Here is a 286,334-nt window from a genome sequence, read left to right as displayed (position 1 = left end):
GGGAAGCCCTGAGATTTGCACAGCGGTACTGGTGAGAGCAAGGCACTGACACTGTCAGGGTTTTGGGCTTTGATTCCCACTGGGGCCACCCATGCTAAATATGCATGTGTTCATGATACAGTATGGCACTTTGGATGAAAGTGTCCGTCGGTGGTCTGTGTTAGTAATCACAAAGTGGGGAGGAAAGGCTTTCCACCGCTTCCAACTAGCAACAGTAGTGTTTCTAATAGAAGCCTGTGTGTAATGCTGTTTGAGCTGTTAAGACGTCAGGGCATGTGCCATGTGTTCACAACGTCACAAGTTTGAATCCCACTCATGGACCTCTGTTGCATGTCATCCTCCTCTTTCTCCCATCCAGGGTGAGAAATGGACTTTTAGCCGTTCCTGCCACGGTGGCAGGTGAATCCAAATATTTCACCAGTCAGTCATGTCAGTCACCAGACATTTTTACTTGCTGAATTGGATCTTTGAAGACAATAGATCTTCTGTAGACTTAAACAAAACTTGCCATCGACCATCAGCCAAAATCTGCCATCTTTTGGTTGGTGCCTGGTGTTAATTTCCAACAACAAACAACGCCATTGTTCTCACCTGGCCAGATGAACCAAATACAACAATGCAACAAAGTTTTCAACTGTGGTTTAGACCAAAGAAAACCAACTGCATGTGTGATCGCATCCTATAATTAGCAAATTTATAAAAATCAAATGAGCTGAATCTGAATTGACTTTTATTTATGCTGAAAAGACTACAATGTTTTTTAAAGAAAAAACAGCACATACAAAGGAAGTTCAGTACAGTTACGCTCTGTTTCCTGGTTTGTAATTAGCCAATAGAATCAGCTGAATCTGGACTGACCTCCATTCATGCTGCAGTGAGTTTTAGGAGAGATTATGATTGAATGACTGAATGAAAGAGGGTCTTTAACTGACTAACTTTACCAGCCTGGACCATATTGAGGACACCAGGCAGGCCGGGGAGGGCCGGGCATCTGGAGCTGCTAAGGAGATTTACTCGTTTCTTTTTATTTATCCAGCTCCACAGCTGCTGAGGGCTTTTCCCTTTCATTTGCACTCTATCACTCGCTCTCCGCTGGCACGCTCCCTTTTTCTTCTGCTTCGTTCATTTGCTCGCTCACTCCTCTTTACCAACTCTCTCTCAGATGCCAGTGTTTGCTCTCTCTCTCTCTCTCTCTCTCTTTGCTCTCTCTCTCTCTCTCTGTCTCTCTCTCAAATTGTGCCAAACCTGCTATTTCAGATGCCATTCCAGGGAAGCCTGGCTGATTGCTTGCATTTTGTTGCAGCAACATAACTCAAACCGCTCCAAACCACCAGTGGCAGCTCAAAACAGCATGTTTAGGCAAGTCACAATTTTCCTTAAATATTACAGAAAATAGATAGCTATGGATTTATTGAAATTTGATACGGTAAAGTGTGCAGGCAGGGTCCAAAATTCCCACCCACCAAACGGCAAAAGCCGGTGGATAAATCAATGAGGCTCCCCCGCCACACTAGCCAGCATAACATAACATTCGGTTTTATATAGTCTTTGATCTTTGCTTATTCATAAACTTTGTCCCTGCTGAACACCGTACACTCTCTGACCAGCAGCAGATCAAATAACAGCCTTGTAAAAAACAGGCTCTCGATTGGCTGCCTGATTCTATACACAAAATAACAATGAAAACCGGTAGGGTGACATATTTCTATGAAAAATTTTGATTAATTATTTTGTCTGGTAAAAATTATTCTTGACTGGTACATTTTTTAGCCTATGAGCCCTTGGCAGGTGAGACAAAAAGTTATATATGCAGTCTAATTTAATTTAACTTGTTCCCTTATATTTGAGCAGAACACCATTGTGAATCACTACTGTGCCGTCTTAGTGTCTGTCTGGCCATCCCATCCTCCTGGCTCGTTCCTGACCCTGACCAGCCCAGTCTGTCCTGAGTGACCGGCTGGCTGGCTGGCTGGCTGGCTGACTGGCTGGCTGGCTGGCTGGCTGGCTGACTGGCTGGCTGGCTGGCTGACTGGCTGGCTGGATGGATGGCTGGCTGGCCGGCCTGCTGGCTGGCTGGCCTGCTGGCTGGCTGGCTGGCTGGATGGATGGCTGGCTGGCTGGCTGGCTGGCTGGCTGGCTGGCTGACTGGCTGGCTGGCTGGCTGACTGGCTGGCTGGATGGATGGCTGGCTGGCCGGCCTGCTGGCTGGCTGGTCAGCTGGCTGGCTGGCTGGCTGGCTGGCTGGCTGGCTGGTCAGCTGGCTGGCCGGCTGGCTGGCTGGCTGGCTGGGAGACGATAAAGTGGCTTTGACGGACGTGATGTGCTACATTGTTGACTTGTTTGACAGTGGAGGAAAAACTGCACATGACCTAAATATTTGACACAATTTACTAAGTGGATGAAGTGGCCAAGAGGAATTCACTTTAGTGGGGGAAAAGTATGATCACAGGCAAATTTCATTACATTTTTTTTTCTTTTACACAAAATCTCAAAGCAGACTGGTTTGACTAGAGGATACCAGTTGAGCGCTACTGTCTTCTGCTGCGGTACATTCAAAGGTCAAATTTGGAAATTTCCTGGTAGGTCGTAATTCCAACATCCAACATCCAACATCCAGCATCCAACATCCAACATCCAGCATCCAACATCCAACATCCAACATCCAACATCCAGCATCCAACATCCAACATCCAACATCCAACATCCTACATCCAACATCCAACATCCAACATCCTACATCCAACATCCAACATCCAACATCCTACATCCAACATCCAACATCCTACATCCAACATCCAACATCCAACATCCTACATCCAACATCCAACATCCAACATCCAACATCCTACATCCAACATCCAACATCCTACATCCAACATCCAACATCCAACATCCTACATCCAACATCCAACATCCAACATCCTACATCCAGCATCCAACATCCAACATCCAACATCCTACATCCTACATCCAACATCCAACATCCAACATCCAACATCCTACATCCAACATCCAACATCCAACATCCTACATCCAACATCCAACATCCAACATCCTACATCCAACATCCTACATCCAACATCCAACATCCAACATCCTACATCCAACATCCAACATCCAACATCCAACATCCTACATCCAACATCCAACATCCTACATCCAACATCCAACATCCAACATCCTACATCCAACATCCAACATCCAACATCCTACATCCAGCATCCAACATCCAACATCCTACATCCTACATCCATGCCTTCCAGTGGTACAGCCATAGAATTTGAATCGATAGAACGGCCATTCCCATTCATATCTACTCTCTTGAATGGTCATTTGTCTGGTTCACTTTACAATGGCTGCCATAGAATGTTTTATAATGTTGTCACGGAAACCAGTGGTGATTTGGTGCGTGAGACTCAGAACGCTGATGCGCTACCATGGCAACAGCATCATTTGGATGAACATTCCAGTGTTAGTTGTGGTGAACATTCTAACTCCCTGAATCTCATGTTCTGTCCACACATGAAACAATAATGTTCATTTGCATGATTTATCAAAACTCTATGGAAGCCATGTTAGGTGACCAAAGAAAATGACTGTGATACACTAGGAAGTGTCCTTTCTATCTATTCATGTTATGTTACTGGTATTTGTCAACATTAGCTAGCTAGTTAGCATCGAACGCTAGCAACTGTAAATCCAGCTTTACATTTCAGATTTATATGTTTAACCATTTACCATACAGGTGTTTTGATGGATTTGAGGTCACGCATTACTGAAAATCAAAGTTAAAAGTGTATTTAGAGGATTATAAACATGTTAAAAGTAATTCTGTGTAGCGTTTTACAGCGTATGGCGCCATGTTGACGTGGCGTCAGATAGCTGCATCTCAGAAACCTCGAGGTTGAGAAATCTTGCCCAAGTTTCCTACTTGGAATTCCGACTTGAAATGTCCGTTCCATCGCAGTTTTCCCAGTAGGAAGTAGGGACTTCCGACTTTCCGACATGTGAAGCGCAGCATTAGTATCTGTCCCGCCACCCTGTCCTGTCTGGTCTCCGCCGTCTCGCCGCCCCGTCCTCCTAAACCCATCCATGCGTCCCTGACCCGTCCCCGTTTGTCCTTATTCCCTTCTGTTGGATGGCGAACGGACAGCACGCAGATGTCGTGGCCCATCAGTGTGATCAGCACCAGGAAAGGGAAGGATTTATTTGGTGTTAAGTCCACGATGGCATTTCTCATCTAAAAAAAAGCTGTCAGCTCCTGCCATGCTGATGTGTCAGTGGCGCACAATGCTTCTCTACCAACAGCTGGGAGAAAGAGGTTTTCTACTTTTCGTTGCACTATCCTCTGCCTGGCTTTCATTGAGCCATGCTGATGATTATTATGCATTCAATCTTTTTGAATTAGTTTATGTGTATATATATATATGAAGTTGGGTGTTTTTGATATAATGGATATTTTATTACGCTGACCTCCAAAGATGAGATAAATCTTATGGCTTTTGTCTGTACTTCTGAGTTTTACTACTAATGTATATTATACATGTTAGTAGGGCTGAGATTAAGACAGGATTGAATGGTGAATGTAGTGATTGTGTACACAGTGGCACGCTGAAGATCACCACGAGCACAACTTCATCTTCAATCATAAGCAGATTTGATGCGCTGGGGTCTGCGAAGCCGAATAACTCAATATATGAGTGCCGTTTTTTTTTTTTTAAATCCAGTGCCACGTGTCGCATCATCAGAATGATCTTATGAGAAAATCTGTCTGAACTTTCTGTGGTTTAGCTTTGTGCTCGGCTATGCGGGAGGACATCCCATAACAGACCTGATTGCTTTCTGATTCGCCGTCCTGAGAGCAGCTCTTTCTCTGTCTGTGTGCAGGAGAACTAGTGAGAGCGCTTCTCTTATTATTTTACAGTGAAATAATTTACAGTCTGGTGTCTTCATGTGCAGTGGAGGGGATTATATTATATTATTGGAGGTGATTAAGTGGAGAGTGACTGACCTACTGCTCAGAAGGATCTTGACAAAGGAGAACGTGTTGAGTACAAGTTTAAAAATGCTGAAGTGAATTTTAGTGGTTGTAAACTTTTGATCAGAAATACTTTTATTGACAAACCTCTTGGCAGGCTCACTTCTTTGCCGACTGACAGTTGATGGCTGAGAGACAGCCTGACCGGCTTGATAAATAACTGTCTGACTCTTTAGTTTGCTGCGTAGGAGTAGGTAAAGCGGCTTTGACACGAGGCAAAACACTACATTGTCCATTTATTTCACACTGAGGGAAAAACTATACATGACCCAGATATTTGACACAATTTAAAAAGCGGGCTAAGTGTTTGAAGATCACATGATAGTGGGCTTCATAAGAACATATACTGCTGGAACAAGCTGGAATCACATTATGGAAACCACGAAACTACCAGTTAGCTACAGGGGAATCTCTCCTGGCCAAATGACAAAAGCTTACAATCAATCGATTATCAATTAATTGCAGAGTTTGCCGTTTAGATGTTGTTTACAGATGCCTTGGTACATTTTACTGGTTATAATCTTTTGATCGAAAACTATTGTATTCATAGCTGCCTTAAAAAAAAAACACATTTTGCAAAATGTGCATGGATGAGGATTTTATCACTGTCGTCCATGTATTTTTGAGGATGCAGAACTGGGTTTTAGCAGGTTTCAAGGGCCCAGACTGTGATGAAATTCATTCAACGCAAAAATAACTTTCAATTCAACTAGGCAAAATTTGTTGTTCTTACCCAATCCTGGTAATAATGATACGCTCATCTATCTCAGAAGATATTCCCTTGATAGTTTGAGCATCTGTGCTGTTTAGAGAGGATGTATGAAGTGTTAGCTTGTTTGAGAGACGTATCTGTCTGATGTTTTACCCTGCGGTTTGTTAAACTACTGAATGGACTGAATTGAATACAAAGCAGGCTCTATAGACAGTCATGTAGGTCATCATATGGCTAAATGCTTTCCTTGGCTGACTGGAGTCTTGGTGAAGAAGCATCAGCCTGGTCAGCCGTTCACTAATGTTGTGACTGTGATTTCTAAAAGTGTATTTTTTTCTGCTTTTGATATTTAAAAAAAAAAAAAAAGCATCTGTATCACTATTCATGACGTTTCTAACGTGTTCGGGCTGCTCCCCTTTTCTCCTCAGCTCTGTCTTACAGTTGTATATCTCTCACATACTGTATGGGTTTATTCATTGGTATATTTCAATGCGCTTTTGCAGCAGGCCTCTCTGCTCTGTGTTGTACAATAAAGCAGTTTATCTTATATGTTTGTGTTTTGTTTTGTTTTACTCTTTTACAACATCTGATCTACAGTAAGATCTACAATATGAGATTTTGATGCCTCTTTTGGTCACCTCAGCACTCCATTCACATTTCTGAGCTCTGAAAACAGTTACTCAAAACGACTTCTTAGGTCAAAATTGAGGAAGTCGGAGAAATCAGGATCCATCAGTCTATCATCAGCTGTATCTGGTCATTTCTCAAGTTTATATCCATCACCTCAACACGGTCTTCTGGGATATGTAGCTGTGGCAGTGTTTAAAGGAGTCCTATTATAGAAGTTCAAGTTTTCCTTTATATATATATAGATATATATATATATAAATGATCAAAGATGTTTAATGAAGACAATATTACAATTAAATAAATTTGAAATAGAAAAGCTGGGAAACCGTAGAATACATAAAAAACAGATGTATTGTGCATTATACGGTTTCCCACCTTTTCTATTTCATGTTTCTCTGACCCTTTGGGAACCGTTTTTTTTCCACTGCCTTTTTGTGACAAATAAATGAAATTTATTGTATTTTCCAAAATCCTTCGTTTTTTTCCAGGCATTTTCACACTAACTCCAGGAAACGCATCACAACTGGAAAAAACATACTGAAATTCTTCCAATCAGGCCAGTTTGCAGCAAACAAAAATGGTTCTTGGGAGCGATGCCATAGAAGAACCATTTCTGGTTCTATTAAGAACCTTTCAAGACCTTTCTTAATTCTTAGGTATTGGATGGCGAGTGATGGCATAAATGTGGAAAATAACCAAACCCCTCCATAGTTTATATTGTGCAATTGCAAATGAGGCTCTGCAAGGACAGATCAACAAAAACACAATGCAGGTGTCTAAGCAAAGGAGAGCAGAATGGTTCTTTAAAGAACCTTGGTCTGAAAGTTCTTTGTGGAACCAGAAATGTTCTTCTATGGCATCACGCCCAAGAACCATTTTCGGTTCCAGTTCGCACCTTTATTTTTACACTTTTCTGTGTGTGTGTTGCCGAAGCAATACAGTGCTTCACTGCAGTAACATTAGGGCTGAACGATTTTGAAAAAATATCTAATTGCGATTATTTTGACTGATATTGCAATTGCGATATGATTTGCGATATTAGAGGGAATGATCATTTTTACATCATTATTCTCATTTTCATTGAAAAACTTATTAAAATGATTATGGTGTGATTTTTGCGGGGATCTGTACCAAATAAAGATGTTTTCTTAAGTCTGTAGAATATGATGTGTAGGCAGGACATCTCTGCAGCACCACAATATTTAATTTAAAATGGTATTTTGACACACATTTCGCCTTTAACAAATATTGCACCTCCTGCGATTTGAAAATTGCAGTAGGACATATTGCGATTTCGATAAAATTTCGATTAATTGTTCAGCCCTAAGTAACATTGCAGACATTAACAAATAGTTTTCAGTTCTCTCTCTCTCTCTCTCTCTCTCTCTCTCTCTCTCTCTCTCTCACTCTCTCTCAGACATACTCTGTGACACTCTCTCTCACAAACACTCACACAGACACATGCACAATCTCTCACACACACATACACACATACTCTGTGACACACTCTCTCTCTCTCTCTCTCTCTCTCTCTCTCTCTCTCTCTCTCTCCCTCTCTCTCTCTCTCTTTCTCTCTCTCTCTCTCTCTCTCACACACACACACACACACACGCACTCCCAGCCAGCTGTTGAGGCTCCCAGCGGGCGGCAGCAGCAGCAGCACATCGTGTCATGGTGACACTTTATAGGGCAGCAGCAGCTGTAAATCCTCCCAGCAGGACCAGTGACGTCTCTCCTCCCTCCGCTGGACACACGGACTGTCTGCTGTCCTCATTTCTTTCTCTCTCTTTTTTTTCCCCCCTTCTTCTCACATTTATTTCAGGGTGATTATTTCAGCCCCTGCCGTCAGTCTGAACCCGCGCTGCCAGCCTCCTCATCCCCCTCCGTCCACATCCGTCTCTCCTCTTTCACTCCTCCTCCTCGTTCACCGTTCCTCTGTGCGCTCTCAGCCCCGCTGGCCCGTCGCTCCGGCCGGGCTTCGGTCTTCCCATCATGCGGTCTTTGCTGGAGAGCAGCTGGATGAAGTTTGGCCCGGCAGGCAGGGACTCTCTGGACTGGGCGTCTGGACCCTCGGCTCTCCCCTCCACCGACAGACAGGCACCGGTGAGTTCATCTAACGGGTGCGGACAGGCAGCCTATATGGCAAGTTGTAGGTTTTCAGTAAAAAGTTGATCCGCACAACATAGCTACTGCTCCAGGACATTTATTCACTAACAGTACACCGTGTATACTCGGCGAATCAACTTTTTACTTTTACTCTGTTCCGCACCAGCAGGTGAACGCGCACATAGCCCTATGTTATTAAGCTGCAGGTTTTATCATGATAATGGAGAGGAAAAACTACTAGAAATTTCCAGAAATGTATTTGGAAGCCATATAGCCTAATATCAGCCATACAAAAACAAAAACAAAAAAAACCGACACATCCTCCTGAAAGCACCCTTGTTTTTTAAAGGAATATGATAATAATAATAATAATAATAATAATAATAATAATAATAATAATAATGAACTTTATGTAGTATAGGTTACTTTTCAGAAGAAAACAGAGTCATTTACATACAGAATCATTTAAAGGGCAAAGAATAGCAAACATTTTTTCTTGATTTGGACTACATGCACATACACATGACTAAACAGCTCAGCAATACGACGGCCTTGGGCCATAGGCTATAACACCGATGATATAGCAAGGTATGGCAAGTGCCAAAGTAAGTTCAAATTTCATGTTGCAGGTTTTATTTATTATAATGGCCAGCAAATTTGCACCAACAATTGCCAGAAATATTTGGAAGCCATATCTTTAGAAAAATATAAATCACATCCTGAATGCTCCCTTGTTTTTCTTTGTTTTTTTTGCTTTATCATTTCTCTCCATTATAAAACAAAATTTGGACTTAAGCAGCCTACGGCATGCACATCCACAGCTAGTAGAGCACTGGCCACAACATGAAGGCATAGGCTCTAAACATGAATGCATGACAAAAATATAGATGTGCAGGTGAGATTAAAAAAAATCAACTATGGAAACAACTATAGTAGCCTAATCCTATTCCCTATAAGAATATTATAGTCATACCAATCCACGTTTTTTGCAATTAAAATTTTTCATAGTTTTACTTCTTTTCATGATTTTGAGTGTGAATATCATTTCGGAAGCACCTGCCTTATTATGTTGCTCATTAATCTGACTCAAGATTCACAACACGTTTCGGTAGTTTAATCTGAGTTGTGTGAGCTGCTTGCCCTTTTTTGGTTAGGGACATAAAGGGTTAGGGATATTCAACTCTATTCCTTTGTTTTTGGCTTTGTTTTTAGCCCCGCGACAGCAGGGGCTCTATGGATGGACAGTCGGTCGGTGCCCTGTTCACCACTTTATTGGTCTCGTGCCCGCAGACTCTCAAGTGGGACACCGGAGTTCGACTCCAGGCAGAGACGCTTCCAAAAGATTAATCGTTGCGGGGCTGTTAGACTCTTAGCTTGTTTATTTGTAGTTTCCCATGTGCATCTTTACGAGGGCAGAAACTTTGTTGATCCACTTTTCACTTAGATTCAATCATTTTTCAACTTTTATATCAAAATATTGCTGATTCCAAACTTTAGCCTATTTGATTGATTGAATTTATTTAGCCTACTAATCAATAAGAAAGTAGGCTACAGGAGGATGCTTCATTTAAAAAGGACATCTTGAGAATAGGCTACCTAGAGGATTACAGTCAGGTTGGCGTTACCATAAATATAGCTTATATCATCATCATCATCATCATCATCATCATCATCATTGACATCTTCATTTTCATTTAAGTTGGCAAATTTGACAAGAATTAAAGTTGCCTACCTCTACACAATACAGTAACCGTACATCATGTTCAAGAGACAATCACAGCAAAAATAGCACTAAGAACTACAATTAATTTTAAATTAAATTAATTTGCTGCACTAATTTGTTTTAAATTAGTCAGAAGATTATTCCAAAGGTTGGCAGCTGAGTACAGGAAAGCTCCCCCTGGTGGCAAGATCAGGAGTATTTCTTACACAGGGGAAATAGGTAGAAAGATATTTGGGCACAGAGCCATGGACTCTGTTATAAACAACACATAGTTTTAACTGGCCAGCTCTATCCTGCAGCCTGAGCTTTGGATAAAAGCGTCTGCCAAATAGGAAACTGTAAATTGTAAACACAATTCTGTAATATATTTAGTGGAGGTATGTACTTTTATTTTTGTTTCAACATGTGAAAAGTTGTCCTCACCTCAGCATTAGTAACTCACTTACCTAATCCAGCCAAACATCTTTAATGGGAAGTGCCCTTGACTTGACAAACTAAATGACAAACCCACTGTCCAAATCTGATCTTACAGGCTTCTATCATAATAATAGAGAGCAACGACAAAAAATTGTATTTTGAAGCACAAAACAGAATTGATTAATGCAAGTGAAGAGAGCAAATATAACAATGTTCCATTTTTTATGACAGCTAATGGGTGTAAACCAACCCCAGTCTTCCCTACCAGGCTACTTGTAGTGATTCATGAATGTTGATTTATTCTGCAGTTTGTGCTTATAGTAGGTTGAAATTCGAAATTTCAAGAAACATTGAATCATTACACATAATTCTCCAATCTGATTTTTTTAATCTCCAGGGCCACCAGAGGAGCGGTTCGGGGGAGGCCATCTTCAGCGCAGGATCCATCACCTACATCGCCATCGCAACCGTCTCCTTCCTCCTCCTCTTCCTCAGCGTCCTCGGTTTCCTGGTCTGGCGCCGCAGGCGGGGCTTCAGCTTCGACGGCAAGCTGGGGTTGGCCAACGTGATCGCCCTGGAGGACCTGCAGGACCCGGAGAGGAACTGCGAGCTGCTGTCCTCCCTCCGGCGCAGCAGGGGGCAGCACCAGCTCCCCGGCTCCGGCTCGGAGCAGGACGTGACGGACGGCGTGTTCCTCATGGTCTACCTGCCCTCGCCGTACGAACAGACGCTCACCAGGATCGCCAGAGCCGCCAGCACCACCAGCTCCAAAGACATGGAGCTGCTGCCGCCAAGCCCCGGACCAGAGATGGGGAGTGATGATGGAGATGGAGATGGGATAAGGCCGGACGACGAGGCCATAGTAGAGGAAGAAATCAAGGACTGAATCGAGCTTGGGTAAAAAAAAATGAGAGGAGAGGAGAGGAGAGGAGAGGAGAGGAGAGGGAAAAGGCAGATGAAAGAGGATGAGAAGACATAATAAAGGGTGAAAATAGTCAAGAACCACACAATCCATGACTTAACCCTCTCCTACTGTACCAAGACCTCTTTGTAGATCTGCCTAGATCTTTGGATGTAGGATCGAGAACATTGGGTTTCTGAAGAACGGTAGGACTGAGGAGAGTGTCGGTCGGTCGGCTTGTGGAGCAGAATAGCGCTGAATGTGTGTCTCCCATCGGCTATCCTTGGAGATTCCCGGGCTTACTGGTCGATGTTTTGGTTTAAAGACATGAAAGTAGCCGAACACCCGTAACTCGAAATAAATCCTTACTGGGTACGTTCAGTGTCTCACTCAAGAACACTTCAACAAAGATGGGCATATTGTCTGCTGCGGGGATCAAACCTGCGATGCTCCAGTTACAGGACAGCCTCTTTAACCTCCGGGACCCCCCTATAGGCCACCCTGCTGCCCCTTTGCCATCCCGCAGCATGTATGAAACTGCAAGTGGGAAGCGCAGAATCGACTGGGTGTCTGAACACTGTCAGAGTAAACAAACAGAAGGGAAAGAGAAAATTTGCATATCACCATTTGTTAGTCCTATACTTTTAGAAACCCTATGGAAGCCCATTGCCGTCTTTTTTTCCCCCCAATTAGGGCTGAACAATTAATCAAAATTTTATCGAAATCGCAATATGGCCTACTGCAATTTTCAAATCGCAGGAGGCGCAATATTATTAAAGGCGAAATGTGTGTCAAAATACCATTTTAAATGAAATATTGTGGTGCTGCAGAGATGTCCTGGCCTACACATCATATTCTACAGACTTAAGAAAACATCTTTGTTTGGTACAGATCCCTGCAAAAATCACACCATAATCATTTTAATACGTTTTTCAAATGAGAATAATGATGTAAAAATGATCATTCCCTCTAATATCGCAAATCATATCGCAATTGCAATATCAGTCAAAATAATCGCAATTAGATATTTTTTCAAAATCATTCAGCCCTACCCCCAATACTAACTTAATATCTCAGAATTCTAACTCTTTTTTTCTTCCAATTCTGAGTTTTTTCTCCTAATTCTGACTTTATGTCTCAGAATTCTGAGTCTTTTTAAAAAAATCTGAATTCCGAGATATAAAGGGAGAATTCTGAGATACAAAGTCAGAATTATGAGAAAAATTCTGAGATCTGAAAATTCATTTTTTTTTAGTTCATTGAGTGGCAGGAATGGGCTTCCACAAAAAACCCCAACAGCAAACTGTAGACGACATCATATCATCATCAGATACAGCGTACTTCATTCCTCATGAGGACGATAGAGAAGTTACCTGGAGAAGTCAGTGTTGCTTGTTACTGTTTACACCTAGGACTGTGAAAATGTGTATATTTGGGTTGAGCAATTTCTATTCTATTTCTGTTCTGTATTTTATCTTTAACACATTCTGAAAATGAATTATTTTCCTGACTATGACCCTAAAGTCAAAATTCGTAGCGGTTACACGACCCTTTGTAGAAATGGGAAGATATTTATTTTGTAATAATAATATTTGTATGCATTTGCTGTGTGATATTTGCAGTATATACGTTTTTTGTCTCATTGTTTGACCTCTGAATACAATGAGTGACAATAAAGTGGAGAAGTCTAAAATCTGCAGTTCTCTGTCTTTGTGTTAGTTGTCCTACAGTATTGTGCAGTATCTCATCTCTCTTCACTCAGCAGTGGTGTGCCACCACCGCAAAAACACATTTGGACCCACATTTGCTTCCTTGACTTTTCTCTTCTGTTAACATTTAAGGTGAAAATCCACCTAAAAAACAGAATTTGCATTTCATTCATGTAATGGTAAACAGTTTGAGCTGTAATTGTTGTTTCCCCTTCGGCCAATCAGTGTATTTTTGAATGAATGCAGCGGTGAGATGCGTCATTTCCCAAAGTTTTGTCAAAATCAGATCAGTGGAGTTGGGATGTTGTGCGTGACACATGGCTGCACAAACACATGATGTAGTGCCCCTCCCTTGGGCTGATCAGTGTAATGCTGAACAGGGGCGTCCTGGTGGCTCAATGGTCTATGGTCTTGTAGCGCCCCCCTTAGACCAATCAGTGTAATTTAAAAAATGCCAGAATGGAGCAATGACACACATCATTCCTTCAAGTTTTGTGAAAATCCAATCAAAGGCATGTGAGCGGTTGCTGAATGCTTGCGGGCTACTCATTGAAATGATGTAGGACTTATGGATGTTGACCCTGTGATTATTAAACTGCTGCTGGTTCTCAGTGATTGACCTTTGCCAGAGGAGGAGAGTAACTAAGTACATTTACTCAAGTTCTGTACTCGAGTAAAGTTTTGAGGTACTGAGTCTTTAGTTTTCTAAAGTTTTGAGGAAGTTTTGAGGAAGTTTACTGGAGTCTTTCCATTTTGTGAGACTTTATATTTTTCCTCCACTATATTTATCTGATGGCTGGAGGTACTAGTTAGTTTGCAGAATAAGGTTTTACATGCAAAATATACAATAAGCTCATAACATATGTTGCATTGTTAGAGTTTAAACTCGCCAACAGTGTATGGAGCAGTTAGACCGACAACATTAAAATACTTCTTACAGGTTAATGCCTCAATAATTTAACACTCTGAAAAGGACCAGTCTCCAGAATGAGTACTTTTGAGTACTTCTGATACTTAAGCACATTTTACTGCTAATACTTCCATGGTTTTACTTAAGTAAACTTTAAAGTACTTTTTCCTCCACTGACCATTGCTCTGCCTTCTTCTCTGTGCCTGTGCATCCAGACAGTGAGTTCATTTTTGCATGAGGGTGAACAGTATGCATGGACTAGCTCAGTGGTTCTCAACCTGGGGGTGGGGACCCCCCAGGGTGTAACAAGATCACTTTGGGGAGTGGCAAGATCATTTTTAGGATAGGAAAAAACATATTTGTTTTATATACATTTATTATTATGTCTATTTCTGAGGATTTTTCTTTTTTTCCCCTTGTGAAATACTGAATAGCCTTCAGCCTCTAGGCCTCCTCTGATAATTAAATGAAGCAACCTGAAAAGGGAAAATCATTCTTTCAACTGTTCACTACTCTGCATATGCATGGCTTCATCTTAAGGGGTCACAAGCCAAAAAGGCAGAGATCACCTCAGGGTTTCATATCTAGCCCTTCAAACCCCCGGTCCACTTGAGAGAGGTGGTCTGAGAGAGCACTACCAAGTGAGCCCAGCGGATCGTTTAAAGTGAGAAATCCAATCACACTATCAGACTGAAACACATATTAACTCTGTCGATTTAACTAACAATTAAATAATTCAGAATTAAATTAACTTATAATTACATAATAGATTACAAAGAACTAATTCTTCCCTGTGCTGAAATTATTTTCTGTAATTTCCTGGCTTATTCTGTAATGACTATTGGACTAATAAATATGTATTCATATATTTAATATCAAACAACCTGTTTATATATTAATATTTAATATTGTTTATTAGATGAGAATTCGCCCTTAGAAAAAACTGCAGCTGGTCGAAAAGGAGGTATTGTACTTTATTTATTTTCCATGTTGTCTCTCAGGGGAAACGCAGCCTGACGGACGACAGGCTCTGCTGTTTCTTCTCTGCCTTGGCCTACCAGTGTCTGGAGGGTGCAGTGGGTGCTTGGGTTAGCAGACAGTGGGTGCCAGAGTATTCTGCTGTAACTTCTCCTCTTCATGATTTGACGTTTCACCCAGTGACTCTATCACATGAACACCACAGTGTGAGGAAGTTTTACTATCTGGACCAGACCTTGGGCTGCCTGATTATGATAAACCATTCCATCTGTCTGTTCATGACAAAGATGGCTTTGCTTTATCTGTGGTAACACAACTGCATGGCGACCCCCCCCCCCCCCCCCCCCCATCTATATCAATACAGATGAAATCAGTCAGGGATTGCCATTGCCATTTTTATCAAAAAAAAATGTAATCTCTTTTATCTATCTTTTTTCTTACTTTAATTTGGTAACTTTCAACAATAAATATTTACATTAACAAACACCAGGTAACAATAAATGATAATAAACTAACGTTGTCTAATAATAATAAACTATAAACAATTAAAAGGTGGAGTAAAGGGGTGGGCATGTAGAGAGGCACTGAGGCCAGTGTCCTTTACCTCCCTTCAGGACGGGGGAAAGTGTAGGAGAGAGGCACTGAGCTCAAATGCTGCTGGTGCTTGCACTACTGAAAAGGTCAGCCTCAGCTTCACGGGCCTGTCCTGTCCTGGCCTGCCCCACCTCTGGAAGGATTCCTTTCCATTTTGTTACGTTTTGCTCCAAAATACTGCTGTCTGATCAGCTCATCTGACGCTCCGTTCGCAAGGGGTGGGGGCCTCTCTCTCTCTCTCTCCAACTCTCTCTCTCTCTCAAATTTTTCAAATTTTCAAATTTCAAATTTGCTTTGCTTTATTGGCATGAATGTCAATACAACAATATTGCCAAAGCATCAAGAATCAATGAAACAAAACAATATTAACACAACATTAAGATTGATACATATTAATTATATATATATATAGTATATCCTATGCATGTATTTGTGTGTGAGTGCTGATGAGGGGTTTATGTTTAGGGAAGGATGAAGGGGGACAGCAGCCATATTGAAATGAATCCCCAGTTAACAGTAATGTTATGGATCATATAGGAACAGAGTCATTCATTCAGTGACCATCTCCCCAATTACATTTCAACAGATCACATCATACTGTGTGTGTGTGTGTGTGTGTGTGTGTGTCTCTCTCTCTCTCTCTCTCTCTCTCTCTCTCCGGCCCATAAAGCGAGCGGCCCACTGGGAATTGTGGTCCTCCCGATGGCCAGTCCGCCACTGCATGCAGGTCAGGAGAATTGAAGACTCTAAACTGCCCATAGGTGTGAATGTGTTTGTGTGTAATATGGTATATGATGTAGTACAGCATGTAGTAAACAATGCGTAAATATACTGTATGTGGTATGTATATGACATGTTATATGATGTGATATGCTTGTGATAAAGGGCTATATAAATGAACTAGACTAGACACTCTCCTGCCAACCTCATGAACATGATTGTTTAGCAGTAACTGAACCCTCCTCTACTCCTCTACTCTTCACATCCACATTCAATCAAGGTTCCTGTCCACGTGACTGCTCAGATAAACATGAACGACTGGGCGGAGTGTGCAGTTCAAGGCTACTTCTGTGGGCTAGAGCAAAGGTGGAAGATACTCCATTACAAAACCTAGTAAATCATATTAATCTCCAGGATATTAGGTAAGCGATCAAATGTATTACGAGCATTAGCAGCTGTCAGAAATTAAAGCCTCTTTTATTTTTCTTTTAAATGCATTCAAGGAGGGAGATGAATCTGCTGCATTTATTCCAACTGTGATCCCTTGAAAATTTACCTCTTGAGGTATGACCAGTGTTGGGGAAAGTTACTTTTGAAACTAACTAGTTACTTTACTTTGTTACTTGCCCTAAATAGTAACTAGTTACGTTACTAAGTTAGTCTTTATTAAAAGTAACTCGTTAGAGTCCTTTCACATTACCCACTTAAAATCATGCCTTTAAAATACGTCTTCCGCTTTCAGTCACCTGGTTCCACAGTAAACAATCAGATCACAGAGGAAACCAACTGATCCGGTCTGGTCTCAAAATAAACGGCAGACTGCACTCAAGCTTTCAATTCAAATCTTAGGTATGATAATGAAAACTAAGCTTACAGTGAACAATAATGTTCTTACACTTTTCTTTGATCAGTTCAAAGTAATGCGAATATTTCCAAGTTCTGCAGTTTATAAGGTAAGATAAGATAAGATAAGATAGATAAGATAGCACTTTATTAAAGGTAATGTAGGCTACATACTATAAAACTATAGTGACAGTGCAAATAATGCAAATTAATGCAAATAATAATACTACTACTATAGTAGTATTATTTATATATACTATATTCACATAGTGATTAGTTATTGTGTTCACTAAATAGTTAACCATTTCAAAGAAAAATAAAAGGAGCGAAATTAAGTTGAGAAAGTAACTAATAACTGATTACATACATTGCAAAACTAACGCGTCAAGTTACTCGTTACCACAAAAAAGTAATCTGATTACTTTTTTTTATGACACAGTGGGAGGTGAAGGTTTTTTGACTGTAGGAGTGAATGCCTATACTTGATTTGTTGAGGTGGATTCTGATGGGTTTTGAAGCTGCAATGAAAACAAATAAAAAATAGCGGAGGTGCCCAACATTGTAATAATGAGTTGCATCTTGTGAAAAAAATTATAAAATTGTAATTTTCTTGTATTTTTATATAAAAAATCCTATTACTTTTACTTCCTGGAAAACAGTGTAAGCTATCTTTAATGGAGACTTCTTGCTGTACCAGTCGGCATAAATACAAACTCAAAATAAAACCATTACAGATTTTTGACCAATCCCACCCCTCTGCCCTTCATATCAAATAAAACTGCCTTTTTCTCCTTAACTGAAATCCCATTGGTTTACACTTTTGAATGATCCTCCCCCATGTTATGGCCCGACCCAACATCCTGTTTCAATACATCACATTAGGGAAGCGAGATGCTCTCTAAATGCCGTTTGACTTCAAGAATCCGGAATTAGGATTTTAGGAAGAGCACTTGAAGGCAGAATTTTAGCTGAGGAAGTTTCTTATAAAGGAAATAAGAAGGCTAAGTGTCTATACGGGTGCATTTAGTTTTAACTTACATATGTCCAACACCACACAGTGACATTATATTAATAGTGGGATTTATTTAGCTCCACGTCGGGTCATTTTCTCCTCAGATCATTAGTCTGCAGCAGCACATCAAGTCTCCGTCAGTTAAACATTTGAATAGCTCATAGGTTATTAAAATGAACTTATCCGATTTTTATCATCAGTGCCATTAGCCTAACTGCACCAACCGCTCTGTCATGGAAATCAAGGAGACCTTGATGTAGATGTAGTTACATTTTTACAGTGGCCGGCAGTCAAACTTTATTTCTTAATTCTAGGAGCCATCCCCTCGCCCACTCCGCCTCCCACACCCTCTTGCCGCTTCACAAATAATACAGATAGTGATGCTTACCTGCAATCGTGGAAATTAATCTATTCATACACATATTAGTATAACATATCATAATTGTACACAAAACTAGGCATGTACACTCTCAGAGTGCATTTCTCGAAACAATTCGTACAAACAGCACCACACAATGGATTACCTGCAAAAGCCCGTAACTTGCTCAAAATCCTTAGTCTATCTCTTACAGTAAATATTCATGTCAGTGAACATGTCAGTGAACATGTCAGTGAACATGTCAGTGAACATGTCAGTGCCATCAGAATGACAAGTCCTTGTGTCATTGTTCACAAACAAGACAGTCAAAATGCTTAGCCATGTTGTCAATATAACAGTGACTCTGTAAGTATTTTCTGATGTAAACTATGGTTAAGGTTTTGATGACAATGATTGAAAATGCACAAGGCTGCACTTTTTCTGTATGGCATATTTCAATTTCAACAGTACAAAGTTACACATTACTGCATGTGGGAGATTGATTGCAAGAGATTGGACAGGATTCACATTTACGCTTTTACTGTTTGTACTGTAATTTGTTGACAGACCATGTCATGGCGATACAGAAAAGAAAAAGACAAGACTGTTTTACAGCACTGCATAGCACAAAGGAAAAAAATACAAAATTAGAAATGTAAACATAGGAAACTCCCCTTAGGCAGAACTGTACATGCAGCGCTGTGTGGGGAGTTACAGTGCGGTCTTTCTACACCTCCTGACGTTCCTGTCTGTCTGCTATTTTAGAGAACTGGTTGATCATTGGTTGATCTAACGCTTCACACATTCCCCTTCATTAGTGAAAGTCAAGATTCACCTGAGAGCAATTCATCAATTCAGGACACATTTACAAAAAAGTCTAATAGAAATGTATAGAAAATATGCTTGACAGATTATGACAACTGGTTCAACCATTTTGCATGTAATGACTTATGCAGTGAACTAATGCCTAGATGTTTTGGGGGGTAAGACTATTCAACAGAGAACCAGTATAATACATTTTGATCAACATGACATAAGAAATTGATAATGTAGGAAACAGGAGACAATTGTACATAATCATTTGCATGAATGTGCCAAAGCCTTTGCAATTTGTTCAAAAGAATGAGAAATTGCTTTTATGATGTGCACAAGTGACTAGATGATGTGGAGGTTGAACAAGTAGTTTTGAGAATTTCAATTCTGATCTGAGAAATGTACCAAAGCAACTGAGAAAAACTGTAATAGATAGAGTATGTGGGGGTACTCATCTTGTGATAAGGATTTTTTTTGGCTGCAATTAAGCCAGCAAAAAAAAAAAAAAAAAAGGCAAAGATATTGATAGACATTGTTCTGTTTGCCTCCACCTGTCCAGTCTTGTCTTCCCGTTGTCCTTGCTTTAGTGCGGTTGAAGTGAATAATATATTGGGTGTATTGCTTACTCTTTAGATTATTGAGTTATTATTCCATTCCTTATTAGTTTGTGAGAATATTATGTGTTTGTATAGTTCCATTCATGGCAAATTCCAGTGTTTAACTGATAACATTGCTTGTGTGTTTAGTTTAACTCTGTTTAATGTAAGATTGTAACTGATAATTTGAGTTTAAATAACTTACTTGTGTTAAGTTATGTTGAATGTCCCTAGACTCCAGCCCTCTCATACCTATAAGTCAAGTCAAGTTCAGTTTATTGTCATTCCTCTCCTTGCAGGTTATGCAAAAAGCAGAAACGAAATATAGTGCCCCCAGGGCCATAGTGCAATACATAAAAACAGTAAATTAAAACAAAGCATTAAAAACAAGCATAGAACAATAGGAGCAGCAAACTTAGGAACTACACTTAAGATTAAAGTGTAGAAACATCAAAGTGTCCGAGTGTTAGAGTGCTGAGGTGCTTATGTAAGCCTATGCTACGCACACGTCAGTCAGCACATGCCTATAACCCGAGCATTCGGCCTCCAGCCACACACCCACACACACACACACACACACACAAATCCCTCTTTGCCACTCCCCCTCCCCTGACTTCTACTATCTACAAGTCAGTCATTCAGGTTCAGCAGGTCCTCCAGACTCCAGTAAGCCCGGTTCTTCCCTACAGCCAGTCTGCTCTCCGGTTAGCATGGCCCTCAACGTCCCAGGCCTGGTGGTCACTATCCTCTTTTACCTGCTGGTGCTTGGAATCGGCATTTGGGCTTCCATCAAATCCAAAAAGGATGAAAACAGGACGCAGGCGGACCACGCAGATATGATCCTTCTGGGCAACCGTAGGATCAGCTTGGCAGTGGGAATCTTTACTACAACTGGTGAGCGGCAAGGCTGCGCGGCTGCAATTGGTTATTATTATGCTGCATTCAAGTCCCATGGGAAAAGTTCATGAGAAAGGCTTGATGGTTCAAAACAACTTGGAGGAAGTGTTCATGCGCTCCATTTTTCCAGAAGGCGTTTGGTGTTGCAGTACTGTAGGCCTACACACTGAGTGCAAACTCCTTGGATGGGAGTTTACACTTATTTTTCCTGATATTCATAAGCTTGATTTTGTATAACTGATGAGAATTTCAATTGCAAATGCAAAATGTGAAAATTTGTCTGTGTGTGTGTGTGTGTGTGTGTGTGTGTGTGTGTGTGTATGCACCATGCAGCCACCTGGGTTGGAGGGAGCTTCATCATCGGCACGGCAGAGGCAGTGTACGATCCGACTTTCGGACTAATATGGGCTGTAATGCCGTTAGCAGCAACCGTGGCCTTCATCGTGGGTAAGATTCTCTTTTTAACCCAGTGGTTCTCAGAGTAGGAGACCCCGTGAAACCCCCCAGGGACCGCTGGGTCCCCGGCAACAAGAGGAATAGTTTAATGTCACTATATTTTAATTAACTACAAAATTATCCCACTTAATGAATATTCTTATGATTGGTTTCATTCTCACCAGTTAACTTCACATGCACGGTGTAGACAGTTATACAATACACTATACATTACTAAATATGCAACATTAGTCTTTCCATATGAGGGTCCTTGGGACAAAATCCTACCAAATGGGGGTCTGTAGCCTAATGTGTGTCTATTTGGGAGTCGTGACATGAAAACATTTGAGAAACCCTGTTTTGGTTTTAACTCATACATTTCTGGAGCACGAACACAGCAGGGCCAGGATTCAAAAGGCTGTCAGTGGTGTAGAATAAAGACATATAAAGACTTGTATAGACCTATACTACTAGTATTATTATTGTTGTTGTTGTTATTGTTATTACAGTTTTTCTCAGTTGCTTTGGTACATTTCTCAGATCAGAATTGAAATTCTCAAAACTACTTGTTCAACCTCCACATCATCTAGTCACTTCTGCACATCATAAAAGCAATTTCTCATTCTTTTGAGCAAATTGCAAAGGCTTTGTCACATTCATGCAAATGATTATGTACAATTGTCTGCTGTTTCCTACATTATCAATTGCTCATGTCATGTTGATCAAAATGTATTATACTGGTTCTCTGTTGAATAGTCTTACCCCCCAAAACATCTAGGCATTAGTTCATTGCATAAGTCATTACATGCAAAATGGTTGAACCAGTTGTCATAATCTGTCAAGCATATTTTCTATACATTTCTATTAGACTTTTTTTGTAAATGTGTCCTGAATTGATGAATTGCTCTCAGGTGAATCTTGACTTTCACTAATGAAGGGGAATGTGTGAAGCGTTAGATCAACCAATGATCAACCAGTTCTCTAAAATAGCAGACAGGCAGGAACGTCAGGAGGTGTAGAAAGACTGTACTGTAACTCCCCATACATCACTGCATGTACAGTTCTGCCTAAGGGCTGTTTCCTATGTTTACATTTCTAATTTTGTATTTTTTTCCTTTGTGCTATGCAGTGCTGTCAAACAGTCTTGTCTTTTTCTTTTCTGTATCGCAATGACATGATCTGTCAACAAATTACAGTACAAACAGTAAAAGCGTAAATGTGAATCCTGTCCAATCTCTTGCAATCAATCTCCCACATGCAGTAATGTGTAAGTTTGTACTGTTGAAATTGAAATATGCCATACAGAAAAAGTGCAGCCTTGTGCATTTTCAATTATTGTCATCAAAACCTTAACCATAGTTTACATCAGAAAATACTTACAGAGTCACTGTTATATTGACAACATGGCTAAGCATTTTGACTATCTTGTTTGTAAACAATGACACAAGGACTTGTTATTCTGATGGCACTGACATGTTCATTGACATGAATATTTACTTTTGAGAGATAAACTAAGGATTTTGAGCAAGTTACGGGCTTTTGCAGGTAATCCATTGTGTGGTGCTGTTTGTATGAATTGTTTCGAGAAATGCACTTACTGTTTTGCAAATGTTAAGGATGATTCGAGAAATGTACCAAAGTGACTGAGAAAAACTGTAAATTACCTAATTCCACTAACGTTACTTAAAAACCACAAGGTAACGTTAAAGTCACCTACGCTTAAAGTTTGTAGGGCAGCGAAGACGAGTTACTGTCTGCAAATCCCCGTTACTGACTGTGGAATGTTACAGTAAGTTTGACTTTTGTTTTCACACCGGGAGACTCTGTGGAGTTCAGTGCTGCTGGTCTGCTGTCTGTACAACTCCACATGACAGACAGGATGTGATGCGACATCAGGAGCATTAGAGATCCATTTAGATCCATTTCTATAGAGTGACCAACTTTTGATTTTGTGCCTCTGTACGGGAAACACTGCATCTCACAGTCAAAAACGTCCTGTAGAGGCAATCTGACGAAGCGCATCATCTCACTAAGTGTTGACTGACTGCCTGACTGACTGACTGACTGACCTGACTGCCTGCCTGACTGACTGCCTGACTGACTGCCTGACTGTCTGACTGACCTGACTGACTGACTGACTGACTGACTGACTGCCTGCCTGCCTGACTGACTGACTGCCTGACTGACCTGACTGACTGACCTGACTGACTGCCTGCCTGACTGACTGACTGACTGACTGCCTGACTGACTGACTGACTGACTGCCTGACTGCCTGACTGACTGACTGACCTGACTGCCTGACTGACTGCCTGACTGACTGCCTGACTGACCTGACTGACTGACTGACTGACTGACTGACTGCCTGCCTGCCTGACTGACTGACTGCCTGACTGACCTGACTGACTGACCTGACTGACTGCCTGCCTGACTGACTGCCTGCCTGCCTGACTGACTGACTGACTGACTGCCTGCCTGACTGACTGCCTGACTGACTGCCTGACTGCCTGACTGACCTGACTGACTGACTGACTGACTGACTGACTGACTGCCTGACTGCCTGACTGACTGCCTGACTGCCTGACTGCCTGACTGCCTGACTGACTGACTGATTGACTGCCTGACTGCTTGACTGACTAACTGCCTGACTGACCTGACTGCCTGACTGCCTGACTGACTGCCTGACTGACTGCCTGACTGCCTGACTGACTGCCTGACTGACTGCCTGACTGACTGCCTGACTGCCTGACTGACTGACTGCCTGACTGCCTGACTGACTGCCTGACTGACTGCCTGACTGCCTGACTGACTGACTGACTGACTGCCTGACTGACTGCCTGACTGACTGCCTGACTGCCTGACTGACTGACTGACTGCCTGACTGACTGACTGACTGACTGCCTGACCTGAATTTGCCTCGTGGTGCCCTTGGCTGCGCCGTGGGAAAAAGTACTAGCAGTAAAAAAACAGTGGTAAACTTTTTGTAAGTTCAAATAATAATAATCTTCATTTATAGAACACTTTTCACACAATTACAAACAAAACAAAACAAAAAACAATCAGGAGCAAAAGCAATGAAAGCAAAGTAATTGATATAAAATCTGGACAAGAGATGTAAAAGTAAAACATAAAAGGGAGGTGAAAAACAATGGGCTCATAATGTTTGAGCAGATTACAGAGATTGGATGTCAAAATGAGCCAATGAGCTGTCTTTGAGAGATTTGCGTTGGTGAAAGATTCATATCCTGAGTTAAGCTTGGCTTCAGTCTAGACTAATACCTTTTGATCAAAATATTTCTCCTTGTGCTTTTCATCGAGCCCGTGGCTATCGCTCTTCAGTCGCTTGCTGGGTACCAAGGAGTACGTAGAGGTCACATAAGGTTTATCATTATGCAGCTGACCTGCTTTTAGGTGTCAAAAACCCAAAGACTACATCTCTAAGAATCTGGGGTAAAATAAGAAAAAGTTTGGGTGGCCGGATAGCTTTGTCATTGTTTCTGTGTGCGATAAGGTCCTTTAGTGGAAGTCCTGAAAACCGAGGTCTCGTATACTCTTAAAATGAAACAAACAATAAATGAAACAAGGAAAAAACGCTGGCTTTACATTGGAAAAGTACTTCATTCATGGTGGATCAATTTAAAGGAGTTGGGTGGGCTGAAACGCACTATTTCTGATTTGGTTTCATTAAAGCTGAACTAGGCAATGTAAAAATACACCCATCTTATCAGCCTAAATCACAAAGGGCTGCAATAGAGAAGAGCGTCCCATCCTCCATAAATGTGACCCCATAGATTTCCCCTATTCATCCAATTGAAATTCTGGTGTCTGGTATGTACACTTCTCCGCCCACAGGAAGTGATGAATCAAAACTTGAGAATGTCTCCTAGACAGCGGCAAGAGAGTTCTCTGTTGAGAGAATTAGATCTTTTGCCTCTCTCATTCATTTGGTATCCTTTGGTATAAAGCATCACAGCTGGCTGAGTTGGTAAACATGAAAGCGCTGTGTGCAGTTTATCAACATCTCATTATATTATTTCTGGGTATTGAAGTTTTACATTTTCAGTTACCTCTTGCTGCCATTTGAAGCTACCAATATGCAAAGTTGTCCAGTTTAGCTTTAAATTGTAGAAAGATCTGTAATATCCAGCACTTTACTGTATATCTGCGAGGCAAATTATGAGAGTCCTATACCATTGGTGTCCTTAGGTTTTATGAGCATGTGTCCATGTGTGTGTATCCTTTGTTTGTATCACGCATGTGTGTTTCATAGGTGTTATCACGAGTGTGACTCTGGATTTGTCCTACACTGTATATTTTAACTGTCTCTCAGATAATGGGTCAAAAATAAGATCATCTTTAGATTTTTATAGCGGGATGTTGCACTAGTCCATCCGCAATCAATGGACATGAAGCTTGGTGGCTGGAATGAATGGATACATGAAGAGATGGATTGATGAATGGAAAAAAGAAGTCAAGAATTAAATACTGTAAGGACAGAACAGAAAGGCAGTTCTCTTATATTCCCTTTTAAGGTGGCTTCTTCTTTGCTGAGCCGATGAGAGACAGAAAGTACGTGACCATGATGGACCCTTTCCAGATCAAGTATGGAAACGTACTGAGTGGAGTTCTGTCTGTGGCACCACTTATGTCAGAAATTATTTGGGTGACATCAACACTGATAAGCTTAGGTAAGAATATGCATCTGGATTTGTATGTGCGTATGGGTGTGTTTGTGTATGTGAGTATGCATGTGTGCATACCGTTGCATGTGTTTTTGTGTGTGAACAATCAATACGTGACTGTGTACGTATAAAGATGGGCATGTGCATTGTGTGTGAGCATGCTTGTGTGCCTGGGTGTGTGTCCATGTGTGTATGTCCTATGTGTGTGTCATATGCGTGTGTGTTTCATAGGTGTTACCATGAGTGTGATTCTGGATTTGTCCTACACTGTGAGCATCTGGATCTCTGCTGCAGTGGCCATTACCTACACACTGCTGGGAGGTCTCTACTCTGTGGCCTACACAGACATCATACAGCTCATTCTCATCTTTATCAGCTTGGTGAGTTGTTCCATTTAATGTGCTTATAAACCAAGCTTGTGTTAGGGAATTTGTTTTTGGCTGCAAACAACCCACAGACGAAAGAAATATCTGAATTATGAAAAACAAAAAAAAGTTAGGCAAATATCTGACTTTTTTTTTGGTAAATTGCATCATCGTTTTATATTAGGATGCCTAAAAGTAAAAAAAAAAATTATAAAAAATAAAACTTGAATAACTGGTCTATATTTGCATGTATATAAGTGTACATTAATTTAGGTTATTTACACAACATTATGTACATAATCATAAAAGAAATAATGGTTAAAATATGATGATAAAAACACAAAGGTGTAAATTTCTAATTTGCTCAGGTGAAAAAATATTAAAAATCTAAAGAAAATCTATTATCTATCTATACTCCAACTCTCTCCACAGTGGCTGTGCGTCCCGTTCCTCTTCATGAGTCCCGCCTCCTTGGACATCACCAAGACGTCCTTCAACAACACCTTCCAGGCTCCCTGGGTCGGTACGCTGAAAGCAGACAGAGCCTGGAGGTGGATTGATAATTTTTTACTGCTGGTAAGGTAATGAAAAGCATGATATCCCTCAAGGCTTCTAACCTGTTATATGGGACCCGTTAGCACATGAGATGTGCAGCAATGGACAAAGGCGACTCCTACACTTACAAAATGATTCATAGCACAAAATTAAAACACATGAGAACAGGTAACGCAAGTCCTTGATTGAAAAAAATGCTGAGATATTTCTAGACTGAGTCCCCTGTACTACTATGTACACTGCAATGTTGAGGGGCATAATGATTCACTGTACTCTGTATTACTCAACTATTACTCTATTACCCTTCGCTACACTAGACTGTTATGTGACATAATAATGTATCAACATTAGTGTTGCTTAGGCAGATCATCTCTGATAACATTTCTAGGCTCCAGATTGATGACAGAGTTGCAATATGGGTTTTTTGTACAAGATAACCAAGATAACTTGCATAGTATGTTAAGGTCCCAACAAAACGTAGGCAGCACTGAGAAAACAACCACATTGGAGGAAAGTGTGTCCTGATCTGTACTTCTAATCTGACCATGTCTGCTGCGATTCAAATAATCAGACTACTCTTTTTTGATTTTGGGGTATTTTGAAAAATCTCATCCCAGGGGCAAGAATACCCCCATCTACTGAGTGCAGTGTTCAACGTGGATTTTTTTTTTAAACTTTCATTAAAAACAAACAACAAAAAAACAAAGGAAATGGTTCTGCTGAGCATTCATGTTCTCTGTCAGCATCACCTTGCTTCACATCCTTATAGTCAATCTTCCACTGTTAGCCACAGAGCAGTTCCACCTGAGCAACTGAGGGTCAAGTGGAATGGGACAGCGATACTCACTCACTTTCCCGGCTCAGATTTTCCAAGCCAGCCATAGGATTCAAAGTGGTGACTTTCCGGTCACAAGTTGACCGATTGTATGTACGGTACTTCTCTATATCATTGCCTCCAGAAATCTATTTTTTCCTTGTTTCATTCATTGTTTCATTTTAAGAGTATAGGAGACCTCGGCTTTCAGGACTTCCACCAAAGGACCTTATCGGCTTCTTCCTCAGCCACGGCCAAGATGCGATGCTACGCTGCAGCTTTCCTCATCCCCACATTTGGAATCCCTCCTGTGCTGATTGGAGCAGTGGCTGCATCAACAGGTGTGGTGCTATGGTCCATGATTGTATCTGGTATCAGACCCGTCATAACACTGAGACTGCTCTTGTTGGGTCCTAAATTACCTTCTTTTAGCAGCTGATTGTAACTCCACATTCTTTCTCATACTTACTGATCTCAGTGTCACTTTTGATACAGTTAACCAAAACCTACTCCTTTCCTACTAGAAAAAAAAGTAATGCAACGTCTCATGGAGGAAATATGGCATTCCGCAGGGACTGGTGCTATGTCCTCTTCTCCCTATACATGCTACCACATGATGATGATATTATCTGTAGACATGGCATCGGCTTTCATTGCTATGCAGATGACACAACTCTACATATTAGCAAAACCTGTTGAGGCTCCTCAGATTTCTGTCCTTGAGGCCTGTATCAGTGACACCAAAGGTTGGATAGCAAACAGTTTTCTCTTACTTAATGCAGACAAAACTGAATATTAGTACTTGGTCCAAATAAGCATGAATCTTTGTTACACCCAGACTAGATTATTCCACTGGCGGTGGACAAGATTAGTCCTGAAATGCTAAAGGCTCTGGATATTGCTGGGTTGTTGTGGTTGACACGTCACTTCAATATCCTGTGAATTTCTGGAACAGTGCCTTTTATTGGCAGACGGGTGGTGTGTTCCATCTATCAAGAAATCACATTGCTCAGCCTCCCCTTGAAACCCTATGCCAAGGTGCTGGAAAGGAGACTCTGGACGACTGCCGAACCTCCAAGATCCAGGAGGAACAATGCAAATTCCGACCTGGTCTCAGAACCGTAGATCAGATTTTTACCCTCTCGCAGATAATCAAGGGATCATGGAAATTTGCTAATCCTATCTACATGTGTTTTGTGTATTTCATGGGTCTCAAGCTCGCGGCCCGTGGGCCAATTGCGGCCCGCGAGATGATATTTTGTGTCCCCCACCTTAATATGAAAGTTTAATGTTAGTGCGGCCCGCAAGTTTTATATGGATGGCACTTTACAGTATTGTGTGCGGAGCTGAACGAACCTACCAATCACGGTGGGGTATATGGCTCTCGGGGGTGGGACATCGACCGGGCTTGATGCAAGCAGAGAAACATTTCTCAATGAGTGAAAGTTACAGCAGCGTTGCCATGGAGAGTTTTCTTCCGTGCCTGGCTGGCTGCCTCGTTTCTATTGGGCACACGCGGACATTCGTCCCAGCGAGCTGCGTTCACAACACTTCCAAAAAAAAGTTTTTTAAGTTGCTGCCCAGCGGGACATTATACGTATATATGTCTCTCTCTGACAAAATAAATCAAAGTGATGCGTACACGGCGGGATAAAAGAAAAGTAAGGAACTCAATGTAGCCTAATGTAGTCTGCAGTCACATAGCGACACCTGCCCGTCGGCGATAACAGTCCCCGGTAACCCGGACCAATTATAGGGTCGCACTGTTATTTGTGGGTCATTATTTTTTATTTGCATCGTGCTATTTGCATTGCCTCACACGATGAACACTACATATATTTCTATATGATGTCATTTGTTTTTTTTGTTTCTATGACTACGTTTACAACAACAACAACAGCACGGTGTCATTTCCGCTTCTTTTTCCTGTAACAACAGCACGGCGGGAATTTGATCACAGATTTGCAGACTTCAAGACGCACAGAGCCACATTTCAAATTTTTGTGGACCCCTTCTCCTTTGATGTGCAAGATGCCCCTCCTGTGCTTCAAATGGAGCTCATTGACCTGCAGTGCAACTCTGACCTCAAAGCCAAGTTCAGGGAGGTGAGTGGAAAAGCAGACAAGCTTGGGCAATTTTTGAGAGAATTGACCCCCAGCTTCCCTGAGCTTTCCCGAATGTTCAAGCGGACCATGTGCCTTTTTGGGAGCACATACTTGTGCGAAAAGCTCTTCTCCACCTTGAACTTCAATAAGTCCAAGTACAGGTCCAGACTTACTGGTAATCATCTTCAAGCCATACTGAGGGTCTCAACTGCTTCCTCCCTCAAGCCAAATGTGGCTCAGCTATGCGAGAGGAAGCGCTGCCAGGTCTCTAGCAGCAAGGAGTAGGCAAGAGAAGCCATGTTCAGAAGAACAGTTCATGTTCTTCAATGTTCCATTCATGTTCAGGACAATTCATATTCAGAAGAACCCATTGAGGTTAAAGAACTGTTAATAAAGACGTTTAAATCTTATTTTGTGTTAAAAAATAAAAATAAAGACATTTGAGAAGATTGGAATTTTTTTTAACAAAGCTTTTCTTGTGGAATACCTGATGCGGCCCAGCCTCACCCAGACTCTGCCTCCAGCGGCCCCCAGGTAAATTGAGTTTGAGACCCCTGGTGTATTTGGAGGAGAATGTGGTGCTTGGGCTGTTGCTGTGAGCCATTTGGTGCCTATATACTCGGAGTGAGAGCTGTGTTCGAATCGTTGGCATTACGTCAGGCTCATTCAAGGTGGGCATTGGACTCTGACAAGGATGCACGTTGTCCCCTCACCTGTTTGTGATATTCATTGACAGGATATCAAGGCGCTGCTTAGTTCTGGTTCGGCAACATTAGGGTGGCATCTCTGCTTTTTGCACTTGTACTGTGACAAAAGATTAAGCCCACTGACTGTCAGACACATAGCTAATCAATTTGGCTGATATTTCCTGTGCCTTGTCCATACCTCAGACTGGAACCTGACCTCGTATGGCTCTCCGTCTCCACTTGAACGAGGTCAGACGGGTCTGATCTTACCCATCACCCTGCACCACCTAACCCCGCCCTACATCTCCGTCATCGGCATCGGAGCTGTTGCCGCCGCTGTGATGTCATCAACTGACTCTGCCTTGCTGTCTGCCGCCTCCATCTTCTCCTCCAACATCTATAAGAAGATCCTCAGGACCCAGGTGAGGAGGAGAGGGAGCGGGGGAAGAGACTGAGATGAGAGGAGGAGGTGGAGAAAAAGGAAAGAGATCAGAAGGGTGGGGGAACCTTTTATGCAATATAGGTGGGCAACGCTGATAGTAGCTATCAACCAGGTGAGATACGGGGTCAAAAAACTATTTAAAAATTTCCTAGCAACAAGATTTTCCTATATAATCACATCAATACTTTTGATGCAATTCCTTCGACTGTTGCTCATTTGAGATGCCCAAAAAGTGCAGAAAGCGGGCCAATTTTGTATGCCACTTTTCTTAACAAACTGCTGTAAAGTAAAAGGAACAAAACATATCAATCATAATAATAACTTTATTTGCATAGCTCATTTAAATGGAGTTTGCAAAGTCATTCGCAATTAAGACAAACAAAAAACACAAGCAAGGAAGGGAACAGTGGCAAACACAAAAACATAGCCATTGGGGTTGGGGTGGGATACGGACCTTGGTTAGGGTAAGGGGTGTGGGAGGAGGGGTAAGGTTATACCAACTAACCAATGCAGTGGAACAATAGTGGAAACAGAAACATAATTACACAAAGGCACATATGTAGAAATAGGTCATTAGAAGTGATATTAAAGACAACACCTTTCCACTGAAGGCCAAAAGCCCAAGAACTTTGGCCCAGGAACTCTAGCCTGGAACGTAAGCACCGGGCTAAACTTGTTAAAGTGTTTCCCATAGAGATAAAACAGTAGAGGGGACATTACGTCATTAAGCGTGGGATAATCGTCCGCCATCTTACCTGGGTCCAGTTTACCTGTAACTACAACAGCAGCCTATGGGCAGCAACCACTATACTGTCCTTATTTATACCTAACTGCTGCACTAAAAGGACTAAAGACACCAGAGAGGCTGGCATCACCTTCCACACGTCAGTATAGAGTAGAAGATAGATTCTGTTTTATATACTAAATTTAACTGGCACAACTTAAAACACAACATTTCTGGCTAGCAGTAGCCAACAGGAGTTCTATCTGAAATCGCTTGTAACATAACAGTAATGTTAGTTAACTGTTAGATGCAATCCTTACATTTCAACCTGTATGTTAGTTGACTCGGTCATTGCTATTGCCACACCGTTGTTTCTGAGAAGAGTCACCACACATCATTGAGCATTATGTACAACCAGTGTTTATATTCAGCCACAAATACGTTCTATAGTGTTTTCTATAGTATTTGTATAGTAGGCCTACTCAGTAGCGGCACCGCTGCTGAAAATGCGCAGGTCTTTTTTTTTAATACCTTAATGATCGAAGTGACAAATAGTGGCGTGTGACCCCTAACCTTGTGTATTATATTATAATATAATTATAAAAATGTCATGTTTCTAAACAGACAATAGATTGGTTTGCCTCTTATCTCCAAAACAGAGAGCAATGTGTAAAAATTGAACAAGATAGGTCAGCCCTCAGTAACATCAGATTTGGTGTAGCCTACCTCAAGGTTCAATGTTGGGTTCTTTATAAATGATCCACCCTCAAGCTGTCCAGAGGCTGGTTGTCAGCTGCCGGGCTCAGATTACAGGAGTTTTTCGCCGATTTATCCCCGATTCGCCCCTCACGACAATCGGAGGAGAAATCTGGATCTGATCTTGGTCAGAACCGAAGTTCGGCACCGAATATCTGGTACTGTAAACTGTTTACAGATCAAATCTTAATCCTCCCGAACTGTTCTAAAACTATGGAACAGGATTAGGGCCACAAGTGAAAAATGTATTTGAGTTCTGAGTTTAAATACAGAATTCTGAGTTTAAAGTCAGAATTCTGAGAATAAAGTCAGAATTCTGAGATTAAAGTCAGAATTCTGAGAATAAATTCAGAATTCTGAGATTAAAGTCAGAATTCTGACTTCTGACTTTAAAGTCAGAATTCTGACTTTAATCTCAGAATTCTGACTTTATTCTCAGAAAGAGAAGAGAGGGGAAAAGAAGAGTTGAAAGTACAACATAATACAACACAACATAAAACAATAAGAGAAGAAGAGTGAGTTTAGAAGGATGTGAAAAACACATTTCTCAATTAATTGCAGCTTCTTCCTCATTATATTTCCTTTCATTCTAGGCATCAGAGAGTGAGATCCGGTGGGTGATCCGTATTGCTGTGGTGTTAGTGGGCTTGGCCGGCACATCACTCACCTTCCTGCATACCGGTGTCATGGCATTCTGGATTCTTGGGGGAGAAATCGCTTACGTTATGATGTTCCCCCAACTGGTCTGCGTCCTCTTCGTCAACATCTCCAATGGTTATGGGGCTGCTATGGGCTTCCTGGTGGGGCTGTTGTTAAGACTGTTGTGTGGAGAGCCGTTGCTAGGGCTACCACCCGTCCTCCACTTCCCAGGATGCACTCTTGAGGATGGTGTTTATGTTCAGTATTCTCCAGTCAGGACCATCTGCATGCTGTCTACCTTTGCCACCATATTGCTGTTCTCCTACGTGGCATCTCTGCTCTTTAACAGAGGTTTGGTTCCTGAGAAGTGGGATGTGTTTAAAGTGAAAGCCCAGCAGTCACCACAAACACTAACACCAACGGGTGGCGCCAACAGAGACAATGAAAATGGGAATTTAGAAGCCCCAAGTGAGAGTTGTGGAGTCTCAGAGCCAATGTTAAATTCAAGGCTTTAGAAAATAAACACATAAGCTGAGAAGGCAAATCGCAGAAGCTTAAAAAATCACTACAGTTTATAGTATGTTCTCTTGTGTTGTGTTTGTCGACTGTGCCTTACTTATTGCTGCATTTGTTACTGGTTACTGTTACTGTTAGTGTCTGCCTCTTTAATTTGCCTGGAGTACTGCTAAATGATATTTGATATTTCCCCTCAAACAGGAAATACAAAAGAGAACCGGAAACATAAAAGCTAAAAAAGTCCTCTGTACTAATCTATGCATCGGCTTGCACAATTTCTTATCTGCACATATAAGAGTTGGTACATATTTCTGGATGCAGATGTACCTGTGCTGCCACCATCTATGAGTATGATCTGATAAACATCGAACATGCGCCCTTGCACTCTCACTTTTGCTGGACACACCTCAACAAGGAGTGCTGCCAAAGGGAACAGCTTGTCATACACATGCAAATGTTTACATTCTGTACATAGTTGTAAATGGGATGCATTTCAGAGATTAATAGTTTCTTATAATACACGTCTGCACATCAGTGGTGGTGAAGTAGTGCACTCTGCCAACTCCAGCCCTGGAGTTGCATGCAGGATACATGGTTCCTGCAAGATGCACACTTCAGGTGATGAATATGTAAATCAAGGTGTCCACCTTCACATGTAACACTGTATTGGTTTCATGATGTAAAACAAGAAATCTGCATACTAATAAACACCAATATATGAATTGTTGAAATTAATTACACTGTGCAACTTTGATTTGATGACTCAGCAAATCCAGATGTGTCTTGCCATTTATATCTTAAGAGTTTTTAAGGGATCCTCAAAGGAGACAGCACTAGCAAGGCGGGTGAGGGAGGGTTCCAAAGAGTATTAAGAAACTCATCTTTTGATATAAAAGTTATGTTTTAATTTAAAAGAAATAATCAATTAGAGCAAATATGCAGAATAGTCTACATCTTTTTTAGATTCACAGTATATTTCCATCCAGTTCAATCTTTGTGTACTATCATAAACAAAACTAAATTAAAGGTGCATGGCATTTAAAGGCAATGCCTCAGCAAAATGACATGAAAAGGAGGAAAGTCCATGGTCCAGTTTCCCACCATACTGATGTGAAGGACAAAGGTCATGGTTTTGAATGTGTAAGTGAAAGCATAAGTGAAAGCACACCCAAAATCCTCAATGTGTACATCCAATGATCCAGGTCTGAATTTAACAGCTCAAATCCATGTAAGACTTGCATAACTTTATGCAGTCGGAATCAGGAATCTTTTTCTGCACTTATGCATGGCCTGTATGTATATGAACATATATGTACTGTATATGATTGGACATCACAGAGCGCTAACGATGCACATTTTGCACTTCCTGTATTTATGTTGTAAATTTACAGATTTTTCCATATTCTCATATTTTCTCAGTTGTCTTATATTCCATAAATATCTATCTTCATTTATGTGCTTCTGCATATATTGTCTTTTCATGTATGTATTTTTCACATTTTCCAATAATTTTCTTTATCACAGGAATGAAAAATTCAGCTATCCAAATACTCAAACAAACAAACAAACAAACACCGGAATCAACAAGTGGTTCCGGTCAGATGACGTAATAGGCTAGTGAACTTTTTCACGTCAACTTCCTTTCAATCTCAGCCTAGCCTACCGTTTTTGTACAACTAAAATATGGTAAGAAATGCATTCCCGCTTCTCATCAGGGTAGGCTACTTCCAGATCAAAATGGTAGCAGCTTTTTTTTTTTTTTTAGCGCAGTGGCCTGCCAACAAGTGACTAAAAAGGTTCGACTCAAAAGGTTCGACTCAAAAGGTTCGACTCAAAAGGAGCTCCACCTTCCCATATGTCCTGGCAGTGTCCTTTGAGATGACTGGCTGAGTCGGGGTGTCGTCCTCCCGGCAGCATGTGTCCACACATATTGTAGCTGAAGCAGCGGTGGCAGCTGCAACCACAGAGGCGATCTCCTCTCTCTCTCTCTCTCTCTCTCTCTCTCTCATCAGGTGCCGGTGGTGGTGGTGCACTCTCTCCCACATCTGACAGCTCCACTGGCAAGGACACTGTAGGCCTAGGCTTGGTTGTAAAACCAAGTTTGCTTTGCACTAACTTTTTTTTAGCCGGCGGCTCATTCATTTTGTTAGCTAACGTACAGTACAGTACAGTAACGTACAGTATGCTAGCAAAGACAGCACTCGGGATGTGCAGTTAGGCAAACAAAGTAACAAACACACACACGTGACACACACGATTCATAATCAAATTTTATTGGATGTCAGATCACTTTGATTTCATTTGAATTACACCATGGTTGATTATGATTGGATTTAAAGGTCCAACATATTAGAGTAGGCTTACCGCAATACCTGGCTTAACAGTTAGACGTTACCACTTTATTACCATAAAAGTGGGGGGACAAAAAGTCTCGTTGTCCCCCCTATTCCGGCGCCACTGGTTCCGGTTCCTTTTCATTCAGCCAATCCTAGACGGAGGTGCATTTTACATTTTGCCTACAAGATATCACAGAAGTAATTTTTTATCGCCTATCAAAAATAAGTTTTAAATCAAAAAGATGGGATAATGCTGTGACAACTGCTTTCTACTAAACTCATCGACAAGCTCAGCTACTCTACAGTACACTTGATATAGCCTTGTCTGCATTTGGTTGTTTTCATTTCTATAGCATGAGCAACAACCCCAGTTTTTTGCCCTATTATATCTCTTAACTTTGGGCTGATGAGGAAGACAAAGAAGATAAGAATTAAAAACCCTCATAAGTCTTACTCTAAGGCCTTGATTGTTTGATATTATGTAATTAATTGACAGCTGTTCTCAACAGATACTTGCTCGTAATGCTGCCAACAGAAGTAATCTAAGTGTGTCAAAACAGGAATGCCAAGCCTGTTGTTAACCGAGCAATAAATCTTTTTGGTTGACCTATTTCACAGTTCCATAAAGGTATATGAATGGGACAAGGCAGCAGTAGCCTAAAGGTTGGAGAAGGTAATCAGTGGACCGGCTGGGGAAGCCTGGGTGGAGGGGGGAGTGAATGAGTAACACTCTTCACTCCCTCAACAACTACTGTCAGTGTACAACTGGCAAGATTCCTGCAAAAGTACTGCAGGATGGTGACAAGATGGAAAACCTCCTGCATTGCCCCAGTGTATGAAGGGCTGCTTCAGTGCACTAAAAGAAGCTATAGCAAAAGTTCAATTAGGAAGATCTACATTTCACACTCTCTCTCTCTCTCTCTACTTTTAGAGATAAGAGATTACCCACGCAGTCTGTTTTTTCCCCATGCTACCTCATTTCCTGCTTCTTCTATTTATGTTTAACCAATCAGATCTCTCCATGTGTTCTGGGAACCTGTCATCATGCTGCTGCCAGAGTTTAAAATTCTTGCTTGCTTGTCTGCCTTCGGCTGTCATATCAGTGCTGCTGTTTATGTGGCCTGCCTCCACCCCACCACCACCTGTGTTGAGGCCATACGGCTCCTCAACAGGGAGATTCCAACTCCAGCATTAAAGACACAATGAAATGGCATTCTGAGAGCATCTCGCTTCCTTAATTTGATGCATTTCCTGTTGAAACAGGATATTTTCCCGTTCTCTCTCTTTTCCTCTGATTTGAGGTTAGATTCTGCGTCTTGCCACCTCCAGAGGTTTTTTGATGACTCCTCGTGTGGGATGCCTCAGTGAGGCCAAGGAGGAGGAGTGTAGGAATCTGGTGGAAAAGTTCATCAGGTGCAGCATCATCTGCAGCTCAGCTTCAGTAAGACGAAGGAGCCGGTAGTGGATTTCTGATGGAGCAGCAACTCACCAACACCTGTCACCATCCAGGGCAAGGAGGTGGAGATGGTGCAGTTCTACGAGCACCTGGGGTGCATTTTAACAACAACCTGGACTGGTCTGACAACATGGAGGCACCGTACAAGAGAGGGCACAGTAGACTGTTCTTCAATCAGTTGTGGCCAGCGCACTGTTCCAGGCCTGCACACCTCCACTCAGAGAGGCTTACTCACCGGAGCTGGTGACGGGACAGACACAGCTGGGGCAACTGATGAGCAGAAGGCCCTTTGGATTTTTAGAATCTACCTCATTTTATCATAGGTAGGAACTATATGCATTTAGCATGAATGGAGTACTGTAAAACGGGGTGAAATTACTTAATGAATTGCAAAGTTTTTCGTCTCTTGCTGTGGCATTAATATGCAGCACTGCTGGATCTTCCTTTGTGACAATTACATTACACAGAGCAAATAAGACATTATTGGAAAGGCTTATTGATAAGTGTTAGAGTCCTGTTTGATTACCTCTCAGTATAATAGAGAGAGCGGTTTGGCAATATCCACATGCAGAGTGGATATTGCTACCAGGAACTCTGGCATGTGGCTTTGTGTACCACTCTCTTTCTGTAGCAGGTAGGACAGTTACCTACCTCATGCCTGATACTGAGTCATGTGATCCGTCCCTGCTTTGTCCTCCCAGCTTGGAATAGCTGTACCTGCACTGCATCCATGTGTCATGATGATGTTGTGATGTGGTTGAAGTCAAGACCTGTATATTTCCTTTGAATGACACAACCCAACCTAAAAGAGAAACCCTCTGCACTAAAATATTTACAGTTATGCTGAAGCTTGAGCTTGGTCAGATGTCATCTTTCATTCTAGCTACCTGTCTACTGAGTGTGCTACTCTCACAATATGGCAATGCACATGAAAAATGAACCCAGCGAGCATTGGTAAAGAAACACCTTAAAATATATCATTAGATGTCATGGGTTAATATTCATCTTTAATAGCCCTACTGTGGTCAATAGTATTTATGATTATTGACTTACTCTGGGTGACCTGGCCCTGTGACGAAAAAGTTTGGGGACCCCTGCATTACTCTAGTACTAGTAATAGTATCACTAGTGTTATTATTGAAATGAAACTTGGGCTTGATAAACTTGTTTTTGTTCGCTGAAAAGGTTTTGTATTGTAAAGAAAATATTTTTATTCCTATTACAGACTAAGTTGAATTTTATCAGCGTTGATATAAATTGATGATCACCATGGCAAATTTATTGTATGTTATAATAATATAAATATAAATATAATTATATATTTATTTATTTATTATTTATATATATATATATATATATATATATATATATACATATAATTGCGGCTAATTCTTCTTGAGGCAGTGATACACAGAGCAGCTTTTTGTGACGACTGCAGCAGTGTTGCATCAGCAGGAAATTTACCAGGAAATGTTTGAAATAGATTTTTGACTTCTTGTCTCACTTTGTTGCTTGAACCATTATCCAGATATGTTAGTTTAGTTTAGTTTAGTTTCTGTGGTCAGAGCCACAGTGTCAACAAAATAGATCAATAAAGATATTCCTGTGACCTCAGAGTAATCCTGTATGATACAGAAGTGCTAGGTAAAGAACTGAGAGCCAGGGAGAAAAGGTACAGTTTAAGTGCAAGTACCAGAGGAGGACCCTTCTCTTATTGCAGGAACGTCACGAGTCCTACCAAGAAGCTGTTATCTGTTCATTAGAAGCAGATGTAGATAAATAGGAAGCTGCTGTGGGGGATTATTCACACTATAACTGCTGAAGGTTGGCTTTCTGGATGCAGACGAAACAGCGGACTTTGGCAGATTCAATACATTCAGGTTGTGATCCACCAGCTTTGACACATTAAATTTTGTTTTATTATTTAGCATACATGAAATGCTTTGCAGTCATTTCTTAGAACACATTTTTTATAGACAGGATTATGAGAAGTTTATCCTTTTTACCTATTTAGTCCTGTTGTATATGCCTGTTTTATTGCTTTTAACTCTGCTTTTAATTAAGGTCTAACTTTATAGTAACAGCAGTAGTAGTAGTAGTGGCGGTGGCACTGTTTCCAGTGCTATTACCACCCTTATACCCTTTACATATTTGATATCCAATATCTCTCAGATATAAACAACCCTTTTTCTCTTGCTATAATTTCATAGAACTTACACAACCCTGTGTCTCTGGTAGCAGTAGCAGTAGTGGAGGTAGTAAGAGAAGTGTTGAGTAGAGGATAAGAAACCCTCCACCTTTCCCTGACCTGCTGTCCCCAACAACAGGTCTCACTCTGAAGAATGGAAGATTTGTACAACATCACAACCTTAAAGAACGACACTAGAGTTTTTGTCGGGCTGGAGCGTTTCTTCCCAGCTGCCTTACATGTGACGGCATGGGTCGTCATCTCCATCGGCCTTCCTTTGACCTTGCTGGCCATCTGTGCCCTGTACTCCCTGGTGCGAGAATTATGATTGATATCTATTAATTTGTCTGTGTACACGTCTATCTGTTTGTCTGACTATAACTTTATAGGCAGTGAAAGGTGATTAGGTATTTTTCAAGCACTACATTCATTACACTGGGTTTTGTGTTCGCCCCTGTCTGTATGTCTGTTTGTCTGTGTGTCACTAACGCACGTGTCACTATTTCTGTTTTAGATTATTATAATTCTATGTAGTACATGACCAGAGTAGTGATTGTAATATCAGTGTTTATACATCGTTTTTTTTGTGCGGGCTACTGATCCGTTGCTTTGGTGTGACGACTTGGAGCCGACTAATCGGACAAAATAACTATCCAGTAGAGATACCTTTCCGACTACAACTGTCATCCGATCATTTTGGAATGACATTTGTGGACGGGTCAAGGCGGTGTGAGCTCACTGTACCCCACTGAGGAAACATTTGGCAGGTGATGGATCCGTTTTACTAGCAGGCTATAGGCTACGAGCGACCGCACTGACAAAATTACAAATAGCCATGATCACTTGTTGGAAATGGACAGTTTTAATATTTTGTGATCAAACTAGCTGTAACCCCAGTGTTGTTAGAGTGGTTTTGATTTGGAGTTAATTTGTGTTAATGACATTTATTTTGACTTTCTCGGGTCATCCATTTATTTTTACCACTGTTCCTGTAGGTGCGAGACGGCCATGTTGCTCCGATCTACGTCATCAACCTCCTCGTCTCCGACCTCATCCAGATGTGCTGCTTAGCTATCGCGGTGACACTCCACAGCGGATACATCATTGGTGTTTCCATGGATATTTATGAAATTGGGTTGATGGCCAGTGTTGGCTTCATGGTGTGTGTAGCCCTGGAAAGGTAGCTAACCATCTGTGTTTCCTATCTATCTATATATCTATCTATCTATCTATCTATCTATCTATCTATTTATTTATCTATCTATCTATCTATTTCTCTGTGTTGTATTACAGGTATTTGGTCATAGCCTGCCCACTGTGGTACCGCTTCCGACGAAACATCAAGATCTCTCTGGTGGTCTCCGTTATGGTCTGGGCCTTCCCCTTTATCCTGTTCTTTCTCACCTACCTTTTATTTGATTTCATGGACCCATCCATCCTCCTCTCCATCTCCCTCCTCCTCCCCTTCCCCCTGCTCATCTTCTTCCTGGCTGGGACTCTCAAAGCTCTGTCTGCTTCCATCTCTGTCCCCCCTGAGGAGAAATGGCGAATCGTGGGAGTCTTGGTTCTGGTGCTGCTTAACTACACACTGCTGTTCCTGCCCACGATCATTTGGTTCCTGGCAGCAGCAACACATTCAATAATTTTTGATCGTAACCTGTGTCTCGCCCTCATCCAGTTCAGTCCTCTTGTGGACTTGGTTCTGTATGTTTTCATGAGGAAAGGAGCCGTAGACAAGCTGCTGGCCTGCCTGTGTCGGTGCAGGATGACCAGAGAGCAAGAGCAGGGACAGATCAACACCGTGAATGACGATACCACAGTGAGGGTCAGCTCCGTGTAGGAAGAGGAGGAGAGGGAGAGAGAGAAGGGGGAGGGAGGGGAAAGAGATGGAGGGAAAAGAGGAGGTGAAGAGAAGAGATGGGAGGAGCCTCCCACCACCTAGAGTAGAGTCACTGATAACTGTTGGGAATGTGACACCTGAGAGTAGAGTTAAAGGGAGCAATTTTTGTCCAGGGGGGTTTAAATTTAAAATTTAGGGGAATGATGAATCTCAGCACTTCATCTTCATAATTACACTGATTAGCCCAAGAGTGGGTGCTACAATTACACATCAAAACTGAACATTTTAATAACCAGTCCCACATCACAAGTTCGAATGATATGAAATTTGGTCTTTTAATCACCTGGGAACTGCTCTCCATGCTTTTATTTTGTCACATCTGGATTATTGTAACTCCCTGTGCACCTGTCTCACTCAGCAGAGTAGATCCAGATTACAGTGAGTCCATAATGCTGCAGTCAGACTCTGAACAGGAACTAAGAAGAGACAGCTTATTACCTCTATTTTAGCTTCACTTCATTGGCTCCTAATGCTATTTGGGATTCATTTTAAAATCTTATTAAACATCTTTAAAGCACATTTTGGACAAGTGTATAGCTATATCTCTGAGCTTTTAACCCCTTATGGGCAGCCTGAGATCCTCAGGCTCTTTCAGTTGTTCCACAGTCTAGGTTGAAGACTAAGGGAGACGGAGCTTCCTCCATCAGGCTCTGAGGCTCTAAGACCTGCTGATAAGATAAAGCTAGGCCCATTCTTCTGCATTTACTGTTTATGTTATTAATTACTGCTCATATTTTTTACTTCATCTTGTAAACCACGTTTACTTGTTTGTAATTTTGTATCTTTAAATAAAGCTTGTCATTATTATTATTATTAGTCTTAATGCAGTCTTTTTCTTACGACAAAATCAAACATGTTTAATATTATCTTAAACCTGCAATAAGAAATTTCAGACCCTATAAGCTATCCTGAAGCTAACGCGTGATACGTGGAGATTTTTTTGAGACATAATGATATAAACAAATAGCCACACATGCGGGCAGCCCTGTTGTTGTTTTCACCTGTCAAACTCGGACCGAATCGAAGCTCCTCCCGACCCATTCAGTAGCTTTTCATTATTTTAAAACTAGCTTGTCTCCTCCCTCGCTGTTTGAAAGCGGCGCTCTCCCGATCCCATCCCTGAAAAACAATTGTCGTAATGGCGGAATCGATGAAGCGAGCGAGTAAACTTGTTCAGCTAGTAAACTTGCTACCTGCCTCTTCACTTGTCATTGTGGGACCTTCAGCAGGAGGAATATCTGGCAAAGCAAGTCTGGTAACTACTGACAATTCTCCATAGGTACGTTTATCTTAGCTATTGGCCTTTATGCACAGTCCTTCACTAGGTTTGTCTTTTGGGGCTTCCGTAGTCCAGCAGCTTTGCTGTGGGCTCATTTACAAATGTGTTGCGGTTTCTGTCACCCTCTAGTAGTCGGAAAATTGCTTAGTTTATCTTTAAGTCTTTAGTCTTTGCTCAAAAGGTGTGTGATGGTCAACGACGCGATTTATAATGCTACACTGTCAACAGCCAATAGGAGCGCTGTCTTTGGCTGACATCCACACCTGTGGTGACAGGTGACAAGGCTCTACAGACAGACAGAGGAGGAAACACGGCGATGCTGGCGGGGAAGCGTAAATCCCGGTTCCGTTGGACCGTCAAACTGGAGGAGAAACTGGTGGAGCTGTGGAGTAAACCAGAGTTTATCTCTCTCTTTATCTCTCTCTCTTGAGTGTTGTGCATGTGTGGTTTGTTGTAGGCTGTGTGTGTGTGTGTGTGTGTGTGTGTGTAGATGGTGAAGGAGGGGGATGCTGTAGCTTCATTCACACTCAAACATCATAGTCCATTATCAGTGTTTTGAGCCTGTATAATCCTTCACATGCACTGAAAACCTGTGTGATGCAAGCAAGGAATTAGTTCCAAATCTCTGAAAAATCCTGCTGGAGTCTTTTAACGTGATGCTGCATGATTCTCAGTCTTAACAGAATCTTAAAATGTGAGCAGCTCTAGGACTAACAACTCATGACTTGAGACAAATTGTTGTAAAATGTGAGACAGTGTCAGAGTAAATGTCTTCTAATGTATGGTAGGCATTAGTTTCTATGGTCAGAGCCACAGTGCCAAAAAACAGATCAATAAAGATATTCCTGTGACCTCAGAGTAATCCTGTATGATACAGAAGTGCTAGGTAAAGAACTGAGAGCCAGGGAGAAAAGGTACAAACTTTGTTAAACATAAGAGGAGAATTTTTAGTACAAGTACCAGAGGAAGATGGACATGATCGAATCAATCATCAGCATTTCTCTTATTACAGGAAATGTCACATCTGACAAGTCCTAGCAAAGAAGCTGTTATCTGTTCATTAGAAGCAGATGTAGATAACTAGGAAGCTGCTGTGGGGGATTTTTCACACTGTAGCTGAAGGTTGGCTGTTTGGATGCAGATGAAGAAACAGCGGACCTTGGCAGATGCAACATATTCAGGTTGTGGTCCAGCAGCTTTCAAATCGTAAAGTTTGTGTTTTATTATTTAGCATACATTAAATTTCATGTGGTCACTTCTTACAACACAGTTTTTATAGATAGACTTACGTGTAGTTTGTTCTTTTGACCTATTTATAGTCCAGCTGTATATGCTGTTTCATTCGTTTTTCAATTCTGCTTTTAATGAATGTTTAACTTCATTATTACTGTTATTATAATTTGCAGTAGTAACAGTAGTAATAGTGACTAGCATGATGCCTATTCAGCCTGAGGGGCCACATGCTCCTTTAGAGATTTGATATCTGACATTTTTCTTGCTTTTCATTTTCTGGTATTTATGATGTATTCATGGTGATTCTAATGATGCCATAGCATTGCACCTTGGTAAACAACTCCCCCCCCCTTCCTCATGTCTTAAGTTCGTTCCACAAGAACGCTGTACTGGGGAGCACTATGTCTCTGGTAGCAGTAGCAGTAGTGGAGGTAGTAAGAGAAGTGTTGAGTAGAGGCTAAGAAACCCTCCACCTTTCCCTGACCTGCTGTCCCCAACAACAGGTCTCACTCTGAAGAATGGAAGCTTGGTACAACAACGCCATCTTAGAGTATGACACCAATGACTTTGTTGAGTTGAAGGCTCTCGACGATGTTGTCTGGCTGGAGCCTGTCTCTTCAAACGCCATTCATGTGACCGCATGGATCATTGTCTCCATCGGCCTTCCTTTGACCTTGCTGGCCATCTGTGCTCTGTATTCCCTGGTGTGTGAATTATGATTGATTTACTTGTCTGTCTTTGTTAATTATCTATAGGCAATGCACTACCTTCATTCATTGTGTACCCCCTTAACCCTTTTCTGATTCACTGGGGACCGGAGCCTTTCCTAGAACATTCATACCTACAGGCAGTTCAGTGTCTAATACACCTGACTTGCATGACTTTGAAATGTAGGAAGAAACTACTGCTTATTGTTTCATTGCTTATTGTTTCATCCAAGCCTTTATTCATGTATTTCTTCATTAAAGGAATAGTTCACCCCAAAATGAAAATTCAGTCATTATCTACTCACCCTCATGCCAGTTGAAACTCTGGTGAAGTTTGTTCACCAGAGTCCATGAAACAATCCCAGAGCTTCCCAGCACAACTTCACAGCAGTGTTCTCCAAACAAACTGAAGTCTTTGGGGAACGATCTTTAGAGTTCCGAAAAGAGAAAAAATATCCATAATAATTTTATGGATATTTTTACTGATTTTTGGTTCTTTTTCTGCTCGTTTCCTGCTGGAATGCTCCGGGATTTTTTTATGGACAAACAAACTTCACCAGAGTTTCACCTGGCATGAAGGTGAGTAGATAATGACTGAATTTTCATTTTTGGGTGAACTATTCCATTAAGTTTTTCCTTCATTCAACCATCCACATGGTGTTCATTCATTTATTCATGCATTATTTAATTCCTCCTATCTTTTACTCGCTCACTGATTCATTATTTTAATTTATTCATTCAAATACATTTATCTTTACTCTTTCAAACCATTCCTGTTCCTGTAGGTGCAAGATGGCCATGTTGCTCCAATCTACGTCATCAACCTCCTCGTCTCCGACCTCATCCAGCTCTGCTGCCTGGTCGTCCGGGAGGCAGCACCCTGGGGATACACCCACTCTGTTTTCTCTTATCATATCCACTACATTGGGATAACAGCTAGTGTCAGCTTCATGGTGTGTGTATCCTTGGAAAGGTAGCTAACCATCAATGTGTGTGTTTGTGTGTTTATGATACATTAATCTATCTTTCTATCTTACTATCTACATCTATCTATCTATCTATCTATCTATCTATCTATCTATCTATTAATTAGGTCTAAACAATATTGGGAAAAAAATTACATTGCATTATTTTTGTTTTTGCAATAGATAGCAATTTGCAATATTAAATGAATTTCACTATATGCAGCTTTTCACTGCCATAGCTGCATTTGAAAAGCATGAATCACTCTAGTAATGATTATGGTTGGTGTGTTTGTGGATATTTGGTTATTTGATATTACCATCAGGCAGTGTAGCCTAATTGAGTTCACGCAAAAATTAAAATGAGGTCAGAGTTAGTTAGTCAGGGTATGTCCACACAACACACACAAAGTTTGCTAACACAGCTCTGTGTTAAACAAATTTCACCCTGGTTCCAAAAAGGCCAAAAAAAATGACCATAAAACTACTCCAAACATCATCTGAGTGTTATGATTATTACAGTATCAATTACATTACTGATTCTCCTCTTCATTCTGCTACTGCAGCACTAAGTATCTCTGTACCACTTGGTCACCAAAGTGTCACCAAAAAAGCTGCTTTGTTTGAGGGTCTGCTTTATTATTTCTGAGCAAAAAGTACTTATATACACAATGAGTTGTATTTATGACGGTCAAATAACGAGCTTACGAGGAGCGCGTGAAGGCAGCAATACATAAAGTTTCCTTTCTGTTGACCTGATTTTTGAATATAATGCATTTGTTGGATCACTGCATTTGCATGTCTAAAAGAAACTCTGGATGTGACTGATGGGCCAGTTGCCTTACACTGCGTCCTTGATGATAATGATGTTGAAACAATATGTATATCATTCAGCCCTACTATCTATCTATCTATCTATCTATCTATCTATCTATCTATTACAGGTATTTGGTCATCGCCTGCCCACTGTGGTACCGCTTCAGACGCACCATCAAGTTCTCTCTGGTGGTCTCCTTCATGGTCTGGGCCTTCTCCATTGTTCACCTCATTGTCACCTACTTTGTGATGTTGAGATTAAGTACATTGGGCGAATCCCTCTTCCTTTCCATCTCCCTTCTCCTCCCCTTCCCCCTGCTCATCTTCTTCCTGGCTGGGACTCTCAAAGCTCTGTCTGCTTCCATCTCTGTCCCCACTGAGGAGAAACGCCGAATCGTGGGAGTCTTGGTTCTGGTGCTGCTTAACTACACGCTGCTGTTCCTGCCCCTGATCATTTGGTTTGTGGCAGAAGGGACAAGTTGGACTGGCCTCACTTTTAATTATGACCAGTGTTTCACCTTCGTCCAGTTCAGTCCTCTTGTGGACTTGATTCTGTATGTTTTCATGAGGAAAGGAGCCGTAGACAAGCTGCTGGCCTGCCTGTGTCGGTGCAGGATGACCAGAGAGCAAGAGCAGGGACAGATCAACACCGTGAATGACGATACCACAGTGAGGGTCAGCTCTGTGTAGGAAGAGGAGGAGAGGGAGAGAGAGAAGGGGGAGGGAGGGAGAAGAGATGGAGGAAAAAGAGGAGGTGAAGAGAAGAGATGGGAGGAGCCTCCCACCACCTAGAGTAGAGTCACTGATAACTGTGAGAGTAGAGATCATTTTTTTCTCCAGGGACAATTGGATTTTGACAAAATCTCATCCCTGTGTTCCAGCATCTTCATAATTACACTGATTAGCCCAAGAGTGGGTGCTACAATTACACGTCAAAATTGAACATTTTAACATCACAAGTCCGAATGATATGAAATTTGGTCTTTTAATCACCTGGGAACTGCTCTCCATGCTTTTATTTTGTCACATCTGGATTATTGTAACTCCCTGTGCACCTGTCTCACTCAGCAGAGTAGATCCAGATTACAGTGAGTCCATAATGCTGCAGTCAGACTCTGAACAGGAACTAAGAAGAGACAGCTTATTACCTCTATTTTAGCTTCACTTCATTGGCTCCTAATGCAATTTGGGATTCATTTTAAAATCTTATTGAACACCTTTAAAGCACATTTTGGACAAGTGTATAGCTATATCTCTGAGCTTTTAACCCCTTATGGGCAGCCTGAGATCCTCAGGCTCTTTCAGTTGTTCCACAGTCTAGGTTGAAGACTAAGGGAGACGGAGCTTCCTCCATCAGGCTCTGAGGCTCTAAGACCTGCTGATAAGATAAAGCTAGGCCCATTCTTCTGCATTTACTGTTTATGTTATTAATTACTGCTCATATTTTTTACTTCATCTTGTAAACCACGTTTACTTGTTTGTAATTTTGTATCTTTAAATAAAGCTTGTCATTATTATTATTATTAGTTTTAATGCAGTCTTTTTTTTACGACAAAATCAAACATGTTTAATATTATCTTAAACCTGCAATAAGAAATTTCAGACCCTATAAGCAATCCTGAAGCTAACGTATGATACGTGGAGATTTTTTTGAGACATAATGATATAAACAAATAGCCACACATGCGGGCAGCCCTGTTGTTGTTTTCACCTGTCAAACTCGGACCGAATCGAAGCTCCTCCCGACCCATTCAGTAGCTTTTCATTATTTTTAAAACTAGCTTGTCTCCTCCCTCGCTGTTTGAAAGCGGCGCTCTCCCGATCCCATCCCTGAAAAACAATTGTCGTAATGGCGGAATCGATGAAGCGAGCGAGTAAACTTGTTCAGCTAGTAAACTTGCTACCTGCCTCTTCACTTGTCATTGTGGGACATGTAACCTTCAGCAGGAGGAATATCTGGCAAAGCAAGTCTGGTAACTACTGACAATTCTCCATAGGTACGTTTATCTTAGCTATTGGCCTTTATGCACAGTCCTTCACTAGGTTTGTCTTTTGGGGCTTCCGTAGTCCAGCAGCTTTGCTGTGGGTTCATTTACAAATGTGTTGCGGTTTCTGCCACCCTCTAGTAGTCGGAAAATCGCTTAGTTTATCTTTAAGTCTTTAAGTATTTGCTCAAAAGGTGTGTGATGGTCAACGACGCGATTTATAATGCTACACTGTCAACAGCCAATAGGAGCGCTGTCTTTGGCTGACATCCACACCTGTGGTGACAGGTGACAAGGCTCTACAGACAGACAGAGGAGGAAACACGGCGATGCTGGCGGGGAAGCGTAAATCCCGGTTCTGTTGGACCGTCAAACTGGAGGAGAAACTGGTGGAGCTGTGGAGTAAACGAGAGTTTATCTCTCTCTTTATCTCTCTCTCTTGAGTGTTGTGCATGTGTGGTTTGTTGTAGGCTGTGTGTGTGTGTGTGTGTAGATGGTGAAGGAGGGGGATGCCGTAGCTTCATTCACACTCAAACATCATAGTCCATTATCAGTGTTTTGAGCCTGTATAATCCTTCACATGCACTGAAAACCTGTGTGATGCAAGCAAGGAATTAGTTCCAAATCTCTGAAAAATCCTGCTGGAGTCTTTTAACGTGATGCTGCATGATTCTCAGTCTTAACAGAATCTTAAAATGTGAGCAGCTCTAGGACTAACAACTCATGACTTGAGACAAATTGTTGTAAAATGTTAGACAGTGTCAGAGTAAATGTCTTCTAATGTATGGTAGGCATTAGTTTCTATGGTCAGAGCCACAGTGCCAAAAAACAGATCAATAAAGATATTCCTGTGACCTCAGAGTAATCCTGTATGATACAGAAGTGCTAGGTAAAGAACTGAGAGCCAGGGAGAAAAGGTACAAACTTTGTTAAACATGAGAGGAGAATTTTTAGTACAAGTACCAGAGGAAGATGGACATGATCGAATCAATCATCAGCGTTTCTCTTATTACAGGAAATGTCACATCTGACAAGTCCTAGCAAAGAAGCTGTTATCTGTTCATTAGAAGCAGATGTAGATAACTAGGAAGCTGCTGTGGGGGATTTTTCACACTATAACTGAAGGTTGGCTGTTTGGATGCAGATGAAGAAACAGCGGACCTTGGCAGATGCAACACATTCAGGTTGTGGTCCAGCAGCTTTCAAATCGTAAAGTTTGTGTTTTATTATTTAGCATACATTAAATTTCATGTGGTCACTTCTTACAACACAGTTTTTATAGATAGACTTACGTGTAGTTTGTTCTTTTGACCTATTTATAGTCCAGCTGTATATGCTGTTTCATTCGTTTTTCAATTCTGCTTTTAATGAATGTTTAACTTCATTATTACTGTTATTATAATTTGCAGTAGTAACAGTAGTAATAGTGACTAGCATGATGCCTATTCAGCCTGAGGGGCCACATGCTCCTTTAGAGATTTGATATCTGACATTTTTCTTGCTTTTCATTTTCTGGTATTTATGATGTATTCATGGTGATTCTAATGATGCCATAGCATTGCACCTTGGTAAACAACTCCCCCCCCCTTCCTCATGTCTTAAGTTCGTTCCACAAGAACGCTGTACTGGGGAGCACTATGTCTCTGGTAGCAGTAGCAGTAGTGGAGGTAGTAAGAGAAGTGTTGAGTAGAGGCTAAGAAACCCTCCACCTTTCCCTGACCTGCTGTCCCCAACAACAGGTCTCACTCTGAAGAATGGAAGCTTGGTACAACAACGCCATCTTAGAGTATGACACCAATGACTTTGTTGAGTTGAAGGCTCTCGACGATGTTGTCTGGCTGGAGCCTGTCTCTTCAAACGCCATTCATGTGACCGCATGGATCATTGTCTCCATCGGCCTTCCTTTGACCTTGCTGGCCATCTGTGCTCTGTATTCCCTGGTGTGTGAATTATGATTGATTTACTTGTCTGTCTTTGTTAATTATCTATAGGCAATGCACTACCTTCATTCATTTTGTACCCCCTTAACCCTTTTCTGATTCACTGGGGACCGGAGCCTTTCCTAGAACATTCATACCTACAGGCAGTTCAGTGTCTAATACACCTGACTTGCATGACTTTGAAATGTAGGAAGAAACTACTGCTTATTGTTTCATTGCTTATTGTTTCATCCAAGCCTTTATTCATGTATTTCTTCATTAAAGGAATAGTTCACCCCAAAATGAAAATTCAGTCATTATCTACTCACCCTCATGCCATTTGAAACTCTGGTGAAGTTTGTTCACCAGAGTCCATGAAACAATCCCAGAGCTTCCCAGCACAACTTCACAGCAGCGTTCTCCAAACAAACTGAAGTCTTTGGGGAACGATCTTTAGAGTTCCAAAAAGAGATATATTTTTGGTTCTTTTTCTGCTCGTTTCCTGCTGGAATGCTCCGGGATTTTTTTATGGACAAACAAACTTCACCAGAGTTTCACCTGGCATGAAGGTGAGTAGATAATGACTGAATTTTAATTTTTGGGTGAACTATTCCATTAAGTTTTTCCTTCATTCAACCATCCACATGGTGTTCATTCATTTATTCATGCATTATTTAATTCCTCCTATCTTTTACTCACTCACTGATTCATTATTTTAATTTATTCATTCAAATACATTTATCTTTACTCTTTCAAACCATTCCTGTTCCTGTAGGTGCAAGATGGCCATGTTGCTCCGATCTACGTCATCAACCTCCTCGTCTCCGACCTCATCCAGCTCTGCTGCCTGGTCGTCCGGGAGGCAGCACCCTGGGGATACACCCACTCTGTTTTCTCTTATCATATCCACTACATTGGGATAACAGCTAGTGTCAGCTTCATGGTGTGTGTATCCTTGGAAAGGTAGCTAACCATCAATGTGTGTGTTTGTGTGTTTATGATACATTAATCTATCTTTCTATCTTACTATCTACATCTATCTATCTATCTATCTATCTATCTATCTATCTATCTATCTATCTATCTATCTATCTATTAATTAGGTCTAAACAATATTGGGGAAAAAATTACATTGCATTATTTTTGTTTTTGCAATAGATAGCAATTTGCAATATTAAATGAATTTCACTATATGCAGCTTTTCACTGCCATAGCTGCATTTGAAAAGCATGAATCACTCTAGTAATGATTATGGTTGGTGTGTTTGTGGATATTTGGTTATTTGATATTACCATCAGGCAGTGTAGCCTAATTGAGTTCACACAAAAATTAAAATGAGGTCAGAGTTAGTTAGTCAGGGTATGTCCACACAACACACACAAAGTTTGCTAACACAGCTCTGTGTTAAACAAATTTCACCCTGGTTCCAAAAAGGCCAAAAAAAATGACCATAAAACTACTCCAAACATCATCTGAGTGTTATGATTATTACAGTATCAATTACATTACTGATGTGAATATTCTCCTCTTCATTCTGCTACTGCAGCACAAAGTATCTCTGCACCACTTGGTTTTACAAATAGTCACCAAAAAAGCTGCTTTGTTTGAGGGTCTGCTTTATTATTTCTGAGCAAAAAGTACTTATATACACAATGAGTTGTATTTATGACGGTCAAATAACGAGCTTACGAGGAGCGCGTGAAGGCAGCAATACATAAAGTTTCCTTTCTGTTGACCTGATTTTTGAATATAATGCATTTGTTGGATCACTGCATTTGCATGTCTAAAAGAAACTCTGGATGTGACTGATGGGCCAGTTGCCTTACACTGCGTCCTTGATGATAATGATGTTGAAACAATATGTATATCATTCAGCCCTACTATCTATCTATCTATCTATCTATCTATCTATCTATCTATCTATCTATTTATCTATCTATCTATCTATTACAGGTATTTGGTCATCGCCTGCCCACTGTGGTACCGCTTCAGACGCACCATCAAGTTCTCTCTGGTGGTCTCCTTCATGGTCTGGGCCTTCTCCATTGTTCACCTCATTGTCACCTACTTTGTGATGTTGAGATTAAGTACATTGGGCGAATCCCTCTTCCTTTCCATCTCCCTTCTCCTCCCCTTCCCCCTGCTCATCTTCTTCCTGGCTGGGACTCTCAAAGCTCTGTCTGCTTCCATCTCTGTCCCCCCTGAGGAGAAGCGGCGAATCGTGGGAGTCTTGGTTCTGGTGCTGCTTAACTACACACTGCTGTTCCTGCCCCTGATCATTTGGTTTGTGGCAGAAGGGACAAATTGGACTGGCCTCACTTTTAATTATGACCAGTGTTTCACCTTCGTCCAGTTCAGTCCTCTTGTGGACTTGGTTCTGTATGTTTTCATGAGGAAAGGAGCCGTAGACAAGCTGCTGGCCTGCCTGTGTCGGTGCAGGATGACCAGAGAGCAAGAGCAGGGACAGAGCAACACCGTGAATGACGATACCACAGTGAGGGTCAGCTCCGTGTAGGAAGAGGAGGAGAGGGAGAGAGAGAAGGGGGAGGGAGGGGGAAGAGATGGAGGGAAAAGAGGAGGTGAAGAGAAGAGATGGGAGGAGCCTCCCACCACCTAGAGTAGAGTCACTGATAACTGTTGGGAATGTGACACCTGAGAGTAGAGTTAAAGGGAGCAATTTTTGTCCAGGGGGGTTTAAATTTAAATCTCATCCCTGTGTTCCAGCATCTTCATAATTACACTGATTAGCCCAAGAGTGGGTGCTACAATTACACGTCAAAATTGAATATTTTAACATCACAAGATCACATGATATGAAATTTGGTCTTTTAATCACCTGGGAACTGCTCTCCATGCTTTTATTTTGTCACATCTGGATTATTGTAACTCCCTGTGCACCTGTCTCACTCAACAGAGTAGATCCAGATTACAGTGAGTCCATAATGCTGCAGTCAGACTCTGAACAGGAACTAAGAAGAGACAGCTTATTACCTCTATTTTAGCTTCACTTCATTGGCTCCTAATGCAATTTGGGATTCATTTTAAAATCTTATTAAACATCTTTAAAGCACATTATGGACAAGTGTATAGCTATATCTCTGAGCTTTTAACCCCTTATGGGCAGCCTGAGATCCTCAGGCTCTTTCAGTTGTTCCACAGTCTAGGTTGAAGACTAAGGGAGACGGAGCTTCCTCCATCAGGCTCTGAGGCTCTAAGACCTGCTGATAAGATAAAGCTAGGCCCATTCTTCTGCATTTACTGTTTATGTTTTTAATTATTGCTCACATTTTTTACTCAATGTTGTAAACCACGTTTACTTGTTTGTAATTCTGTATCTATAAATAAAGAGCATCATTATTATTATTGTTATTATTGTTATTATTATTATTATTATTATTATTATTATTATTATTATTATTATTATTATTGTTTTGAAAATGATGCTTGGTCCAGATAAATTTCTCCTTGTTCATTGGAATGGTTTTAGCATTGTAAACACAGCCTGTCTTAAACTGTAAGCCCCAGTAAGATGAATTCTATCAGTATTATCCTGTAGCCTCTTGACACAGGACACATGGTGTCTGAGTTCACAGCCAGAGTTCAGCCACAGTAGTTTCAATAGCAGGTAATACTGATAACAGCACAGCCTTGCATAACCCCTGTTACTAACATATGATTCAATACCAGCTACATTTTTATATTTGATGTCTCAGCATGGGAAGTTTATAGTGAGCAATGTGATTTAATTGCAGTCAACTCTTCTTGAGGCAGTGATACACAGAGCAGCTTTTTGTGACGACTCTAGAAAGCAGCAGTGTTGCATCAGCAGGAAATTTACCAGGAAATGTTTGAAATACATTTTTAACTTCTTGTCTCATTTTGTTGCTTGGATCATTATCCATCTATGTTCGTTTCATTTATTTTAGTTTTTAGTTTAGTTTAGGTTGCTATGGTCAGAGCCGCACTGTCAATAAAACAGATCAATAAAGATATTCCTGTGACCTCAGAGTAATCCTGTATGATACAGAAGTGCTAGGTAAAGAAGTAAGATCCAGGGAAAAAAGGTACAAACTTTGTGTTTCTTTTCTAAACATGACAGGAGGATTTTTTGTACAAGTACCAGAGGAAGATGGACATGATGAAATCAATCATCATCGTTTCTCTTATTACAGGAAATGTCACATCTGACAAGTTCTAGCAAAGAAGCTGTTATCTGTTCATTAGAAGCAGAAATAGATAAATAGGAAGCTGCTGTGGGGGATTTTTCACACTATAACTGAAGGTTGGCTGTTTGGATGCAGACGAAGAAACAGCGGACCTTGGCAGATGCAACACATTCAGGTTGTGGTCCAGCAGCTTTCAAAACTATAAAATTATCTTTTATTATTTAGCATACATTGAATTTCATGTGGTCAATTTCTTAGAACACATTACATGTGTTCTAGGCTTACATGTAGTTTGTTCTTTTTACCTATTTTAGTCCTGCTGTATATACCTGTTTTATTCCTTTATCAATTCTGCTTCTAATTAATGTCTAACTTTATTCATATTATTATTTGTAATAACTGTAGTATTAACAGGAGTGACTAACATCAGAGATTTGATATCCAACATCTCTTAGATATAAAACTAACTGCTTTTATTACTTTTCATTTTCTGGTATTTTTTGATGTATTGATGATGATTCTAATTTGCCATAGCATTGCACCTCGGTAAACTTCTGTTTCCCCTTCCTCATGTCTTAAGCAGTAGTGGAGGTAGTAAGAGAAGTGTTGAGTAGAGGCTAAGAAACCCTCCACCTTTCCCTGACCTGCTGTCCCCAACAACAGGTCTCACTCTGAAGAATGGAAGCTTTGTACAACAACACAACCTCAGAGTACGACTATATACACACTGATGACTATGATGACTATGTATATGAAGACTTCTCAACCGCTGTACGTGTGACGACATGGATCGTCATCTGCTCGCCACATGCTCCCTTTATGATTTGATATCCAACATCTCTCAGATATAAAACTAACCTTTTTTCTTGCTTTTCATTTTCTGGTATTTATTATTTATTCATGATGCTTCTAATTTGCCATAGCATTGCACCTCAGTAAACAACTTTAGTTTCCTCTTCCTCATGTCTTAAGTTCCTTCCACAAGAACGCTGTATTAGAAAGTGCAGCTGCCGCCTAGATGCCAAGTCCCTTTCTTCTGTGGTTTTATTAACTATGTTATCTATTGTTTAGCAGTGAGGACAAGTTTATGTGAACTTGTGTCTCCTCAACAATTTGGGGAGCACTATGTCTCTGGTAGCAGTAGCAGTAGTGGAGGTAGTAAGAGAAGTGTTGAGTAGAGGCTAAGAAACCCTCCACCTTTCCCTGACCTGCTGTCCCCAACAACAGGTCTCACTCTGAAGAATGGAAGCTTTGTACAACAACACAACCTTAGAGAACGACTATATACACTCTGATGACTATGTATATGATGACTTCTCAACCGCCTTACGTGTGACGGCATGGATCGTCATCTCCATCGGCCTTCCTTTGACCTTGCTGGCCATCTATGCTCTGGTTTCCCTGGTACAATAATTATGATTGAAATCTATTAATTTGTCTGTGTACCTGTCTATCAGTCTATCTTTGTCTATCAGACTTTATGTTATTTGTCTATAGGCAATGAAAGGTGATTCAGTACTTTTAAGGCACCACATTCATTTATTTTGTGCCTGCTTATTCCTTTTCTGATTCACTAGAGACTGGAGCCTTTCCTAGTAGATTCATAGCTACAGGCAATTTAGTGTCTAATCCACCTGACTTGCATGACTTTGAAATGTAGGAGGAAACCTCCGCTGTGACAGGGAGAACATGCAAACTCCTCACAGCAGGGCAGGGAATCAAACCTGCGTCCTTCCTCCTGTGAGGAAACAGTGCTAACCACTGATCCACCGTGTCGGCCCTGTTAAGCACTACAGTGTAGCATTTTATTAAATCATCTTTATTCTGTCAACTTCTGCTTATTGTTTCATCCAAGCCTTGATTCACGTATTTCATTTATTTCTGTCTTTGTTCAACCATTATTTCATCTACACATCTATGCATTCATTCATTTATTTGTGCATTCTGTCATTCCGCCAATCTTTTACTCACTCATTGATTAATTCATTATTTTAATTCATTCATTCAAATACATTTAATTGTACTTTCTCAGATCATTTATTTCTACCACTGTTCCTGTAGGTGCGAGACGGCCAGGTTGCTCCGATCTACGTCATCAACCTCCTCGTCTCCGACCTCATCCAGCTCTGCTGCATGGCCGTCCGGGAGGCAGCACCCTGGGGAGTCACCCACTCTGTTTTCTCTAATGTTATCTACGCAATTGGGGTGGCGTCTAGTCTTGGCTTCATGGTGTGTGTAGCCCTGGAAAGGTAGCTAACAATTTTTGTGTGTTTGTGTGTTTTCTAAGCATCTATCTATCTATCTATCTATCTATCTATCTATCTATCTATTTCTATGCTGCGTTCAAATTCTGTCGGAAATATTGTAATTACGGCTAGAGCGTATTTGAACAGCCCAATAAAGTGGTAAACACAAATGGGAAAGTTGAATTTTACATGATACCCAAGATGCCAAGATGTGACATTCTCACTCTTTGTTGAACATTTAGGTGTCACACATATACAACAACTTTTTCACAACGTTACATTACAATATGAATTACATAACTGAATATTCTCCTCTTCATTCTGCTGTTGCAGCACTAAGTATCTCTGTACCACTTGGTTTTATAAATAGTCACCAAAAAAGCTGCTTTGTTTGAGGGTCTGTTTTATTATTTCTGAGCAAAAAGTACTTATATACACAATGAGTTGTATTTATGACGGTCAAATAACGAGCTTACAAGGAGCGCGTGAAGGCAGCAATACATAAAGTTTCCTTTCTGTTGACCTGATTTTTGAATATAATGCATTTGTTGGATCACTGCATTTGCATGTCTAAAAGAAACTCTGGATGTGACTGATGGGCCAGTTGCCTTACACTGCGTCCTTGATGATAATGATGTTGAAACAATATGTATATCATTCAGCCCTACTATCTATCTATCTATCTATCTATCTATCTATCTATCTATCTATCTATCTATCTATCTATCTATCCATCTATCTATCATTACAGGTATTTGGTCATCGCCTGCCCACTGTGGTACCGCTTCAGACGCACCATCAAGTTCTCTCTGGTGGTCTCCTTCATGGTCTGGGCCTTCTCCATCGTTCTCATCATTGTCAACTATTTTGGGAGTCGCTTGTCGCTCATCTTCAGCTCCATCTTCCTCCTCCTCCCCTTCCCCCTGCTCATCTTCTTCCTGGCTGGGACTCTCAAAGCTCTGTCTGCTTCCATCTCTGTCCCCCCTGAGGAGAAACGGCGAATCGTGGGAGTCTTGGTTCTGGTGCTGCTTAACTACACACTGCTGTTCCTGCCCACAATCATTTTGTTCCTGGCGGTAGCAACAGATTGGAATGGTCTGATTTTTCATCCTAGCCTGTGTCTCATCTTCGTCCAGTTCAGTCCTCTTGTGGACTTGGTTCTGTATGTTTTCATGAGGAAAGGAGCCGTAGACAAGCTGCTGGCCTGCCTGTGTCGGTGCAGGATGACCAGAGAGCAAGAGCAGGGACAGATCAACACCGTGAATGATGATACCACAGTGAGGGTCAGCTCCGTGTAGGAAGAGGAGGACAGGGAGAGAGAGAAGGGGGAGGGAGGGGGAAGAGATGGAGGGAAAAGAAGAGGTGAAGAGAAGAGATGGGAGGAGCCTCCCACCACCTAGAGTAGAGTCACTGATAACTGTGAGAGTAGAGTACATTTTTTTCTCCAGGGACAATTGGATTTTGACAAAATCTCATCCCTGTGTTCCAGCATCTTCATAATTACACTGATTAGCCCAAGAGTGGGTGCTACAATTACACATCAAAACTGAATATTTTAACATCACAAGCCGAATGATATTAAATTTGGTCTTTTAATCACCTGGGAACTGCTCTCCATGCTTTTATTTTGTCACATGTGGATTATTGTAACTCCCTGTGCACCTGTCTCACTCAGCAGAGTAGATCCAGATTACAGTGAGTCCATAATGCTGCAGTCAGACTCTGAACAGGAACTAAGAAGAGACAGCTTATTACCTCTATTTTAGCTTCACTTCATTGGCTCCTAATGCAATTTGGGATTCATTTTAAAATCTTATTGAACACCTTTAAAGCACATTTTGGACAAGTGTATAGCTATATCTCTGAGCTTTTAACCCCTTATGGGCAGCCTGAGATCCTCAGGCTCTTTCAGTTGTTCCACAGTCTAGGTTGAAGACTAAGGGAGACGGAGCTTCCTCCATCAGGCTCTGAGGCTCTAAGACCTGCTGATAAGATAAAGCTAGGCCCATTCTTCTGCATTTACTGTTTATGTTATTAATTACTGCTCATATTTTTTACTTCATCTTGTAAACCACGTTTACTTGTTTGTAATTTTGTATCTTTAAATAAAGCTCGTCATTATTATTATTATTAATCTTAATGCAGTCTTTTTCTTACAACAAAATCAAACATGTTTAATATTATCTTAAACCTGCAATAAGAAATTTCAGACCCTATAAGCTATCCTGAAGCTAACGTATGATACGTGGAGATTTTTTTTGAGACATAATGATATAAACAAATAGGCACACATGCGGGCAGCCCTGTTGTTGTTTTCACCTGTCAAACTCGCACCGAATCGAAGCTCCTCCCGACCCATTCAGTAGCTTTTCATTATTTTTAAAACTAGCTTGTCTCCTCCCTCGCTGTTTGAACAGCCAATAGGAGCGCTGTCTTTGGCTGACATCCACACCTGTGGTGACAGGTGACAAGGCTCTACAGACAGACAGAGGAGGAAACACGGCGATGCTGGCGGGGAAGCGTAAATCCCGGTTCCGTTGGACCGTCAAACTGGAGGAGAAACTGGTGGAGCTGTGGAGTAAACCAGAGTTTATCTCTCTCTTTATCTCTCTCTCTTGAGTGCTGTGCATGTGTGGTTTGTTGTAGGCTGTGTGTGTGTGTGTGTGTGTGTGTAGATGGTGAAGGAGGGGGATGCTGTAGCTTCATTCACACTCAAACATCATAGTCCATTATCAGTGTTTTGAGCCTGTATAATCCTTCACATGCACTGAAAACCTGTGTGATGCAAGCAAGGAATTAGTTCCAAATCTCTGAAAAATCCTGCTGGAGTCTTTTAACGTGATGCTGCATGATTCTCAGTCTTAACAGAATCTTAAAATGTGAGCAGCTCTAGGACTAACAACTCATGACTTGAGACAAATTGTTGTAAAATGTGAGACAGTGTCAGAGTAAATGTCTTCTAATGTATGGTAGGCATTAGTTTCTATGGTCAGAGCCACAGCGCCAAAAAACAGATCAATAAAGATATTCCTGTGACCTCAGAGTAATCCTGTATGATACAGAAGTGCTAGGTAAAGAACTGAGAGCCAGGGAGAAAAGGTACAAACTTTGTTAAACATGACAGGAGGATTTTTAGTACAAGTACCAGAGGAAGATGGACATGATCGAATCAATCATCATCGTTTCTCTTATTGCAGGAAATGTCACATCTGACAAGTCCTAGCAAAGAAGCTGTTATCTGTTCATTAGAAGAAGATGTAGATAACTAGGAAGCTGCTGTGGGGGATTTTTCACACTATAACTGAAGGTTGGCTGTTTGGATGCAGGTGAAGAAACAGCGGACCTTGGCAGATGCAACACATTGGGTTGTGGTCCAGCAGCTTTCAAACTATAAAATTATCTTTTATTATTCAGCATACATTGAATTTCATGTGGTCAATTTCTTAGAACACATTTTTTATAGATAAGCTTACATGTAGTTTGTTCTTTTTACCTATTTTAGTCCTTTATGCCTGTTTTATACCTTTTTCAAGTCTGCTTTTAATTAAGGTGTAACTTCATAATTATTATGATCATTATTAGTATTACTTTTTTTTTTTTACAATAGTAGTAGTAACAGTAGTATTAACAGTAGTGACTAGCATCATGCCTATTCAGCCTGAGGGGCCACATCCTCCTTTAGAGATTTGATATCCGACATCTCTCAGATATAACACTAACCTTTTTCTTGCTTTTCAATTTCTAGCAAACGATCGCTATTTGCCGCTCGTGTTGCCACTTCAAATAATATTTGGAGTTAAATGTAGGGTTGGGTTGACTCACCGCCATGTGTTACTTGTTTGGGTTTGTGTGTGCTGTTTTATCGGATGATTTTAACTTGAAGGGAAGCCAGAGTATGGGTTCATTTTGGCGATCGCTGACGCCAACATCCGATCAGCTGTACTAGTGTTTAGACCGTCGCCATGGTAACAGGGCGCAGGGCGGACATCCGTTGTAAATACGTAGTGAATCAGTTTTTATGAATGAAAGTGTAGAGTTACATTGTTATTTATTTGTAGAAACATTATTACATTAGAGAATGATCGTTTTTGGATATTTTATACAGAGATTGAATAGGTTAGTGTAATTCAGGGATGTTTTATGAATCTAATGTAATTATAAAATTCTATTGTTGATATTTTGATTATTTCTGTATTAGTAATCACAATGACTTGTACAGTATTTGTTTGTCAGTTGGCAGTTATCAGCAGAGAGAGAACTATATTACCAGCTACCAGCCGACTCACTTCACCATTTAATTGTTATTTTCAGAATAAACACCATTCACAAAATATGCCACTCTGAGTCCAGTTCTGAGGTTCATGAGTGCAACAGTGGCACCAACAATGTCAAATGGCCCCATTTTTCATCCTAGCCTGTGTCTCATCTTCATCCAGCTCAGTCCTCTTGTGGACTTGGTTCTGTATGTTTTCATGAGGAAAGGAGCCGTAGACAAGCTGCTGGCCTGCCTGTGTCGGTGCAGGATGACCAGAGAGCAAGAGCAGGGACAGATCAACACCGTGAATGACGATACCACAGTGAGGGTCAGCTCCGTGTAGGAAGAGGAGGAGAGGGAGAGAGAGAAGGGGGAGGGAGGGGGAAGAGATGGAGGGAAAAGAGGAGGTGAAGAGAAGAGATGGGAGGAGCCGCCCACCACCTAGAGTAGAGTCACTGATAACTGTTAGTGTGAGACCTGAGAGCAGAGGAAAGGGAGCAATTTTTGTCCAGGGGGGTTTAAATTTAAATCTCATCCCTGTGTTCCAGCATCTTCATAATTACACTGATTAGCCCAAGAGTGGGTGCTACAATTACACGTCAAAATTGAACATTTTAACATCACAAGTCCGAATGATATGAAATTTGGTCTTTTAATCACCTGGGAACTGCTCTCCATGCTTTTATTTTGTCACATCTGGATTATTGTAACTCCCTGTGCACCTGTCTCACTCAGCAGAGTAGATCCAGATTACAGTGAGTCCATAATGCTGCAGTCAGACTCTGAACAGGAACTAAGAAGAGACAGCTTATTACCTCTATTTTAGCTTCACTTCATTGGCTCCTAATGCAATTTGGGATTCATTTTAAAATCTTATTGAACACGTTTAAAGCACATTATGGACAAGTGTATAGCTATATCTCTGAGCTTTTAACCCCTTATGGGCAGCCTGAGATCCTCAGGCTCTTTCAGTTGTTCCACAGTCTAGGTTGAAGACTAAGGGAGACGGAGCTTCCTCCATCAGGCTCTGAGGCTCTAAGACCTGCTGATAAGATAAAGCTAGGCCCATTCTTCTGCATTTACTGTTTATGTTTTTAATTATTGCTCACATTTAAATTTTATATAGTAAACCAAGTTGTAATTCTGTATCTGTAAATAGATATTATTATTATTATTATCCTCTATTTTTTTTAAAAATAAAGCTTGATGCAGATAAATTTCTCCTTGTTCATTGGAATGGTTTTAGCATTGTAAACACAGCCTGTCTTAAACTGTAAGCCACAGTAAGCTGAATTCTATCAGTATTATCCTGTAGCCTCTTGACACAGGACACATGGTGTCTGAGTTCATAGCCAGAGTTCAGCCACAGTAGTTTCAATAGCAGGTAATACTGATAACAGCACAGCCTTGCATAACCCCTGTTACTAACATATGATTTAATACCAGCTAATTTTTATATTTGATGTCTCAGCATGGGAAGTAGTGAGCAATGTGATTTAATTGCAGTCAACTCTTCTTGAGGCAGTGATACACAGAGCAGCTTTTTGTGACGACTCTAGAAAGCAGCAGTGTTGCATCAGCAGGAAATTTACCAGGAAATGTTTGAAATACATTTTTAACTTCTTGTCTCATTTTGTTGCTTGGATCATTATCCATCTATGTTCGTTCAGTTTAGTTTCATTTATTTTAGTTTTTAGTTTAGTTTAGGTTGCTATGGTCAGAGCCGCACTGTCAATAAAACAGATCAATAAAGATATTCCTGTGACCTCAGAGTAATCCTGTATGATACAGAAGTGCTAGGTAAAGAACTGAGAGCCAGGGAGAAAAGGTACAAACTTTGTGTTTCTTTTCTAAACATGACAGGAGGATTTTTAGTACAAGTACCAGAGGAAGATGGACATGATGAAATCAAGTGTCAGTGTGTCCTTTATTGCAGGAAATGCATGTTAAATCTATTTCTGTAAGTATTACCAAAGAAGCTGTTATCTGCTCATCAGAAGAAGATGTAGATAACTAGGAAGCTGCTGTGGGGGATTATTCACACTATAACTGAAGGTTGGCTGTTTGGATGCAGATGAAGAAACAGCGGACCTTGGCAGATGCAACACATTCAGGTTGTGGTCCAGCAGCTTTCAAAACGTACATTTATCTTTTATTATTTAGCGTACAAGAAATTTCATGTGGTCACTTCTTAGAACATATTTTTTATAGATAGGCTTATGTGTAGTTTGTTCTTATTTACCTATTTTAGTCCTGCTGTATATGCCTGTTTCATTCATATATCAATTCTGCTTTTAATGAATGCCTAAATTCATTATCACTGTTATTGTTATTTGTAGTAGTAACAGTAGTATTAACAGTAGTGAATAGCATGATGTCTATTCAGCCTGAGGGGCCACATGCTCCCTTTATGATTTGATATCCGACATCTCTCAGATATAAAACTAACCTTTTTTCTTGCTATTCCTTTTCTGGTATTTATTATTTATTCATGATTATTCTAATTTGCCATAGCATTGCACCTCAGTAAACAACTTTAGTTTCCTCTTCCTCATGTCTTAAGTTCCTTCCACAAGAACGCTGTATTAGAAAGTGCAGCTGTCGCCTAGATGCCAAGTCCCTTTCTTCTGTGGTTTTATTATTTATTGTTTAGCAGTGTGGACAAGTTTATGTGAACTTATGTCTCCTCAACAATTTGGGGAGCACTATGTCTCTGGTAGCAGTAGCAGTAGTGGAGGTAGTAAGAGAAGTGTTGAGTAGAGGCTAAGAAACCCTCCACCTTTCCCTGACCTGCTGTCCCCAACAACAGGTCTCACTCTGAAGAATGGAAGCTTTGTACAACAACACAACCTTAGAGTACGACTATATACACTATGATGACTATGATGACTATGATGACTATGTATATGATGACTTCTCAACCGCCTTACGTGTGACGGCATGGATCGTCATCTCCATCGGCCTTCCTTTGACCTTGCTGGCCATCTATGCTCTGGTTTCCCTGGTACAATAATTATGATTGAAATCTATTAATTTGTCTGTGTACCTGTCTATCAGTCTATCTTTGTCTATCAGTCTTTCTATTATTTATCTATAGGCAATGAAAGGTGATTCAGTACTTTTAAGGCACCACATTCATTTATTTTGTGCCTGCTTATTCCTTTTCTGATTCACTACAGACTGGAGCCTTTCCTAGTAGATTCATAGCTGCAGGCAATTTAGTGTCTAATCCACCTGACTTGCATGACTTTGAAATGTAGGAGGAAACCTCCGCTGTGACAGGGAGAACATGCAAACTCCTCACAGCAGGGCAGGGAATCAAACCTGCGTCCTTCCTCCTGTGAGGAAACAGTGCTAACCACTGATCCACCGTGTCGGCCCTGTTAAGCACTACAGTGTAGCATTTTATTAAATCATCTTTATTCTGTCAACTTCTGCTTATTGTTTCATCCAAGCCTTGATTCACGTATTTCATTTATTTGTGTCTTTGTTCAACCATTATTTCATCTACACATCTATGCATTCATTCATTTATTTGTGCATTCTGTCATTCCTCCAATCTTTTATTTACTCATTGATTCATTCTTTTTAATTGATTAATTCAAATACATTTATTTCTACTTTCTCAGGTCATTCAATTATTTCTACCACTGTTCCTGTAGGTGCGAGACGGCCAGGTTGCACCGATCTACGTCATCAACCTCCTCGTCTCCGACCTCATCCAGTTCTGCTGCATGGCCGTCCGGGAGGCAGCACCCTGGGGAGTCACCCACTCTGTTTTCTCTAATATTATCTACGATATTGGGGTGATGGCCAGTGTTGGCTTCATGGTGTGTGTAGCCCTGGAAAGGTAGCTAACCATCTGTGTGTGTTTGTGTGTTTCCTAAGCATCTATCTATCTATCTATCTATCTATCTATCTATCTATTTCTATGCTGCGTTCAAATCCTGTCAGAAATATTGTAATTAGGGCTAGAGCGCATTTGAAGAGCCCAATAAAGTGGTAAACACAAATGGGAAAGTTGAATTTTACATGATACCCAAGATGCCAAGATGTGACATTCTCACTCTTTGTTGAACATTTAGGTGTCACACATATACAACAACTTTTTCACAACGTTACATTACAATATGAATTACATAACTGAATATTCTCCTCTAGCTCTGCACCACTTGGTTTTACAAATAGTCACCAAAAAAGCTACTTTTGTTTCAGGGTGTGTTTTGTTATTTCAGACTAAAAACTACTTGAATTCACGACGAGTTGTATTTACTGTCAAGCTTGAAAGTACGAGTAATAATAGTAAGTAATAATAAGTAAGTAATAATAATAATACTACATTTAACTTGTAATGCACTTTTCATGACAAGTAAATCTCAAAGTGCTACAGAGTAAAAAAAACAGATGCATAAAAACAGATAAAATGAACCAACAGCAAAGATCATTAAAAGCAACACAAAGGGAAAAAAAGGCCTGATTAAAAAGGAAAGGTTTATAGACAATGCATAAAAACAAAGAGATAAAAAGACAACAACACAAAGTTAAGGAAAGGCTCTGTTAAAAAGGAAGGTTTTTAGGCCCCTTTTAAAAGCATTTGTTGGATCACTGCATTTGGTTTGTATTGTGTATTGCTATTTAAATGTTTTCTAACCTATTTAAAACATGCGTCCACTAAATGTTCTGCTTGTCCAGAATCCTGAAATCTTACCAGCCATGTTGGCCGGCAAAAAAAATGTCTAAAAGAAAACCTGGACGTGACTGATGGGCCAGTTGCCTTACACTGCATACTTCACAATAACAATGCTGAAACAATATATCATTCAGACATACTTTCTATCTATCTATCTATCTATCTATCTATCTATCTATCTATCTATCTATCTGTCTATCTATCTATCTATCTATCTATCTATCTATCTGTCTGTCTGTCTGTCTGTCTGTCTGTCTGTCTGTCTATCTATCTATCTATCTATCTATCTATCTATCTGTCTGTCTGTCTGTCTGTCTATCTGTCTGTCTGTCTGTCTGTCTGTCTGTCTGTCTGTCTGTCTATCTATCTATCTATCTATCTATCTATCTATCTATCTGTCTGTCTGTCTGTCTGTCTGTCTATCTATCTATCTATCTATCTATCTATCTATCTATCTATCTGTCTATCTATCTATCTATCTATCTATCTATCTATCTATCTATCTATCTATCTATCATTACAGGTATTTGGTCATCGCCTGCCCACTGTGGTACCGCTTCAGACGCACCATCAAGTTCTCTCTGGTGGTCTCCTTCATGGTCTGGGCCTTCTACATCGTCCTCATCATTGTCAACTATTTTGTGATGGACTTCTTGGGCATAACGATCCTCCTCTCCATCTTCCTCCTCCTCCCCTTCCCCCTGCTCATCTTCTTCCTGGCCGGGACTCTCAAAGCTCTGTCTGCTTCCATCTCTGTCCCCCCTGAGGAGAAATGGCGAATCGTGGGAGTCTTGGTTCTGGTGCTGCTTAACTACACACTGCTGTTCCTGCCCATGATCATTTTCTTCCTGGCGGTAGCAACAAGTTCAAATGGCCTCATTTTTCATCCTACATCCAACCTACGTCGCATCTTCATTCGGCTCAGTCCTCTTGTGGACTTGGTTCTGTATGTTTTCATGAGGAAAGGAGCCGTAGACAAGCTGCTGGCCTGCCTGTGTCGGTGCAGGATGACCAGAGAGCAAGAGCAGGGACAGATCAACACCGTGAATGATGATACCACAGTGAGGGTCAGCTCCGTGTAGGAAGAGGAGGAGAGGGAGAGAGAGAAGGGGGAGGGAGGGGAAAGAGATGGAGGGAAAAGAGGAGGTGAAGAGAAGAGATGGGAGGAGCCTCCCACCACCAATCATCAGCGTTTCTCTTATTACAGGAAATGTCACATCTGACAAGTCCTAGCAAAGAAGCTGTTATCTGTTCATTAGAAGAAGATGTAGATAAATAGGAAGCTGCTGTGGGGGATTTTTCACACTATAACTGAAGGTTGGATGGTCTATCTAAACATGGTGAAAGTATCAAAACTAAATCCACACAATCCATATTAGAAAAGCGAGCCTCTAAACGAGCCGTTTGGACTTCCGTAACTTTGTGGCGTCACAAAGGTTCGCTCATTATCATTTCTGTAAGAAATAATAGACTAACAAAGTGTTTTTTTCAAAGCGGTTGAACGGTTGTCATTGTTTATTTACCGGAGAGTTTTCCCTAGTGTTGGGAAGTTTAACTACATTTCTCAGTAGTGTGGCAGTAGCGTCGCTGTTTTGTGAATCGAAGCGTTTTCAGTAGTGAAGCTGTTTTATTGATCAAGTAGTGCGGTAGCGTCCACAAAAGCTACATTTTCCCAAGCTTTTCTAAAGCTCAAGCACAGCGGAGCTTTCTGCTGCGGTCTGGAATAAATTGCTAAGGACAGGTACGTGATGCCAGCACCATGCACGGAGGGAGGGATTGTGTCTGTGTAGCCGACAGAAGCACTTCATATGACGGTGACATCACATATCTATCCTTGGGCTGATGCCTACGACGTTTCCATGGAGAGAAAGAGATCTCTCTCACACTCACACACACATACAGTTATTGTCCATACTCACATACACACTGTAAATGTTATTTGGAGGACATGTTTTTTTGCCATTGTTGTTACTGTTTGGAGCAGGTCTTTATTCTTTTGCTACTGTGGTTTGAGTTGAGTTAAAAGAGTTTGTTAAAGTAAGTCTCCACAGCTTTATCCTGCAAATGTGCCACAAGTCTCCACTAAATTGAGCATACACATGCAGACACAGGTGCGCGCGCGCACGCACACACACACACACACACACATGCAAACAAACATCGATGAACATACACACACACTCAACACTGCTTTATGTTATTATGTGGAGCACATGTTTGTTTGTTTGTTTGTTTTGTTGCCAAATTGGTATTGTTATAAGAGCAGTTGCTCACAAAGGCACAGCTTGTTTTATAATAAACAACTGAACTGAACATTTTTTGGCATTTGTTTGACTGACAATTTTTCTTCATCACTGAGATAACATTGATTTGGCACGAAGTTGGTTCAATGTAAAAAAAAAAAAAAAAAATTGCTTTGATGTAGCAAACGTTCTTAGCGTTGTACGAGTGGTCAGAAGCACTGTACACAACGTACTTTACGAACATTTTAGGCTTACGGTGCTTTTGGGAAACGCAGCCCAGAGCGTTCACAGCGTTCTGCAGCGCCAGTTTCGGCGTCTAGTCTGTTTCGCGGCGCATATTTCACAGGAAAACACCACAGAAATACACTATAGATGGTCATATCTGCATTAAATCACCACAGAAGCACAGGTATATTATGATCAACTTGCCAGTGTCTTCACTGTTGTTGTTGATTAATCCATGAGCAGTGATGCAACTTTTAACCCTTGTGTGGTGTTCGGGTCAAAATGACCCATTTAAAATTTTTACGAAAATAAAAATGATACAATGAATAATTTTTTTTAACCTGAAACTCCATGGCCTTGGCTTATTTTCTGTGAAGAACAAGTGAAAGAACACATTTTCATTGAGTACACATGGTATACCCCCCTACACATTTACATCCCTGATCCGATGTTCGGGTCAATTTGACCCGAGAGAAATGAAAGGGAAGAACCTGTAGGTGAAAACAGACAGAACATGGCAAATATGAAACAGAAAGCTGACTTCACTACTTCTTCTTCACCTTCATCTAAAATTTGCTCTCACACACATGTACATGCATGCACACATGTATTCTTTTTGTCTTTTGACACACAACCCTCTCCAACATGTTATAGACAATACTGCCAAAAGAAAATGCCCCAAGCCTAGGCACACCTCCACCCACCCACACACACACACACATTTATGGCACCCATGTCTTCGTTATAGTGGATTTGTTACATAAATCACAGCTTTATCACAAAAAAAGAATGGCACTCTCATTGCTAAATGTGATCTAGCAGAGGTTAATGACAAACATTAACCCCATATGTTATCTATATTGTTTGGAATTGAGTTAAAGACAATATATGTTAAAGGGGGCGTATCCTAAGATGTCGCAATTCTTAGTATTTATGGTGATTTTGGTACTTGGAGGAGTGAAATAATCACAGTAAAAAAAAGGAATCATATTACTATGCCATTTCCCCATAGTCAACAAGTATAAAACACGCCCCCTTGTACGAGCCAGTCAGATTTTGCTCCAGTTTCTATGTAGACGCTGGACTGTCTGAAATCAGCACTACCAATTAGCGCTAAGAGGAGGGCGGGCCTTCCAGAATGGCCAGCCAATCAGAGCAGTAGCTCATTAACATAAGAAGCTGCTTATGTAAAACGACCTATTTTTTTATAGGTGGGAAACAAGCACTTGGAAGTGAATAGCTAAAGCTATAACTAAAGGGCTTTTACTGAAAAAAACTTAACAGATGTATTTTATAGACACCAGGTAATTATATAAAATTGCTGAAAAAGCAAATGATACCCCTCTTTTAAGCATTTTCCCCCCAAAAAAATTCTGTATTGCTTTAAAAGCCCAATGATGTCCTGTGTCAATTTGACCCAGCGAACCTTACCAAAAGGTCCAAGGTCCACCAAAAGGTGAACATAACACAATTAAATGCAACACATTCTAGGATGATGATCTATCTGGTTTTGAATTATCACTTGCTTTTTGAAAATTGGGTCTGTTATTGAATTGCCACAAAAATAAACAAGGATACATGCTTAGGTTGTTTATTTATAGGCTACTTCATTTATTTAGGCTTATGTTATTTAAACAGAGAGAGAGAGAGAGACATCTAGGTCCCATAGGCTTTCCTAATGATTGCCTGATCACAAGTCACGACCCTGGCTGAGAAAAATCCTAAACAAATAAACGTGACTGCTTTGATACATGAGTCTGTGAAGAAAGGGAGAAAGTGAAGAAGACGGAAGATATAAAGTTAATCCCTGATGTGGAAAAGTACAGTGAGCTGTCATCATTGTTTCTACAAGCACAACAGTGAAAAAGAAGAGGCTTTGGTGGCTATTGGAGCACAATGCAAGTAGCCTACAGCTGTTTCCACGGGTGTTTCTCCTCCTGTATTGCAGGAGAGCTGCATATATACGTTTCTGATGTTAACAGCCCGGCTGCGACTCGAGCACGAAATCGCAGTACTCGCCCGCTACGCGTCCGGTGTGAATCTAGCGTGAGAGTAGAGTTAAAGATTTTGTCTGGAAGGGTTGGAGATATCATGGATCGGCCTCTGTCTGTTTTTTCCATTTATTTGTCCATCCATCCATCACATGATATCTCACAGTGTCCACAGACTGGATTACTGATTATCCCGAGTGGGCGCAACAATTACACGTCAAAATGTAACATTTTAATAACCAATGCCGCATCCCAAGTTTTATTATTATTGTTGATATTATTATTATTAACCCTAACCCTAACCCTATTATTATTGTTGTTTTGAAAATAAAGCTTGGTCATGATAAATTTCTTCTTCTTCACAGGAATGGTTTTAGCATTGAAAACAAAAGCCTGTGTTAAATTTTATGCCGCACAGTAAGCTGAATTTTATAAGTATTATTATTATTATTATAGTGTTATTATTACCTGTAGCCTCTTGACACAGGACACATGGTGTATGAGTTCATAGCCACAGTAGCTTCAATAGCAGGTAATGCTAATAACACCTCAGCCTTTTTTATACTTCATGTCTCAGTTTTTATATTTGATGTCTCAGCATGGTAAGTTTATAGTGAGCAATGTGATTTAACTGCAGCCAACTCTTCTTGAGGCAGTGATACACAGAGCAGCTTTTTGTGACGACTCTAGAAAGCAGCAGTGTTGCATCAGCAGGAAATTTACCAGGAAATGTTTGAAATAGATTTTTGACTTCTTATCTCACTTTGTTGCTTGGATCGTTATCCATCTACGTTCAATTAGTTTAGTTTAGTTTAGTCAGAGTCACAGTGCCACCAAAACAGATCAATAATCAGAATCAGAATCCTTTTATTATTAAGTATATTTGCGCATACAAGGGATTTAGCTTAGTGGCTGCTTGTGTACTTATTAAAGACATAATAAAAACAGTAAAACACAGTATAAAGCAATAAAAACAATATATAGTAATAAAGATATTCCTGTGATGTCAGAGTAATCCTGTATGATACAGAAGTGCTAGGTAAAGAAGTAAGATCCAGGGAGAAAAGGTACAAACTTCTTGTTTCTTTTCTAAACATGACAGGAGGATTTTTAGTACAAGTACCAGAGGAAGATGGACATGATGAAATCAGTCATAGGCGTTTCTCTTATTACAGGAAATGCATGTCAACTCTGACAAGTTCTAGCAAAGAAGCTGTTATCTGCTCATTAGAAGAAGATGTAGATAACTAGGAAGCTGCTGTGGGGGATTATTCACACTATAACTGAAGGTTGGCTGTTTGGATGCAGATGAAGAAACAGCGGACCTTGGCAGATGCAACACATTCAGGTTGTGGTCCAGCAGCTTTCAAAACGTACATTTATATTTTATTATTTAGCATACAAGAAATTTCATGCTGTCACTTCTTAGAACATATTTTTTATAGATAGGCTTATGTGTAGTTTGTTCTTCTTTACCTATTTTAGTCCTGCTGTATATGCCTGTTTCATTCGTTTATCAATTCTGCTTTTAATGAATGCCTAAATTCATTATTACTGTTATTGTTATTTGTAGTAGTAACAGTAGTATTAACAGTAGTGAATAGCATGATGTCTATTCAGCCTGAGGGGCCACATGCTCCCTTTATGATTTGATATCTGACATCTCTCAGATATAAAACTAACCTTTTTTCTTGCTTTTCATTTTCTGGTATTTATTATTTATTCATGTTGATTCTAATTTGCCATAGCATTGCACCTCAGTAAACAACTTTAGTTTCCTCTTCCTCATGTCTTAAGTTCCTTCCACAAGAACGCTGTATTAGAAAGTGCAGCTGCCGCCTAGATGCCAAGTCCCTTTCTTCTGTGGTTTTATTAACTATGTTATCTATTGTTTAGCAGTGAGGACAAGTTTATGTGAACTTGTGTCTCCTCAACAATTTGGGGAGCACTATGTCTCTGGTAGCAGTAGCAGTAGTGGAGGTAGTAAGAGAAGTGTTGAGTAGAGGCTAAGAAACCCTCCACCTTTCCCTGACCTGCTGTCCCCAACAACAGGTCTCACTCTGAAGAATGGAAGCTTGGTACGACAACACAACCTCAGAGTACGACTATATACACTATGATGACTATGATGACTATGTATATGAAGACTTCTCAACCGACTTACGTGTGACGGCATGGATCATCATCTCCATCGGCCTTCCTTTGACCTTGCTGGCCATCTGTGCTCTGGTTTCCCTGGTACAATAATTATGATTGAGATCTATTAATTTGTCTGTGTACCTGTCTATCAGTCTGTCTTTGTCTATCAGTCTTTCTGTTATTTGTCTATAGGCAATGAAAGGTGATTCAGTACTTTTAAGGCACCACATTCATTTATTTTGTGCCTGCTTATTCCTTTTCTGATTCACTAGAGACTGGAGCCTTTCCTAGTAGATTCATAGCTACAGGCAATTTAGTGTCTAATCCTCCTGACTTGCATGACTTTGAAATGTAGGAGGAAACCTCCGCTGTGACAGGGAGAACATGCAAACTCCTCACAGCAGGGCAGGGAATCAAACCTGCGTCCTTCCTCCTGTGAGGAAACAGTGCTAACCACTGATCCACCGTGTCGGCCCTGTTAAGCACTACAGTGTAGCATTTTATTAAATCATCTTTATTCTGTCAACTTCTGCTTATTGTTTCATCCAAGCCTTGATTCACGTATTTCATTTATTTCTGTCTTTGTTCAACCATTATTTCATCTACACATCTATGCATTCATTCATTTATTTGTGCATTTTGTCACTCATCCAATCTTTTATTTATTCATTAATTCATTCTTTTTAATTGATTCATTCAAATAAATATATTTCTACTTTCTCAGGTCATTCAGTTATTTCTACCACTGTTCCTGTAGGTGCGAGACGGCCAGGTTGCACCGATCTACGTCATCAACCTCCTCGTCTCCGACCTCATCCAGTTCTGCTGCCTGGTCGTCCGGGAGGCAGCACCCAGGGGAGACACCCACTCTGTTTTCTCTTATATTATCTACCAAATTGGGTGGATGGCCAGTGTTGGCTTCATGGTGTGTGTAGCCCTGGAAAGGTAGCTAACCATCTGTGTGTGTTTGTGTGTTTCCTAAGCATCTATCTATCTATCTATCTATCTATCTATCTATCTATCTATTTCTATGCTGCGTTCAAATCCTGTCAGAAATATTGTAATTAGGGCTAGAGCGTATTTGAAGAGCCCAATAAAGTGGTAAACACAAATGGGAAAGTAGAATTTTACATGATACCCAAGATGCCAAGATGTGACATTCTCACTCTTTGTTGAACATTTAGGTGTCACACATATACAACAACTTTTTCACAACGTTACATTACAATATGAATTACATAACTGAATATTCTCCTCTACTTCTGCACCACTTGGTTTTACAAATAGTCACCAAAAAAGCTACTTTTGTTTCAGGGTGTGTTTTGTTATTTCAGACTAAAAACTACTTGAATTCACGACGAGTTGTATTTACTGTCAAGCTTGAAAGTACGAGCTTAAAAGGAGCACATGAAGGCAGCAATACATAAAGTTTCCTTTCTGTTGACTCGACTGTTAATATAATGCATTTAATAATAATAATAATAATAATAATAATAATACATTTAACTTGTAATGCACTTTTCATGACAAGTAAATCTCAAAGTGCTACAGAGTAAAAAAAACAGATGCATAAAAACAGATAAAATGAACCAACAGCAAAGATCATTAAAAGCAACACAAAGGGAAAAAAGGCCTGATTAAAAAGGAAAGGTTTATAGACAATGCATAAAAACAAAGAGATAAAAAGACAACAACACAAAGTTAAGGAAAGGCTCTGTTAAAAAGGAAGGTTTTTAGGCCCCTTTTAAAAGCATTTGTTGGATCACTGCATTTGGTTTGTATTGTGTATTGCTATTTAAATGTTTTCTAACCTATTTAAAACATGCGTCCACTAAATGTTCTGCTTGTCCAGAATCCTGAAATCTTACCAGCCATGTTGGCCGGCAAAAAAAATGTCTAAAAGAAAACCTGGACGTGACTGATGGGCCAGTTGCCTTACACTGCGTACTTCACAATAACAATGCTGAAACAATATATCATTCAGACATACTTTCTATCTATCTATCTATCTATCTATCTATCTATCTATCTATCTATCTATCTATCTATCTATCATTACAGGTATTTGGTCATCGCCTGCCCACTGTGGTACCGCTTCAGACGCAACATCAAGTTCTCTCTGGTGGTCTCCTTCATGGTCTGGGCCTTCTCCATCGTCTTCATCATTGTCAACTATTTTGTGATGGACTTCTTGGGCATAATGATCCTCCTCTCCATCTTCCTCCTCCTCCTCCCCTTCCCCCTGCTCATCTTCTTCCTGGCCGGGACTCTCAAAGCTCTGTCTGCTTCCATCTCTGTCCCCCCTGAGGAGAAACGACGAATCGTGGGAGTCTTGGTTCTGGTGCTGCTTAACTACACGCTGCTGTTCCTGCCCACGATCATTTTGTTCCTGGCGGTAGCAACAAGTTCAAGTGGCCTCATTTTTCATCCTAACCTATGTCTCATCTTCATCCAGCTCAATCCTCTTGTGGACTTGGTTCTGTATGTTTTCATGAGGAAAGGAGCCGTAGACAAGCTGCTGGCCTGCCTGTGTCGGTGCAGGATGACCAGAGAGCAAGAGCAGGGACAGATCAACACCGTGAATGACGATACCACAGTGAGGGTCAGCTCCGTGTAGGAAGAGGAGGAGAGGGAGAGAGAGAAGGGGGAGGGAGGGGAAAGAGATGGAGGGAAAAGAGGAGGTGAAGAGAAGAGATGGGAGGAGCCTCCCACCACCTAGAGTAGAGTCACTGATAACTGTTGGGAATGTGACACCTGAGAGTAGAGTTAAAGGGAGCAATTTTTGTCCAGGGGGGTTTAAATTTAAAATTTAGGGGAATAATGAATCTCAGCCCTTCATCTTCATAATTACACTGATTAGCCCAAGAGTGGGTGCTACAATTACACATCAAAACTGAACATTTTAATAACCAGTCCCACATCACAAGTTCGAATGATATGAAATTTGGTCTTTTAATCACCTGGGAACTGCTGTCCATGCTTTTATTTTGTCACATCTGGATTATTGTAACTCCCTGTGCACCTGTCTCACTCAGCAGAGTAGATCCAGATTACAGTGAGTCCATAATGCTGCAGTCAGACTCTGAACAGGAACTAAGAAGAGACAGCTTATTACCTCTATTTTAGCTTCACTTCATTGGCTCCCGGTGAAAATTAGGATTGATTTTAACATCTTACTGAGCACATTTAAGACACGTTTTGGACAATTGTATAGCTACAGTATATCTCTGAGCTTTTAACCCCTTATGGGCAGCCTGAGATCCTCAGGCTCTTTCAGTTGTTCCACAGTCTAGGTTGAAGACTAAGGGAGACGGAGCTTCCTCCATCAGGCTCTGAGGCTCTAAGACCTGCTGATAAGATAAAGCTAGGCCCATTCTTCTGTATTTACTGTTTATGTTTTTAATTATTGCTCACATTTTTAATTTTATATTGTAAACCAAGTTGTAATTCTGCATCCGTAAATTAATATTATTATTATTATTATCCTCTATTTTTTTTTTTTTAAATAAAGCTTGATGCAGATAAATTTCTCCTTGTTCATTGGAATGGTTTTAACATTGTAAACACAGCCTGTCTTAAACTGTAAGCCACAGTAAGCTGAATTCTATCAGTATTATCCTGTAGCCTCTTGACACAGGACACATGGTGTCTGAGTTCACAGCCAGAGTTCAGCCACAGTAGTTTCAATAGCAGGTAATACTGATAACAGCACAGCCTTACATAACCCCTGTTACTAACATATGATTCAATACCAGCTAATTTTTATATTTAATGTCTCAGCATGGGAAGTTCATAGTGAGAAGTGTAATTTAATTGCAGTCAACTCTTCTTGAGGCAGTGATACACAGAGCAGCTTTTTGTGACGACTCTAGAAAGCAGCAGTGTTGCATCAGCAGGAAATTTACCAGGAAATGTTTGAAATAGATTTTTGACTTCTTATCTCACTTTGTTGCTTGGATCGTTATCCATCTACGTTCAATTAGTTTAGTTTAGTTTCATTTATTTTAGTTTTTAGTTTAGTTTAGGTTGCTATGGTCAGAGCCGCACTGTCAATAAAACAGATCAATAAAGATATTCCTGTGACCTCAGAGTAATCCTGTATGATACAGAAGTGCTAGGTAAAGAACTGAGAGCCAGGGAGAAAAGGTACCAGAGGTAGATGGACATGATGAAATCAAGTGTCAGCGTCTCCTTCATTGCAGGAAATGCATGTTAAATCTATTTCTGTAAGTATTACCAAAGAAGCTGTTATCTGCTCATTAGAAGAAGATGTAGATAACTAGGAAGCTGCTGTGGGGGATTATTCACACTATAACTGAAGGTTGGCTGTTTGGATGCAGATGAAGAAACAGCGGACCTTGGCAGATGCAACACATTCAGGTTGTGGTCCAGCAGCTTTCAAAACGTACATTTATATTTTATTATTTAGCATACATTAAATTTCATGCTGTCACTTCTTAGAACATATTTTTTATAGATAGGCTTATGTGTAGTTTGTTCCTTTTACGTATTTTAGTCCTGCTGTATATGCCTGTTTCATTCGTTTATCAATTCTGCTTTTAATGAATGCCTAAATTCATTATTACTGTTATTGTTATTTGTAGTAGTAACAGTAGTATTAACAGTAGTGAATAGCATGATGTCTATTCAGCCTGAGGGGCCACATGCTCCCTTTATGATTTGATATCTGACATCTCTCAGATATAAAACTAACCTTTTTTCTTGCTTTTCATTTTCTGGTATTTATTATTTATTCATGTTGATTCTAATTTGCCATAGCATTGCACCTCAGTAAACAACTTCTGTTTCCTCTTCCTCATGTCATAAGTTCCTTCCACAAGAACGCTGTATTAGAAAGTGCAGCTGCCGCCTAGATGCCAAGTCCCTTTCTTCTGTGGTTTTATTAACTATGTTATCTATTGTTTAGCAGTGAGGACAAGTTTATGTGAACTTGTGTCTCCTCAACAATTTGGGGAGCACTATGTCTCTGGTAGCAGTAGCAGTAGTGGAGGTAGTAAGAGAAGTGTTGAGTAGAGGCTAAGAAACCCTCCACCTTTCCCTGACCTGCTGTCCCCAACAACAGGTCTCACTCTGAAGAATGGAAGCTTTGTACAACAACACAACCTCAGAGAACGACTATATACACTATGATGACTATGATGACTATGTATATGAAGACTTCTCAACCGCCGCATATGTGACGGCATGGATCGTCATCTCCATCGGCCTTCCTTTGACCTTGCTGGCCATCTGTGCTCTGGTTTTTCTGGTACAATAATTATAATTGAGATCTATTAATTTGTCTGTGTACCTGTTTATCTGTCTATCTCCGTCTATCAGACTTTATGTTATTTATCTATAGGCAATGAAAGGTGATTCAGTTTTTTTCAGGCATCACATTCATTCATTTTCTACCCGCTTAATCCTTTTCTGTTTCACTAGGGACTGGAGCCCTTCCTAGTACATTCATACCTACAGGCAATTTAGTGTCTAATCCACCTGACTTGCATGACTTTGAAATGTATTTTTACCACTGTTCCTGTAGGTGCGAGACGGCCATGTTGCTCCGATCTACGTCATCAACCTCCTCGTCTCCGATCTTATCCAGCTCTGCTGCCTGGCCGTCCGGGAGGCAGCACCCTGGATATACTACGGCATCACCATTTATATCTACTTCATTGGATTGATGGCCAGTGTTGGCTTCATGGTGTGTGTAGCCCTGGAAAGGTAGCTAACCATCTGTGTGTGTTTATGTGTTTCCGATGCATCTATCTATCTATCTATCTATCTATCTATCTATCTATCTATCTATCTATCTACCTACCTATTTTTAATTACAGGTATTTGGTCATCGCCTGCCCACTGTGGTACCGCTTCAGACGAAACATAAAGGTCTCTCTGGTGGTCTCCTTCATGGTCTGGGCCTTCTCCATCGTCCTGCTCTTTCTCCTGTTGATGTTTTACACCATTTTCACACTCATCCTCCTCTCCATCTCCCTCCTCCTCCCCTTCCCCCTGCTCATCTTCTTCCTGGCTGGGACCCTCAAAGCTCTGTCTGCTTCCATCTCTGTCCCCCCTGAGGAAAAACGACAAATCGTGGGAGTCTTGGTTCTGGTGCTGCTTAACTACACGCTGCTGTTCCTGCCCATGATCATTTGGTCCCTGGCGGCACCAACAATGTCAAATGGCCCCATTTTTGATCCTAGCCTGCGTCTCATCTTCATCCAGTTCAGTCCTCTTGTGGACTTGGTTCTGTATGTTTTCATGAGGAAAGGAGCCGTAGACAAGCTGCTGGCCTGCCTGTGTCGGTGCAGGATGACCAGAGAGCAAGAGCAGGGACAGATCAACACCGTGAATGACGATACCACAGTGAGGGTCAGCTCCGTGTAGGAAGAGGAGGAGAGGGAGAGAGAGAAGGGGGAGGGAGGGGGAAGAGATGGAGGGAAAAGAGGAGGTGAAGAGAAGAGATGGGAGGAGCCTCCCACCACCTAGAGTAGAGTCACTGATAACTGTGAGAGTAGAGATCATTTTTTTCTCCAGGGACAATTGGATTTTGACAAAATCTCATCCCTGTGTTCCAGCATCTTCATAATTACACTGATTAGCCCAAGAGTGGGTGCTACAATTACACGTCAAAATTGAACATTTTAACATCACAAGTCCGAATGATATGAAATTTGGTCTTTTAATCACCTGGGAACTGCTCTCCATGCTTTTATTTTGTCACATCTGGATTATTGTAACTCCCTGTGCACCTGTCTCACTCAGCAGAGTAGATCCAGATTACAGTGAGTCCATAATGCTGCAGTCAGACTCTGAACAGGAACTAAGAAGAGACAGCTTATACTTCTATTTTATCTTCACTTCATTGGCTCCTAATGCAATTTGGGATTCATTTTAAAATCTTATTAAACACCTTTAAAGCACATTTTGGACAAGTGTATAGCTATATCTCTGAGCTTTTAACCCCTTATGGGCAGCCTGAGATCCTCAGGCTCTTTCAGTTGTTCCACAGTCTAGATTGAAGACTAAGGGAGACGGAGCTTCCTCCATCAGGCTCTGAGGCTCTAAGACCTGCTGATAAGATAAAGCTAGGCCCATTCTTCTGCATTTACTGTTTATGTTTTTAATTATTGCTCATATTTTTTACTTAATGTTGTAAACCACGTTTACTTGTTTGTAATTCTGTATCTATAAATAAAGAGCATCATTATTATTATTGTTACTATTGTTATTATTATTATTTTTTATTTTTTTTTATTTTATTTATTTATTTATTTTTTAAATAAAGCTTGATGCAGATAAATTTCTCCTTGTTCACAGGAATGGTTTTAGCATTGTAAACACAGCCTGTCTTAAACTGTAAGCCACAGTAAGCTGAATTCTATCAGTATTATCCTGTAGCCTCTTGACACAGGACACATGGTGTCTGAGTTCACAGCCAGAGTTCAGCCACAGTAGTTTCAATAGCAGGTAATACTGATAACAGCACAGCTTTGCATAACCCCTGTTACTAACATATGATTTAATACCAGCTAATTTTTATATTTGATGTCTCAGCATGGGAAGTAGTGAGCAATGTGATTTAATTGCAGTCAACTCTTCTTGAGGCAGTGATACACAGAGCAGCTTTTTGTGACGACTCTAGAAAGCAGCAGTGTTGCATCAGCAGGAAATTTACCAGGAAATGTTTGAAATACATTTTTAACTTCTTGTCTCATTTTGTTGCTTGGATCATTATCCATCTATGTTCGTTCAGTTTAGTTTCATTTATTTTAGTTTTTAGTTTAGTTTAGGTTGCTATGGTCAGAGCCACACTGTCAATAAAACAGATCAATAAAGATATTCCTGTGACCTCAGAGTAATCCTGTATGATACAGAAGTGCTAGGTAAAGAACTGAGAGCCAGGGAGAAAAGGTACAAACTTTGTGTTTCTTTTCTAAACATGACAGGAGGATTTTTTGTACAAGTACCAGAGGAAGATGGACATGATGAAATCAGTCATAGGCGTTTCTCTTATTACAGGAAATGTCACATCTGACAAGTTCTAGCAAAGAAGCTGTTATCTGTTCATTAGAAGCAGAAATAGATAAATAGGAAGCTGCTGTGGGGGATTTTTCACACTATAACTGAAGGTTGGCTGTTTGGATGCAGACGAAGAAACAGCGGACCTTGGCAGATGCAACACATTCAGGTTGTGGTCCAACAGCTTTCAAAACTATAAAATTATCTTTTATTATTTAGCATACATTGAATTTCATGTGGTCAATTTCTTAGAACACATTACATGTGTTCTAGGCTTACATGTAGTTTGTTCTTTTTACATATTTTAGTCCTGCTGTATATACCTGTTTTATTCCTTTCTCAATTCTGCTTCTAATTAATGTCTAACTTTATTCATATTATTATTTGTAATAACTGTAGTATTAACAGGAGTGACTAACATCAGAGATTTGATATCCAACATCTCTTAGATATAAAACTAACTGCTTTTATTACTTTTCATTTTCTGGTATTTTTTGATGTATTGATGATGATTCTAATTTGCCATAGCATTGCACCTCGGTAAACTTCTGTTTCCCCTTCCTCATGTCTTAAGCAGTAGTGGAGGTAGTAAGAGAAGTGTTGAGTAGAGGCTAAGAAACCCTCCACCTTTCCCTGACCTGCTGTCCCCAACAACAGGTCTCACTCTGAAGAATGGAAGCTTTGTACAACAACACAACCTTAGAGAACGACTATATACACTCTGATGACTATGTATATGATGACTTCTCAAACGCCTTACATGTGACGACATGGATCATCATCTCCATCGGCCTTCCTTTGACCTTGCTGGCCATCTGTGCTCTGGTTTTTCTGGTACAATAATTATGATTGAGATCTATTAATTTGTCTGTGTACCTGTTTATCTGTCTATCTCTGTCTATCAGTCTTTCTGTTATTTGTCTATAGGCAATGAAAGTTGATTCAGTACTTTTAAGGCACCACATTCATTTATTTTGTGCCTGCTTATTCCTTTTCTGATTCACTAGAGACTGGAGCCTTTCCTAGTAGATTCATAGCTACAGGCAATTTAGTGTCTAATCCACCTGACTTGCATGACTTTGAAATGTAGGAGGAAACCTCCGCTGTGACAGGGAGAACATGCAAACTCCTCACAGCAGGGCAGGGAATCAAACCTGCGTCCTTCCTCCTGTGAGGAAACAGTGCTAACCACTGATCCACCGTGTCGGCCCTGTTAAGCACTACAGTGTAGCATTTTATTAAATCATCTTTATTCTGTCAACTTCTGCTTATTGTTTCATCCAAGCCTTGATTCACGTATTTCATTTATTTCTGTCTTTGTTCAACCATTATTTCATCTACACATCTATGCATTCATTCATTTATTTGTGCATTTTGTCACTCGTCCAATCTTTTATTTATTCATTAATTCATTCTTTTTAATTGATTCATTCAAATAAATATATTTCTACTTTCTCAGGTCATTCAGTTATTTCTACCACTGTTCCTGTAGGTGCGAGACGGCCAGGTTGCACCGATCTACGTCATCAACCTCCTCGTCTCCGACCTCATCCAGTTCTGCTGCCTGGTCGTCCGGGAGGCAGCACCCAGGGGAGACACCCACTCTGTTTTCTCTTATATTATCTACCAAATTGGGTGGATGGCCAGTGTTGGCTTCATGGTGTGTGTAGCCCTGGAAAGGTAGCTAACCATCTGTGTGTGTTTGTGTGTTTCCTAAGCATCTATCTATCTATCTATCTATCTATCTATCTATTTCTATGCTGCGTTCAAATCCTGTCAGAAATATTGTAATTACGGCTAGAGCGTATTTGAAGAGCCCAATAAAGTGGTAAACACAAATGGGAAAGTAGAATTTTACATGATACCCAAGATGCCAAGATGTGACATTCTCACTCTTTGTTGAACATTTAGGTGTCACACATATACAACAACTTTTTCACAACGTTACATTACAATATGAATTACATAACTGAATATTCTCCTCTACTTCTGCACCACTTGGTTTTACAAATAGTCACCAAAAAAGCTACTTTTGTTTCAGGGTGTTTTGTTATTTCAGACTAAAAACTACTTGAATTCACGACGAGTTGTATTTACTGTCAAGCTTGAAAGTACGAGCTTAAAAGGAGCACATGAAGGCAGCAATACATAAAGTTTCCTTTCTGTTGACTCGACTGTTAATATAATGCATTTAATAATAATAATAATAATAATAATAATACATTTAACTTGTAATGCACTTTTCATGACAAGTAAATCTCAAAGTGCTACAGAGTAAAAAAAACAGATGCATAAAAACAGATAAAATGAACCAACAGCAAAGATCATTAAAAGCAACACAAAGGGAAAAAAAGGCCTGATTAAAAAGGAAAGGTTTATAGACAATGCATAAAAACAAAGAGATAAAAAGACAACAACACAAAGTTAAGGAAAGGCTCTGTTAAAAAGGAAGGTTTTTAGGCCCCTTTTAAAAGCATTTGTTGGATCACTGCATTTGGTTTGTATTGTGTATTGCTATTTAAATGTTTTCTAACCTATTTAAAACATGCGTCCACTAAATGTTCTGCTTGTCCAGAATCCTGAAATCTTACCAGCCATGTTGGCCGGCAAAAAAAATGTCTAAAAGAAAACCTGGACGTGACTGATGGGCCAGTTGCCTTACACTGCGTACTTCACAATAACAATGCTGAAACAATATATCATTCAGACATACTTTCTATCTATCTATCTATCTATCTATCTATCTATCTATCTATCTATCTATCTATCATTACAGGTATTTGGTCATCGCCTGCCCACTGTGGTACCGCTTCAGACGCACCATCAAGTTCTCTCTGGTGGTCTCCTTCATGGTCTGGGCCTTCTCCATCGTCTTCATCATTGTCAACTATTTTGTGATGGACTTCTTGGGCATAACGATCCTCCTCTCCATCTTCCTCCTCCTCCTCCCCTTCCCCCTGCTCATCTTCTTCCTGGCTGGGACCCTCAAAGCTCTGTCTGCTTCCATCTCTGTCCCCCCTGAGGAGAAACGACGAATCGTGGGAGTCTTGGTTCTGGTGCTGCTTAACTACACACTGCTGTTCCTGCCCATGATCATTTTGTTCCTGGCGGTAGCAACAAGTTCAAGTGGCCTCATTTTTCATCCTAACCTATGTCTCATCTTCATCCAGTTCAGTCCTCTTGTGGACTTGGTTCTGTATGTTTTCATGAGGAAAGGAGCCGTAGACAAGCTGCTGGCCTGCCTGTGTCGGTGCAGGATGACCAGAGAGCAAGAGCAGGGACAGATCAACACCGTGAATGACGATACCACAGTGAGGGTCAGCTCCGTGTAGGAAGAGGAGGAGAGGGAGAGAGAGAAGGGGGAGGGAGGGGAAAGAGATGGAGGGAAAAGAGGAGGTGAAGAGAAGAGATGGGAGGAGCCTCCCACCACCTAGAGTAGAGTCACTGATAACTGTTGGGAATGTGACACCTGAGAGTAGAGTTAAAGGGAGCAATTTTTGTCCAGGGGGGTTTAAATTTAAAATTTAGGGGAATGATGAATCTCAGCACTTCATCTTCATAATTACACTGATTAGCCCAAGAGTGGGTGCTACAATTACACATCAAAACTGAACATTTTAATAACCAGTCCCACATCACAAGTTCGAATGATATGAAATTTGGTCTTTTAATCACCTGGGAACTGCTCTCCATGCTTTTATTTTGTCACATCTGGATTATTGTAACTCCCTGTGCACCTGTCTCACTCAGCAGAGTAGATCCAGATTACAGTGAGTCCATAATGCTGCAGTCAGACTCTGAACAGGAACTAAGAAGAGACAGCTTATTACCTCCCTTTTAGCTTCACTTTATTGGCTCCCAGTGCAATTTAGGATTCATTTTAAAATCTTATTGAACACCTTTAAAGCACATTTTGGACAAGTGTATAGCTATATCTCTGAGCCTTTAACCCCTTATTGGCAGCCTGAGATCCTCAGGCTCTTTCAGTTGTTCCACAGTCTAGGTTGAAGACTAAGGGAGACGGAGCTTCCTCCATCAGGCTCTGAGGCTCTAAGACCTGCTGATAAGATAAAGCTAGGCCCATTCTTCTGCATTTACTGTTTATGTTTTTAATTATTGCTCATATTTTTTACTTCATCTTGTAAACCACGTTTACTTGTTTGTAATTTTGTATCTTGAAATAAAGCTTGTCATTATTATTATTATTAGTCTTAATGCAGTCTTTTTCTTACGACAAAATCAAACATGTTTAATATTATCTTAAACCTGCAATAATACATTTCAGACCCTATAAGCTATCCTGAAGCTAACGTATGATACATTGAGATTTTTTTGAGACATAATGATATAAACAAATAGCCACACATGCGGGCAGCCCTGTTGTTGTTTTCACCTGTCAAACTCGGACCGAATCGAAGCTCCTCCCGACCCATTCAGTAGCTTTTCATTATTTTTAAAACTAGCTTGTCTCCTCCCTCGCTGTTTGAAAGCGGCGCTCTCCCGATCCCATCCCTGAAAAACAATTGTCGTAATGGCGGAATCGATGAAGCGAGCGAGTAAACTTGTTCAGCTAGTAAACTTGCTACCTGCCTCTTCACTTGTCATTGTGGGACATGTAACCTTCAGCAGGAGGAATATCTGGCAAAGCAAGTCTGGTAACTAGTGACAATTCTCCATAGGTACGTTTATCTTAGCTATTGGCCTTTATGCACAGTCCTTCACTAGGTTTGTCTTTTGGGGCTGTGGCTGGCGTGGGCCAAGTAGAGTGGCAGCTGAGGCGGGGTGAGCAGCGGCGTCCCCTGGCTTGGACTGTAGGAGTCCCCAGGCTTGGATCAGGCTGTAGGCGCTGTGGCTGGCGTGGACCAGGCAGAGTGGCAGTGGAGGCAGTCAACAGTCTAGCGGCTGGCAGACAGCACACTAGAAACTATGATCTGACAAGGACTGCAGGCACAGCAGGGAACAAGTAGTCAGCTTGATTGACGGACACACCTCCCCACGTACGGAATGCAGGTCCAACCTAAATGCCCACCACACACCGAGAGAGAGAGAGAAGGAGGAGAGGTGCCAGGCGGCTGCCATGACAGTACCCCCCCCTCAACGGGCACCTCCAGGTGCTCCACCAGGCTGATCCGGGTGCTGCCGATGGAAGTCCCGGACGAGGGTCGGGTCAAGGATGTGGTGTTTGGGAACCCAGCATCGTTCCTCCGGACCGTACCCCTCCCAGTCCACCAGGTACTGCAATCCACGGCCCCGGCAGCGGACACCTAGGAGCCGGCGGACGGTGTAAGCCGGATGGTCATCCACTAGCCGAGGAGGAGGAGGGGGTGGGACAGGGGGGGATAGGAAACTGGTAGCGACAGGCTTAATCCGAGAAACATGAAAAGCAGGATGAACCCGGAGGGTCCGGGGCAGCTTCAAGCGGACCACAGCGGGATTAAGGACCTTCTCAATTTCGAAGGGACCAATGTACCTGGGCGAGAGTTTACGAGATTCAGTCCTTAAGGGCAAATCAGAGGTAGACAGCCATACCTTTTGACTAAGCTGGTATTCCGGGGCTGGGGTCTGACGGCGGTTGGCTTGCCTTTGGTAACGCTGGGAGGCTAGCAGCAAAACCGAGCGAGCAGTCCTCCAGGTACGACGGCAGCGACGGATGTGGGCCTGCACTGACGGGACTGCGATGTCCTCTTCCTGTGCTGGGAATAACGGAGGTTGGTAACCCAGAGAGCACTGGAAGGGAGACATACCTGTGGCGGAGCTAATCAAGGAGTTATGAGCATATTCCGCCCACGGAAGCTGCGACGCCCAGGTAGAGTGGTTGGAAGAGGCAAGGCAACGAAGGGTGGTCTTCAACTCCTGATTCAGCCGCTCTACTTGGCCATTGGTCTGAGGGTGAAAACCAGAGGACAAACTAGCAGTAGCGCCCAGCACAGTACAAAATGCCTTCCATACCTGGGAGATGAATTGAGGTCCACGGTCAGAGACGATGTCAACAGGAATGCCATGGAGGCGGAGCACATGTTGGACCAACAGATCTGCGGTTTCTCTGGCAGTGGGAAGCTTGGAGAGTGCAACGAAATGAGCAGCCTTCGAGAAACGGTCAATGACGGTAAGTATGACTGAGTTACCCTCTGAAGGTGGCAATCCGGTGACGAAATCAACTGCGATGTGAGACCAGGGGCGTCGAGACACAGGCAGGGGACCAAGGAGACCAGAGCTGGGCTGAGTGGAGGTCTTATTCTGGGCACAAACAGAACAGGCAGCAACGAAGCCACGAGTGTCCTTTCCCAAGGTAGGCCACCAGAAGTGACGGCGGAGGACCTCCAGAGTGCGACTCACGCCGGGATGACAGCTGAGACGGGAGGTATGAGACCACTGGAGCACTCGGGACCGCACGGAGTCAGGGACAAACAAACGCCCGGGAGGACCGGTTCCGGGATCAGGCTGGGTGCGCTGGGCCTCCCGGATGGCAGACTCAATCTCCCAGGTGACAGAGGCAACGACACAGAAGGTGGGCAGGATGGTCTCCACAGGGCCCTTACTCTCATCAGCAGCATGCTGGCGAGACAAGGCGTCGGGCTTGACGTTCTTGGACCCGGGACGGTAAGTCAAGGTGAAATGAAAATGTCCAAAGAACAGCGCCCACCTGGCCTGGCGAGAGTTCAGACGCTTGGCAGTCTGGATGTAGGACAGGTTCTTGTGATCAGTCCAAACCACAAACGGGTGCTCAGCGCCCTCCAGCCAGTGTCGCCATTCCTCCAACGCCAGCTTAACCGCCAGCAGCTCACGGTTCCCCACGTCATAGTTTCTCTCCGCCGGAGAAAGCCGGTGGGAGAGAAAGGCACAAGGGTGAAGCCTCTGGTCTGTGGCAGAACGCTGAGACAGGACAACCCCAACCCCAATGTCGGAAGCGTCTACCTCCACAACGAACTGCCGGGAAGGGTCTGGCTGGATCAGGATGGGGGCTGAAGTAAAGCGGGTCTTTAGGTCCTGGAAGGCTGCACCCGCCTCAGGGGTCCAACGAAACTGAACAGAGGTGGAGGTGAGGGCCGTCAGAGGGGCAGCAATGCGACTGTAATTCTTGATGAAGTGCCTGTAGAAATTAGCAAAACCTAAAAACGCTGTAGCTGTTTGCGGCTGGTTGGTTGTGGCCACTCGGATACCGCTCTCACCTTGGCCGGATCCATCAGCACCTGCCCCTCAGAGATGATGAAGCCCAGGAAGGAGGTGGTAGGAACATGGAACTCGCACTTCTCTGCCTTGACGAACAGCTTATTCTCCAGGAGCCTCTGCAGGACTTGACGGACATGCTGCACATGATCAGGAAGAGACCTGGAGAAGATGAGGATATCGTCAAGGTATACAAAGACAAAACGGTTGAGCATGTCCCTCAAGATGTCGTTGACCATGGCTTGGAACACTGCGGGGGCGTTAGTGAGCCCAAAAGGCATGACCCGGTACTCAAAGTGGCCAAGGGGGGTGTTGAACGCAGTCTTCCATTCATCCCCTTCCCGGATGCGCACGAGGTGGTAAGCGTTGCGTAAATCCAGCTTGGTGAAGATGGTGGCTCCATGGAGAGGTTCGAAAGCTGAATTGATTAGTGGAAGGGGATAGCGGTTCTTTATGGTTATGTCATTCAGTCCACGGAAATCAATACAAGGCCTCAAGGAACAGTCCTTCTTATCCACAAAGAAGAAGCCTGCTCCTAGAGGTGACGACGAGGGACGAATTATACCCGCAGTCAGCGACTCCTGGATGTAGACCTCCATAGCCTCACGTTCAGGACGGGAGAGGTTGTAGAGGCGGCTTCCAGGCAGTGGAGCTCCAGGCCGCAGCTCGATGGCGCAGTCGTAAGGCCGGTGAGGAGGGAGTGAGAGGGCACGCTGCTTGCTGAAAACCTCCCCGAGGTTGTGATAATCTGGAGGTACAGCAGATAGGTCAGGCACAGCACCTGGGGAGGACTGACAGGGAGAGGCAGGGACCAAGGCAGATCTTAGACAGTGAGAATGACAAAAAGAACTCCAACTGCAGATAGTACCTGAAGTCCAATCAATGTGGGGGTTGTGAATCACAAGCCAGGGATGATCAAGAACCAGGGGGACATTAGGAGAGCTGATGACAAAGAAACTGATCACCTCCTGATGATTACCAGACAGGTGGAGGGTCACAGGCACAGTCTTCTTGGAGACACGAGCTAACAATTCTCCGTTAAGGGCGTTGGCTTCGAGTGGAACTTTTAACTCAGACCAGAGAATGTTAAGCTGCTCAACTACCGAGAAATCAATAAAACGTTCGTCAGCTCCAGAGTCAACAAGAGCAGGAAAAGAGTTAGATTTACCTTCCCACACCAAGGAGGCTTGAAGCAGGGTTCTTTGACGGGAGGAATGACACGTAGTTTGGCCCATCAATCTCCTCCCAGTTACTGAGGGGCCTGATCTTTTAGCGGCCTCAGGGAGCAGGAGTCAATGAAGTGGCCAGGTTTACCACAATAGAAGCAGAAGTTATTGCGCAATCGGCGTTGTCCCTCCTCCGGAGAGAGGCGGGCTCTCCCGAGTTGCATCGGCTCCGGCTGGGCAGTCGGCTCTCTCCTCGGCAGCTCTCGGGCGTTTCCGAGGGTTGACGGGCCTCGGGTGAAAACGGAGGCACGAGGCGGCGAACGATGAGAAGGAAACGGAATACGGCCGCTCCTCTCCCTCCGGTGTTCTCGGAGACGGTTGTCGATGTGGACGGCAAGAGAAATCAGCGCGTCAAGACTGTCAGGCTCCTCCCGTGAAACCAACTCATCCTTTATGGATTCTCCTAGGCCGTACTGGAATACTTCCTGGAGTGACGCCTCGTTCCAGCCGCTCTCCGCCGCGAGAGTTCTGAACTCAATGGCAAACTCCGCAACACATCGGGAACCTTGCCGGAGAGACAGCAGCCGTCTCGAAGCCTCCCTACCCTTAACCGGATGGTCAAAAACCTTCCTCATCTCCCGAGAGAAGGCTTCGTAAGAGAAGCATATGGGTGACTGTTCCTCCCACACCGGACGCGCCCACTCCAATGCCTTTCCCTTCAGACATCCCAAGAGGAAAGCGATACGGCCACGGTCAGAGGGATAGGACAGAGGTTGTTGTTCGAACACCAAGGAACATTGCAGGAGGAAGGAACCACAGGAGCCCAGGTCTCCGTCATATCGCTCCGGCTGGGGAACATGGGGCTCACGATGAGGAAACGTCAGAGCAGGAGGTAAGTCAGCACTGGAAATCGGCGCAGCTAAATCATTGGGGGACTGGTCCTGAACGACAGAAGTGTGTAGCTCGCTTCGCAGGCTGGCGACATTAGCAGATAAATCACGTAAACCTTCAACGACATCTCGTAGCGCTTGATCATGTTGCCCGAATAACGCTCCCTGGTTTGAGATGGCTTGGCGGATCGAATCGGCGTCTGCTGGGTTCATTCTGGTCAGATCGTACTGACAAGACTCAGGGGAACCCAAAGACAGACACGCAAACAGGGGTTTAGTTTTCAAGCTGTGTATTTAAACAGAACAGTTTGGGCAAGAGTCGGGTTGGGTCGGGCACAGGAGCTGTGGCTGGCGTGGGCCAAGTAGAGTGGCAGCTGAGGCGGGGCGAGCAGCGGCGACCCCTGGCTTGGACTGTAGGAGCGGTGGCTCGGCGTGGACCAGGCGGAGTGGCAGCTGAGGCGAGGTGAGCAGCGGCGTCCCCTGGCTTGGACTGTAGGAGCGGTGGCTCGGCGTGGACCAGGCGGAGTGGCAGCTGAGGCGAGGTGAGCAGCAGCGTCCCCCGGCTTGGACTGTAGGAGCGGTGGCTCGGCGTGGACTAGGCGGAGTGGCAGCTGAGGCGAGGTGAGCAGCGGCGTCCCCCGGCTTGGACTGTAGGAGCGGTGGCTCGGCGTGGACCAGGCGGAGTGGCAGCTGAGGCGAGGTGAGCAGCGGCGTCCCCCGGCTTGGACTGTAGGAGCGGTGGCTCGGCGTGGACCAGGCGGAGTGGCAGCTGAGGCGGAGTGCGCAGCGGTGTCCCCAGGCTTGGGTTAAGCTGTAGGCGCTGTGGCTGGCGTGGACCAGGCAGAGTGGCAGTGGAGGCAGTCTGAGACAAGGAGACGAGGAGTCAGACTCGGACAGTAGGCACACAACACAATCTAAACTATGGCTAGAACTTCTAGAGTTTAGCTTGGCTTAAAGCGTAATAGTTCACAAAAACGGGTCACTAACCAACTGTCTAGCGGCTGGCAGACAGCACACTAGAAACTACGATCTGACGAGGACTGCAGGCACAGCAGGGAATAAATAGTCAGCTTGATTGACAGACACACCTCCCCACGTGCGGAATGCAGGTCAAACCTAAATGCCCATCACAAACCGAGAGAGAGAGAGAGAGAGAGAGAGAGAGAGAGAGAGAGAGAGAGAGAGAGAGAGAGAGAGAGAAAGTAAGATGCCAGGCGGCTGCCATGACAGCTACATTTTCCAAGTAGCTTGCCCAACAAGTAGCTTGGTTTTCCCTACCTGTAGCTGCCGGGCCGCGGTGTCTCACGTTTCACTCTTGAAACGGTTAGCCAATCAGAACAGAGGGTCGTTAATATTAATGAGCCTTAAAGACACGGCGACAGAAACAGCCTGTTCTTGGTAAGGCTCAGAGAGATGCTGGAAAATGAACGTGTAAAAATGGATTGAGACAAACTTTGAATGGACCTCAAGACACAAAATAAAACACTGGAAAGTGGAGAATATGAGACTTTTAATTGCATGTTTGGTCGTGTTCCATTTCTTTATGCTTCACCCCGCGTTGCGCAGCTGATAACCAATCACAGCACAGAGGGGGAAGGTCTTGGGGAGGATTTGAATGACGGAGAGAGTGCACATTGGGCTCTGGAAATTACTTTGTATGTGAAAATGTACAGTTAGTTGCGCTGTCCAGTTTTGAAATGCTTAGTTATGTATGTTGATTGTAGGCTTACTGTAACACATTCATTTCCACTCAAATAGGCCTTTTGTCAAAACCTTGAAAATACACAAAATAACATTCTGTGCTGCTTAGGTGGTTACTATGACAGGTTACAATTAAAAAATAAAGGCAATCACGCAGAAACAGGCGGCGGCAATATGACAACATTGTATTCACCTAGCAGGTAAAACACAATTGAGTAAGCCTGGGACTCAGGTGTGATTGTTATTATTAAGCATGTTGCCAAGTTATTCAAAGTTTCTTTTAAACAGTCCCCACCACACACACATACACACACACACTTTCTTTTTCTTCCTCAACAGTCTTTCGTCCTTCTACAGTCCCCGGGTTTAGTTATCTGCCTCAACAGCCACAAGTCACCTATTTTGTATTTTATTTCACTTTTTCCCCACTTACTCCAATTGCTGAAGTTCATCAAATGAAATTAAAGTCCTGATTATGCCCTGAAAATAAGTAGCCTGCATTTCATGTCGTTTTTAAAAATGTTTGGAGTTGGTGTTTTTCACGCTACTAAATATTTTATTGTGGTTATAAACATTGTGTGCATATTCTACTGTAGACTACAATCATCATTGGCAGTCAAAATAAAGCTGCTTCATTATCTTTCCTTCCCTACGACGTTCTTAGCGTTGTACGAGTGGTCAGAAGCACTGTACACAACGTACTTTACGAACATCTTAGGCTTACGATGCTTTTGGGAAACGCAGCCCAGAGCGTTCACATCGGCTCGCGATCTGCAGCGCCAGTTTCGGCGTCTAGTCTGTTTCGCGGTGCATATTTCACAGGAAAACACCACAGAAATACACTATAGATGGTCATATCTGCATTAAATCACCACAGAAGCACAGGTATATTATGATCAACTTGCCAGTGTCTTCACTGTTGTTGTTGATTAATCCATGAGCAGTGATGAAACTTTTAATCCTTGTGTGGTGTTCGGGTCAAAATGACCCATTTAAAATTTTTACGAAAATAAAAATGAAAATGATACAATGAATTTTTTTTTTTTACCTGAAACTCCATGGCCATGGCTTATTTTCTGTGAAGAACATGTGAAAGAACACATTTTCATTGAGTACACATGGTATACCCCCCTACACATTTACATCCCTGATCCGATGTTCGGGTCAATTTGACCCGAGAGAAATGAAAGGGAAGAACCTGTAGGTGAAAACAGACAGAACATGGCAAATATGAAACAGAAAGCTGACTTCACTACTTCTTCTTCACCTTCATCTAAAATTTGCTCTCACACACATGTACATGCATGCACACATGTATTCTTTTTGTCTTTTGACACACAACCCTCTCCAACATGTTATAGACAATACTGCCAAAAGAAAATCACCTCCACCCACCCACACACACACACACATACACACACACACACACACACGCACATTTATGGCACCCATGTCTTCGTTATAGTGGATTTTTTACATAAATCACAGCTTTATCACAAAAAAAGAATGGCACTCTCGATCTAGCAGAGGTTAATGACAAACATTAACCCCATATGTTATCTATATTGTTTGGAATTGAGTTAAAGACAATATATGTTAAAGGGGGCGTATCCTAAGATGTGGCAATTCTTAGTATTTATGGTGATTTTGGTACTTGGAGGAGTGAAATAATCACAGTAAAAAAATGGAATCATATTACTATGCCATTTCCCCACAGTCAACAAGTATAAAACACGCCCCCTTGTACGAGCCAGTCAGATTTTGCTCCAGTTTCTATGTAGACGCTGGACTGTCTGAAATCAGCACTACCAATTAGCGCTAAGAGGAGGGCGGGCCTTCCAGAATGGCCAGCCAATCAGAGCAGTAGCTCATTAACATAAGAAGCTGCTTATGTAAAACGACCTATTTTTTTGTAGGTGGGAAACAAGCACTTGGAAGTGAATAGCTAAAGCTATAACTAAAGGACTTTTACTGAAAAAAACTTAACAGATGTATTTTATAGACACCAGGTAATTATATAAAATTATATAAAAAATATTTTAAAAAAGCCCAATAATGTCCTGTGAACAGATCAATAATCAGAATCAGAATCCTTTTATTATTAAGTATATTTGCACATACAAGGAATTTAGCTTAGTGGCTGCTTGTGTACTTATTAAAGACAGTAAAACACAGTATAAATCAATAAAAACAATATATAGTAATAAAGATATTCCTGTGATCTCAGAGTAATCCTGTATGATACAGAAGTGCTAGGTAAAGAAGTAAGATCCAGGGAGAAAAGGTACAAACTTTGTGTTTCTTTTCTAAACATGACAGGAGGATTTTTAGTTCAAGTACCAGAGGAAGATGGACATGATAAAATCAGTCATAGGCGTTTCTCTTATTACAGGAAATGTCACATCTGACAAGTCCTAGCAAAGAAGCTGTTATCTGTTCATTAGAAGAAGATGTAGATAACTAGGAAGCTGCTGTGGGGGATTATTCACACTATAACTGAAGGTTGGCTGTTTGGATGCAGATGAAGAAACAGCGGACCTTGGCAGATGCAACACATTCAGGTTGTGGTCCAGCAGCTTTCAAAACGTACATTTATCTTTTATTATTTAGCATACAAGAAATTTCATGCAGTCACTTCTTAGAACATATTTTTTATAGATAGGTTTATGTGTAGTTTGTTCTTCTTTACCTACTTTAGTCCTGCTGTATATGCCTGTTTCATTCGTTTATCAATTCTGCTTTTAATGAATGCCTAAATTCATTATCACTGTTATTGTTATTTGTAGTAGTAACAGTAGTATTAACAGTAGTGAATAGCATGATGTCTATTCAGCCTGAGGGGCCACATGCTCCCTTTATGATTTGATATCCGAGATCTCTCAGATATAAAACTAACCTTTTTTCTTGCTTTTCATTTTCTGGTATTTATTATTTATTCATGATTATTCTAATTTGCCATAGCATTGCACCTCAGTAAACAACTTTAGTTTCCTCTTCCTCATGTCTTAAGTTCCTTCCACAAGAACGCTGTATTAGAAAGTGCAGCTGCCGCCTAGATGCCAAGTCCCTTTCTTCTGTGGTTTTATTAACTATGTTATCTATTGTTTAGCAGTGAGGACAAGTTTATGTGAACTTATGTCTCCTCAACAATTTGGGGAGCACTATGTCTCTGGTAGCAGTAGCAGTAGTGGAGGTAGTAAGAGAAGTGTTGAGTAGAGGCTAAGAAACCCTCCACCTTTCCCTGACCTGCTGTCCCCAACAACAGGTCTCACTCTGAAGAATGGAAGCTTTGTACAACAACACAACCTTAGAGAACGACTATATACACTCTGATGACTATGTATATGAAGACTTCTCAACCGCCGCATATGTGACGGCATGGATCGTCATCTCCATCGGCCTTCCTTTGACCTTGCTGGCCATCTATGCTCTGGTTTCCCTGGTACAATAATTATAATTGAGATCTATTAATTTGTCAGTGTACCTGTCTATCAGTCTATCTTTGTCTATCAGTCTTTCTGTTATTTGTCTATAGGCAATGAAAGGTGATTCAGTACTTTTAAGGCACCACATTCATTTATTTTGTGCCTGCTTATTCCTTTTCTGATTCACTAGAGACTGGAGCCTTTCCTAGTAGATTCATAGCTGCAGGCAATTTAGTGTCTAATCCACCTGACTTGCATGACTTTGAAATGTAGGAGGAAACCTCCGCTGTGACAGGGAGAACATGCAAACTCCTCACAGCAGGGCAGGGAATCAAACCTGCGTCCTTCCTCCTGTGAGGAAACAGTGCTAACCACTGATCCACCGTGTCGGCCCTGTTAAGCACTACAGTGTAGCATTTTATTAAATCATCTTTATTCTGTCAACTTCTGCTTATTGTTTCATCCAAGCCTTGATTCACGTATTTCATTTATTTGTGTCTTTGTTCAACCATTATTTCATCTACACATCTATGCATTCATTCATTTATTTGTGCATTCTGTCATTCCGCCAATCTTTTACTCACTCATTGATTAATTAATTATTTTAATTCATTCATTCAAATACATTTAATTGTACTTTCTCAGATAATTTATTTCTACCACTGTTCCTGTAGGTGCGAGACGGCCAGGTTGCTCCGATCTACGTCATCAACCTCCTCGTCTCCGACCTCATCCAGCTCTGCTGCATGGCCGTCCGGGAGGCAGCACCCTGGGGAGAAACCCACTTTGTTTTCTCTAATGTTATCTACGCAATTGGGGTGGCGTCTAGTCTTGGCTTCATGGTGTGTGTAGCCCTGGAAAGGTAGCTAAAAATTTTTGTGTGTTTGTGTGTTTTCTAAGCATCTATCTATCTATCTATCTATCTATCTATTTCTATGCTGCGTTCAAATTCTGTCGGAAATATTGTAATTACGGCTAGAGCGTATTTGAACAGCCCAATAAAGTGGTAAACACAAATGGGAAAGTTGAATTTTACATGATACCCAAGATGCCAAGATGTGACATTCTCACTCTTTGTTGAACATTTAGGTGTCACACATATACAACAACTTTTTCACAACGTTACATTACAATATGAATTACATAACTGAATATTCTCCTCTTCATTCTGCTGTTGCAGCACTAAGTATCTCTGTACCACTTGGTTTTATAAATAGTCACCAAAAAAGCTGCTTTGTTTGAGGGTCTGTTTTATTATTTCTGAGCAAAAAGTACTTATATACACAATGAGTTGTATTTATGACGGTCAAATAACGAGCTTACAAGGAGCGCGTGAAGGCAGCAATACATAAAGTTTCCTTTCTGTTGACCTGATTTTTGAATATAATGCATTTGTTGGATCACTGCATTTGCATGTCTAAAAGAAACTCTGGATGTGACTGATGGGCCAGTTGCCTTACACTGCGTCCTTGATGATAATGATGTTGAAACAATATGTATATCATTCAGCCCTACTATCTATCTATCTATCTATCTATCTATCTATCTATCTATCTATCTATCTATCTATCTATCTATCCATCTATCTATCATTACAGGTATTTGGTCATCGCCTGCCCACTGTGGTACCGCTTCAGACGCACCATCAAGTTCTCTCTGGTGGTCTCCTTCATGGTCTGGGCCTTCTCCATCGTTCTCATCATTGTCAACTATTTTGGGAGTCACTTGTCGCTCATCTTCAGCTCCATCTTCCTCCTCCTCCCCTTCCCCCTGCTCATCTTCTTCCTGGCTGGGACTCTCAAAGCTCTGTCTGCTTCCATCTCTGTCCCCCCTGAGGAGAAACGGCGAATCGTGGGAGTCTTGGTTCTGGTGCTGCTTAACTACACACTGCTGTTCCTGCCCACAATCATTTTGTTCCTGGCGGTAGCAACAGATTGGAATGGTCTGATTTTTCATCCTAGCCTGTGTCTCACCTTCGTCCAGTTCAGTCCTCTTGTGGACTTGGTTCTGTATGTTTTCATGAGGAAAGGAGCCGTAGACAAGCTGCTGGCCTGCCTGTGTCGGTGCAGGATGACCAGAGAGCAAGAGCAGGGACAGATCAACACCGTGAATGATGATACCACAGTGAGGGTCAGCTCCGTGTAGGAAGAGGAGGACAGGGAGAGAGAGAAGGGGGAGGGAGGGGGAAGAGATGGAGGGAAAAGAAGAGGTGAAGAGAAGAGATGGGAGGAGCCTCCCACCACCTAGAGTAGAGTCACTGATAACTGTGAGAGTAGAGTACATTTTTTTCTCCAGGGACAATTGGATTTTGACAAAATCTCATCCCTGTGTTCCAGCATCTTCATAATTACACTGATTAGCCCAAGAGTGGGTGCTACAATTACACATCAAAATTGAACATTTTAACATCACAAGTCCGAATGATATTAAATTTGGTCTTTTAATCACCTGGGAACTGCTCTCCATGCTTTTATTTTGTCACATGTGGATTATTGTAACTCCCTGTGCACCTGTCTCACTCAGCAGAGTAGATCCAGATTACAGTGAGTCCATAATGCTGCAGTCAGACTCTGAACAGGAACTAAGAAGAGACAGCTTATTACCTCTATTTTAGCTTCATTTCATTGGCTCCTAATGCAATTTGGGATTCATTTTAAAATCTTATTGAACACCTTTAAAGCACATTTTGGACAAGTGTATAGCTATATCTCTGAGCTTTTAACCCCTTATGGGCAGCCTGAGATCCTCAGGCTCTTTCAGTTGTTCCACAGTCTAGGTTGAAGACTAAGGGAGACGGAGCTTCCTCCATCAGGCTCTGAGGCTCTAAGACCTGCTGATAAGATAAAGCTAGGCCCATTCTTCTGCATTTACTGTTTATGTTATTAATTACTGCTCATATTTTTTACTTCATCTTGTAAACCACGTTTACTTGTTTGTAATTTTGTATCTTTAAATAAAGCTCGTCATTATTATTATTATTAGTCTTAATGCAGTCTTTTTCTTACAACAAAATCAAACATGTTTAATATTATCTTAAACCTGCAATAAGAAATTTCAGACCCTATAAGCTATCCTGAAGCTAACGTATGATACGTGGAGATTTTTTTTGAGACATAATGATATAAACAAATAGCCACACATGCGGGCAGCCCTGTTGTTGTTTTCACCTGTCAAACTCGGACCGAATCGAAGCTCCTCCCGACCCATTCAGTAGCTTTTCATTATTTTTAAAACTAGCTTGTCTCCTCCCTCGCTGTTTGAACAGCCAATAGGAGCGCTGTCTTTGGCTGACATCCACACCTGTGGTGACAGGTGACAAGGCTCTACAGACAGACAGAGGAGGAAACACGGCGATGCTGGCGGGGAAGCGTAAATCCCGGTTCCGTTGGACCGTCAAACTGGAGGAGAAACTGGTGGAGCTGTGGAGTAAACGAGAGTTTATCTCTCTCTTTATCTCTCTCTCTTGAGTGTTGTGCATGTGTGGTTTGTTGTAGGCTGTGTGTGTGTGTGTGTGTGTGTGTAGATGGTGAAGGAGGGGGATGCTGTAGCTTCATTCACACTCAAACATCATAGTCCATTATCAGTGTTTTGAGCCTGTATAATCCTTCACATGCACTGAAAACCTGTGTGATGCAAGCAAGGAATTAGTTCCAAATCTCTGAAAAATCCTGCTGGAGTCTTTTAACGTGATGCTGCATGATTCTCAGTCTTAACAGAATCTTAAAATGTGAGCAGCTCTAGGACTAACAACTCATGACTTGAGACAAATTGTTGTAAAATGTGAGACAGTGTCAGAGTAAATGTCTTCTAATGTATGGTAGGCATTAGTTTCTATGGTCAGAGCCACAGCGCCAAAAAACAGATCAATAAAGATATTCCTGTGACCTCAGAGTAATCCTGTATGATACAGAAGTGCTAGGTAAAGAACTGAGAGCCAGGGAGAAAAGGTACAAACTTTGTTAAACATGACAGGAGGATTTTTAGTACAAGTACCAGAGGAAGATGGACATGATCGAATCAATCATCATCGTTTCTCTTATTGCAGGAAATGTCACATCTGACAAGTCCTAGCAAAGAAGCTGTTATCTGTTCATTAGAAGAAGATGTAGATAACTAGGAAGCTGCTGTGGGGGATTTTTCACACTATAACTGAAGGTTGGCTGTTTGGATGCAGGTGAAGAAACAGCGGACCTTGGCAGATGCAACACATTGGGTTGTGGTCCAGCAGCTTTCAAACTATAAAATTATCTTTTATTATTTAGCATACATTGAATTTCATGTGGTCAATTTCTTAGAACACATTTTTTATAGATAAGCTTACATGTAGTTTGTTCTTTTTACCTATTTTAGTCCTTTATGCCTGTTTTATACCTTTTTCAAGTCTGCTTTTAATTAAGGTGTAACTTCATAATTATTATGATTATTATTAGTATTACTTTTTTTTTTACAATAGTAGTAGTAACAGTAGTATTAACAGTAGTGACTAGCATCATGCCTATTCAGCCTGAGGGGCCACATCCTCCTTTAGAGATTTGATATCCGACATCTCTCAGATATAACACTAACCTTTTTCTTGCTTTTCAATTTCTAGCAAACGATCGCTATTTGCCGCTCGTGTTGCCACTTCAAATAATATTTGGAGTTAAATGTAGGGTTGGGTTGACTCACCGCCATGTGTTACTTGTTTGGGTTTGTGTGTGCTGTTTTATCGGATGATTTTAACTTGAAGGGAAGCCAGAGTATGGGTTCATTTTGGCGATCGCTGACGCCAACATCCGATCAGCTGTACTAGTGTTTAGACCGTCGCCATGGTAACAGGGCGCAGGGCGGACATCCGTTGTAAATACGTAGTGAATCAGTTTTTATGAATGAAAGTGTAGAGTTACATTGTTATTTATTTGTAGAAACATTATTACATTAGAGAATGATCGTTTTTGGATATTTTATACAGAGATTGAATAGGTTAGTGTAATTCAGGGATGTTTTATGAATCTAATGTAATTATAAAATTCTATTGTTGATATTTTGATTATTTCTGTATTAGTAATCACAATGACTTGTACAGTATTTGTTTGTCAGTTGGCAGTTATCAGCAGAGAGAGAACTATATTACCAGCTACCAGCCGACTCACTTCACCATTTAATTGTTATTTTCAGAATAAACACCATTCACAAAATATGCCACTCTGAGTCCAGTTCTGAGGTTCATGAGTGCAACAGTGGCACCAACAATGTCAAATGGCCCCATTTTTCATCCTAGCCTGCGTCTCATCTTCATCCAGCTCAGTCCTCTTGTGGACTTGGTTCTGTATGTTTTCATGAGGAAAGGAGCCGTAGACAAGCTGCTGGCCTGCCTGTGTCGGTGCAGGATGACCAGAGAGCAAGAGCAGGGACAGATCAACACCGTGAATGACGATACCACAGTGAGGGTCAGCTCCGTGTAGGAAGAGGAGGAGAGGGAGAGAGAGAAGGGGGAGGGAGGGGGAAGAGATGGAGGGAAAAGAGGAGGTGAAGAGAAGAGATGGGAGGAGCCGCCCACCACCTAGAGTAGAGTCACTGATAACTGTGAGAGTAGAGATCATTTTTTTCTCCAGGGACAATTGGATTTTGACAAAATCTCATCCCTGTGTTCCAGCATCTTCATAATTACACTGATTAGCCCAAGAGTGGGTGCTACAATTACACGTCAAAATTGAACATTTTAACATCACAAGTCCGAATGATATGAAATTTGGTCTTTTAATCACTTGGGAACTGCTCTCCATGCTTTTATTTTGTCACATCTGGATTATTGTAACTCCCTGTGCACCTGTCTCACTCAGCAGAGTAGATCCAGATTACAGTGAGTCCATAATGCTGCAGTCAGACTCTGAACAGGAACTAAGAAGAGACAGCTTATTACCTCTATTTTAGCTTCACTTCATTGGCTCCTAATGCAATTTGGGATTCATTTTAAAATCTTATTGAACACCTTTAAAGCACATTTTGGACAAGTGTATAGCTGTATCTCTGAGCTTTTAACCCCTTATGGGCAGCCTGAGATCCTCAGGCTCTTTCAGTTGTTCCACAGTCTAGATTGAAGACTAAGGGAGACGGAGCTTCCTCCATCAGGCTCTGAGGCTCTAAGACCTGCTGATAAGATAAAGCTAGGCCCATTCTTCTGCATTTACTGTTTATGTTATTAATTACTGCTCATATTTTTTACTTCATCTTGTAAACCACGTTTACTTGTTTGTAATTTTGTATCTTTAAATAAAGCCTTTCATTATTATTATTATTAGTCTTAATGCAGTCTTTTTCTTACGACAAAATCAAACATGTTTAATATTATCTTAAACCTGCAATAAGAAATTTCAGACCCTATAAGCAATCCTGAAGCTAACGTATGATACGTGGAGATTTTTTTGAGACATAATGATATAAACAAATAGCCACACATGCGGGCAGCCCTGTTGTTGTTTTCACCTGTCAAACTCGGACCGAATCGAAGCTCCTCCCGACCCATTCAGTAGCTTTTCATTATTTTTAAAACTAGCTTGTCTCCTCCCTCGCTGTTTGAAAGCGGCGCTCTCCCGATCCCATCCCTGAAAAACAATTGTCGTAATGGCGGAATCGATGAAGCGAGCGAGTAAACTTGTTCAGCTAGTAAACTTGCTACCTGCCTCTTCACTTGTCATTGTGGGACATGTAACCTTCAGCAGGAGGAATATCTGGCAAAGCAAGTCTGGTAACTACTGACAATTCTCCATAGGTACGTTTATCTTAGCTATTGGCCTTTATGCACAGTCCTTCACTAGGTTTGTCTTTTGGGGCTTCCGTAGTCCAGCAGCTTTGCTGTGGGTTCATTTACAAATGTGTTGCGGTTTCTGTCACCCTCTAGTAGTCGGAAAATTGCTTAGTTTATCTTTAAGTCTTTAGTCTTTGCTCTAAACGTGTGTGATGGTCAACGACGCGATTTATAATGCTACACTGTCAACAGCCAATAGGAGCGCTGTCTTTGGCTGACATCCACACCTGTGGTGACAGGTGACAAGGCTCTACAGACAGACAGAGGAGGAAACACGGCGATGCTGGCGGGGAAGCGTAAATCCCGGTTCTGTTGGACCGTCAAACTGGAGGAGAAACTGGTGGAGCTGTGGAGTAAACCAGAGTTTATCTCTCTCTTTATTTCTCTCTCTTGAGTGTTGTGCATGTGTGGTTTGTTGTAGGCTGTGTGTGTGTGTGTGTGTGTGTGTGTAGATGGTGAAGGAGGGGGATGCCGTAGCTTCATTCACACTCAAACATCATAGTCCATTATCAGTGTTTTGAGCCTGTATAATCCTTCACATGCACTGAAAACCTGTGTGATGCAAGCAAGGAATTAGTTCCAAATCTCTGAAAAATCCTGCTGGAGTCTTTTAACGTGATGCTGCATGATTCTCAGTCTTAACAGAATCTTAAAATGTGAGCAGCTCTAGGACTAACAACTCATGACTTGAGACAAATTGTTGTAAAATGTGAGACAGTGTCAGAGTAAATGTCTTCTAATGTATGGTAGGCATTAGTTTCTATGGTCAGAGCCACAGTGCCAAAAAACAGATCAATAAAGATATTCCTGTGACCTCAGAGTAATCCTGTATGATACAGAAGTGCTAGGTAAAGAACTGAGAGTCAGGGAGAAAAGGTACAAACTTTGTTAAACATGACAGGAGGATTTTTAGTACAAGTACCAGAGGAAGACGGACATGATGAAATCAGTCATAGGCGTTTCTCTTATTACAGGAAATGTCACATCTGACAAGTTCTAGCAAAGAAGCTGTTATCTGTTCATTAGAAGCAGAAATAGGTAAATAGGAAGCTGCTGTGGGGGATTTTTCACACTATAACTGAAGGTTGGCTGTTTGGATGCAGACGAAGAAACAGCGGACCTTGGCAGATGCAACACATTCAGGTTGTGGTCCCGCAGCTTTCAAACTATAAAATTATCTTTTATTATTTAGCATATATTGAATTTCATGTGGTCAATTTCTTATAACACATTACATGTGTTGTAGGCTTACATGTAGTTTGTTCTTTTTACATATTTTAGTCCTGCTGTATATACCTGTTTTATTCCTTTCTCAATTCTGCTTCTAATTAATGTCTAACTTTATTCATATTATTATTTGTAGTAACTGTAGTATTAACAGCAGTGACTAACATCAGAGATTTGATATCCAACATCTCTTAGATATAAAACTAACTGCTTTTATTACTTTTCATTTTCTGGTATTTTTTGATGTATTGATGATGATTCTAATTTGCCATAGCATTGCACCTCGGTAAACTTCTGTTTCCCCTTCCTCATGTCTTAAGCAGTAGTGGAGGTAGTAAGAGAAGTGTTGAGTAGAGGCTAAGAAACCCTCCACCTTTCCCTGACCTGCTGTCCCCAACAACAGGTCTCACTCTGAAGAATGGAAGCTTTGTACAACAACACAACCTTAGAGAACGACTATATACACTCTGATGACTATGTATATGAAGACTTCTCAACCGCTGTACGTGTGACGACATGGATCATCATCTCCATCGGCCTTCCTTTGACCTTGCTGGCCATCTATGCTCTGGTTTCCCTGGTACAATAATTATGATTGAGATCTATTAATTTGTCTGTGTACCTGTCTATCAGTCTATCTTTGTCTATCAGTCTTTATGTTATTTGTCTATAGGCAATGAAATGTGATTCAGTACTTTTAAGGCACCACATTCATTTATTTTGTGCCTGCTTATTCCTTTTCTGATTCACTAGAGACTGGAGCCTTTCCTCGTAGATTCATACCTGCAGGCAATTTAGTGTCTAATCCACCTGACTTGCATGACTTTGAAATGTAGGAGGAAACCTCCGCTGTGACAGGGAGAACATGCAAACTCCTCACAGCAGGGCAGGGAATCAAACCTGCGTCCTTCCTCCTGTGAGGAAACAGTGCTAACCACTGATCCACCGTGTCGGCCCTGTTAAGCACTACAGTGTAGCATTTTATTAAATCATCTTTATTCTGTCAACTTCTGCTTATTGTTTCATCCAAGCCTTGATTCACGTATTTCATTTATTTTTGTCTTTGTTCAACCATTATTTCATCTACACATTTATGCATTCATTCATTTATTTGTGCATTCTTTCATTCCTCATATCTTTTTTATTCACTCAATGATTCATTGATTCTTTTGATTAATTCATTCAAATGCATTTATTTTTACTTTCACCGGTCACTTATTTATTTTTACCACTGTTCCTGTAGGTGCGAGACGGCCAGGTTGCTCCGATCTATGTCATCAACCTCCTCGTCTCCGACCTCATCCAGTTCTGCTGCATGGCCGTCCTGGAGGCAAGATCCAGGAGACGCTTCAGCATCATCATTTATATCTACTTCATTGGGTTGATGGCCAGTGTTGGCTTCATGGTGTGTGTAGCCCTGGAAAGGTAGCTTACCATCTGGGTGTGTTTATGTGTTTCCGATGCATCTATCTATCTATCTATCTATCTATCTATCTATCTATCTATCTATCTATCTATCTATTTATCTATCTATCTATTTATCGATCTTATATTACAGGTATTTGGTCATCGCCTGCCCACTGTGGTACCGCTTCAGACGAAACATCAAGGTCTCTCTGGTGGTCTCCATCATGGTCTGGGCCTTCTCCATCGTCCTGCTTTTTCTCATGGACATGTTTCACCCCATTTTCGCAGTCATCCTCCTCTCCAGCGCCCTCCTCCTCCCCTTCCCCCTGCTCATCTTCTTCCTGGCTGGGACTCTCAAAGCTCTGTCTGCTTCCATCTCTGTCCCCCCTGAGGAGAAACGACGAATCGTGGGAGTCTTGGTTCTGGTGCTGCTTAACTACACACTGCTGTTCCTGCCCATGATCATTTGGTCCGTGGTGTCAGCAACAAGTTGGAATGGTCTGATTTTTGATCCTAGCCTGCGTCTCATCTTCATCCAGTTCAGTCCTCTTGTCGACTTGGTTCTGTATGTTTTCATGAAGAAAGGAGCCATAGACAAGCTGCTGGCCTGCCTGTGTCGGTGCAGGATGACCAGAGAGCAAGAGCAGGGACAGATCAACACCGTGAATGATGATACCACAGTGAGGGTCAGCTCCGTGTAGGAAGAGGAGGAGAGGGAGAGAGAGAAGGGGGAGGGAGGGGGAAGAGATGGAGGGAAAAGAGGAGGTGAAGAGAAGAGATGGGAGGAGCCTCCCACCACCTAGAGTAGAGTCACTGATAACTGTGAGAGTAGAGATCATTTTTTTCTCCAGGGACAATTGGATTTTGACAAAATCTCATCCCTGTGTTCCAGCATCTTCATAATTACACTGATTAGCCCAAGAGTGGGTGCTACAATTACACGTCAAAATTGAATATTTTAACATCACAAGTCCGAATGATATGAAATTTGGTCTTTTAATCACCTGGGAACTGCTGTCCATGCTTTTATTTTGTCACATCTGGATTATTGTAACTCCCTGTGCACCTGTCTCACTCAGCAGAGTAGATCCAGATTACAGTGAGTCCATAATGCTGCAGTCAGACTCTGAACAGGAACTAAGAAGAGACAGCTTATTACCTCTATTTTAGCTTCACTTCATTGGCTCCTAATGCAATTTGGGATTCATTTTAAAATCTTATTGAACACCTTTAAAGCACATTTTGGACAAGTGTATAGCTATATCTCTGAGCTTTTAACCCCTTATGGGCAGCCTGAGATCCTCAGGCTCTTTCAGTTGTTCCACAGTCTAGGTTGAAGACTAAGGGAGACGGAGCTTCCTCCATCAGGCTCTGAGGCTCTAACACCTGCTGATAAGATAAAGCTAGGCCCATTCTTCTGCATTTACTGTTTATGTTATTAATTACTGTTCATATTTTTTACTTCATCTTGTAAACTACGTTTACTTGTTTGTAATTTTGTATCTTTAAATAAAGCTTGTGATTATTATTATTATTATTAGTCTTAATGCAGTCTTTTTCGTACGACAAAATTAAACATGTTTAATATTATCTTAAACCTGCAATAAGAAATTTCAGACCCTATAAGCAATCCTGAAGCTAACGTATGATACGTGGAGATTTTTTTGAGACATAATGATATAAACAAATAGGCACACATGCAGGCAGCCCTGTTGTTGTTTTCACCTGTCAAACTCGGACCGAATCGAAGCTCCTCCCGACCCATTCAGTAGCTTTTCATTATTTTTAAAACTAGCTTGTCTCCTCCCTCGCTGTTTGAAAGCGGCGCTCTCCCGATCCCATCCCTGAAAAACAATTCTCGTAATGGAGGCAAGGACGCCGCTAAACGGCTCTTTTCCGTCCGTCAAAACTCTCAGTCTGTAGCTGAATATGCAGTGGAATTTAGAATTCTAGCGGTAGAGAGTGGGTGGAATGTGGAGTCATTGCAGGGGGTTTTTCTCAACGGTCTCAGCGAAAGCCTTAAGGATGAGCTAGCGGCTAGGAATGAGACTACCAGTTTAGACTCTCTCATTTCCCTCTCAGTCAGGCTTGACAACCGCCTTAGAGAGCGTCGTAGGGAGAAAGCTAGCCGCTCTTCCGCTTCATCTCCTTGTTGCACACCTAGATTCCCCTCCCATAGCAGGTCTAACCAGTCAGCCTCCCTCGGTGCGACCGCCAGCCAGTCGCCTGCTGTCTCCGTGGACGAGCCCATGCAGTTGGGCCGGACGTGTCTTTCCCCAGCGGAACATCAACGTCGGATGAGGACCGGCGCCTGCATTTACTGCGGTCAGGACAGTCACTTCCTGGCAGCATGTCCGCTCTGGCCAAAAGAGGAGGCTCGTCAGTGACAGTGGGGGTACTGATGAGCCATACCACCATCTCTTCAACTCCCCGCATTCGTATGCAGTTCCATGCTTCCCTGCTCTGGAGAGAAGATTCCATCCCTGTGCTTGCTCTGGTTGATTCCGGCGCCGATGCTAATTTCATTGACGCCACACTAGTTTCTCAAGCTGGTATATCCACTGAGGCTCTTCCTACTACGCTGGACGCTAATGCTCTGGATGGCAGACTCCTGGCTCGGGTCACCCACCGCTCTGTAACCCTCAACCTCCTCATCTCAGGAAACCGCCGGGAGGCCACTCAGCTCCACCTGATCTCCTCTCCTCTCGCTCCTGTGGTTCTGGGTCGGCCCTGGTTAGAGTTGCATAACCCGCATATAGACTGGTCTACGGGGTCTGTGGTGAGTTGGAGCGTCTTCTGTCATTCTCATTGCCTCCAATCTGCTCTGGCTCCCGGTGAGTCCGCTGTCTCTCCCTCACCTGAGCCTCCTGATCTCTCCTCTGTGCCCGCTGAGTACCATGATTTGGGGGAGGTATTCAGTAAACAGCGGGCCCTCTCCTTACCTCCTCACCGGCCATATGACTGCGCCATCGATCTGCTACCTGGTGCTCCTCTGCCCTCCAGTCGACTCTACAACCTGTCTCGTCCAGTGCGAGAGGCGATGGAGAAGTACATTCACGATTCCCTGGCTGCCGGACTTGTTCGCCTTTCCTCCTCTCCCGTAGGAGCGGGGTTTTTCTTCGTGGCGAAGAAGGATCACACCCTACGTCCCTGTATCGATTTCCGTGGCCTCAACGATATAACGGTAAAGAACAAGTATCCGCTTCCTCTCATTGACTCTGCTTTTGTGCCCCTGCAACAGGCCACGGTCTTCTCCAAGCTGGATCTCCGGAACGCATACCATCTCATTCGGATTCGAGACGGAGATGAATGGAAGACGGCGTTTAACACCCCCCTGGGACACTTCGAGTACCTGGTGATGCCCTTCGGTTTGACCAACGCTCCCGCCGTCTTCCAGGCCCTCGTCAACGACGTCCTCCGAGACATGCTGAACCGCTTCATCTTCGTATACCTGGATGACATCCTGATCTTCTCTCGTGACTTGGAGGAACACACGCAGCATGTGCGGTTAGTGCTCCGTCGCCTACTTGAGAACAAGCTGTTTGTGAAAGCCGAGAAATGTGAGTTTCATAAGTCTTCTGTTTGTTTCCTGGGCTACATCATTGAGCAGGGACAGGTGAAGACGGATCTGGCCAAGATCCAGGCAGTGTCGGAGTGGGTGAGGCCTACCACTCGGAAGCAACTCCAGCGATTCCTGGGATTCGCTAACTTCTACAGGCGGTTCATCAAAGACTACAGCAGAGTGGCAGCTCCCCTAACCCGGCTCACCTCCACAGTCTCCCTCTTCTCTTGGACTCCCGAGGCTGATACCGCGTTCAACCACCTTACCTCCGCTCCAGTCCTGATTCACCCAGACCCCTCTAGGCAGTTTGTGGTGGAAGTGGATGCTTCAGACTCGGGAGTGGGGGCTGTGCTCTCTCAGCGTGCTGCAGATGACATGAAACTACATCCCTATGCATTCTTCTCCCGACGTCTCTCCCCTGCGGAGAGTAACTATGACGTGGGGAATCGAGAGCTCCTGGCGGTGGTTCTGGCTTTGGAGGAGTGGAGACACTGGCCGGAGGGGTCCGAACATCCCTTCATTGTCTGGACTGACCATAAAAACCTGTCCTATCTTCGTTCCGCCAAACGACTTAACTCTCGCCAAGCTCGGTGGGCATTGTTCCTTGGCCGCTTCAGTTTCACCCTCATCTATCGCCCTGGTTCCCGGAATGTCAAGCCTGATGCCCTCTCCCGCCAGTCTGCCCTTGAGAGATCTTCCTCTGAGCCTGAGACCATCCTTCCCTCCACCTGGATTACACCACTTCCAGGATTTGGAGGCAGCTCTTCGGTGTGTCACAGTGCGCAACCCGTCCAGCTGGAGCTCGCTCCTACCCTGGGTCGAATACGCCCACAACTCTCTCACCAGCTCCGCCACAGGTATGACCCCTTTCCAAGTCTCTCTGGGCTTCCAACCTCCCCTTTTTCCTGCTCAGGAAGAGGAAGTGGCGGTGCCGACGGTGCAGGCCCACCTCCAGCGGTGTCGTCGTATCTGGAAGGCGACTCGTGCCGCCCTTCTCCGCTCGGCGGACCGCAACCAGCGTCTTGCCGATCGCCACCGGACCCCCGCGCCAGCATACCAACCGGGACAGAAGGTATGGCTTTTCTCCCGGGACTTACCTCTGTTGACGGAATCTCGCAAGTTGGCACCCCGTTATGTGGGTCCGTTTGAGATTGAGAGGATCGTCAATCCATCTGCTGTGCACCTTAAGTTGCCTGCCTCTATGAGGGTCCATCCCACATTTCATGTCTCTCTTCTAAAGCCTGTCTCCTCCAGTCCCTTGTCGCCTCCCACCGCCCCTCCTCCGCCTCCTCGGATGATCGACGACCACCCGGTTTACACTGTCCGACGACTCCTGGATGTCCGCCGCCGTGGCCGGGGGTTCCAGTTTCTGGTGGACTGGGAGGGATACGGTCCTGAGGAGCGTTGTTGGGTTCCCAAGCGTGACATTCTGGACCCCTCTCTCATCCATGATTTCTACCGTGAGCATCCTGATAAGCCTGGTGGGTCGCCAGGAGGCGCCCGTTGAGGGGGGGGTCCTGTCCTCTTGCCGTGACTCTAGCTTTCCTTGTGTTTCTCTGTGTTCCCTGCCTCCCTTGTGTCTCCGCCTCCCTGGTCAGTCTCTCTGTGTTAGTCTGTGTCTGTTAGAGTGTGTGGCGTGGGCGTGGCTCTCTCTTCCCCCCAGCTCCTGGGCTCCGGATTTACCTGCACACCTGAACCTCATTACTCATCACCACCAGTATATCTAGCCTGGCTTGCCATCCATTCATCACCAGATTGTTCCACCTGTGGTAGACACACTCTCGGTCGCTCTGCATTCTCATATCAGAGTTTATTCTTGTGTTCCTTGTCCTGGACGTTTGATCGTATTTCTCCTGTGTCCAGGATTTCCCTGTGTGTCTCTTCGCCTGCCCACGCCATTCCTGCCAGTCTGTCAGCTTCCCTGCCTGTCCGCCTGCCTGCCACTCATCTGCTTGTCCACCAGCCAGCCTGTCCGCTCTCCTGCTAACCCGCCTGCTCATCTGCTTGTCAGCCAGCCCAGTCCTGATCGTCTCCACTACTCCACCCTGCTGCCTTCGTCTCACTTAACCCTATTCCAACCTCCAATAAACCTTTTCCCTTTTTCATCTACCAATTGTCCGTGTCTGCATGTGGGTCCACGAAAACAACCCCTAACAGTGACAGGTGACAAGGCTCTACAGACAGACAGAGGAGGAAACACGGCGATGCTGGCGGGGAAGCGTAAATCCCGGTTCCGTTGGACCGTCAAACTGGTGGAGCTGTGGAGTAAACGAGAGTTTATCTCTCTCTTTATCTCTCTCTCAAGTGTTGTGTTGTGGTTTGTTGTAGGCTGTGTGTGTGTGTAGATGGTGAAGGAGGGGGATGCCGTAGCTTCATTCACACTCAAACATCATAGTCCATTATCAGTGTTTTGAGCCTGTATAATCCTTCACATGCACTGAAAACCTGTGTGATGCAAGCAAGGAATTAGTTCCAAATCTCTGAAAAATCCTGCTGGAGTCTTTTAACGTGATGCTGCATGATTCTCAGTCTTAACAGAATCTTAAAATGTGAGCAGCTCTAGGACTAACAACTCATGACTTGAGACAAATTGTTGTAAAATGTGAGACAGTGTCAGAGTAAATGTCTTCTAATGTATGGTAGGCATTCGTTTCTATGGTCAGAGCCACAGTGCCAAAAAACAGATCAATAAAGATATTCCTGTGACCTCAGAGTAATCCTGTATGATACAGAAGTGCTAGGTAAAGAACTGAGAGTCAGGGAGAAAAGGTACAAACTTTGTTAAACATGACAGGAGGATTTTTAGTACAAGTACCAGAGGAAGATGGACATGATCGAATCAATCATCAGCGTTTCTCTTATTACAGGAAATGTCACATCTGACAAGTCCTAGCAAAGAAGCTGTTATCTGTTCATTAGAAGAAGATGTAGATAACTAGGAAGCTGCTGTGGGGGATTTTTCACACTATAACTGAAGGTTGGCTGTTTGGATGCAGATGAAGAAACAGCGGACCTTGGCAGATGCAACACATTCAGGTTGTGGTCCAGCAGCTTTCAAAACGTAAATTTATGTTTTATTATTTAGCATACAAGAAATTTCATGTGGTCACTTCTTAGAACAGATTTTTTATAGATAGGCTTATGTGTAGTTTGTTCTTCTTTACCTATTTTAGTCCTGCTGTATATGCCTGTTTCATTCATTTATCAATTCTGCTTTTAATGAATGCCTAAATTCATTATTACTGTTATTGTTATTTGTAGTAGTAACAGTAGTATTAACAGTAGGGAATAGCATGATGTCTATTCAACCTGAGGGTCCACATGCTCCCTTTATGATTTGATATCCGAGATCTCTCAGATATAAAACTAACCTTTTTTCTTGCTTTTCCTTTTCTGATATTTATTATTTATTCATGATGATTCTAATTTGCCATAGCATTGCACCTCAGTAAACAACTTTAGTTTCCTCTTCCTCATGTCTTAAGTTCCTTCCACAAGAACGCTGTATTAGAAAGTGCAGCTGTCGCCTAGATGCCAAGTCCCTTTCTTCTGTGGTTTTATTATTTATTGTTTAGCAGTGTGGACAAGTTTATGTGAACTTATGTCTCCTCAACAATTTGGGGAGCACTATGTCTCTGGTAGCAGTAGCAGTAGTGGAGGTAGTAAGAGAAGTGTTGAGTAGAGGCTAAGAAACCCTCCACCTTTCCCTGACCTGCTGTCCCCAACAACAGGTCTCACTCTGAAGAATGGAAGCTTTGTACGACAACACAACCTTAGAGAACGACTATATACACTCTGATGACTATGATGACTATGATGACTATGTATATGATGACTCCTCAACCGCTGTACGTGTGACGGCATGCATCGTCATCTCCATCGGCCTTCCTTTGACCTTGCTGGCCATCTATGCTCTGGTTTCCCTGGTACAATAATTGTGATTGAGATCTATTAATTTGTCTGTGTACCTGTCTATCAGTCTATCTTTGTCTATCAGTCTTTCTGTTATTTGTCTATAGGCAATGAAAGGTGATTCAGTACTTTTAAGGCACCACATTCATTTATTTTGTGCCTGCTTATTCCTTTTCTGATTCACTAGAGTCTGGAGCCTTTCCTAGTAGATTCATAGCTGCAGGCAATTTAGTGTCTAATCCACCTGACTTGCATGACTTTGAAATGTAGGAGGAAACCTCCGCTGTGACAGGGAGAACATGCAAACTCCTCACAGCAGGGCAGGGAATCAAACCTGCGTCCTTCCTCCTGTGAGGAAACAGTGCTAACCACTGATCCACCGTGTCGGCCCTGTTAAGCACTACAGTGTAGCATTTTATTAAATCATCTTTATTCTGTCAACTTCTGCTTATTGTTTCATCCAAGCCTTGATTCACGTATTTCATTTATTTGTGTCTTTGTTCAACCATTATTTCATCTACACATCTATGCATTCATTCATTTATTTGTGCATTTTCTCATTCCTCCAATCTTTTATTTACTCATTAATTCATTCTTTTTAATTGATTCATTCAAATACATTTATTTCTACTTTCTCAGGTCATTCAGTTATTTCTACCACTGTTCCTGTAGGTGCGAGACGGCCAGGTTGCACCGATCTACGTTATCAACCTCCTCGTCTCCGACCTCATCCAGTTCTGCTGCATGGCCGTCCGGGAGGCAGCACCCTGGGGACTCACCCACTCTGTTTTCCTTTATACTCTCTACGAAATTGGGGTGATGGCCAGTGTTGGCTTCATGGTGTGTGTAGCCCTGGAAAGGTAGCTAACCATCTGTGTGTGTTTGTGTGTTTCCTAAGCATCTATCTATCTATCTATCTATCTATCTATCTACTTCTATTCTGCGTTCAAATCCTGTCGGAAATATTGTAATTACGGCTAGAGCGTATTTGAACAGCCCAATAAAGTGGTAAACACAAATGGGAAAGTTGAATTTTACATGATACCCAAGATGCCAAGATGTGACATTCTCACTCTTTGTTGAACATTTAGGTGTCACACATATACAACAACTTTTTCACAACGTTACATTACAATATGAATTACATAACTGAATATTCTCCTCTAGCTCTGCACCACTTGGTTTTACAAATAGTCACCAAAAAAGCTACTTTTGTTTCAGGGTGTGTTTTGTTATTTCAGACTAAAAACTACTTGAATTCACGACAAGTTGTATTTACTGTCAAGTTTGAAAGTACCAGTAATAATAGTAAGTAACAATAACTAAGTAATAATAATAATACATTTAATTTGTAATGCACTTTTCATGACAAGTAAATCTCAAAGTGCTACAGAGTAAAAAAAAACAGATGCAAAAACAGATAAAATGAACCAACAGCAAAGATCATTAAAAGCAACACAAAGGGAAAAAAAGGCCTGATTAAAAAGGAAAGGTTTATAGACAATGCATAAAAACAAAGAGATAAAAAGACAACAACACAAAGTTAAGGAAAGGCTCTGTTAAAAAGGAAGGTTTTTAGGCCCCTTTTAAAAGCATTTGTTGGATCACTGCATTTGGTTTGTATTGTGTATTGCTATTTAAATGTTTTCTAACCTATTTAAAACATGCGTCCACTAAATGTTCTGCTTGTCCAGAATCCTGAAATCTTACCAGCCATGTTGGCCGGCAAAAAAAATGTCTAAAAGAAAACCTGGACGTGACTGATGGGCCAGTTGCCTTACACTGCATACTTCACAATAACAATGCTGAAACAATATATCATTCAGACATACTTTCTATCTATCTATCTATCTATCTATCTATCTATCTATCTGTCTATCTATCTATCTATCTATCTATCTATCTATCTATCTATCTATTACAGGTATTTGGTCATCGCCTGCCCACTGTGGTACCGCTTCAGACGCACCATCAAGTTCTCTCTGGTGGTCTCCTTCATGGTCTGGGCCTTCTCCATCGTCCTCATCATTGTCATCTATTTTGTGATGGGCTTCTTGTGCGCAATAATCATCCTCTCCATCTCCCTCCTCCTCCCCTTCCCCCTGCTCATCTTCTTCCTGGCTGGGACTCTCAAAGCTCTGTCTGCTTCCATCTCTGTCCCCCCTGAGGAGAAACGGCGAATCGTGGGAGTCTTGGTTCTGGTGCTGCTTAACTACACACTGCTGTTCCTGCCCATGATCATTTTCTTCCTGGCGGTAGCAACAAGTTCAAATGGCCTCATTTTTCATCCTACATCCAACCTACGTCGCATCTTCATTCGGCTCAGTCCTCTTGTGGACTTGGTTCTGTATGTTTTCATGAAGAAAGGAGCCGTAGACAAGCTGCTGGCCTGCCTGTGTCGGTGCAGGATGACCAGAGAGCAAGAGCAGGGACAGATCAACACCGTGAATGACGATACCACAGTGAGGGTCAGCTCTGTGTAGGAAGAGGAGGAGAGGGAGAGAGAGAAGGGGGAGGGAGGGGAAAGAGATGGAGGGAAAAGAGGAGGTGAAGAGAAGAGATGGGAGGAGCCTCCCACCACCAATCATCAGCGTTTCTCTTATTACAGGAAATGTCACATCTGACAAGTCCTAGCAAAGAAGCTGTTATCTGTTCATTAGAAGAAGATGTAGATAAATAGGAAGCTGCTGTGGGGGATTTTTCACACTATAACTGAAGGTTGGATGGTCTATCTAAACATGGTGAAAGTATCAAAACTAAATCCACACAATCCATATTAGAAAAGCGAGCCTCTAAACGAGCCGTTTGGACTTCCATAACTTTGTGGCGTCACAAAGGTTCGCTCATTATCATTTCTGTAAGAAATAATAGACTAACAAAGTGTTTTTTTCAAAGCGGTTGAACGGTTGTCATTGTTTATTTACCGGAGAGTTTTCCCTAGTGTTGGGAAGTTTAACTACATTTCTCAGTAGTGTGGCAGTAGCGTCGCTGTTTTGTGAATCGAAGCGTTTTCAGTAGTGAAGCTGTTTTATTGATCAAGTAGTGCGGTAGCGTCCACAAAAGCTACATTTTCCCAAGCTTTTCTAAAGCTCAAGCACAGCGGAGCTTTCTGCTGCGGTCTGGAATAAATTGCTAAGGACAGGTACGTGATGCCAGCACCATGCACGGAGGGAGGGATTGTGTCTGTGTAGCCGACAGAAGCACTTCATATGACGGTGACATCACATATCTATCCTTGGGCTGATGCCTACGACGTTTCCATGGAGAGAAAGAGATCTCTCTCACACTCACACACACATACAGTTATTGTCCATACTCACATACACACTGTAAATGTTATTTGGAGGACATGTTTTTTTGCCATTGTTGTTACTGTTTGGAGCAGGTCTTTATTCTTTTGCTACTGTGGTTTGAGTTGAGTTAAAAGAGTTTGTTAAAGTAAGTCTCCACAGCTTTATCCTGCAAATGTGCCACAAGTCTCCACTAAATTGAGCATACACATGCAGACACAGGTGCGCGCGCGCGCACGCACACACACACACACACACACATGCAAACAAACATCGATGAACATACACACACACTCAACACTGCTTTATGTTATTATGTGGAGCACATGTTTGTTTGTTTGTTTGTTTTGTTGCCAAATTGGTATTGTTATAAGAGCAGTTGCTCACAAAGGCACAGCTTGTTTTATAATAAACAACTGAACTGAACATTTTTTGGCATTTGTTTGACTGACAATTTTTCTTCATCACTGAGATAACATTGATTTGGCACGAAGTTGGTTCAATGTAAAAAAAAAAAAAAAAAATTGCTTTGATGTAGCAAACGTTCTTAGCGTTGTACGAGTGGTCAGAAGCACTGTACACAACGTACTTTACGAACATTTTAGGCTTACGGTGCTTTTGGGAAACGCAGCCCAGAGCGTTCACAGCGTTCTGCAGCGCCAGTTTCGGCGTCTAGTCTGTTTCGCGGCGCATATTTCACAGGAAAACACCACAGAAATACACTATAGATGGTCATATCTGCATTAAATCACCACAGAAGCACAGGTATATTATGATCAACTTGCCAGTGTCTTCACTGTTGTTGTTGATTAATCCATGAGCAGTGATGCAACTTTTAACCCTTGTGTGGTGTTCGGGTCAAAATGACCCATTTAAAATTTTTACGAAAATAAAAATGATACAATGAATAATTTTTTTTAACCTGAAACTCCATGGCCTTGGCTTATTTTCTGTGAAGAACATGTGAAAGAACACATTTTCATTGAGTACACATGGTATACCCCCCTACACATTTACATCCCTGATCCGATGTTCGGGTCAATTTGACCCGAGAGAAATGAAAGGGAAGAACCTGTAGGTGAAAACAGACAGAACATGGCAAATATGAAACAGAAAGCTGACTTCACTACTTCTTCTTCACCTTCATCTAAAATTTGCTCTCACACACATGTACATGCATGCACACATGTATTCTTTTTGTCTTTTGACACACAACCCTCTCCAACATGTTATAGACAATACTGCCAAAAGAAAATCACCTCCACCCACCCACACACACACACACATACACACACACACACACACACGCACATTTATGGCACCCATGTCTTCGTTATAGTGGATTTTTTACATAAATCACAGCTTTATCACAAAAAAAGAATGGCACTCTCGATCTAGCAGAGGTTAATGACAAACATTAACCCCATATGTTATCTATATTGTTTGGAATTGAGTTAAAGACAATATATGTTAAAGGGGGCGTATCCTAAGATGTGGCAATTCTTAGTATTTATGGTGATTTTGGTACTTGGAGGAGTGAAATAATCACAGTAAAAAAATGGAATCATATTACTATGCCATTTCCCCACAGTCAACAAGTATAAAACACGCCCCCTTGTACGAGCCAGTCAGATTTTGCTCCAGTTTCTATGTAGACGCTGGACTGTCTGAAATCAGCACTACCAATTAGCGCTAAGAGGAGGGCGGGCCTTCCAGAATGGCCAGCCAATCAGAGCAGTAGCTCATTAACATAAGAAGCTGCTTATGTAAAACGACCTATTTTTTTGTAGGTGGGAAACAAGCACTTGGAAGTGAATAGCTAAAGCTATAACTAAAGGACTTTTACTGAAAAAAACTTAACAGATGTATTTTATAGACACCAGGTAATTATATAAAATTATATAAAAAATATTTTAAAAAAGCCCAATAATGTCCTGTGAACAGATCAATAATCAGAATCAGAATCCTTTTATTATTAAGTATATTTGCACATACAAGGAATTTAGCTTAGTGGCTGCTTGTGTACTTATTAAAGACAGTAAAACACAGTATAAATCAATAAAAACAATATATAGTAATAAAGATATTCCTGTGATCTCAGAGTAATCCTGTATGATACAGAAGTGCTAGGTAAAGAAGTAAGATCCAGGGAGAAAAGGTACAAACTTTGTGTTTCTTTTCTAAACATGACAGGAGGATTTTTAGTTCAAGTACCAGAGGAAGATGGACATGATAAAATCAGTCATAGGCGTTTCTCTTATTACAGGAAATGTCACATCTGACAAGTCCTAGCAAAGAAGCTGTTATCTGTTCATTAGAAGCAGAAATAGATAAATAGGAAGCTGCTGTGGGGGATTATTCACACTATAACTGAAGGTTGGCTGTTTGGATGCAGATGAAGAAACAGCGGACCTTGGCAGATGCAACACATTCAGGTTGTGGTCCAGCAGCTTTCAAAACGTACATTTATCTTTTATTATTTAGCATACAAGAAATTTCATGCAGTCACTTCTTAGAACATATTTTTTATAGATAGGTTTATGTGTAGTTTGTTCTTCTTTACCTACTTTAGTCCTGCTGTATATGCCTGTTTCATTCGTTTATCAATTCTGCTTTTAATCAATGCCTAAATTCATTATCACTGTTATTGTTATTTGTAGTAGTAACAGTAGTATTAACAGTAGTGAATAGCATGATGTCTATTCAGCCTGAGGGGCCACATGCTCCCTTTATGATTTGATATCCGAGATCTCTCAGATATAAAACTAACCTTTTTTCTTGCTTTTCATTTTCTGGTATTTATTATTTATTCATGATTATTCTAATTTGCCATAGCATTGCACCTCAGTAAACAACTTTAGTTTCCTCTTCCTCATGTCTTAAGTTCCTTCCACAAGAACGCTGTATTAGAAAGTGCAGCTGCCGCCTAGATGCCAAGTCCCTTTCTTCTGTGGTTTTATTAACTATGTTATCTATTGTTTAGCAGTGAGGACAAGTTTATGTGAACTTATGTCTCCTCAACAATTTGGGGAGCACTATGTCTCTGGTAGCAGTAGCAGTAGTGGAGGTAGTAAGAGAAGTGTTGAGTAGAGGCTAAGAAACCCTCCACCTTTCCCTGACCTGCTGTCCCCAACAACAGGTCTCACTCTGAAGAATGGAAGCTTTGTACAACAACACAACCTTAGAGAACGACTATATACACTCTGATGACTATGATGACTATGTATATGAAGACTTCTCAACCGCCGCATATGTGACGGCATGGATCGTCATCTCCATCGGCCTTCCTTTGACCTTGCTGGCCATCTGTGCTCTGGTTTCCCTGGTACAATAATTATAATTGAGATCTATTAATTTGTCAGTGTACCTGTCTATCAGTCTATCTTTGTCTATCAGTCTTTCTGTTATTTGTCTATAGGCAATGAAAGGTGATTCAGTACTTTTAAGGCACCACATTCATTTATTTTGTGCCTGCTTATTCCTTTTCTGATTCACTAGAGACTGGAGCCTTTCCTAGTAGATTCATAGCTACAGGCAATTTAGTGTCTAATCCACCTGACTTGCATGACTTTGAAATGTAGGAGGAAACCTCCGCTGTGACAGGGAGAACATGCAAACTCCTCACAGCAGGGCAGGGAATCAAACCTGCGTCCTTCCTCCTGTGAGGAAACAGTGCTAACCACTGATCCACCGTGTCGGCCCTGTTAAGCACTACAGTGTAGCATTTTATTAAATCATCTTTATTCTGTCAACTTCTGCTTATTGTTTCATCCAAGCCTTGATTCACGTATTTCATTTATTTGTGTCTTTGTTCAACCATTATTTCATCTACACATCTATGCATTCATTCATTTATTTGTGCATTTTCTCATTCCTCCAATCTTTTATTTACTCATTAATTCATTCTTTTTAATTTATTCATTCAAATACATTTAATTGTACTTTCTCAGATCATTCAGTTATTTCTACCACTGTTCCTGTAGGTGCGAGACGGCCAGGTTGCACCGATCTACGTCATCAACCTCCTCGTCTCCGACCTCATCCAGTTCTGCTGCATGGCCGTCCGGGAGGCAGCACCCTGGGGAGACACCCAATATGATTTATCTTATATTATCTATGATATTGGGTTGATGGCCAGTGTTGGCTTCATGGTGTGTGTAGCCCTGGAAAGGTAGCTAACCATCTGTGTGTGTTTGTGTGTTTCCTAAGCATCTATCTATCTATCTATCTATCTATCTATCTATCTATCTATCTATCTATCTATCTATCTATTTCTATGCTGCGTTCAAATCCTGTCTGAAATATTGTAATTACGGCTAGAGCACATTTGAACAGTCCAATAAAGTGGTAAACACAAATGGGAAAGTTGAATTTTACATGATACCCAAGATGCCAAGATGTGACATTCTCACTCTTTGTTGAACATTTAGGTGTCACACATATACAACAACTTTTTCACAACGTTACATTACAATATGAATTACATAACTGAATATTCTCCTCTAGTAGCTCTGCACCACTTGGTTTTACAAATAGTCACCAAAAAAGCTACTTTTGTTTCAGGGTGTGTTTTGTTATTTCAGACTAAAAACTACTTGAATTTACGATGAGTTGTATTTACTGTGAAACTTGAAAGTGCGAGCTTAAAAGGAGCACATGAAGGCAGCAATACATAAAGTTTCCTTTCTGTTGACTCAACTGTTAATATAATGCATTTAATAATAATAATAATAATAATAATAATAATAATAATAATAATACATTTAACTTGTAATGCACTTTTCATGACAAGTAAATCTCAAAGTGCTACAGAGTAAAAAAAACAGATGCATAAAAACAGATAAAATGAACCAACAGGAAAGATCATTAAAAGCAACACAAAGGGAAAAAAAGGCCTGATTAAAAAGGAAAAGTTTATAGACAATGCATAAAAACAAAGAGATAAAAAGACAACAACACAAAGTTAAGGAAAGGCTCTGTTAAAAAGGAAGGTTTTTAGGCCCCTTTTAAAAGCATTTGTTGGATCACTGCATTTGGTTTGTATTGTGTATTGCTATTTAAATGTTTTCTAACCTATTTAAAACATGCGTCCACTAAATGTTCTGCTTGTCCAGAATCCTGAAATCTTACCAGCCATGTTGGCCGGCAAAAAAAATGTCTAAAAGAAAACCTGGACGTGACTGATGGGCCAGTTGCCTTACACTGCGTACTTCACAATAACAATGCTGAAACAATATATCATTCAGACATACTTTCTATCTATCTATCCATCTATCTATCTATCTATCTATCTATCTATCTATCTATCTATCTATCATTACAGGTATTTGGTCATCGCCTGCCCACTGTGGTACCGCTTCAGACGCAACATCAAGTTCTCTCTGGTGGTCTCCTTCATGGTCTGGGCCTTCTCCATCGTCCTCATCATTGTCAACTATTTTGTGATGGACTTCTTGGGCATAACGATCCTCCTCTCCATCTTCCTCCTCCTCCTCCCCTTCCCCCTGCTCATCTTCTTCCTGGCCGGGACTCTCAAAGCTCTGTCTGCTTCCATCTCTGTCCCCCCTGAGGAGAAACGACGAATCGTGGGAGTCTTGGTTCTGGTGCTGCTTAACTACACACTGCTGTTCCTGCCCATGATCATTTTGTTCCTGGCGGTAGCAACAAGTTCAAGTGGCCTCATTTTTCATCCTAACCTATGTCTCATCTTCATCCAGTTCAGTCCTCTTGTGGACTTGGTTCTGTATGTTTTCATGAGGAAAGGAGCCGTAGACAAGCTGCTGGCCTGCCTGTGTCGGTGCAGGATGACCAGAGAGCAAGAGCAGGGACAGATCAACACCGTGAATGACGATACCACAGTGAGGGTCAGCTCCGTGTAGGAAGAGGAGGAGAGGGAGAGAGAGAAGGGGGAGGGAGGGGAAAGAGATGGAGGGAAAAGAGGAGGTGAAGAGAAGAGATGGGAGGAGCCTCCCACCACCTAGAGTAGAGTCACTGATAACTGTTGGGAATGTGACACCTGAGAGTAGAGTTAAAGGGAGCAATTTTTGTCCAGGGGGGTTTAAATTTAAAATTTAGGGGAATAATGAATCTCAGCCCTTCATCTTCATAATTACACTGATTAGCCCAAGAGTGGGTGCTACAATTACACATCAAAACTGAACATTTTAATAACCAGTCCCACATCACAAGTTCGAATGATATGAAATTTGGTCTTTTAATCACCTGGGAACTGCTGTCCATGCTTTTATTTTGTCACATCTGGATTATTGTAACTCCCTGTGCATCTGTCTCACTCAGCAGAGTAGATCCAGATTACAGTGAGTCCATAATGCTGCAGTCAGACTCTGAACAGGAACTAAGAAGAGACAGCTTATTACCTCTATTTTAGCTTCACTTCATTGGCTCCCGGTGAAAATTAGGATTGATTTTAACATCTTACTGAGCACATTTAAGACACGTTTTGGACAATTGTATAGCTACAGTATATCTCTGAGCTTTTAACCCCTTATGGGCAGCCTGAGATCCTCAGGCTCTTTTAGTTGTTCCACAGTCTAGGTTGAAGACTAAGGGAGACGGAGCTTCCTCCATCAGGCTCTGAGGCTCTAAGACCTGCTGATAAGATAAAGCTAGGCCCATTCTTCTGTATTTACTGTTTATGTTTTTAATTATTGCTCACATTTTTAATTTTATATTGTAAACCAAGTTGTAATTCTGCATCCGTAAATTAATATTATTATTATTATTATCCTCTATTTTTTTTTTTTTTAAATAAAGCTTGATGCAGATAAATTTCTCCTTGTTCATTGGAATGGTTTTAGCATTGTAAACACAGCCTGTCTTAAACTGTAAGCCACAGTAAGCTGAATTCTATCAGTATTATCCTGTAGCCTCTTGACACAGGACACATGGTGTCTGAGTTCACAGCCAGAGTTCAGCCACAGTAGTTTCAATAGCAGGTAATACTGATAACAGCACAGCCTTGCATAATCCCTGTTACTAACATATGATTCAATACCAGCTAATTTTTATATTTAATGTCTCAGCATGGGAAGTTCATAGTGAGAAGTGTAATTTAATTGCAGTCAGCTCTTCTTGAGGCAGTGATACACAGAGCAGCTTTTTGTGACGACTCTAGAAAGCAGCAGTGTTGCATCAGCAGGAAATTTACCAGGAAATGTTTGAAATACATTTTTGACTTCTTATCTCACTTTGTTGCTTGGATCGTTATCCATCTACGTTCAATTAGTTTAGTTTAGTTTCATTTATTTTAGTTTTTAGTTTAGTTTAGGTTGCTATGGTCAGAGCCGCACTGTCAATAAAACAGATCAATAAAGATATTCCTGTGACCTCAGAGTAATCCTGTATGATACAGAAGTGCTAGGTAAAGAACTGAGAGCCAGGGAGAAAAGGTACCAGAGGTAGATGGACATGATGAAATCAAGTGTCAGCGTCTCCTTCATTGCAGGAAATGCATGTTAAATCTATTTCTGTAAGTATTACCAAAGAAGCTGTTATCTGCTCATTAGAAGAAGATGTAGATAACTAGGAAGCTGCTGTGGGGGATTATTCACACTATAACTGAAGGTTGGCTGTTTGGATGCAGATGAAGAAACAGCGGACCTTGGCAGATGCAACACATTCAGGTTGTGGTCCAGCAGCTTTCAAAACGTACATTTATCTTTTATTATTTAGCATACATTAAATTTCATGCTGTCACTTCTTAGAACATATTTTTTATAGATAGGCTTATGTGTAGTTTGTTCTTCTTTACCTATTTTAGTCCTGCTGTATATGCCTGTTTCATTCGTTTATCAATTCTGCTTTTAATGAATGCTTAAATTCATTATCACTGTTATTGTTATTTGTAGTAGTAACAGTAGTATTAACAGTAGTGAATAGCATGATGTCTATTCAGCCTGAGGGGCCACATGCTCCCTTTATGATTTGATATCCAACATCTCTCAGATATAAAACTAACCTTTTTTCTTGCTTTTCATTTTCTGGTATTTATTATTTATTCATGATGCTTCTAATTTGCCATAGCATTGCACCTCAGTAAACAACTTTAGTTTCCTCTTCCTCATGTCTTAAGTTCCTTCCACAAGAACGCTGTATTAGAAAGTGCAGCTGCCGCCTAGATGCCAAGTCCCTTTCTTCTGTGGTTTTATTAACTATGTTATCTATTGTTTAGCAGTGAGGACAAGTTTATGTGAACTTGTGTCTCCTCAACAATTTGGGGAGCACTATGTCTCTGGTAGCAGTAGCAGTAGTGGAGGTAGTAAGAGAAGTGTTGAGTAGAGGCTAAGAAACCCTCCACCTTTCCCTGACCTGCTGTCCCCAACAACAGGTCTCACTCTGAAGAATGGAAGCTTTGTACAACAACACAACCTTAGAGTACGACTATATACACTATGATGACTATGTATATGATGACTTCTCAACCGCCTTACGTGTGACGGCATGGATCGTCATCTCCATCGGCCTTCCTTTGACCTTGCTGGCCATCTATGCTCTGGTTTCCCTGGTACAATAATTATAATTGAGATCTATTAATTTGTCTGTGTACCTGTCTATCAGTCTGTCTTTGTCTATCAGTCTTTCTGTTATTTGTCTATAGGCAATGAAAGGTGATTCAGTACTTTTAAGGCACCACATTCATTTATTTTGTGCCTGCTTATTCCTTTTCTGATTCACTAGAGACTGGAGCCTTTCCTAGTAGATTCATAGCTACAGGCAATTTAGTGTCTAATCCTCCTGACTTGCATGACTTTGAAATGTAGGAGGAAACCTCCGCTGTGACAGGGAGAACATGCAAACTCCTCACAGCAGGGCAGGGAATCAAACCTGCGTCCTTCCTCCTGTGAGGAAACAGTGCTAACCACTGATCCACCGTGTCGGCCCTGTTAAGCACTACAGTGTAGCATTTTATTAAATCATCTTTATTCTGTCAACTTCTGCTTATTGTTTCATCCAAGCCTTGATTCACATATTTCATTTATTTGTGTCTTTGTTCAACCATTATTTCATCTACGCATCTATGCATTCATTCATTTATTTGTGCATTTTGTCATTCCTCCAATCTTTTATTTACTCATTAATTCATTCTTTTTAATTTATTCATTCAAATACATTTAATTGTACTTTCTCAGATCATTTATTTCTACCACTGTTCCTGTAGGTGCGAGACGGCCAGGTTGCACCGATCTACGTCATCAACCTCCTCGTCTCCGACCTCATCCAGCTCTGCTGCATGGCCGTCCGGGAGGCAGCACCCAGGGGAGACACCCACTCTGTTTTCTCTTATATTATCTACGATATTGGGGTGATGGCCAGTGTTGGCTTCATGGTGTGTGTAGCCCTGGAAAGGTAGCTAACCATCTATGTGTGTTTGTGTGTTTCCTAAGCATCTATCTATCTATCTATCTATCTATCTATCTATCTATCTATCTATCTATCTATCTATCTATCTATCTATTTCTATGCTGCGTTCAAATCCTGTCAGAAATATTGTAATTACGGCTAGAGCGTATTTGAACAGTCCAATAAAGTGGTAAACACAAATGGGAAAGTTGAATTTTACATGATACCCAAGATGCCAAGATGTGACATTCTCACTCTTTGTTGAACATTTAGGTGTCACACATATACAACAACTTTTTCACAACGTTACATTATAATATGAATTACATAACTGAATATTCTCCTCTACTTCTGCACCACTTGGTTTTACAAATAGTCACCAAAAAAGCTGCTTTGTTTGAGGGTCTGCTTTATTATTTCTGAGCAAAAAGTACTTATATACACAATGAGTTGTATTTATGACGGTCAAATTACAAGCTTACGAGGAGCGCGTGAAGGCAGCAATACATAAAGTTTCCTTTCTGTTGACCTGATTTTTGAATATAATGCATTTGTTGGATCACTGCATTTGCATGTCTAAAAGAAACTCTGGATGTGACTGATGGGCCAGTTGCCTTACATTGCGTCCTTGATGATAATGATGTTGAAACAATATGTATATCATTCAGCCCTACTATCTATCTATCTATCTATCTATCTATCTATCTATCTATCTATCTATCTATCTATCTATCTATCTATCTATCTATCTATCTATCTATCATTACAGGTATTTGGTCATCGCCTGCCCACTGTGGTACCGCTTCAGACGCAACATCAAGTTCTCTCTGGTGGTCTCCTTCATGGTCTGGGCCTTCTCCATCGTCCTCATCATTGTCACCGAATTTGTGATGTGGAGATTAAGTAGATTGGTCGAATTCCTCTTCTTCTCCATCTCCCTCCTCCTCCCCTTCCCCCTGCTCATCTTCTTCCTGGCTGGGACCCTCAAAGCTCTGTCTGCTTCCATCTCTGTCCCCCCTGAGGAGAAACGACGAATCGTGGGAGTCTTGGTTCTGGTGCTGCTTAACTACACGCTGCTGTTCCTGCCCATGATCATTTGGCTCCTGGCGGTAGCAACAGGTTGGAATGGTCTGATTTTTCATCCTACATCCAACCTACGTCTCATCTTCATCCAGTTCAGTCCTCTTGTGGACTTGATTCTGTATGTTTTCATGAGGAAAGGAGCCGTAGACAAGCTGCTGGCCTGCCTGTGTCGGTGCAGGATGACCAGAGAGCAAGAGCAGGGACAGATCAACACCGTGAATGACGATACCACAGTTAGGGTCAGCTCCGTGTAGGAAGAGGAGGAGAGGGAGAGAGAGAAGGGGGAGGGAGGGAGAAGAGATGGAGGAAAAAGAGGAGGTGAAGAGAAGAGATGGGAGGAGCCTCCCACCACCTAGAGTAGAGTCACTGATAACTGTGAGAGTAGAGATCATTTTTTTCTCCAGGGACAATTGGATTTTGACAAAATCTCATCCCTGTGTTCCAGCATCTTCATAATTACACTGATTAGCCCAAGAGTGGGTGCTACAATTACACGTCAAAATTGAATATTTTAACATCACAAGATCACATGATATGAAATTTGGTCTTTTAATCACCTGGGAACTGCTCTCCATGCTTTTATTTTGTCACATCTGGATTATTGTAACTCCCTGTACACCTGTCTCACTCAGCAGAGTAGATCCAGATTACAGTGAGTCCATAATGCTGCAGTCAGACTCTGAACAGGAACTAAGAAGAGACAGCTTATTACCTCTATTTTAGCTTCACTTCATTGGCTCCTAATGCAATTTGGGATTCATTTTAAAATCTTATTGAACACCTTTAAAGCACATTTTGGACAAGTGTATAGCTATATCTCTGAGCTTTTAACCCCTTATGGGCAGCCTGAGATCCTCAGGCTCTTTCAGTTGTTCCACAGTCTAGGTTGAAGACTAAGGGAGACGGAGCTTCCTCCATCAGGCTCTGAGGCTCTAAGACCTGCTGATAAGATAAAGCTAGGCCCATTCTTCTGCATTTACTGTTTATGTTATTAATTACTGCTCATATTTTTTACTTCTTCTTGTAAACCACGTTTACTTGTTTGTAATTTTGTATCTTTAAATAAAGCTTGTCATTATTATTATTATTAGTCTTAATGCAGTCTTTTTCTTACGACAAAATCAAACATGTTTAATATTATCTTAAACCTGCAATAAGAAATTTCAGACCCTATAAGCAATCCTGAAGCTAACGTGTGATACGTGGAGATTTTTTTGAGACATAATGATATAAACAAATAGCCACACATGCGGGCAGCCCTGTTGTTGTTTTCACCTGTCAAACTCGGACCGAATCGAAGCTCCTCCCGACCCATTCAGTAGCTTTTCATTATTTTTAAAACTAGCTTGTCTCCTCCCTCGCTGTTTGAAAGCGGCGCTCTCCCGATCCCATCCCTGAAAAACAATTGTCGTAATGAATCGATGAAGCGAGCGAGTAAACTTGTTCAGCTAGTAAACTTGCTACCTGCCTCTTCACTTGTCATTGTGGGACATGTAACCTTCAGCAGGAGGAATATCTGGCAAAGCAAGTCTGGTAACTACTGACAATTCTCCATAGGTACGTTTATCTTAGCTATTGGCCTTTATGCACAGTCCTTCACTAGGTTTGTCTTTTGGGGCTTCCGTAGTCCAGCAGCTTTGCTGTGGGTTCATTTACAAATGTGTTGCGGTTTCTGTCACCCTCTAGTAGTCGGAAAATTGCTTAGTTTATCTTTAAGTCTTTAGTCTTTGCTCTAAACGTGTGTGATGGTCAACGACGCGATTTATAATGCTACACTGTCAACAGCCAATAGGAGCGCTGTCTTTGGCTGACATCCACACCTGTGGTGACAGGTGACAAGGCTCTACAGACAGACAGAGGAGGAAACACGGCGATGCTGGCGGGGAAGCGTAAATCCCGGTTCTGTTGGACCGTCAAACTGGAGGAGAAACTGGTGGAGCTGTGGAGTAAACCAGAGTTTATCTCTCTCTTTATTTCTCTCTCTTGAGTGTTGTGCATGTGTGGTTTGTTGTAGGCTGTGTGTGTGTGTGTGTGTGTGTGTGTAGATGGTGAAGGAGGGGGATGCCGTAGCTTCATTCACACTCAAACATCATAGTCCATTATCAGTGTTTTGAGCCTGTATAATCCTTCACATGCACTGAAAACCTGTGTGATGCAAGCAAGGAATTAGTTCCAAATCTCTGAAAAATCCTGCTGGAGTCTTTTAACGTGATGCTGCATGATTCTCAGTCTTAACAGAATCTTAAAATGTGAGCAGCTCTAGGACTAACAACTCATGACTTGAGACAAATTGTTGTAAAATGTGAGACAGTGTCAGAGTAAATGTCTTCTAATGTATGGTAGGCATTAGTTTCTATGGTCAGAGCCACAGTGCCAAAAAACAGATCAATAAAGATATTCCTGTGACCTCAGAGTAATCCTGTATGATACAGAAGTGCTAGGTAAAGAACTGAGAGTCAGGGAGAAAAGGTACAAACTTTGTTAAACATGACAGGAGGATTTTTAGTACAAGTACCAGAGGAAGACGGACATGATGAAATCAGTCATAGGCGTTTCTCTTATTACAGGAAATGTCACATCTGACAAGTTCTAGCAAAGAAGCTGTTATCTGTTCATTAGAAGCAGAAATAGGTAAATAGGAAGCTGCTGTGGGGGATTTTTCACACTATAACTGAAGGTTGGCTGTTTGGATGCAGACGAAGAAACAGCGGACCTTGGCAGATGCAACACATTCAGGTTGTGGTCCCGCAGCTTTCAAACTATAAAATTATCTTTTATTATTTAGCATATATTGAATTTCATGTGGTCAATTTCTTATAACACATTACATGTGTTGTAGGCTTACATGTAGTTTGTTCTTTTTACATATTTTAGTCCTGCTGTATATACCTGTTTTATTCCTTTCTCAATTCTGCTTCTAATTAATGTCTAACTTTATTCATATTATTATTTGTAGTAACTGTAGTATTAACAGCAGTGACTAACATCAGAGATTTGATATCCAACATCTCTTAGATATAAAACTAACTGCTTTTATTACTTTTCATTTTCTGGTATTTTTTGATGTATTGATGATGATTCTAATTTGCCATAGCATTGCACCTCGGTAAACTTCTGTTTCCCCTTCCTCATGTCTTAAGCAGTAGTGGAGGTAGTAAGAGAAGTGTTGAGTAGAGGCTAAGAAACCCTCCACCTTTCCCTGACCTGCTGTCCCCAACAACAGGTCTCACTCTGAAGAATGGAAGCTTTGTACAACAACACAACCTTAGAGAACGACTATATACACTCTGATGACTATGTATATGAAGACTTCTCAACCGCTGTACGTGTGACGACATGGATCATCATCTCCATCGGCCTTCCTTTGACCTTGCTGGCCATCTATGCTCTGGTTTCCCTGGTACAATAATTATGATTGAGATCTATTAATTTGTCTGTGTACCTGTCTATCAGTCTATCTTTGTCTATCAGTCTTTATGTTATTTGTCTATAGGCAATGAAATGTGATTCAGTACTTTTAAGGCACCACATTCATTTATTTTGTGCCTGCTTATTCCTTTTCTGATTCACTAGAGACTGGAGCCTTTCCTCGTAGATTCATACCTGCAGGCAATTTAGTGTCTAATCCACCTGACTTGCATGACTTTGAAATGTAGGAGGAAACCTCCGCTGTGACAGGGAGAACATGCAAACTCCTCACAGCAGGGCAGGGAATCAAACCTGCGTCCTTCCTCCTGTGAGGAAACAGTGCTAACCACTGATCCACCGTGTCGGCCCTGTTAAGCACTACAGTGTAGCATTTTATTAAATCATCTTTATTCTGTCAACTTCTGCTTATTGTTTCATCCAAGCCTTGATTCACGTATTTCATTTATTTTTGTCTTTGTTTAACCATTATTTCATCTACACATTTATGCATTCATTCATTTATTTGTGCATTCTTTCATTCCTCATATCTTTTTTATTCACTCAATGATTCATTGATTCTTTTGATTAATTCATTCAAATGCATTTATTTTTACTTTCACCGGTCACTTATTTATTTTTACCACTGTTCCTGTAGGTGCGAGACGGCCAGGTTGCTCCGATCTATGTCATCAACCTCCTCGTCTCCGACCTCATCCAGTTCTGCTGCATGGCCGTCCTGGAGGCAAGATCCAGGAGACGCTTCAGCATCATCATTTATATCTACTTCATTGGGTTGATGGCCAGTGTTGGCTTCATGGTGTGTGTAGCCCTGGAAAGGTAGCTTACCATCTGGGTGTGTTTATGTGTTTCCGATGCATCTATCTATCTATCTATCTATCTATCTATCTATCTATCTATCTATCTATCTATTTATCTATCTATCTATTTATCGATCTTATATTACAGGTATTTGGTCATCGCCTGCCCACTGTGGTACCGCTTCAGACGAAACATCAAGGTCTCTCTGGTGGTCTCCATCATGGTCTGGGCCTTCTCCATCGTCCTGCTTTTTCTCATGGACATGTTTCACCCCATTTTCGCAGTCATCCTCCTCTCCAGCGCCCTCCTCCTCCCCTTCCCCCTGCTCATCTTCTTCCTGGCTGGGACTCTCAAAGCTCTGTCTGCTTCCATCTCTGTCCCCCCTGAGGAGAAACGACGAATCGTGGGAGTCTTGGTTCTGGTGCTGCTTAACTACACACTGCTGTTCCTGCCCATGATCATTTGGTCCGTGGTGTCAGCAACAAGTTGGAATGGTCTGATTTTTGATCCTAGCCTGCGTCTCATCTTCATCCAGTTCAGTCCTCTTGTCGACTTGGTTCTGTATGTTTTCATGAAGAAAGGAGCCGTAGACAAGCTGCTGGCCTGCCTGTGTCGGTGCAGGATGACCAGAGAGCAAGAGCAGGGACAGATCAACACCGTGAATGATGATACCACAGTGAGGGTCAGCTCCGTGTAGGAAGAGGAGGAGAGGGAGAGAGAGAAGGGGGAGGGAGGGGGAAGAGATGGAGGGAAAAGAGGAGGTGAAGAGAAGAGATGGGAGGAGCCTCCCACCACCTAGAGTAGAGTCACTGATAACTGTGAGAGTAGAGATCATTTTTTTCTCCAGGGACAATTGGATTTTGACAAAATCTCATCCCTGTGTTCCAGCATCTTCATAATTACACTGATTAGCCCAAGAGTGGGTGCTACAATTACACGTCAAAATTGAATATTTTAACATCACAAGTCCGAATGATATGAAATTTGGTCTTTTAATCACCTGGGAACTGCTGTCCATGCTTTTATTTTGTCACATCTGGATTATTGTAACTCCCTGTGCACCTGTCTCACTCAGCAGAGTAGATCCAGATTACAGTGAGTCCATAATGCTGCAGTCAGACTCTGAACAGGAACTAAGAAGAGACAGCTTATTACCTCTATTTTAGCTTCACTTCATTGGCTCCTAATGCAATTTGGGATTCATTTTAAAATCTTATTGAACACCTTTAAAGCACATTTTGGACAAGTGTATAGCTATATCTCTGAGCTTTTAACCCCTTATGGGCAGCCTGAGATCCTCAGGCTCTTTCAGTTGTTCCACAGTCTAGGTTGAAGACTAAGGGAGACGGCGCTTCCTCCATCAGGCTCTGAGGCTCTAACACCTGCTGATAAGATAAAGCTAGGCCCATTCTTCTGCATTTACTGTTTATGTTATTAATTACTGTTCATATTTTTTACTTCATCTTGTAAACTACGTTTACTTGTTTGTAATTTTGTATCTTTAAATAAAGCTTGTGATTATTATTATTATTATTAGTCTTAATGCAGTCTTTTTCGTACGACAAAATTAAACATGTTTAATATTATCTTAAACCTGCAATAAGAAATTTCAGACCCTATAAGCAATCCTGAAGCTAACGTATGATACGTGGAGATTTTTTTGAGACATAATGATATAAACAAATAGGCACACATGCAGGCAGCCCTGTTGTTGTTTTCACCTGTCAAACTCGGACCGAATCGAAGCTCCTCCCGACCCATTCAGTAGCTTTTCATTATTTTTAAAACTAGCTTGTCTCCTCCCTCGCTGTTTGAAAGCGGCGCTCTCCCGATCCCATCCCTGAAAAACAATTCTCGTAATGGAGGCAAGGACGCCGCTAAACGGCTCTTTTCCGTCCGTCAAAACTCTCAGTCTGTAGCTGAATATGCAGTGGAATTCAGAATTCTAGCGGTAGAGAGTGGGTGGAATGTGGAGTCATTGCAGGGGGTTTTTCTCAACGGTCTCAGCGAAAGCCTTAAGGATGAGCTAGCGGCTAGGAATGAGACTACCAGTTTAGACTCTCTCATTTCCCTCTCAGTCAGGCTTGACAACCGCCTTAGAGAGCGTCGTAGGGAGAAAGCTAGCCGCTCTTCCGCTTCATCTCCTTGTTGCACACCTAGATTCCCCTCCCATAGCAGGTCTAACCAGTCAGCCTCCCTCGGTGCGACCGCCAGCCAGTCGCCTGCTGTCTCCGTGGACGAGCCCATGCAGTTGGGCCGGACGTGTCTTTCCCCAGCGGAACATCAACGTCGGATGAGGACCGGCGCCTGCATTTACTGCGGTCAGGACAGTCACTTCCTGGCAGCATGTCCGCTCTGGCCAAAAGAGGAGGCTCGTCAGTGACAGTGGGGGTACTGATGAGCCATACCACCATCTCTTCAACTCCCCGCATTCGTATGCAGTTCCATGCTTCCCTGCTCTGGAGAGAAGATTCCATCCCTGTGCTTGCTCTGGTTGATTCCGGCGCCGATGCTAATTTCATTGACGCCACACTAGTTTCTCAAGCTGGTATATCCACTGAGGCTCTTCCTACTACGCTGGACGCTAATGCTCTGGATGGCAGACTCCTGGCTCGGGTCACCCACCGCTCTGTAACCCTCAACCTCCTCATCTCAGGAAACCGCCGGGAGGCCACTCAGCTCCACCTGCTCTCCTCTCCTCTCGCTCCTGTGGTTCTGGGTCGGCCCTGGTTAGAGTTGCATAACCTGCATATAGACTGGTCTACGGGGTCTGTGGTGAGTGGGAGTGTCTTCTGTCATTCTCATTGCCTCCAATCTGCTCTGGCTCCCGGTGAGTCCGCTGTCTCTCCCTCACCTGAGCCTCCTGATCTCTCCTCTGTGCCCGCTGAGTACCATGATTTGGGGGAGGTATTCAGTAAACAGCGGGCCCTCTCCTTACCTCCTCACCGGCCATATGACTGCGCCATCGATCTGCTACCTGGTGCTCCTCTGCCCTCCAGTCGACTCTACAACCTGTCTCGTCCAGTGCGAGAGGCGATGGAGAAGTACATTCACGATTCCCTGGCTGCCGGACTTGTTCGCCTTTCCTCCTCTCCCGTAGGAGCGGGGTTTTTCTTCGTGGCGAAGAAGGATCACACCCTACGTCCCTGTATCGATTTCCGTGGCCTCAACGATATAACGGTAAAGAACAAGTATCCGCTTCCTCTCATTGACTCTGCTTTTGTGCCCCTGCAACAGGCCACGGTCTTCTCCAAGCTGGATCTCCGGAACGCATACCATCTCATTCGGATTCGAGACGGAGATGAATGGAAGACGGCGTTTAACACCCCCCTGGGACACTTCGAGTACCTGGTGATGCCCTTCGGTTTGACCAACGCTCCCGCCGTCTTCCAGGCCCTCGTCAACGACGTCCTCCGAGACATGCTGAACCGCTTCATCTTCGTATACCTGGATGACATCCTGATCTTCTCTCGTGACTTGGAGGAACACACGCAGCATGTGCGGTTAGTGCTCCGTCGCCTACTTGAGAACAAGCTGTTTGTGAAAGCCGAGAAATGTGAGTTTCATAAGTCTTCTGTTTGTTTCCTGGGCTACATCATTGAGCAGGGACAGGTGAAGACGGATCTGGCCAAGATCCAGGCAGTGTCGGAGTGGGTGAGGCCTACCACTCGGAAGCAACTCCAGCGATTCCTGGGATTCGCTAACTTCTACAGGCGGTTCATCAAAGACTACAGCAGAGTGGCAGCTCCCCTAACCCGGCTCACCTCCACAGTCTCCCTCTTCTCTTGGACTCCCGAGGCTGATACCGCGTTCAACCACCTTACCTCCGCTCCAGTCCTGATTCACCCAGACCCCTCTAGGCAGTTTGTGGTGGAAGTGGATGCTTCAGACTCGGGAGTGGGGGCTGTGCTCTCTCAGCGTGCTGCAGATGACATGAAACTACATCCCTATGCATTCTTCTCCCGACGTCTCTCCCCTGCGGAGAGTAACTATGACGTGGGGAATCGAGAGCTCCTGGCGGTGGTTCTGGCTTTGGAGGAGTGGAGACACTGGCCGGAGGGGTCCGAACATCCCTTCATTGTCTGGACTGACCATAAAAACCTGTCCTATCTTCGTTCCGCCAAACGACTTAACTCTCGCCAAGCTCGGTGGGCATTGTTCCTTGGCCGCTTCAGTTTCACCCTCATCTATCGCCCTGGTTCCCGGAATGTCAAGCCTGATGCCCTCTCCCGCCAGTCTGCCCTTGAGAGATCTTCCTCTGAGCCTGAGACCATCCTTCCCTCCACCTGGATTACACCACTTCCAGGATTTGGAGGCAGCTCTTCGGTGTGTCACAGTGCGCAACCCGTCCAGCTGGAGCTCGCTCCTACCCTGGGTCGAATACGCCCACAACTCTCTCACCAGCTCCGCCACAGGTATGACCCCTTTCCAAGTCTCTCTGGGCTTCCAACCTCCCCTTTTTCCTGCTCAGGAAGAGGAAGTGGCGGTGCCGACGGTGCAGGCCCACCTCCAGCGGTGTCGTCGTATCTGGAAGGCGACTCGTGCCGCCCTTCTCCGCTCGGCGGACCGCAACCAGCGTCTTGCCAATCGCCACCGGACCCCCGCGCCAGCATACCAACCGGGACAGAAGGTATGGCTTTTCTCCCGGGACTTACCTCTGTTGACGGAATCTCGCAAGTTGGCACCCCGTTATGTGGGTCCGTTTGAGATTGAGAGGATCGTCAATCCATCTGCTGTGCACCTTAAGTTGCCTGCCTCTATGAGGGTCCATCCCACATTTCATGTCTCTCTTCTAAAGCCTGTCTCCTCCAGTCCCTTGTCGCCTCCCACCGCCCCTCCTCCGCCTCCTCGGATGATCGACGACCACCCGGTTTACACTGTCCGACGACTCCTGGATGTCCGCCGCCGTGGCCGGGGGTTCCAGTTTCTGGTGGACTGGGAGGGATACGGTCCTGAGGAGCGTTGTTGGGTTCCCAAGCGTGACATTCTGGACCCCTCTCTCATCCATGATTTCTACCGTGAGCATCCTGATAAGCCTGGTGGGTCGCCAGGAGGCGCCCGTTGAGGGGGGGGTCCTGTCCTCTTGCCGTGACTCTAGCTTTCCTTGTGTTTCTCTGTGTTCCCTGCCTCCCTTGTGTCTCCGCCTCCCTGGTCAGTCTCTCTGTGTTAGTCTGTGTCTGTTAGAGTGTGTGGCGTGGGCGTGGCTCTCTCTTCCCCCCAGCTCCTGGGCTCCGGATTTACCTGCACACCTGAACCTCATTACTCATCACCACCAGTATATCTAGCCTGGCTTGCCATCCATTCATCACCAGATTGTTCCACCTGTGGTAGACACACTCTCGGTCGCTCTGCATTCTCATATCAGAGTTTATTCTTGTGTTCCTTGTCCTGGACGTTTGATCGTATTTCTCCTGTGTCCAGGATTTCCCTGTGTGTCTCTTCGCCTGCCCACGCCATTCCTGCCAGTCTGTCAGCTTCCCTGCCTGTCCGCCTGCCTGCCACTCATCTGCTTGTCCACCAGCCAGCCTGTCCGCTCTCCTGCTAACCCGCCTGCTCATCTGCTTGTCAGCCAGCCCAGTCCTGATCGTCTCCACTACTCCACCCTGCTGCCTTCGTCTCACTTAACCCTATTCCAACCTCCAATAAACCTTTTCCCTTTTTCATCTACCAATTGTCCGTGTCTGCATGTGGGTCCACGAAAACAACCCCTAACAGTGACAGGTGACAAGGCTCTACAGACAGACAGAGGAGGAAACACGGCGATGCTGGCGGGGAAGCGTAAATCCCGGTTCCGTTGGACCGTCAAACTGGTGGAGCTGTGGAGTAAACGAGAGTTTATCTCTCTCTTTATCTCTCTCTCAAGTGTTGTGTTGTGGTTTGTTGTAGGCTGTGTGTGTGTGTAGATGGTGAAGGAGGGGGATGCCGTAGCTTCATTCACACTCAAACATAGTCCATTATCAGTGTTTTGAGCCTGTATAATCCTTCACATGCACTGAAAACCTGTGTGATGCAAGCAAGGAATTAGTTCCAAATCTCTGAAAAATCCTGCTGGAGTCTTTTAACGTGATGCTGCATGATTCTCAGTCTTAACAGAATCTTAAAATGTGAGCAGCTCTAGGACTAACAACTCATGACTTGAGACAAATTGTTGTAAAATGTGAGACAGTGTCAGAGTAAATGTCTTCTAATGTATGGTAGGCATTAGTTTCTATGGTCAGAGCCACAGTGCCAAAAAACAGATCAATAAAGATATTCCTGTGACCTCAGAGTAATCCTGTATGATACAGAAGTGCTAGGTAAAGAACTGAGAGTCAGGGAGAAAAGGTACAAACTTTGTTAAACATGACAGGAGGATTTTTAGTACAAGTACCAGAGGAAGATGGACATGATCGAATCAATCATCAGCGTTTCTCTTATTACAGGAAATGTCACATCTGACAAGTCCTAGCAAAGAAGCTGTTATCTGTTCATCAGAAGAAGATGTAGATAACTAGGAAGCTGCTGTGGGGGATTTTTCACACTATAACTGAAGGTTGGCTGTTTGGATGCAGATGAAGAAACAGCGGACCTTGGCAGATGCAACACATTCAGGTTGTGGTCCAGCAGCTTTCAAAACGTAAATTTATGTTTTATTATTTAGCATACAAGAAATTTCATGTGGTCACTTCTTAGAACAGATTTTTTATAGATAGGCTTATGTGTAGTTTGTTCTTCTTTACCTATTTTAGTCCTGCTGTATATGCCTGTTTCATTCATTTATCAATTCTGCTTTTAATGAATGCCTAAATTCATTATTACTGTTATTGTTATTTGTAGTAGTAACAGTAGTATTAACAGTAGGGAATAGCATGATGTCTATTCAACCTGAGGGTCCACATGCTCCCTTTATGATTTGATATCCGAGATCTCTCAGATATAAAACTAACCTTTTTTCTTGCTTTTCCTTTTCTGATATTTATTTTTTATTCATGATGATTCTAATTTGCCATAGCATTGCACCTCAGTAAACAACTTTAGTTTCCTCTTCCTCATGTCTTAAGTTCCTTCCACAAGAACGCTGTATTAGAAAGTGCAGCTGTCGCCTAGATGCCAAGTCCCTTTCTTCTGTGGTTTTATTATTTATTGTTTAGCAGTGTGGACAAGTTTATGTGAACTTATGTCTCCTCAACAATTTGGGGAGCACTATGTCTCTGGTAGCAGTAGCAGTAGTGGAGGTAGTAAGAGAAGTGTTGAGTAGAGGCTAAGAAACCCTCCACCTTTCCCTGACCTGCTGTCCCCAACAACAGGTCTCACTCTGAAGAATGGAAGCTTTGTACGACAACACAACCTTAGAGAACGACTATATACACTCTGATGACTATGATGACTATGATGACTATGTATATGATGACTCCTCAACCGCTGTACGTGTGACGGCATGCATCGTCATCTCCATCGGCCTTCCTTTGACCTTGCTGGCCATCTATGCTCTGGTTTCCCTGGTACAATAATTGTGATTGAGATCTATTAATTTGTCTGTGTACCTGTCTATCAGTCTATCTTTGTCTATCAGTCTTTCTGTTATTTGTCTATAGGCAATGAAAGGTGATTCAGTACTTTTAAGGCACCACATTCATTTATTTTGTGCCTGCTTATTCCTTTTCTGATTCACTAGAGTCTGGAGCCTTTCCTAGTAGATTCATAGCTGCAGGCAATTTAGTGTCTAATCCACCTGACTTGCATGACTTTGAAATGTAGGAGGAAACCTCCGCTGTGACAGGGAGAACATGCAAACTCCTCACAGCAGGGCAGGGAATCAAACCTGCGTCCTTCCTCCTGTGAGGAAACAGTGCTAACCACTGATCCACCGTGTCGGCCCTGTTAAGCACTACAGTGTAGCATTTTATTAAATCATCTTTATTCTGTCAACTTCTGCTTATTGTTTCATCCAAGCCTTGATTCACGTATTTCATTTATTTGTGTCTTTGTTCAACCATTATTTCATCTACACATCTATGCATTCATTCATTTATTTGTGCATTTTCTCATTCCTCCAATCTTTTATTTACTCATTAATTCATTCTTTTTAATTGATTCATTCAAATACATTTATTTCTACTTTCTCAGGTCATTCAGTTATTTCTACCACTGTTCCTGTAGGTGCGAGACGGCCAGGTTGCACCGATCTACGTCATCAACCTCCTCGTCTCCGACCTCATCCAGTTCTGCTGCATGGCCGTCCAGGAGGCAGCACCCTGGGGACTCACCCACTCTGTTTTCCTTTATACTCTCTACGAAATTGGGGTGATGGCCAGTGTTGGCTTCATGGTGTGTGTAGCCCTGGAAAGGTAGCTAACCATCTGTGTGTGTTTGTGTGTTTCCTAAGCATCTATCTATCTATCTATCTATCTATCTATCTACTTCTATTCTGCGTTCAAATCCTGTCGGAAATATTGTAATTACGGCTAGAGCGTATTTGAACAGCCCAATAAAGTGGTAAACACAAATGGGAAAGTTGAATTTTACATGATACCCAAGATGCCAAGATGTGACATTCTCACTCTTTGTTGAACATTTAGGTGTCACACATATACAACAACTTTTTCACAACGTTACATTACAATATGAATTACATAACTGAATATTCTCCTCTAGCTCTGCACCACTTGGTTTTACAAATAGTCACCAAAAAAGCTACTTTTGTTTCAGGGTGTGTTTTGTTATTTCAGACTAAAAACTACTTGAATTCACGACAAGTTGTATTTACTGTCAAGTTTGAAAGTACCAGTAATAATAGTAAGGAACAATAACTAAGTAATAATAATAATACATTTAATTTGTAATGCACTTTTCATGACAAGTAAATCTCAAAGTGCTACAGAGTAAAAAAAACAGATGCAAAAACAGATAAAATGAACCAACAGCAAAGATCATTAAAAGCAACACAAAGGGAAAAAAAGGCCTGATTAAAAAGGAAAGGTTTATAGACAATGCATAAAAACAAAGAGATAAAAAGACAACAACACAAAGTTAAGGAAAGGCTCTGTTAAAAAGGAAGGTTTTTAGGCCCCTTTTAAAAGCATTTGTTGGATCACTGCATTTGGTTTGTATTGTGTATTGCTATTTAAATGTTTTCTAACCTATTTAAAACATGTGTCCACTAAATGTTCTGCTTGTCCAGAATCCTGAAATCTTACCAGCCATGTTGGCCGGCAAAACAAATGTCTAAAAGAAAACCTGGACGTGACTGATGGGCCAGTTGCCTTACACTGCATACTTCACAATAACAATGCTGAAACAATATATCATTCAGACATACTTTCTATCTATCTATCTATCTATCTATCTATCTATCTATCTATCTGTCTATCTATCTATCTATCTATCTATCTATCTATCTATCTATTACAGGTATTTGGTCATCGCCTGCCCACTGTGGTACCGCTTCAGACGCACCATCAAGTTCTCTCTGGTGGTCTCCTTCATGGTCTGGGCCTTCTCCATCGTCCTCATCATTGTCATCTATTTTGTGATGGGCTTCTTGTGCGCAATAATCATCCTCTCCATCTCCCTCCTCCTCCCCTTCCCCCTGCTCATCTTCTTCCTGGCTGGGACTCTCAAAGCTCTGTCTGCTTCCATCTCTGTCCCCTCTGAGGAGAAACGGCGAATCGTGGGAGTCTTGGTTCTGGTGCTGCTTAACTACACACTGCTGTTCCTGCCCCTGATCATTTGGCTCCTGGCGACAACAATTTCAAATGGCCTCAGTTTTCATTCCATTTTACATCCTGACCTACATCTTATCTTCATTCGGTTCAGTCCTCTTGTGGACTTGGTTCTGTATGTTTTCATGAGGAAAGGAGCCGTAGACAAGCTGCTGGCCTGCCTGTGTCGGTGCAGGATGACCAGAGAGCAAGAGCAGGGACAGATCAACACCGTGAATGATGATACCACAGTGAGGGTCAGCTCCGTGTAGGAAGAGGAGGAGAGGGAGAGAGAGAAGGGGGAGGGAGGAGAAAGAGATGGAGGGAAAAGAAGAGGTGAAGAGAAGAGATGGGAGGAGCCTCCCACCACCTAGAGTAGAGTCACTGATAACTGTGAGAGTAGAGATCATTTTTTTCTCCAGGGACAATTGGATTTTGACAAAATCTCATCCCTGTGTTCCAGCATCTTCATAATTACACTGATTAGCCCAAGAGTGGGTGCTACAATTACACATCAAAACTGAATATTTTAACATCACAAGTCCGAATGATATGAAATTTGGTCTTTTAATCACCTGGGAACTGCTCTCCATGCTTTTATTTTGTCACATCTGGATTATTGTAACTCCCTGTGCACCTGTCTCACTCAGCAGAGTAGATCCAGATTACAGTGAGTCCATAATGCTGCAGTCAGACTCTGAACAGGAACTAAGAAGAGACAGCTTATTACCTCTATTTTACCTTCATTTCATTGGCTCCTAATGCAATTTGGGATTCATTTTAAAATCTTATTGAACACCTTTAAAGCACATTTTGGACAAGTGTATAGCTATATCTCTGAGCTTTTAACCCCTTATGGGCAGCCTGAGATCCTCAGGCTCTTTCAGTTGTTCCACAGTCTAGGTTGAAGACTAAGGGAGACGGAGCTTCCTCCATCAGGCTCTGAGGCTCTAAGACCTGCTGATAAGATAAAGCTAGGCCCATTCTTCTGCATTTACTGTTTATGTTTTTAATTATTGCTCATATTTTTTACTCAATGTTGTAAACCACGTTTACTTGTTTGTAATTCTGTATCTATAAATAAAGAGCATCATTATTATTATTGTTATTATTGTTATTATTATTATTATTATTATTATTATTATTATTATTATTATTATTATTGTTTTGAAAATGATGCTTGGTCCAGATAAATTTCTCCTTGTTCACAGGAATGGTTTTAGCATTGTAAACACAGCCTGTCTTAAACTGTAAGCCACAGTAAGATGAATTCTATCAGTATTATCCTGTAGCCTCTTGACACAGGACACATGGTGTCTGAGTTCACAGCCAGAGTTCAGCCACAGTAGTTTCAATAGCAGGTAATACTGATAACAGCACAGCCTCGCATAACCCCTGTAACTAACATATGATTTAATACCAGCTACATTTTTATATTTAATGTCTCAGCATGGGAAGTTCATGGTGAGAAATGTAATTTAATTGCAGCCTTTGCAGTTTTTTGTGATGACTCTAGAAAGCAGCAGTGTTGCCTCAGCAGAAAATTTACCAGGAAATGTTTGAAATACATTTTTGCCTCGTTATCTCATGTTGTTGATTGGATAGTTACCATCTACGTTCGTTTAGTTTAGTTTAGTTTAATTTACATTAGTTTTTAATTTCATATAGTTTGCTACAGTCAGAGCCACAGTGTCAACAAAACACATCAATAAAGATACTCCTGTGTCCTCAGAGTATCATACAGAAGTGCTAGGTAAAGAACTGAGAGCCAGGGAGAAAACAAACTTTTTGGTTTTTGACAGGAGGATTTTTAGTACAAGTACCAGAGGAAGATTTACATGATGAAATCAATCAGCTTTTCTCTTATTGCAGATGAATGTCAAATCTTTCCAGTCCTCGCAAAAACATTGTCATCTGTTTGTAAGAAGCAGATGTAGGAACAGGAAGCTGCTGTGGGGGATTTTTCACACTATAACTGAAGGTTGGCTGTTTGGATGCAGATGAAGAAACAGCGGACCTTGGCGGATGCAGCACATTCAGGTTGTGGTCCAGCAGCTTTCAAAACGTAAATTTTATGTTTTATTATTTAGCATACATTACAATTCATGCAGTCGCTTCTTAGAACATATTTTTCATAGATAGACTTACATGTAGTGTGGGAAATAAATAACATAGAAATAGATAACTTTAGGATAGAATAAGACTGTGTGTATTGTCTTTACCATGTCATAGTAAAAAAGCACAAAAGAGCCCTCTACAGCATGTGAAGTGTGTATGGTGTGCAACATGTGAAAGTGGTGATGGGAAGTTACTAGTTTAAGTAACGGCCACAGACGAGAGTGCATCACGAGGTTAAAATGTCAGCTTACTAAAAATTATAACAGTCTAAACCACAGACTTGTATGTATGTGAAGAATCAGTTGAAATCAGTTTATAAAGAGGAACTTAGTGTGGAACATTTTATAATCAGGCTGTACCCACCTATTTTTAAGATGTTTGTTACACTGTATAAAAGAAAGTCTTAAGATCTTCTTTCTTTAGAGACTGCTCTACGATTGCATGGCTAACATGCCAGAGTCCTCTCTCCATGTACGTGTGTAAGGAATAAAGACTTGTATTCACAGAGACATCTGATTCAGAGCATCAATCCAGATACTGAGGGGATCATTTTTCCCTGATAGTAGTTTTCTTTTTAGCTATTTTACTGCTGTTGTATATGCCTGTTTTATTCCTTTTTCAGTTCTGCTTTTAATTAATGTCTAACTTCATTATTACTGTTATTATAATTTGTAGTAGTAACAGTAGTGAATAGCATGATGCCTATTCAACCTAAGTGGTCACATGCTCCCTTAGAGATTTGATATCAGACATCTGATATATCACCGACACCCAGTTATATCTCCCCATTAATTCATAACCGTTTTACAAAACTGCTTTCTGGATATTCAGTGCTGGATGTCACTCAACTTCCTACAGCTCAGTAGTGATAAATCTGAAATTCTTATCATTGGTTTGCCTTCAGTTCGTGCCGACATCCATAGCAGTCATGGCCCTCTCTCTACAAATGTTACAACTAGCTGCAGATATTTGGGAGTCATGTTTAACCCTAGATAATCTTGTCAAGAAAGTGGAACAGTCCTTGCTTCCTTCAACTCAGAAGACCCTCTAAGATTAAGGCATTTTTATCTTTCAAACACTTTACTGTAATTCCTTATACTCCTGTCTTAGCTTCCAAAACATATCCAGACTACAACTAGTTCAAAATGCCGCAGCCAGACTGGTACCAAGAGAAGGCAGCACATTATTTTAGCCTTTCCACTGGTTTCCAGTAAAATTCAGAATTGATTTTAAAATTGTATTAGTCACTTTTAAAGCACTCTCAGGGCTGGTTCCTTATATCTCAGAGCTTTTAACCCCATATGAGCCAAGGCGCAGTCTAAGATCCTCGGGCACAGGTCCTTTGGTTGTCCCACAGGCGAGGTTGAAAACAAAGGGAGATCGTGATTTCTCCATTAGGGCCCCCAGACTAATAACCTGCCAGAGGAAATCAGCTCAGCCAAGTTGGTGTCTTTGTTTAAATCACTTTTAAAAATACACTTTTCCGTTTCTTTGAGTCATTTTTTTTAATCTGTGATTTGTTTCATTTTTACACCTCATCTTTTAGTTCTTATCCTGCAGGTCTGCTGGGGCATTATTTCTGAATTCTGAAGTCTTTTATGAGTCATGTGATTTTAACCCTCAGATGTCTTACCATGTATGCTTTTATGTAATTACTTTTTATTCATGTGTCTTTCTTTGTTTCTGTAAAGCACTTTGTAACTGTGTTTTAATAAGTACTATATAAATAAAGTTTTATTATATTATTTATTTATTATTATCTCTCAGATATAAAACTAACCTTTTTCTTGATTTACATTTTCTGTTTTTTATGAAGTATTCATGGTGATTCTAATTGTGCCATAGCATTGCACCTCAGTAAAAAAAATGTCCCCTTCCTCATGTCTTAAGTTCCTTCCACAAGAACGCTGTATTAGAAAGTGCAGCTGCCGCCTAGATGCCAAGTCCCTTTCTTCTGTGGTTTTATTAACTATGTTATCTATTGTTTAGCAGTGAGGACAAGTTTATGTGAACTTGTGTCTCCTCACAAATTTCTCTGGTAGTAGCAGCAGTAGTGGTGGTAGGAAGAGAAATGTTGAGTAGAGGCTAAGAAACCATTATCAGTAAACTGCCCTCTTATTTGACCACACTCCAATTTTCCAGCAATGCCTATAGTCTAAGATCACAATCCTGCATTAACTGTTTTTGGTGAAAAGGTGTTAATTATGGTGATTATTTTGCACCCTGGTCTTGAACAATCTCCAGTCAAATCTCCAGCTCGACCATTTTATTCCCCTAAAGCAGTTCAAATTATCCACAGTCTTATGCAAGATGTGTGCTCCTGTTTCTGATCTAAGTTGTGATCTTTTTTTTAATTGTACATATTTTAGTATTTCTCTTTTTTTGTACTGTTTTGTATGTTTTATTGTGTAACCCCTGCTGCCATTTCTTGGCCAGGTCTCCCTTGGAAAAGAGATTTTGAATCTCAATGGGATGTAAAATAAAGGATAAATGAAATAAAATAAATAACCCCTCCCCCCCACCTTTCCCTGATCTGCTATCCCCAACAACAGGTCTCACTCTGAAGAATGGAAGATTTGTACGACAACACAACCTTAGAGCACGACTTATATGAAGATGTCGAGCTGCAGACTGACCTCTCAACCGCCTTACGTGTGACCACATGGATCGTCATCTCCATCGGCCTTCCTTTGACCTTGCTGGCCATCTATGCTCTGGTTTCCCTGGTGCGATAATTATTTATCTATTCATAGTATTCCCATTATGTCACATGCAGTTCCTCTCCCATATAAACAGCTCATTGGCTGTGGCTGTCATTTGATTGTAATTACCTATAATTTATTACAATCACCTGTTATTTTCCCCCCAAGATGGCCGTGTAGTGAAAGAATACTATGAATTGGCCATGAAAGGTGATTCAGTTTTCAAGCACCACAGTCATTTATTTTCTACCCACTTAATCCTTTTCTGATTCACTTGAGACTGGAGTCTTAGTACTTAGTCCTAGAACATTCATACCTGCAGGCAATTCATTCAGTTATTTGTGCATTCATTCATTGATCAAATCATATACTCACTCAAATAAATTTTGTTTTACTTTATCGGGTCATTCATTTATTTTTGTCACTGTTCCTGTAGGTGCGAGGCGGCCAGGTTGCTCCGATCTACGTCATCAACCTCCTCGTCTCCGACCTCATCCAGTTCTGCTGCCTGGCCATCCGGGAGGCAGCACCCATGGGAGTCATCCACTCTGTTATCGCTTATATCTACGAAATTGGGTTGATGGTCAGTCTTGGCTTCATGGTGTGTGTAGCCCTGGAAAGGTAGCTAACCATCTGTGTGTTTGTGTGTTTCTGATGCATCCATCTGTCTATCTATCTATGAATAACACCTTTCAACAGGGCCCATAATTGAATGGACTGAAAAGGTATTCATTTAGACAAGGCTCAAACAGAAGGCCACAAGCCACAACTTATATAAGGAATAACAATCATATGGCCATAATTATGACCATGTGACTTAATAAGACCCTTTAAAAAATGATAGGACAAATTACAGGGTGACAACTGTGTTATTACATAGAAATTTGCATAACATAACTGGTAATTTCTGGTAATAAGTAATTGTTTGTATTATAATGAGTAAGTTCTTGGTTAAATGCCGGTAAATACAGCGGTATAATTAGCAATATTACCCTAGAGTATTATAACAGTACTACATTAATGTAGTTGTGCAATGATTACTGAATAATTGCTATGTAATACTTTAGAAACATTTGCTTGCCGGTCCTTTCCTTCACTCATTTAAATAGCACTTCCATATTCTAGTTCAGAAGACGAATGAGGTTGTTACAGTATTGTTACCCAATGCCTATTATTACCTACCAGGCTTGATACCTCAATATTACACTGACTAATGCATAATTAATGCAGTAGTGTATTGTCATCACTCCAGTAGTGATGACAATACAACACAACAATTCACACCTTTGTTAAATTTAACTGGGCTATCTATCTATCTATCTATCTATCTTGTATTACAGGTATTTGGTGATCGCCTGCCCATTGTGGTACCGCTTCAGAGGAAACTTGAAGGTCTCTCTAGTGGTCTCCATCATGGTCTGGGCCTTCTGCATCATACTCTTCATTGCCATCATCTTTGCCAGCTCTGGCCCCTTGGTCCCACTCATCCTCCTCTCCATCTTCCACCTCCTCCCCTTCCCCCTGCTCATCTTCTTCCTGGCTGGGACCCTCAAAGCTCTGTCTGCTTCCATCTCTGTCCCCTCTGAGGAGAAACGGCGAATCGTGGGAGTCTTGGTTCTGGTGCTGCTTAACTACACACTGCTGTTCCTGCCCCTGATCATTTGGTTCCTGGCAGCAACAACACATTCAATAATTTTTGATCATAACCTGGGTCTCATCCTCCTCCAGCTCAGTCCTCTTGTGGACTTGGTTCTGTGTGTTTTCATGAGGAAAGGAGCCGTAGACAAGCTGCTGGCCTGCCTGTGTCGGTGCAGGATGACCAGAGAGCAAGAGCAGGGACTGATCAACACCGTGAATGACGATACCGCAGGGAGGGTCAGCTCCGTGTAGGAAGAGGAGGAGAGGGAGAGAGAGAAGGGGGAGGGAGGGGGAACAGATGGAGGGAAAAGAGGAGGTGAAGAGAAGAGATGGGAGGAGCCTCCCACCACCTAGAGAGGAGTCGTTGATAACTGTTGGCAATTTGACACCTGAGAGCAGAGTTGAAGCTGGGGTCGGCAACTTTGGAGAAATTAGCAAGAATTTTAAAGTACACAACAGAAAATCCCCGCTCTTCCCTCTGTGCTCCCTCCCGTAATTCCTCCTTCCAACCGAGGCTCATGGGCGTGCATGAGAGGGGCAAACGTAATAAATTCCTTTTATCCAAAACACAGTTCTGCCAGCTCAATGTAGCTGTAACTAAAACATTCACCAGGAAAAATATTTTTTGTCAGCATAGATTTGTCATTGCCGTTAGAAACACATATCGCTACAAACCTTAGGTGGAGCTAGGTTCACTCTGTACTAGAGAGAGAGCAGTTTCTGGGCAAACTTGATCAATTCCAAACCTTTTACACAAAACACAGGTCTGCTAGCTCAGTCTAGTTGTAACTAAAACATTCGACAACAAAAAAAAAGTATTTTTTTGTCACGCATAGATGAGCTACCGCAGTTGCAAAGGCTTCCTTACACAACAAGTTTATTCTAGTCCCAGTATTTCAGTAACGGAGCAGAGAAGTGTTGCTGGGTGATTGCTGTTCATGTTGTCATCACACTGGGTGCACCAAGTAATAATGTAATACTGTCATAGCGTTGTATTTGACTTTTTTTTTTTTTATTTGGCAAATAATCGGTCTTGTTAATTGAAATAATTCACGTACGTAAATTACATGTCGTCAGCCCAGTTAGGAAGGTTGAAGACTGGGGGTGTGAGGCTGTTTCAGGGTCATCTCCAGGTTTTGAGTTCAGACTGAACTGAACGACCACCCCATGGTGTTGGATAGTGAGCGGCCGGTTCGAAGGATTTCCGGGCTCATCATAGCTCAGGAGAACTACTGGCTTCACAGTTCGTCTGGACGTGCATCTCTATGACGGCCATGTCTATAATGCATTATAAACATACTTATAATGCACTATGATCCTTGCGGAAAAAAAAATGTCAGTGAGTGACCAGCAATTATGAAGTATTATGATACTTGACCTTGTAAGTCATTATAAAATGCTTTATAATGTGTTATGATTATTGTTATAAAGAATTATGAATATTTATGAGTGCTTATAACTATAATTATACAGTGCTATAAGCAGATTATAACGCATTATAAGTATGTTTATAATGCATTATAGACATGGGCGTCATAGAAAGTGTTAACTTTTAATTGGGTGGGTAAGACGCACGTTTGCCCATAGCTGCCCATTTTTGTAAGAAATAATAGACTAACAAAGTGTTTTTTTCAAAGTGGTTGAGCGGTTGTCATTGTTTATTACTGGACAGTTTTTGCTTCGCTGTCTGTAGCTGCCGTGTCTATGGTGTCTCACGTTTCACTCTTGAAACGGTTAGCCAATCAGAACAGAGGGTCGTTAATATTAATGAGCCTTAAAGACACGGCGACAGAAACGGCCTGTTCTTGGTAAGGCTCAGAGAGATGCTGGAAAATGAACGTGGAAAAATGGATTGAGAGTGTTTTTGGTTCATGACACCACACACACAGCTTTGAATGGACCTCAAGACACAAAATAAAACACTGGAAAGTGGAGAATATGGGACCTTTAAAAAGTCTAAAACCTGCCGATGAGAACGGGCTAGGCCCATTCTTCTGTATTAACAAATGAAGTCGTCAGCACTCACTCCTCAGTTCCTCAGAAACGCTGAGGAAAGCCTAGGGCTGAAACGCGTCCGTTTTTTTTTGCTGCTGTGCATCATTAAAGAAGTGATATACACTTATCTGTGAGTGCTGATGACTTCATTTGTTATTTTTGTGATTTTTGGGTCGGCACCCATTACACTCTAAAGACTGTGAGTTGAGCACGCCGGTTCTTTCGTTTAAGACATTCTTCTGTATTTACTGTTTATGCTTTGAATTATTGCTCACTTTTTACTTTATCTTGTAAGCCTTTTGTTTGTAATTCTGTATCTATAAATATAGCTTTTTTATTATTATTAGGTATTCACAGCGTAGCTTGGATTTGCTGCACACACAGCACACCCCGGTAAGCAAGTGTCCAAACGATTTAGTAGCATTTCAGCCACAGGGGGGCGCTATAACATGCAGCTAATTTTAAATGGTCAGCCCCGCCGCCCCGTTTGACCTAGACACTTGAAACTTGCTATATAGCTGTCATTTTGCATGCTGAATAAATTTGCCTCAAGGACCCATCAAGGTTATTATAGTTTTGCATTTTTCATTAGTTTTTATTTTTATTTCGTTTTGACGTTTTGTTTTCAATTTCAGTTTAGTTTTAATTCGTTTTTAAAGCGGGTTTGCTAGTTTAGTTTAGTTTTTAGTTTTTTAAAATGCTTAGTTTTAGTTTAGTTTTTATTAGTTTCAGTGTTAGTTTTAGTCTTTTTTTGTAATATGGGGTATTTATCAGGGGCGAGATTCCAAAAAAATTGGAAGATAGATTTCATATCCACCCAAAATACTAGGCTTATGTATGAAATAAATTGACAAAGACAAAAAGTAAAGACATTTTCTCTATAATTTTAGTTTATTTTAGTTAGTTTTGTAAACACACAATACAGTTTCAGTTAGTTATCGTTTTTTTGTAAAGCCTCGTTTTTATTTTTATTTCAGTTAATGAAAATGTTTTTTCACACCTAGTTTTCGTTATTTCGTTAGTTTTCGTTAACATTAATAACCTTGGGACCCATGAGGGCCGTCTCGGTAGATTGGCCGACATCTTTGAAATTTTGTAAAACCTTTGACAATCTTATTCTCTGAACCATGAGTCCATATGACACCAAATTTGGAATGCATGGTCCATGCACATGCCCAAACAAAAATAAAATGTTTCGTAATGATTGGGCAAAAAATGGTGGAGATATTAGCCAATCAGATTCTGACATTATTCAATCTGTCAGAAGTCCACTTCACAGTGGCCTATGAAACTTGGTGGGCACATTAGCGATAACACCCTTAGGGACTGTACCAAGTTTGGTGTTGATAGCCCAAAGAACGACAACACAGTACCAATTTAAATTTGTGCTAAGCTAACCGCTAATGCTAGAAATCACACATTAACAGCATCTACTCATAAACCGTACTCGCATTCACTCCTGATTGCTTGTGGACACTGCTCACACCGGTCTTGAGTGATTTTCAGAAGCGGTCGGTGTACTAGGCGGTCGCGCCCTGTGAATACCTTTCGAGCCTGCTTGCAGCTTTTATTGTTGATGTTACTATTATTATTATCATTGTTGTTGTTGTTGTTATTACTGTTTTGAAAATAAAGCTTGATGCAGATAAATTTCTCCTTGTTCATTGGAATGGTTTTAGCATTGTAAAGACAGCCTGTCTTAAACTGTAAGCCACAGTAAGCTGAATTCTATCAGTATTATCCTGTAGCCTCTTGACACAGGACACATGGTGTCTGAGTTCATAGCCAGAGTTCAGCCACAGTAGTTTCAATAGCAGGTAATGTTAATAACACCACAGCTTTTTGTTATATTTAATGTCTGAATTTTTATATTTCATGTCTCAGCATGGCAAGTTTATAGTGAGCAATGTGATTTAATCGCAGCCAACTCTTCTTGAGGCAGTGATACCCAGAGCAGCTTTTTGTGACGACTCTAGAAAGCAGCAGTGTTGCATCAGCAGGAAATTTAAGGGATGCTGATTTTAGGCTTATTCATTAATTCATTAATTCATTCAGGCTTATTTATAACGTTTTTGAGCAAAGTTTGTGTATATGATTCAATCCAAGCCAAACTCTGTGACTCTGACTTGACTATCCACACTTTGCACTGATTTTCCCTAACTGTCTGTGATATATCAAAAGCTACAACTAATTTCTATCATGTTCAAAGCATGACATTTCTAAATTTCTACTGTATCATTTTGAGCTGTTGTTTTTAATCATATTCCTCGAAATGACTGAATGATGGAATGTGGGATAAATCAATATGCTGTAGTAAATGGTGATTGTAAAAGACCAATGGTTTTCTATCTTTTTAATGTCGTGGCATGCTCATACTAACAGCCATTGACCCCCCTCCCCCCCCCCCCCCCTTTGAAACCCAATGAATAAACGCAAAAATGGAATCCCTAAACATGGGAGTTATTCGGCACTTGACCACCATGAAAACCAGATTATAAAATAAGATAAAATATCACTTTATTAATCCCCTTGGGGAAATTCAGCTGCCACAGCAGCAGCTGTCAGAACAGTACCAAGGAAAAACAAGTACAAGAACATAATAAAAGTGAAGAGGTAATAAGATGAAAAATAGAGGTAACATAATATAAAATAGAGACTACTCACCAAGATCGGATGCAGCTGGACAAGTTTGTAGCATTCGGATTTTTACTTGAACACATTTGTGAACATATCCAACAACAGATCCCACTACTGTGATTTTCAGTTGACTGTTGGTCCAGCGTTTTAGAACATAATTTTGCCAAATAGCAATTGATAGAAGAGAACATAGCGGAGGGATACCATTTAGGAAAGATAGTTCCTGTTTGGGAGACCGGATCTACTTTTATTTTTAAATGCTAATTTTAAACCAAGAATAGAAATGCAAAATGACGACAGACCCAGGATGCTTTATTGTCTTATAAGCAGGATCTGTTGTTGAATCTGTTCACCAACGTGTTAAATGTCAGTTTTCAGGCGATTTTCGTGGCCCATTGAAACGCTACAAACTCGTCCAGCTGCATCTGATCTTGGTGAGTAGTTTATATTCTGGTGTTCATGGTGGTCAAGTGCCAAATAATGTTAAAACTAAGTGGAATATTACTTAAAAAGTTAACATTTTGGAGATATGACGTTTTCACCCAACATGAGTATTATATGATGTTATTAGGCTATTATAACTAAGGTTCGGGAATAAAGACCATGCCTCAAACACACATTCAGTTTCTTGTCTCGACCTATTTAAGCGTGCCTAACTATTAACCTTTCTCTCTCCTGTGTCTCAGTTCTCACGTTCCTCCCCCACCAAACCGCTGTTTGTCTTCCGCTCTCATTTCTCTCTCAGTACAGAAACCACAGGAGGAAATGACAGAGCCAGAGGACTCTCCATCAGCGAGGCAGCACCCTCCACCCTGAGTCTCAATTCCCTGGGTTCCTCGAGCCGACCGTCGACCCCATCATCTCATCCGACCCCTCGATTCACCCCCTCACTCTCGACCCCTGATTCATCCCTCCACCCTCGTTTCATCCCTCCATCCTCGACCCCTCGTTGTCTCAATAAACTGTCTAAATTTATCTCATAGTGCCGTGGTCTTTGTTGGTGAAGTAAGGTTTAGGGGGAAAAAAAAGTGGTGCTGTCCTGGTCCTGTACGTAAACTCTTGTGTTTCTTGTGTGCATTATGTGTGCTTTGTGTCAGCGTGTTACCTACATCAGTGGTTCTCAAAGTGGGGTCCGGGGACCCCCAGGGGTCCGTGGCACTCTGCCAGGGGGTCCCTGAAAAGTTTTCAGATTCATTCATTTAAATTATCATGATATAAAAGTTTATAAAAGTATAAAAGTTTTTTGTTTTTGTTTTTTACAAAAGGCTTCATAGTTCAACGAATAATATTTTATTTCTTAAATCTAAAATAGCTCATAGATTACGTTCTAATCTAACGAATCTATACATTTAAAAGTCAAGCACGTCACCCGTTACCGTGGAAACAACAATAACTGGTACGTCAGTCAGAGAGCGCCTCCGGCTGCTAGCATGCTACGAAGATGGACAGAATTTTAAAACGACCGGTTACGGCTACAAATGAAGTAAATGAAAAACAAAAAACAAAAGTAAGGAAATACGATGAGGAGTATCTCCAATATGGATTTATTGAAGTGGAAGGGAGGCCGAAATGTCTTATATGCCTGCAGTGTCTTGCCAATGAGGCGATGAAGCCTGCCCAATTGAAGAGGCACCCAAGCATCCAGATTATGTAAAAAAAAGAGCGGTCTGTTTCTGAGAGGAAGGGCGAGGACCGCCAGCAACAACCAGGATGCTGACAAAGTGGTTTGGGATTGTAGCGATGTTGCAGATGTTTTGCAATCTACTGGATACATATGTTGCAATGCAGGCATGTGTTCAGTTTGTTATAGCCTGCATTTATTTTATGATTAGACTTTTATCAATCATTACGTATGAACTAAGAGTGAAACACTTTTATCTTGATGTGTGTGTGTGTGTGTGTGTGTGTGTGTGTGTGTGTGTGTGTGTGTATGTTCTGAAATGCACTTCAAATTAGCACTTTTCTCTTGATTTCCCTTTGATATTTTGTTTAGGTACAGCATTACTTGCAGCTAATTGATTGATTGTTTTATGGGTATTCTGTGTTGAGATGGTGCAAATATTTTTAATACATATCTAATATCTTTCTAATACATTTCTCTTGTGTTGTTCTTTCACATGACTAAGACTATAGAAGTGTAAAAAATAGGCTACATCAGATTATTCCAAGGGACATACATGTCAAGTCAAGTCAGTTTTCTTATTTATATAGCCCAGAATCACAAATCAGAATGAGGGGGTCCCCGGTATATTCTCTATCTTGTAAGAGGTCCTTGGCTGAAAAACAACTGAGAACCTCTGACCTACATGTTACCCTCATGTTGGTGCTGAGATGTAAACCACACTAAAGCCACCTCCTCATAAAGTTAATGCACTCTCTGATTAAAAGCTGATTCAGATTCATGCAGGAACCTCCAGAATCCTGTCAATCAACGGATTATTACCCTGTCATTCATGCACTGATAAGGAACAGGCTATAAAAAGGTCAGTCAGGCTTATTTTCAGTGTAACTAGGTTCACCGTGCCTGATGCCTGTTGTGCCATTATGGCTAAACTGCAGTGGAAAACTATGTCTATGTCTATGAAGTGTGGTTAAACAAAGAGCGGGTTCCCATCTCTGTCTGTCACCTCACACTTCCTTTTATCTCTGCAAACCTCCCAGTATGCATGAGTGCTCTCTCACGCCTCTGTCTCCAAACCCCTCTGCACTTCTTACATGTTAACAGCGCAGCAATGTCTACTTCTTAATGTGTTCATGTGAAATTTCCAAGTAGGGAATTTGTTGTTTTCTGATATATCTGAGAGCACATGAATGCACAAGCTCCATGAATCCCCCGTGTTAAGTGCCCAGTCGTTAACTCCAATGTCATTACAGCTCTTTTTCTTTTTCCTTTAAAGTCGAGATGAAACGGCATTTCGAGAGTATCTAACTTCCGTATCGTGACGTATTTCCGAGTGAAACAGGAAAGACAGGCGGGACGTAACGTTGGGAGGAATTTGATTTGAACGTTGAAAAGTGGGCGTGTCATAACACCCGAAGACACACCGAAGTACCGTGCTGTTGCTAGCTAGCTAACTAATGAATCTTAGCCTCTTAGCTCTGTGCGCTAAAAGTTGAAGATTGATTGATGTCATGATATTATTGGTTGAAATTAGTTACGAGCATGCTTACGTAAGCACACGGCATATTTTGTTTTACAGGAAGAAAACATGATTGAATTTTGATATAAGAATACAATGAAATTGATTTTTGGTATTTTTTTCGGCATATATTGTTAAATAGGTGCACAGTATGACTGGGGATGTGATCTAAAAGGGTTAAAAAGGCATTTTTCATTTCATCTCGTCTTTAACATCCAAGGCAGATTTTTTTGGTGTTTAATAGCACAGGAGATAGATACATCAGATTCTTTGGCATTGGCAAATACAATAATCAAGTTATTACAGTTTTTTTTGTGTTCTGACCTTCAGGTAAAACACGCTTTACGCGCCAGTAAACTTGAGACTAGTAGTAGTGAGGTGTGTCGCTCATGCAGAAGTCGGGCTGCAGGCTCTCGAAGGTGCAGTCGGACGTGTCCATGGAGCAGCGGCCGCAGTAGCAGCTGGCGGCCACAAGGTAGGTGACGGTCGGGTCCACTCCCAGAGGACAGTCGGGCAGTTCAAACGTCTTGTAATACACATCCCGGTACGTGCACACATGCTGGTACACGTTGCTGAAAGGTATCTTGATGACTGGGTCCTGGAGGGAAGAAGACACGGTAACACTCAATACGGTACACAAATTCTGAGGAGTTACCGAGGAGCGAGTAAGGAACATATCAGGAACAAACTGCTAGTTAACAAATAGTTAACAAGTAGTTCCTGAAAAACTCTGAATCAAGTAAGTTACTTAAGATCAGACTGTTAGATACCATGTTAATGAACCAGTATGTAATGACTGGTTCCTGGATATCTGTGAATCTGCATAATGACCACTTACTTAATGAATTGTTCCTGATTAACTCAGTGGCACGTAACCAATAACGAATCATTACTTCCTTATTACCTCCATATTAGTTCATATTTTTGTGTAAAGTAGTGCAGTGGTTCTCAACGTGAGGTCCGGGGACCACCAAGGGTCCTTCAGGGGGTTCCAGGGGGTCTCCAGCAATTGATGAATTGTTAAACTTCAGCATTATTTCATTTACAAGAAGTTAACACAATTAGAGAATGTAGAAGAATGATTATTGTGATCATAATTTCACTGTTATCTCTCTACCTACAATACATATAGGAACAGGATCTGGACAAAATCATATCTAACAATAAAAATATTTTCAGATTTGGGTCCAAGACACAAAATCTCATCAAATGGGGGTCCGTGGCTCTAATGTGGACTAAATTAGGGGTCCTTGATATGGAAAAGGTTGAGAATCACATGTAGTGCATCATACTGAGTGGTCACTAGTAATGCATTACCATTTGGGATAGTGTGATGCACTGCTTTACTTGGGGGGACACAAAAATGGTAACTAATGGACAGGTAACCATGAAGTAATGATGCATTACTAGTAACCACTTAGTATGATGAACTACTTTATTTCGGGGGAAACTCTGTCACTGACTGACCTCATTTTCTCTCTTGATGAGCGTGTCAACAGCGCTGTGGCAGCACAGCTTCCTGTATATTCTCACAGACAAGCGCAGCAACAGTTACATTTCACGTCATAACAAAACAGAGCAGCAAAACCACACAGTTACTCCATCTATCCTCACAGACAGCGACAGAGAGAGAGAAAGTCTGTTTGCATTACAGTTGAGTCAGTTCAGTCATGGGTGAGGAGAGAAGACGTGACAATGAACACAAAGCAGGATGTTGTTCAGAAAATGAGCGTGGATGCTTAGCAAACCCTCTCTGGATAAATAGGAGTTAAAAAAACACAAGAGATGAGAATACAAATAAAAGCCAAATTACTATATGAGGGGTTTCATTCCAAAAAGCTAGTTCTACATCACTTTTGTAAACATGTTGCTACCTGAAATTCATCAATCAAAAAAGCATACAATTCTGTTAACAATATAAATGTTCTACGATCGATGGCTCATAGTTTTAACAGTAACCCATAATGTGCTTTACTTTCAGACCAGCCTTTTTTTTTTTTTCAAATATAAGATATCTCAGTTTGGAATGAACCTCTTTCATATCTTTTTATAACTCTTGAGTCTTCCCAGTATACCTTAGTGATGCAGTGTCCGCTGCAGATGGTGGTTTCCACCGGGTGGCAGCGGGGACAGCCCTCCTTCTCCACAGACACCGTCTGGTTGATGAGCTGGCAGGGCTGCAGCTGGTACGAGCCTGACGGACATTATCAGATGTTGGGACAAAATGTCTCACAGTTTCTGAGGAGCTATATACTGTATATCTATATATGGGGTTGCTGACAAAACATTTATTTCACTTTGAAGGAAAATGTATGTACAGTACTTTTATTGAAGTTAAAGTCCCACTGAAACGGAAGTTAGAGCGTCTTTAGCTTCTGTACTGTGACGTATTTCCCAGTGAAACTGAATATTTGAGCGGTGTACAGTTACAAGAGGGATTTAAATCAAATCCTTCGCATTTGATTGGACCGCTAAACAGTGGGCGGGGCTTAGAGTTTAGCGGGATACGGAGCTACAGAGGACTGTCGGCTCCACACACACCTCCCTCACCTGTTGTTAGATCAGGAGGACAAGGTAGAGATGAATGAATTAGACCTCAGTGACATTGTTTTGGAAATGAAAACAAAGTTTTTGCCCACTGATATCCAAACACACATCTCTTCCTATCTCTCTCCATACTGCTCTGTCAGCTACGACCCAGAAACGGTGAAGTTTGGTTTTATATGACCGGTGTGGCTAGCTAGAGGTTGAAGAATGATTGATGGGTGGATGTCATGATATTATTGGTTGAAATTGGTTATGGGCATGCTTACGTAAGCACACGGCATATTTTGTTTTACAGGAAGAAAACATGATTGAATTTTGATATAAGAATACAAAGAAATTGATTTTTTGTATTTTTTTTTGGCATATATTGTTAAATAGGTGCACAATATGACCGGGGATGTGATCTAAAAGGGTTAAAAAGGCATTTTTCATTTCATCTCGACTTTAAAGTCCCCATGAAATGAACTCCCATTACTTTTACTTCGTGGAAAACACAGTATCTTTGGTGCTGACCTCATGCTGCACTAGTAGGCATAAATGTAAGTTTCTAACAAATAAAACCATCAGATTTTTGAACAGTCCCGCCCCTCTGCACCCCTCGTATTAAATAAAATTGTCTTTTTCTCCATGACTCATATTCCATTGGTTTAGACTTTTGAATGATCCCTCATTGCATTATGTTCCGCCAACATCCTGTTTCAACAGGAAATGCATCAAATCCAGGAAGTAAAGATGCCGTTTCATGGGGTCTTTAAAGCTGAAACCTGCGATTTCCTTGCTTGGCCTTTGGCGAAAAGTATTTGACTTTGACTTTCGATGATTGTAACATTTGTAATGAAATTAGGCAATAACATCGTTTATGATGGTGTAAATACTGCGACTTGACAGTTGCAGCACCCTACAGTGTGTGCCGCTAGCATATCTGTCAGGTTACCCAAACATTATTTTCTCTGTAAGCTCTTTTGGTGTATGCTAACTAACCGGCACAGCTAGCGTGTGTTGGCTAACATTAGCTGGATAGTTGGCGGACCTTCGTCCTACCTGCTCAAACATCTCATCAGCGGTCCATGGCAATACTGTTTATATTGTGTAACCTGACTCCACAGTCCAGATAGATAAAATAAATATTTATTACTGGAAAAAAGTCCCGGATTCCAGCTTTAATTTAATGTATTTCAGCGTATCAGTGATAATGAATCACTCATCTGTATTTGGCGGTAACAGTTTTCTGATCACAAAGCCTTTGACACTGCCAAAGGTGAACTACCTGCCGTGACATCACTGATTGAAACATGGCCAGAAGTTTCAGCCCATAGAGAGCAGAGCAACAACAATTTTCTGCCCCTAGAAGCAGATGCAGGACTTAATTAAAAAAAAAATGTTAAAATTAGGTAAATGAATGGTATTCACTATATAGAAGCCATATAAATATAATAATAATGTCATCTTACCTACAGGAGCCATGGGCCAAATGGAGCCCAACGCTCCCAGACACAGGCTCAACATCAGGGGGAACATCACTCTGCTGACTGGAACAACCATCGTCCTGCAGGAGACAGGGGGGAGATGTTGGGCAGTTAGTTAGTCAATTAATCAATCAGTCAGTCAATCAGTCAGTCAGTCAGTCAGTCAGTTCATTAGTTAGTAAGCCGTTTAGTTTGTCTGTCATTCAGTCAATTGGTTCCTTATAGTTCATTTGCTAGGTAATTATTTACCCAGCAATTTACTTACTCAGATTGCTACTTGGTTACTTGGTCAAAGGAAATCATTTGGCTACAATTGTGGCACTGTAGACATCAGTGCAACGCATGAATAAATACTGATAGTGTTCGAAGTAGTCCGAATAGCAAAACTATTGTATTGTCTGTATACAGAGAAATGTATTAGAAAGATATTAGATATGTATTAAAAATATTTGCACCATCTCAACACAGAATACCCATAAAACAATCAATCAATTAGCTGCAAGTAACGCTGTACCTAAACAAAATATCAAAGGGAAATCAAGAGAAAAGTGCTAATTTGAAGTGCATTTCAGAACATACACACACACACACACACATCAAGATAAAAGTGTTTCACTCTTAGTTCATACGTAATGATTGATAAAAGTCTAATCATAAAATAAATGCAAAACACAAATGAGATCCGTCTGATCAGTGCATTGCCTCTTCTCCCTGTCCTTCCCACATATAGATGTTTATTTCCCCAGTCGCTGCTGCTGCTAACTTTAACTTTTTCATTTTACATACTATATAGTGAGATGCCCACGAAAGTGAGAAGGGCAAAAATAAGAGAGGAATTAAAGCGGAAGGCAGCAAGAGGGACTGCATGTTTGACTGGATCAAGACGACAGGTGAGAGGCAGACTAGGGAGTCAGAGGTGGCAGGGCGAGCTAACTTATCTTCATATTTATCATACAAGGAAAAAAATAGATTTGGTGACTTTATCATAGAAACTATCCAAAAGAGGTGAATATGAGCCATCATTCCTCATTCCTCAGTACATTTGAAAATAAATGCCAAATCAGAAAAGATGTAGTTTTCAGTCATTTTCTTCTTTGGAGGTTCAACCTGTACTTCAGTGTATTACAGCATGATTAAAAAGTGAAAACATTAAAATGTAGGTTATTCTATTTTGGTTATGTTTAACGAACCTGGCCCTGAATACTAATAGGTTTCACTGTACTGCATGTAATCTATGGAAGTGATGATGATTACTGTGAGAATAGCTGATATTCTCTTCAAAAGCTGATTTAACATTACTGATTTACTGATTTACTTCATTACCATTTTCTCAATATAAGATGAAAAACGTGGGCATACAAGTCACATCTAGCCTGAAGTCAGATGTGAATAATTGTGACAGGACTGGCATCCTTAGTGATACACTGAGATTATTCTACAGACTGTTTGACACTGTAAAAAAGAAGAAATTATTATGAAGAACACTGGAGAGAAAATACAGCTTTACATACCTGCCATTTACCTGTGTTAAATTTGAATAAGTGGACCTCAGGTTGTGAGTGTGAGGCGCCTGACTCACCTGTCTGCCGTCTGCAGCCGGTGTGCTGCGGCTGGCTGACCTGAGGAGGATTTATTCAGCACAGAGCGCCGCGTGTCCCGGAGGAAGCTCGCTGCTGTCGGACGTCACCGTAGCGCAGCCTTGGTTACCTGCTTCTGCTGAGAGAAGAGACTGGAGGACAGTTTTAAACCTTGGTTTTGATGTGCGTGTAGGCTCGTTTTCCAGCACCACCCTGCTTTACATTCATCTGTTGTCAATGTTCAATCACATTTAATAACCTTTGGGCTACAACCCAAAATGTTGCCTTGGAGCTGTAAAGGTTATAAGTTACATTACCAGGGGTCACGGCCATCAAGGGGGTCAATAAATGATTAGCAGTGATGAGATGACTTAAACAAAGTACGACTCAAGTATACAAATATTTGATATTTTATTATACAGTATATTCACATTGACCAATATGGGTTTTTGAAGGCTGATACTGATATTTTTGTATTGCAGTTGCCAATCTTCTGTGTCAATATTCAATATCTTTCAATTTGACCATTTTCATGCCAGAAATTACAAGTATTCAGTGTTTTCCTCAAGAATATTTCTTCTCATTGGGGTGGAAAAGCCTTTGAATCAGCATTTAGTCCATCATGGGACACTAAAACTCTCCACTGAAACACAGACTGATGAAATTATTTTAGTGTCAGCAGCTCTTTAAGGCAGAGTGACATCCTCCACCTGTTCAATGGGAGGGAAACTCTTGGATACATTAAATAAAGAATTAAACAATTAAATAAATTACATATGCAAAGAAAATACATTTACAGACTGCTGTTATGTAGCTGTGTTCAGGAAGGAACCTCCATCAGAGGCGGTGGATGACATCACTGGTCAACATCTGATATTTTCTAAAAGGCCAATAACAGCCTGATATATCGGTCTAACCATAATATATATATTATATATACTCCCAGGCTTCCCCCGTAACTGTCAAGTTAAACAGCCTAACAAAGGAAAATAAACCATCATTTAGTATCACTGTTCACCATTTATTCTGTACATGATCCTTCCTCAGCTGTAGTGAGCTGTAGGCCTCCAAGATGGCCGCCAGAGGGCGCGCGTGTCACCGAACAGCGCCATACCTGTGTATTACAGTATGCATTAATATTACCTATGCGTCCAAGTATATTCTGTTCCTTGTTTCATTATAACCTGCTGCCTTTAAGTGTGTGTGTGTGTGTGTGTGTGTGTGTGTGTGTGTGTGTGTGTGTGTGTGTGTGTGTGTGTGTTCAGGCTCACAGGCCAAAGAGGACTGCAGTATTTCATGAATTACTCAGAGAAGGCTCTAATACGCAAAATGTAAACTGGATTAACAGAGCAACAAAAACAGTGTTTTTAACCTATTTGTGTGCTAAAAATTATATTTTATCGTGTTTTCATTATTTCTACCCAGGCTGAAATATTACATGTTACACCAACATCATTTTTGCTTTCTGCATCTCCCATATGGTCTAGCGGTTAGGATTCCTGGTTTTCACCCAGGCGGCCCGGGTTCGACTCCCGGTATGGGAATGATGGTTTTGAGGATCACTGCAGCCTGATGGGGCGGGAGAGCGTCTGGTACAAACAATCGAAACTCTTGAACAATAATGTCCTTCGTGACTTGAGGAAAATTGGTTGTCGCAGGCGAACAAGACAGTATTTAGGTAAGAAAAGGACAAATAAATCTGCTGAATGAATATGCTGTACATGGAGAGACTAAAAAAAGATCACTGTGATATTCCTATAATATTCCTACAGGGACTTACATCATGTCTGTGGTACACAATATGGACTTTATAGTGATCTGCTGAATTCATCGTATTCGTGGTAGGCTATTTTTTTTTTGTTATCTCCTATATTATTGCTGTAATAATCCTACAATATTCCTATAGGGTCGTGTAACTTTGCTGTAATAGCCTATTTGCATAGTATCATTCTAAAAATGATCATAGGATTACTGTAGTTGTTTTCAAATGAATAGTATAGCCTAGTATTAGTATATTCAAATAAATTCCGGATTACATTACGTGCAATTTTGTCCAACAAGCTGCGGTGGAAACAGGAGAGCTCAGTGTGATGCAGGACGGGAGTCTGGCAGTGTGATGAATAATCCTGTTTGGTCACAGTGGGATCAGTCTGACACGCTGACTTCCTCCTGCAGCTTTTATTTTAGACTGTAGTCACTTAATTCCTGCAAGGCTGAGGGTTTTTATTGGGTTAAGATGACACGGAGATCCAGAGGTTTCCTGTTTGGGACAATAAACGGACACTAATCCCCATGTCCGGGATTCAACCTTGGGAACAACGTTGCTGCTGTCGTGCATCTTTTATCTGGCACACATAAGAAAACACTTTATTGGTCCTCATGGGGAAATCGGGCCGTTGCAGCAATAGGATACTGCAGGGGAAGAAAATAAATAACACATAGAGCACAAAAACAGTAGAAATTAAAAAATATATATATTATAATAAAAAGAATAAAGTGGAACCTATACCAATTGTGAGGTGGTGTAAACATGACTGCAGGCAATTTCAACACATAAGAGTATTGATTACTAACATATAAACCTACTTATAGTTACAGATTTACAGAGCAGTCCCGATTGCTTGCTTTAATATTTAAGATTAGTAGATAGGAAATATGATAAGTTGTCAGGCAGGATCTATATTAAGTAGCCTATCTCATCTGGAAGACATAGAAACATATTAAGAATTATTTGATGGAAATTATAATGTAACATTAAATAAGCTGTTTCCAAATATGGCTTATATAATCAAACCCCTTCATTTTATCCCCGAAATGTCCTTAATTTCCCATTACATAAACATGAATTATCCATTAAAAATAGCAAAGCTTTTTTAAAAAAAAAAAAGCAAGGTTAGTATCATGGGTTTAAGTTTTAAGGGATTTATTCATGGGTTGCTTTGTGGAGACACTTGTAATTATAGGATTTTGTGCCTTTTGTGCAGGTTTACAGTTTACTAATGAGTTAGTAATCTCTTTTCCAAGAGAGACCTGCTAACAACAGAACAGTTATAAAAAAGACATGCAAGTTCATTCAAACATTAAACAGCAACAATCAGCAATCAAACAAAAATCAGTGGAAACAGTTACAGTCAATGTTAGAAAAATCATGGATTAAAAATTTGAATTTTTCTAAAGAAACAAGGGATTGTAATTTCAAAGACCTTTGCAAATCATTCCATTTGTAAGGCGCAGATTATCGAAAACCATTTTTGCCAAGCTCCGTATTTACATGCGGAATATCTGAGATTAGGTAATCCTGAGACCTGGTTTGAGACTGGCTTTAATTGTGATTAGAGAAGAGAGGTATGTAAAAGAAGTCCAAAAATTAAGGGGAGTGTAAGGGGGTTTTGATGGGGGTCTCCTCCATTAATAAACCCCTTAATTAATTTTAAGGGGATTTTGAATTAATTAAGTGGGTGAATTAATCTAAATGCAAGGTTATTTTATGTGATTACTGGTTCGTAGAGTATTTGTACGTTTTTATGTCTGTAAAACAGCGTTGAGGGCTTAAACACCCTTTGAGCGACAGTTAAAACCTCGGAACTAAACATCACGCCACCAAAGTTTTCTCTTTTCAGGCCGGCAATCAATATCGGACGGACCCATTTAGCACATAAGGCGCATGCGTAGTATCCAATGTGATTACGAAAGTCGCTGCTATGTGATTTTTCCAAGGTAGTTTTTTGTGTAACCTTTGCACAAGGACAAAACTACTGCGGTATCATGGCAGGAGAGGAGGAGGAGAGCAGTAATAAGGTAACTTTAATGCCCGCAGTGTGTTGCTAGTAAACAAATATTAAATGTAATTTGGGTGCTAGCTTGTTTGGTGTTAGCTTCCAGTTTTCAGAAGGTCAACAGTAACGTCTGGTTAGAAAATGAAATGATAACGATATCCATCTGACTCAGTTACACGCATGGGGTTTTGAGTTAATCTAAAGTCAAGTTGAAGCTGATGTGTTTCCCGATACATTGAACACATGCTAACATTGTCAGTACAAACATTCACCTGTAACGTTACATTTCTTCATGCGGCAACACTGGTAACGTTAGATCGTGATTATCAAGCTAACTAACAAGAAAGGGACATTATTTCGTTCACTCTCTCTCCATGTTCATCCTAGTTGTGTTAACATTTAGAGAAAGCAAACAGTCAGCTTACTAAAGTAAATTAACTTAACTTCAGATAACATAGCTAACGTTACGTCAAAAAGCTAACGTAGACCAGATGCATTCTGTTCTCTTGTACGGAGAGAGCTGTACGCTGAAGTCCATTGACAAATCTGATAATTACATGTTGCCTTGCGTCTCGGCCAATGATGCATACCTCGCAGAACAACATTTGAAACATTTACCTTCAAACAAGGAGCCACTGTAAAATTCGGCATACAAGTGATTCACTAAGCAGCACTTTATTTCACTAAAATCTCGACTTTTATAGCTAGTTTACCGTGCTCGCCACTGCCTTCCAATTGTATTAGTTTAAATTGAGTTGAAATAGGTGCTGCTTGGTGTATGGGATGTATGCCGAATTGAAGAGTGGATGTTTCACTATGGGCATATGTATGCTGATAAACAAGACCACAATGTTGCCTGATTCGTAAAAGAGAAATTGTCACATATTGGGGTGTATGTTTATTCCTGTGTCCCTGTCTGTCTGTTTGTCCTTCAGGGGTTTAAGCTGCTGGGCATTCTGGATGTGCAGAACACGCCCTGCGCCAGAGAGGCCGTCCTGCACGGTGCTGGAGGCTCACTAGCTGCTGGCCTGCTGCACTTTCTGGCCACCAGTAAGTCATAACTTGAGTCATAAGTGTGTGTGTGTGCCTTTTCAGCACTCATATAGTGAATTTCGGCTTTGCATTTTACCACATTTTTGTTGTATTATGTTGTCATGATGCTGCTGTCTCTCTGGAAAAAGAGAGAGACCTGGCCAGCGGAAAAAGAGGTTCTGACTCTTAATGGGACTGTCTGGTTCGATAAAAGGGCAAATACAAATATCGAATTTCTTCCAAAAGGTCAGAGTTGATCCTTGCAGGAGCTTTGTGTCCTGTCGGTATCCTTGAGCAAGACACTAAACGCTAAACTACCTTCTCACTCACTGTCAGTCACTCTGGATAAGAGTGTCAGCTAAATGCCTAAAATGTAATAATGTAAAATGTTAAACAAGGACAGCCAAGACAAGGTTTCTCGCCGGTTTCAAATCCAGTGTTCCCCATTAATAGATTTTTTTGTTGCAGTCTACCTCACACTCTCTCACCGTCACCCCTGCTCTCTGCCATTTCTGATGTGCTAGCAGCTTCAGGCGGGAGATTCTTCAGCATCGCCACCCGGCCTCAAACTCAAAGTCAGGTTTTTGAATGATCTTGTTAATGAACAAGATCTCCAGGCTGTTTCTCAGTAGTATCTTAGCACTGAGATCCAAGAGGAGCTGTGATAACCCAGCAAACATTTTGACGTTGAATAGATGCTGATAGTCTTCCAGAGCTGTTTACTGCACCGTTTTGTGAAATCGGGACTGAAATATCTTCCTGACACCAGTTCAAAACCGTTTCCAAAGCTGTTTTTTTAATATGAATTTGCCATAATGTCATCAAATATCATGAAAATGTTATACTCATTTGTGTTGCCGTTGAACATGGCCGCCTGCTGCACATCGCCGTCCGCAAATGCTTGCTGGGAAAAGCTCAGCACAGATGCTTTTGGGAAACCAGACGTCAGTCCTGTAGGTCCCCTATCAGGAAATAACAGCTTTTGAGAAGAAGTTCACATGCATCAAAAAAAACCTTGTGAAAATCCCATGTATCTCTCATTTCTGTCAATGAGAGGCAGTCATTTTCAGTAACAGAAAAAGCTAACCTCTCATACGGCATGGGAGTGACCTGTATGAACTCTGAAACTCGTTGATATTCTGCTTAAATTCTCAGCAGCCCTCTCTCCTGTCGCCTGCAGGTCGAGTGAAGAGGTCTTTTGACGTGGGACTTGCAGGCTTCATGCTCACCACGCTGGGGTCATGGTAGGTCCTCATGTTGACTGACTCTTCATCCTCCTCTCAGCTGGCTGTCGCATTCTGCTCAAAAATTAGAGATGTTCCGATACCATTTTTTCCTTCCCGATACCGATTCCAATACCTGAACTTGCATATCGGCCGATACCGAGTACCGATCCGATACCAGTGCGTTAGAACCTTGAGGTCAAGCACATTGCAGGCAAGAACAACAGTGCAGCCGATTCCTTGTCAAGAGGTTGAAGAGAGTTGCTTAGAAATGGTGGATGAAGTTGTGTAATCCTGTTCCAATTAGGAAGAGAATTTTAGGGTTAGTCTACATGATGGATCGTAGACCCTTGTGAGGAATTTTCTCCTTTTAGCTCTGAGTGGGCTTAGTAAGTATTTTACATGGAAAATAGGAAAAGTGATGAAGTTTTTTGAAAGCGAGAAAGAAAAAAAAAACTTGTAAATAAGGATCATTAAATGTTAGTCTAGTGTCAAGTTTGTTTGTTTTTTGTTTATGGGGGGAGGAAATGTCACAGCACACCATCTCCCTATTGGCTGTCCTGCATGGCTGTCAGGCTAAAGGGGGGGGGGGGGGCTTAATCAAAATTAACGCTTTGTCCCATCAGATAATTTCAGTGACATTCATGGTGATTTTTCAAAAGTTTTTAGACATTTATTTACCCAGGGAAGACACACTTTTCATCTCTGCCTTGCCAGACATTCATACAGTTCCTCACATTCACACCAGGGAGCTGAATTGGCGCCCCCTGCTTGCCACAGCTGAAAACTGCATTTTCCTCCCAACTTCAGCAGCCTGACTGTCTGTCTGTCTGAAGGGTCGGATCAGATATGCAGCCATTTACTTGAATGCAGCTGCTGCACTGGCTGCAGCACGTTGACGGATCACAGCTGTAACTTTGGAGATACACATGGCTTCTATTTTTGTCTGACTACGCAGCGGTCTGTTGCGTGTTTGAGCCATATAAATGTATATAAATGTCACGCTATTGCTTATTATAGCCATTTACCACCATGTCAGTAAAGAAAATAGAGGATATACTGTGTATACTGTATGGCTACAGTACTTCTACACTCTCAACAAAAGTGACATGAGTACCCGATATGGTACATTAATCTTCCTCACGGTACAACTTGAGTTGTTTATGGAAAAATACCCAGAGGTAAAATGTAGATGGGCGCAGCACAACCAGCAGACCGCAGCAGAACAACAACAGACCTGGTGCAGCAACAAGTTTGAATGTGCAAATGTTATGCATGCTGTGTAGTTTAGGTGTTGGTGCTCATGTTTCTAATGGAAAACAGTAAACAGCACCTGAACCAACCAGCTGTATTTCCCTCTCCAGGCTCTACTGCAGAATGAACAACGCTAAGCTGCGCGTGCAGCAGAGAGTGATCCAGGACGGCATCAAGAACAAGGTCATGTACGAAGGAACCGGCCTGGACCCCACGGTCAAACCCAGACTGGAGACGCCACCCGGCCCCTCGTGACCCCTGACCCACCCTCCCCTGTCCCCCTTCAGCGGTCCGGCAGTTAAACTCTTCCCCCTGCCTGGAACGGCACAGAGAAGAGAGGAGGAGGTGTTGACATCTCAGGAGGATGTTATTAAAAAAACAAAGGCTCAACGGCTTCTTTCATCCAAGGAAATACATTAACTTAGGCTGCATAATTGATGGAAAGAATAATATTATTAATAATAATATTGACTATTGCATTTTTTTTTTTCTTAAAAGAGGTGTCACACAGCTTCCTAAACAAGGTATGCTCCTTGTGTGCAGAACGCCTGGCCTGTCAATCAAGTTGCTTAAGAAAGTCTTTCATCTTAGTGAAGCAAAGCAAAAACCTAAGCATTAGATCTCATGCCCCACCACCGCACCCCACCTCCCAAACATATACATATCCTAATCTCAAGGGGGGGATCGTCAATTTGATCTTTTGTCAATACTGTCCCACCGCACAGCTACCTTGATACGTGGACTCCTGTGACTTCAGTGACTGAAATCTTCAGACTGTGACTTCAGTGACTCCTTCCTTGTCTCTGAAAGCTCATGCTGCACACCAACCACTAAATGCAGTGTACTGAAGTGCAGAAAAGCCACCAGTGCATTGATCTCAGGCTCTAATGTAACATAAACACTTGCTTTGACGTGCAGTTGGCTCATTTTTCTGTCATTCTTGTGGCGACATCAAAACAGTCTGAGCCACCCTACTGAAAATGAGTAATAAAAACAGTGGAACAGCATGAGTATTTGTTGGTTTAAAGTTTCATACATCACTAAAACAGCAGGAAAATGATCCAGCTGCAGAACAGACCGTCACTGCAGGGGTTGATATTATATTGTGGACTGTGATTTTATGTATTATTGGTTTGTTTTTGAGTGAGGATGGGTGTAAATGATGCATGTTAAAGAGAGCGTCTGTATGTCACTAACAGGCATTTCATCCATGAAGGTTGTATGAGTAAGAACAAACTCAGAGAGAACTGTGAATCAGCCTGTTTGTCAGATTTAACTGGCCTTGTATTTATTAAACTGTCTGCTGGATAATGTTATGCGACAACTGATTCTTTTTATATGAAAATCGTCTGTGACAGAGTGGCAGATTTGAATCCACATCAGCGGACCTGTGATTGTTTTATTATTTAGTATTTAGAAGTTTGATTGTGTGGTGAATAAATTGTCTGCTGACCTGATGATGTGTGTGTGCAGTCTGTCAGCTTTAGTTTAAAATGCAGTTAAGATCAGTAATTTAACTGAAGTTTCACTATAAACTGAGATCTCTGCCATTGTTCTACTCTGACAAAATGACTGCTGGCATGAAGGCAGATTTTTACTGTTGGATATTAATGAAGTAAACACCTTTACTTAGAGAAAAGACAATTTCGCTACAGGGGTCATGGAGGTATCGTTATACCGCTTTTTGGATTGAATCCCTGCATTTGTAAATGACAGAGTTGTCATTCTGTATAGTTTGTTAATAAGTTGGATAGGACAAGTTTTTCATGCCAAAGGTTTTACAGTGTTTTGTGAAACCTCTGAATGGACTGACGGACACAGGAATATTTCTCTTCATGACCCTTCTTCCCCTTCTACTCTTCCACTCTCTACTACTTAAAAAAAATAAATAACTGATTCTACGGATGCTACTTATTTCTATTGAAGGCTAGCTGATGAAGACTGTGATGCATGGTTGGTTTGACCTCAGTTGACAAAATGCACTTTTAAGTGTACCTCGCTTTGGAAAAAAGAACAAAAAAACATAATTTCTAAAGTCCATTGTCAGGACACTGCGGCTTTGACCCTTGACCTCCTTACTGTTGGTTGCTTGTAATGTTGGTAATCAAGGAAATTCATCTTGTTCTACTGTTACACTCTGGATAATGGTGTCAGCTAAATGCCTAATGGTAGATAAACTGACTGAACCCAGGCTTGGTGGTACTGTTGTGTCACCAGATGGCCAGCAGATGTCACTATATTCATGTTCTAGCTCTACATGCTATGAACGTTATCCAGTCCAGTCCCATACTGTAAACACCTGTGGGTTTCAAAGTGAAAATATCGTGAAACACGGCAGATCACACACATCAAAATGTCATTATTCCTTCAAGGATACAACATCTACAAGCTGAAATGATAAAGAATATATATATATACATAACATTTGGCATAACTTTTACAGGTGTGGGAAACAATTTTCAACTTCCATTATGCATGCTTTGAGTGTCTGTAGAAAGCCAACCGCGTTACTTCTTCTTCTACTTCGCATTTAATTTAGAGAATTTTTTTACCTTTTGACACTCGCTCTAGCTGCGATGCGTTCCCTTTTCATTGCGACAGGTTTGCTCTAAATGAAATGCTGCACACTCCTCTTTCCTTAACACAATCGTTTAGATGCTAGTCTTCAGAGAATACAGCTTTGTAAGGACAGAGGTGCACGATTCAACAACGTTTGCAGATTTTCCACTTGTTAGAAGGGAAATACATTCATACACTCGACACTAGATTAAATGACTTGTTCACATGGACATTTTTTGCAGTGTAGACTCTCTTGTAACAGCAAGTGGAATAGTCTAAATCCCAGGAGTAGGACACAAGCGGCTGCATAGGTACATATATTATAGGAAAGATGGGGTGGGATGATAGGCGTTTGGTTGATTGGTTGAATTCGGCCTCATCTCAGACTCATCTGCACTAGGGTTCGGCCTGTATGGGGTTTTTGAAGGCCGATATTACCATTCATGGATGACCATTGTCATGCCCAAAATATATACAGATTCTTTTCAGGGTGGAAAAGCCTCTGAAACAGCATTTAGACCATTATGGGACACAAAAACTCTCCACTGAAGCCCAGACTAACACACACACACACACACACACACACACACCTATTCAATGGGAAACTGGGAAAGATCCCCACTTTTAACTGAAGAATTGTTTTGCAAAAAATGTATGGATAAATAAAATGTGTAAACAAATAAAACGTAATTGCAGGTTTACAGAGGTTTTTCTGTAGCTGTGTTCAGTGAGGAACCTCATATCATAATCATATTGATAGTGGACGACATGACTGGCTGATATCTATTTAATAAATGGACGATATTAGCCTATAAACTGATAATATTATATATCTATCTAACCCTAATCTGCACTACACCTTCACTATTAATACTTTTAACTGGAACGAAGAGAAACCACATTACCCCCATTTTACCGTTCCTTCATTGGCTTCCAATTGCCTTACGAATAAATTTCAAGATTTTATTGATTACCTATAAGGCAGTAAAGAGATTTGCCCCAACCTACATTTGGAGTAAGTTGTGGAATAACTACTACTGTTACTACTGGTCAAACTTCGCACAGCTACATCCGCATCTTCTTTTAAACATCAGCTAAAAACACAGATTTTTAAACTAGCCTTTAATTGATATTTATCCTATTTTTATCTTTTATTTTATTTTATCAGTTATTTTATACTGTCATTGTTGTCGCTGCCTAAGCACTTTGTACGATGTTAAGAAAAGTGCTATATAAATAAAGTTGTTATTATATTATTATTACCCTGACATTGCTTCTACACTATTCCATACACTTAACCCACATCTCTCTCACTTATTTTCGACCTCACCATGAACTACAGAATAATAGGCTAAGAGGGCGGCTGACCGGTTGGAAAACGAGGCTTATTATAGAAGACATTTATCTAACTCAGTGTAACCCCCTCGCCTTGGGACGATTGTTCCACCAGAGCTTTTGGCAGACAGACAAGGCAGGAGCGAGATGGCACTTCATATAATACCATGTTGATATATTGTTACCTTGACTTAGATTGACACAGCCATCAGGGGGAGGGGGGGGCGGTGAAGGGGATGGGGGGATGGGGGATGGGGGTAGGGGGGGTGCAAACCAGGACATCTGTCACAGCCCCGCATGCCAAAGGGTCCCATGCTGAATGATCAAGCGCAGGCCAGTTATTTTTGTAAGGTAAGTAGGACCCATAATGTCACGTTTTGTCCTCTACACTGCCTATAATCTTAAAGCAGTAAAGTATGCACACATAAAATACTGACCAAGTGCTTGATGCAATTATATTTACATTTCATGCGTGTAGCTGATGCTGCTATCCAGAAACTGACTTGGAGTGGACAGTAGAAAAAGCTTAAAGGTGGTATATGTAGCATTTTAAACATCAATATACCGTTATGAAATGAATTGTGATACCTTGGTATAATTACCGTAAACAAGTGAGACCACGGTGGAGACGATTGGTCGATTCAATCTCACACCAGTGGTATTGTTACTGCTATGTTTCTCCAAATTAAGACCACGTTTCCCATAAGCCCCGTTGCAAAGATGCTGCTGCTACTTGTTCCTTGTATCGAAGAGCAAGACAAAGAATAAGAGCTGATAACAGACCTTGATATCAGTGAATATGCATTCACTCGTTCCATTACGGGACTCTGAAAGCTTTAGCTCTGTTTTGTGCCGTAAAGCGATCCATCAGATTTCCCTCCAGATCCACCAGGTGGAGAAACAATGGAGGATGCAGAGTAGAGGCTGGTAGAGGCTGACAGGCTGACCACTGATGCTCTCTTTTGTTTACAGTAATTGTGCTAATGTCTCAAAATGACTGATGTATTGATGTTAAAATGCTACACATAGCACCTTTAAATTCGTAGATCGCGAACATTACAAGCAACAAGGAGTGTAAGGGAGAAAGCCAAAGCACCCTGACAAGATACTTAGCACAATATTCCTCTGACCTTCAAATGATCATATGCATGTGTGAGGAAAAACTTGCTGATGGAAAGAGGTAGGAGGGATTTTTTTTTCATTCATTTTTTTTTTAATTAACTGATTATAGTTACAAATTTCAGATTACTGTAGTCCCTTTGCCTGCATGTAATCGGTTTTTCCCCCAGCCCTGAGTATAACATAATCTGATCAGTTGGCATTCTCCACCTAACAGCGCCCATCATTGGTTTGTTCAAGTAGCTCTGCCAGTGATTTGTCTGTATTCACTCAGCAGTGGTGCAGCACAGCAAGAACAGTCACTTCTGACAGAGAAAATGGGAAAATAATGTACGTACTATTTACCTAAATGTACTTAAGTATCCAAAGTAATGGATTTTTTTTTGCACTGCAGCCTCCACTAGAACCATAACTTGGACCAAAGCAAGGATGGATGTGAAATCAAAATTTAAATTATCCCCAAACACCACTGCTACATAAAATTACAGAGAAAACACTGAGCTCTCAACATGGAGAGCACAGCTGTGAAATTGTTTTTCATATTACTTTTTTCTTGATAACCTTTTTTTTTTTTTGTATTTATGTTGTACATAAAAGTATACAAAAATAAAAGAAGATACTTAGGAGTATCTCATCATAAATGACATACATTTGTTCTCAAACCAGTCCATACAGATTCCAAAATAAAAATGTATTTGAAATAAGATGTCTTATTTACATAACATTCTTGACTCTTAGCTAACATGTTGATTCTAGCATTGGTTCTAGCACTTCATCATTCTCATTTTGCATTTTTGGGTTCTCGTCCTCAAGGTCTGTTTTGGCGCCGCCCTCTGTTTGTGGCGGCAGCTGGGCTTTCACGTTAAACATGTCCCATTTCTCAGGAACGAAACCTTTGTTGAAGAGCAGAGAAGCCAGGTAGGAGAACAACAAGATGGACGCCACAGCAGAGAGCATGCAGATGGTCCTGATCGGAGAACGCTGGATGTAAACGCCGTCCACGAGAATGCATCCTGGGAATTGGAGGACCGGTGGTAGCCCTAGCAACGGCTCCCCGCACAACACTCTCAACAGCATCCCCACTATGCAGCCCATGATGGCCCCGTAACCGTTGGAGATGCTGAAGAAGAGGACGCACACCAGTTGCGGGAGCATGAGGGTGTAGGTGAGGTCCGATCGCAGCATCCAGATCATCAGGACGCTGTTGTCCAGGAAGGTGAGCGACGTGCCGGCCAGGCCGAACACGATCACAGAGACCCGGATCACCCACTGGATCTCTGTCTCTGACGCCTGGAGGGAAGGGGGGGGGGGGGAGAAAGGTCCTGTGTTACGACCGCTGATCGTCATTTGTCATTCTGTGAGATGTGTCTGGTGTTGTGAATGAGTCCCAAATCCCAAACCAGCCCCTACACCCTCACCCTACCCACTCCCCCGTTTGGAGGGTTCATCATATTAGGGGTCGTCCCAAACCAATCAGCGGGGAGTGCAGACTTGCGATCGTCCACAACCAGGAAGCGCAACAGGAGGTGGTGTTATGCTGCAGACAATATTGTACTATTGTTTGTTTTACTTTTCTTTAGTGTTAGGTTTAGGAGGCAGTAGGGGTGGGAGATTGTATTTTGTTTCATTTTCTTTTGGTCCTCTTTTTCTCCCGTTTGTTTAGTTAGGAGATTGTTTCATTTTCTTTTGTAAGGAGAGATAGGTTGTCCTCCCCAGTTAGTTTCCTTTTGTTTATTTTGGCATTGACTCACCCTGAAGCTTATAGCTTCCTTGTTGTCCTTTGGTTTGTTTAAAATAAATAACCTTTCTGAACTGCAACCTTGTGTCAGCTGGTGTTGGGAGCCGGGGATGGAGGGTCGCTCTCATTTCATGTTGCGCCCGTTGAGAACAATGCCATTTGAACTCTGGTGTCACCGAATAACGGCGCTGAGACGCCTGACAACACGAGTCTGATTCCTCTTCCAAGAGAACTGCCGCACGGTTCATTAGGAGCGAGATCGTAATCCAAACCACCTACGGGAAACGAGCCCAAAACGCAAGGGTTTATGGGTATAAGGAGACGGATGTTGACATCTGATAGCCAGCAGTTCCTCATGCTTGGGAAGCCAAGCATAACAAAATGAACCGAGGGCAAAGCGCGGTCTGGACTGATCATATTCAGTTATTTCCTTGTGTTTTTTTAACTGGTAAAACCAAAGAGGGGAAGTTACAGACAAGCCCATCATGCTTAGCTGAAGCAGCAGGGACTGGAATCAGATTTGAAATTTGTTTTGGCGACCCTTCAGGTAGTGTCAGGTAAGTTGTCAATCACAGATAAGTACACTAATTAACATTCAAATACTTTCCTGTGACTGTCTCAGTGTTCTGGTAATCAGTGCAGTATTGTTCTACAGCATTTACTCCACCCACCTGGTACTCAAGGTAGGTTAAAACAAGCACCGAGGATTATTTGCAGCACCAAGAATTATTTGCATGTACTATTTGACCACATTCTCTGTTATTATTTCTGACCATTCTCTATTTCTCTTTGTCATCTTTTCCTCTTATTTCTGATTTTGCTCTTTTGCAGAAGTTCCACAGTTTCGCCTCTGTGGATTTTGAATCTGGTGATCTGAGCTCAAATCTTAGTGGACCCCTCTCTTCATTACTGAGTGATGAGAAGGCAGCTTTGGGACGTAGATGAACCTTTTAGTATGCATGAGTGACCCAGTGGCCTAATGGATAAGGCATCAGCCTCCGGAGCTGGGGATTGTGGGTTCGAGTCCCATCTGGGTCGTCTTCTTAATGTGACTGTAATGAATTGTTAATGGGCTATTTCTCTTGGTTTGTCCTGCACTCTGAAATACTGTATGTACACAAAGATGTCAATATACCAAGTATCTAATCTCACTGTGGACATATATGGCAACTAGTGCTGTGAACAAATCTCCCACTTTGTTATTAAAGGTGAATTAAGTACAGTTTTTACTGCCGCATAGCACAAAATGACTACAATATATCTGTCAGAGATAGGGTTATTGATCAGTACCAATGACTCAACGATTTCACCAGGTGCTGAGATTTGTGGCTTTAAAAACTCACTTTCTGGCCCGTACTCTATTTTGGAACAAAAACTCCCCACCCAATAGGATGCGACATCTCAAGGGGCCTATCCTACTAAATAAATTAATTTCATATCTTTCTATCTTAAGTCTCTGACACTCCTCTATAACTCCACCTCTCCTCCCTCTCTTCCTCCTCCTCACCTGGGTCCTCAGGATGTTCTTGTAGATGTTGGAGGTGAAGATGGAGGCTGCAGACAGCAGGGCGGAGTCGGTCGATGACATCACGGCGGCGGCCACGGCTCCGATACCGATGATGGAGATGTAGAACGGGGTGAGGTGCTGCAGGACGATGGGCAGGACGAGACCGGTCTCCCCACGCTCAAATGGAGACGGAGAACCGTAGGAAGTCAGGTTCCAGTCTGAGGAACACAGAGACAGACAGATAGAAAACAGCAAAGAAAGGCAGCACACACACACAAATGGAAAAGAGAACACAGAATGTGCAGTGGGCATTGGTGACATAGATATGGTGTTCATAAAAGCTGCAGCAGTCTTATCATTGATGTAGCGTTTTTTAACAATTTTTGGCCTAGCTTCTAGTTTCAGATTTATACACACATCAAAGAAAACACAGAAATGATCAGATATGGCAACATCAAATAGCAGCAGTTTTAGTGATATTGAGACCCCTAGTGATTATCAAGTCCAAGGTATTGACACATGCTGAGACAGACCAAAAAGCCTCTAGCATGTTAGTCAGCTCTCATCATTTGGATTATCAATGTGAATATATAAGTCACCCGGTAAAGCTAGACCATCAAAATCTGTGGAGATTTTGGACAGTAGTTCAACAAACTCATCAAAGAAATTGTTGGTCTATATACAATCAGAAATAAAACTTGAAGAGTACATTTCAAAGTAAAAGCAAGGTATTCAAAAGATGTAAAATCCCCAAGTGACACCTGTTTGCACTGAAACACATCAGAGAAAAGAGCTGCAACGCCTCCCCCTCTCCTGTCAGCTCTAAAAACATCTAAAAAAATAAAAATTTGGGGGTGCAGACTCAATAAGAATAGCCATTCTGCCATTTTTGTCTAACCAGGTTTCAGTTAAAAACATAAAATCAAGTTTATAAGTATTAATTAGGTCATTGATCAAAAGAGACTTGCTAGCCAGAGACCTAACATTAAGCAAACTGAGCTTTATGTTTTTTTGGGCAGGCAGTGAAGGAGTGGTGGTCCGGCATTTCATTTACAGTGCGGGTTGGACATGCACAATTTAATCTAACACTGGTCTTGTATGAAAGGATCTGCTTCACTTTGGAGAGGGTACGTCTTGCTTATTCTACTGCTAGTCAAAACAGGAACGGGGAAAGTTACAGGCAATAACATAAAATCTCTTGGTGGTGGTTGTGATCCAGCGATATGTGTTTTGGGTCCCAGTTTGATATGGGAAATTGGAGTACCAGCTACACTGCAGCAGGGGCCACAAGGCCATCAGTTGTTTGCTTCTCCGGTGTGGATATCAGCAATGCTGGTGTGACACAGTGTGCTTGGCACATCCAGCATGGATGAAGGTCGGGGGGGGCAGGGCGGGGGAGGGAGTTGAAGGGGAGGGGGGGGGGGGGCTTTGGGGGTGGCGGAGCATGAGGGTTGGCTAGGACGGGCTGGGGAAGGGGTCGGGGGGTGAGTTTAACACCAGCATTCATCAGTTCTTCTATCTTATCTATGAATCTTAACAGAGGGGAGGTGGGGGAGAGGGAGAGGGAGGGTGAGGGCGACCTGGAGGAACAGAGAGCTCCAAGCTGAGGCTGGGTCCGGGACTGGGGTTGCTGCTGAAGATGGGACCGCAGTGTGTCAAAGTGCATCCAGGAGGGGGGCAGACCGGTGACAAAGGGAGTAGAGGAGATTGTCCGTTAGTAGCTTAACTCCGGACCCGTTTAGATGGAGGCCATCTGCTCTGAAAAGGTGTCTACACCCCCAGAAGAGATTAAAGTTATCAATGAAGTTCAGTCCTTTTAAATTGTAGGTTGTGGACAGCTATGTCTTCAATCCAAGTAGCCTGCTAAATTTATTGATTCCTCTGTCAACTGTTGGTAATGGCCCACTGATAAAGGATTGAATCTCTAGTTTGCCAAGTCTGTTAAAAAGTCTGCTCCCTGGGGGGGGGCAGTGGAGCAGACTTGTCCATCCAAGCCTTTGACTTTAACCCTTTATCTGTGAGAAAATACTGTAAGTGATCACAACCTCTGATCACTTTAATCCTGTAGAATTAGTAGTTAATAGGACCTCCCACTCATAGTTTTGATATAAATCAATACATAAAGGTTATGGTCTCAGTAGCTAATTTCACTTCTTCTAATGTGCGTCTTTATGGCGATTTTCAAAATAATTGTGTCATTAATGAGATATAACGGATATGAAACAGGGTTGTTTTCCTAGTGATTGACAGGTTGCCTGTCCAGTTGTCGACAGCTCGCTGATTACGGGCCAATAGCGTTCAGCGCTGCGGCTCTGTAACGACCCTCAGGCTCACTTTGGCTGCTCTGGCTCCAAAAAATATCAACATGGCAGCAATCTTAAACCCAATCTTTAAGCTTCAAAAGGCCCTTTGAAAACTATGGGTGACGTCACACTCACTAGATCCATCTTTTTTTTTTACAGTCTATGGTTGTATAAAGTCACATGGCACCAAAAATCAGCCAATAGCAGATGGCAATTTCAGTAGCATGCTTTTCACCACTAGATATCAGGTTTTACCCAGATTTAGGTTTGTGGTTTAGTTACTCTTTAAGTTCAATTCTATTCAATGTTTTTTCATAATCCCTTTAAAGATGCACTGGGCAAGATTGTTATGCAAACGAGCACAGATCCTGTACAGACCCACGGCCCGTGTGTTCAATTCAATTCAATTCAATTCAATGCACTGAAGCACTGCTACATGGTTATCAATTAAATAATCCCACTAGTGTTACTTAAATACCACAAGGTAACGTTACCTACCATTAACATTTGTAGGGCAGCAGCAGATGTGTTATCAGGTTACTGTTTACTTACTAACACAGGAGAGTTTGGAGCAAATGGTGGAATATTAAGTTTCACATCCGTTTTCACACCAGGAGACTGTTGAATACAATGCTGCCGGTCTGCTGTCTGTGCATCTCCAAATGACAAACATGACATGATGTGACAGCAGGCGCATTAGAGACCGATTTAGATCAATTTCTCTACATTGACCAACTTTTGATTTTGTGCTTATGTATTGGAAACACTGCCTCTCTTAGTCAAAGCTGCCCTCTAGAGGCCATCTGAGGAAGCGCATCATCTCACTAGGCGTCAGCTGACTGACTGACTGCCTGACCTGAATTTGCACAATTTCCACCAACAGGAAGTGAAAAATCAAAACTTAGGTGTGAAATCCAAACCGTCTCCTAAACAGCGGTGAACAGCGCTCCGTCCAGAGAAAGCTGGACTCACCAACATTAGATCTTTTCCTCTCTCGTTTCTTTGGTTTCCGTTGGTATAAAGCATCGCAGACGGGCCGGGTTGGTAAACATGAGCGTGCTGTGTGCAGTTTACTGACATCACCTTACAGGACTTCTGCGTATTGAAGTTCAAATTTTTCAGTTAACTCTCTCTGAAATTTGTGGCCGCCAACATGCAAAGTTCCCTCGTGCAGCTTCCAATTCAGCCTCGAGTCGATAGAAAGTAGTGGTAGAGTTGTATTCTATTCTATTCTATCCTATTTATGAATCCTTTACAGCACCTGTTGATGCAGCCACCGCCCCGAGGAGGATGGGAGGGATTCCTAAGGTGGGGACGATGAAAGCAGCGGCGAAGCAGGTGATCTTGGCTGTAGCCGAGGAGGAGGCGGACAGCGTCCTCTGGTGGAAGTTCTGAAGACCCAGGTTCCCCAAACCCTGAGAGTGAGGAAAGAAATGCAAGGCGATGAAGGAGACGGGTCGGGATATATCAAAATAGGAGACAAGGAATAGCTGGAGATGAAGTATTTATCTTCTTTACCGTACATGCATGAAGACAAAGTTTCGATTTTTCTGTCAGCACTTTGTCACATACCAAAACATTTCACAATTTGCTCAGTTTGCATATATCCTCAACCAGCTCCTCTCAATGCAGAGGTGCAGCGTCTCCACACTGAGGTCTTCCCAGATTTGCTGAACTCCTCACCCTTATCATGGAGAGTGAGGCCAGCCACCCTGCGGAGAAACCTCACTTCCGTCGCTTGTATCCGTGATCTCATTCTATCGGTTACTACCCAAAGCTTGTGGCCGTAGGTGGGGGTCTGAGCGATGATCGACCGGTGAATGGAGAGCTTCGCTTTGTGGGTCAGCTCTCTCTTCACCACCATGGTTTGATACAACACCTCCAGTACTCCGGCTGCTGTACCTAACCTCGGTCAATCTCATGATCCCTTTCACCCTCACTGAGTAACACCCCACTCCACTTCACGACAGTTTCTCACACCTCACCTGTGTGCCACCTGTTTCTGGGAGCTAGGTGCTGACCCTCATCCTGACCGCGTCACACTCAGCTGCAAACTGGAGCTGAACAATTACTCGCAAAATCGCAAATTTCCGAATCGTAGAGGCTGCAATTAACTACTTGAGAGGGCGTCCAAAATGGATTTGTGAACAAGGTGTTTTAGAGCTGCAGGTAATCTTTGGTCCATGAATTAATTACAATATTGGTGAAAATCTTTCGTCATACCCAAACTCAGTACATCCTGCACACTATTTTTTTTTTTTTTAACAAAATCACTTTTCTTTAAACAATTTCAAAGTTCTAAAAAATGTATTAAGAGAAAAACTTGTGATCTCTTCCTGCATGATAGAACCACAAAACTGGTGATTCTCTGTTATCTGTTGCTCCGGTAGAGGAGACTGGAGAATTGTGTTTTTTTTCTCTCTCCATTCACTGCCATTGTATGGAGGAAAGGTCTGAAAATCACACTTCTAACACATAAATGAATGCAAACAAAGCAGATTCTGATAATATAAAAAAAACAGTTTTTAAGTGAATCTCTTTCTTTATGTTTATTAAACCTTTGAACAAGTGAGAGACTTGTTTTTTTATATATTGACAGAATCTGCGTTGTCAAAGTCCTGTCTCCCACCTTTTATCTCCTATTTACACCCTATTTAACCCTAACCCTAACCCTAACCCTAACCCTAACCCTTTTTAAATGAAAGTTCAACATCACTTTAACATGACTGACATCTAGTTTTAAACTGTCAGGTGTTCCAGTATGCACGGGAACCCTTCCAAAGAAAAGCCTTACCATCAGTAAAAAATTATCGATCCACCTCCAGGCTTCGTCCGCCTGCAGCGTGCCGACCCAGGGAGGCTGGAAGGTGTAGTTGAAGGCCGTCTCAGCGATGTCAAAGGTGGCGGGGCTCATCAGAGCGAACGGGACGCACAGCCACTGAGAAGAAAGAAAGTAAACAACTTCAGCTGACGACACTTCAGTTATTCCTCAGAAGAAGAATGTTAGCAGGCAGGAATTTGTGATTGAGCGGGAATACAGGCTTCTGGGGATGGCGATCTTCAGAAAGGACCTTGTGTAAGAAAACCATCAGCAAGTGGTGCTTATTAAAGGGTATTTTCTCTAAGTTACAAGATTTTCCTGAACACCTAAAGATGATGTCATCAGGGAGCACTGTGGGCAAACTGAAGCGTTTTATTCCAAAATTTGACCTGTATCGTTTGAAAGAAATGAAACCTACTCTGAAAATTAGTTGGCAGCAGAAAATTAAAACTATTAATAAAAACTACTACTCCTACTACTACTTTTCCTGTTTGTTGTTCCAATAACATAGTGATACAGAGAACAGATAATAATGCACATATTGCTTTTTTATACACTGCTTATACTCTACTTGTCTTTTCCTCTATTGACTTCTATTACCTTTCCTGCTAAAACAATGTAATTTCCCCATGGGGATCAATAAAGTGTCATCTTATTTTCTTTGTTGTTCTTACTATCATTTTTATAGGATAGTAGTTAACATAAAATGTGTGTGTTTTAGAACAGAACTCTTCAACTGGACATTTATTTTGGGTAAATTAGCAGACTTCTGCATAACACTGTTGTTGGGTGAAAACCTCATATCTCATAGGAAATAGGAACTTTCAGGAACTAACAAAAACCGCCTTGTTTTTAGCTTGACCACCGCTTCATTTTTGAGTTCATCTAGTTGGTTTTTAAAAGGTTTCATAACCTCAGAACAACTCACCAAGCTGATGAAGATGAGAATGAGCTGTATGATGTCTGTGTAGGCCACAGAGTAGAGACCTCCCAGCAGTGTGTAGGTAATGGCCACTGCAGCAGAGATCCAGATGCTCACAGTGTAGGACAAATCCAGAATCACACTCATGGTAACACCTGTGAAACACACACACACACACATCAGATGCACACACGTAGGAAACTGAGCTCAAAGGTAATATTATTTTAAAGGGGAAATGATAAGGAATTGTTATACACATCCCTAGTAGACAATTATTCATCCAACGAACCAATTTCTATAAAGGCCAGTATAATAACACAGGGGAAACACATGAGATAGGTTATGGTTATGGTTAACTATTATTGTTATGATTATTATTAATAGTATTACTACAGTATATTTATTTAGAACAGGGCAGCATGGATCTTTTCCAGTTTAGTGATTGATTTTGTGAGCAAGCGAACACAGAACAAGTTACTCTTAGTCTCACACACATTTATTTCTACTGTTAAGCGACTAAATCTACAGCTACAACTAAACAGCAATACAGGAAACAAGCACAAAAGGGAAAACACAACACAATCTATAGCTGCAGGAGGGCTAGGGAAAATATCAACAAAGCAGTATATCATTGCAAGAGTTATAGGATGAGAATGAAGTCAGATTATTGATAAACAGAGGCCAGAAGGATGGAGATGACCAGGCCTATAGTGATCGTTCCCTGAGAAACAGAAAGTCGAGTGAGTAGTTCAAATAACGGGACTTTGGAGGCTACGCCAATCATAAGCAGGACCTCTAACTGCACCAGGAGAGTAGGCAAAATAAAACAGATTGTTGGCGTGATACTTGCTTGTGCATTGGAATCTGCTGTGGCCGAGCCAAATTGGATGGACTGGACAGCCGGGTGAGCGGAGAAAACTCTTGAAACAAGCGAACTCAAAGACTATTCTCTGGGAACGATCCTATAAGGGATATTGTGTCACCGGGTTGGGGCACATTTGAAATCTTATATATTTTCACCAAAGTTGTACACTCGGTCATGGTACATTTCTGGCATAGGATTTGGAGAGCTGAGGTTAAATCCAAGATTAGTGGAATAATACTGTTTACCCGTCAATTAACTAAATCACGATTTTAGGACTTTATGAGCACAACAAGATATTCTCCATCACGTTCACAATTAAGACTGCATAGAACATCCATGTTTACGCCGGGAGGAACTTAAGGATATCCTATTTTTGTATGTTTTTTGGATGTTGTAGTGAGAACGGCCTTAACCCTCACCCTGATGTAAACCTAATCCTAATCTAACTTTAACCCTAAACTTAAACCCAAGGCAGTAACCCTAAAATAAACCCTTAAATTCCACTTTCTATCCTTCATTTGGTTCACAACTACAGAAATACAGGAACACACACACTTATTATTGGTGTGTGTAGATTCATTTCAGTCATCCAGGTAGTAAAATGTCTAACAAAAAATAAAAACAAAATTCAGTGGATTTAACATGAAGAGTTGAAGCACTAAGCAGAACTGATGAAGCCTGTTGGATGAGTGGCGAAAGGTCTTCAACTCTTCATTTAAGTCCGGTGGATTTTGTTCTCATTCTTGGTACTTCTCCCTAGGGTGAGGGAGTTTGTGACGGATCCCTGTGCACCCGGAGTGATAACTCATTCACTCACTAACATACAGGGTGTCATGTCAACTAGGCCGGGATTATTGGAAGGGTGAGGTATTGCCTCACCTGCTTTGGCAGGCTGCTGATCTTACACACTTGGCTGTCCTCCACATGTCCTGCTCACAACCTGGATTTTACTGACCATTTTAATCTCCTCTGGGATCGCAGAGACGGTCATGCAGATGCAAACTTTCTGCAAACTTCTTTTATAGCCTTCGCCATCCTCATGCTGCTGTGTCCTCCTGCAGATGATCTCCCCTGAGCCCAAGCCCCTCTGTCAACGCTGATGATTCCCCCATATCCCGATGGGGCCTGGGCTACCGAATTCGATCCCCTCACACCCGCAGCTTTATGATATAGCGTTACGTGTAAGTGCTAGAGAATCTGCTGGGCTCGACGGGTGGCGGGCCTGCCAGCGGCTCGTCGCCGCCAACCCAGATAATCTGATCCATATACCTGTCCTCAGTCAAACCTAAGCTGTTTAAGAAACCCTCAGCCTGTACGTCATACCGAGACGGCTCTTTTAAATGTTAAGTCCTTTATTCTAAATGATTGTATTTCAAGACACAATTTGGACTTTTTACTTCTTACTCAAACATGGCTATGGCCACGGCAAAGTAGCCCTCTTATTGAGTTATCCCCCCCTACCTATACTTACTTTAATTCATTGGTTTTAAAGCAGCCCTGTCATTACAGATGAACTCCCCACTTTCAAGGTGCTTGCTTTAAAAATTGACTGTATCAACCCTATTTGCCATATTATTGTGTATTGTCCACCTAAGCCAAATCCTAGCTTTCTGTCTGAGTCTGAATTTTTAAATATTACTGAATTGTTGAACTTTGTACAGCATGTATCAGGGCTCCTAACTCATAATCGTGGTCATACACTTGATCTCCTTTTCTCCTCTGGCCTGTCTGTTAGCACCATACACATTTTATTTTTGACCACAAACGCGTCCTTTTTCATTCCACTTCTCATTTATCTACCTCCCCGCTTAAACTCTCCTTTTTAAGAAACATTTGGCTGCAACATTTTCATCTTCCATCACTGAGCTAACACAAATTATGTCTCAGTTCTCCCTTACAAAAAATCTGGTCACCTGTTCGCATCGTTAATTGTCGCATCGTTAAACTGAAGCCTTGTATTAATGAACAGGTTATCCTATTTTTATTGCTCCTTGTGTTCCTTTTACCATCTGTATTTTACATTACATTACAGCTGATTTTCCCCATGTATTTGTTGGGCTTACTGTTGCTTTAATCTGCACTGAAGTAGCTTTTAGTTGGTACTGTACTGCATCACCTGAATTCTCTACACTCCTTTATTTATTTTATTTATATTGTTTGTTTTATCATGTGAAGCACTTTGTGACTTCTCGACTGAAAAGTGCTACATAAATAAAGTTTTACTTACTCACTTACCTCAGTTAGCACAGTTATTAATTGCATCTGCTTTGTTATCTATACACATTTAATCTGTATTTGTCCAGGGAAGGTTTGCCGAGCACTTTGATGATTCACTTCCTCAGCAACGCCCTACTTTACATTCACACAGTTCAACGCACTCACACCTGGACGCTGCCCAGTGCAATCACAGTCTGCTACTGTTGGCCACGGAGTTGGACTTCAAATGCCTTGCTGAAGGGCATTTCAATGACAAGGAGAGGGGAGGGTGGGGAGGGCGGGGTGGGTGGGGTGGGGTGGGTGGGGTGGGGGGGGTCAGAGCCTCATTTGAGTGCACACATACACAGGGCAAATCTGCGCAAAATTTCCTGTCACTATTTTAGGGGAAATGTGAAGCAAAGCAAGCGTTTACCTGCTCAGTGTCCACATTAAAAAACGGACCTTTCATTTAACATGAATTTAAGCAAATGAATAATGATGACATATTATTTCCGTCCAGTGCTATTGTTGAAAGAGTTGAAGAAGTTAACACACTTACAATTTTACATTTGAAACATTTAGCTGAAGCTCTTATTCAGAGAGGTTTACAGTGAGTGAGCAGGTAAAGGTTCAGCGTCTTACTCATGGACACTTTCACTTTGGTTAGTACTTAACGTTACTGTTAATGCTTCACTTTGACTAAATCACAGAGCGGCTTCTGGGAGGGCTTGATTAGTGGCAACATCACACTATTACATTATATGACAGTTGTTATCACATTAGCATTTATTTATTTCTATTTGTCTTATCCAGAGCAGTTTACAGTGAAGGCAACAGTAGAATAAGATTAGCTTTCTTGATTGCCAGCATTGCAAGCAACCAAACAGTAAGAAATCTGGTGAAGCTGCTTTTAGTAATTATGCTCCCAATTACTGGAATAAACTTCCAGAAGCACTGAGATGTTCCCACTGTCAAACATTCCTTTGCTCTGTGGCCTTTTGCTAAATCATCTGTATGTAGATATAACAGTGAAGTGTTATTATTTTTATTATTATTTATTATTTTATATTTTATTATTATCATTACCTATTTTTTCTTTCTTTCTTTCTTTCTTTTCAATGTCATTTTATGAGTTGATGTCATTTTACCTGACAAATTATGGGTTTTTGTGTGTTTCATGTGAAGCATATTGAATTTGCCTTGTGTATGAAATGCACTATATAAATAAAGTTTGCCTTGCCTTGCCTAAGAAGCGCAAGGATCACAGCCACAGCATCCAGACAGCAGATGTAGGAAATACTTCTTTGACACCCAGAACAGCCATAGGAAAAGAAATAAGATCCAGAAAGAGATTGTTTTTTGTTCATATCGGAGGTTGTTTGGCTTATGATCACCGACTGGAGATCATAATTTACCATCGTTTTTTATTGCGCCTCAAAACCTCGACTCCCTGCCTTGCTAAATCGATACATGGACTCGTTACCGATGGAGTTATTTCAGGCTAACTGTACAATTAAACAAAGATTAGTGTTTCATTCCACACCTCAGCAGAGAGCTGGGATCAACAGCTGCTCAACTGCCAGGGTCAACATATAATAGGATTGCATGTATCACACACACACACACACTATCGCACACAGACAAACACACACACACACATACACATGCCAATACACTGAAGGTGTGGCATTCGCAGATAGCCACATTCTTACCTAATCCTATGAGTGTTCCCGTCACCCACATAATCTCAGATGCAAGTGCCGTCAGCGACAGAGCGGCCGTTGGTACTTTTCCATACTTGATCTGGAAAGGATCCATCATGGTCACGTATTTCCTGTCTCTCATCGGCTTGGCGAAGAACAGGCCGCCTCCATGATGGAACACACAAACAGACAAAGTTAGAGTCATGCACTGCAAAAGCTGACAAAATTGTTAAGTCATTTTATCTTGTATCCAGACTTATCAACGTATCTTATTTTATTTTTTTTAAGTGAAATCATCTTTCTGCACTGGCAGATCATTTTACTGGTTTCAACAAATTTGTTTCAGGATATTTTCTTGGTAAAAGTGAAATTGTCTTGGAGAAGGTTTCAAGATTTTCTTCATTGTTTTATGATGATTTCTTGAAAGATGTCATATTGGCATGAATCAAGTGAAATTTATTGAAAACAGTAAGATTATCTGCCAGTGCAGTGAGATAATTTGATAAAATCACTTGACAGCTTGCCATTTTTTGCAGTGTGACGTAGATGTGTTAGTTAGACCATCAGATATTTATCAGTGAAATTTGTGATCTGCATGTGATTTGTGGAAACTCATCGATCAGCTTTTGAAGATGAAAATATCAGCACTGAACGTTTGTATTGTTTTATTGACTCGATTTCTGATAATTTAGAAATACAATACATTTACATTTCATATTAAAACATGTTGTTGTTAAAGGGAAACACAGCTGAATGTCACTCTTCATATGTTGTCTTTACACCTTTGGACAATTCAATAATGCTGCATTCAAGTCATATCGGAAGAAGTGAAAGAACAGGATGATATCTCGTTGCAATAACTTGGAAGCGCTCACGTGTTTAAACTCGTTGGTTTGTAAATCAACCGTAAACAAACTTCAGCAGACGTTACTCGCTTTTCATAACTGATTGTATATTACTTGATTTTCATGATTCATATTATCTTGGACTGCTCACATCTGTGGATTTGCTGCAGTGTTTACCGGCTGTGTTGACACGCTTCTGAAAATCAAGTGGGAGAAATCACAGCCTGCAAACAAATCCCACGTCCTACTTGTAATCACCACTAGAAGGCTGGCATGAATGTTTTTTCCCAGTCGGAAGGTTGTATTTATGGTAAATCCCACGTGACATGAACGCTGCATCATAAATAAGGGAAATTGTCCTTGTTGCCGTCCCCCCTCCCCCCCCCCCCCACCCCCCCGCTCCTTATCGTATGTTTTGGTACCAACTCTGGCGATGGGCGTCATTTCCACGCTTCCCATTCATTTTCTATCTAAGCAGCTGTGCAATGCATGCTGGTAGCAGCACTGCAAGTTTCAATTCAAATGCAAGGTATTTACTAAGACTGGGCATGCAAATGAGCACAGGCTCGGATAATTTCCACAAGCAGGGAAAAAAAAACACACTAAGGTACGCAATATATTCCCATGGTTTTTTTATATATACAGATATATATACATATATATATATATATTCCTCTGCCAACAAAGGAGGAGGTCCTTGCTGGACATTTATGTGAACAAGTCAGTTGTTTTAGGCTTCTTTTTGTGCCATGTTTGCAATTTTTTTCTTAAGTGACTTTAGGGTTTAGATTAGGAAAACACTTCATATTAAGAAGCACATTGTCTAACAGCTGCAGACTGCTATGTCTTTGTTGGACAAACAGGCAAACTAACAGTCTATTCTACATCTGTCTTCACAACAGTCTAATAACAGATTTACAATCACTGCAGTAAAATACATTTGTACACTGCAATGAAAATAGGACCAAGGTTCTTGGGTCATAGTCCTAGTTCAGTTATTAAAATTATAAGGAGGAAAGGCTGTACCAAGGGACTCTTGCCTCTTCTCATGCATGTGGAAATAGCACACTCATGCCAGCGTACATTCATCAGGGTGTTAAGGGATAAATCCTTTTTTTCTCATGTGATTTTCTCGTGTGAAACTGGAATGCTGCCTTTTGCTCCCTGGTAATCTCTGCATGCAACTAAGCAAAATGTTGTAACCTATTGCATTTGGTGACCGTGTTTATTCAAAATGTAGTACAATACTATGAGCGAATATATTTTTTAAAGGTAAATTCCACCCTGTGGTACTCTCACAGTTATATATCATCAGTCTGTGATGTTCAGTGCATTACAGAGTTATTTTGTGATGAAGTGTTGTAATTTACTTTTTTGGTGAACCACACTTCCTCAACCTGCCGCGTCTGCGTCTACTCCAGTTAGCGACTTCCTAAATTTGCTTGAATGCATTTCGACAGCCTCAAGAGAAGCAGCTTCTCTGTGTTGTACATTCGTGTGTGGAGAGAACAATAGTGAGAGTACAGTAAGTTTTTCCAGTGAAATAGTGAGAGCTGAGAGAGAACAACGCTGCGGTGCCGTGCCCAGTTGTTCAAATTACAAGGAAGTCGATGAAGAGGGTGTTGTGTTTCACATGTTACCGACAACAGATCTGCAACGATGTCAGCTGTGGCTGCATTGCATTCTGGTCTATTGAGGCTCCTGTGGGTGGAGAAAGCGGCCTCTCTGCCTCTTCTATGTCAGTGCAAAATGATTCTGAGGGACTGACACCAAAACCTGACATTTACTGTTGATGTTTTAGATCGCACATTTTCTGCTGTCACACTCCTAGTGATGGGACAATATATTGAAATTCAATATACCACATACTGAAATTCAATATATTGAAATATTGAAGTATATTGAAATTCAATATATTGCAACACAAAAATGTGACAATGCGTATCGTGGGGTAGACAAATGAATCGTGATATTAGCTCCATTTTATTCTGCTGTAGTAATCACAAAATTTCACAAGCTCTCCATCCAAATTATATTATTGTCACTTTGTAATGACATTTTTAAATTGTTCTTTATATTCTAGCAAGCCAATGCCATCGCTAGAAAGATTTGTGTCTCAGAAATAAACATAATTCTGCACAAGTCAGACTTTGTTGTCGACTCCTGAACCCCATATCGCGTATAAAATCGTATCGTGAGATAAGCAGATCACCTCATCCCTACAAACTCCGCTGTAGCTGCTGGAAATATCTGGACATGGCGTCCCGTCGTCTACGTTTGGCCACTTATCCACAGGAATAAGAAAAATAAGACAACCAAATGGACCCAGGAATGCAAGATAGCTGTTTCAAAAAAGTGTTAAAGTGTTTTGGGGTGGATTTGTCCTCTAATAGTGGGAATGAAGCCCCCTAACTCTGGCACTTTTCCTGCCTTGCTCTGCCTCCTGAGTGACACAGGACTATCAGGGCTTTAATTCAGCTGCCAGTATCACTATCAGGATTACTTTAGAGAGAATCTCACCAATGATGAAGCACATGGTTGCTGCTACTGGCATGACAGCCCAGATTAGTCCCATTGAGGGGTTGTACACTGCCTCCGCCGTGCCCACGATGAAGCCTCCTCCAACCCATGTAGCTGTAAGACACACACACACATGTAAACACACACACACACACACACACACACACAGACAGATGGAGGATTGAGTAGTAGGAAGGCTGGCTCTCGCTCGAGCCAAACTTGCACCTGCTTGTAACATGATAACGCGATAGCACCCAGCCTGTCTACTGTAAATTTAATAAGAAATAAAATTTAATTAGGAGTTGACTGTAAATTTAATGACAAATCACTTTAAAACATCCACTTTCATTTCCTGTGTCCTGACACTGTGGTCTTCTTCTCAGAGCGCTGAAACGACCCAAACGATAACCAGTGTTGATTCAGGTCGGGTGCCATTAATAGAACATGAAATACATGTATGTGTGAGTATAAAGCAATGTTTAAAAATCCTACTTTAACCTGTATCCCTCATCTCTATCTCCCCTTCATGACTGAAGCGGGTTTAATACATCAAAAAGGATCACACTTCCCTAATATTTTGTAGGCTAAGCTGATTTCAAACCAAGTTCCTATTTTTCAACAGTTTCTCCAGTTGTTTCTTGTCCATGCGGTCATTTAGTCCAGCATTGAGGCTTAAAATCTTGTTTTTTCTTGAAACCACTGAAGAAATCTGCCGTGTGAGATAATTTCACTTCCTTCCAATGCAAATCAACTTGCTTAAAGGATTCACTTGCATCAAACTGCTGAAGTGATCTGCCTTATTTAGAGCAAGTGTTTTATCTAGATATATATTTATAATGTGTAGAGTCTTTAAACGTTACTTCTCCTGCTCTCGTGTCCCTCTAAGACGCTGGTTATCTTGTTTCTGTTATTAGGTTACCACAGTGTCAGTGCTACCTATTAAGTTTCTAGGGAGTCCTGTTGTTATAAATTTTAGATTTTTTGAAAAACGTTCTCATGAACCGCAGGTCAGACTGACATGACATTTAGTAAGTACATTCAATGGGCATACCTTAACTTAGTTTGCAAAAAGCTTTAGGATCGGTCCAAAAATGGCCAAGTTAATAACCTAGCAATTTTTAAATTTGTACAAAAAGTTCAACTGACTGTAAAATCATGACAAAGTAATCAATTCACTTGAACTTGATCAGAAACTTCATTTTAAAGATATCTACCAAACCATGTTGATTCGTTGAAATTTGAAGAAAAGACAGTCATTTGATCTTCTGCTGTGCTGCGACAATAAAGACTCTAATACCCACAATGCCTTGCGGGGCAATCTGGGAACACAGCGTGTTCTTTGTCAGGCTGTGGTAACCTGGCTGCTCACTACTGCTGGCAGCTATAGACTATTGTAATAGCCTATAGACAAACAAGAAACTACAGTTCATTGTTTGTCTTTCTCATGACCCTGAACTGGTTTAAATAAAGCCGTGTGAATTACACTGCTGCGTGAAATGTGCTAAATTCATTCAATTTGATCTGATTTACTTCAAAGGTAGTGTCACTTGTTTCCAGAAAAATCTTGTAGGCCTACAGGTGAAACTGCACTGGATGTAGCCTAACTACATTTATCAGAAGAAATGTAAGAAAACAATATGTTAAGACTCTAAACTTTAAGCAAATGGCTGTTAAAACTAATATTTTGGCAGTAGGCGAAACAAGGAACAAATGGAGAAACTGATAAAAAAAAAAAAAAATAAGGACTTAATGTTTCAACAAAATATTTTTCTATCTATCTATGAAACAAATAGAAGGCAAAATAACGTCTTAAAATAGATTTTTTTTTGTGCTCACCGGTCATGGTGAAGATCCCCACCACCAAGTTGATGCCCCGGTTCCCCAGCAGGGCCATCTCCGTCTTATCCCCCTGGCCCTTCTTGGCTTCCCGTTTGGACTTGAAGGAAGCCCAGATGCCGGTTCCGAGCACCAGCAGGTAGAAAAACACCATCACCGTCACTCCGGGGATGTTGAGCGCCATGGTGCCGCTGGACTCCGTCTGCAGGACCGACTGGTTGACCGTGTGACTGCTGTGCCGGTCGGATGACAGAGGACATCCCTCCCTCACGGCCGCGGTGTGCCACTGCCAGCAGAACAAAACTGCGTCTGAATTAACCTCTTGTACAAATTGATACAGGAAACAGACTGGCAGAGACAGACTACAGAGGAATGTAACCGACCGCTATATTCTGCCCAGTTTACAGCGCCAGCGGCATTTACGCCAATTACCGCAGCAATGATCCCATACGACAAAAATGCATTTCACATATAACGGCTATAGGCCCGTTTGAGACTAGACTGTTAGATTAGAGTAGATTAGATTAGATAACACTGTAGCTACTGATCCCTGTGGGAAACTGGGTGGTTACCGACTGCAAAAAATGCATTTCACATATGGTACATGTACTTCAGAATATGATTAGCCTACACATCATGCTACAAAACTATAGAATAAATGGCCAAAAAATGTATTTGTACGTGTAAATGGTATTTTGACTAGCCGAAATGCATTTTCAATCGGCTCCTTGTTGCCAACAGAACAAAGGAAGAAAGTCTATTTTCAGCTCACATATTTTCTGTGAGATGTATTTTCTTTTGCCGACTGTCCAAGGCAGCGCGGACAGTAATGAGATCTTCAAAACGGGACACGACCTGCTGGTGAAACCGTAGTCACACTGGATAAGCTCAGTATAAAAAGCATTTTCCGTTGCAGTCCTGTGTATTTATAGCTTCACCTTGCCCCCCGGATCTCCACTATAGGCGTCGTCCTTGTTCAAGGGGGAATTCCGCACATTAATCCCGGGGAGCCTTCATCACTCCAGACCGGACCGGGACGGATGGTGGAGGGCAAAGAGGAGTTTTATGCCGTGTTCACGTCATGCCGGATTTACCGTAAATACAACGTTTCAGATGGGGAAAAAAACCGTCACGTCATCCTCCTAGCGGTAGCCTTATTTGCGGAAGAGGATTAGGGTCATGTATGAAAAATGTAGGCCTATTTGCGTGCTGAGATTAATCTCAGAATTCTGAGAATAAAATCACAATTCTGAGTTTTAAGGCTGATTTATTTTTTCTTAGAATTCTGACCTCAACCTCAGAATGCTGACTTTCTTCTCAGAATCTCAGAATTTTGACTTTTACTTCAGAATTCTGACTTTATACTGAATATACTGTATAGGCTACTGTAGTCTACTCAATTCTGGGATTAGTCTCAAGACTCACGTGTGGCCCTAATCCTCTTCCGTAGTAGGCTAAGGATACAATTAGGATAGTCTACATGGGATGTTTTGTGTCAGATATCTCCCACGTCATGAAATGTGCGAGTGTGTACAGGTGAATCCCCTGATGTCAGCAGTCCATGAATATCAAAATTAGGCTTTCAGTTATATTCACAGTAATACAATCGGCTAGGAATGTAATGTCTGCTGCAGTTTGTTTATGGCTGATTTTAAATTCAGAAATAAAAAAGATTTTGATTTTCATGCGTCTAAATTGTCAACAAAATGTCATTGCGCTCTTTCGGGTCTTTCGATTTGATGTGAATGTGGCATAAATTCTACAAACATTTCTCAGAGGCAGAGCTGCTCTAGAGGCAGAAATAATCTCATTGGCTTTTTTATGATTTATTTTTGATCAATGTACCATTAGCACTCGCTACCTAGCTACAGTATGTTAACTCATCAAAACAATGGAACACAATGAAAGGCAATACCCAGTCAGAGAAAAATACATGAGTTGTATCAATACATAACATTTTATTTTTCTTGATAAAAAAAAAAAAAACAAGTTCTAGCTGCAGATCACTCCATAGATGCAGTCGGAGCCTCTCGCACCTCTGATAACCAGTCAGAATCAAGTGGCTTGCTCGCGATGTGGATGTCCGGTTCGAGTGTTGCACCACGAGCCCTAGCCTGGGATTATTAGATTATTGATTAAAAGATTATTTTTTGCTGTACTTGATATTCCACAGCAGGGAGAGACAGGAACGACGGGAGAGACTTGAACCTACAACACTGCAGATACATGGTGTTCACATTAGCCAGCTGAGCCACCGGGACGCTCCGTCACTCTGAATTTGTTTTATCAGGTCATCATAATCATTCAGGAAAATGATTTGTAGCATGTTCTGGCTATGTCATATCCTACTCTATAATAACTAACAGGTTGTCAAATGACTGGTATGCTAAAGCAGAAGTAGTAGCAAGTTTATATGGTTTTATTGTTCATATGCTCTCAGTGAGAGAGTAGTTCTTTGATGTCTAACAACAAACCCATCACAGTAAAGATAATTATTTAATGAATTAACAATAGACTATTTAAACAGAAATAATTCACAGCAATGTGTTAAACAGTCAAACGCAGGCTATTTGCTGCATCCAACTATGGATTCATATATTTATGATAGTGCAAACAATAATTCTGAGGTGAGCTAAATATTTCAAGCAGTAATTCTGATGGTGTTATTAATAATTGTGAGAAATAACTCTAAATATAAACAGAACACAGGCAGAACTTTATTCTGATCGCCCCTCCACTGCCTCCATCATCTCATTTCTCACTGCTGCTCTTCCCATGATGCAAAGCAAAACACCCGGGCCTCTTCATAAAAACAATAACCCGGTTCACAATGCGTCCCTGTGCATCCTGCTGGCCACGGGCCAACTGTAGCGCGATCTGAACACACCTCCTCTGGAGATGGACTGAAAGGAGCACGGGGGGGGGGGGGGGCAACGTATTTTAAGGCTCCTTCATACAGCTTGTCAAATGGATCATGAAGCGGAAGAGCGATCCTTTTATGGGGTTTTACGTGTCAAAGTTCCTGAATGGCAGAAAGGGCGAGGCTCAGCGGCGGCCATTGAAGTCCTCACAGTTCATCTCCACTGTATTCATGTAGGATTCTCCAAACAGCTCCTTTGGGGGTGGAGCAGCAGTGTATCATTAACTACTGGGATTGTTGATTACCATGCTGTTTATCATTACCCATATTATTTATCTAATCTTGCATTACTCATAATGTCTACACTAGGGTAATACCCATATGCAATATCAGTTTGTTGATATTGGGCTTTTATTAGATAGCCTATCAGATTTCAGTCAGTCAACGTCGTCTACCTCTGATATGATGGAGGTTCTTCCATCAACATAGATACAGAAAAACATTCTCAAAACCCTGCACAGATTTTCCTTGCACATTTTGTTTACATATTCAATTTTTCAATAATGTTCTCTGTGAGTTAATTCTTCCTTTAAAGGCAGTAATGTATCCCACAGTTTCCTCTACCATTGAATAGGTGCAGTGGATCACCCTGCCTTAAAAAGCTGCTGACACTAAAAGAAGTAAAAAGTTCATTTATTTCTGTAGCCGTTTATCACAAGCATGTCTCAATGGACTGTACAGAGAATGAGCCTAACTAGATCTAATTGATCAGCAATCAACCAGAACAGAATGATACAAGATAAACAAAAAAAAAGCAGAACAAAGCACAAGACATGTCATGCTGCGGCTTATTATTCTTTTGTAGCCTATGCTATATTTTGGGTTGCTGTGGTTTGTTTGGAGTGTTTTGTTAACTTATTTGCATGTGTGGTTTTGGATTGCTGTGTTACTAGGTTGCAGTGTTAATTTGCATGTAATGTTTTGTTTACTGATTTTTCCTGGTTGTGTTTGAGTGGACGCACCTGACCTAATACAGACTGATGAGGCAGTGCAACAGTGGGACATTGGTGTTGATGGACAACCTGACCAGCCAGTCAACAGCCTCATGCTGGCCCCATGGACCACTGGGGCTTCGGAGGAGGGTCTTATTCAAACTGCTTTCCACATAAGCCAGGTGAGACGCAAGCTCTATACCGCCGCCGTTCACAGCGAGAGTGAAGGAGAAAGAGGGTGAGGAGACCGCCGCCGTTCACAGCGAGAGTAATGAAGAAAGAGGGTGAGGAGACCGCCGACGTCCACAACGAGAGGGCTGAGACCAACGCACAGGGAGTCAGTGGCGTCCCGGACCCACTGGAGTCGGCGGCGGGATTGTGTGCTATGGAGAAGCGGCTGACAGCGCAGAGCGGCCGTATACTGCAGAGTTCTCCCACGTAGATGGCAAGATCCTCGTCTCTTTTAGACTATTGCCTCGCTTACATTCTTTTAGCCGTTGAGAAGATTTTAAGAACTTTTATGCTTCACGCTTTATGCTTTATGCGTTATGCGCTGCAATTTTTATTGGACATTTTATACAGACTTTTATTTCTTATCCCGTTTGGTTTTTAACACTTCCAAGGATTTGTTTTTATTTGCTAATTGTAGCTAATAAACATATGTTTATGCTCCAACTCCTCTGGTCCTGGGTTACTAAGTACCGCTCACCTCCCGAGAAAAGAACTTGAAATAAGGTTATTGGTTGGTGGTCAATTTGTTAAGCTTCACTGTAAATTTTGTCACCCGCCGCCCTTTTTACATTTGGCATTGTCGGCATGATCAGGACAGGTGAGCAGTGCTGGCACCAAGAACAGTTTTAACGATGATGATGCCTATTTATCCAGGTGCGCCCTGGGTGCCGAAATTCCAAGGTGAATAGAAAAATATGGTGAATGGAAGGAGCAAATGCAAGGCATTTCAGAGTCACAGTTTTTAGCAGAGCCACAAAAAGTTGGGATTTTAATGTGGGTACTGAGTGGGTTGGCCAAATGACAGATTAGTGTTTTAGACAGTGAGGAACAAGATAGGGCTGCTAAAATTTGTACTGCCTTAGATGCACATTATGTAGAGAGGGTCCCAGTCAGTGTCAGTGCTGAGGTCACAATTTTTTCGGTGTGTTCAAAGACCAGACGAGCCAGTGCAATCATATGTGTTGCGGTTGAAAGAACTGCATTGCAGGCTGCGGCAGCAGAACCCAGGGGAGGCCCCCACTGACAACCACCTGAGAGACCAGTTCCTGCTAGGCCTGGGGGAAGGCCCCCTGATGCAACTTTTGCTCTACTATAACAAGAGGCCTTACTACTGGAGGAGGACCAACAGGGACAAAAATGGCCTGAGGTAACGTGCTCAGCGGTGGGAGAGTCTAATTATTCCAGATCTCATTCACAGACTGACTGGAAGCAGGAGCTCAAGAAGAAAATCATGGAGGAAATGAGGGACCAACTATCAGACTGGACACAGGGATTGATTAAAGAGCTGAAGTCATGGGCTACTGGTCCTCCCCAGACCAGCCAGCCCTCTTCGTATCCCGAGTCCTATACCCAGCCGCAGTTCAGACCCAGGCATGCCAAACCTGCCAGCCCCAACGCATGGGATGAGAATGGTAAGCCTATTTGTAGGGAATGTAAAGAGCCGGGCCACATTGCAAGATTTTGCAAGAACTCCCCAGAACCTGCCACCAAGGTCCAGGCAGCGGGGTCAACAGAGATGGAAGATTCACAAGGGGCCACTACAGCTTTTATTGGCCAATACCCAAAAGTAGAACTATGTAGATGGAGTTAAACTCCTGGGCCTCTTGGATACAGGCTCCCAAGTTACATTAACCCATCAGAGCGTACTTGCCCAACATTTTGCCCAACATACCACAGGCATAGGCAATGACCCCTCTTTTTTGAAACTGAAAGCTGCTAATGGACTTGAAATTCCTTACATTGGCTATGTTGTTATGGACTTTGAAATATAAGGGTTAACAATACCCGGCCGGGGAGTAGTTATTGTAGAGGATGAACTCTCATCTAACCCTTTGATAGTTGGAATGAATGTTATTCAAGCTTGCTGGAATGCTGTGTTTCGAGGGCCAGTGTCTTTTTCTTGCCAGAATTTGAAGTCTCAATGGGTCTGGAGGGATACGTTTGCCTTGTGCCAGAAGACAGCTGCCTCTCCTGTGGATGGGTTCCTGGGGTACATATGGCCAGCCAGATGCCAGGGGATCCAAGTGGCAGCCAGAAGTGAAGTGGTGGTGTGGGGACACGCCCGGGTAGGCCCACATGGCATGGACTACTATGCACTAGTAGAGGGCCACCAGGAGCCGAATACTGTGATTGTCGCAAGGACGTTGGCTGTGGTACGGAATGGCAGAATCCCCATACGCATTTGCAATTTGAATCCATTCAGTGTGTCCTTAGATCGCTACCAGAAGTTAGGAAGGCTTTTCCATGTGGAGGAGGCAGATGTTGTGGGAACCAGGGACATGAGTGTGACCCCCGAGGCTGATCGCGTAGTTGAGGTGGGACTGGTGGAGGTCTGTGCCGGTGCCATCGAGGGTGAACAAGACTGCCCCTTTGACCTGGCCGACAGACCAGACCTAACTGATGAGGAGCAGGGAAAGCTGGCTGCACTCCTCAAGAAATGGGAGAAGGGTTTTGCTACTCATGAGGAAGATTTTGGAAGAACAGGTACTGTGAAACATAGGATACCTACATTGGTGATGCTATAAGAGAACGCTTCCGACCACTGCCACCAATGATGTACAAGGAGGTGAGGGCACTTCTGTCAGACATGCTTGAGAAGGGGGTGATACATGAAAGTTCTAGCCCATGGACAGCGCCTACTGTGTTGGTGAAGAAAAAGGATGGGAGTTGGAGGTTCTGCGTAGATTACAGGAAACTGAACTCTGTAACCCACAAAGATGCTTTTCCCCTTCCCAGGATTGAGGAGACATTGACCTCCCTTACCAGAGCAGAGTGGTTCACCACCTTGGACCTAGCAAGTGGATATTGGCAGGTGGAGATGGACCCTCAAGACCAAGAGAAAACTGCCTTTACAACACCTCTAGGCTTGTTTTTAGTTCCAGCGGATGCCTTTTGGTCTTTGCAACACCCCCGCCACTTTCCAACACCTAATGCAGCAGTGTCTTAGTGGCCAAATTGCAGAGTCCCACCTCGTATACTTGGATGACATCAAAGTGTACTCGCCAGACTTTGCAACACATCTGCAACACTTGGATGAAGTCTTCGCCAGATTGTGGAAACATGGGCCGAAGTTGAGACCCGACAAGTGTAACCTACTGCAGCACCAGGTGAAGCTCCTAGGCCATGTGGTCGACAAACGGGGAGTCATGCCGGATCTATTGAAGGATTCTGCCGTGGTCGACTGGCCTATCCCCTCCAATGTTAGATGGGTGAGAGTGTTCCTTGGTTTAGCTGGATATTATAGACACTTTATCCCAAACTTTACAAAATTGCACACCCTCTAAGTACACTATTAGTTGGTATCCCTCATGATAAACGATCCGGACTCCGCAGCATGGAGTGGACCGCAGAGTGCCTGTCCTCCTTTGATCATTTGAAGACAATATTAACTCAAGCCCCAGTACTGGCATATGCTGACTTCACTTTGCCCTTTATTGTTTACACTGACGCTAGCAGCCACAGGGATCGGTTGGGGACACAAGGCTGGTTTATAGGGTCAGGCCAGAGAGGGGTGGGAAAGAAAGGACCCTGCACAGGAATGCCCTTAAACCTTGTATTGCCCCCATAGATGAGACACCCAAGGAAAATCCTACCCCTGAGACAGAGGCTGGAGCACTGCCCCCGGTTTTAATTTTCCCACATGGTTTTAATGCACCAGCTGAACCAGCCGGGGCACAGGGTTTTCCCCGGCGTTCAACCCACACAAATTTAGGACAACCCCCAGCCCGTTAAAGACATTAGTGAACTGTTGCAGGGACTGCCAACAACAAAATGTAGGGGGTGTCATGCTGTTGCTTATTATTCTTTTGTACATTATATTTTGGGTTGCTGTGATTTGTTTGGTGTGTTTTGTAAGTATGTGTGGTTTTGTTAAGTAATTCCTTTGCATGTTATATTTTGGGTTGCTGTGTTACTAGGTTGCAATGTTAATTTGCATGCAATGTAAATGTTTTGTTTACAGATTTTTCCTAGTTGAGTTTGAGTGGACGCAGCTGACCCAATACAGACTGATGAGGCAGTGCAACAGTGGGACATTGGTGTTGATGGTTAACCTGACCAGCCAATCAACAGCCTTATGTTGGCCCCATGGACCAATGGGGCTGCGGAGGAGGGTCTTATTCTTATGTACTCTGTTTGGAGCTTGGCAGAGGAAATGCCTACCTGACGTATGGTCTGTAACTAATTTTCATTTTTAATTGCAAACATGGCTCTTTTGTCCAATGTTTCTTGTCTCTTTTTACAATGGAAAAACGATGGTTCGCACTCAAAAATAAATTGATTTTCCAAACTTTTTATGTTGTCATTGTACAATTTTTTTTTAAATAAATGTAGCAGAAACATAATAACAAACATATAGGCTAGGGCTTTCTTCAGTGTGCAGGTTTTTACAGTGCCCAAAATCAAATTGCCCCTTGGGGATTATTAAAGTTTTATTGTATTGTATTGTAATTGGTATGAAAATTGTCAAATTCAAGTATGTTGAATATGGCCACAAAATGTTGGCTATCAGTAGCTTAAATCCAAAAATATCGGTGTCTGTATCTGCCTTCAAAAATCCTCATTTGAACCCCAGTCTACACAAGTCTTTGCAACATCACTTCTAGCCTTCATTGTATTCAGTGTAACTACCTCATGGAGGTAGTTAGACATACATATGCATACATATATATTTATATATATATATATAGTCTTAGTATACTATGCTGCTACATTCCACAGTTTATGAGTTCCTGTGAAGTCCTACATAGTTCCATGTGTGTGTGTATGTCCAGTGTTATTACCTTTGGTCATGGCATGTTGTTAGTCTGTCTGGTTCACTAACACTAACTCCTGTTTATTCTTTGTTTCTGGTTGATAAAGATCATTTGGATCAAGCGTGTGAAAAGTGTGACTGCAGCAGGTTAATTTGAAGTTATTTTGAGTTAAGCAACTGTGTGACATGCAGAAGAGATCAGTATTCAGCGATTCACCCACATGTCTGTGTTCGGCTGAGTGGAAATACCTCACGGCCATCTGTGGAACCAGTTATGTCAACACCTCCTGTGCAAGTGGACGCCACACTCAGTTCACTATCAAATTCTTAAGATTACAAAGTACTCCAGATTATGCTAGCAGCCTGGCAGCACAGTCTCCCTGCATATAGAAGGCATTGAAATTTCCTGAGGAGTTTTTCTTTGATTTTCTTTAACTGGGGAGACTAATGGATCAGGTTGTGTCTGTCTGTCAGTTTGTCAAACGTGATATCTCAGGTGATATCTCAGACAGTGTTGTGCAAGTTCACACTTCACAAGAGCTAGCTCAAAGTTCAGTTCACACAGATTAAAATGAACTAGTTCACGTTCATAGTTCACAATTTTGAATTTTGAACTAAGTTCACAGTCCCAAAAAATGAACTAGTTCACGTTCATTTCTTCCGTTTTTTTTTAAATGAGCTGCTCCGAGCTATTCTTTTTCAATAGAACCTCCTCCTACCCATCCATCCCCAGCCCCCAATCATTGCCACTGCCCACTTCCCAAACTAAATGAATTACTGTATACTACTATAGAATCACAGAGATTACTTTTAAAAGCCAAGAAAAACCAATGTGAGTATATGTTTTACCACTTAAACAATGTGTCATATTATGCAGAAAGTGAAAAAAAAAGAGGTGCAGTAAAGGTATACTGTAGATGCAATGGAAATTGTATTTAGCCTGCATGAACCAAATTATGCAGCAGTTCAAAAACATAAAATAGAGTCATCAGCTTCATTACAGTCGCTAGCTGAAAGATGTGCTATGATGCAGTACCAGTTGCGCTAGCCATGCCGGGTGCAACTGGTAAACCGTAAATCCTCGGGTGCCGTAAAACACAGTGCGTGAGCGTCGTTAACTCTCGCGGGAGTTAACGACGCTCACGTTCACGTTCATTAGTTGCAAACGGATACGTTCAGTTCACCGTTCACCAAAAACATGAGCACGTTCAATGAACGCGCTCTTTTAGTGCGTTCATGCACAACACTGATCTCAGACACCATGGGTCCGATTCTGACGAAACTTGGAAGGATGATGCATTTTGGCACTGTGTTCTGGTGTTTACAAAATTTACACTAATCAGCCTGATGGGGGCGTTATATGGTCCAATTGACACAAAACTTGTTACACACATCCAGCTATCTTTACAAATGCGGGCACTATAATTAGCTGTAATTCCCAAAAGTAATATCTCAGACACAACTAGTCCAATTTTGACAAAATTTGGAGGGATGATGCTTTTTGGCGCTATGTTGGCTTTTAAAAAAAATACACTGAATGGCCTGATGGGGACGCTATAATTAAAAGTCTAAATGTCTAACTTTGAAAGGCCATAACTGCCACAGCAACAGTCTGATTTGAATGAACTGGGCGGGATGATGCATCTTGTTGCTGATTGGCCCAAGGAGAGCCTGCATAATTCATGGAGGACGACATGTTTACTTGTTCTATGTGAACTGGTTTATCTATAAAATGTTTCAAACTAGTAAAAGTATTGTGTTCTTAAGCAGTATATAGCAATCAAATGTATTTAGTGAATTACACAAGTATCAGGAGAATCAAATGCGGACAAAAAGGTGTTAAAATACAAAAAATATAAATGAACGTTTGATGATTAGGCTGTTGCAGCAGAAAATAGTAATAGAATATAAACAAGAATATAGCAAATGGGGGGGTTATATACACATATGCAACCAATAATTCCCACACTTGAACATGATTGTGGATACGTGTGTGTGAGTGAGCGTGTGAGAGAGAGAGAGAGAGAAAGAGAGAGAGAGATTAGCTAATTTACTTTAGGTCCACACACACACACACAGAAATACACAGGGAGGAGGTGGAGATAAAGTCTCGCTCAGTCGATGGACATAAACACTGACCTCAGTCTTTAATGCAAATGCTCACCGCCTGCATTAACATCAACACACAGTGGCATCCATGTAAACTGCAGGGAAATGCACAGGCCTCGCCGAAACCAGCTATCAGCCGGCTGTGTGGAGATAAGGCCCTGCCATTCAGCCCATTAGCTCTGTCCTGCAGTAATAAATGGCTTCACATACAGCAGCACTGAGGCCTGACGCAAACACATACAGCTGCTACACCTGCTGTGTTCACATTCACTGACAATCAGATGGACAAAAGCTGCCTCTCTCTCTCTCTCTCTCTCTCTCTCTCTCTCTCTCTGTCTGCAAGTGGGTACTGAGGCATCTGGACTCATCTCAGAAACACTGCAGTAAAGTCTATTAAAAAGGGGGACGACCCAACTGAGGTGTTTGGTAGTGGCGATGGTGGATGGTAGCTGACCCAGCGTTTGTCACAGGTAAGGTGATAGTTGAGGGTATCAGTGTGTTTGGGGACTTAATAAAATGTTTATTAAAAAGAAATGGGGCACCTGACCAGTAGGGGACCGCATAATACCTGGAATAATTATTTGAAATTTATGTTGTCTGTATAAACGTTAACTTGGGGGAGAAAGTGGATACAGGTTACACTCAATAATGGGAGGTGGGTAAATTGTTCATTTCTGATTCAAGTGAAAAATATATAAAATCCTCTTTGGTGAGAAGCACTTTCGTTTTCATAGGATATCACATCATTACGAATGTAATCTTTAGAGAGGAGACATTTGCTTTGTAATTATTGCTATACTTTTAGCTCAGTTGAAGTTCAGTGGCAAGACATATCCAACCACCTTAACTCACCTTGACTTAATAGCTATGAAGACAATTTGTTTGTACCGATCTGTGGATTCTAGCTCTATATTCAAGTGTTGTCAGTACAATGCTCCACTTTGATGGAAAAACTAAGCCTTAACTTCTGGCAGCAGTTAACAGTTTAAACTTAATTTTTATTTAAGTGGCTGAATTCTGACAGAAGACCACACATATAAAAGCAAAGATCCCGCTGCCTCTGTCTCTGTCTACAGCTGATTTGAGGTTTTTTTTTAGACTGCCGCTGCTCCCAGTGAGGCTACTGGAGGTTTCCTAGCCTGGGGAGGAAGATTGGATGGGGCCTTTGGTTGGCAGAGGAAGTCATAAAATCCCTTTCCAGCGGATGAAGAGTGAAGAAACAAGACCGTGTGCAGAAAATATGTGGGACCAGGGCTCAAGCTAAGAAGAAAACTGCTATACCTAAAATTAGGAAGAGAGTGAAAAGCACTTGTTTTTGGTAGGTTCGGGTAGACATGATCACTAGCCACCAGCCAAACGATGGTAAATTTCTACCAGCCACTTGGCCAGTTAAACACCCATCATTTGGAGGTCCTGTTCTCATATAAAAACCTTGTTAGCTGGTATAGTCAACTTGGCTGGTGAGATTTGGGACAAAATTAGGGGCCTGTAGACAGAAAGTTTCTCACCCTGAGTGGGCAACTGCTTTTGTCATGGATATTCTGTCATTTTTGAAGCGATAATGATGTTAACAGCAATGTTTAATACTGAATGAAGACATTCCAGGAGTGGTAAAAGGACTGAAGCTCGATACTCCTTTAGGCCAACCTCACACATCGACACCCATGGGCGACGCAGAGACATATCACAAGTCCTCAGCTGAGCACTTTGTTGGTCTTGGCTGCGTCTGCCTGGCTCCAAGGCAATAACACATGGGAATCTTTGTTTTAAAGTTTGCTTTCATGCCATGTGGGCTTAGTCTGATGAGGAACTGTGGAGACTGACGGGAAGCGGCATCACGTGAGGGGAAATGTGGGGACGAGTGCAGGGGAACTGAAACTGGCCCCACGCAGACAAAGTATTAATTCAGATGCATAGAAGTGGCTAGGGGACAGTGTGAAATATTGATTTTGAGTGTCTGGGAGAGAAATAAAGGAGGACATCATGTGAGCCGGGTTAAAACATGTCACGAGTGATATAAGGGATCTGGAAGCAATGTAGCCGGAGAGTAATGCCATGAACTGGAAAATGGGGTAAAATATACAGAGATACATATAAAGAGGAAAAATTGTCAGTCACCATTGCCTGTGCAAAAAGCTGCTCTGGATAAAAACATCAGCTAAACGGCTGAAATGTAAATGAAATAAAACGGTATGGTACTGATCCCCATAATGTTACAACTTTTCTGACGTCTTGGACTCGTCTTGGTCTTGGCCACAATTGGATGTTGACTTTTTCGATAGGTTTTTCTCCACCTGGTCCACTTTCATTTATTTTCTCCCCAGCGCTACAAACAATTAAAGGGATTATATCTGATTACACTATGCAATGGTCGTGAAACTTCTATGCACTGATTAGTTGGATGTTGAAGGGTTTAGTCCAGAACTCCTGCAGATAGATCTACATCTCTTTTGCTCTCTAAGAAACTCCTTAAGCATTATTTTTACATTTGGAAAGATACGAACACTGTTGTTGCCTATTTTGGTCTTGAATAGGACTCAATTTGCTTGACTTGGTCCTGTCCACCCTAACCCTTGACTCAAACTTGGCTGCACCTGGTCTTGGAATTGACTGGGATCCGACTAAGGGGGTCTTGCCTGCGGTCCTGCATACTGGATACCTTAACAACCTCTTCCTACACGGTGGCAGCTGAAACAGACTCAATGCTAATTTGAACAGCTGAGTACATAAATAGCCACTGCGTCGCCTCCTATGGCTGACAACAACACAGTGACACCATCTGTCACCGTCCTCGTCAACATCAGCGGAAACGGCACCACGCCCACCACAGACCGGGTGGCCCAGGTGATTGGCTGGCTGACCTTCAGCATCGGGCTGCCAGCAATCGGATTGGCTATTTACACCCTCAAGCATCTGGCCAAAGGTTTGTTTTGGCTCTGCTGTCAGATGAAAACTTTATATCTCCGATGTAAAGCTAGCCTGATGGATGGAGGACAGGCTTGTTTCCAGCTTGACGGCAGTTTTATGATGATAACAAGCAAATAGTAAACATGTTGTCCCCCCACCAGTGATGTAGTTCCACCCTTGGGTCAGTCAGTGATTGCTGAGTGTACTTGAAATATGAGTGAAATTTTATAAGCATTTTTGTATGGGACAATGAAAGGACAGATTGACCATATATTTCTGTCGCCTACTCTCCTCAGAATTAGGCTTACAAGTTATATCTTGAAATGTAGTAACTGTAATTGTCCTGTTTTTACTCAATACAGTACAAAATATAATAACTACAATACGCAATAAATACAATCCGTACATTACACAATGTACACTACAATACAATTTATAATACAATATACAATATAACATACAACACCAGGAGCGTGAGTGTTATATGAATAATATAAATGCTAAATGCTAAGCGATATATGGTATTGCACAGTAGGTAAGTGGTAATATGATATAAGTAGTAAACACTGACGGCACAGTGGTAGTGCAGTGATGAGTGCAATAACAGTACAACAGTCCAACAACAGTGTCTTGTGGTTAGAGGTTTGCCCAAAAATTCTCCATTGACTCTCACTTCAACACATCAACCCAGTCTGATGTCTCCAAGTGTGTAGCGTGTGTAGACTGTTATGTTACCTATGATAACTTTAACTGTATTGCTTTACCACTGAGTCCCCATTCATTGTCACTGCCGCCCCCTAGTGGCACAAAGTCAACATTACAGTGTGACTAACAAACTAACAAACTAACAAACTAACGAACGAACGAACGGACGGAGACCGATCCATAGTCCCCCCTTTGGTGGGGGACAATAATAATCCAAGCCAATTAATAACTTAATTCATACAGCCTCAATCTAAACACAGAGTTTAGAAATAATGAGGAGATGATGACAAAATTAATGCAAAAATTAAAATAGCAAAAGTTTGATTATGTGATTGAAGTTTTTGTTTGATATTACTGTTTTTTCCATTGTTTAATAGGCATAATTTTATCATCCTGTTAATTTCACAGCACATTATAATTTTGTTGAGAAAAGTGCTACATAAATATTTATTATTATAATGTTAAATGTTAACAGGTGGATGATTAATTAATCCAAATTAAACATGTTAACCAGAAAAGGTATATTTCCTGGAGAAAATGTGTGGGCCAGCTGTAAACAACTGGTGAAGTAGTAGCAGTAGTAGCAGTAGTAGTAATAGTAGTAGTAGTATCAGTAGTAGTAGTAGTACTAGTAGTAGTAGTATCAGTATTAGTTGTAGTAGTAGTAGTAGCAGTATTATTATTAGTAGTAGTAGTAGTAGTACTAGTAGTAGTAGTAATAGTAGTAGTAGTAGTAGTAGTAGTAGTAGTAGTAGTAGTAGTATCAGTATTAGTTGTAGTAGTAGTAGTAGCAGTATTAGTAGTAGTAGTAGTAATAATAGTAGTAGTAATTCTCATCACTATGTCCTCTGTCCAGGTCAGAATAAGGTTCCCATCTACGTCATCAGCCTCTTGGTGTCTGATGTCCTCAGTTTCTTCGGGCGGCCCCAGATGGCGAGCGCCTCGGTCCTCTCCTCTGACATCACCAACCTCCTCTTCTACTTCGGCATCGTCTCCAACATCACCTTCATGGTGTGTATAGCCCAGGAGCGCCATCTCCTGGTGAGCTGCCCGCAGTGCCGCGGGTGCTGCGGCAGCCTGAGGGGCTCCCCGCTGGTCTCCATGGCCGTCTGGGCCGCCCCCTTCGGCATCCTGGCCCTCGCCGTGCTGGAGTACTACTTCTGGTTCGCCGTGGCTCTCCTCGCACCTTTCCCCTTGCTCCTCTTCTTCGTGGCGGACTCCTGGCGGGCCCTGCTCTGCTCCGGGTCCACCCCTCCGACCCCGGAGATGAGGAGGACGGTGTGGGGCCTGGCGGTGGTCCTGGCCAACTATACCCTCCTCTACCTCCCCTTCATCCTCAACATCCTCCTGGAGTCTCTGTCGTTTAAAGAGGAGGTGCGCTACCTGGGGCTGGTGTCCCACCTGATGCTGTACCTCAGCCCTCTGGTGGACCCCTTCCTCTACATCTTCATGACCAAAGGCCCCAGAGAGGTGGTGCAGGCGCTGCCCTGCTGTCAGAAGAGGCAGACGGAGGACACGACGCCCACTGTGGACACCGTGGCTGAGACCGTGGAGACGCGACTCTGAGGGGGACACGCTCCTTAAAGTCTCAATGAAACCACATTTTGAGAGCATCTTGCTTCCTTAATGTGATGCATTTCCTGTTGAAACAGGATGTTGGGGCGGGACAAAACACAGTGAGGGATCATTCAAAACTGTAAACCAATGGGAGATCAGTCAGTGGGAGGAGCGGAGGGGCGGGACTGTTCAAAAATCTGTGACTGTTTATTGGTTGGAGTTTTTATTTACGCCTCCTGGTGCAGCATGAGGTCACCATTAAGATACACTGCTTTCCAGGAAGTAAAAGTAATGGGATTTTGATATCAAAATACAAGAAAATAAGAACTTTGTAATTTTTTGGGGGCATTTATTAACTAGGTGTATATTATGGCATGGAAAATTAGCTAAAAAGGTGAAAGTCATTTTTCATTTCATTATGACTTTAACCTTATTCTGGATTAATGGATATGCAGCACAAGGAAACCTGTCACTGCATGGTGAAAGAATTAAACTGCAGGTAAAACGTTTAAATATTTTTTAAGGTCTTGAATATAGCTAATTTAAGACTTTTTCAGACTTTTAGACTTATTGATTTTCAAAGGTCACGGCCCATATTATTCACACTACCATCCAGGATAAGGCCATTTAGGTTGTCCCTGATTACAAATACTTGGGAACTATTATCTACAACAAAGTTTTGAGTCCACTACTGATGCTGTTTGTAAAAAGGGTTGAGCAGCGCTTGTTCTTTTTAAGAAAGATTAATTATTTTAAGGTGTGCAATGTTTTAATGACTCTGTTTTATCAGTGTTTTATTGAACCTGTTCTTACCTACTGCATTGTGGCTTTGTTTGGTTTGGTTGCCTCAGTCTGGCCAGTAAAAATAGGCTGGCAAAGCTTGCCAAAGTTGCCAGTAAGGTGATCGGGGTGCAGCAAGCCCAGCTTCAGGACACCTACTGTACAGTAAGAGGGTTATCAGTAATAATAATTAACTGTCCTGATCACCCACTTTATAAGGAGTTTGACCTCCTTCCTTCAGGCCGCCGTTTCAGAACGAAAGACACGGCGGGCCAGAGCCTCTTTTATCCCTGTAGCCGCTGACAGGCTGAATCTGTCAGTCTGACTTTACACTTGCACACCTTTAATATTATTACTTATTGCCACAGCACTTTACTTGATTTGACTTTGCACTTCATTTTGCACTGCACTTACAGTACATTGCATTAATATTGGACCTGGGTATTATTTCCCATTTTAGTTTTCAATTTCTAACATGGTAGGAGTGTCTTCATCTTTTACTTGATCTGTTAATTTATTCTATGAATTTCTATTGTATACTTCTGATGTTTGTTTTAATGTGACCTTATGTGGGTTTTTTTTGTTTTTATTTTTTTTGGTCAATATCTTTATTGAACTTTCTGATATACAAACAAGTACAAAACAGGCCAACAGACCAGGCAGTATCAAAGGGGAAGGCTATGTCACACACTAAAGAAACATAGGGGGAGAACACATCCCCATCAAAGACAGAATCATAGACCTTATGTGTTTTAATGCCTGCTGCAAACCAAATTTCCTTCGGGATAATAATAAAGTTGATGGTGAAGTTGAAGTTTTTAAGGACCTGTGGATTCCTTGTTTTAAGATTGTAAAAATGCTCATTTGACCGCAAGAGTTATGTGCAATTTGGCTCCCCCAAAATCAGCAGTTGACTGTGAAAGCACATTTTGTGAAGATCTGAAACTATGATGGGACTAAATGAGGAGTTGGGGTTTTTTTGTCGAGTTTCGGAGCATTAAACAGACACAAAATGAACCAGAGACTTCCTGTCTGAACCGTGACTCTGACCCATGACCTCCTTAGTATTAGTTGCTTGTAATGTTGGTGTGTTCTACTGTTGCCCTCACTGTGAGTCACTCTGGAAAAGAAAGTCAGTCATATCAATCTAATGTAAATGCAGACTTTCAGACTAAGACCGTCCGCTCTTAGATGTGAGGCTGGGAGGCTGAAATGCAGCGTTCCCATTCGTGGCCCTGATGTAAAATTCCATAACTTTTCCGTGACTTTCCATAACTAAGTCGGAGCGCTTTCATGACCTAAAAATGTTATTCCCACATGGTTCGTTAATGTTGTTTTTCAGCTCGGAAAAGTTCAAAAGTGGTAAACAGTCTGGTTTCCATTACAGTTGTGGTTACTGTGGAGAAAAACAGCGGAAAACCACCAGCCAATGCATCTGGTGGTGTATTCCTGTAAGGAGACACATTTCTCAAATTCCCTGATATTCCCTGTCTTCTCCTGAGAATTTCTCAAATTCCCTGACTTTCCCTGTCTGGAAAACACCTTAAAATTAGAAAAAATGACCAGCGGGAACCTGGACACAATACCTTTTTAAGTTGTTTTTTTTTCAAAATATACACTTGTCAAATACACACGAAAATATACACAGTCCCTTTGCACCATCTTGTGTCAAACTCCCAAGTTGTCAAAATGTCTCTCCAGTCACCAAGACTAATTTCTGTATATTAATGTGTTGTAAATGTATTGAACTTGGTGATTAAGTGATTCTGATTGACACATTATCACAGGGCAAGGGGCTTATTATCGACTATATTTGTATGTTTAAAAAATGTATTTGTAATTTGCCTAGGATATACAGTATATACCCATCCAGGCGCACCACCCAAAAACATTTCTGTACACCTAGAAACAACTTCATGTAAAAGAAAAATTAATGAGGATTCATTAATAATTTTCTTTCAATTTCTCCAAGCCAGTTTTATCTTAATCATCTTTAACTGCTTGTCCAACAGAAAAAACAGGCAGGCGCCCTGGCTAGCAAAACCAAGAAGCTCATGTAAAAACCAGATAAAACAGCCACGACGCAGATTAGAGTCATAGATCATATATTTTTCTTTAATAACTTTAAAACAGGGTACAAATCTGGTCAGCTCCACTGAAGGCTCTATGAAAGTTCGGTGTAAAACAGGTGAAGTCAGTTTTTCCGGGGGGGAGGAGGACTTTGTGCTGAGGTTTCCCAGTCAGCATTCATAGCTCACAGTTAGTGCAAACCCACAAATGGCTCAATGTCCTACAAGTAATCCTCTGGGAAGGGCTGTCATCCCCTTTATTAAATGGCTAAATACATTTTAGTCAAAGAATATGGGTTTCATTCCAAAATGAGATATCCACTATTTGGAAAACGTGACACCTATGACGACAAAATGATGGCTGGAATAAAACAAAACTCACTGCTGAATATTAGTTAAGTTATTAGCTATCTTTGGACTGTTATTTTACAGTAATGGCACTAACAGTAGCCTGCTACAGTAACGTTATAGAGGATGCAATCGTGTTTTTTTAAATATCGCACAATGAACATCAGGTAACAATTTCCCCCCCCCCAAAATGAATAAATTTATAGCATTTTGGAATGAAATCCTACATATTATCCATCAATCCGACTTATCTGAGGGAAAAGAAGCATCTCATAAGATGCTGTTTATTTCAGGATAGATAGAAACTATCCTTTAACAGCGGATCACTGCAAGAACTAGCCTACCTGAAGCTATGAAGACTAAGGGAAACCTCACCACTGTCTGTCTGTGGTGACAGACAGACAGACAGACAGACAGACAGGTAAACAGTACAGGAGAACAGTGCAGAGCTCAGTGAGCAGGTAACAGTAAAAATCATCAGGCACAGCCACCAGGGGGCGCCGACATCAGCGGTAGGGGTGTGGGAGTGTGTGTTGCATCAAAAAATCCATCTTGTGACTTTGTATAATCACATTGTAAAAGTTCCATCTTACACTGCAAAAAAAATGACAAACATGGAAACACATTTTATTTTTTTCTCATCCAGACTGAGTTTATTTCAGAATACGCCAAATTGAATAATCTAACTCCTGAGGCCGATAAATCTGCTGGTTTCAAGAAATTTCACTTTTTGTAGAATAATCTAACTTGTCTGAAGACGTGTAAAAAAAAAAAAAAGTGAAACGAATCTTTTCGAAATCTGCAAAATTATCTGCCAGCGCAAAAAGACAGTTTGACTCAAATCAGCCGAGAATAAACTTGATAAACCTGAAGATGAGAAAAGTTTACTTGATTTAGAGAAATTAAAATGGTTTCGAGAATTTCCTCAAAAGATGTGGCAACGCCTTGAAATGATTACAACTTGAGTACGACACTGCTACATTTGTTAAGATGGATCTTTTTGTGCAGTGTGTGTGTGTTGAGGGTATGTGTGTGTCGACTGTGTGTGTGTGTGTGTATGATGTAGGGAAGGTTGGCCCAGTTGGCAGCTTCTTGGTACTAATCATGTAATACAAGTGTGCACACACACTCACATTCACACACATACAGGAAAACAAAGAGAAACAGGCTCACATACAAACATACAGGTTGTAAACAAAAGCTCTTTTTATCAAAGAGAGGAGTATAAAAATGCACCGACAAAGTGCATTCTGAAAAGCTCTATCGAGTGACTACTGCATTAGAAAAAGCAACAAAGCAAACAGAAAGTGTGGGATAAAAAATAACAAAAAAATATATTACAAAGCCTTTTGGAGTCCTGAGTTTATCGAACATAAACAAAACAGACAAAAAGGCCAGAGTCCATATATCTTAGAAATACAATAATAAGGGATTAAAAAAAACAAGATTTCAACGCTTTCTCAGTTTTGTCGTGTGTAAAAAGCAAAAGGAAATTTGACAGTTTTCACGCTCGTAGTCGAGTCCTCGGACTTTCAGCCAATCAGGCTCAAGCAGGTGTACTCTTATCATTTTCAACACATCCACGACTCTCGCTTGGACCAACACACATCTGTGATTCTACACAGCACAAGTGTCAACAACAACACATATCTGACAACATATGAAGAGTTCAGCTGCAAAACAAGATGCTCAACATTTGTAGTACTTAGTACAGTACATAACTTAAGGGCTTGGCTGAAAATGAGATATTGAATGATGACTACTGAGAGTTTTTTCCCCCCACAAAATGAGTATATCAAGTTTTGGAATTGAACTTTTCATATGTTGTTGCTAACATACGTGATGCTGCAAATGAACACCGATGTGTGTCGTCCCGAACGAGACTCCTATGTGAGGAAAAGGACACGCTGTCAGGATTGCAGGCTGGACTTGGTTGCAGCTGGTGGATGGCAGGTCTGTTCAGGAGAGGTTCAGTTCCAGGAAGGTGCGTTTCTTCCTCAAATTCCCTTCCCTTGCTTGGAAGGTGTGTCCGTCTTCTTCAGACGTTCACACAGATTTCAGATGGTTTCTACATTATGGGTTGATGTTACGTTATTCAGCCTTAACACGATTCAATGTAACCTTAATTCTACGTAGCGTAACCTTAGATCACCGAGGTAAAGCTGTCAGAGCAGCAGAGGTGGAGAGTAACTAAGTAGATTTACCCAAGTACTGTACTTGAGGTACTGGCACTTTACTTGAGAATTTCCATTTTGTGAGACTTTCTACTTTTCCTCCTCTACATTTCAGAGGGAAAGCATGCAAAACATACGATAAGCTCATAAAATATGTTGCATTGTTAGAGTTTAAACTCACCAACAGTATATGGAGCAGTTAGACCGACAACATTAAAATACTTCTTACAGGTTAAAGCTTCAATAATTTAACAATGAAAAGGACCATTTTTCAGAATGAGTACTTTCACTTTTGATACATATATTTTACTGCTAATACTTCTAGACTTCTACTTAAGTGCATTTTTGAATGCAGAACTTTTACTTTTAATTAAGTATTTTTCCATTATGGTATGGAGTATTTTTTTTAGTGCACATATGCGAATTCTCAGCAACTCTCTGCTTCACACTCGCACAGTTAAACACCACAGTCTGCTACTGTTGGCAACTGGAACAGAGCTTATTATTTCTTTAGCAGCTTTATTATATTTGCTGGCAGTTATTCCATTATGGCCAGGTATGACCTTACTGGCTGCTACAGATGCCCAGCATTGGATAATATAGATTTGACTTCGAACAAGGGGGCAAAGAAAGGGAATTTGGGAAGCGCGGATTACCTGGAACTGAACACATCCGAGGAGTCTTGAGGGATTTTCACCCGTCTGGACACTGGTCCTGGGTCAGTTTATCAGTTTCCCCCCTGACATGTCAGGGTGGGATGTGAGGAAAGTGAGACTGATTGTAGTTCTGGCTGAAGTCCACCACAAAGATTTCCAGACTGCTGTGAGAGGAACGAGTAGCTGAGGTCCTGGTGCACAGACAGCATTTTGAGGCATTGTAGATAAGTGTGTGGATTCCAAAATTCACCAGCCGCTTTCGCAATTTTACCAGCCAAATGTGATTTGTAGAATAGGACGTCTGAACTTTAGCTGGTTGGAGTAGATAAACTTACCAGCCACAGTCAAAACATGCCAGCGCTTGGCTGGTGGTGATTTATCACCATGATTATAATCAAAAGTTTCATGACTTTCATCCCTTTGGTTCATTAGAGGCCCCTATGCTATCCACATTGACAATCTTCCTCCCTGCTGAAGGCAACAGTTGCCATTTACTGGCATATTCGCCAAGTTCTCTTGATGGCCAACAGTTATATTAATCCTTTCACTTCCATTCCTCTTAAGATGGCGTCAGAGTGCAGGTGGTCAGGAGTCAGTGTCAGGCACAAGGACACGTCAGCAGGGCGAACGCTTGTGATCACGGGGGATCGAACCTGGAGCCTTCCAGGTTACAGGAGCGTCTCTCTAACCACCAGGCCATCGGTGAATCATGGTTCCCAGAGTTTGGGGAAGGATTTTCAGGTCGGCACCAAGCCGTCTCGGCATGGAATCCCTTTGAAATGTCATTTGGACCCTGTGCTGCCAGTTCTCAGCTGTATATCCGTATATTAAAAATGCAATTCATTATTGTATACCGCCTTGGGCCGGGGCTCTGGAGGGGACAGCTGTGGGCGCACAAAGAGAGCGAGTCTTCCCTCAACCCTCCAACCCGTCCCACCCACATCAGCAGCTTGGAGGAGGGCCAAACATGTATATGACTAGCACCACTAGCAACTTGCGAAACCAATCAGCGGAGGTCCATTCATTTTCTACAAAACGAGAAACGTCAGTCACCTCATTGATCTTACCGCACACCCAGCATTCATCTACATCAAATCAGCCATTGGACGACGGCCATGTGGTTGCTAGCGGTCTGAATGCAAAATAGGAGTCGCTCCAAATATCTGATGATGGGGGACTGGGGATAGATGCATCTTTCCCCCTCAAGGCGTGAGGGGGTGGAGTCAGGTTTTCCAGGGTCACGGCTTGGGCAAGAACTCAGGCTACAAAACCCAGATCTCTTTTCAGCCCCCCCCCCCCCCCCCCCCCCCCCCCCCCCTCCCCTCCCCGGCCTCCATCTCGCCCCAGACGTACTGCAGCAACGAGCTGGGGTTAGGGGCATGGTGGGAAATCAACACCAGCCATCAGCCAAGTGCTGGTAAACTTTGCTTGTGGCTGGAATGTTTGCTATTCTAGGAGACACTTTGGCAGGTAAACAACCAGCCTATTTTCTATTCTATAACACAATTTGGCTGGTAAAATAATGAAACTGACTGTTTTGGGAAAATGTTGGGTGGGATTTTGGAATCTGCCAGCCACTTTCACTGGCAGATGACAGTTAGTTTCCTGCCCTGGTTGCGGGGCAGAGTCCCTCCCCCTGCAGATAACAGCCCTTCCTCCGCTCGGTCTCATTTTTACATTTTAGGCATTTGGCTGACGCTCTTCCCCGGAGCAGGTACGGGTTCAGTGCCTTGCTCAAGGACACTTTTGACAGGACACACGGCTGTAGCTGGACTCGTCGGCCATCGCGGGGAACGATCCTGCGTCTCTCTAACCGTAAGGCCACGCCCGACCGCTCTCCGGCAGGCCCTCCAGCTCCTACCGGCGGGGCTGGTAGCGGGGCTGACGGGGCAGGGAGGAGGGGCTGGAGGAGGTGGGAGAGCACGGCGACATGGAGGCCAGGGAGGCGGTGGCGGCGGCGTCCTCCGCCTCCTCCAGCTCTCCTCCCCCGTGCAGCTCCTGGCTGACGCTGGACTGTAAGGCGGCCGGCGTCAGCCACTCTTTGGGCAGGCAGCTCTGCAGGAACGGCACGCAGGAGCTGAAGTAGGCCAGGCGGTTGACCCAGCGAGGGATCTCCCTGCCACACAGGATCTGGTAAGAGGAGGGACAGAGACGGAGGGAAAGGTCAAACAGGTAGATTTATTTTTATTTATTTATTTACACTACCAGTCAAAAGTTTGGACACACCTGACTGAATGTTGTATGTTTCTCATTATCTTAAAGCCGTTCTGATCTAAAGGCTTCTGCTTAAATGCTAGAAATTAGTTTCTTAGACAAATATAAATAGTGAATTTGATCCTATGTATGAATTTCTTTCCAAAGCCTTTGCCTTTCCATCAAGGCAAAGTGCGGCGACTTTAAAGAATCTAAAATATAAGATAGTTTTGATTTGTTTAACACTTTTTTGGTCACTGCATAATTCCATTTGTGTTATTTTATAGTTTTGATGTCTTTACTATTATTCTAAAATGTTAGGATAAAGAAAAATGTGGTGTGTCCAAACGTTTGACTGGTAGTGCATTTGGCACAGTTTAAAAACAAGAAAGAGAAGACATAAGAAAAAAAGGTCGCAGTAGATAGTGCAGGGTAAGAGGCAGGAAACCCTGAGGGGTTTATTCATGGCCTCAATCTAAGCAATAAATATTATTACAATGCAATATAAAAGAAGAAAAAAAACATAGCTGGGCATAATGTGGAGAAAAACCTTCCCCATAGAATTGATTAAATTCCCTGACTTTCCCTGTCTAAAATACGCCTCTTAAAATTCTGGGACATTCCAGGAATTCCGTAAGAAAGTGGGAACCGTAAGAAAGTAAAACTGACCTATACTTAGGGTACGATTATGGTCAAAATTGCTTGTTACTATGTTTGTCCAAAGTTAGTCTATGCAAAGTTTCTCTCTCTCTCTCCCAAATGGAGCTGCCTGCTTCACCAGGAGTTTCAGGAGAATTGAAAATATAAGATAAGATAGCACTTTATTAACAAACAAACATTTTAATATCGCCAAATTACACGATTACTAGCTGTGGAAACGACTGTTGAGTGCAATAAAAGACTGTCTGCGATTAATTATGCAGAAACACTGAGGAAGGCCAAGGGCTGAAACGCGTGCGTTGCTGTTGTGCAAATAAAAAAATACAAAAATACATATTACATGAGTGCAAACTTTTTTTCTAAAGTGTATGTTTTTTTGAGTCTGCACTCTAAAGTTTAAGTTTTTGAGTCAAGCATGCCTATTTGCTTAGTTGCTTATTTGTTTATTATTAGGATCCCCATTAAGCTGTGCAAAATGCAACAACTACTCTTCCTGGGGTCCACACAAAACATTAAGACAAGACATAAAACTTCACTGTCTCAGTACAGTACGTTTCATTACATAGCTTCAAATTTGTATTATTCCAGAAGAGTCTGTGCATTCCACAGAGAAAGGAGAGAGTGGACAAAAGAAAAATTTAAATATCACAATTGACAAAAATTCTCTCTATTTCGTAATTGTTCTCTCTATTTCAGACTTATGCAGTCCTGCCTATACAGAATCCATTCATCCATCCAACCACTCACCCAGCTAACCATCCATCAGCAGGTCTAGTTCCAGCAGGACCTTTCACCTAGTGTCTCTGGTGTCAGATAGCTGATAGATCATTTTTCCACCTCTCTCTCTCTTCCTTCCTTCCTCCCTCCCTCTCTCTCTCCTTCTCTCCCTCTCTCCCCCAACAGAGCAGCATGCAGGAACAGGCAGCAGCATTCTCACTGTGGAACCAATTATCATCACTTAGCCCCATCAGTGCTATTAAGGCATTATGGGACAAGTGGCTTCCAAGAAACGAAGCGTTTGTTCCTCAGCCAAAAGGGCCTTCATTACGCTTATATTCAGACCTTTACAAAGCTGATGACAGGCTGCTTTCTAACACATGTGAGCAGACAGAGATAGGGAATCACTTCTAACCACAAAACGCTTCTAATTATATCTTACGTGCCAATTTACTCCGCATGTCGTGCCATGTTACACGCAGTTGACAGAGGATACCAGATTGTGTACTCGCTTTATGCTTCAGCAACTACTTTCTAAGTGTGCCAGCAAAAAAAATCCCCAATCTTATTCAAAGATGGAGTGTGTTTAGAAGAAAAGGAAGCCGAGGCACTCTTAAATCCAAAACGTAACAAGCTTTTATCGCTGTTGCTTGCTCTAATGTGTTTCAGCTGCCTTCATCAGCGTAACAGGGAGGGCAAACCTCAAAATGATCACAGCGGAACGGCAATAAATAGGAATCAGCACAACATTCACATGTGATGTTTTGGAAATACCCCTTTCCAGTCACAATACAAGCTTTTAAATAATCTTGGCAGATCAGCTGGCATTTTACAGCAGCTGGTGAGTGTGATTCCTGATAAAAATAACTGTCTGGGAGGGGAGAGGAGAGGAGAGGAGAGGAGAGGAGAGGAGAAAAGAGGAAAGTTACAAACATAAAATTCACCTTTTCCTGACAAAACAAACTGTCTGGGAGAAGAAGAAGAGGAAGAGAGGAGGAAAAGGAGAGAAGAGAGAACAGGGTAACAGGGCGACTATTTTTCAGTTGGACAGGAACAATTTGGGATATTATTTTTTAAGGACCTGAAGGTTTTTGGGCCCAGAAATACCCTTCTGTACCGTTCCCCGCTCTCCTCGCCATTGTTATTAAACCCTGCTTTTTGTGTGCCGTCCTAATCAAGTTCCTCAGATGAACCGGCGTTAGTCGGCATTGTCTTCAGTCCGTCTGCTAGTATGAAAGAGTGGGAGTGTCATCAGAGGGCAGATGATTTGCCTTTCAAAAGGAAGATCGACATCAGACTCGCACACATCAAACACTCTCTCTCTCTCTTCCTCTGGAGAATTAGTCGCCATGCTTCATCTTTCAAAGCAACAAACACATGTAACCCGCGCCCCCCCCTCCCCAATACACAGTCGATCTACTCTCAATCCTTCCACACACACACGCACACACACACACACACACAGATAGAGCTGGGAGTCGTCTTAAACATGTAGACTAGAGATAGGAGGCTGTCGTTAAATGGAGGAGGCAGGACGTCCACGATCATAGACTGTGGTTAGCCTAAAATTCACCCCTCTCCATCACAAAAACACAGGTACTCTCTCTTAACTACATACCAAGTAAGGCAATCAGGCAGAAATATAAATTGAAGTGTGAAGCAAAATCATTAAAATACCTCAGGAAGTGAACAAAATATATGAAACAAACTACAATATAATAAATAATAGGATACAGAAAGATATAACAAAATGGCCAACACTAGTATTGGACTTTAGTTCAAGAATTGAAGTGGTGAAAATGAACGTGCTGCCAAGGCTGCTATACCTCTTCTTATCACTACCAGTCAGACTCCCAGAATCTCAGTTTACAGCATGGGATGAACAGATATCCCGGTTTATCTGGGCAGGAGCTGGGCCAAGGGTAAAATTTAAGACACTCCAAATTGACAAGGAAAAACAGAGGCCTAGCGCTGCCAAATCTCAGAGAATATTATTACGCTGCCCAAATGAGATGCGTTGTCTATTGGTGCTCCCCGGAGTATCAAGCTAGATGGAAACACATTGAGCTGAATCTGGGTCAATCTCAACCTCAGGCCAGGCTAGGTGGAAAAGAATATACAGATCAAAAGGGAGAAAATTCCATGTTAGAAAAATCACTGGAAATATGGAATGAGGTTGTCAAAAAAATACAAATTGGCAGGAGACAGTAAACTTCTGACTCTAGACCTGGAGAGATAGATAATACATTTGTAAGGTGGAGAGAAAAAGGAATAACAGCTGTATGTACACCCATAGAGGGACAAACTTTTGAAAATCTCAAAGGAGAATTTAATTTAGAAAATGGGGACCTGTTCAGATATTTACAGCTAAGACATTTCTATGATACAGAAATTAAAAAAGGAATTTCAGCAGAAGGTAATGAAGTGACTGAAGTGTTGACAGGTGCATACAAACAAACCCCCTCAAGGACTGTTTCTAAACTCTACAGTAGTTTACAAAAACGAAACGGAAGAAATTCACTATATGTAAAATTGAAACGGGAACTAGAATTGAACATTAAAACTGCCGGAGAGTGATCGGCATCCCACGTGTAGAACGCAACAAACTTCCACTAGCTCTAAAAGATGGAGGGAATTCGGTTGGAAGAATTTAATCCGCTTTTTTATTACACCACGCATAAAAAATAAACAATTGGGTGAACAGCAGCAATGTTGGAGACAGTGTGGGCAGGTGAATGCCAATCACTCACATACTTTCTGGTCATGTATAAAAATACAAGGTTATTCGGATTCTTGAGGAGATTTTATGCTATAAGATTCCCAGTGACCTCCGGATTGTGTACCTGGGACTTGATACGATGACATAATTCGAAAGGAGGACATCTATCTCTTCAAAATCCTGATACTTGCAGGTAAAAAGGCCATCGCAAGGAGCTGGTTGAAAAGTGACCCTCCAGGACCGGGTCAGTGGCTGGGCAATGGAGAAGAAATATACTCCATGGAAAAACTGACTTATTATCTAAGGACTAAAGCAGGGATCCATGAACAACGCTGGGGAAAATGGACTGTATACAAGAGAAAAGATGGGTCGTGAAAAGAATGGATCAAAGGTTGTAAAGAGAGAGTAGTGCCCCCCCCCCTTTTATATTTTATTTATATATGTTTTTATTTCCAATTTTGACATCAATGTCGTTTTGTTGTGGCTTTTGTTCAGTGTAATAGTAACTGAAAATAAATAAAGAGTTTAAAAAATAAATAAATAAATAAATAAATTCACCCCTTTCTTGTAGAGCTGAACAATTAATTGAAAAAAATTAATAAAATTGCAATATGAATTTGCAATTTCCAAATCGCAGAAGCTGCGAGAGAGTTGTGTCCAAACTGGATTTGTGAACAAGGTGTTTAAGAGCTGCAGGTAATCTTTGGTCCATGAATCAGGTACAATATTGGTGAAAACCTTTCATCAGACTCAAAATATTGCACACTGATATAAATTTTTGTTTTAACAAAATCACTTTTCTTTAAATTTTAAAGTCCTAAAAAATGTGTTGAATTAGTTGAAATCCCAATCACAATAATCTGTCAAATAATCGCAATTAGAGTTTTTGTCAAAATCTTTCAGCCCTACTCTCTACCCCCCCCCCCCCAAGCGCGCACACACACACACACACACACACACACACACACACACACACACACACACACCTCCCTCTAACCCCCCTCCTACTAATCAGATGTTCAAAGTCACTAAGAGGTTACATTAGTAAACATGAGGATCAAACCCTGAGGGCAAGACTGCTTCCCTAAGGTATCCTCTGTGTGTGTGTGTGTGTGTGTGCGCGCGCGTGTGTGTGTGTGTGTGTGTGTGTGTGTGTGTGTGTGTGTGTTGATATTGATGTGTATGTCTGTCTGTCAAGGCGTTTTTGTGTCCACATTTGTTTAAGTGCAAGCATTTGCAATTGTGTGTATCGCTTTCTGCAAATCTGCGTGCATCTTTAGTGGATGGCAGAATGTGTGTGTGTGTGTGTGTGCGTGCGCGCGTGTGTGTGTGTATGTATGTGTGTGTGTGGTTGCCAGCTGGCTCTGCATGTCTGGGCTTGTATCAGTGTGTCCTAATCCTGGTCTCAGTGCCAGATGCTAACTGTAAGACTCCCTGCTCATTACTCACACCAGGAAAAGCCGATTTAACACGCACACACACACACACACACACACACACACACACACACGCACACACACACAGTTCAAACACTCACACTCAGGCATTACTGTAGGAGAGAAAAAAGCAAGATGTACACTGACTGTGAGTGTCTGTTGTCTCTCTGGACCTCATGTCAGACAAGTTCAGTATCACAGCACAGAGAGAGAGACAAAAGATGTGTTTCCATCCAGCCACTTTATGCAAAATTTGAAATTTCTAATGGGAATAAGCTGAATGGAAACACCAAATTTCTAAAAAAAAACTCCGCAAATATCGGAAAATTTTTTTTACGTTCGCTCAATTTGTTTGTCTGTCGATAAAGAGGTTATTCGAAAAATTGTGTTGGAAACGTATTTTGCGAATTAATAATGACGTAGAGTTTCCTTCACCCTGTCCTGCACAGCTGCAGCTTGTCCAGTCTGCTGCGATGCGTTCCTCTGGAGGAACCGCCGGCCCGACCGGCCCAAAGAACGGCCCGATAATCCCGCAGCAGATCAAATGTTGTTCTGGATCCTAAAGTGTTGCACCCAAAGGCTCTCCGTCCGTAAAACGTCTTTGCACGGTGACTCCCAGAACTGTTTTGTGCGTCTCTTTTCCCAGATATATGGCGACCGTCGTAGAATGGGAATGTATCCTATGATATTGGCCATAATATTTACTCATCTCCCGCAGAAAGAAAAGACCTACAGCCACCAGCAGATTACATGACAGAATAATTATTACTTCTCTTACGGCAAGTAACTCTTGGAAAGCTCTCTCCATCTGTGATGGCTGAAGTGAAGTGCTTGTGATTCTCATTTGCGTGTGTACATGCTAATGTTTATGTATGTGTGTGTGTGTGTGTGTGTGTGTGTGCGTGTGTGTGTGCGTACGTACATGTTTGCATCTAGGAAGGCTGCTCCACTTCTGCAAGAGCTAAACATAAGTGATGGCAGATTGTGTGTGTGTGTGTGTGTGCGCGCGTGTCTTGGGGTCTTGCACATGTGCTATCAGAGCATATGTGTGTGTCTATCTAGGTGTCCACACTCTGGGGAAGCAATGAGTTTAAGTTCTTGCCTGTGCGTGTGTGTGTGTGTGTGTGTGTGTGCGTGTGTCCCACCTCTGACAGAGCTGAGGAGAAGTGGTTGCAGTTCTTGTGCATGAGGTGGTAGGCGTTGCCCTTGTACTCCTTCCCCATCTCCTCCACGATCCGCTCCACATCTTCCTCTGTGAAGTCTGTACTGCCCAGCACTATGGCTTCTCTGGAAGAGGGGGGGGGGGGGTTTGGGGGTGGGGGGTGATTTAGTCACTTTAATTTTTGAGATTATACACTGATAGAACATTAGGACCAACTCCCTAACATTGAGTTTCACCCCCTTTTGCACAGTCCATATCTCAACTGTTTATATCCTCGTTTTCATCTCCATCTCCCCTCCATAATTAAAAAGGACAATTCCAGCATCATTGGAGTTTTTGCTCATTTCCTGCATCCTCTTACTGTAGATCGGATATTTGCTATTTTTGCTTCCTCTTAGTCGTTTTACAAAGCAAATATTTTTAAACAAACGCTGGCTAAATATTTCAAGGTACTCCCAGAAAAGAAGAGAACAGCAAGTTTAAGCTAGAATTGTGTAAAATCTAGCTTTAATTTCCCTTTCATTTTACAGACTACAGCTGCAGAAGCGTCTTGTTGTGGTTTTAGGTTGGCGTGACAGAGGGTGAGTCCCCAGCTGAGTTTTTTGGGAAAGGGAAACAGACATTGGACACATAGTGACCCGGAAGCAGCATCTTGTTTCTTCTTGCTGACAAGCAGAAGCCGGAAGTAAGACGCCCCCTCCTGTCTCGTCTCGGCACTCGCGGTGTTCCCGAACACGCAAATTAATATTTAACAGTGAACGGAATGTCTCAGCTTATAGCCTGATATTAGTGTCAAATTAGTGACAAAAGATTATTGTTAGCTTCCCATTCACAGTGATGGATTACCATTACCAACTGAATCAAAAGTCTTCAGTTGTTTTCTATGCTGTTTTGGGAGTGAATGAGCGTGAGAGGTTTGGCAAAACTGATTTAAAAATATCTTTCATTTCAAACCAAAAAAGGAGCAAAACACTCAAAAGTACGCTGGAATTGTCCTTTAAAGTGGATTCACCAGATCAAATCAATAAGGGATCACACCTTTCACCTGGATTCGCCTGGTCGGTGTATTTCATGGAAACAGTAGCTGGTCCAAATGTTCTGTACTCTCCATAACAAACGCTGGTATCGGGCTAATATTATAGATTCCAGATTCAGAGAGAGCTTGACTGGTTTGGCAGACAGAGAGACATCACAGTGGACGATACAGGCATTTATCCCGGATCATCCATACTTATGGTCCAATGGCTTGCATGGAGAGACCAAGTGTGTGTGTGTGTGTGTGTGTGTGCGTGCCAGGGAGAGTCTGTGCAAAGCCACAGGGCAGATCAACTAGAGCAGAAGTAATACACAGCAGCACAGCTCTGTTAGACACACACACACACACATACACACACACTGACCCTAGGCTCATTATGGCAATAGAAAAACATATTGACCTGACTGGACAGGACTCTACTATCTCACCACTCCTACAGATTCTGATTCAACTGCATTCAAGCTGAGACAAAATGAACCAACACATGATTGGTGTTGGATAAGTAGATAAGTAGTAGTGTTGGATCTCACATTTACAAGCATTACCTTTTCAGGAGCTAAACTAGGTAAACGCTATTTTCAGATTGACACCCACGCTATTTTCATACAGTGGGGTTTATACAGCGGGCTTTCACAGGCTTAAAGGTCATGAAACTTGTTCAACTACAATTTGGTCTGTCAAGTATAAAGCCAAGTTGAATGTATATACAGTATGTAGGGTGTTATGTACAGCCTGCTGCCCATAATATGTCTTACACTGTAACCTTGCACTGTGTGTGAGGTATGGTTCTCCATGTACCATCTGTATCAGCATGTATGATGAAACTTATAATGTAACTTAAGTTATTCATATGGAATAGATTCAATAGCCTGTACACTTCCCAGTTTTTGTGCAGCAGTTATTTCTCTTTGCCTCTTCTCACATTTCAAATTCACAGTAAATGTCACGAGAAGAGAAAAGTGAAATTCCACTTCTCTACTCTCTCTCACGCTCACTCTGCCTCTCTCCCTCTGTCTCTGTCCAAGTTAGCTGCCACAAACCATGTGGAAAAAAAAAGGAGAGAGAAATGATGAAATTCCTGTCACATACTGTCTTCTCTCTGCCTCTCTCCCTCCGTCTCTGTTTGCTATGCCAGTAGGCAGCAGCGAGCTCCAGTCTGCTTCATTTAACACAGATCCTTATTACAGGAAGACTCTGGCTTACCGGCTGGCTTACTGACTGGCTGACTGGACAGGCCTGGAATCTCTGGCTTGCACACTGAATTATTAAATTAATGATTAGCTGAAAGGATGACTGACTGTTGGACAATGACTAAATGACTGGTCCTGTGTAGCTCTATGGGTAAAACATGGCATAAGGACAACCCAAGCCAAAATTACATTCATTTATGGAACTGTAAGGTGTTTTTTTATGCAATACAAGCATACATGTATATTACACACATACAATTCAATACACATATAAGCAGACATACACAAAATAAACGCAAAATATACACATATGCTACATCTGTAAGTTGCTTTCTATAGGCAGGTAAAGTGACTTGCTGGCTGACTGACTGACTGACTGACTGATTGACTGTCTAGCTTGTCTAACTGGCTGGCTGGCTGGCTCTCCGCCTGGCTGGCTGGCTGGCTGGCTGGCCTTGGTATAACGACTATTTGACTGGCAAATCGCTGCTCGGCTGCGCACTGCGTCTCAGTATGCTCCGTTGCTCCGTGTGGTTGCAAATGGAGCTGCTGTGATGCAAGAAAAACTTCAGACTGGATCTGACAATAAAGTATTATCATCATCATCATCAAAACATCCAGCTAGTTGCCTGACAGTAACTGACAGACTCACTGTATAACTAACAGACAGACCGAAAACAGACTGACTGGCTGGCTGGCTTACTTGCTGGCTTACTTGCTGGTTGACTAACTAGCTTACTGGCTGGCTGACTGACTGACTGACTGACTGACTGACTGACTGACTGACTGACTGACTGACTGACTGACTGACTGACTGACTGACTGACTGACGATCAAGCTTACTGGCTCGATAACTGACTGAGTGACTGTCTAGCTTACTGGCTGGCTGGCTGGCTCACCGACTGGCTGACTGACTGTTGGATAGCGACTATTTGACTGGCAAAACATCCAACATCCAACTAGCTGCCTGACATTAACTGACTGCATAACTAACAGACCAACTGACAAACTGCCTGTCTGACTGACCTGCTTGGCTTGGCTGGATAACTGACTAAACTGGCTAACTGTTGGATGCACACTGAGTAAACAGAGGGGAAATGTAAATGTGTACTGGCGATCCTGCACATCTACACACACGAGCGTCCAGTACTTACTTGAACTTGAAGGTCTCGCCGAGTTCGGTGGCATCGCCTGGTGTAATCTCAAAGATCCCTGAGAACGGGTACGGGTGTCCGCCATAGGCAAACTCTGAACACACACACACACACACACACACACACACACACACACACAAACACACATCAACACCTGCAGTTCTGATGCATCTAATTGATTATGTGTATTCTCCTCTATCTTTTGCGTTTTGTTTCCATCTGTGTGAAAGACCTGGTGGGTCAAATGGCATCTGTAAATAACTTTTTATGGTTCGCATGCTTGGAAAGGCAGATGGTTAGGTACCCATCATATTCTCCATATCCCCTCTGATATAACTCCCCCAAAACTGATATCAGTAGTTTCATATTTCCATGTAACCTTACCTCTGCCATAGACCTCAATCCCTGAGTGAAAGACTCCGATGCCCAGAGAGGTGGTGAACTCATTGATCCAGTACTAGAGAGGAAGACACAGAGGCAGAGACGGATTAAGAGACGGATTAACAACACTATAGAACAGCTGCATTTATATCACTGCACACTGTTTAGTCCGCAGCTCGAACGCACGCAGCTGTAACGTGTTGAATGTCTATATGTAGGGTGATATGTACTGTATGTGAGGTCGTGTTGCGCTCGTACTGCGTATGCGAGTATATACTGTGAAACCCTGTATGCTGCTGACATGTCTCTGTGCCAATGTCACCAAGTCAACCTCCTGTATATTTCATGGACTTGGTCATTTGATTCTGATCTGTCAACAAACACTGCGGCCTTTTTATACACACTCAAAAAGGAGAGAGAAGGTAAACACCCAGCAGACCAAACAACAAAAACAATAAGAATTCAATTTCTATATGAAATGAATTTAGCAGGATTTATGTGCACATATAAAAATGCTAAAATACAGATTGAACAGAGGAAAAAACAATCAAGATTATGTGCAAAAACCTTAACTCTGATACGCATTATACCACAGATAGCAGTTGAACAAGCAATATGATTTGTCAAATGCCTCTTCCAACCATGCTTGTAATTCCCATAAAGCAAGGTTAGCCGTGCCTCATCAAATCCAAAATTGGTTGCGATGCAGTTTTGCGTTGAGGGAGCTAGTCGGCAATCTTTCTTACTTTCTCCTGTGTTTTTATTCCCATGTTTCTACTCTCATGTTGTAGTAAATCACAGTAAAACACAGTAAAAAGGAAAGGAGAATCACAAGATGCAAAATGCATGAATGATGCATAAGGAGAATCAAGTAAAACGGACCTAATGCAATAATATCACATACTGGACTGACTCCAACCGCTTATCATTTAATAGGTAATTACGCTCTTGTGATCGCAGCTGGTTGAAATGTGATCTGTAAATATAAGCCTCTGATGTTGACAGAATATCTCTTACACACACACACACACACACACAGGCAAAATAAAAATACACCCACACGTGCAGACACAAGAAAACACACACACACAAAATCAATAATTGATCACAGCAGCACTGATCTCTAGCATTACATTCCATCTTTATTTTGTAGTGTGTCTGTCCAGCATCAGGTGCTGGCCCCTGTGACTGCGAGGCGATTGGCCAGGCCGTTGCTAGGCAGAGTTCGCTGGTGTGAAACAGATCTGTTATCATAGCTCCAGTAGACTTGGAAGACGGAGCTGGGGAATGTTGTAGGAACACAGAGCGTGAATGGATAGAAAGGACACTTCCTAGGGTATCATGGTTATTTTCCTTTTGGTTCACCTTTACATGGCTTCCATAGAATTCTGATCATGTTGTCATGTAAATAGGGCTGGGCAATAATTCAATATTAGCGTATATCGTCTTTAAATGAGGTCATATCGTGATGAAATTATGATATCCTATTATTGTGATAACCAATTCTGTTGTCTAAATTATTGATACCAGGCATAGCCTATATAAACTCAAGTTTCTAACAAAATGACATCTGCCATATTTTGGAGAATATAATTTGAGTCACATAGTTTCGGTTGAAGATCACACTTGTCATTACCATGCAATTCAATGTAATGAACATCAACTGGTTCATTTAATGTGATTTCACATGTGAGCAAATATTGTGATATACATCGATATTGAAAAACGTCCCTATTATTATCATGATATACCATTTCTTCCATATCGCCCAGCCCTACATGGAAACGACTTCTTCTATAAAGTACACTATATATATAGAGAGAGATTTGGCCATTTTGTAGTGCTGTCTGAATGTTTTCTACTACATTCTGACAACTATATAGTCCACTTAAATATACCCACAATGCATCGTGAAATGTTCTAGCTAGTGAATGGGCTACCCTCGTTCACAAAAAAAGTACCACAATGCACCGGGAACTGACCGATGCCGTTGAGTGACTGATTGTTGAGTGACTGCTTCATGTGTGGACAGAACATGAAACTCAGAAAGTTAGAGTGTTCATCACAGCTGCCACTGGAATGTTCATCCAAATGATGCCGTTGCCATGGCTACAAATCAGCTTTCTAATTGACGACATTATCAAACATTCTATGGCAGCCATTGTAAAGTGAACCAGCCAAATGACCATTCAAGAGTGTAGATTTGAATGGGAATGACTGTTCTATCAATTCAAATTCTATGTGTAGGGAGCTTGCTGTGACACTGCAGGGCTAAATTTACTGTAAAGCACTTTGTAGGCTTTAATGGATGATTCATTCATTCACATCAATTTCAAATAATTATATAAAGTGTGTCAGAAAGGGTTCACACAAACACACACAAACACACAGTTTACCAGCCGCTCTGTGGTGGCTAAGATACAAATACAAAAAGCTAGAGATGAAGAACTGCTTGAAAGGTACCGTCTTGTTTTCAGTAGTCAGTGTGACTTGCCACACACACACACACACACACACACACACACACACACACACACACACACACACACACACACACACTTCCTTTTAAACACATTTGAAAAGCTGTACTACATGTTTCAGCAGTGAGGATTCTCTCATCTAGCAGGAAAATGTACATTACATTTTACAGTAATTTATCTGATGCTCTTACCAACAGCAACTTACAAGGTGGTCAACAGTAGCATAGGCTTCAATTCCTGGATCACCACCATTACAAGCAACCAACAGCAAGGAGGTCAAGGGTCAGAGCCACAACACCTTGACAACAGAGGTAGTAAAATATTCCTGTGGCCCTCGAATGATTATTTGTGATAGAGAAGTGCTAGATAACTCAATAAGAGGCAAGCCGAGAAGGAAAATTTTGTTTTTTTGTTGCAAGACAGGAGCAAGATTAGGTGGAGAGGATGAAATGTAATGTACAATGTCAGACTAACAATTTGCACTGCAAAGCCTATTTAGGACTCATGTATCAAACAGCAGAACAGCCTAATAACCACAGTAAGCTATTTAAAACACTATTCTCTTGTTTCTCATCTATTATTATGCAAATATATAGCCGCATACAATCACTGGCGGCAGAGCTGGCGGGCATTATTACAGATCTGCATTGCAAATTTTTCCTTCCACATTTCGCCTGTACCAGTTTACACACAAAATGTTATTAGGTAATGATGATACTTTATCTTCCTCTGGTTGTTCCTGTTCCACTCCAGATAGACCAGGCATGCTGAGTGGTTAAAAAAGAAAGTCTTTTCCTAGCATTTCTCTTTTATAGGATCATTCTAAGTTTATAGGAGTATTGTCAAGGCACTGTGGCTCTGATCCTTGCTCATAATGTTGGTGGTGTAGGAACTGAGGCGTATTCTATTGCTGCACTCACTGTAAGTCACTCTGAATAAGAGCGTCAGCTTTATGACTAAAATAGAAACATGAAATTTAAAGTATGAAAGGTGGTATAAACAGGGGTGATGAGTCTACTGGTCTCTGTTTATGACTTTGTAGTGCACAGGGAGGAGGTGCTTCACTCCTGAACTTTTTAGCCTCAGACCAGCTTGGAAAATGTGGGTGGGGGAAATGAGTGAGGAACATTCTCCGCTCCCTCAACAACTGCTGTCAAGGTGCCCTTGAGCAAGGCAACTAACCCACCAGCGGCTCCAGTGGAGATACATGATGGTGTGCCCGTCTGGCAGTATACAAGCCAGCTCTGCATCGCTTCTCAGCCCCTTCTTCTCCTTCAGATGAAAAGCAACGCTGATGTTCACCATGTTTTTTACAGGTTTTATCCACCATACATTTATTTTCTTAGTGCTTTCAGCCATTGCTGTTGTTGCTATGACTTCCTTGCTTTGTGGTCGCTAGCCTCCCCTGGATAGCCACAACTAGCTAGTACACTCTGCTGGCCACAGTGACAGCAAATGGTATACACAGGAAGATTTAGGCTTGTACACACAGGGTCAAAGACAGACAAACATTGATAATATATAGGCTAATACATCTTATTTATTTTTATTTTAATGGGAAAAAGTGGTATATTGTAGCTTTAAATTACGTTATTTAATTTGTGAGCCCTGTCACAGTGAAGGGTAATGAAGCCATGCGGCCTGCCCAGGGTTTTGGATCAGTACTCTTATTACTAAAGGCTTGGCTCAACACAGGAATTCAACACTGACTCACACCAAGTTTGTCCCTGCTAGTTTCCTATTACTCACTCTCCACCCTGCCCCTCTCAGGAAACAAGAGAAATTAAATGTAGTTGGGCGGGACTTCTGAGCAGAGTGGTACTCAACTGGTGCAGTGCTGGTGCCATGAGACTCTTTTAAACTTATCCAGAGAAGGGTGTTTTTCTAAGCATGTACGCTCTTTTTCTGCAATACCCTCTTTAAAGCTGCACTAGGCAACAAGACGTAACAGTTTGAATTTTCAGGACATCGCCAGAAATAACTTGACTTCAGAAAAATGTTTTCTTCTTAGTGTGTGGTAGCGGTGGAGGCGGTGAAGATGTTCAGCCATAATTGGTCAATCCAGATTTCTCTGGACAGAGCGCACGCTCACCACTGTTTAGGAGACAGTTTGTCTCTTTTTTCTTAAGTTCAATTTCTAACTTCCTGTTCAAAGATCTCCTGCCAGTGTCCATTACTGCTGAAACAATTAGTCAATTAACTGATCAATAGAAAATTTAACGATTATAATTTTGATAACTGATCAATGATTATTATTAAGTAAAAATACCAAACATTTTCTGGTTACAACTTCACAAATGCAAAGATTTGCTGCTTTTCTCCATTTCATATCATTATAAAAATGAATACTTTGGGAGTTTTTTGGCAGCTGCTGGTCAGACTAAGTAAGCAATTTTAAGACATCACTTTGGACTCTGGTAACTTGTGATAGTAATTTGTTATTATATTTGACAATTTATAGACTAAATGATTAGTTGATTAACCAAAAATTGATAATTAGTGTCCACACCCAACACCAGAATTGAATTTAGGGTGAATCTACGACATCTTAAGGGGCGATGGGGCGTTCTTCTCTGTTGCAGCCCCACTTTGTAATGACAGCTGATAGCATGGGTGTATTTTTAAATAAAAATCTTGCCTAGAGCAGCTTTAACATTCATACCATGGCACACATTCAGTCGTACCATGACACACATTCACATCACATGGGTACAATTGTCCATGAGGCGATTAGAGGTTTGGTACCTTGTTCAAGGGCCTCTCTGCGGTAAATGTTGAAGGTAAAGAGAGCGTAACTCTCAACTTCAGGTTTGCTCAAGTGTGAAAAAGATCAATGTCAAACAAAACTTTCACATTCACTTCATTAAAACCTAATAAACTCCACCTGAAATAATAGCTTCTTGTTGAAAAAATTATTGCAGGTCCCTTGTCAGCCAACAGTATGAATAGACTGAGCAATAATTAAACATGGCTTGAGATGAAAGCAGGTAAGGTCAGCTGAGTTCACTAGTCACCTCTCCTCCTGCCTCCTGATCCTATCTGGGAGCGATTGGTCATGCCTGAGGGGGGAAGCAAGGAACCATGAAAGGCGAGTTCAGTTCTTCGCTAACCGCATTTCTGTTTCTGGTGATTTAGTACAGTACTCACCATTTATAAAGTCTCACCATGTGTGATAACAAGGGAGGAGGGGGGTGAGGGGGGCGAGACGGTGAATACTGAAACAGAGGTTTATCTTTGATGCAGGGTACAAACTGGAGTCAGGGTTTGTTTTGCTGGCCCCTCTTTTTGTTTAAAAATATATTACCAAATTTAGCTAATTTTCCTTTCTCTATCACAATCCCGCCCACCGCCCCCCGCCCCCCGCCCCATCCCAGACAGCACAAACACTTATAAAGAAGGACCAGCAGGGAGCAAAAAAAGGAAAAGAGTACATTGTACATTTGTATAACAAAGGAAAGACCAGTGCAGTTAGTTTTGCTCCCAGTAAGCTTTACTTGTACAACGCTTCAACCCAATGTGTCACAGCACAGTTCTTCACGTCTGTTTCCTGACCCACACTGGGCTGAAACGTTGCCGTAAAGCTTACTGGGGGCAGGAGTCAGTGTATGGCTTCTTTTTTTCTCCCTGTGTTCACCAAGATAAGGCGACACCCTGTTTCATATCCTCTTAATTGAGCTTCCAAAAAAACCACAAAAGCCTGATTCTATTCAGCAAGTAAGATGTAGGCTACGTTTATGTAGACTTTCAGAGAGAGAATACTGTGTGAGCTCTTTTTCTTTTGAGTGGAGATGTTTTTGTGAGCCATCTGAATTTCTTTTTTCTCTATTCTTCTTGTGTTTCATCATGTTTGCCTGCGCCAAGTAGCTCAAAGTCAAGCCTATGACTTTGGTTATGGTTTTATCTTACGTTAACTATCATTTGTGCCATTTCTGGGTGTGCACCTATGCAGAAACCTAGCTCGGACATTTAAGTAAAGAGAGGTGCGGCAGTGCGGATATGTCACTGCGTTTATCAAACGGGACACCTCCCATCACAGATGTTAGATTGAACGAGGCTGTTGACACCTCCAGAAGGATCACCGTCGTCCCAAAACCACCCACCTCCACAGAACTGCAGTCATCCAATACTAGCCTGTACCCACACACAGCCTTATGCCAAGTTCACAACATTACACCCAATCATTACCGACTTTGCTCTACTGGTCTCTCCACAACAATAAACTAACGGGACAGCTGACCCTGCTAGCTTGAAACGTCCCGCTCAAGAAGTTAAGAAACCAAAGTGTATCGGCTTTCTCTCGCCGCTTCAATCCTCTCGGCGGGGCTTTTCCCCAGAGAGCAGAGCTTTAGAGAGGTTTAGGTGCTAGCCTCGCCGCCGGGGTGGATTTTGCCCAGGAAACAGGGACTGAAGACTCTCTAAGAACTCACAGCAGCATTTAGAAGTGTTTAAGTTCCCCACAACCCCACCGTCCTACAACCCAAAAAGCCCCAACTCATGGCTTTATACAAAAAGGAAGATTTGAAGCAAGGACTGAAGCTTATTCTGCTGTTGTTACCACTTGGAGTAAAGCATCAGCGGCAAAAAAAAGATGCTGGTCTAGTACGCTACTCCCCCTCTCCTCCTCCTCCTCAGTGCTGAAATAAGACTCTTATCTTAGCTGGCCCTAATTACTTCAAAGCTCGTTAAAACCTGCCTCCTCCACGGCACACACAGAGAGAGAGAGAGAGAGAGAGAGAGAGGGGGGGGGGGTAATGAACGAGGGAGGGAAGGGAATGAGGGAGGAAGGAGAGAGAAAACAGAGAGAGAGAGATAGAGAGAGAGAAAGGGCTGAGTGTGGGTGTGAGAGAATTACAGTAAGTATGAGAGTGTGTGTGTGTGTGTGAGAGAGAGAGAGAGAGAGAGAGAGAGTGTGGATGAATGAATTACAGACAGAGACAATGAAGACAGAGGGGAGAGAGAGAGAGAGAGAAAGGGCTGAGTGTGAGTGTGTGAGAGAATTACAGTAAGTATGAGAGTGTGTGTGTGTGTGAGAGTGGATGAATGAATTACAGACAGAGACAATGAAGACGGGGGGGGAGAGAGAGAGAGAGAGAGAGAGAGAGAGAGAGAGAGAGGGCGCTGTAGTTATTGCTAGTATTATCGTCCAACTCCACACTTTGTGCATTTCTCAGCAGCATCTTTGTTAAAATAAAGATTTTCAACTCAGTGTTTAATAGGAAAATTAGCAGGGAGAAAACAGGCGTCTGAAGTTGTAAGGTGTACATCCCTGCCTTGAAACTCAGCTGTAGGAACATGATAACTGAAGGAAACTGAAAACTCAAACGAGGGAAGGAAACTGCTACCAGCTACAAGCCAAATGCTGGTACATTTTTTACTGTGTCTGGTAAGTTAGTCTACTGGTCACTTTGGCAGGTAACAAGCCATCATTTGGAGTTCCTACTCTATTCTAAAAATAGTGAAAATTAGTAAAATAGTGAAAGCAGCTGATGAATTTTGCAATGTCCAGAATCCAAAATTGGCACCCACCAATCGCCAAATGCTGGCAAAATTTGTCTTTGGTGAATAAATCAATAACTGTCACCCCACACCGACCGGCAACTTTTTGAGACGATGCCATTTGAACGCTTTGGTTATATATAGTCTTTGATCTTTGTCTGTTGTCAAACTTACACACACAAAAACAAAGCAAAACAGTGACTCCTGATTGGCTGAACTTCGCGGTCTGGATGGTTAACACATGACACTTAGCAGGTGTAACGCCACCAAAACCAAAAAAAACACAAAGATAAAGACAAAAAAAGATCTATTGTAGAAGTGAATGAGCATGTTTTAAATAAAATCTATAAATCTGCTCATTTCTTTATTGAAGGCTTCACACAGTACCCCATTCTGGACACAAAACAGCATTGAAAATGGGTAGGGTGAATTATTTCTATGAAAAATATATATATTTTTTGGCTGGTAAATAATACTTTTGGCCGCTATGTTTTTTTTTTTAGCTTACCAGTACTTGGCAAGTGAACCAAAAAAAAAGTTAATTTCAGACACTGCACCAGCCATTGTGGATGCACCATAAACCTGTTCTCCATACAGACTCAAAGGTAAATCTCCTAAAATAAGAGAAGACCAGAAAACACAGCGATTTGCTCCGGTCTCTAAGACAGACTGAAGCTTACAACCGCCGATGTGGGATACAACAACCTACCCTCATGAGTATCTGGCTGCATGACACTCTTAATCCTAATACCCTCACACGTTCTCTCTCACACACACACACACACACAAAGATGACCACGGTGCTGGCTGGCAGGCAGACAGGTGGTGTGTAGATAATGCTGTCTCATTAGACCGGGGTACTAAAGCACTCAGAGCTGGCCAGGAAATCCACTTAGCTGGGATGGGAGTGGGACAGCAGCGAGGAACAGGCAGAATGGGAATTGGATGCACGGGGGTTACCATGTGTGTGTGTGTGCGTGTGCGTGTGTGTGTAAACTCGTGCTTGTACCAATGTTTCTTGAAAGTCACGTGACACTCCATTGATCCCCAAATGGAAGGAGAAATTCAGCTTTTCATTCATCTTTTCGCTTGCATTACATTAAAACTCTTCCCAAAACCAGAAGGCAGCCATGCAAAAACATTGCATTTCGCTAATAAATACCTTAAACATTGCACTGCTTCAAACACTGAAATTGAATATAAGCTGGAAAGTTGAGATGTTGGCCATCAACTCATCATGTTTTCCTTCTCTGTGTTGTTGTATGCCGGACTGAAACAGAAGCGAGACACCGGAAGACAAGAAAGAGAAATGTGAGAGAGACCAGAGAGAAGAGAGCGAGAGAGAGAGAGAGAGAGAGAGAGAGAGAGAGAGAGAGAGAGAGAGAGAGAGAGAGAGAGAGAGAGAGAGAGAGAGGATCCTGTAGTGTGTGTGTTGCCAATGTCTTGACCTCTGCCATTATCTATTCTAATCTATAGTTTCCTTCCTCCCACTCAGCCAGCCAGTCACTTAACCAGCCAGTCAGAGAGTCAATCAATCTGCCGGTCATTCACTTAACAAGTCAGTAAGCCAGTCAGTCAGTCAGTCAGCCAGCCAATCAATCAATCAATCAGCCATACAGTTACTCAGCCAGTTAGTTGTAGAAGGATACTGAAAATAAGCTTAGGGTACATGCATACTGATCTTGGTTTCTCTCAGCAATTTTCCACTCCTATAAGTTCTTCTTCAATACTTTTCCACCAAACTAAAGTTGATAACCAGCTCCAATTCAATCAATCAGTCAGTCAGTCAGTCAGTAAGCCAGTCAACCAATCAGTGAGCCTGCAGTCAGCCAGTAGGTCAGTCAATCAGCCATACAGTTACTCAGCCGGTTAGTCATTCAGCCAGTGAGCCAGTCAGCCGGTTAGTCAGTCGGTCACAACCTCAGTTATCCAGCCAGTCAGTCCATTTCCCAGCCCACTCAGGTCTAAACAGCCTAATCAATAGATAATAAAGACATGAAAGAAAGTCTACAGTGTGTGCTCTCTCTCTCTCTCCCTGTTTCATCTCTGCAAGCGTATGCTGCAAGTGTAGAAACACTTTATCTCCCTCCCTCTCTTCTTTTCTCTCTCCTTCCTCCCTCATTCCCTTCCCTCCCTCGTTCATTACCTCTCTCTCTCTCTCTCTCTCACCCTTAATTTTCCTCTCCTCCCTCCTTCTCTTCCTCTCTCCCTCCTTCATTACCTCCTCCTCTCACCCTTCTCTTTCCTCTCCTCTTCTCCCTCCTTCTCTTCCTCTCTCACTCCTTCATTACCTTCCTCTCAAGTCTCACCCTTCCTTCCCCTCTTCTTCTCCCTCGTTACCTTCCTCCCTCTTTCCCTTAGTCTCTCTCTCTCTCTCTCTCTCTGTCTTATCAGACAGAGGAAGTGTATAAAGAAGAGGAGTGAATGAAAAGACTGCAGATATTGTCTCTCATTGTTTTCAGTGAGCGCTGGAACGCCACCAAACACAAACCAAACGATTGTTCCCATAAAGGAAGCGTGCACACACACACACACACACACACACACACACACACAACAAAATATATGCATGGTACAATCCAGCTAGCATTCACAAACACACACACACACCACGAAATACCGACAATCAGAAAAATGTACACACTCATTCTCTCTCATACACACACACAGTCTTACCCACCCAATAAAAACTTGACTTCCCTATCGATACCAGCTGCAACAAGAGACCACATTGCAAAAAAGACATAAATAGCAATCAATGAACAAACAGCAGGTGCAAGTAAGTGAGAGCGAGCAAGTTAAGAGTCCAGGAGTGTGTGTGTGTGTGTGTGTGTGAGATATGTATAATTAGCCTATATACGCCTTTGCGTGTAAAAGTCTACCCATGGCCCCTGCAGCCATTCACATGAATGAAAGCGAGGCAGAGATAAAAGCTCTTCAGTCTCTGTCGAGGAGAAACTAATGTGGACGGCAAGTCAAGTGAGAAAGACAGAGTGAAAGAAAGAGGGGGAGGAGAGAAGAAAAAGAGAGGAGGGAGGAAAGAAAAAGAAGAGAGGATGAAGAAAGAGGCATACAGGAGGGGAAAAGGTTGGAAGGAAGGCAGGGGGAGGGAGGGATGAAAAGTGAGAGAGGAGCAAAAGAGAGGAGAGATGGAGGGAAAAGGGATGGAGGCAGGAGGGAAGGAAGGAAGTAAGGAAGGGGGGGAGACAGGGGAAGGAAGGAAGGAAAGGGTGGAAGGAGGGAATGAGGGAGAGAAGAAAGAAGACAGGGTGAGAGAAGGATGAGAGAGAGGGTAAGGGAGGACGGAAGGAAAGAAGGACAGGAAGGGAGGGAGGGGAGACAATGGAAGGAAGGAAGGAAGGAAGGAAGAAAGAGAGGGAGGGTGGAAGGAAGAAAGGAAGGGAGGGACAAGGAAAGAAAGTAAAGGAGGGAGGGAGGGAAGGAAGTAATTAATGAAGGGAGTAACTTTAGAAGGAAAACAGGGAGGGAGAGAGGAAGAAGGAAGGAAGGAAGGGGAGGGAGGAAAGGAGGAGGAGACATGGGAGGGAGGAAAAGAAGGAAGGAAGAGAAGGTGAGGGAAAGGAAGAGAGGGACGCTGGAAGGAAGAAAGGAAGGGGGGGACAAGGAAAGAAAGTAAGGGACGAAGGCAGGGATGGAAGTAATCAGTGAAAGAAGGAAAGAAGGAATAAAGTAAGGGAGGGACGGAGGGAAGGAAGTCATCAATGAATGGAGGAAAGAAAGAACAAAGGGAGGGAGAGAGGGAGGAAGGAAGAAAGGGCAGAAGTGAGGGAGGGAGGGAATGAACGAAGGATAGGCTACTCATCCAAGCCAAGTACTGATTTGAGGAAGTGTTATGGTGTTGAAGATGAGATGCTACACTACTTTGTTCTACAGACAGTTTATACAGATTCTCACAGTAAAGCTTAATGACTTGTCGGCCCACATGTTAATCTAATCAAACAGCCTCCTCCTATCTTCCTACCTCAGGCCTTCGATGAGATATCGACCTGCGCCCGAAAGACAGGACAACAGCAATAAATCTGATTAAAATGAGTGGAAAAGCAGCAGCAGGAAAGCAGGAATCTCTGTGACAAAAGAGTGGGGCTGTGTGTCCAAAAAGCAGAGATCTATACACTCCTGTATAGAGGATCAAGAGGAAGTCAAATGATGATACATGGGCAACATTTAAAAGAATCGGTGAGGGGGGAAATATGGTCAGGGTGGGAAATGAGACCAAGTCAATGTGGGAAACACAGTGGACTGTAAGGAACAAAAGCATGGTTTAATTTTATGTCTAGTTGTGGTTTTCCTTAAAAAAAAAAGCGTCCATCTGCATTACCTCACAATGTTGCCCCAGTTTTACAGCCTGAACAATAACACAAACCCCCCCATTTTCAGTGTAATCTGGCCTGCCACGAAGCAATCAATTTCAATCAATGATTCATCAATGGATCAATCAATTTCCAGCTCCCCCAGCTGACTCACTCCTGCATGGTGACAACATAGTGACTCAACCTCAACCTCTGCTCCTTCTGGTAACAAAGAAACCGAGCGTCTCTCCGATAGAAATGGTGGCTGGGTGAACTTTTGGTTTCACGTACCGCCAGTTTTGTTTGTAGATCCACGTTTTCCTGTTTTGATCCTTCCAAATTGTAGTTCTAAACATTGGACCTGTACTTGATTATGATTTGTTTACGGTCTGCCACTACTGAATGAACATAAAGGAAAAACTGAAAGAAATGACAGCTACTTGGCTCATTTTTGGTCAGCTGTTTGACTGACTACTGTAATTGTTTTATTCTGATTTACTCATCTGACTGTCTGTTTTGGCTACAGCAGCTTAGAAGCCCGATTAGGGTCATTTTGCTCCACTCCTGATATGGAAATCCATTTCAGATTGTCAGTGAGAAAGTGTGAGTGTGTGTTTGAGTCAGCTATGGATCCCATACTTATTTTTTTTTTTCGCTGTATAGGTCTATTTCCTGGCCACGTGTGACTGGTTTGTTGATTTAATGCTCTCCTTAGGTATTGTATGAATGATGTATCATGTGTGTGTGTGTTTGTATACTTTGTTTAATAAGACATTTTTCTGAATCGCCAGAAGCCGGTGGAAAATTCGGCATACAACTGATCCGCCAAGCAGCACTTAACTTCAATCACATCTCAACTTTTAGAGTTGGTTCGCTGCCATTCCCCACGGCATATTTTGGTGGAGAAAGATGGAGTAGCAGGATAACCAATAATAAAATGTGAAGTTTTATTAAAGTAAGTGCTGTTTGGTGTATTGGATGTATGCCGAATTGAAGAGTGGTTCCTAACGATTTGTGTAAGTCTTAAATCATGGTCTTCAAGGTCTGCATCATTGCCGATAAGCAAGACAGCAATAAATTGCCATTTTTTTTTAAATGGGGGTTGGCGTCTCGATCTCTCAAGAGAATGGAACGTACCGGGGCCAAGTCGACGATAAAACACTACTGAATCTTAAAGCCTGGGTGAAGTAGCCAACAAGTTAGAAACAACCATCTTTCTGGTACTTTTTTACGAAGCCCTGTCTTCCCACTTACCATATCATAGACGTTAAGGATTATCGGCTCGTTTGCCATCACTGGCATCAGGATTTTCTCCCCCTCCGTCCCGTCTTCTTGGTGGGTCTCTCTCTTCCACACGCCCCCCTCCTCCTTCCGTGCGAGGTACAAACTCTCGCCTTCCAAAAATAGACCTTACTCCTCTCTCCCTATTTCTGGCACGATTACGGCAGAGGACCCGCTGGACAATTAAATTTCACAACCAGGTGTAAAAGGGCTTGAGTTCCGCGGGTAAATTTACCGTCCAACATCTGAGGGGCTTTGTCCAAATCCCCCCCGTACGGCAGCGGCGAACAGCTGAGCCAGGCGAGCAGCCGCTTGTCAAAACGAAATGACTTGCTAGCCCCGTTTAGCAACCGAGCTCGAAGTGAAAACGGTGACTTCACGGGGGAAATTTTGCCTTCTGTGAGAGGTATTGGCACGGAAATACCGAACAGTCATTTTCCCAAACGACTTTGTCAAAGAAATGTCATTGTGTTCAGATATCAAAAGGAAATTTCCCCACTGAAAATTACCAGTTAACCTCCTGTGTAGCTAGCTAACGGTAGCGCTGGCAAGCAGGATGCGACTGTTGGGGGAAAATTGGACAGCGAGTGGGCGAGCGGAGGGGGACGATGCGTCCACGCTCGATTAGTCAACCTTGGTACTCTGTAGCGCAGTAGAGGATCGTGGGTGATGTAGTTCAACAATGAAGCGTCTTTGCTAAAGGGTTTACTGGAGATAACAGGAGATGATATGAAACTTCAGTGAACCCGGTGGGGATACTGAGCAAACTGACACACCCTTCAAGCTAAAATCTCAAAAATAGAAGATGATATCTCAAAGGAAATTAATTTACATTTTTATATTTTCACATACCCCTCTCTCTCCCTCTCACCCATTTCTCTTAAAATTGCAAACCAAGCCCTGCAAACCCAAACAGCATGAAAAATGAAAGAAAAATAACTTCATATTGACTTCTGCTGAGACAAAAATATTAGTTGGTACATAAGTGGGCTGTGTATTGTTTAATATCACTTATTTATGGGCAATGTTTTGTTGATATCAAAGATAAACTGGTCATTACCTTTGACCTTTAAATACATAAAAGGTAGTTACTGCTGTGTGCCTTTGTTGGGCAGATAAACATCACACACACGCACACCATATGCTGTCTGTGGTTTGGTTGTATTTTAATTAGTCCAGTGAAAACCGGTTTGTGACCACTGATGATATAAAAGACACAATGAGCTGCTGCACAAAGCTCAAATAACATGAAAGGGGGGTTGATCATAAGCTGCTGGTAAATATCAACCTGTAATTCAGCCGCTTTGTCAGTTAACAAACCATTGAACTACAATGGAATATGCACTCACACAAGATAATAAATCATTTAACAATGTACCTTAATGTGGAATATTTTTCTTATCGCAAAACTGCACTGCTACTTCTGCTGCATTATGTGTATATACAGTCTGTGTGTTAATGACAGCGGACAGAAAATCTGCGCCAAACAGTCCACTCCATCTGAATCCTATTCAAATAAACTACAAGTAGAGGAGAGAGGATTAACTGATATTAACAATGTGTGTTCATAATCACATTCACAACTGACTAAAAAATGCATTTGTCGACACAGCTGTGAACTTGCATATATAGGCATTGTTATTCTTTTAAACGTCTTTATTGTCTTAGCCATTTTGCATCTTACTGTCCGGTGTTTTATTGCTTTTATCAATTGCTTTTTATCTTTGATCCTGTTTTTATATATTTTTTGTACGTGTACGGCTGTTGAGAGATGTCTGCTCTGCTTGCCAAACAAATTTCCCCTCGGGGAAAATAAAGTTTTTGATTCATTGCTTGACTGAACTCTGTACTTGTTTCACATGACAGTGTAAGATGTGACAGGAAGGAGCAGAGTGTAACAGAAGCATCATTACAGTCGCTGCGGCTAAGAACATCAGCAAAATGCCTGAAATGTAAATGTAACTTTCCTCCATCAGGCTCTCTGGCTCGACCTAGTGGCCTTATTAAAGCAACGCACGCCCTTTGGGGGTTGCAGTGTTTCTACGAGGATCTTTGCTGTAAGGAGGTAACTGAAGTTCAGGGGTCAGAGTTCACTGTTGTTCCCAATAGGGTTCAACTTAGACCAATATGGATTTTGAAGGTAAATATCTTTGGATTCTTGGAAGTATTCAGTGTTTCCCCCAGAGTTTTTTCTTGTCCGGGTGGAAAAGCCTCTGAAACAGCATTTCAACTATCATGGGTCACTAAAACTCTCCACTGAAACCCAGACTGATGAAATACTTTCACACACACACACCTATTCAATGGTAGAGAAACACTGGGATACATTACTGCCTTTAAATTAAGTCATTTCCAAAAAAAACATAACTGAACAATTAAATGAATAAATAAAATGTGTAAAGAAAATTCTATTTCACTGCAGGTTTTACAGACTGTTTTCTGTAGCTGTGGTCAGGGAGGAACCTCCATCATGTCAGAGTTGGACAACACTGACTGGCCGATATCTGATATTCAATAAAAGCCCAATACCGGCCCAATAAATTGGCAAATCGATCTATATCGGTCTAACCCTGGTAATTTTCCAGCAACTGGGAGCCACTGCTGCTGAATGAAAGCATGTAGAGACACTAGAGGACTGGGAGGAATTTGCATCCAACGACAAAACTGCAACTTCAAAACTTTAAGGATGATCACACAGTCAACGAGTCCTTTTAATCAATCCATGAGTCATTATTATTATTATTAAAGCTCAGGCAGGTTTGGAGACATTTTCAAAGTGTCTTAATATGATTACTCAGTAGTTCAGTCATTTTATAAGAGACTTTTGTCATGGTTTCACTCCTGGACATGTGTATGGATTTAAAAATGGGAATCTGTTGTCTGTATCTGAGATAAAATGGACATTCCTATTGAAATTGATTCCTGGACATTCCTACTGAAGTGTTAAGACTGGATCTACCCCGCTGCACGATATTGACGAATAATCATATTGCTCTCAAAGCAATTATTTTGCTGAATATTGCAGTTGCGATATAAATATCAAAGCAGTATACAGACACAGATTTTTCAATATTTTAGATTTTTCAGTAAACAGGAAACATTTTTAATGCAAAACGGAGATGTTGTTGCTTAAGGTTAGTTCCATGTGAATACAATAAAAGTTTTTGTTACAATGTGCAATTTTATTTACAGCACCAGAATACCATGTTTAGGAGTCCATTTTGAGCAGCCACCACTCTGATACAATAATTGCAGTCCCATGCGATTTGAAAATTGAAGTAGTTCATATTGCGATTTTCGTTTGGGTTTTTTTTTTTTTGATTAATTGTGCAGCGCTACCCCAAAATCCCTCATGGTCCTTGAGGGATTTTCCAGATAGGAATGAACAATATTCGAGGACAAGGACAACACCTGCACCATGTTTACCATGACAACAGAAAGAAGTTTCCTTCTCACTCAGCCTGACTCGATGCTGCCAGACGCTCAGCACCCCTCCTGCTCGTTTTCTCCCAGCAGCTCCATGAGCGTCTCCTGGTTGGAGAAGTCCTGCAGCGAGGAGTTCATCTCTTCCAGCAGGTCCTCTCCCAGCAGGAAGCTCCGGACGTTGTGCGCCGTCATCCCGATCCGGTGGTCCGTTATCCGGTCCTGGGGGAAGTTGTAGGTCCGGATCTTCTCCGATCTGCCTCTGTTGCCAATCTGGAGGACGAGGAGGGGAAACGAGTGAAGTTGCAGTCTGAGGTTGAATTTTATATTCATATGTTTAAATTAGTTAGTTAGTTAGATATTCAAAAGGACCAATGCTGATGTATTGCCCAAGGTACTAGTTACCGACTGGTAGCAATCTCCACAGAGTGTCCGATTAGAACAAATTAAATGCTGAGATATGCAGAGATGTCCAAAGAAGTATTTATTAAGGTCTTCACACGCACATTAATTGAATGCACCAGTCAATACAATTGAACTTTGTCTTTAATAAAGATTAGAGCTTGGTTATCTTTGTTCTAAGATTCAAGAAAATGCATTTCATTAAACATGTAGCCAGCATGCAGCCATGGGCTAACATGAGGTTGCTAAATTACACAAGGGCCTGAAGAAGACATTGTAAGACATTGCAAAGAAAAAAAAAATCATGATTATCAGTTTGACAACACTGTCTTCTGCTTAAACGTTCATTATTTCTGCATATCTGTCTCCTAACAACTTTAGACAACAGAAGAACCCAAACACTGATTTCTTGCGTTATAATAATAATGTTGCAAGAAAGGAAATCAGGGAGCTGAGATAGCAGAAAGGGTTCCTTTATTATTATTTTAATCAGACATGGTGCAAACAGTGCTCAAAATGTGCAAAATGGTGAAAAATATAATTAATAAGTCGTTTAAACAGACAGACAAGACACTGGATTGGATGATGAGTTACAGGTGTAGACAGGATCTGCATGATGCCTTACATCTGTATTTTTCTTACTTGTATTTTAACTTATAGCTGAATGTGTCCCACCTATATTTTCCATTTTATCTGAATGTGTCCCGCCTGTATTCTGCATTATATCTGAATGCGTCCCACCTGTATTCTGCATTATAACTGAATGCGTCCCACCTGTATTCTGCATTATATCTGAATGCGTCCCACCTGTATTCTGCATTATAACTGAATGCGTCCCACCTGTATTCTGCATTATAACTGAATGCGTCCCACCTGTATTCTGCATTATAACTGAATGCGTCCCATCCTGTATTCTGCATTATATCTGAATGCGTCCCACCTGTATTTTGCGTTGGTTGTAGCGTTTGCTGGTCTCCTCCTCCAGCCTCATGCTGTACAGTTTCGCTCTCAGCACCTTCATGGCCTTTTCCCTGTTCTTCAGCTGGGACCGTTCCTGCTGGCACTCCGAAACCACGCCTAACACACACACACACACACACACACACACACACACACTTCATTTAGGAGTTCAGACTGATAATGTCTCTTTTTTTCTGTTCCCAAAAGCGCATTGTCCCTTTAACTAAATGGGGAACACACACACACATACACATTTGTATTACTTATGAGGGCATTCCATTAATTTGTACTCATTCCATAACTCTACTATTAATCCTAACCACTACATGGCTAACACTAACTCATAATCTAACCTTAAACAAGTAAATATGCACTGCAGTATCAGTGTGAGTGTATTGCATATTAGGTGTAGTTTTATCTATGGATAAGCTGCAAAGCTGTATTTCTGAAGTTTAATAAAGCATAGGCCTTTTTCAGCCAAAAATAAGTTAGAAATGAAGTCTAAAAAAGTGTTAAGTACTGTTGACATTTAGGGATGGACCAAAAGTAGCCCAAATCCAATCCCTCTTTCTTAAAACAAACTATAAAATATCGTCTTTCTATGAAAACAGAGTGTGTTTTCAGTGTTTACCTGTGGGCAGATGGACGATTCTCACTGCGCTGTCTGTGGTGTTGACATGTTGGCCTCCAGCTCCGCTCGCCCTCTTAGTCTCTATCCTCAGGTCCTTAGGGTTGATCGTGAACGAGATCTGGGAGGGAAACACACACACACACAAACACACACACACACAATTTTCATCAACATTAACAGCAGACAAGCAGAAGAACAAAACTACTCCCCCACACTGTTGCTTGTAACAACACCGTGTCTTACTTGTGTGGTTAAATCAGGGCTAAACAATATTCAATTTAAATATATTAAGACAACCTGCCTTTCGCATACATACATTCAACACATGCAACAATAAAAAGGCAGTGAAGAACAATACAAGAAAACATAAGGTGAGACTTTAAAGATCCCCGTGTGGAGTTTGGGTCGTTGTACCAGCAAGTAGGGAGACTCTGATATTAAACAAAGACACTTTTTACTTAGTAGAAGTAGATTTTTACACCAGTACTTATTTTTAAGTAAAATATCAGCATAGTAACAGTAATTCTACTTGAGTAGGACATTCTAGTGGAAGCCGTACCTCAGTGGGTTGGGGCAGGACAGCCACGGTCATGGTGCTGGTGTGCATGCGGCCCTGTTTCTCGGTCTTGGGGACCCTCTGGACTCGATGGACTCCGGCCTCAAACTTCATCCTCTTGTAGCTCTGAGGGCCGCTGATGCTGGCCGAGGCGTGACGCAGGCCGCCTGGACGCACGACGCCGATCAGTACCAATATTAGGATTATTAGTCAAGATTTCAAAACACGGTGTCCTTTTCTCTCAGCCCGAGGTGTGACCAAGTCAACTTTGCTCGAGTCCCAAGTCAGTCTCAAGTCTTGAGGCACAAGTCTCAAGTCAAGTCCCAAGTCTAAATGTAGATTACCAAGTCAAGTCCAAGTCAAGTCCAAGTCATTAAAGTCAAGTCTCAAGTCTAAATGTAGAACAGCAAGTCAAGTCAGAACAAATCAAGAGTCCAGTATCAATTTAATATCTTAAAGAAAACTAAATATCTAGGACTTTTCAATGCAATATGGTTTTAATAGGATAAAAACTTGGTAAGCGCATCATGAGTTTGATTTCTAGAATCAGTTTCAACTTCAATAAATTCAATCATTCCATACAAATTCAGAAAACAGAATTTAAATTCAGTCGTCTGCTGGAACAAATCTCATCACTTTCAATCTAAGTCATTTACACAAACACAAGATCTCAAGTCAAGACTTTAGAAACCTTTTCAAGTCATTAAAGTACAAGTCGAAGTTGTGTGTGTGTGTGTGTGTGTGTGTGTGTGTGTGTGCGTATGTGTCCACTGACCTATCTCGCTGGTCATGTACTCCAGGACGTCGAAGGCCCAGCCGTGGTGCTGAGCGAAGCCCTGGTACATGTCGAACACCTGCAGAGGGGAGGAGATACTCAGCAAATAATAACATGGATCGCCTTCATTTTAAGGTATTCAGAAATAAAACATGTTATTATTTTTATTATTAATAACAAACGATTTTCTCTCCTTCTTCACTCCCTCTCAATTTCCCACTGTGGCTGTGATGTAGAATTCCATGACTTTCCATAATGAAGTCGGGGCGTTTCCATGACTTTAAAATATTCTTCCTTCCTGGTTTGTTAATGTTGTTTTTTTCTAAAGGGGTGAACAGTCTGGTTTCCACTACAGATGGACTGATAACTACAATCTAAAGCAATGAATGTGTGAAACAAAGCTGTAAAATACATTCTGCTGTATTCCTGTAAAGTCACCCGTTCTTTCTCTGATATTCCCCTGACGTTCTTGGAGGATTTATCAAATTCCCAGACTTTCCCTGCCTGAAATACACCTGTCAAAAACTCCACGATACTCCACAAATTCCATAACAAAAACACAATTTCCCCGTGCGGATCATTAACATTTAATCTAATATGGTTTTTAGTTTAATGATAATAATAATAATAATGATGAGACTTCTTCCAGACCTCGGCGGTGAACAACATGGCCTCCTGACCTCCGACCCCGGCTGTGAGCTCCAGGACGAGGTCGCTCAGGTCCGCCTCCTCCTCAGGGATCAGCAGACCCAGGATCTGATTGGTGCAGCAGGTTGATTGACAGACAAGTAGGTGAGATGGATGTGATGTGAAGTGCAACAAAGAAGAGAGGAAGGCAACAGACAGAACAACGAACAGCAAACTGAATTGTCTTCGTTTAGCTTGTGGTTTGATATTAGTTACAGTGAAAATGCAGCATTGCTTTTAGATTGTATAAACCACGTAATCTATGCTTACAATGGTTACATTTGTCATGAAAAAACATGAAATGCTGATGCTATAGTTAGCCTTTTTTTATATCCTATCATATTTTTTATAAAAAGGCCTTTTTAACATCTTAATGTAATGTCTGTTTTGCTTAGTATCATCTTTTAAATCTTTTTATAACATATTTTAAACAAAATGCCTTTTAACATCTTCATGCTGTGTGGGGCTTTTCTGCTTCAGTATGTTTGTTTCAGTGTGATTACACTTGCTCTAGTACTGCTTGCTCTTACCTTTGTTTTATTACTTTATCTATTATCTGCATTCGGTGTTTTACTGTCTCTGTTTTATTTTCTTTTAAAATTTTATTGTAAAGCACATTGTAACCTTGTTAAGAAAGGTGCTGTATAAATAAAAATATATAAATATTATTATCATTTCAATTGTACCAATCTATACTACTCTTAGTAATAGCAAATTAAGCATCATTATTTCTACCTTTTGTCTGAGAGCCTGAATATCTTTCAGACAGGATTCTCTCTCCAGGTCGGCCAGTTCTCGCAGGTCCGGGTCTTCATCTGTCAGGAGCCGCAAAATCAGAAAGCCAAAATTACCACAACGCACCAGGCTTAATATCAAATACACACACAGGGATTCTGCTGTAACCAACATGTGAGTTTTTCAAATTAAAAAGCAGGCTGGTGGGAAGTGAAATCCTTGGTTTCCCTCATGTTTTCCCTAAAATCTAAGTTTAAAGCTGCACCAGGCAAGATTTTGATGTAAAAATACACCTGTCTTAAGTATATCCACACAATGGATGTTAAGTCTCAGGACGTCCTGCTGGGTCAGTTGGCTAAGGACCTTTGACCTTTAAACCAATCAAAAAGTAGTCACTGTTTTCTGCCTTTGCATGGCAGCAGTGTGTCTCACCTGTCAGGAGTGACTCGGTCTCAGCGATCTCCTTCTGCTTGTTGTCCAGCTCTCTGATGCTGTGGATGAGCGGAGCCAGCAGGGACACTTTGGTCCTCTTAGCCCTCAGCTGGTCCTCGGCCTCCTGCTGCTCCTCCGTCACGCCGCTGTTGACTGTTTTCAAACACTCACTGTACTCCGCCTCCATCTTCTTCAGATAGTCCTGCAGAGACCTTATGGCAAAAAGCTCATCCACTGGGAGTAATTTGGCCACCATCAACGGCGCGCCGGTGTGCAGAGTTCTGGTGATGTTTCGGCATTGACTAGGGGGTTGGTGATGAAGTCCAACACACAGACCAGCTTGGCTGCCTTGTCCAAAGATGACATTTGGCGACTTTTGAAAACAAGGTCTCAGCAGACTAAAGACACACTCCTTTCCTCTGGGAATCAGGTTTACAGCTCTTCTGTAAGCCATTGTACAAGTAGCTTTGGTTGGAAGGTTTACTATGTGGCACAAATAGATCCTGATATAGCTTGACCCCGATATGTCGCGCTAAACTCCATTAAAAAATCTGTCAATTTGATTTGGTCTTGCTCATCAGTAAAGATACATGCTCTATTAAATACGACGAAATGCCTTTTCTGTATCGTAAGAAGCCACTCTTCAATTCGGCACACATGTAATTTACCAAGCAGCACTTTATTTCAATGAGATTTCAACATTTATAACTGGGTCCCAATGCTCGCTACCGCCCTCTGCAGTGCATTTTGTGGAAGAAGCTTGTGAGAGTAACAGGCGAACCAATACTGAAAGGTGGATTTTGATTAAATTAGCATATATATACACCAATAATATAAGTAGCAAGCTAGCCTGTGTTTCTGTGATGCGGGCCACGGTTCAACCGACAAAACATGTCAACGTCGCTGAGTTAGCTAGCGTTGGTTAGCTAACTACCTTAGCTATGCCTTGTGATCTTGAGGTAAAATAACAAACCTCCGGCTCCGTTGGGTTTTCCCCGTCAGCGGAAACATTGGTTTGGCTATAACGAAACTGTTTTCAGTCGCAAACTGTCATAAGACTGGCTAGAAAATTATTGTTTAGGCTGTTATAGGAATTGCTGCTGCTTTACCACTTTGTTGAAGGGCGCAGACATATTAAATATGACGCACATGCGCAGTCAACATCGCGTCTTCTTCTGCAGATAAAATTACAGCAGACTTCTTCTTCTTCTTCTTCTTCTTCTTCTTCTTCTACTTTAGTTTTGAGGCGGTTGACATCCAGCATACTAGACTTTTTCAGGTTATTCCATTTAGAAGAAGACACAATAAGACAAAATACAGAACAGACAGCAAATATAAACAAATAACGATAATAACAAGGAAGTAAAAAATGAAAGGCCAGTATTTTCCTCTCAAATCAGTTTATTGGAAACTTCATGCGTTATACGTTATTATATATCAAGTCAAGAACATCAACATACATATGCTGAAATAAAAAACAATAAGACATTTTTAAAAAGGTAGAAATAGGGGCATTATCCTAATAGGTTATACAGTAATATAATATTTAGTCTTTTTGTCTTTTTCCCAGCTTGCAACTCCTGACAATAATTTGTCAACTCTATCTAGAATGCATTAAAGTTATGTTCTGTTCATTCTGTTTCTTTTTTTTTTTTTGGGGGGGGGGGGGGGGGGGATTGGCAATTCCTGAACATTACAAGTTGAATTGACATTAAAAGGGATAGATAGGAGGTATGAATGGTGACAGTGACGGCTGTCTGAACTGGACTTTTAAGGGAGTCAGAATAGGTCATTACTGCTGCACAGGTGGTGGGATCATCATTTAATTAGCATATGCACTTCAGTATGCAAATCTTTTAAGTACCCCCCAACACACACACACACACACACACACACACACACATACATTCTCTGTCTCTGCCTGTTTGTCACTCCCTCGCTGGCTCTCTTTGTTCTCCCGTTTCTTTTCTGTGTTTTGTCCTAACCTTGTTGTTTTTTCCTCATATCAAACCTCAGCATATTGAAACTTTGCGCCTGTTGTGCTATGATGTAGGTGAGGATTTGTGCACGTTGGGTTTGTCTGGCCTGCACAATTTACATGAAGTAAAGTGAAATTAAATTAAATGAAGTGAAATTAAGGAAAGGAAAAGAGGGGAAAGGAAAGGGGAGGAAACATCCCCAACTCCCCTACCCCCCCTGTCTGGTTTCACTGAAAAGCCACTTCTCACATTCCAGCTGGGGGTGTGAACTGACCGTGAGACCCGTCTTTAGCTTTCAGAAACACAGTGGTCTCAAAAGTGTGGTCCGGGGCCCCTCAGAGCTCCCTGAGAGGTTATGAAACTGTTAAAGAATGAAACTAGTTTAAGAAAATCATCTAATTTCCTGATACACTGAGGGCGACAGGCCGTCCTGGGTTCTGGTTTCTGATCAAGATGATGTAAATCTGAAACAGGGCTGTATGGGGAGAAATGTGATGTTATTTGGGTTACACATGCATGCATTACACTGCTTTACACTGCATGTTATACTCACAGTCATACATTTACTTAGGCTGTTATACCTTATTGCTTATACCTTACTGATATTCTTCTATGTAACAGCAAACGTTATATTTCCCAACGGCCTGTCTCTCCAGTGACCTTAATTTGGTCAAACAGCAACATAGCAATTCTTGTTTTATTTTTGATTTTATGTTGCAATATACAGCATGTCATAACATGTATAGTGGTGTAGTGACACATGCAACTTACTACAATGTGCAGTATGCAAACTCATAAAGATTCACATAAAGGTTGGTAAAGTATTTCACAAATAAAAACGATGAGTTTATGTGGGTTTACCCTCACAATACAGAACTATAGTGATCCTGTAATATATGTTTAAGGGATACTATGCAGATAGCACTGCAAAAATTTATAATATCATGCAGCTACTATATGGAAAAAGATTAAACCACAGAAAATCCAACAGTGAAGTGAATATAAATACCATAATGTAAGAAAAGGATACTACAACACCACTGAGTGCCACAGACACACAATAAGCCTCAACATTATAGGAATATTAGTGATTTTCGTTAGGGAACCTCCTCTACTTCCCTAATTTGTGCCTATAGTTCTGTAACCATTAGTGTTTATGTATTTTATTGTGTAGCCCAACATGCAGTACAGTTCATATCCGCAGAATCAGAAACTGTGTGAGAGATTATGCAACACTTGGCGCTATAGACTGCAACTGACTGTATGTCATGTCATTTATTTCAAATTCGGGTGGGAAAAACGAAAAACCAGCGGGACCACGTCAAATTGCGCGCAGACGTCACTACGCCAACGTGTTCCCTCTCAGCCTTCCATTGGTCGGAGGTTTAAAGGTACCGGCCCTGCTTCGCTCTCATTGGTTCGCGCATTTTGTGCACGGATTTCAAACGACGAGCGACTGGCGCTTTTTCACTTCTTCTTGAGCATTTAATGTTGGCAGACCGGGCGTCAGCACAGCAGAGAGCCTATGAGCCAGGAGGTTAGCTAAGCGGCTAATTGGACTGAAGCAATAGGCTAATTTTAATAACGACAACACAAACGCAAGGTGAGAAGCTTTCCTTTGCGTTTCTAGCATCAGACCTACTAATGTTAACCAACTGTACAGCCGGGCTACATTATGATATGTGTCAATAACGTTAGCTAGGTTACCAGCTAGGTTAGTTAGTTCGGTAGGAAGGTTGTGTTGCAGCTAACGCTATGAATAAGTAAAAATAAGTTAAATACAGGCTACGTGAAGTGCTGTTAGATCTAGTTGTGTGACTGTATACCTGGCAAACTAGTTGGGAAAGTTATTCGTTTCTATTGTATAACGTTAGTTACTTTCCATGCAGCCCACGACACGCGCGTAAATGGAGGAAATCCCTGTAGTTTGTCACTCAGCATTCAACAGTTAATTTGCAGCACATCCCATCTCAAAAGGCATTTTACTAAGAAATGGTATACATTTTAAAGAAAGACTGGGCGACAAACCAAAGTCGCCAGACTAAGCTCACGTCAGCTCACGTAACCCTTCCGCCAAATGTACACCGCGCCAAAATGGACTATTTGCTTTGTAAAATAGTTGGCGCAAGAATGTCTAATCCTACTCATACAGATATGCATACAGTTTTTTATATAACTAATCTTATAGTATATGTGTATTTCATTTCTAACACTATCATTACTGTCAAGGCTAGTGATTATTAGAAGTAGCTAGCTTGCATGAGTGATGCCATTCAGCTTGATAGCTTTGAGTGTGCTATATGTAACTCCTAGTATAACCCCCTATTTTATCTTCTACTTTTTACAGGAGTATACTGTGTGGTGTGTATGTCCCGTACTGAGGCAGTCATCATGAAATGTCCTAGCTACGAGGCGTCCAGGGGCAACAACATGGAGAAAAGCCCCGCTGCCCATGCAGCTGTGGCTGCTGCAGAGTCCAAGGTGTCTCACCCCAAAACCTCCCCGCTGAAAGATTACATCCCCTTCAAACCTCAGCTTTCACCCGTGGGTGTGACTAGGGTGCTGTTCTCCCTCAACAACGACACCAGAGCGGTCCACAACAAAGAAAACAGCAACAGCAGAGAGTATGACAGGACTTTGGAAGAAGGGTTCGAGGACAGCGGCTACCTGTCTCTGCACAACAGCCAGATTGAAGATCACCATAGGGAAGAAGAGGACGACCATGTCCAGGGACAACCTCCAGCGACGCCTTCCCCTCCTGCTACACACCAAGAAAAGACGACTACATTGAGGCATTCTCCTTCTAAGTGCCAGGGGAAGGCGAGCTCCAGCCGTCCCGTGTCTCTGGTGATGGCTTCCACTCCCACGGTTTGTCCAGGGAGGAAAGTGTCGCCACAGTCGCCGTCGTCCAGCCCCGCCGGCCATCACAGCGACACCAACCTGCCCATACTGAACTTCCAGCGGGCCGTGTGTGAGGAGCTCGCCAAGAGCTTCCAGAGGAATAAGAGGTACGATCACAACAACAACTCCCCTCTTATAACCAACGAAGAAGACGTTCCCTTCTTGGTCAAACTGTATTTAGAGGCAGTATAACACCCCAATGTTTTGACTGTATGATGTCTTCACAATGTCAAAAGTTTGATTTGGAAGATTAAGAATTTGTTGTTTTCAGTGTGCTTTCCACCACCACCTTTACATTAAATGAATCCATGTTAAGTTTAAGGACCATCACCATTCCACTTGTTGAATGTGAACAAATTATCCATTGATTCCAGATCCCAACCCTTCTTTGATTTGCTCTGCATAGTTTTGTTTACGGCAGAGCTTATTGTCGCCACATAGATGAAAATTAACTGGTCAGACAAACACACTTCAAGGAAATATTTTCAGGGATTTTTTTCCCCCTAAGTTACTCAAAGGGTAGTGAGCATAGCGATGGCACTACTGGGGTTAGGGTTTGATTCCCAACTAGGTGCACCCTCACTAAAAGTGTATGCACTCTTAGGACTGTAAAGCATCCATTAAATGACACGAAGTATGTATGTTTTCATGTTTTTCAGGTATGACTGGAGCCTGGTTGCTAAGCTGGCAGAGGATCATCTTCTGGACCGGGTGATCGGAGCCCAGATGGGCCGAGAGTACGTCGATGTGTTTTCCTCTCTGCTGTCCAGGAACATGAGAGGAATCCTGACCCGCATCCTGGCTCTGCTGGGGGACATGGACCTCATCAGGTAAACCTAACACAACTGCAGAAAACAGATGTCTTCACTGTGAGACTTATCATGCAGCAGGAGAGAGAGGGTTTGCACTCAAAGAGATGACCGGCATGCAAAGGTGTCTAAATTTTAATTCAGAGGAGCAGATAAAGGTACAGACGTTCCAGCCCTTCACTTTTATTGGTCTGACCAAACACAAAAAACCAAACACGGGATCTGTTTGAAATGAATGGGAAAGTCATGTTACATCAGGGGTAACTAGTTTCCCCCCCCCCAAGGTTTGATAATTTATTGCCATATCAACCAAAATTATCACAAAATTTTCTGCATGCTCAGGACAAAAGACATTTGGGTATATCCCCATACAATTCTCATTCTAATAGACAGTTAACTGTTGACCAAAAACTGAGATCAGAAAATCTGTAACATTTAGAAGGAAAATTCTTTTAAGAATGAATTTCTATCAGAAATTCACACATTTGTGTTTCCCCTCCATAGTTTCCTACTTGTTGATGTTAGCCGTTTATATCACTTTTGTATTTTATTGGAATTAATGTTCAATTTTGTGTTGTTATGTTTCCTGTCTCCTAGCTGTAGGAAAGTGAGCAAAACATGGAGGAAGATCATCTGCGAGGATACAGCAGCCCTCAGCAGGTGTCAGCGAGCCGAGCAGGAGCTCAGGGTGAGGAAACACACACACACACACACACACACACACACACACAAAACACCATTGAAATGTAATCAAAACTTTTAATTTAATGGAAAGTTGCAAGCTGACATGTACAAGAATTTAGTGTTTTTGCTCATCAATAGGTTTCCTTCCATGTGTTACCCTCTTGACATGTTAACAAGCACCAAAACCACGCCCGTACATTAGTATGCATACATACAGAGAAAGTAGACTCTCTTTATCTCACTTGGTGTGACATCAAACACCTAAAACTACACTCACAGTCTAGCTGACAATACCAGGAACTACAGCAGTTGTTTTCAGGTCTGTGTTTTCACCACAGAGTGCCACCACCTTATGCAGATTTTCTTTCAAAAACTCTAAAACCAATTTCCATACCTTTCTAAATGTATATTTGTCTGGTGGGCAGTTTTGTATCTTTATAGGACCTTGGGTGTGCCTCCATTTATGTTTCTTAATTTCTAAATTCCTCCATTTTTGGCCGTCATGAATCACTCGGGGCTCATTTTCAAATCAAATCCTAATTCTATTGTTAAGATAAGATGAAGCTTTACTGAATCCTGTGGGGCAAATTAGGTCATTGCAGCAGCAAAAGTAATGGGATACAGCAAAGGAAAATGGACAATAAATAATTGCAAAAAATGTAGAAATGTATGAATGAAAGTATGAAACTGTATTGCAGCATTAAGAGCAGCATTAGCAGATGAGAATATAACAAAAAGAATGAAATATTGTATGTGCAGTGTGAAAAATTAGAATATCAACATATGCAATATACAAATAATGACAAGCAAAAGAATAGAAGGAACAACAATATGTGAAGTTAAAGCATATGGACAGTATGTGCTGGTATTCACAACCATAAACAAAGCATTGTAAAGTAAATTATGTGCCACTTTAACGCGTATGCCTCCATCTTCTTTATGCTAGGCCATCAATATTCATTCCTGTTTTCATTTGTTGCTTTAGACCTGCCATGTTAAAGCTCTGTGCTTTTCGTTCAACTTTATTTAGTTCTCAGAAAACACATTGAGCGTTGGAGCCATCTTTTTCAGTGGTGCTGAGTAGGGCTGCAACTAAACATTTTCATTATCGATTAATCATTTAGTCTGTAAAATGTCAAAATCACAAGTTCCCAGAGCCCAAAATGATTCTTCAAATTACTTACTTGGTATGAATAGCATCCAAAAAACCTCCAAGTATTCATTATACAGTATAATGATATGAAACAGAGAAAAGCAGCAAATCTTAGCATTGTGAAGCTGTAACCAACAAATGTTTGGTATTTTCACTTCATAAATGACTAGAATGATTAAAATATTTTCAGAATTATAATCAAATAATTTCCTGTCAATTGATTAATCAACTAATCGTTTCAGCTCTAGTGCTGAGATTACAAATAGGTGAAACAAAACTTAAAACGCAAGAAAAAAGTAAGTGGAGAAGTAAATGATTTGGGAATATAAAGGAATCTAATTATGTTTGAGCCTTCATTGATTCTTGGTGTGTTTTCTCCTGCAGGAGTCGCAGAGCTCTCTGGGACAGAGGGGCTGCGGTCTGACCAGAGACGTGGCTCTGTCCCGGGTCGTGCTGTCCTGCATGCAGACCCTGGCCTCCTCCAGCCCTTCATCCTCCTCCTCCTCCTCCTCTTCCTCCTCCACCCCGAGCTGCAGGGCCAACAGACGGGCCCCTCCCTCGCAGAAGGACCACACACACACTCCTCACACACACAGCTCCCAGCGTACTCGCTTCACAGAATACCTGGAGGTGAGTTTGGCTGTACAGACGCTTCGTCTGCTCATTTACTGCGAGTTTCTTGGTTTTTAAGGTGGAATTCTTGGCACTCATGTTTATACTGAGGGAAACCCGCTCATACGACCCGTGCCACGACTAGGGCTGCGATTAACCATTATTTTCATCATTGATTAATCTATTGATTATTTTTTTTGCTTCATCGATTAATCGTTTAGTCTGTAAAATGTCAAAATAATGACAAATGCCCCTCACAAGTTCCCAGAGCCCAAAGTGATTCTTAAAATGTCTCAGTCTGACCAGCAGCCAAAAAAAACCCCAAAGTATTCATTTTATAATGATATGAAAAGGAGAAAAGCAGCAAATCTTAGCATTTGTGAAGCTGTAACCAGCAATTGTTTGGTGTTTTTGCTTAATAAATGAGTAAAACAATTAATCAATTCTCTATCTGTTTTATATCAATTGAAAAGTAGGGGGGGGGGGGGGGGGAAATGGAAGGTCTTACCCATGCAATGGTGATAGTACTTCTCAAAGAATTGCATACACTGACGAGTAAATCAGGCGTATAACATTTAATCTGTTTGTCTCTTCAAGAAGGGTAATGCATTAAGATGATTTTCTGGACTCGTGCTTAAACAAAAGTGTGTGTTTGTTTTGTCTGTCCAGGCGGCCAGCGGTCTGAAGCAGCACGAGTCTCTGCGTCCCTGCAAGCGCTGCGGCTCGCCCGCCACGCACCTGTCGGAGGCTCAGCGGGCCACCTGCACCCGGCCCGGCTGCCTGTTCGACTTCTGCACCCGCTGCCAGGAGGCCTTCCACGGCTCGTCCCCCTGCCGCGCCGTGCTGCCCCGCCCGCACCAGCACTCCGCCAAGACCACCCCGATCCTAGCGGGGAGCGCTCGCAGCAAGAGGAACCTCAGGCGCCTGTGAGGGTTGCGATCGGCGTCGTGTTTGATTTGAAGTCCGGGGCGGCCAGAGTGGGTGGCGCTCTGGATAAGGACATGGTTTTGAAAGGCCAGAGTTAGCCAGAATGGGGTGGGGTCTTTTCTTTGTTTGTTTTTGAGGACAATTGGACTGTTGTCTTCAAAATGGAGGAAACTAACTCCGCCCTTGCCTGGCTGCTAACGCCTCAAATCAAACGCATCTTACACAGTCAACTGGCATTCAAACAGACTGAGCCACTGCTGTGATGCACCTTTTGACCAACAACAGACTTATCACAGAAACTTGATTTTATTGGAGTTTTATTCAATAACTTTTAGCTGGCTGGGACGTCCCCTCTGCTAAGGATGGACTCCAGCCTGGCAGCGATAGTTAGCCAACATTTCCATCGGCTTCCCCTTCAAAACTCTGGCCAGTAGAGACACTTTCACACAAGCTCAGCCTGAAAACCGCCTGAAGCTTCAGGTAAGCCAAAGTGAACTGACTGAAAGCACTGTGTTGTTCAATACACTGTAAAGGGACCATCGGCCAGGAAATGCCACCTGGCTAACTGTTGTCGTCGGTAAGCGACGATCACATCGAATGCCAAAAAGAAAGAGAAATGGTGCAGAATAGATTGAGATGCTTTATTGAATTGTACAAGAATTTTATTATTTGCTTTTAAATGAAATGAATATATGTGTGAATATATTTTGTATGTCACTCTTTAAATGTAAGATTTTTAAATAGTTTTTTACAGTTTTATTTGTCAATAAATGTTGATCTTCAGGAGATCTTTGAAATGTCAGATTTATGTATTTGCATTTCATGTAAATAGAAGTTTCATAAAACTTGACTTGTGTCTTTGTTTTCCTTCATGGCTACAAGCCTCCCCTAGCCGGCTGCTAGCCAAATACTTGGAAGCTTTTGATTGGCTTGACTTCGCTGTGGCTAGTGAAGTGGTGAAAGTGGCTTCTGAAGTCACTGTTGCAGCAGATGAAGAAATTAGTTTCTTATTCTGCACATAAGTTACGGCACATTTGTGCCTTATGTTTTCAAGTAAAGTTTTTGAGTTTTGGTAATACAGAATACCAAATAAGCACAAACATGAATAGAACAAACAAGAATTATTCAGAACCCACAATAAAATCATAAATAAAATTTGAATAAAAGCAATTAAATAAAATATAATTTGTGCCCTCATTTAAAAAAAAAAAAAAAAAAAAAGAAAAAATCAGCATCCACTGCATATGGCTGCCACAGTGACTTAGGAAATGTGGAGTACAAAGTGTGGCATAATGGGGAAAAAAATGGGTCTTGATTAAAAATATATATATAAGAATGAGTAAAAACTAATAATTAGTTAAACATTTCTTTATCTCGGAGACTGGTGACCTGTCCAGGTTTCTTTCTGCCTTCTGCCCAATGCATGCTGGGATAGGCTCCAGCAGCCTGTCACCCTGAAAAGGATTTAGCGGCTGAAAAAAAGAATGTATATTTCTAAATAATGAAATAATACCAAACATAACAACAGGGAAGAAGAGAGCTGCTTGTCGTTTTGAAAAGTATCATGAATTGACAAATGGCCATTCAGAAATTAGGTTATTATGAACTCAAACTGAATTGATTATTAATGTGAAAATGACATGGCATTAAATTCCCAAATTAACTTTACAAGATGCAATAGCCAAATAAGTGAAGGATTTTAAATATTTTCACAGTAGTTTTTTTTTGATTGTTATTTTCGTCCTATTTCACCACCTGTTGTTTCTACATCCTTAAACCAAAGCAGTGTTCTTGGAGATGCCAGAGCTTCTGTGTTTGAGATTAAAGAGCTGGATTGCAAAACGTTTTAATCATTCATCTGGTCTGAATTTAAAACTGCTTTATAAATTCAATAATCAGACAAATAAAGTTCAGATAATTCGGAGGCGCAACACCTCTGGGGCTCCGGACCGTTTCCAGCACTGCCCGTGACAGACTGCACATGCAGAGTGGTGAGCAGTTGATTTTCCTTTTTCAGGTCGTTTCACTGGATTCATTATCAGAAGAGGCCGAGAGGCTGAAAACTATTCACTATTTCACAAGCAAAAATTTGAGAAAAATCTGAAAAAAATGACATGATAATGAATTTGTATTGTAGAATTATGTTTGTTTCCTATCCTATAAGTCATTTTGCGACCTCTCAAAATGATGTCACGACCCCCTGGGGGGTCCCGGCCCCCAGCTTGAGGACCATTGCTCTATAAGGAAAGGCAGGCTCACAGATCAACCGACATGCCTGCACTTTATTTTAGTCTTGTCTTGTGTTGTTTCTCCAGCAGAGGGCAGCAGTGTTTCCCTCTCTGCCTCCAGCTCCATCTTCTTCTCTGTTGTCTCTAGTCTGGATAAATAACATGACAGGTGACATCATCTGTTATCAATTCAGTGTTTTCAATTCAATTCAATCATTTATTGCCTTGTCAACAAAGTTGATAGGAATTTGCCTCAGTACAACTCTTAAGACGATAGACCATACACAAAATACACAAAATACATAGAATACATAGAAAAAAATGTAGATGAAAATAGGTAAATGTTAAAACAATAAAAATCCTAAAATATAGAATAAAAACAGCTGTATTGCCACATGCTTGCCACATTATTTTAAGCATACGATCAAATCTACTGAAATTGTGGTTAATGTTTTCACTCAACAAACAAAAAAATCAGAAACATTTTTCAAACACTTTGATGAATCTTTCCCTAACCCCTCCTGCACTTTTGACCGCATATTTATGATATTATTGTACTTATTATTTATGATAATTATTTTTAATATTTCTGTATCTTGTATCAAAATCATCAGATTGTTATACTGTTTCTTGTTTTTTCTTTCTTTTTGTGCTTGCTGGTTTATTTGTCCCTTTCCCTGATCATCTTTTATTCTGTGAACCATGTTTGTATTATATAGTGGTTTTTTCTGTCGTCATTTCATACTGCCTGATGTTTGTATCTTTTTGGAAATCAATTAAAAAAAGCAAAAAATAAAAAATGAACATGATCGAAGTGACTCATCAGGGATGGATAGTCTCTTTCTCTCTCTCTCTCTCTTTGGAGTTTTTACTGTATCTGCAGGGGGTTGATGGGGTTATTGATCAATACCAGTGAGTCATCGATTACCCGGCTAGCTGCTGAGATTTCTGTCTTTCAAAGCTATAAGAAGTACATTTTCAAATGGAAATTATGAATTATTTGGATTGAAAACATGTTTAATACTCAAGTCCTCCCTCCCCCGCTCTCTCTACAGGTGTTTCCATGCAGCTTTAGCTCATCTAATTGATTGTTGAGATATGGGAATTCACCGAAGACCACACACACACACACACACACACACACACTGGATAGCTTCCCTCTCCACATCACCCACTGTGTCTCACACGTTTGCAGTGATAATGAGTTTGTAATCCATTAAGATGTTACTGTTTCATCTCTCTGATGGATTTCATCACTAATTGCTGCGTAATGCGTTACACCTCCATGACAATCAAGCCCATCCACCTGCTTTCTCCACTGTTTCCCACCACTCACACACAACATGGGAAATCCAAATAACAGGATCGTTTAACCTTGAGTCACATGACTTGGACTTGGACTCGAGTCACAATTTTAATTGCTTGAGACTTGAGGCATGGAAAGAAGACTTGAGACTTAGCTTGACTTGGGTTTTGGGTTTCGGATTCTTGCTGAGTATCTCCTCCCCTCTTCATGTACCAGGGCTTCGCTCAGCACCACAGCTGGGCCTTCGACGTCCTGGAGTACAGGACCAGCGAGATAGGTCAGTGGACACACACACACACACACACACACACAACTTCGACTCTGACTTGTACTTTGATGACTTGAAAAGGTTTCTAAAGTCTTGACTTGAGATCTTGTGTTTGTGTAAATGACTTAAAATTGAAAGTGATGAGATTTGTTCCAGCAGACGACTGAATTTAAATTCTGTTTTCTGAATTTGTATGGAATGATTGAATTTATTGAAGTTGAAACTGATTATAGAAATCAAACTCATGATGCTCTTACCAAGTTTTTATCCTATTAAAACCATATTGCATTGAAAAGTCCTAGATATTTCGTTTTCTTTAAGATATTAAATTGATACTGGACTCTTGATTTGTTCTGACTTGACTTGCTGTTCTACATTTAGACTTGAGACTTGACATTAATGACTTGGACTTGACTTGGACTCGACATGGTAATCTACATTTAGACTTAGGACTTGACTTGAGACTCGTGCCTGAAGGCTTGAGACTGATTTGGGACTCCAGCAGAGTTGCCTCGGTCACACCTCTGCTAATCGCTCTCTAATACACAAATAAAAGCAGTCATGAAGTGTAGAATGAATGTTTTATTATTATAATGTATTGAAAGAAAAAGTGTTATTAGCACAGTAACTTTCCCATAGAACTATAATTGGCAAAGAAACATGTTACGCCCCCGGTCTAAGGGAAACCAGGACACAACACGTTCGGTGCCCCCCTCCCCTCTTCCCACTCCCTTCCCACTCCCAAGAATGGTCAGCCGCACCACAACCAGAGTTCACATTGTAGAAGTTTTATTTTTTAAGGCTTCAGAGCTGAGCAATGCCCAAAATAACAAACAAAACAATTCTAATTCAAAACCCTAAACTTCCCTAACAAAAGAAATAAAGTTGAAATAAAAGACAAGGCTTTAACCTAACTCCTAACCAAAAACAAGAGAAAAATGACTACAAAAAGAAAGGGCTTCTCACTCCTACTAATAGTAAATACAGATCTACAGGTTTTACAAAGTATCTAAACACATCCTAGAGATTTCTACATCTGACCCACTAAGTTAGGCCTGCTCACAGTACTACCAGCTGCAGAAGCACACAGCTCAAAGGTTCAGCAGGGCGGCCTCCATTGTTGGAAATGGGAGTTGGTTGGCATCAGCTGGTTTAAATCATCCGCGTTAGCCAATCAGCCAGCAGCAATCCCGTCCCCTAAGCCAATCCAGGAGAACACCGACACCTGAATCTCATCACACACACACTCTGAATGCACACTGAGGAGGAGAGAAGAGAGCTGTTGAGTCATAACAAACAGCGATGGATGTGGAACTGAAACTAAAACAAGTAAACATGTCATCCTCCGTGAAGGATGCAGGCTCCCCTTCAGCCAATCAGCACCAAGATGCACCATCCCTCCCAGTTTCATCACAATCAGGCCAGTGGTGTAGCAGTAATCACAGAAGAGGATCAGGGCCACATGAAAAATGTAGGTATTTGAATTCTGAGATTAATAAAGTCACAACTCTGAGAAAAAATAGTGAATAGTGAATATTTTCCTAACCAATCCTGAGGCAGAATTGCGAGATTTAAGTCAGAATTCGTGGGTGAAAGTCAGAATTCAGTGTGTGTGTGTGTGTGTGTGTGTGTGTGTGTGTGTGAGTGAGCACCATGGTGACTCGTACACAGCATGCAGGTTGGTATATTAGCTGAAACCTTCTGACAAAATACAATATTAAGCCATCTGGAATAATTTCTGACAAGCTGCTGCAGGGTTGAGTTGAATTCACTGTCAGTTTTCAGAAGATTGCGAGAATGAAGTCAGAATTCAGAGATGAAAGTCAGAATTCGGAGATGAAAGTCATAATTCGGAGATGAAAGTCATAATTCGGAGATGAAAGTCAGAATTCGGAGATGAAAGTCATAATTCGGAGATGAAAGTCAGAATTCGGAGATTGAAGTTAGAATTCTTTTCTAACCAGTTCTGTCAGAATTTTGTGTTGGTCTAAAGGAAAGGAAAGTCAAAGTTCCTCTTTAAAACAGACACTCACCAGCCTGTCAAAAATCTAAAATACTAAAATAGACTAAAATAGCGCTGACAGTTTTCCCTTAAAAAAAGAGTTTGTTTGAATCTGTCATCAGTGTTATGAAGCCATGAATAGAACAACTGACATTACATGGTTACCTCTGACATTTTCAGGATGACCCACTTGTCTCTCTCTCTCTCTCTCTCTCTCTCTCTCTCTCTCTCTCTCTCTCTCTAGTGTCCTGTTGTGATGACAGATTTGCATCAGTGAGTCAAGTTTCATTCATGTGTCAAAAACAGACATGTTATGAACCAGCGGTTTCCATTCTAAAAAAAAAAATGTCTGTGCTTTGTAAAATGTGGCAAGTCGGACCTTTGTGGACGAAGGCTTGTGAGACTTCACTGCCGAAAATGTCTTAACTTAACGAGTCATTTAATCCAGTATGGAGTCTTAAAATCTTACTTTTCTGAAAACCAATAAATATTCTGTCACTGGGTTGAGATCATTCCACTTGTCTCCTGTGCAGTTTCACTGGTTGGGGGACAGGGTGGAGGGATGAATTGTCCCTCCAGTTATTTCTGACTCCAACACACACACACACACACTGTATTTTAATCGAAGCACTGTTGAGTTTTACTGTACTTAAGTGCGCTTTGTGATTGGCTTTGATCAAAATAAAATAGAGCCCTTCTCCTGGTTGGATGAAATTCCTTTTAATGCGTGAATTTAAAGAGATTTCGGCAACAAATTAGACTGCCATGTTTCAAATTTTGATATATCTTTCTCATGTAAATTTGTATCTTTTGTTTCAATCTTATAAATGAAGTGAGGAAAAACTGAGTTGCATTTAGGCTATGCCCAAACAGCCCAAAAGATCCCAAAATATCTAATGTTGGTGAGTCTAGCTTTCTCTGGATAGAGTGCTGACAGTTTGGATGATTTTCGATGATTCGTCAAGTTTTCCCACCGGTGTCCATACCAACACCAGAGCTTCATATGGGCAAATTGGGCAAATCTACAGCATCTCATTTAGTGGGCATGGGAAGAACGATGTCTCTGTTGCATCCGGTCTGTGTGTAACTTCCTGCAACAACTCAACTCTCGCGAGACTTGAGCGAGACTTGGTTACACACAGACCGGATCAAGCGAAAGGTAAAGAAAAACGTTTCATTTCTCTGTAGGGTCCTTTCCATAATGTTGTCAGACACTTATAATAACAATCTGAGCCTGTCAGTGGCAAAAACAAGAACTTTTAGTGGACGTACACTGACGGTGCGATTTGCCCCGTCGGATTACATTGCAGCTCGTTTCGCGGCTGCCGGCTGAAGCGATCTCGCTCAATACTGGACCAGTTTCAAAAATTCTTGTCCCCTTTAGTCACTTAGACACAAAAAGATGGGAAAATAGGGTCCAGGTTGAAAAATACCGAAGTTACCCTTTAACATCACTAAAATATGGAGAACCAATCTGTAAATGTGTCACAATTCCACTAACCACTGACACAAGTTACCTACTATCCACAATTTTGATTTTGTACCATCAATCATTTTGTGTTCTTTCAAAATGCAGACATCTTTCAGCTGAGGAGCAAAACTCCTCAGCTGTACAGCTCACTGCAGAGAAGAGTGTTAGCCTGTTGCCTATAACATGTAAGAAAACGTTAAAAACTGAGCTGTTTTATACACCGTCACCTACCAGAAGACGCTGGTGTCCCTCTGCTGCTCCTGCTGATTAGTCTGTGCTGTCACTGTGGCCTTTCGGTCCCGCTGCGACTCCGGATCATTTCTCCGGCAGATTTATCGATCTCCAGCCGCTCCGAGACACCTCACCACACAATCAGACCTGCTGCTAATTGTAAAAGTCATTAGAGCTGCTGTCTGCCACTTCTGTGTGTGTGTGTGTGTGTGTGTGTGTGTGTTCCCTTAAAAAACAGGTGTTTAGCAGCCGGGGTCGTAGCACCATGGTGACTCATACACAGCATGCAGGTTGGTGTATTAGCTGAAACCTTCTGACTAAATACAATAATAAGCCATCTGGAATCATTTCTGACAAGCTGCTGCAGGGTCGAGCTGAATTCACTGTCAGTTCGATCAGTATGTAATGTGAATTTATAAAGTTAATTCACCGAATGCTAAATATCCATTCAATCATGACTGAATATTACAAATGAAAAGCGAGAAAAGGTCTTGGTTTTATATCTGAGAACGGGCATAATGTGTGTTTACATACAGTGTGTGTTTGAACGCTGCTACATATAAATGTGTCATCGTGTTTGATCGTGTGTTATTTGTGTGTGTTAGTGTGTGTTTCTGATGGCGGGGCACACCCGTGTCTCTTCCCTCCACCTTCTTTTTCCCATCATCCCTCTCTCCCTGCCCTCTGTCACTCCTCTTTCCCGCGTCTCTATTCTTAGACAGTGTTTCATCTGTTCATCCTTTTAAATTCGCTCTTTTTCTGTTTTTTTCTTCTTTGCATAAATAGCACAGGCTTTCAGCCCGAGGATAGCAACATAACAACATCCGGACCACGTGAGCTGTGTGTGTTAGTGTGTGTGTGTGTGTGTGTGTGTGTGTTTTCTGGTCCATGTGAGCCTGATGTGCAGTGACTTCCACCTGTCACCCGGCCGTATGTCACCGAGCCAAAGTTCAAAGGTCGAAGCCCCGAAACGAAGCTGTCAGTCGCGGGGAAACGAGCAGGAAGCAGGAAGTGAATGAAACTCTGGAGGCGGAGACGGGAGAGAGGGAAGACTGACATGATGGTGACTTCGTTCTCTAATCTGAAAGGACAGATCAAACGCACCAGAAGTAAACCGGCTGGGAGTGAGCAGACTCGCAGCTTATTGGCTGTCAGGGAGCAAGCTGGCGGCTCATTGGCCGACTGAAAAGCCCCAACATGTCTGCAACACCATCTGCAACCATGTTTTCTATCTTTTACTTAACTAATGAAGATTGTGTCGTCTTTTCCAGCAACATTCACACAGATACACACATTCCCATCCCATCTTCACCAGAAGCAATTGATGAGATTTTGGTCAGAATTGATCAGTATGATGTAAACTGATGGGAAAATAGGATCCATGTTGAAAAATAAACTATATATAAACTATAACGATACACTGATGCTCAAACATTCGCTGTTCTGTGATCAGTTCCTCAGCATCACTGCAGTGAGCTGCCGGATGCCCCGCCCCCTTCTATCTCTTTCTTTAATTTGATTGGTTGAGAATGTTTTATTGTTGTTTTCTGCATCAAAAAAGTTCTGAGTTTGTTATTGTTGTGGTGGGAACACAGATATTCGACGTAACTTAAAATGATTTAAATCTTATTATAGCTGCAGTTATCTTTATAGTTATTGTTCTAGATGTGAATGGGCTTTTATGCTTTAAGACTTGCCGCATGGAGATATTTGGGTAGCCCCAGAAGTACGGGTCGATCAGCCCAAAAAGGAAGTAAGTAGGGACAATCACACACACACACACACACACACACACACACAGACACACACACACACACACACTGCTGAGAAATTCAGACTGACAATGTCTCTTTTCTGTCTGTACAACCACAGCATCTCTTTGGTTAAGTGGACGTAATGAAACACAAACATACACACACACACACACACACACACACACACACACACACACACACACTGTGCTCGGTGTTAAAAGGCTGTAGCCCTCTCTCTCTGTCTATTTTTACCCAGTTCAGCCCATTAAGATCAGCAGTGATGAGAGTTAATGAGTGAAGCCTCTCCACAAGGCCGGCAGTAATCACATATCACCCACTCTGTCCTGGAGAGTGGACACACACACACACACACACACACACGCACACGCACAAACATATACACACATATGCAGAGAAACATCACAAAAACATACACACGCACAAAAACATACGTACACGTGCAATACTTACACAAAAACTCATGCACACACAAACGCACAAACACATGCGCGCACACACACACACACACACATACACACCATACACACACACACACACACACACACTCACTCGCACACCCAGACTGAAAGGAAAGACATCTTCACCAGGGTTATTTATGACAAAAAACCTGCATTACAGTATTATAGGACAATGGACCAAATGCCCCCACACACACACACACACACACACACACACGACTAAAAACACATACACACATACACACATGCACAAGATCGTATACACACATATAGTAGATACATACAAATACATGCACTTGGTTGACAAAACAAGAACACTTTTACAGACTGGATCCCTGTATTTTAGGGATATTGAACGATGAATTTCCTCAAAATGAACATTTTAGATGGATTTTTACCATATTTGGAAATCAAACTGTCCAATTACAGACAGTGAAGTCGATGTGATCTGACGCTGATTTGGCAAATTCCTCTATTTCTGTAATCCACACAGAGGGAGAGCTTGGCTTCTAATAATAAGATCGTCTGATTTTGACCTGCGGCACATTGCTTATGACATTTATGAGTCAAATATCCGCTGCCATTTTGACACTTGTAAACAAAGTGAGTCACGCAGCAGAGACCGAGGGATTACACGCTGTCTTTTGTCGCCAGATGACGAGTTCAGTCTGGCCTCGTGAAATTTTGTTAATTGAGCACGATGTCTTAAAATGCAAATAACGAGTTCCGTGTATGAAAAAGTGAGGGGAATCCCTTTCCCCCCTAGGAGAGGATTAGGTGGAGGAAACATGACTAGAAACAGTAAGTAGTTTGCGTTTTCATTTTCATTGAAACCTAACCTTAAAGTTTTAGTTGCCTAAACCTTAACTCAACCTTAAAGGTCCCATATGGTGTAAAGCAGGACTCCCCTTGCCTCTGTGATGATAAAGGAGTTGGATGGTCTATCTAAACATGGTGAAAGTGTCAAAACGCACGGTCAGCAACTAAATCCACACAATCCATATTAGAAAAGCGAGCCTCTAAACGAGCCGTTTGGACTTCCGTAACTTTGTGGCGTCACAAAGGTTCGCTCATTATCATTTTTGTAAGAAATAATAGAATAACAAAGTGTTTTTTTCAAAGCGGTCGAGCGGTCGTCATCGTTTATTACCGGAGAGTTTTCCCTACCTGTAGCCGCCGGGCCGCGGCGTCTCACGTTTCACTCTCGAAACGGTTAGCCAATCGGAACAGAGGGGTCGTTAATATTAATGAGCCTTAAAGACACGGAGACAGAAACAGCCTGTTCTTGGTAAGGCTCAGAGAGATGCTGGAAAATGAACGTGTAGAAATGGATTTGAATGGACCTCAAGACAAAATAAAACTCTGGAAAGTGGAGAATATGGGACTTTAACTTGCCTGAACTGAACCGTTAGCTAAACTTTTTCGTGTGACAAACAGGTGAAAATGGATTACAGTGACGTCAGGTTTATAGCCAACTTTTTAGGTGAAACTCATGACAAGTTCTGGCTTTGCAGCTTGGCCAAAGTGGGAAAAGAAGGAGAACTATTTGAATGCCATAGAATTGTAATGAATAGAACAGGCAGTCTGTCCATTTGCACTGAAACATTTTCTTTCAGCAGCCCTCTGTGGTGAACATTTCCTCCTGCAGCGGCAGAGCGAGGTCTGTGGAAACTCACACCTGGATCAGTGAGGTGTCTGCTAATGGTGTGAAGTAAAAAAAAAAAAAAAAAAAACTTGAATGAAAGCACGGTTACTTTCAGGCCTTCAGCCGCTGTGGAGCCCCATCACACATCGAGCTACACTCCATTAGCAGCAGCCATTGCAGTCTGCCTTTACTAAAACTGTGAAGTAGAGGTGAATAGCCAGAGTATTTACCAGCTGACTCCTTCAGATGGCCGAAAAGAGAAAACACTATTATGGTTTCAAACAGCTCCTCTGTGGGGTGGAGCAGTGAAGAGGGCCGCATGTTCCCCTCATGTCTATTTTTAAGAAAGGGGAACACTTTTCAACAATATTCTATCTTTAGGCCCAATAATAGCATTCTACGACGCCGTATTAGGGCCAGGTGAATTTTTTTTTACCGCAGCCGGGAGGGAGGGGGGAAATATTCAGTGACAAAACTCAGAATTTCTGCAATTAAAGTCAGAAATTTGCGAGAAACAACTCGGAAAAATCGTATTTTTGGCACTTCAGTCTCCACAGCACACACAGCCTGAACATGAGGAGGAGCAACTAACATGGCATCATTACTTTTCTAGATAGTGAAATTAATGAAGTTGGTAGGTTGTGATTCAGAGGTTTTTTCTGAACTATCCCCCTTCCCCCAGCTGCAGTAAAAAATAATTTCACCTACAGTGGCCCTAATATGCTGTTGTACCTTTCAGCAGGAGCGGTAAGTAAAGTAGAAAAATTACTTCAAAGTTTATCTCCTGTCCTGATAAAAGTCTTGTTGGTACAGTGCAGGACTTAATGTCATTTAATAGCCTTCACAGATATAAATCGCTGAAAATCGATGAAATCTAAACACAAGCTATGACCTTTGACCTTTTGAAACGCACAAAAATCAGTTACTGCTGTTCTCCTTTGTAGAATAGTGCAGCAGTATTCAGTGTTAGTGCATGTAGCAGCACTCTTATTCCTGCTAGAATCAAAAATACACATAATATTAGTTCACTGATGAGTTGAATCCAGCTAAAAGCCTTGATCTCCTATTGATTTCCCTTATTAAATCTCTACCAATCACAAAGCAGGAGATGTAGATGGAGAGAAGCAGACGAGTTAGAGAAGGATTTTTAAGCTTTGAGACAACAGGTGTGGATTGTGCAACTCAATGTCGGGAAGATGTCCCTAATATTAATATATATGTAGTTGTACGTCTGTATCTGTGTGTGAATATCTGAGAATGCATGAGCAAATCTTTGCATGTGTGTGTGTGTGATATACGCATACATGTATGTGTGTATCTGTGTGTTAAAGTTACAGTCTCAAAGCCTCTTGTTGGCTGACACAATTCAAACTGTCCCACAAAAACATCAACGACAAATGTAAAAATGCGATATATTTACGATTTAACTTAATTATTTAACTTCATTTTTCTGCAAGCTGTCTCTTCAGAGGTAAAACAATATGTTATCAAACAGGATTGGGCTGTTTCTGCTTCTCGTGAAGTCTCACCACTGTCTGAACTAGGGAAACCAATATTGGCTTTTCAATAAAAATCTGATATCAGCCAGTCAGTGTCGCCCACCGCCGATATGATGGAGGTGAGGAGAAGATTTTACTCAACAGTTTCATGGTGCTAGTCTGTGAAACCTGCAATGAAAACCTGCCTCACTCTGTCTTAAATAAGGATACAGGTGGGGGGGGGGTTTTTGTTGGTAGCACCAGCGGTCCAGGTTCCTCTCTGTTTCTGCACACAGTCAGCATAGTTGCAGATATCAGCGCTCGTTTTCCTCCTTCATTAGAAACCATTTGCCTCCATGCACTCTTGTCCAGTATGAAAAACAAATTTCCACAGAGCGAGAGAATCCATCACAGGAAACATGAAGCCAAACTTTTTTTTTTTTCCGAGTCGAGTGTTTTCATCTCAGCGCTGCGTTACGTTCAGGAAGAACAGGAACTCTCCTCCCGGAAATAATCCTCAGAAACACTTTACCGTCACATCCATGGCTTTTTATTCAGGCCGCTTTTGTTAGCCGGGACAGCAGCTCATTTGCATGCATTGCAAAATGATTGGAGGAAATGTACACTAGACAGAAGTAAATGGGCTGTTACTCTATATGACACCGATATTCTCATTTAAGGAGCTGCTAACTAAACTAAGAATTTCATCAGTCTGGGTTTCAGTGGAGAGTTTTAGTGTCCCATGATGGTCTGAATGCTGTTTCAGAGGCTTTTCCACCCTGATAAGAATAAACACTGAATCCTTGTAATTTTTTTTTTTTTTTTTTTACATGAAAATTGCCTAAATTACATATATTGGCAAGGGCTATCAGCAGCTTAAATCCAAAAATATCAGTAATGGTATCAGCTTTCAAAAACCCATATTGGTTGAACCCTCGTCCTAATACTTACTTTGACTATAGCTTATATATATATATATATTGTGTGTGTGTGTGTGTGTGTGTGTGTGTGTGTGTGTGTGTGTGTGTGTGTGGTACCACAGACGTTCAGCAGCATCATAGGTCTGCAAGGCAAGTAGGCATCCATCAGGCAGATATAAGATCCAGAACTCAGAAATAACTCTTCGAACGTCAAACAATCACCCAGACGAAACGACTCGGCTTTGAAAAATAAACCAGCATCTTTTATTTGGTGAGTGGTGACATCACTATATGCTCTACAGGCAGCTCTATGCACAGTTACAGCTTCTCTGCTCTACATGTTGAGTAGTATAAAGTGATTATATGCATCTGTGTCCCTTCAAAATGTGGCCCTCCTCTTCCTCCTCCTCCTCCTCCTCCTCCTCTTCCTCTTCTTCGTCGTCGGATGATTCCAAAGCCATTTTAGTCAGCACTCAGATCATAATTTCTCCATCCGGGACAGTTGTTTCATTAAATGTTAATGGCACGTTCGCTCCACTGAAATTTAATGGGACAACTGTTCCGTTGTATGATATTTGTTCCACTGGAAGTTAATGGCGTTCCAATTAAATTTAATGACACAAATGTTCCATTGAAAGTTAATGGCACTATTGTTCTATTAGAGTTTAATGGGACAGTGGTTCAATTCAAAGTTAATAGTACAATGTGTTCCGCTGAAATTTCATAGGGGAATTGTTCCATTGAAAGCTAATGGTGCTATTGTTCCATTGGAAGTTAATGGAATTATTTGTCCAGTAAAATTTTGTCAGATAAATGTTCCACTGATAATTAATAGGACAAATTCCATTGAAAGTTAAACGGGACATTAAAAATTATCTGGACAGTTGCTCCACTGAAAGTCAATGGCGCTATTGTTCCATTGAAATGTAATGGGGCAAATGTTTCACTGAAAGTTAACAGGGCAAATCGTCCAATGAAAGTTAATACGACAAACGGTTCCTTTGAAAATTCACGGGGCCGTCGTTCCATTGAAAGTTAATGGAACAATTCCACCATTGAGAGTCAATGGGACAATAGCGATAACACGTTGCACTTGTCATCAACAGAACTCGTATCTCATTGCACCTTTTATTCTTAGAGCGTTCCCAGCCCTTTCTGTCCCAAACACACCAGGAAACAGCTGGATTTGGGTTTATTTTTTAGTTTTTTTTTCCATTGACAGTATTTGTCTCATAAAGCTGACTGACCAAACTGCAGGCGGACACACATCTTGATCAGGACGGCCCGCAGAGTGTTTGGACCAGAATCTTTAGTGTTTAGTATCTTATATACAATGTAAACATGTACTGTGTCGATCGATAGATAGAGAACCACGTTGGAGAACACGTCATAGTTGGCTGATTGATTTTCGGATGTCCTGTTGAGTAATACTGCAATATTTTTGGAATGGACGGTTCCATGAGGATGACTTGAGGTATTCACACGAGCGCTGGCCTCTCCTCAAAGCGGCTGTGAGGGAGAGGAGGAGGAGGAAGAGGGGGAGAAGGGGGAGGAAGAGGAGGAAGAGGGGGAGGGGGAGGAAGAGGAGGAAGAGGAGGAGGAAGGGGGGAGGGGTAGGAAGAGGAGGATGAGGGGGAGGAGGAAGAGGAAGAAGAGGAGGAGGAAGAGGAGGAGGAGGAGGAGGAAGAGGAGAGAAAGGTAGGGGAGGAAATGGGGAGACAGAGAGAGAGTGATGGTTATTGATCCGGTCAGAAAATGAGTGTAAAACTGATCATGCATTATTGATACATTGATATTTCCCTCTACTATATTTACTTAAATTTATTCATTTATAGATTGGCACAATTTGAATTTATCCGAAAGATGCATGTGCTTGTGTGTATATGAGTCAATGAGTGTGTGTGTGTGTGTGTGTGTGTGTGTGTGTGCGTGTGTGTGTGTCTGTGTGTATGTGTGTGTTTACATCAGGTGTTTAACAAATACAGATTTTTACTGTTCATCAAATCATTCATAATTGCTCACATACATAGACATTGTGCGTGTGTGTGTGTGTGTGTGTGTGTGTGTGTGTGTGCGCGCATGTGTGTGTGTGTGTACACTCATAGTACATGTATATACATGCCAGTGGCAATTTCACGGGTGAATGAATGTGAATGGCTTCTCCCATGTTAGTCAGCCAAATTATCCAATTAGGGATGTGATCAGGAAGATAACCAATCAGAAAAAAATAGTTATTTCCCGCTGGGCCAAAAATATAATATCCTTATTCAATTAATTGAATAAACTTTAGGGGAAGACGTGAGAGGAGGCAAATTTAACTCTTCTCCTCCTTTTTGTTAAAGTCATAATGAAATGGAAAATGACTTTTTCACCGTGTTAGCTAAAAATTGTAATTTTCTTATAGTTTTTAAGACCCCCCCCCACACACACACACACACACACATACCTCACATCATATAAATCCTGCAACTTCACAACTCTCAAACTATAACACACCTTTTCCTAAGACACCATGGTTGAGTCTCAGTGGCTGAATTTATTATGAAGAATCCAAAATTTGTGAAGTTCAAGATTCTGCACAAAGCATTTATGAACTGTTTCAACCAGAAATAAGCAAGACATCATCGTGTGTGTGTGTGTGTGTGTGTGTGTGTGTGTGTGTGTGTGCCCACCAGTTGAAAGTTGTTTATGAGGTGGTCCATGTTCATGTCGTCGTAGCTCTCCTGGAAGGGGCTGGGTTCGCTCCTGGACTCCTCCGGCTCGCTGGCTCCAGGATCTTCTAAGCTGCGGGGGGGAAAAACAGAAAGATTGTTAATCCAAAACACTTCATATCCATAAAAAACAGGAGTTCTAACACACTGTTCAACCAAAAAAACATTTGAAAAGCCTTTATTGCAAGGCTAGCTCAAAATATAATATCCAAAACATACTCTGACATATTTTGGCTATGCAGCTTTCGTAAGTTTTATTTGTACCATATTTGTAATTTTGTGTCTTTTTCACCACTCTGAACTGTTTTTAACTGTGTTTGTGAAGCACTTTGGTTACATTGCTGTATGAAATATGCATGTGCACCAAACTGCATGAAGAAAAAGTTAATTTTTTTTGCTTAAACTCTCTCTTGGAAGCATTTTGGAAGTACTTGGAATCAAACCAAAGAGCTTCTCCACACACAGAAACCCAACAGAAGCATCTCAGTCGTCTCTGCTGTGAAACACTACAGCATACCTATCATTACCTGATGTTCGTCATTCAATATTTAGAAAGAACCCAGTCTGTGGAAATGTTTTCATCCTGTCAATCAAAGTCTTAAATTACCCACAATCCTTGAAAATATATCAGAATTTATGTTGCGTTTAGTGCCGGCAGTCTTTTTAAGAGCAGGTGTCACTGATGTCAAACGGCGGATATCTCATTTCGGGACCAAACTCTATAAGTACGTGCACAAGTGCATACACACACACACACACACACACACACACATCATAAACACCCATATGCAGATTAAGAGGCCACACAAACACCCACATGGACATGAATGTGTGTCAACATGAAATACAGGCACACACACACATAGACTAACGTGAAATCACACACACACACACACACACACTTAAGCATGGGACACTCACATACACAGACAAACGAGGCTGGGGGGAGAGGGGGAAACACACGAAGAGGAAAATAGTTTTAATAGAAATTTAAGATGAAGTTGCTGGATCCTGAATCTACCAGACTGCGTCTTCTCTGCACCGCACTGCTGAGAGGAACTGAACATCTCTGAGTAAGACCTGGTGTCTAATTAGACCTGTGGATCCTGAGTCTGCATATTTACCTCCACCAATGAAGTCGGTTTTGTTTTCACCCCTATCTGTCAGTCTGTCAGTCTGTCTGTCTGTCTGTCTGTCTGCTCAGTCTCTCGGCCCAAGGATCAGCTGATTCGATTTTGGTGTCGATCTGGATCTGGGATTTCCACTAGTAGACTGTTTTCACTTTTAGCCAGAACTATTATGCTGCGTTCATGTGCTGCAAGGAAAGTCCGAAATCTGGGGCTTCCAAGTCGGCCGCTACACAGCGTTGCTTTCACATGCTATTTTGTCAGAGAATCAAACCGGGAAGACAAACGATAAACAAACATAAACCGTTACGGGGGCTGCTGCTTTGAGAATCGGAGAATTGCTCAGTGTTGGTGGAGGTTTGGATTCTACCGAGTGCCTTCTAGCTTCATGATGTTTTGAATAAGTTTGTCTCTCGACTTCATTAAAGCCACGATTGGTTAAGTGAAGAAAACGCCCCTCCATCCCTCCCTCCCTCCCTCCATCCCTCCCTCCCTTCACACCCAGCCAGCAGCCATGAGCCTGCAGCTGATTGACGAGCCGCAGAATTTACTTTGAAAGCAAATAGCAGAGCAATCGCACTATCAATTTCTAATATATATATCTATGTCAAATTCTGACATTTTATCTTACTCATTTGTGTTCGCCTGACATGTGGATTACTGTTGCTGAATTCAAACAAAAAGTCAGCCAAGAAGACCTAGGCTTTAAAATGAAAGCAAAGAGAGAGAGTGACAGACAGACAGACACAGACAGACAGACAGACAGACAGACAGACAGACAGACAGACACAGACAGACAGACAGACAGACAGACAGACAGACAGACAGACAGACAGACAGACAGGGAGACAGACAGACAGACAGACAGACAGACAGACAGGGAGACAGACAGACAGACAGACAGACAGACAGACAGACGTCTACCTCCTCTTCCCCGTCAGGACGGAGTTGAGGTATTTCTTGACGGCCATCTGTTTGCGGAAGCGGCTGTAGTTGTCTGTGAAGATGGCGTCTGAGTGGCGCTTCACCGGCTCCTCCACCAGGTCATCACTGCACAGAGAGAAACCACACACACACACACACACACACACACACACAGACACACACACACACACACACAGAAATGAAAGGGTTAGGGCGGGGAGCGAATTCACCTGCAGGGTGAAGGGTTTGAATGCAGCTCAGGATCTCTGTTTCATGTCATCTTCTCTCTCTCTCTCTCTCTCCCTCTCTCTTTCTCCATCTTAGTCTCTCTCTGTCTCAGTCTGAGTCTCTCTCTCCCTCTCTCTCTCTCTCTCTCTCTCTCTCTCCCTCTCTCTCTCTCTCCCCCTCTCCCTCTCCCTCCTGGCTCCTGTCAAGTCAAATCTTAATAATTTCAAATGCCATTAGGTCGTTCGGTTTTAAATCATCAGAGAAAAAAGTTCACACTTCAAAACCTCTCAGGCCACACGAAATGACGAAATATCTTTTCAAGTTCCACAAAATCCCTTATAAAACACACATGAAAAGGAGTTTTTGACATGTGAAACATCCAAAACCCGTACATGTATTTTCACATCAAACTCAGTGCTGAATTATGTGCTTTAATATAAGATATGATTACCAATTTCCTCAGAGAATTGAATAACCAAAGTTCTTGGAAATTGTGCAGTTTGAGGGGAAAAGGAGACGCACAATGAAGCTTTCTAATTAATTTTTTTGCTTCATAACTAAGCCACAATGTTAAAAATGTCTTTGCTTTTTCTTCTTCTCAGCTTCGCATTACTTCTAGACAAGCAGTGAGGGATGTAGTGGAAATAAATAAGAGAGTAAACTCTGACCTCCAATTGGTGATTAATTCATAAGGCCAGTATGAACAAAAATCAGTTCTACTCTTAGAAAAGCTTTAATTTTTTAACCTTTTTTCCCCTAAAGACCATATTCTCAGTGGCACCACTTACTATGATTTATATGAGGTTGCAATTTAAGTCTAAAGCCTAAAATGGTGGGAGAACCGTGTGCAAACTGCATAGATAAGATTCCTATTTCTTAAATGTTTAATTTATATTTTGTTAATTTACATTTTTATACTACTAGTTTTTATTAACTACTTATATCCTGTTTTGTTGTAACTTTTGTCACTGGGGCTTTAGCACCTTTTTTCTACAACCTCAAAAAGAGACATATTCCCTAATTTTTACTGATACATTTTGTATTCATATTACGTTTTTATCATTTTGTCTTAAATGTTTGTTAAATGTGGCCTAAGTGATCAACTCATCAAGTCAAATTCCTTTGTATAAAACTGATTCTGATTGTGATTATTTTTATCCTGAATTCTGATTCTACTCTGCTCTACTGTATTGTGCGGTGGGTTCTCCCTCCTCTGCCTCCCCGCTCCTCCTGCTCCGCGTCCCGGTGTGAGAGGAAACCCACCTGACCCGCTTCCCGATCAGGGACTCCAGGTATCTCCGCGCTGAGAGCTGGCCCAGGAGTTTGCTGTATCCGCTGGTGAACAGACCGTCTGCGTGTCTGGTCGGTCTGCCGAAGGGCCAAAACAGTCATGGTTATGGCACATATCAGTTATGGCACATAACAATACCGAAAAGCCAGCTACAAACCATAAAAGTCAGTCATATGAAAGCTTTCTCCTATGGAGACGCATGCCAGCACCATTATAGTCAGCGTCTTGGTCAAAAAAGTGGGCGGTGCGGAGGTTTTCTCTCAGTTTGCGGTTAAATTATATTGATGTAAAGGGGAATAAAGCGCATATTAAGTCAGCAAAGCGATTTATTTTATTTGCTCTCAAAATCAAAATGCCCAAAACCTCCCTGACGAGAAAAGCTATAGTAATCCTATAATACATTTTTGAAGGATACTATAGGCCTACAAATAACAACAATACTAGAGGCTATTCACCTATAGGAATACTATAGGAATGTTACAGTGAAACCATAGGAATTAAAAGTAAAATAATTAGGTGCTAATAACCTCGCACTGAGCTCCAGACACTATAAATCACTAGGCCTATAGGAATATTACAGTGCTTTTTCGTTAAGGTTTTCATGTCCGTTCCGTTGTCATTTGGTGACTGAAGGAAGAAAATGGCTTTATAGATAATGATTTCTTGTATAAAATCAGAAACAATTCAATCTGCTTTATTCCGCTCTGTTCAGGTAATATCTGGGAGATTTTGCCCTCACTGGCCTCCGGCATTATTCAGAGCAGAATCCGAATATTCAAAACACTTTATGGCATAAATAATGTCAATATGCTTCAAAAGTCAAGAAATTCGCGTTTGGTGTGAACATAAATGAACTTGAACATGAGTCTATAGAGAAGCGTGTTCGGAAATAAACCGAAACATGCTATTAAATGATATTTATCCACACGTCTAATTATATAGCACGGCTTTCCCCCCTCATCAATAATCCAAAGAAGCCGGTTTCCCTCTCACCTCATGGATGTGTATGGTAGACTCAGGGTCCGGGAGTACAAGACACTGCACAGGGCTATTAGGAGAAGCAGCTGGGGACCGGTCCGCTGTAACATCGCTTTAAACCTGAAAATGAAGACGGTGATGGGTTAATCTCTCACTAACCTGAACACCATGGAGATAACTGGAGATTTTGTATCCAATTTACTGATGAGAGAAAGATAGTACGACTTTTTTTCATCAGTACTCCCTCCTCGTTATTCATTGCACAAATTACGCACAATACTCGAGTCTTAAAAGCTCAGAATTTACGTGTTGAATTGCAGCAAAAGCAAAGCAACAAGAAAGTAGAGTAGCTTAGCCATAAAGAGATATTTGATTGTATTTTTTTTTTTGGCAAATACTGTGGAAATGTGACGGAGAAGTAGAAGAAAACAGAGGAATCCGGTGCGTAATTACGCACGGCGCCGATATTTTGGCGAGGACTAAACACCTTATTACACCGCGGAAACGCTGCAGTTCTGTTGCCATCATCTACCACGAACCGACCTGATTTTGTCAAGCTGTTCCTCATATCTTCATGGATATCTAAAACGTGCAATATATTCAATGCAAAATGCAATATTCATACGTTTAGAGTGACTCCAAAACGCGTCTGGCATGCGCAAAAAGGAAGATTCAACATTCAAAAACGATCAAAAATGGAGAAAACTGAGCGCGCATCATCTCAGAGAAACTCTTTTTTGCAAATGCTTTCCAAACAGCTTCACAGAATAAAGTCTTACATGTGCTTTAGAGAAAGTTGTCTGTTTTTTGTTCGTCCTCTCTTCCTCTCTCTCTCTCCAAAGTCCTGATCTGGTGCTGTATCTCCACTCTTCTGATCCGATGGTTCCTGTCTCTATCTCTCTGCCTCTCTGTTCGCCTTCAGTCCTGCTCCTGTTTTATACATCTGAATAGTTTTCGTGCAGCAGGAGGGGATCAAGGGCCTGAGACGTCAGTAGGTCGCTGCTTCCGTCATTGGCCTTGCTCACAGTCGGAACCAAACAGGCCTATGGTGAAATTAATGGAGTTTTTTTTTCTTAATTGTTGGAATAACTTACTTATATGTCATGGGTGATGCCGTTGACTCATTCTGATCTTTTCCCCTGGGCTCCTCTCCCATCGCAATGCGGGTCAGCTGGTAGGAAGGCAGGGAGGGAGGAACTGGAAATCAGCCTAGAAATCAGAATGAAACCCTAGAAGATCTGAACCTGAGGGGGAACTCAGGGTTTATGCACTTTTTCTACCCGTGTACATTTTATTCGGTGGAGATGGAAGGTGGAGAAGGACTTGGAGGAGCCTGTTGGAGCCAAAGCATCTTCTTATTATAGGGATTGTGTACAAAATGCAAAACTGTTTTTATTTTATTTTTTAGGAATTTAACTTCATTAGATGTTATGGGTTAAATTTGCTGTGCTAATGTCAAAGTTCTATTGTTTTTTTCGCTGTCTAATTGTATGTTTTTTGTGTATTGTTTTGTTCTGATTTTGTAAACCACGTTGGAAACAAGTATTTCAGTATGCTTTGAAGTGTCATCCTCTGGGTTGTGCTGTTGTTTGTACCTTTATATACTCAATCAATCAATCAATCAATCAATCAATCAATGAATCAACCAATCAATCAATCAGAGTGATTCAGAATGACTGAGAAGACAGAATGAAGAATAAAATGTCCGTTGAATCCCAATATAAGTTTGTCCCTTCAATTATGATTTACACATGATGTACAAAATATTAGCAGCAGGTAAAAGCCATTATCCCTTATTGATTTCCCTTATTAAATCTATATTGATCACAAAGGAGGAGATGTAGATAAAGAGAAGCAGACGAGTTAGAGAAGGATTTTTAAGCTTTGAGACAACTGACATGTGGATGTGCGAAAGGGGCTGAAACTCAATATCAGGAAGATGACTCTGATATTTTGTACATTCAGTTTATAGTTCATCATGAGATTACGGTAATAAACATAACCAGGTGTGACATCTGAACTTTATGCTTGTGTACTGTTACATCTTAAAAAGAAAAGGAACCTTTTGGGGTTAAATATTGGAAAGATAGAAAGTACATAACAGTTCTGCCAGCTGGGAGGTCAAATCTTTGATGCCGAATATCTCCAAACTGCACTCTGATCAGATTAAACCTCATACTGTGATGTCAAGCTCACAAAACGTTGCCAGATTGTTTCTCCAATAACTGCATTCAGTCTGAGATTCCTATACAGCAGCCTCCTATCCTTCAGATTCAGGTTCTTGGAGGCTTTGTGTTCCCACAGCAGAATCACCAGTGTTCATTTGACTCTGAGGGTTTCTGAAAGGCCACACCCACCAGAGATAAGTTAACACTTTAGATATAGTTTTGGGCAGCTGCACCAGAGCCAGATCAGCTGTATAAGTGGACAAACAACTCTCCAGTCCACACTTGTCAGCTGTACTGAAAAATCAACACTTATAAAAAAAAAAACTAAATCTCTCTGAATATGGGCTGTCATATCTCACCTCAGGCACACAGTAAAGAAACCCCAAAGTCAGGAATTTGGCAATCAAGGGTCAAACCATGATGTTCCTCCACTAGAACACACTTTAAATAATAAGAATATTACAAAAAAAAGTATGAAAAGTATATGTAAGGTCTTGAAAAGATTGTTCATGTAAAATGTTGAAAGAAAGGATATTATTGAATTAAAGCATCTCAACCGTACAGTAGACTTCTATAGTGAACACCAAAAAGAAAACAGTTGGAGGTTGGTATTTGGTTTCCTTAGTATCTTCTCTTCACTTATGAGTATCAATTGCTTTGACTGTAAATGTTTTACATATAAAACAAAAATACAAAAATAGACATGTGGAGATCACTGCTTCCACGTATCTATCGATTAGGGTTAGACTGATACATCGATATCGGACTTTTATTAAATATCGGATATCGTCCAGTCATGTCATCCTCTGCCGATGATGACATTTTGTTTTCTTCACACATTTCATATATTCATTTAATTGTTCAATTATGTTTTTATGAATTAATTCTTCATTTAAACTCTCCCAGAGTTTCTCTACCATTGAATCGGTGCAGTGGGTCTCCCTGCCTTAAAGAGCTGCTGACACTAAAAGAATTTCATCAGTCTGGGTTTCAGTGGAGAGTTTTAGTGTCCCGTGATGTTCTACATGCTGTTTCAGAGGCTTTTCCACCCTGATGAGAAGACAAATCTCAGGGAAATACTGAATACTTGGATTTTTTTGGCATGAAAACTGTCAAATTTACAGATATTGAATATTGACACAAAAAAATGTCTATCAGGGACTCCAATCTAAAAATATCTGCAAAAACCCAAATCAACCTAAACCCTAATGTGGATATATGGGAATAATTGCTTTCATATATATGGAAATATTGAAAATATTGCTTATATATGTGTATAGGTTTATGTTGAGTGTATTTTAACATCCTTGGTTAATACAATTTAAACTTAAATTTGACAGTTGATATGAAAATATTCTATTTTTTTTATTGTAAAAGAATCTAATAATATCTTTAGTTTAACTCCATTGTCTCTCATGACCAGATCACTGTAGCTTTTCATCAATCTCTCTCTCTTTCTTTTAGTCTGTCTCTCCATTTCTCACCTACAGGAGCTCTGCAGTCTGTCTCTTTTCCTGCAGTCTCTCTCTCTCTCTCTCTCTCTCTCTCTCTCCCCTCTGTCTGTCTGTCTGTCTCTCTCTCTCTCTCTCTCTCTCCCCTCTGTCTGTCTGTCTGTCTCTCTCTTCTCTCTTCTCTCTCTCTCTCTCTCTCCCCTCTGTCTGTCTGTCTGTCTGTCTGTCTCTCTCTCTCTCTCCCCTCTGTCTGTCTGTCTGTCTCTCTCTCTCTCTCTCTCTCTCTCTCTCCCCTCTGTCTGTCTGTCTGTCTGTCTCTCTCCCCTCTGTCTGTCTGTCTGTCTCTCTCTTCTCTCTCTCTCTCTCTCTCTCTCTCTCTCTCACTCTCTGCACCAGGGAGCCAAGTCATGTCCAAACCAATCATCTTTTTCTCTCCAATGATATGGGTTAAATGGATGGTTCACACGTAGATAGGTAGATGGATGGATGGATGGATGGATGGATGGATGGATGGATGGATGGATGGATGGATGACGCGCCGGCCGACGTCACGGCTAATTCGGTGTGCCGTTCCACCGGAGCGAATCACAGACTCATCAGGGACTGTGGAGTCAGATGCACCTCAGTGATTAGACAACGCTCTTGAAAAGCACAGCAGCAGCGTCTCTCTGAAAGTCTTTCTATTCTATTCTATTTATTTTACCAGGAGTTCACGATGAGATGAAAAATCTTTTATTGCAGAGAGAGAGATCTGGTGAAGACAGCAGCATCAACACAGGAACATACTGGAAGAGCAGTTGATAACAGCATATACAGAAGCAAGAATACAATGAAAATCATATAAACGTTAAAGGGGCTAAGGTTTTAACTGTCCCATAGCACAAAATAACCTTGATATACAGAATCTGTGGAGGGTTGATAGGGTTTTTGATCAATACCAATGACTCACAATTACTTGGCCAACTGCTGAGCTTTCTGGCTTTCAATCAGTTTAAAATCTGGGGGTGACTTTTTCTTTTAAGGCTCCTTACTGGCTTTGAATCACATTTTATCACAATCTACTGTACTTTCTAATGTTGCCCTCCTCTTTGCTCCTCCCAGCTGTGTCAATAAACAAAACATACAAAGGAGAGTGGACTGCTGCTGTCCTTTTCTTGGTAAAATAATGGATATAAGTGGCTGCAATGGGATTTTGATCATGTAGAATTGAGTATTTGTGTTATGAGTGGACAATGCACAAGTCTCAAGCGTTCAAAACAACCGCCAATGGAGATTTTGGCCAAATGATGCCTTTAGCACAGCAACACATCTTCCTTTTTTTTTTCAAGATCTTTTTTTTTTGGCCAAATGATGCTTTGAGCACAGCAACACTTGCCCACTTTTTTTTTTTTTTTTTTTTTTTTTACCCCGATATACTTTACAATCCCCCACCACCCAACACATTTTCCTTTTGAGGCTAACACACTGCACCAGCATTTATTTCTATGACAGCAAACTTTTTATGGCCATTTTTAAAGAGCTGCAATCTTAAACATAAGGGAAAATAATCTTTCTAGAACATTATTTTCTCTACACAATGATGTGATGGAGCGCAAACGCACCAAAATTCAATTTACCGATACTGATAAAAATCTCTACGAGGTAAATTGACGATATCATAGGAAGTAGTATCACACTGATGCAAGTTATATGAAGATAGGGTCAGTAGCCTTCCAACTTCTTCTTTGGTATCTCCTCCCAGTCAGCAGACCCCCCTCACCCCCCCCCCCCCCCCCACACACACACACACACACACACACACCCCCTCACCCCGATGGCACCATCTGAGTCTTAATGCGATCAGGCCACAGAGAAAGTAGATTATGGAGAAAATCATGGGAAAACGAGCCGGCCTAATTGACAGCAGTGATTGGAAACAGATCCGTGCAGGAAGAAGAGGGGAAACCGACGGAGGAAACAGCGTTATTATGCTGATGTTGATGGAATGTACGGAAGAAAACGTTCCTATAGACGACTGACTCAGCTGAGCACCGCTGAGCACCTGTCCGTCTGCAGGAGCAGAGGAACTATGATGCAGATGTTGTTGTTGTTAGCAATACTACTATTATCACCACAAATACTACGACTACTACTACTGCTACTACTGCTACCACTGCTACTACTACTACTACTGCTACTACCACCACAAATACTATGACTACTACTACTACTACTACTGCTACCACTGCTACTACTAATACTACTGCTATGACTACTACTACTACCACTACCACTATTATTACCACTACCACTACAAATACTACTACTACTACTTTTACTTATACTACTACTACTGCTACCACTATTAGGCCTACTACTACTGCTACTACTACTACTACTACTACTACTGCTACTACTACTACTGCTACTACTGCTACTACTACTGCTACTACTACTACTACTGCTACTACTACTACTGCTACTACTACTACTACTACTTTTACTTATACTACTACTACTGCTACCACTATTAGGCCTACTACTACTGCTACTACTACTACTACTACTACTACTACTACTACTTTTACTACCACTACTACAAGTACTACTACTGCTGCTACTACTACTATTACCACTACCACTACAAATGCTACGACTGCTACTGCTAGTGCTATTAATACTACTACTGCTACTACTTCTACTACTACTACTACTATTACCACTACCACTTCAAGTACTACTACTACTACAAATGCTACTGCTTCTAATACTGCTACTACTTTTTTTTTTTAGCTAACCGAAGACTTTCACATACAAAATAGTAACATTTTAGAAGATGTTATCATCTATATTTTGTGGCGAATATCATGCAACATTCACTTTCCAAAATGGATACAGTATGAAACCATTTCTTTTCAGATGGTGTGTCTTTGGGAGGAGACTCTTCACGCTGGCTGCTCTTACAACACGACTGATAGCAGAGAGTGGAAGCGGACTGCGGTGGATGAGGAGGGGAATCCCCCGGCCGGCTGAGAGCCTCCTCCGCACCACATTATCCAATTAACAAACCACAGAGTGACGGCTCTAATGGCAGATTACTGCTGGCAGCCTGACGGGACGCACTGGGGTCTCTAGTGTGTGTGTGTGTGTGTGTGTGTGTGTGTGTGTGTGTCTGAGAAAGAGAGGCAGGTTGACAGGTAGAAAAAGAGTGTGAAAGAGAGAAATTGCATGAAAGACAATGAACAGGAGAAAGACCAAAAAAGGGACTGAGTGAAAAAGAGAGAGAGAAAAGAGCGACCAAGAGAGAGAGAGAGAGAGAGAGAGAAAGGGAGTGAGTGAAAAAGAGAGAGAGAAAAGAGCGACCAAGAGAGAGAGACAGAGAGAGAGAGAAAGGGAGTGAGTGAAAAAGAGAGAGAGAAAAGAGCGACCAAGAGAGAGAGAGAGACAGAGAGAGAGAGAAAGGGAGTGAGTGGCTAAAAGAGAGCAGGAGAGAGAGAAAATGAACGCTAGAAAGAGTGAGTGACCGAGTGAGAGAGAGGAGGAATGAGAGAAAGAGTGAGTGATGGAGAGAGCGAGAGGGAGTGAATGACAGAGAGATGTTCACTTTTAATACTTTTCTTTTATTGTCATTACCAGACACTATTGTCTCTCTCTGTATCTATTATTTTCTCCTCTACATGCTTTGACAACACAAATGTATTTACATGCCAATAAAGCAAGCTGAAATTGAAATTGAAATTGGAGAGAGAGAGAGAAATGGAGGAATAGTGCAAGAAAAAGTGACCGAGCATCAGAGAGAAGAGAGACAAAGTGAGAGAGAGAGCGTGAGTCATAGAAAAAAAGAGAGAAGAGAAGAAGAAGAAAAGCGAGTGAGAGTTAAGGGGACTGAAGCACCTCTCACACGTGCGGCTTCACCCAGAAAGTAAGTCGTTTACACAAACACAAGATCTCAAGTCAAGACTTTAGAAACCTTTTCAAGTCATCAAAGTACAAGTCAGAGTCAAGTCCCAAGTCACCAGAACCCAAGTCAAGTCAAGTCTCAAGTCTTCTCTTCATGCATCAAGTCTCAAGCAATTAAAATTGTGACTCGAGTCCCCACCTCTGCCTATAATTACTGAATTTACCTATCCTTTATTGTACCATATTCATCTGTATTGTAGCTTATTTTATCCTGTACTATTGTAATATGCTTTGGCAACATTCAATACTACCTGATTCATGACAGTAAAGCTTTCTCTGAATCTGAGTGAGAGACAGACAGACAGACAGAGAGAGAGAGATAGAGAGAAAAAGACAGAGTGAGTGGCAGACAGAGAGAGAGAGTGATAGAGAGACAAAGAGAGAGAGTGAGCGACACAGACAGAGAGAGAGAGAGAGAGAGATAGAGACAAAGACAGAGAATGAGTGACAGAGAAAGAGTGATAGAGAGACAGACAGAGAGTGAGCGACAGATAGACAGACAGAGAGAGTGATAGAGAGACAAAGACAGAGTGAGCGACAGACAGACAGACAGACAGAGAGAGTGATAGAGAGATAAAGAGAGAGAGAGCGACAGACAGAGAGAGAGAGAGTGATAGAGACAGACAGAGAGTGAGCAACAGATAGACAGAGAGAGAGAGAGAGATAGAGAGACAGAGAGTGAGCGACAGACAGAGAGAGAGATAGAGAGAGACAGACAGAGAGTGAGCAACAGACAGAGAGAGAGAGTGATAGAGAGACAAAGACAGAGAGTGAGCGACAGACAGACAGACAGAGAGAGAGAGTGATAGAGAGACAAAGAGAGAGAGAGCGACAGACAGACAGACAGACAGAGAGAGTGATAGAGAGACAAAGAGAGAGAGAGCGACAGAGAGAGAGAGAGAGAGTACAGGAACTCCCCCCTCAGCCGGTGGGAGGAAGAGAGCTCCTCCGTCACACTAATGGTATTTCCCAGACAAATGGCCGGCTCTACACTCATCCAGGTGCCGGGGTCAGGCAGATT

General features: G+C 41.7%; 18 protein-coding genes, 2 non-coding genes and 6 pseudogenes across 23 annotated transcripts; 21 read left to right on the top strand and 5 right to left on the bottom strand.

The window, feature by feature from the left end:
* The first annotated feature begins 20,770 nt into the window (after window positions 1-20,770).
* On the top strand, window positions 20,771-34,376 carry LOC139912878 (high-affinity choline transporter 1-like). The gene is made up of 8 exons (XM_078288770.1): window positions 20,771-20,954; window positions 21,291-21,404; window positions 25,922-26,077; window positions 26,303-26,451; window positions 26,869-27,012; window positions 27,993-28,146; window positions 30,801-31,018; window positions 33,112-34,376. The coding sequence occupies exons 1-8, from the start codon at window positions 20,771-20,773 to the stop codon at window positions 33,670-33,672; spliced, it is 1,680 nt and encodes a 559-aa protein (XP_078144896.1). The 3' UTR covers window positions 33,673-34,376.
* A 5,431-nt stretch (window positions 34,377-39,807) lies between these two features.
* On the top strand, window positions 39,808-41,493 carry LOC139912880 (G-protein coupled receptor 4-like). The gene is made up of 3 exons (XM_071900803.2): window positions 39,808-39,966; window positions 40,649-40,833; window positions 40,947-41,493. Exons 1-3 carry the CDS (start codon window positions 39,808-39,810, stop codon window positions 41,491-41,493), a joined length of 891 nt encoding a protein of 296 aa, XP_071756904.2.
* A 3,090-nt stretch (window positions 41,494-44,583) lies between these two features.
* On the top strand, window positions 44,584-47,240 carry LOC139921232 (G-protein coupled receptor 4-like). The gene is made up of 3 exons (XM_071911426.2): window positions 44,584-44,769; window positions 45,558-45,745; window positions 46,679-47,240. Exons 1-3 carry the CDS (start codon window positions 44,584-44,586, stop codon window positions 47,238-47,240), a joined length of 936 nt encoding a protein of 311 aa, XP_071767527.2.
* Window positions 47,241-50,289: 3,049 nt separating this feature from the next.
* LOC144542357 (G-protein coupled receptor 4-like) lies at window positions 50,290-52,969 on the top strand. The gene is made up of 3 exons (XM_078288643.1): window positions 50,290-50,475; window positions 51,230-51,417; window positions 52,408-52,969. The coding sequence occupies exons 1-3, from the start codon at window positions 50,290-50,292 to the stop codon at window positions 52,967-52,969; spliced, it is 936 nt and encodes a 311-aa protein (XP_078144769.1).
* A 2,329-nt stretch (window positions 52,970-55,298) lies between these two features.
* On the top strand, window positions 55,299-61,464 carry LOC144542356 (G-protein coupled receptor 4-like; annotated as a pseudogene).
* A 2,481-nt stretch (window positions 61,465-63,945) lies between these two features.
* Window positions 63,946-66,893, top strand: LOC144542355 (uncharacterized). Its single transcript, XM_078288642.1, has 3 exons — window positions 63,946-64,125; window positions 64,784-64,971; window positions 66,335-66,893. Exons 1-3 carry the CDS (start codon window positions 63,946-63,948, stop codon window positions 66,891-66,893), a joined length of 927 nt encoding a protein of 308 aa, XP_078144768.1.
* A 5,444-nt stretch (window positions 66,894-72,337) lies between these two features.
* On the top strand, window positions 72,338-75,026 carry LOC139912879 (G-protein coupled receptor 4-like). Its single transcript, XM_078288641.1, has 3 exons — window positions 72,338-72,508; window positions 73,167-73,354; window positions 74,471-75,026. The coding sequence occupies exons 1-3, from the start codon at window positions 72,338-72,340 to the stop codon at window positions 75,024-75,026; spliced, it is 915 nt and encodes a 304-aa protein (XP_078144767.1).
* Window positions 75,027-77,507: 2,481 nt separating this feature from the next.
* On the top strand, window positions 77,508-78,799 carry LOC139928262 (uncharacterized). Its single transcript, XM_071920735.2, has 3 exons — window positions 77,508-77,678; window positions 77,955-78,136; window positions 78,250-78,799. The coding sequence occupies exons 1-3, from the start codon at window positions 77,508-77,510 to the stop codon at window positions 78,797-78,799; spliced, it is 903 nt and encodes a 300-aa protein (XP_071776836.2).
* A 2,307-nt stretch (window positions 78,800-81,106) lies between these two features.
* LOC139910027 (G-protein coupled receptor 4-like) lies at window positions 81,107-83,766 on the top strand. Its single transcript, XM_078288640.1, has 3 exons — window positions 81,107-81,268; window positions 81,927-82,114; window positions 83,211-83,766. The coding sequence occupies exons 1-3, from the start codon at window positions 81,107-81,109 to the stop codon at window positions 83,764-83,766; spliced, it is 906 nt and encodes a 301-aa protein (XP_078144766.1).
* A 10,755-nt stretch (window positions 83,767-94,521) lies between these two features.
* LOC139910026 (G-protein coupled receptor 4-like) lies at window positions 94,522-100,227 on the top strand (annotated as a pseudogene).
* Window positions 100,228-101,850: 1,623 nt separating this feature from the next.
* LOC144537832 (uncharacterized) lies at window positions 101,851-104,905 on the top strand (annotated as a pseudogene).
* A 6,607-nt stretch (window positions 104,906-111,512) lies between these two features.
* LOC144542354 (uncharacterized) lies at window positions 111,513-114,161 on the top strand. Its single transcript, XM_078288639.1, has 3 exons — window positions 111,513-111,692; window positions 112,351-112,538; window positions 113,603-114,161. Exons 1-3 carry the CDS (start codon window positions 111,513-111,515, stop codon window positions 114,159-114,161), a joined length of 927 nt encoding a protein of 308 aa, XP_078144765.1.
* Window positions 114,162-118,005: 3,844 nt separating this feature from the next.
* LOC144542353 (uncharacterized) lies at window positions 118,006-120,847 on the top strand (annotated as a pseudogene).
* Window positions 120,848-123,213: 2,366 nt separating this feature from the next.
* Window positions 123,214-125,665, top strand: LOC144542352 (G-protein coupled receptor 4-like; annotated as a pseudogene).
* Window positions 125,666-127,284: 1,619 nt separating this feature from the next.
* Window positions 127,285-130,335, top strand: LOC144542351 (uncharacterized; annotated as a pseudogene).
* Window positions 130,336-136,939: 6,604 nt separating this feature from the next.
* LOC139929740 (uncharacterized) lies at window positions 136,940-139,590 on the top strand. The gene is made up of 3 exons (XM_078288637.1): window positions 136,940-137,119; window positions 137,778-137,965; window positions 139,029-139,590. The coding sequence occupies exons 1-3, from the start codon at window positions 136,940-136,942 to the stop codon at window positions 139,588-139,590; spliced, it is 930 nt and encodes a 309-aa protein (XP_078144763.1).
* A 4,413-nt stretch (window positions 139,591-144,003) lies between these two features.
* On the top strand, window positions 144,004-146,274 carry LOC139910203 (G-protein coupled receptor 4-like). The gene is made up of 3 exons (XM_071897428.2): window positions 144,004-144,162; window positions 144,575-144,759; window positions 145,479-146,274. Exons 1-3 carry the CDS (start codon window positions 144,004-144,006, stop codon window positions 146,026-146,028), a joined length of 894 nt encoding a protein of 297 aa, XP_071753529.2. The 3' UTR covers window positions 146,029-146,274.
* A 7,540-nt stretch (window positions 146,275-153,814) lies between these two features.
* lhb (luteinizing hormone subunit beta) lies at window positions 153,815-159,260 on the bottom strand. Its single transcript, XM_071897418.2, has 4 exons — window positions 159,141-159,260; window positions 157,547-157,641; window positions 155,624-155,742; window positions 153,815-154,146 (listed from the first exon to the last, which is right to left on the bottom strand). The coding sequence occupies exons 2-4, from the start codon at window positions 157,635-157,637 to the stop codon at window positions 153,913-153,915; spliced, it is 444 nt and encodes a 147-aa protein (XP_071753519.1). The 5' UTR covers window positions 157,638-157,641; window positions 159,141-159,260; the 3' UTR covers window positions 153,815-153,912.
* Window positions 159,261-160,610: 1,350 nt separating this feature from the next.
* On the top strand, window positions 160,611-160,682 carry trnae-uuc (transfer RNA glutamic acid (anticodon UUC)). Its single transcript has one exon. It is a non-coding gene; the product is annotated as a tRNA-Glu (tRNA).
* Window positions 160,683-162,802: 2,120 nt separating this feature from the next.
* cox20 (cytochrome c oxidase assembly factor COX20) lies at window positions 162,803-166,911 on the top strand. Its single transcript, XM_071897425.2, has 4 exons — window positions 162,803-162,936; window positions 163,850-163,964; window positions 165,127-165,190; window positions 166,534-166,911. Exons 1-4 carry the CDS (start codon window positions 162,904-162,906, stop codon window positions 166,676-166,678), a joined length of 357 nt encoding a protein of 118 aa, XP_071753526.1. The 5' UTR covers window positions 162,803-162,903; the 3' UTR covers window positions 166,679-166,911.
* Window positions 166,912-171,272: 4,361 nt separating this feature from the next.
* LOC139910199 (high-affinity choline transporter 1-like) lies at window positions 171,273-191,767 on the bottom strand. Of its 3 annotated transcripts, none has more exons than XM_071897420.2 (9): window positions 191,631-191,767; window positions 190,693-190,978; window positions 188,857-188,970; window positions 185,501-185,656; window positions 180,734-180,882; window positions 179,779-179,922; window positions 178,246-178,399; window positions 174,682-174,899; window positions 171,273-172,726 (listed from the first exon to the last, which is right to left on the bottom strand). In XM_071897420.2, exons 2-9 carry the CDS (start codon window positions 190,874-190,876, stop codon window positions 172,175-172,177), a joined length of 1,671 nt encoding a protein of 556 aa, XP_071753521.1. In that variant the 5' UTR covers window positions 190,877-190,978; window positions 191,631-191,767; the 3' UTR covers window positions 171,273-172,174. The 3 variants fall into 3 exon arrangements, with proteins under 3 accessions (XP_071753521.1, XP_071753522.1, XP_071753524.1); XM_071897421.2 differs by lacking the exon at window positions 191,631-191,767 and adding an exon at window positions 191,465-191,595; XM_071897423.2 differs by lacking the exon at window positions 191,631-191,767 and having other exon boundaries at window positions 190,693-190,995.
* On the top strand, window positions 174,140-174,212 carry trnar-ccg (transfer RNA arginine (anticodon CCG)). Its single transcript has one exon. It is a non-coding gene; the product is annotated as a tRNA-Arg (tRNA).
* A 22,400-nt stretch (window positions 191,768-214,167) lies between the features above and the next one.
* On the bottom strand, window positions 214,168-239,572 carry LOC139910204 (deubiquitinase DESI2-like). The gene is made up of 5 exons (XM_071897429.2): window positions 239,022-239,572; window positions 225,485-225,557; window positions 225,101-225,194; window positions 221,704-221,845; window positions 214,168-214,963 (listed from the first exon to the last, which is right to left on the bottom strand). Exons 1-5 carry the CDS (start codon window positions 239,067-239,069, stop codon window positions 214,691-214,693), a joined length of 630 nt encoding a protein of 209 aa, XP_071753530.1. The 5' UTR covers window positions 239,070-239,572; the 3' UTR covers window positions 214,168-214,690.
* A 2,229-nt stretch (window positions 239,573-241,801) lies between these two features.
* mtrf1l (mitochondrial translational release factor 1-like) lies at window positions 241,802-248,759 on the bottom strand. 2 transcript variants are annotated; one of them, XM_071897426.2, is made up of 8 exons: window positions 247,650-248,759; window positions 247,218-247,297; window positions 246,447-246,551; window positions 245,796-245,874; window positions 245,024-245,187; window positions 244,465-244,582; window positions 243,814-243,950; window positions 241,802-242,744 (listed from the first exon to the last, which is right to left on the bottom strand). In XM_071897426.2, exons 1-8 carry the CDS (start codon window positions 248,101-248,103, stop codon window positions 242,532-242,534), a joined length of 1,350 nt encoding a protein of 449 aa, XP_071753527.1. In that variant the 5' UTR covers window positions 248,104-248,759; the 3' UTR covers window positions 241,802-242,531. The 2 variants fall into 2 exon arrangements, with proteins under 2 accessions (XP_071753527.1, XP_078144937.1); XM_078288811.1 differs by lacking the exon at window positions 241,802-242,744 and adding an exon at window positions 243,484-243,548.
* Window positions 248,760-251,111: 2,352 nt separating this feature from the next.
* Window positions 251,112-256,781, top strand: fbxo5 (F-box protein 5). The gene is made up of 6 exons (XM_071897432.2): window positions 251,112-251,231; window positions 251,976-252,636; window positions 253,189-253,359; window positions 253,936-254,026; window positions 255,560-255,805; window positions 256,457-256,781. Exons 2-6 carry the CDS (start codon window positions 251,996-251,998, stop codon window positions 256,715-256,717), a joined length of 1,410 nt encoding a protein of 469 aa, XP_071753533.2. The 5' UTR covers window positions 251,112-251,231; window positions 251,976-251,995; the 3' UTR covers window positions 256,718-256,781.
* A 15,215-nt stretch (window positions 256,782-271,996) lies between these two features.
* vip (vasoactive intestinal peptide) lies at window positions 271,997-277,865 on the bottom strand. The gene is made up of 5 exons (XM_071897424.2): window positions 277,771-277,865; window positions 276,750-276,854; window positions 275,259-275,384; window positions 273,169-273,280; window positions 271,997-272,005 (listed from the first exon to the last, which is right to left on the bottom strand). Exons 1-5 carry the CDS (start codon window positions 277,863-277,865, stop codon window positions 271,997-271,999), a joined length of 447 nt encoding a protein of 148 aa, XP_071753525.2.
* Window positions 277,866-286,334: the final 8,469 nt, after the last annotated feature.

The sequence above is a fragment of the Centroberyx gerrardi genome, chromosome 15 (genome assembly GCF_048128805.1).
Source record: "Centroberyx gerrardi isolate f3 chromosome 15, fCenGer3.hap1.cur.20231027, whole genome shotgun sequence".
Lineage (NCBI taxonomy): Eukaryota > Metazoa > Chordata > Actinopteri > Beryciformes > Berycidae > Centroberyx > Centroberyx gerrardi.
Note: the sequence above shows the minus strand (reverse complement) of the source record. Positions and strands in the feature narration are given on the sequence as shown.

What these genes read in the sequence shown, in the direction of transcription:
- LOC139910204 (XM_071897429.2), bottom strand. Translation starts at nt 239,069, where the DNA reads ATGCCAGTGATGGCAAACGAGCCGATAATCCTTAACGTCTATGATATG. An exon ending in TCCTTAACGTCTATGATATG is followed by an intron (nt 225,558 to 239,021) that starts GTAAGTGGGAAG and finishes CTTCCTCTCTAG; the next exon opens with TACTGGATCAATGAGTTCAC. An exon ending in GATTGAGGTCTATGGCAGAG is followed by an intron (nt 225,195 to 225,484) that starts GTAAGGTTACAT and finishes GTGTGTGTTCAG; the next exon opens with AGTTTGCCTATGGCGGACAC.
- LOC139921232 (XM_071911426.2), top strand. Translation starts at nt 44,584, where the DNA reads ATGGAAGCTTGGTACAACAACGCCATCTTAGAGTATGACACCAATGAC. An exon ending in TCTGTGCTCTGTATTCCCTG is followed by an intron (nt 44,770 to 45,557) that starts GTGTGTGAATTA and finishes CTGTTCCTGTAG; the next exon opens with GTGCAAGATGGCCATGTTGC. An exon ending in GTGTGTGTATCCTTGGAAAG is followed by an intron (nt 45,746 to 46,678) that starts GTAGCTAACCAT and finishes TATCTATTACAG; the next exon opens with GTATTTGGTCATCGCCTGCC.
- LOC144542355 (XM_078288642.1), top strand. Translation starts at nt 63,946, where the DNA reads ATGGAAGCTTTGTACAACAACACAACCTTAGAGTACGACTATATACAC. An exon ending in TCTATGCTCTGGTTTCCCTG is followed by an intron (nt 64,126 to 64,783) that starts GTACAATAATTA and finishes CTGTTCCTGTAG; the next exon opens with GTGCGAGACGGCCAGGTTGC. An exon ending in GTGTGTGTAGCCCTGGAAAG is followed by an intron (nt 64,972 to 66,334) that starts GTAGCTAACCAT and finishes CTATCATTACAG; the next exon opens with GTATTTGGTCATCGCCTGCC.
- LOC139910027 (XM_078288640.1), top strand. Translation starts at nt 81,107, where the DNA reads ATGGAAGCTTTGTACAACAACACAACCTTAGAGAACGACTATATACAC. An exon ending in TCTGTGCTCTGGTTTTTCTG is followed by an intron (nt 81,269 to 81,926) that starts GTACAATAATTA and finishes CTGTTCCTGTAG; the next exon opens with GTGCGAGACGGCCAGGTTGC. An exon ending in GTGTGTGTAGCCCTGGAAAG is followed by an intron (nt 82,115 to 83,210) that starts GTAGCTAACCAT and finishes CTATCATTACAG; the next exon opens with GTATTTGGTCATCGCCTGCC.
- vip (XM_071897424.2), bottom strand. Translation starts at nt 277,865, where the DNA reads ATGTTACAGCGGACCGGTCCCCAGCTGCTTCTCCTAATAGCCCTGTGC. An exon ending in CTACCATACACATCCATGAG is followed by an intron (nt 276,855 to 277,770) that starts GTGAGAGGGAAA and finishes GCCCTTCGGCAG; the next exon opens with ACCGACCAGACACGCAGACG. An exon ending in CTGATCGGGAAGCGGGTCAG is followed by an intron (nt 275,385 to 276,749) that starts GTGGGTTTCCTC and finishes CTCTCTGTGCAG; the next exon opens with TGATGACCTGGTGGAGGAGC.
- LOC139912878 (XM_078288770.1), top strand. Translation starts at nt 20,771, where the DNA reads ATGGCCCTCAACGTCCCAGGCCTGGTGGTCACTATCCTCTTTTACCTG. An exon ending in TTGATAATTTTTTACTGCTG is followed by an intron (nt 27,013 to 27,992) that starts GTAAGGTAATGA and finishes TTTCATTTTAAG; the next exon opens with AGTATAGGAGACCTCGGCTT. An exon ending in AGCAGTGGCTGCATCAACAG is followed by an intron (nt 28,147 to 30,800) that starts GTGTGGTGCTAT and finishes TCCATACCTCAG; the next exon opens with ACTGGAACCTGACCTCGTAT.
- LOC139912879 (XM_078288641.1), top strand. Translation starts at nt 72,338, where the DNA reads ATGGAAGCTTGGTACGACAACACAACCTCAGAGTACGACTATATACAC. An exon ending in TCTGTGCTCTGGTTTCCCTG is followed by an intron (nt 72,509 to 73,166) that starts GTACAATAATTA and finishes CTGTTCCTGTAG; the next exon opens with GTGCGAGACGGCCAGGTTGC. An exon ending in GTGTGTGTAGCCCTGGAAAG is followed by an intron (nt 73,355 to 74,470) that starts GTAGCTAACCAT and finishes CTATCATTACAG; the next exon opens with GTATTTGGTCATCGCCTGCC.
- fbxo5 (XM_071897432.2), top strand. Translation starts at nt 251,996, where the DNA reads ATGTCCCGTACTGAGGCAGTCATCATGAAATGTCCTAGCTACGAGGCG. An exon ending in GGGGACATGGACCTCATCAG is followed by an intron (nt 253,360 to 253,935) that starts GTAAACCTAACA and finishes CCTGTCTCCTAG; the next exon opens with CTGTAGGAAAGTGAGCAAAA. An exon ending in GAGCCGAGCAGGAGCTCAGG is followed by an intron (nt 254,027 to 255,559) that starts GTGAGGAAACAC and finishes TTTCTCCTGCAG; the next exon opens with GAGTCGCAGAGCTCTCTGGG.
- LOC144542354 (XM_078288639.1), top strand. Translation starts at nt 111,513, where the DNA reads ATGGAAGCTTTGTACGACAACACAACCTTAGAGAACGACTATATACAC. An exon ending in TCTATGCTCTGGTTTCCCTG is followed by an intron (nt 111,693 to 112,350) that starts GTACAATAATTG and finishes CTGTTCCTGTAG; the next exon opens with GTGCGAGACGGCCAGGTTGC. An exon ending in GTGTGTGTAGCCCTGGAAAG is followed by an intron (nt 112,539 to 113,602) that starts GTAGCTAACCAT and finishes TATCTATTACAG; the next exon opens with GTATTTGGTCATCGCCTGCC.
- LOC144542357 (XM_078288643.1), top strand. Translation starts at nt 50,290, where the DNA reads ATGGAAGCTTGGTACAACAACGCCATCTTAGAGTATGACACCAATGAC. An exon ending in TCTGTGCTCTGTATTCCCTG is followed by an intron (nt 50,476 to 51,229) that starts GTGTGTGAATTA and finishes CTGTTCCTGTAG; the next exon opens with GTGCAAGATGGCCATGTTGC. An exon ending in GTGTGTGTATCCTTGGAAAG is followed by an intron (nt 51,418 to 52,407) that starts GTAGCTAACCAT and finishes TATCTATTACAG; the next exon opens with GTATTTGGTCATCGCCTGCC.
- LOC139910203 (XM_071897428.2), top strand. Translation starts at nt 144,004, where the DNA reads ATGGAAGATTTGTACGACAACACAACCTTAGAGCACGACTTATATGAA. An exon ending in TCTATGCTCTGGTTTCCCTG is followed by an intron (nt 144,163 to 144,574) that starts GTGCGATAATTA and finishes CTGTTCCTGTAG; the next exon opens with GTGCGAGGCGGCCAGGTTGC. An exon ending in GTGTGTGTAGCCCTGGAAAG is followed by an intron (nt 144,760 to 145,478) that starts GTAGCTAACCAT and finishes CTTGTATTACAG; the next exon opens with GTATTTGGTGATCGCCTGCC.
- mtrf1l (XM_071897426.2), bottom strand. Translation starts at nt 248,103, where the DNA reads ATGGCTTACAGAAGAGCTGTAAACCTGATTCCCAGAGGAAAGGAGTGT. An exon ending in CCATGTTGTTCACCGCCGAG is followed by an intron (nt 245,875 to 246,446) that starts GTCTGGAAGAAG and finishes TCCCCTCTGCAG; the next exon opens with GTGTTCGACATGTACCAGGG. An exon ending in TCCTGCCCCAACCCACTGAG is followed by an intron (nt 244,583 to 245,023) that starts GTACGGCTTCCA and finishes TTTCCCTCCCAG; the next exon opens with ATCTCGTTCACGATCAACCC.
- LOC139910199 (XM_071897420.2), bottom strand. Translation starts at nt 190,876, where the DNA reads ATGGCGCTCAACATCCCCGGAGTGACGGTGATGGTGTTTTTCTACCTG. An exon ending in AACCATGTGCTTCATCATTG is followed by an intron (nt 185,657 to 188,856) that starts GTGAGATTCTCT and finishes TCCATCATGGAG; the next exon opens with GCGGCCTGTTCTTCGCCAAG. An exon ending in TTCTCATCTTCATCAGCTTG is followed by an intron (nt 179,923 to 180,733) that starts GTGAGTTGTTCT and finishes CTTTCTTCTCAG; the next exon opens with TGGCTGTGCGTCCCGTTCGC.
- lhb (XM_071897418.2), bottom strand. Translation starts at nt 157,637, where the DNA reads ATGGTTGTTCCAGTCAGCAGAGTGATGTTCCCCCTGATGTTGAGCCTG. An exon ending in TTGGCCCATGGCTCCTGTAG is followed by an intron (nt 155,743 to 157,546) that starts GTAAGATGACAT and finishes AATGTCCGTCAG; the next exon opens with GCTCGTACCAGCTGCAGCCC. An exon ending in GCGGACACTGCATCACTAAG is followed by an intron (nt 154,147 to 155,623) that starts GTATACTGGGAA and finishes TCTTCCCTCCAG; the next exon opens with GACCCAGTCATCAAGATACC.
- LOC139928262 (XM_071920735.2), top strand. Translation starts at nt 77,508, where the DNA reads ATGGAAGCTTTGTACAACAACACAACCTCAGAGAACGACTATATACAC. An exon ending in TCTGTGCTCTGGTTTTTCTG is followed by an intron (nt 77,679 to 77,954) that starts GTACAATAATTA and finishes CTGTTCCTGTAG; the next exon opens with GTGCGAGACGGCCATGTTGC. An exon ending in GTGTGTGTAGCCCTGGAAAG is followed by an intron (nt 78,137 to 78,249) that starts GTAGCTAACCAT and finishes TTTTAATTACAG; the next exon opens with GTATTTGGTCATCGCCTGCC.
- LOC139929740 (XM_078288637.1), top strand. Translation starts at nt 136,940, where the DNA reads ATGGAAGCTTTGTACGACAACACAACCTTAGAGAACGACTATATACAC. An exon ending in TCTATGCTCTGGTTTCCCTG is followed by an intron (nt 137,120 to 137,777) that starts GTACAATAATTG and finishes CTGTTCCTGTAG; the next exon opens with GTGCGAGACGGCCAGGTTGC. An exon ending in GTGTGTGTAGCCCTGGAAAG is followed by an intron (nt 137,966 to 139,028) that starts GTAGCTAACCAT and finishes TATCTATTACAG; the next exon opens with GTATTTGGTCATCGCCTGCC.
- LOC139912880 (XM_071900803.2), top strand. Translation starts at nt 39,808, where the DNA reads ATGGAAGATTTGTACAACATCACAACCTTAAAGAACGACACTAGAGTT. An exon ending in TCTGTGCCCTGTACTCCCTG is followed by an intron (nt 39,967 to 40,648) that starts GTGCGAGAATTA and finishes CTGTTCCTGTAG; the next exon opens with GTGCGAGACGGCCATGTTGC. An exon ending in GTGTGTGTAGCCCTGGAAAG is followed by an intron (nt 40,834 to 40,946) that starts GTAGCTAACCAT and finishes GTTGTATTACAG; the next exon opens with GTATTTGGTCATAGCCTGCC.
- cox20 (XM_071897425.2), top strand. Translation starts at nt 162,904, where the DNA reads ATGGCAGGAGAGGAGGAGGAGAGCAGTAATAAG. An exon ending in GCTGCACTTTCTGGCCACCA is followed by an intron (nt 163,965 to 165,126) that starts GTAAGTCATAAC and finishes TGTCGCCTGCAG; the next exon opens with GTCGAGTGAAGAGGTCTTTT. An exon ending in CTCACCACGCTGGGGTCATG is followed by an intron (nt 165,191 to 166,533) that starts GTAGGTCCTCAT and finishes TTCCCTCTCCAG; the next exon opens with GCTCTACTGCAGAATGAACA.